Source organism: Anser cygnoides, chromosome 2, assembly GCF_040182565.1.
Source record: "Anser cygnoides isolate HZ-2024a breed goose chromosome 2, Taihu_goose_T2T_genome, whole genome shotgun sequence".
Taxonomy (NCBI): Eukaryota; Metazoa; Chordata; class Aves; order Anseriformes; family Anatidae; genus Anser; species Anser cygnoides.
Window position 1 is genome coordinate 5,628,986 of NC_089874.1, and position 282,440 is coordinate 5,911,425.

Genomic DNA, 282,440 nt, shown 5'->3' on the forward strand with positions numbered 1-282,440 from the left:
AGGAGCAGGCCCCTCTCAGCAGAAGGGACACGGCTCTGGGATTTATTACCACTAGGGATCCATGCAGACCTCTTTGGTAAAGAATAACATAATTCTGCTAAATCTCTTAGTTATTTAGGTAGATGAGTTCAGGACTGCATTGAGAAAACAACCGATGTGGAACACAAAAGCGAGATCTTCTGTCAAAAGGAAACAAATCGAGTAGCTTCTTAGGGAGTGAACACCCTATAAGGGGTGTTTGGACCTCATATGATAATCCTGCCATTTGTTGGGTAACAGGAACTGATGAGTAGCTCCTGATGATGGAAAAGGGTCAGCTTCAGGGGTTGCTGCTTAAAAGAAATAATTGTATCCCAAATAAAAGTCTGGGACAAAACAGTAGCCCAGATCTTGGAGTACCTGAACAGGCCTTATATTCTGGGCATCGCTTGTTCAAACCTAATTAATTGGAAACCCAACTGCAAAGCCACTGAGATCCTGACAGATGTCCTGTTCTTGATCCAAGCAGAAGTGCGTAAGAGGGGATTGCTCTCAGCTCATCCCCTTATGATGGTAAGTTGCTGCTCTCACCTGCTCCCTCGCAGAGCAGCATCTGAGGGATCCTAACCAGGATGGGTGAAATCTCCTGGGTTAGCTGGAGCTGTTGTTGGCATGAGCTAACTTGGAGAATCGGGACATGGCTGCTGCTGGCAGAATTGGCAGCTCCAAAGCTGAATGTGCAAAAGTGCCTCAGCTTTTGAGTGGAAAGGGAGCAGAAGCACAACGATAGACACGGAGATTGTGTGTACCTCAGCAGTCAGCCTTCCCTTGTGAATATGGTGATCTGGGTGTCAGGTAGGAGAATCACAGAATCATTAACGTTGGAAAAGCCCTCCAAGCTCACTCATCTGTTCCAACCATCCCACTCCCACCAATGTCACCACTAAACCATGTCCCCAAGCACCGCGTCCAACCTCTCCTTGAACACCCCCAGGGACGGTGACGCCACCACCTCCCTGGGCAACCCGTCCCAATGCCTGACTGCTCTTTCTGAGAAGAAATGTCTCCTCATTTCCAACCTGAACCTCCCCTGGCACAGCTTGAGGCCATTCCCTCTTGTCCTGTCACCAGTTACCTGTGAGAAGAGGCCGACCCCCAGCTCCCCACACCTTCCTTTCAGGTAGTTGTAGAGAGCAATGAGGTCTCCCCTGAGCCTCCTCTTCCCCAGACCAAACACCCCCAGTTCCCTCAGCCGCTCCTCGCAGGACTTGTGTTCCAGGCCCTTCACCAGCTTCAAAGCCCTTCTCTGGACACTTTCCAGGGCCTCGATCTCCTTGTACTGAGGGGCCCAAAGCTGCATACAGCACTTTAGGTGCGGCCTCACCACAGCAGAGTACAGGGGGACGATCACCTCCCTGCTCCTGCTGGCTGCACTGCTCCTGATACCGGCCAGGATGCCGTCAGCCTTCTTGGCCACCTGGGCACGCTGCTGGCTCGTGTCTAGGTGAGCATCGATCAGCACCCCCAGATCCTTTAGAGAAGCCTGGAGCTTGGCAATAACAGAAAATGTGGATTCCTGCAGTGCTATTTGGGCCAACCGCTTGGATTTTAAATAATAAATAAATAAATAAATGAGTGAATAAATAAAAGGCTCCTCCATCCCGCAGCCTTCCTCCTTTCGCCTCCCTCCGGGGGCGGCAGCGGGCAGAGGCAGAGGCAGAGGCGGGCCCTGCCCCGTGAGGCGAGGCGGGGCGGGAAGCCCGAGGGCAGCCGGGGGAGGGAGGGAAGAAGCCGAAAGCGGCCCCGGCCATGGCCACGGCCCCGGCCCCGGCCCCGGCGGGCTCGGCCTCAGCCTCGGGCTGCCCCCCGGAGCTGGCCGCCGTGCCCATGGTGGCGCTCAACTACGGCGTGCGGCGCCGCCTCGGCCTCTACCTCAACCCCCGCACCGCCGCGGCCGCCGACTGGACGGCGCTGGCCGAGGAGCTGGGCTGCGAGTACCTGGAGATCCGGCGGCTGGAGGCGCTGCCCGACCCCACCGGGGCGCTGCTGGACGAGTGGCAGAGCCGCTGCCCCGGGGGGGCCACCGTGGGCCGCCTGCTCGAGCTCCTGCACCGCCTGGAGCGCCACGACGTCTTGGTTGACCTGGCCGCCAGCGTGGGTGAGGCGCGGCCGCACCTCGGGGCTCGGGGCGGGGGGAGGCCGGGGGTGAGATGGAAACGGGCACAAGGACCCCGGGTTTCTCCTGGGGATGTCCCCAGAGGGAGTGTGAGGCTAAACTGAGCTCCACGTCTCCTTGCTGGGGATTTTTCGGGGGGCAGGGGGTGCTGCTCGGTCACACACCGACGCAGCAGCCCCTTCCCGGCACCTCCTCACAGGGCTTCCAGGAGAGAAGGGAGGAGCGCGCCCCGGTTCTGCTAACCGTGAGCCCTGCGAAGCAATCGCGAGCCTCATCTTATCCAGAGGCCCCACTCAGTTCCTTTTAACACGTCCAAGGATGCTTTCGGCAGGCTGGGCCAGGAGGAGGCTCAGGGGTTGGACAGTGTGAGAGTGGTGGGGTGGTAGGAGGATATTTGGGGTGAGGGATGTGCAGAACGACCTGTCGGGTCTGGGTACCGGAGGGGAAATTCATTTCCATGCAAACTGAAAAGTTACGAGGCAGAATCAGCACAAGCAGTGAATGTGGAGACCCCACAGCTGCTTTTATAACCCGTGCTTTGTAGACTCTGCTCGTGATTGCAGGAATTCACAGGGAAGCCGGCTGTAAGAACTGAAGGGGAACTTCACTGCCGAAGCACTTCCAAAGCCAGAGGCGGCTCTGAAGCCGGGTGTTATAGCGTGTAGTTTACTGGGTTACCGATGAAGAAATAATAAATCTCATTTCCTGTTACTGCAAGAACTGAAGATGTAGGAATGTGGCTACGTAGAGAGCCTGACTAAGAACCGACGGAGGGCTTTCCTGTATTCCCGCTGCTCTACCCAATGAAGAACGCTCTGAAGACTCTGCTTGAGGAAAGAAAAAACAAAAATCAGTATGTTTTGTGATCCCCTGACCATAACCGGCAGCAGAAGCTTGCAGCTGCGTGAGGGAGCCGGGGTATCAGAAGAACGGCGTGCATCGCTCACCGAGGCTGCTCGTGGCCCCGAATTTGGCCGAGCCCCCAGGAGGGAGCGCAGTGGGCTGACTTCTTCAGACCCCGGACAGACAATAGCGGGGTGAGCGGGAGGAGCCAGAGCTCCAGGAAAGTCACAAGTTTAGCCCAGTTGTGGGCCACGCTGATAAGAGGAGACGGATAAATTCTTGGAAGAAAAACCCGCTGAGGGTTATTCGGTACAAAAATATTGCCACTGGCTCAGGAAATGTCTGAACTGCGAGTTGTCCAGAATGTATATTTTACAAACAGATTATAGCTAAAAGATTAATTTTGGAAAATATCACTCCATGTTTACTTTATTCTTCTGTTCTCCCTTAGACATCTGGTTTTGACCATTGTTTGGACAGTTAGATGGACCCACAGCCTGACCCAGTGTGGCCATTCGTGTCTTTTATGATTTTTGGCTGAGGATTGCAGCTGTGGCCTGCAGTCTGTTGCTAGTTCTCCAAACTCTTGCAGAAGTCGGAGCTATTTATTTTATAAGAGGAAAGACAATGGACGGTTGCATAAACTGTCATGTGCGGTATGTCCTGATGCCAAAGGCATCTTCGTGTACTAGGACTTCACGTATTAGGACTTCAGCTGTGGGATTCAGCTCAGAGATTAAAACATCAGTATCGAGGTTCCTGTGGTCTGTGCTTCCGTTACAGGAGGTGCAGATCTGGGGCACGATGCAGCTGCCCCCACAAAGGCATCTCGGGTTGTATGACAGGCCTCAGGACGTCCCGCATGGCCTCTACCTCCTGATGGATGCAGGTCATTATAAGTCCAGTGTTGTACCTGCAGGTACAGGGGTCTCGGGCACTCCAGGATCTCTCAAATGACGCTGGATGCCCTCGTGGGGGCAAATCAGCCGAGCTCCTTTGGGACACAGCGTCCCCGTTAAACACGACTTGATGCTGTGCAGCTCCAAAGGATGCTTTTGGTTTGTGGTTTCTTCTTCAGAACCAGTCCCCTCTCCTCATCACGCGCTCCATTCCTTGCTGGATGGCCGCGCGAAATGTTTAGGATGCCAAAAATTGGGGTCTCCTGCAGTCCTGAACAGTGTCCCTTGGGGCCACCCTGTGCCATAGGGCAGCAGGCAGCAGCTCCCCTGGTTACGCTGTCTGGAGTACGGACGTTGCGGGGTGCAGCTTTTCCATCTTAGCAGATGTGCCCTATGTTTAATTTTTCTCAGCAGCTTATTTCATTGTACGATCATCTTTAGGGATGTAAAGCTCAGTGATTTTTAAGTCTTCCTGACCAGTTACAAGTGCTGCTTTCCTGCTTGACAGGGCGTGGGTCTGTTCTCTCTCTTACAAGGACCACATGCTTATCTTTTGCACTTTGGGTTTCATGGATTTATCCTCTCCAATACCTTTTATTCTTTCTTTCCAATATCTCAGGCTTTGTTTGACCGTTCAAAGAATGTAAAGCCGACACCGTGTTGTTACTAGATGCTGGGCAGAATGGTGTACCTTAGCTTGGAGTACCTTCTTGCTGCTCCATGGGCTGGTTTGCATCCCGTTTCTTCTTGGACCTTCGGAGTTGTCTTTGACTCTTGTTCGTTCTCATTAACCTGTGCCTGACCAGGCAGTGATTCCTGCTGGGGACTGATCCACGCCAAATTACTGCAGGTCTTTCATCCTTTCAGGTTCACTGGCAGTTCAGGTTTATCCTGCAGGAATAGGTGGGATTGCAGCACGATGCCATCAAAAATCTGTGCACGTGTCTGGTCCGGGTGAACCAGCAAACACCTGAACGAGCTGGGAGTGGAGAGGTGACCAAGCTGGGGACCAAGCTGCAGAAACTCAGCTCAGGCCGGCACAGATGCCACTTCGGCAACGAGGAGAAAGAAGAAGAGAAGACAGAGAACAAATACATTTAAAAAGAACACCTCCGTAGCAAGAGCTGATCCTGTGATCAACTCTTTATATAAATAATTGCCAATTGTTGCCCACACAGCACTGGATATTTTGGACTGCCAGCCTGGCTACCCACCGGAGCAGGCACAGCGAAGGTGCTGCCACCAACCCTTCCCGTGCAACTTCTCGGCCCGTCAGCCAGTTCAAAGCAGCTTCGGTGATGATGCCAAAGGCACGGGCTTACCTGACTCAAAACGTGCTTCAGCGGGGAAAGACCTGAGGTCTGAATCATCTGGGTGGTAAAGAACGCGGCTGACTCCTCTCTGTGCTGACGAACTGGGGAGAAAGGGGGAAGCGAGGCGGACTGGGGATGCCTCAGCCTGAGGAAAAGCTTTCATCAGATCTGACTCCTTGTTATAATGCACTCAGGGGATGCAAAGCAGCGAGACGGAAGCAGAGGATGGGGCTTCAGGAGCTGGGCTTCCCGGGGACCTGCTCGTAACTGCAGACAGGATGCTTGCAGGCAGTCCTTCCCTCTGCCAGGGCTGCTGTGCCAGCCACCTCTGTCGCTTTTTCAGCCTAACCCTCAGAGCGACTGGTGCTTTCTGACGGCTACTTGTTTGGTTTCTTTTTGTTTCTGAATATTAAGCGCAGCAGAAGGCAGATGGGAGGTTCGTCTTTTTGGTAATTGCCAGTTTCAAATCTCCTTTTACTTTCAAGTTCTTCTGTAATTGTGCGTTGCAGGGTAGCAGAGGCTGCAGGATTTCTTGTCACTTCTCCAAAGACTTTAGTATATTAGATTTACCATTCATTTTTGAATAAAATCTGTTTGTAATAGATCACGGCTGTTCTGGTTGGGAAATTCATAGCAGCAGACCTTCTTGCCCTTGAGTTATCCCAGCGCCTGAGCTAAAAGAAGATTTCTGATAGCTGTTGGAGAATATAAAGCCTGTTTCAGGGGCTTGCTGGAATTTTGCCTGTCCCTCCTGTTTGTGATGAGCACACGTACTCATCGTGACCTACAGCTCTGGCTTACGAAGGCTGGTGGTGTGAAATCAGCCATTGTGTGACATTTATTACTAAAAGGAAAAACAGGAGGAGTTCTAACTGAGATTCCCCCTGCCCCAAGTTATCTGACATTGTTAAATACTTCAACATCACAGCAATGGCAGCCTGCAGTAGGTTAAGACTTGTTACATCCATGAGGCGTGCTGCTTAGAGTGTATGGGGATATACTAGAGCTGAAGTTTAAAACAAACAGAGGAGAGTTCTTTACACAGCAAGAGTGACCTTCGGGAGCTAAATGCTAGAGGAGATGGTGGAGGCAGCAACGAGAGGTTTGAGAAGGGGTTAGATAAACTCCAGGCCTACACGTCCACAAACAGACACCAAAGAAAACCAGGCAGGGTTTTACTCCTTAATATCCCTAATCCATGACATAGATATTCCCGTTTCGAAGAGCTTCTGCAGTGTGAAAGCACCATCCCAGGAGCCTCACGTGTTGCTGCTGTGTTTTTGCAGAGGAGGACTGCAAGAAGTACTTGAAGAGGAAGCAGCAGCAAGCTGACCAGCCGCTGCAGGTGCCGGCGGTAGACAGCAGCGTGCCGAAGACGTCGGAGCTGATGGGCATCACCACCAGGGACGATCCGTACGGTGAGTGCCCGCGGTCACACCGCTGCACGATGCCTCACGTGGAAATCGTGTTCAGCTGCCCAGCGCACCCCCGTGAGAAGCGCAGAAAAGCAGTTTGGTTTCAGTACCAGTGCCTTTATATAACCCAGGCCGGAATGCTTTGGTAGTCTGCAGGCATTTTCATTTTTCCCTGGGCAGAGAGAGAAGCGGCCCTGGGGAGCGCTGTACCCAGAAACAGCCTGGCACGGAGCCCGCTGGCGGTGCCTGGGAGGAGACTTCCCAGAAGCGGGTCCCTTTGCGCAGCCTGGCCCGGAGCAGCAGGCAGCGCGGCGGGTTGGAGTAAAGGGGAAGGATCTCCGAGCCGGCTGCCACGGCCGCACAGCACCTCAGCAGATCGAACCGGCTCAAATAAAAAGGAAGCGGGGTTTTGCGGGGTGTGAGGTGGAGGGAGAGAGGAAGCACAGCTCCGTGCGTGCGTGCAGCTGTGGGCTGAGGGAGCGGGCATCCTACGCTGATATCCGTGTGGGCAGAAAGGAGTCAGCTCGCTTCTTCAGAAGCTCCTCTGGCTAGACCGAGTTTGCGTGGCCGCCTTTGCTGTGTGTGGGGACATCGTTGTCCTCACCAAACGTCCACAGACCAGCGAACACATCGGTGCTCGTACACAGCAGCTTTGCCTGCCTTGACCCCCGGTAGCTCTGTTCCCCTCCCGCACACGGTGAGGGGCCTGGCAGCCAAGTTCCCCTTCTGCTTGACTGGGCGCTGCTCGGGCTGCATCTGCCTGCCGGCTTGCTGCTTTTCTCATCAGCTTTCGGAGCCTGACCTATTTTTCACCGTCGTAGGCTTCGACTGGCATAAAAAACTTCACAATACATGCAGTGACGCTGACACGGAAATAAAATAACACAGCGGAAAACTATCCGGCCATATTAAGGTGCTTAATTACGAGACCCATGGCCCTTAAAATACGGAGCTTTAATGTTGGCTAAATAAACGAGAACTGCCAGCCTTAAACATCTTTGGCAAACAGGGCCATGTAGTTAGGATGTGACTCCGGGTACCAAGTTTAAAACGTTAGCCATAAAAACCACGGGTTCTAAACTTCAGGGGCTAACTCCTGCCTCAGCAGACGTTGTGGGGTGACGGCCTGCAGGAAGGTTTGGGTTGGGAAGCTTCTGTCCCTGTGACCTGAACGAGAGAGGCAGGACCCAGAGCCACACGGGTGTTTTAGTTGTGTAACTTCCAGTGAGAGGCCAGAGCAGAAGGGCTCCAGGCTGCGCCCTCTGGGGTACTCTGCTCCCTCCAGATCTTCCACGCTCCATCTCCCCTCCGTTAAATTGCCCTAGCAAGCTTGGTGCAGAGTTTGTCTGTCAAAGGCTGTGGAGCTAGCGAATGTTCACTACAGGAGTTCGTTTGTAGGAGAAGATGGCAGCTAAATTTTTCATGGTTTCAGGGAACGGAACAGAGCTGTTTGATGCCTTTATCTGCTACTGTCAGAAAGACCTTCAGTTTGTCCAGGAGATGATCAGAGAGCTGGAACAAACAGAGTTCAAACTGAAGCTCTGCGTCTTTGATCGGGATGTCTTGCCAGGAACGTGTGTGTGGTCCATCAGTGGAGAACTTATAGAAAGGAGGTAAGCAGACCGTGGCTGCTTGGGACAGCTCAGTGTAATGGAACATCGCGTCCGTTTTACCATGGTGTCCGCAGTGTGGGGCCGGTGAAGCAGGAAAAATCCACAAGGATGTCTTCATGGGGTTTGTTTTATGCTCTCAGCTCAAGAGCGAAGACTCGAGCATTCCCAAACACGTAGCTTCACAGTTCACAGGGAAGACGCCATCATAGCGGTGCTGCTTACACTCGATTCCTTTTCTTTGGCTGGAGTATCCAGCAGTTGCATCCTTGAAGGGGATCTTTCAATGAATACATTTCCAAACTGAGTTGGCTCCACCCCACAGCGTAGAATTTGCAGGGACAGCGCTGGTATGGGTTCTGGCACTGACTTCAAGGGTCCTTCAAACCTCTGTGGGACTCAAGGGTGGCTGGGAGTTGTGTGACATAAAAACAACTCCCTAGATGGAGACTTACCTACAGCAAGTACTTTATAGCACAAAGAGGGGAAATACTGACCTTTGGAGCTCTTTTGCTCCCACAGTCCTGCCAAATTAAGCTCTGTGCAAAACCCCAAGGCAGGAGTTTGCACACAGCAAAGCCTTCCCTAAAGAGCCTAACATGTAGTTTGCAGCCAGGCACCTCAAACGAACGTAAGCAAGAAATCGGCGAATAAAGCTCAAATTTATTGTGCGAGGTGAATTCACAGTAATGTGAGTATAATAAAGCTCTGTCCGCTTAATTCTCATATTAGCGATGCTCAGTCATTGAAGGGAGCATGCGAGCAGATAATTAAGATGGCATTTTTATAATAGATAAACAGAGAACCAAATAAAGATTGCACAATCTGGACTTTGCTATTTCTTCATCTTGTAGTAGTCCAGTGTATGTGTAATCAAGTTTTTGCGTGTGGTGCAGCTGTCTGTCTGTCAGTAGTCTGTACCCTGTAGTTAATTCCTGCTGGAACACAGTTCTTGGGTTCATTTTTCATTGGGAGTTTTCATTTTTCATTGGGAGGAATACGTAGTTTTCCCGGTGAGGATGAGAATTGTCTCCATTGACATTTTATTTTTTTCTCCCTCGACTGCTTCGATTTCAGGTGTCGGAGGATGGTGGTCGTCATTTCAGACGATTACCTGGAAAGCGACGAATGTGACTTTCAGACCAAATTTGCTCTTAGTCTTTCCCCAGGTAAGATCTCACAAACATCCCATTTAAAATCGCCTGTCAACATCATAACTTGTACTACCGTAACATCTGAAGCTCCGGCTGAGATCAGCGCCATGCTACTGGGCACTGCGCAAATGCAGAATGAGGTGTAGTCCTAGATGTGATTAAATAGATGAGATAAATACAGGTGACAGAGGAGAAAATGGATAATTTGTAGCTACAGAAGCAGTAACCCTGTCTCAGACCTGGGCTCTTTCCACTGACCGACGTTTCACACGTGTAAAAGTCCACCCAGGCACGGGGGTTGCCCCGCGGCTAATGCCCTTCGCTGAGCAAACAAATTTATCACCGGTAGAAGCAGCCACTAAAACTGACAGTGGTTTTATAAATTCGGTCGTGCAGGCAGGGGCCTGGACTTGGTCCCTTGCCCCGCCGTTGACCTTCTGTGTGACTGCAGGGGAGAAGCTTGGCTGGGGTGCCCTGGCTGCCAAGTGGGTGCACGACCCGCTCGGGGGATGTCGTGGCTGCCTGCAGGTTGGGCAGCTTGGGAAAGTGCTGGGAGATCCGTACAGAAAATGTGCTGCCAGAGATAAAAGTATTGTAACAAACGCAGGGTGTGAGTAAACGCTGGGGATTTCAGTGAACGAACGAGCACCTTTCTGCAGGGATCCTTGAGTGTCGTGGGTAGGAAGATAAAACAGGGAATGAATTTTCAACGTCGATGGGAAAAATCTGTTCCGGATTTTGTTCTGAACTGAGAAACCATCCGTTTGTTTCCGTCAGATCTGTTCAGGTTGCTTCTCTCTAAGCAGCAGTCAGCCGACACTTGTCTGTGCTCCTGGGGAGTAGGTGCAGCACGGCTTGTGTAATATCTGTGGGAGTGTCCACATACCGAGTCTTTTCTAGGTGCGGGGTTTGACGTGGTGTTACGAATGACATGCCAGAAGTTAGACTGGAAGCCGGTGGCAGAGCTGGGAATTAGCTGCACCTTCCTTGACACAATAGTTCCTGTCATGGCCATTAATCCTTTGAGCATCCCTAGCGCACAGCATCAGCCCCTAACCAGAAGAATTTGTAGCAAAAACCTTTCGGTTCTGGCGTTACGTCTGTAGTTAGACCAGCAGGAAAAGGAAAAAAAGGCACATGTGAACGTAAAGCCTGAGCCCTGCCTGTAAAAACACGCGTGTGAGTGCAGGCTCGCAGAAGTAACGCGACTCGTTTGCGTGAGGCAATTTAACCCCAGCGGGGTTCGGTGACAGGCTGTGTGACTTCACAGATCACCGAAGCACCTGCTGCGGTTACCAGATCGTGTCCTTGCCTCGCCCAGGTCTCGGCGTCAGCGCTCGCGCTGGGCAGCAGGCTTCAGCTGGTGGCGGGTGTCCCTGTGGAAAGTTGTGCGGGGAGAGGTTCCTCTCCGGAGCAGCTGCTCCTTCGAGCAGCAGTCGTCACAGGGACGGTTGTCTGATGGTGTGCGTGCCTCCAAAAAGCAGTTCCTGTTATCAGTGATTCCTCGCAGCCCCTCTCTGCAGCCTATCTGAGCGATTCGGGGCAGGAAGAGAAAGACCTGGAGGTAACCCAGCAGAGCTGACCATCTAGAAGAAGCTTAGTGTCTCAATTTTATCTCCAAGCACATCTGCAAGTACTCAGGACTGTACTCCTGGTTGCTTTTGACAAGAAACTGCTTTGTCCCTTTATATCTGCACTTTGTTAGGCCCCCACCACTCCCAGATGGGCTCAGCGCAAGCTGCCGTACGCAGGCTAGATGAAGCGTGGGACCTGATCCGTATTTGGCTGAAACGTCCTTAGCAGAGGGTTTGTGATTCAGAAACTTGCTCTGCAGGGTGAGAGCTAGGTGCATTGTGCTGAGATGACACAAAATCGGGACCAAACCTGGATCTTGTGATGTGTGTGCTGCTGTGAGGAGAAAATGCATACAGGATCTCTCGTGAGACCTCACCTGGAGCCCTGTGCTCAGCTCTGGGGCCCAGCACCAGAAGGACAGGGACCTGTTGGGGTGAGTCCAGAGGAGGCCACGAGGATGCTCAGAGGCTGGAGCACCTCTGCTGTGGAGCCAGGCTGAGGGAGTTGGGGTTGTTCAGCCTGGAGAGGAGAAGGCTCCGGGGAGACCTCACAGCGGCCTGCCAGGGCCTAAAGGGGGCTGCAGGAGAGCTGGGGAGGGACTCTTGGTCAGGGGTGTAGGGTTAGGACAAGGAGTAATGGCTTTAAACTAGAAGAGGGTGGGTTTTGATTAGATATGAGGAAGAAATCCTTCACTCAGAGGGCGGTGAGGCCCTGGCCCAGGCTGCCCAGAGGAGCTGTGGCTGCCCCATCCCTGGCAGTGCCCAAGGCCAGGCTGGATGGGGCTGGGGGCAGCCTGGGCTGGTGGGAGGGGTCCCTGCCCATGGCAGGGGGTGGCACTGGGTGGGCTTTGAGATCCCTTCTGATCCAAACCGTTCTGTGATTCTGTGATCTGACTGGGGCTCTGTGTGATCCTCTGCCTGTGCTCATCTTTCAGGCGCCCGTCTCAAACGGCTGATTCCAGTGAAGTGCAAAGCCATGAAGAACGAGTTTCCAAGTATCCTACGGTTCATCACAATCTGCGATTACACCAATCCTTGCACCAAAAAATGGTTCTGGACAAGACTGGCAAAATCCCTCATGCTGCCGTGACACAAAGTTACGAGTGCTGGCTGCTCTTTTTTAATTTATCCTGCCTGTGCCTTCGGACCACGGTGTCGCTCACACGGTGCCTTTCACCACCGCAGAACTTGGATCCTCACAATCGGTGTTTGGAGCCTGCGACTGGGAGCAAAGAATTTTCTCTTTTTCTTAACCTGTAAGGGGAGATAAAGGAACTGCCCGGCTGTTCCTGTTCGAGTCAGTGAGCAACAGCGTCCAGCATTTCGTGTAGTAAGAACTTTTACTGGAGATACGGGAAATACACATTTAAAAACTGAGTCACTAACATGGGAAGGCCAATTGTAAGCATTTAATGAGACCTGGGAACATAAAATGCTGGTATAAGATAGGAAATGATAAAAGCCTCAAACTGTAGGCTTTTTTAACCAAAATTGTCATGCCATTTTAAAAGCTCTCTAAGGGCTATAGCGACGTTTAGGGTTGGTGTCTTTTTAACATGTCAGTGAAATCCCACGGCTGCTCGGTGATCTGCAGGAGGGGAGGCTTCGGACTCTGGTTCCCCCTTGGGGAATGGCCAGCACCAGAATGACCAATTTTGGCACCAAAATTGACCACATCTTCTGGGCTGTGCTGCAGCCCTGCTGTTGGGCAGCACAGGGGAATGTGTGTGCTCAGTCCCCGGCCTCTCTTTGTTTCCCTTGGTCGTTGTTTGCAAAAGAACAGAATATTTTAATTGTCAAAGCAATGCAAAGAAATGAATGGTTCTACCTCTGTTCTTAGCAATATCAGCAAAATCAGCGCCGTTATCCTTGTCATTAGAACTAATGCAGAATCACTGAACTCAGTTTATTTTCTGTGGATGTTTCCATCCTTAAGCTCTATCACAGGATTCCCGTTCCGTGTTCACTTACAGCGTAAATCCCTTGACACTTGCACTTTCCGAGGTAGTCCCCCAGATTTGACAGAAGTGATTTTTTTTGCTCATTGAAGCGAGAACTGCGAGGAAGGACACGCTCCTGCAGCGTGTCTGCCTGTGTTCAGGTGACATGTGATTAAGTAGCATGTCTTACACCAGGATTTTATATTCCCAGACCTTGTTAAATGTTTACAACAGACGCACTCGTTAGTAGAGAATCAGTCTTTAAATCTGTATTTTCAGGGGAAGGCCTCGCTACACAAAGTGCAGGATGCTTTTGCTCATTGACTTGAAGAGGAACAGAGCTGGGCACCTACGTGGGTCCGGCTCTTAAACTGTGCGACCTTTAAGAGCCTGCCAGAAGTACATCAGCTTTTGGGATGCCTCAAAGGCACAGGGATAAATATCAAATAAAAAGTGTACTGAATTGTAGATTGGGCTGTTTAAATTATAAAAGATAATGTTCCCTTAATAGGAAAGAGCATATTTGAATTAACCAGCGGAGTCACTAGCGTGTGGGCAAGAATTCTGCCCCAAGTAGTGTTTTCAAGTGACCTATTGGTATATTAAACAGATTTTCACTAAATATTTACCCACTAATTGGGAAGAGGGGAATCTTGCTTATGTATCTGCAGTTGCTTGAACTCTGCCTCTTTGTTCCTTACTTCAGCCCCTGACTCATGTTGATTTTACAGCTTAATGGTTTACTAGTTTACATTTTTAAGGTGGATTTGATTTTTTTTTTTTAAAGATGTGCTTTAAAGCATTACCAGGGCTGAGTTCCTCAGACAGGAATGTGCGCACAAGTCTTTTCCTCACCCACACCAGAAATGAATGTTCGCTTACCAGGGGTTGCTGCAAAGTCCTGGGAATGTGCTGCTGCTGCTTCCTCCCGGCTGGGAGCAGTCAGTCCGTGATTTGAACGCAGCAACACGTGTGGACACGTTTTATGGGGCAGTTTGGGACTGCAAACTGGGTATTTTTCAGTCCCTTCTGCAAACACAACTGCTGCCATCGTGCCAAGGTGACATTTGCATCTTCCTGCCTTGTTAGCTCCAATAAGGAGCCCCGCGGGCATGGGAGGAGAAAAGTTAAGCTGATGATGGGTTTCTAAATAGTTCATCTTCGTGTCCTATTGCCCTCAGGCCTCTCCTGCAGAAACAGCCAGCTGCTTGCCTTGGGGCTTCTGCATAATCGTTAAATGTTAATTACAGAAGAGTTTCTGGAGGCTGCTTGATCCCCAGTCACTCCTGGGGCTTGGTGAATTCCCATACTCCGGAGTGTCTATCAACATTAATTACGGGTCATCACTCACAGGACTGAACCAGATTCCTCTCCAATCGAGAGCTGAAAGAACTCGTCCGGTAGCTTACCAGGGGCAGGAACAAAAGCAGGAGGCTCTGGAGCAGACACTAGAGGGAGGCAATGGTCCGTGCTGCCAGCTCTGGAGCTGCGGGGCTTGCGCTGTGAGCGGGAGGGAGAAGCCTGCCCGCTCCACGGTGGAGAAACGGGCACCGAGCGCTCCCTGCCATGGCCTGAGGGAGTCCTGGATGAGGATGGGGAGCGTCCGAGGCTTTTTCTCCTTTGCCTCTCGCAGCCTCTTCTAAGGAAAATGCACCGAAAATAGCTTGAGGGTTTTGGAGGCAGATTCAGCCGTAAGCACCGCCTTCGGCGTGGGTCCTGCTGGTGTTGTTTGGGATTTGGGACGTTGCAAGTGAGGGAAAAACAACAGCAGCAAAAAGAGTAAGTGTCAGCTTTGTAATAAATGACCTGGTGACTGCTGAACGGAGAAAGCGCTGCTTCTGGAAGGGAAGTCAAAAACCAGAGCTGGATTTCTAAACTCTCAGACTTCCAGTAAAGAAATTCCAAATGATTCTGAAAGATGTCAGTGCTTAGGCTAGGTCTGGTTATCACCTAGCTCCCTGTGTCGTGGTCCTTCTGGCCGCCTGGCTCGGATGCAACGCAGGTATTGCTGTTACCTGAATGCTGCTTTCTTACGAGCGGTTAAAATTTGTATGGTTAAAATAGTTACTGTGGAGTAAAGTGGAGTAGTATCCCTAAAATGTAAAATACGTGGTTTAAGTGTGTATCCTTTTCAGAGTAAAATCCAATTTATGCACTTCTGACATTTTTATATCTGTCTTGGCACGCTGACTTTATGAAGTGTGACATCTGTGAATGACAAAATGCACTTACTGTAAACGTGGCTCAGTGGCAGCACGGTTCCCTTTTCCCCTCCTTGGTGCTCAGTGGAAGGTCAAAGTTTCGAACACATTGAAAAAAGAGATTTAAAAAATGATGATTTTTTAAAAATTTTGTTTCTTTCCCTCCCTGAAATTGTCCTCGTTGAATCTGTTAATACCAAATCATTTATTTTTATATGTATACAGATATGTTTATATTACTTTCTATCCTGATATGCATCTTTAGAAAAGCATCTGTGTTGTACAGGCATTCAGAAAATACTCCACAGTTCTGTGGTTTTTCCTCCTTACGAGCAAACTTTTGCTACCTGTGACAAAACATTGTAAAATAAAGCAGAAAAACCCCATGGGCTGAGTATCCTCCTTCTTGGGCGTCGGAAAAATATGTCCTGGGCCTCCAAAGGAAGTGTTAGAGGGAAATAATATGGGCTGGTTCTTTTTTGTTTTCTTGTTTTGCCTAAAAAGCTTCCTCAGTGGGGGCTTTTGGCTGTGTCTGGAACGGGGAGAGGTATGGTTGTGTCCCGGCAGCAAGAGGGAGCAGGGATGCTGGAGTTTCACCTCCTATTCCGCATCCTTTCTGGAGATGCTGGCGAGGACTGCGTTGCTCTGCAGCAACCCGGAGGATTTTGCCAGCTCCCTTTTCTTAGGCGGGCGGCTTGGAGCGGCTCCAAAGCAGGGAAATAACTTACGAACGCAGCAGCTGTTGGGCCAAGGCCCTGCCACGGGAAAAGACGAAGGATCGTCGAATCGGAGAAGTGTTGCTTGGAAGGCATTTCTGGAGGCCAAGGACGAGCTGCGTTTCACATCGCGAGAGGCCACGTGCTGAGCCGCTTGAGGGACTGCTCCCTGCAAAGGCTGTGAAGCAACGCCCGTGCTATGGCCACTGCAAGCTAGCGTGTGCACAGCCATATGGAAATCATCCCAGAATTTATTATTCCAGGTAGAAATCACTGTCAAGAAGTGCCAAATAGGAGAGTCTCCCTCTCGGAAAGACTGGAATCCCTTCGCTTTCAATGTGATGTTGTGTCCCTCGGCTATCTGGGTGATTTTCGCCTGTATTTAAGTGTAAGCGTAGCTCAGAGCCCGGTGGGGTCAGGGCTGTGGTAGCTCCTTTCTCTCTGCCATTCTTCTTGTGCCGGAAGGAACTTCTATTTCATTCCCTTTTGCAGCTGTGATGCAGGAATGTCGGCGCCATCCCCTTGTTTTCTGGAGGACAGCATTTACCTGGTGATGTTCGATAACGTGCAAAATGCTCTGAGCTTTGGGGCCGGAGGGTGGTGGATAAAGCATTGCCCCGATGGAGCAACTCCTCTTCTTCACGACATGGTAGTTGTATCACGACAGAGACACTGCTTGGTCCGGAGGGCACATTTACTGGCAGCAAATTAGCACAGGGAAGAAAACACGCATGAAAATGGCTGGGAAAATGTTTGATCATCCTGGCAACGGATTTGAACAGGCACTGAAAAGAAACAAACCCCACGAGGCTCGCGCTGCTGGAAAGCACGCTCATCGAGTTGAAGCACCTCAGTCAGACCTATCGGGTTTTCCTAGACATCTAGGCGTTTGCTGCGTACAAATACTCCTGGGCAACTGCTCGTGGTTCGGCTGATGCTCAGCAGGACTTGGAGATGACTTTGAACCTGGCTGAATGTCCTGATAAGCGCTATCACGCCCTGCCCAGCCATTTGTTTATTTTGAAGCAAAATCTGCAGGCAGGAGGAGGAGGAATATTGTTGTAGCCGTTCCGGAGCTGCTCGGTAATTCTTTAAACGATTGAACCCGGAGTGAAGCGTTGAATGGTTGTGAAGTCTCATCTACAAACACCGCGTTTGCTGTTCCTCTTGCAGAGCCCACCTCAGCAAGGCGCCGTTCCCAAATCCTGCTCCTGCCCATGGAGCTCGGGCTGTCCCTGCCCTCCGGACACATTTTATTGCAGCTGAGCTGGACGAGATGGTTTGCACACATGCCCCTCGTGGTGCACAAGTTGTGGACATGATTACGCCCTGTGTTGCACGGGATAAACCCCCGGGTTCAGAGCACGAGCGTTGCACCAGCCGCGGTTGATATTCCTCCTGCCTGGCAGCCAGCAGAGGGGCTTCAAATCCCGTTCCTCCCAGTTCCTAGGTTAACTGGGTTTTGGTGGTGGAGCGGGGACAGCCGCGTGCCACGTCCAGGGCTGCTTTTGAGGACAGCAGGACCGCCCCGTGCTGCCGTTTCAAACCTCCCCTTCCCGGCAGACCCGGGGGGGCGAGGACGCGGGTGGCAGGTGGCTGGGAGCACGGAAGCGCCGGGAGAAACGTGCCAGGGTTTCCTCGACTGCCAAGCGCTCAGATTGGCCCAGACTGGACAGATTTCGTTCTGCTTCCAGCCCGACCGTGCGGTCACGTGAAGGAAGAAAAAAAGGAATGTGCCAGGCCGGGTGCCAGCCTGCGGGGGAAAAGGTCAGCGGGTTTTGCTGACCCGTACGGCGGCCAGCTGCTTGTTTCACCTGCGCCGAGAGCAGAGGGGCCGGCAGGCCAGGAGGTGCAGGATCCAGGGGAGAAGAACCCCCAGTAAGAACGTGAGGGCTCCATGGTATGAACCCAGTGGGGTTTGCTGATGAAATCAACCCCCCGAGGTGACAAAACGGGTCTTTATCCACCCCTTAGGGTGAAAAGTATGGACTCGGAGGAAACGTGTTCAGGCCCACGTGGGCGTTACGACAAAGTGACCTTTCACAAACTTTTTTTTGCAGCGTTTTTCTGGCTCCAATCTGCGGCTATGCTCGCCTTCTGTTGGTGTCAGCAGAACGGATCTCGGAGCCGCAAGTCCTGAGGTGCTTAACTGCTTGTGTGCCAGCCCGTGATCTGTCGCCTCGGAAACAAAAAGTGACATGAAGATGGGAAAAGTGGGTAAATGAACCTGAAAATCCACGTGCTGGTCCCCGTCCTGCCCGAGCCATGGCGAGCCACGAGGGCTGCTTCAGAGCAACATTTGCAGAAATGTTTGGAAATCTGCTAGAAATTTGAGGACTAAAATGGACATTGGCCTTGAAGCGTCAGTGTCTCAGCATCTCGAAAACCTCATACGGGTATGAAAAGAACCCAGTTTTTCAGTATCATTAACGAGCTTTTGAGATCTTTCAAAAGAAAGGCAAAGAAGAGAAATATCATGGCTTTCACTCCAAAGCTATTTCCTCTAAAAATGAATATCCCCTGTTTTTCCTAACAGTTATTCTTTAGCCTCCTTGGTGACTTAACCTCTCCTAGCACTGCGTCTGGCATCTGGTTAGCTGCATTGTTTTATCGAGCGCTGGGAATGGAAGCTTTTAGGATCTCCTCTCTGAGCTCTCAGAAATCTCGCCTCATCAGCATGCTGCTCTTGGCAGGCGGCTTTTTCTTCAGCTCCAAGACATGCATATTGATCAGTCATTTTCTTTTGTTACCTAGCATCTTGTCATCGATTTTAATTGTTGGGTATTGAAGAGGAAGCATTCAGCACACGTAGAATTGCCGGCTAGGAAATCTTGCTTTCTGCACCTCTCGCCAGACGGTGCGCGCAGTTAAACCCTCAGGAGCCGTGGATCTCTCTCTCTCTCTCCTAGCAATCTGCACAAATTATGCAGCAGTCGATTTTTTTCTATTAAATCAATTTCTGATCCTCTATGACAGCTTTCCCTGCCGCCTGATTTCACACTTCAGCAGTTTGTTTCTGAGGTGCCATGCGGGATTTTTTTTTCCTAAGGGGTGGTGACGGTAGTGCATTTAACTCACAGATATGTTGCTCGTGCCTCCCCAGTTCCCTTCTCCTACTTAAACGATTTGTACGGCTTCAGGTGACTGCAAATGAAAGGACTCCTACTGAGCCTCCTTCTTCATTTCTCTGTTCTCCGGGGAGGTTTGAGTGCTTTCCTCATTACCGAGACATCAAGATGCTCAAGGCATCAACTCCCAGATTCTCGGGGATCCAAACAGACCTCAGCAAGAGCACGCAACTGCAAAACGGCCTCGGATTTTAGATGACATGACGCTTCTGGCTCTTCTCTGGCTCCTTGTCAGTCCACAGGGCTTCTCCTGAGTTGTTCCCTGAAACTTCCTCTCCTGCTGCTGAAGTGGAGCAGCTTCTCTAAGACAAAAGCACAGGTTGAGCCTATGTCTGATGGGGACATGAATCTTCACATGCCCATGATGCAAAATATCAAAGCAGAGAGCTGGTGGCATTCATTAACTCTTCTTCTTCCTGCAAAATACCTTCTTTTACTTAGATAGTTCCTATCTCCTGCGCTCTCAGAGAGCTTTCACTATAAATATTTCCTGAAGGCTCTGTTTGTAAGGACAGTGGGATCCTCCTACTGTCTCCCTGATTCTAGGTTTTCCTTGACTTTAGCTACACGAAAAGCCATCCTATTTTTGGCAGCCCGCAGTCAGTGACATAGGAATTCATGAGCAGGGAGGAAAGGATGTGAACTATCCAAACAGATTTTTTTTTTTTTTCAAATGAGATCTCTTTACATTCCTATCGACATAGTAATAAGCAATGAGTCACTGTTACACTGAACTATTAAACTATTATTGTAAACTCATGTCATTAGAATCTGTTAATGTGAACCACTAACCTTGCTTGGCCTCGGCGTAGCTGGATTCAAGAAGATATCATCCATTTATAAGGGTAAGAACAATATTCCCTTACACTTCTCATTCCCAGATGGCAAAAAATAAATGAAATCTTATTCAACCCTATCTTTTCTATTTCTAGGGTTTCTCTTCTCACTGCCTTTTAAAGTGAATTCATCTTGCTTCCTTGTGACGTCACAAAAGATGTTTTATTTTATTTCTTCAAAGTTTGCCAGCTGTAAATGGGGCAGATTTGGCCTGGGCACTCCCAGCTGCCAGAATATCCATACAGTATCACCTGAAAGCAGCAGTTTCTCTTCCCAAAGACTGCTTTCTTTGTTCAGTCCTGCCACGACCAGCCCTCAGGATACGATGTGAGTACCCAGGGACACTCAGGACTTCTTTGCTGCAACAGCAAGCGGCAAGGAGGCGATCTGGCATTATTAAGCTGATTTCTGTTAGGAGTTTTATCTGTATTTTTATAGAAGAGTTTTGCTGAATAATAAAATGTCTGAAATGGTCTTAAATAGAGGCACACCCACAATGCTTGACGTAACAGAGCCAACAATCTTTGGCCTCTCTTCATATCCTACAAACGAGGAGTCCGTCCAGGTGTACCCGCTTGTGCAGCAGGGTTTGGATGCTTGCATCAGACTTATGCTGCACTTTTAATGAAGAAGAGAAAAGCTCTAAAACGCATTCTTATTCCCCCTGTCCTGCTCAGCTGTTTAGCAAATGCTTTCTGATTTAGCCTCCACAGAAAAGGCCAGTGGGAAAACCATTCTGTCCTGATAAGCTGTTCCAAAGAGACAGCAAGATTCCTGGGGTTTAAGGAAGTACGAGCAAGAGAATTGTCTTTCATCAGCTTCTTTAAAGACACAGCATTGCTGTAAGCCAGAACAGGGCAAGAACCGATTATTAAATTGTGGTTCAGGTATGTGGTAATCAAGATCTTGTCATAATTATTTCTTAAACCTAGTATCAATTTTATATTAGATTTAAAGGAGACAGCAAAGCTGTAATTTCTTAGAAGGTTAACTGGCTTGCAATTTGTACACTTAAAAAAAGCATAAACGTTGAAAAAAGAGTAAGGAGAAAAAAACTGTGTTGTTCATAAGCTCTTTCCTTGTTTCCTAATGCTTAAAATCTGGGGATCTTTCAGTGGAGGAAGTGAGAGAACGGTGCAGCGTTTCTGCTGAGAGGCCGTGGGATGGGATAAGGAGCGTGTTTGCAGAGCGAAATTTGGTTTCAGTGCACACGCTGTAAGAACCAGAATCCACCTGTTGGAACCGGGCCTTCAGCTACTTGACTTCAAAGTGACCTCAGAGGTGAGTTTAAATGCCTTAGCTCACCGGCAGTGAATGGCGGGGCGGAGGTGCCTGGTGCTACACGGGCCCATTTACGAAAACCTGTCGGTGTGGTTTAGACTGGCACTGGGTTCGTGTTTTGAAAACAACTACTATTAAAGACTTTCTCCAGTCGGAGGCTTTTAAACCACTCCTCCTTACTCCACTGCACGGTCCTGGGCAAAAATGCCATGAAAAATACCCGGAGACAATGTGCTCGCCTGCCTTTGCTACCTCGTTCTTTATTAAATAAAGCTGCTATTGGATAGAGGAAGATTCCTTCAATAAACCTGAAAGTATTTCCACGAAGAAAGAATAGCAGGCAAATTTTGCAGGGAAACAAGGTCAGGCATTCTGCTTGCCGATGCACACTTGTGCTATTGTGAATGCAATAATACAGGCATTGTTGGGCTTCCTCTTGCTTTAGTAACCCGTGCCCGTACCAAGCAGTTCAATAAGCACATTAACTGCTATTGTTTGTAGGAATCGTGGTAGCTAATGCACAGTCACTTACAAACAGCGGTTTATGGTGCCCTAAAAAGCTTTTAACTAGAAATGTGGCAGTAAATGCCGTGGCCCAAAACACTACTGAACTGTGACACTAAATGCCTCTGCATGACTGTTCTGAAAGAGCGGCTTCAAGTTCAGCCATACCACGAAGCAAAGAAGCTATTTGAGAGGCTGCATGAATAGTAAGATGAAATCTGCAATGCCTTGATAAGCGAACGAGTTCAGACTCGTTTTCTATAATCCAAGTGTAAATGAAATTTATTTATGGTTGCACTTATGACGATGATAAAATGTATTACCAATCATCACGGATTTTACAGGTACTAAAGGCAGTAACTTCTGTGCACTAAATGTGAGAACCACCACTCTATCCATTAAACATCACTTTTATGATAGCCAATATTACCTGAATGGAAAAAAAAGGCAAAGGGCTGGGTAGTGCCAGTAAGTTTCATTGAAACAATAAGTCATTGGCTCACAAAGGCAGGAAACCATGTGCCTTACGAGAATGAGAGCATTTGGTGCATGCGTGTGTGTGCCTGCCTGTTCTCGCTACCTCCAGAGGCTCAGGGCATGTCGATGAGGAACATGTGCCCCGGGTGTCAGAAGAAAGTCTTTCTGAGCTGCAGAATCAATGGGAGGTGGGGACTGCCCGCTCTAATCGTTGCGACGTTTTATTTTAGTTTCACTCAAAAAGTACGGGAAACCCAGGTGTGAGAGCTTCCCTTGGCCTGCAGCCTTCCTACCTGAAAGAAGTCCGGAGTTTTTCCGCTTCTTGGTCTCTCCTAAAGCCTGGAGGTGGATACACAGGAAACTGTTTTTCCACTTCAGATTTCTACTAAAATGTCTTGTTATTACAACAAACCACTTGATTCAGCAGCACCACTTCACAGGCTGTTTTATAAATAGAGACGTTTCCTCTGCCCTGAAGAGCTTACAACCTACACGAGACAGACAAAATACAGCAAATCAGGAAAAGTAGGATGAGCAGAATATTAATGGTGAAACAGGAGAAGGTGCTGCTTGAAGGTGTGAAGTGGGCTAAGGATTAAGATCTTCGTGGAAGACAGCTCCCTTTTTTCATCCTTCATCAGACTGCCATTGAAACAACTCGCTGAATGAACGAATGAGTGAATGAATGCAACAGCAACGTCTGTTCCAAAATGTTCATTTAAAATTTCATTAAATGGTCATTTAAAAAATATTACAAAATCTGTGGGATCCAGATTTTACACGAATGAGAGATTTTGCTGTAAACATATAGAAGTGCGTATTTCACTGCAGACCTGAAAAGTGAAAATACCCCATTCACTTGTATATGTTCAAGTGGCCACTGGTGGTCTCGTCAGTTCACATTTCAGATCTTAATTTTGATCAAAGCCCGTGCTAATTCATAAAGAACGGGGTTCATTGTGGGCCTAATCCTGTCCCATTGATCTAATTCAATAGGAGCTCTAGCGCTGCCTTCAGGCGGTGATTCTTCTACCTAAACCAAGAGAATTCAAAATATGATTCCGACTCTAAATAAACACTGTGGTAAAATTAGGCATATGTATCACTGTGGTTAGAAAGGCTTAAAGCACGCGCTTAAATACTTTCAGGATCAGGGCCTCTGTCTTTTTTTGTTGCTGATGCCTGGCTCAGATCCTTTTTTAACATGCTGTTACTATCAGAAACATGACACTGGGCACCTGAGCGCATGCTCTGGGGTAAAACCTACTTTTAATTGCTACAAAAACTGCTTTTATAACATAGTTAAAAGATCAGAGAGACAGTTCCAAGCAGTAATTAAAGCATATTTAGCAAATACGCAATATTGCTTGGCAGAGGCATGTTTAACGCAGGCAAGTAGGAAAAACGAACAGCTTTTAAGTTGAAAGCTCTGCCTTATGGACAGAGACCATCTTTGTTCAGTGTCTGTAAACTGCGCCAAGATGGGCCTGTTGGCCTCTTGCATCTGTAGGACAGAAAAAGACTAGGAAGAAGGAGATGTTGTCCTGTGTTAGGTTGCACAAGTGAAAATACTGGAGTCACACCATGCATTTGGCAGGGTGCTATGGCCCTCTACAAAGCCTGGTTCATCAGAGGCATCTCAGGAATTTGTCCTAATAAGCTAAAAATATGTGTAACTGATGTTCTTTGCCTCACAGTAGCATCTCCTGTCAAGCTATAAGAACAGTGACTGGCGAAGAACAATGAAACCTGACACAGAAATCCCAAATCTTGCCAGATTCTCCTGATGAATATTACTATGCCTGGCAATAGCAAGAGATGCAGTTTTTTATCTGTTTTATGTCAGTAAAGAATAAATCACCAAACTGTAAACACTTTAAACCTAAATATGTAGACAGCGGCCTACGTGGGTACCAGTTAGTCCCGTATTCCTCATTCTTTTAATTTTTATTTTTTTAACACTTCATGTATCCAGATCTCCAGTGCTTCAGCTACAGACATTTGAGCCATCAACTACAAGGCAAGGGTGTTGGATTTATCACCGAATATTGAAATTCAGTGGAGCTTGCAGAAACACCTGGCAGTGGGAAACCTTAGAATTGCATGACTTTGGAGGCGGGGAGGGGAAAACCAGACCTCCTGACCCCTTCATACCCCCGGGCCTATTTTTAATTGAGGAATGTGGATCCCAAAGCCAGGGTGGGGATGAAATGGAGGTGGGCGATGCCGTGGGGCCTGCTGCATGCAGCCAGCTGGGCCTCAGGGCTGACATGTCCCTCTGCTCCCAGACCAAGCCCAGGCAGGGCAGTGCCATCGCTTTTCACACACAACACACACAGGTCACCAAAAATTGGCATTTATTTGGTATCCTGTGTTTGGTTTTGGGCCCCTCAAGACCAGAAGGACATCGAGGCCCTGGAGTGTGTCCAGAGAAGGGCTTTGAAGCTGGTGAAGGGCCTGGAACACAAGTCCTGTGAGGAGCGGCTGAGGGAGCTGGGGGTGTTTGGTCTGGAGGAGGCTCAGGGGAGACCTCATTGCTTTCTGCAACTGCTTGAAAGGAAGGTGTGGGGAGCTGGGGGTTGGCCTCTTCTCACAGGTAACTAGTGACAGGACTAGAGGGAATGGCCTCAAGTTGCGCCAGGGGAGGTTCAGGTTGGAAATGAGGAGACATTTCTTCTCAGAAAGAGCAGTCAGGCATTGGGACGGGTTGCCCAGGGAGGTGGTGGCGTCACCGTCCCTGGGGGTGTTCAAGGAGAGGTTGGACGCGGTGCTTGGGGACATGGTTTAGTGGTGACACTGGTGGTAGGGGGATGGTTGGAGCAGACGAGCTTGGAGGGCTTTTCCTGCCTTAATGATTCTAGGATTGTGTGAAGGTGGATAAGCAATGTGTGCCCCCCCTACCAGGAGGGTTTCTGACACCCAAACACAGGGGATATCCACGGCACCCACCGCAGAGCCCACCCTGAGGCCTGCCCAGGGCTGCCTCCCCTCAGGGCAGCCCTCAGGCACCCGAAGGCCCTACGGGCGTAAGGACCCTGCAGAAGGACGAGACACGATTGACAACCCTCTCCGCCAATAGAAACCGCGGGTTCGGCGGCCAGCAGCCAATCGCTGCTTGAAGTCCGGTTTAAGCACGGCGATCCTCCCGCTTATTCTCCGAGGGAGGGGGGAGGATGCGAGCGGCCGCCATCTTGTGTGTGGCATCCCCACCCTTCCTTTCCATGCCTTTACCACCCCTTACTACCCCTTTCTCCCCCAGGCCTTTCCGCGCGACGTCCACCTCCGAAAATAACACCGGCGAAGCGAACCGCGGCGGCTCCCTTTTTTTTAGTCCGGATTAACCGAAAGGAGGGGGAAGGGGGGGGGGAAGCGCCACGCTCAAGATGGCGCCGGCGCCGCCCCGCTCCGGCGGGCGAACGTGGCGGCGGGTGACGTCAGCGCGCTCTGGGCATGGGCAGGTGGAGGGAGCAGGCAAAGTTTGGCCGGCGGTAACGGGAGGCGGCGGCGGGGCCGGGCTCGGGGCCGCGCCCGCTCCTCAGGGGGTCCCCCGGTACCTCAGGGGTCCCCTCAGCCCTCGGGGGCCGCAGCCATGGCGGAGGAGCCCAGCGCGCTGCCCTGGTCCATCAACAAGGATGACTACGAGCTGCAGGAGGTCATCGGTGAGGATTGGGGGGGGGGGACGGGAGGGGGGGGGGACGCGAGGGATTTGGGGGGGGCACCCACGAAATTTGGGGGGTGGGAGCCCCCCCCGTGGCTGGGGGGGGGGGGGCTGTGGGGTCCCCGCGTGTCGCTGTGGGGCGTGGGGGGCGTCGTGCTTTTCTCTCAGGGCCACGCAGAGGGGTGGGAAGGTGCCCCCCCATGTTTTGGGGGGGGGGGTTGTGAGGGGGAGATGCCTCCCTGTTTTGGGGTGAGGGGAGCTGCCCCCAGTTTTTGGGGGGGGTGTGTGAGAGAGGGGGGAGCTGCCCCCCCCCTATTTCTGAGGGGGTTATAAGGGGGAGCCGCCCCCTTCCCTTAATTTTTGGGGGAGGTGAGGGGGGAGCCGCCCCCTTCCCCTATTTTTTGGGGTGGTGTGAGGGGGGGAGCTGCGCCCTTTCTCTAATTTTGGGGGTGTGCGTGAGGAGGAGTTACCCCCTTCCCCCAATTTTTGGGGAGGGTGAGGGGGATCTGCCCCCCCCCCCCCGTTTTGGGGAGGACGAGGGGGGATTGCCTCCCCTATTTCTGCGGGATGTGTGTTAGAGGGGTGTCTGGGAACCCCTTTTTCTTTTTGAGGGTATCCCCCTGCTGGGAGGGAGGTGTCTTGTAGGGGGGTCTTCCCCTCGTTGCAAAGGGAGGAGGGGTTTGGGGGGGGGTCTGCACCCCCCCCTCCTCGTGCATCACAGCGGGGCTGCAGAGATATGGGGTGGGTTGGGGGTCAGGGGTGCCCCTGGGGGCTCACCGCCCCCCTTTGGGGGCACCGAGACCATCCCGTGCCCCCCTTCTTTAGGGGGTGGTGCAGAGGGGGTGCTCCCTCACCCCTCCGTCTCCTGCCCGCATCGGGCCTGAGGGTGCCTTGGAAGGAAACCCCACGTCTCTCCCCGAGCAGCCCCGTTCGTTTTGGGGGGGCGCCTCCTCCCCACGCAGCCCCTGGCCTCTTCGGAGCTTCGGTCCCATCGGGGGAACGCAGGATTTTTGCGGTGCCGCCGTCCGGCCTCTTATCCCGGCCTTTTTTGCTGCCGCCGTGGATTTTCATTCATTGTCCTCTCGACTCGAGGCCCCAGCCCTTGCTCTCCATTAAATGATTTTTTCTTTTTTTTTTTCCCCTCTCCTTTCACATCAAACTGCGTGCTCACCCGAGGCCCCCCCCAGCTGTACCGATTTATTGCCTGCCCCGACCATTTCTTTTCAGGGGGTTTGTTTGAGGGATAAGCCGCTTTAGGGCCGGGATGTGACCCGGCCGAGGCGGTGCCACAGGTGAGCGTGAGGTCGGTGCCTCTCCTGTCACTCTCCCGGGGCAGGAAATAAAGCAGGAGGTGGCAGGGCAGGCTCCCGGCCGAGGGCTTGTAGGAAAGAGGTTAATTTTTAGCGCAGGATTTTGTCGAGTTGCTTTTATTTGAAGTTTATGAATGACGTGGTGGTGTCGTGCCCAGGCCTTGCATCCCTGCCTAACGGGCAGCCTCGCTTTCTGTCAGCGAGGGTGGGAGAGTTTGGGGAAAATGCTGCCTTACGAGATTAAATTCTTGGCATTGTTTAAAAGTAGGAAGGAACTAAAGCTATTGGGGGGGGGGGGGGGGGAAATCCTTCTGGAAATCCCTGTTGCTCCCTGGGGTCGGGCTTTGTCCTCTCCCTTTGCTCGGCGGAGGAGCAGCGAGGTTTGGGAAGGGTTCGGCCCCCTGTAGAGGGAGATCAGCCCTTTGGGAAACCAAACGCGCCCTGGGGATGACGATGCTCAGCCTCTTGGAGCAGCAGGAGGGGGGCAATACCCCACCAGGCTCCGAGATCGCCGGGAAAGGGACGGTTCCCTGAGTGTAGGGTGCATCCAAATCGCACGAAGGGCGCTCTGGGAGCACAAAGAGGGGATTTGGGGTTCAGCGTGCAAGGCTGGGTGAGCCGGGCTGCCTCTCCGTAGCCAGGGAGCGGAGCGGGATGGGAACAAAGGGGGTGCGAATGTCCTTCTGCTCTTAGGAGAACTTGCTGCAGGAGAAGCACATCCTACAGCCCGAAAATGCGTATCCGGCCCCAAAACGCGCATCCTACAGCCCCAAACCGCACATCCCCCAGCCCCAAATCCTCAGGAGGAGGACGTAGCCGTCGCAGCCCCGCGGTCGCTCCCCGAACTTGGGCGGCGGCCGGGCAAGCAGCCTTTCGCTCCTTCCCCTGTCCCGCGAGGCGACTTTCTGGATGTTGTCTGCTCATTGAAGGCTCGCGTTGGCACGCCGGAGCACACACCGTGCCGCGTGGATTGCAAACATATGGTTTCTCTTTTTAACTTCGCCATCCCCGCCCTCTTCCCCCCCCCCCCCCCCCTTTTACTCTCTTCAAACATCGGCGTGCCTGCCAGCGGCCTGGATGGAGATGTGACGCAAGTTTCCTAGCACGTATATGATTTGTGGGACAAAATGTCACCGCGTTAACCGAGCTGGGCCGCTCCGCGTCTCCTGGAAGCCTCGGGGTTGGTTTCTGAGCTCTCTTGACTCGTGCAGAGCCGTAAAAGCTCTTTTTGGCAGGGAACAAAGAGAGGACCCGGTGTGGGAAGGGATGAGCCTTGCACTGGTGCTTTTAAAGGATTTGTCTTGTTTCCCAATGAAAAATGTCTCTCTTTAAGCTGAGAGCCCGCCGTTCAGTGGGTTACCGGCTCAGGCATTTTCCCACCTCAGAAAAAAGGCGATCCACGTGCAGCCGAATTCCTTAATTTGGGCTGGCTTTGCCTGCAGGTAGCACCGCGTGGCTTTCCCTTAGCGTGGAGGGCTCCGCGCTGTTCCAGTGCGGGCACAAAAGAGCATGTTTTGTAGCTGCGGAGAGAACTTCTCCTGTAAAACTGCCCTCCTCGTTCGGGCTAATACCAAGAGGGGGGAAAAAAAACCTTATTACTCAGCAGTGGAGGTGACTCACGCCGTTATAAAGGTATGGATTAACGCCTGCGTTTATTATGCCTGGTTAGTGGTGGGGAGTTACTGCTGAGTCGCCTCCCGAGGCTTAGATCCCTTACGTTGCGCTGAACGAAGGATCAGAGCCGGACTTCGGCTTCCAAAAAGGCTGAAAGGGAGGTGGGTGGAGAGGAGAAGTTGTGGAGCGTTTCCGTGGGACGTACGCGTGGCTGGCAGATGAGTGCCGCCCCTGGAGATGGCTGAGTTTTCCTCTTGAAAGGAAAAAAAAAAAAACACGCAGCCCGTCTGGGTGGTTGTGAAGGTGGTCTTCCGAGTGTGACCTGCATACAAATGACGGCAATCCTCTTTTCAAAGGCTGAAAAAAGAAAAAAAGATAAATAAGCAGATGTGTGCTGCTCCGGGACGCGCGCACGTGGTTCCCTCGCGTCCCAGCTCCTGCTGGAAGCGCTGGTAGCGGTACCGGAGCGGGTTGGAACTGGGTCGTTCTCGTTTTGCTGCTTTTTTTCGGGAAGGTGAGAGCCGTGCTGGCTGGGGCCGCTTGATTTAGGAGCATCCTCTCTGCCGCGAACAGGCTGCGCCAGAAGCAGGAGATAAACGGGCGCTGGGAATTCTCCCTTGCTCCGTTGCTGTGCCCTTTCTCCCCCGACAGATTCCTTCGCAGTCGTGAGGACGACACAGGCTGGGCGAGCAGATGTGGTGGGAGTTGCTTCTCCCCTCAGAAATCAAGCCGACATTGAAAATGGAAGCGAAGACTCACTAAACGATTAGCTTTTTTTAATGACTGTGGTTGAGAGTTGGGTTTTGTCCGTGAACGCGGTGCTCTTCTGCAATCTAACGCTTAGTTTTCCAGCCGTGATTTCCCCAAGCCGTACACGTGAGCGCACGTATGCCCGCGTGGGAGCAGTTCTCTTTTGCAGGTATGTAGGAACTTGAGAGCTAAAATTTGGGGAAGCGGCAAGCTTATCAGCGTATCCGTGGTCACCCTGTGCTCGGGAGCTAGCTCCTGTACTGAATGCGCAGCCTCCGAAGGCAGAGCAGCCTGTAAGCACTCCCCAGGTACAGCTGAAGCCCCTGTATGGCCAGACGGGGGTGAAACGGGAGATATTAGCCCAGTGATAACTTTTTAGGTTCCTGTTTTGAAGCCTGGTGCTGATTTACCCACGGGTCCTCCGTGCTAGCAGCAGCCAGTTCCCCACGCCTAAGCGTTTTACGCCCGTTCGAGAAACTGCGGTGCACTCCGTGAAATACAACTACCTGAAAACTAAATCAAGCGTTCGGGCTTCGGTCTTGGTGCCATATGTTTTGGCTTAGCGTTTCCTCGTGGATTCCCACTCCTCCCCCTGAGCCCGGCCAGACAAATGGGTTCCTGCGGCACGTTCCCAGCGCTCAGGTGGGTGAAGTCACCGAAATGCTGGCTCCGTGTGCTAGCCGTCAGCTTGTTCAGCGTAAAGCTGGTGGAGAAGCCTTTTTCTCGTTCTGTATTATGGTAAAGCTGGCATAAAATTAATCCTGGGCAGACGCGGCTCTGTTTGGGAATAAATAACTGGCTTGCTAGCAGCCCCTCGTGGTGCTTGGTCTGCTTGGGCACCGACGCAGATGATTTGGGGTTCCTCAGCTCCTTGGGCATGGGTAAATGCATCTCCCCGCTCGCTCCTGGGTGACGCAGCAGGCGGGTTTCTCCTGCATCCCCGCTGCCTTCCCTTCCGCTCCTTGGCACCTCTCTTTCCTTCAAGACCTTTGATACCGGCGGGGCCGAGCTGCGTCATTCCCCTGGGAAGCAAAAGCAGGCGGCGCCTCGCTGCGCGCGTACCCCCCGCGTGGTGCCTCTGCTGCGTGCCCCCGGATCCGCCGGAGGATAAAACGCCGGGGGGAAGCGGATTGAGGCCACAAAAAAGACGAGCGTCGGTGCAGGAGGCTGCCTGGAAGGAGTACGTGGTTATTAGAGGAGCAGCGTGGCAGCCGTCCCTGCTGAGCGGAGGGGAGGGCAGAGACAGATCCCGCTGCTCTCAGCTATTCTGGGGCATTGAGGGGGGAAAAAAAAAAAACCCATACGAGGTGTTACACGTGGAAGCAGTTCGCACTTCCCCGGGGCTGCTTTCTGTACGGCAGCTGCTTCCAGCGCCGACTGACGTTCGACACCCGAGCTCCTCGAGAAAACCATTCAAAAACCATTCAAACAGCTTCGCTTTAACCCGAATATCTCGGTTAGAGACGGCAAACCTGGCTGTGCTGGGGTGCTGAGCACACCTGGGGGGTGCCCAGGCCGACAAAACCCTGCCCTGGGGGCTTCTTCCTTCTGCCGCTTGCGCCCTCGGAGAGGAGCAGCTCTCCCCTGGTTAACCTCGGCCCCAGCTATTGTGTTTGGCGGCGTTAGCAGCTTGCCCACCAAGCCGGTGGCTGGAGATGGGATCTTTTTACCCGAAGCTTGGAGCCGTTTTAAAATGACGGGCAGCGGCGCTGGTTGCTAACTGTGTTAGCAAATTACTTAAAAAAAACAAACAAACAGAAAAAACAAAACAAAAAAAACAACTGCGTTTTGGTCAAATGATCTTGGAAGGTTTCCCTTCAAACGGACGCTATCCGTCGTAAGTCTCCACGGCAGTAAATTCAGCTGCGGACATGCGGACGGGGCGCTCGTAAGCTGGGCGTTATTGAACTCTCTTAATAGGAAGAGACAGACTTGGGAGCTCTGTGGGTGTAGAAGAATAGCTGCGGAGCCCTGGAATCCGGTGTTGCAAAATCCCCGAAATATCAGGCTCCTGGCGCTTTCCAGACGAGTTTCGCCTGTCGTCCTGCGCTCCCTGCCCAGCGGCGATGCGGCGACGGAGCCTGGCTTCCCGGGACTTCGCCTCGAGGAGTGCAGATGGGACGTTTCTGGCAAACGGAGCTCCGAGCATCTTGCCTGGAGTCACGGGAAGTCCCGGAGGCAGGGCTGGGTCCCAGCCGGGCGCTGCGGGGTCTTTATGGGGTCACCCTTTAGTGGGAGAGCTGTGGCACCCCTACTAGGCAAAAGTTAAGTGTATGCTGGTGAAGGGAGCCTTCCAAACAGCAAAATCAAACCTGTCTGATGTGAGTAACGTAAAATCAGCGTGCCAAATAATATAAATATGGCTGGAGTTCATAGGGTTGCAGGTACCAGACGCGGTCAGTGGTGTGGTTTCAGCATTTCTCACGCACAGACGAAGAGACCGACGCGGGTGTGGGGTTCGCTCAGCTGCAGGTTTGCTCTGTTGGGATGTCTCTGTCCGTCCTCTGCCTTCAAGCACTGCTGATGGGGTTCTTGGGTCAGCCATCCCAGGCTGAGTATCCCTTGTTTCTAACCAGATAATTCAAGCAGGTGGGGATCTGTGGTGATCCGAAGCGTAAACTGGAAGGATCCTGTATTTTTTTTCCCCCCCCGTACACAATAGCTACAACATCCAGCAACATTTTTTTCGAGCTGTTTCTTTCACCACTCCCCAAGGTTCTCGAAGATCATTGTTTCCTGATGTGAGTCACCGCACGCAGACTTTTTTGCTTAGCATTTTTTTTTATGTGCAAGCAAGAGAAATTCCACACTGAAAATAAACTTGGTTGTGCATCGACCTCTACCAAACCAGGCTCTAACTCGCCTTGCAAGGGTTTTGTAGACCTCTTCAGTTCTGCACGCTCAGAAGTCTGCAGGGGACGGCTGTCTTCGGCAAGCCGTAAAAGCCTCGCAAATCCCATCTGTGGGTGAAATGCAGAGGAAAGCCAGAGCGCTGATTCACTTTTTTCACCAAATCATCAAATTAGCTGGAACTTCCCTCCGTGTATCCATTAAAGTTTTGTGCTGCGTGCTTGTGAAACAGCACGTTGAGCACCTTCTGACTTGGTCAAATCAAACTGCCTTTCTGCTGGAGTACAGAAAAGCTCCCGTGAAGGAGGTTTTAGTTCCTTGCCAACCTTCAATTTTCATCCGTTATGTCTCAAGAGCTACTGTTTGTTTTTTTTCTTTTTAAGAGGAGGGGGAAATTATTTCACTTCTGAAACTTCTGCGTTTTGTGCTGCACCGACTTTATAGCAGTCTCCCAAACGAGTATTTCCTTCGGGCAGGAAATGAGCCTGTGTAAATTCGTCCTGGAGAGAAAAGGTCCAAGCAGCTGTAAAAAAAAAACAAAAAACACAGAAGTGGGAACTGAAACACTTCAGTGATCCTCTTGCATCGTAGTACATTCTCCTCGGGTTTTGCCAGAATTGGCGCTGCTTTGTGGCCCTGATTGGCGATCTCAGCATCAGCTCTGCTCTTTTTTTTGCTGCTAGCACCTCGCTATTAATAAAGCTGCGTGGGAGGATGCTCTGCTCCTTCCCTTTTCATCCCGGGACTGGGAATGAACGCTGCGGGGTGGCACTTGGCCCTTGGGACCCCCACCGAGGAGTCTGCTGGGGAGATGTGAGCGTGGGGAGCTGTGGTGGCCTCTGCCCGCGTGTGCGTGGGAGGCTTTCGGTTGCCTTTTGTCCTAGGTCAGGTTTAAGGCTCATTTTTATTTTTTTAAGGCTCATTTTTTTAAGGCTCATTTTTGGTCTTCGGTGGGTTATAAATCCATTTTCTTGGGATCCGGGGTTAATTCCAGCTCTCCGAGGAGGGAATTGTGAAAACGGTGCGGAGAGTAGTAGAAAAGGGTGGTGTTTGAGGAGGGGGAGCAAGCCGATGGCTGATGAGAGCACCTGCAGAATATTCTTCCTAAGAAAATCAGCTGGGAGCCGTTGAGGTGAGTGGGGCAGACAACAGCACCCCTCATTTTGGGTGTCTCCAGCTTGAGGCAGGCAGCACGACATTGGGCTGTCCCGATGGCTGAAACCTCGTAAATTAAAGAGGGCGCTTCTCGTCCCGGGGTGAACACCTTTCCCGCGAAACCCCCCGGGATGGATTTCATCACGTCAATTTTCAGACCAAAACCAGAAAGCGCCTGTCGCTTGCGTCGCCGAGACAGGGCTCGAAAGGCCTCCCTGGGTCACGGCGCCCGGTTCCCTGCTATTGCAGACGCCGAATCCTGCAATCCCTGTAGCAAACTAATGAATGCTTGGGTTTGAACTGGGGCGTGGGGGAATGAGGGGCGCACGTTCGATTAACCGCTCGAATCTCCGTGCGACCCTGTCGCTGCTGCGTGAAGCAGCCGCTTAATGGATTCCCCGCGACAGCGGGAAGGAACAAAGCCGCCTCTTCGTAGCCCGCTCTACGGCTCCGTGTCTGTCTCCTGCTGCTTGCTTTGCGGCCAGGCTCCTTCAGGCGGCTGCAAACGTCTTCTGGTTTGCGAGTCCTTAAGACGTGCCAGTGGAAAGCGAGGCCTTTGGGAACTTGGCATCTTCTTTGCCCTCACCTGCAAGAACTTCGCAAAGAAGTGACCTAGGAGGTGGACTTCTTTGTGTCTCTGACCTCGTGAGTTAGTGCACCACACGCGTTGAAAGCTGAGGCCTTCACGTCCGTACCTTCACGGCAGTAAAAAACCCTCGCAGAGGATGCCAAGTGCTGCCTAACACCTACCTTGGTGTTAGCGGCTCAGAAATACGTGGTGTGGACTCCCGGCAAACTGTGCTTCTCTGGAAAAGGCGGCTGGAGCACGGACTGTTTTCCTCTGGAACAACTCATCGGTGGGAGTCTTTATTTGGGCAGCTGAGAGCCTGATGGGCTGGCAGCCTGAGGTATTTGCCCAGAGCCCAAGATTCCTGCTCCTGGTGGTCAAAGAATGCCATTTCTGACCAGCGGGCCCATCTTGGCTGCTGACTGCACTGACAGAGGCAGAACAGACTCATTAGATCGAGCTATTCACTGAAAAGAAAGGATAATAGCCTTCGAGAGAGGACATAGCAGATACTTAAAAGCTTATTTACCTAAAATAGCCGCTGTGCTATCAAACGTCTGCACCCTGTGCAGGCAGATTGTTCTGTTCAGCGGAACCCAGGCCAAATAAAATATCCTCTGCAGTCGACAATAACGGCGGAGACAGAGTTCAGAGATGGAGGTTGGGAGGGAAGAAGGGGGAGAACGCCAGCTTGGCTCCCGCGGCAGGGCTGCGTTTCGAGCCTCGGTAATACCCGCTGACAGCCAGCACCGTATTTACATTGCTGGGCGCACCGTGAAGGCAACTGACAGTGATTAAAAGGGAAGGCTCGACCCGCTCCAGGAATATGGCTGTGTTTGGAAGTGGGGTGGTTGAGCCCTGCTTTCCGTCGCGTGGCGTTAACGCCGCGTGGCTGCGGTGCCCTTTAAATTAGCCAGAGATGCTGGCGCCCGATCAAATAAATATAATTGGTTCGAAACCGAAAAATCTAATTTAGGCATGCGAATAGCGTCTGAAGTAAACGCCGCGGGTCGCGCAGGGCTTGGGTGACTGACCCCGGGGGGCTTCCTGGGGTTCCTGGCCTGGGGAAAGGGGGCCCAGGGGGGGTTCCCCAAATGGCCCGGGCTCCTCGTGGCGTCCGGCGGGTGTTTGTGTGGTCAGCGAGGAGCAGAGGGGCTGGGTGAGGGTTTTGTTGGATGCCTGGCTGACAGGCTTCACGTGGCCGCTCCTGTTCCTCGCCCTCCATCCAGTCGTGCCCTGCGTTATATAGCCAGGCCAGCTGTTCGCCCCAAAATGATGTTACACCCGTTGGAGGAAGCACCCTTAGTCCGTGAGGATTGCCCGAAGGTGGAACGCAGGCGATGGATTTCTGTCCTCAGGGCCTTAGAAATCAAAAGAGTTCCCAGAGAACAAGGTGGGGCAGAAACGTCCCCAAGACTCCCTCCGTTTCTGCAGGAACCTCGGCAAGGAGTTGCGCAGTTACCACAGGCAGTTCTTGCCGCGGTTCAGAAATAAATCAGACCCGTTTCTTTACAGCCTGGGGTCGCAGGGAGATGCACCAAGCCGTGGCTGTTGCCAGGCGGTTGCTGCTGGCTCTAAAAATGCTGCTGGATTTGGCGCAAGGGACCGGGTACAGGCTTCTCTTCGTCCCCCTGAGCTCGAGAGCGGGGCAGTAAGCCTGACAAGCAGCGCCGGGTGTTTCTGGACGGAGGGACCGTCGGGGGAAGCACGTTAAAACAACGCTGGCACCGCAGCCCCATCTTTACGGGGTTACACCGCTGGAGGCCTCCAGGCTCCGACCCCTCGGAGCACAATGCCTGTGTCCCAGCGGCACTGTCAGCAGCCAGAGCTCTCGAGACGGGGAGTGACTCCCTGTCAGCAAGTTTACACCCCGTTCAAATATTTGGGCTGGTTCGTGTGTCACAGGCGAGTTTGGGAAACGCGGTTCTCGTTTTGTGAATTTCTTTGAACGTGCAGGATTAGCGCCGGAGGATGAGCTGGCTGCTGCAGGTACTGGTGGGAAACGACGAAGGGGAGATTCTCGAGCTTTGGGGAAACGTGGAATTGTGTTTTGGAGGGAAATCCTTCGTACGTGAACGCAGTTGGAAATAAATGGCCTTGTAGCTTGCAGAGAACTGCAGGCTGCGTGGGCTCTGGCTAAAATGCCCGGAGGTCGGTGCCGAGACGCACCTGCAGTCTAACTGAAACAAGCATTTCCCAAGCAGTGACCCGGCTTTGTCCCGTTCCTCCTGCCAGTTCCTTCATTAGAAGGTCTAGACTGTAGCTGTCAGGCACGTTGGTGGGAAATAGAGGGATCATTTGTGCCTAATCCCGTGCCTGAGCACATCGCCTGCCCTTTCAGTCTGTGTCGTGTCTCGGTGTGGGAACCCAGCGAAATGGTCACAGCCATCAGCTGCTCCAGGGGGGAGCGAAGGAGCAGCGGCTGTACTGCCTTGGAGGCGCGAGCTGTGCCATCCCGTAGGGGGTAACGGGGGGGTTTTGACATTGAGGACGTGGAAATGCAAAGGGTAACATCTTTAAGGTGGGGTCGAGTTGTTCTTTTTGAGCTTTTTTCTGAGAAACTCTCGTGTAAGTGTGAGAGTTGGGCTGCTACGCCTGCCTGCAGGGCTGCTGCACACACTTAGTGCAAGTGTCCTACTGTATAGTGTGAGATAAAGATGTAAAGGTGTATCTGTACCTCACTCTATATAATGTGCTGGGATATATACGTATAAATGTATATATATAGTCACTGGGGCTTGCTGTTTTTCCTCCACCCCCCAACATAAACCTTAAAATTGGCTCCCTCACAACCGTTGTGTTAAATCCGCTTTTGTCTTTGCATTTTCCTCGTGGCTCTTTGTTATGACAGATGATTTGTTTCCTCCTTTCTCTGTATTAACTCTTTCTTTCCCTCTGCTCGACCTCTTCCCCCCGGGGTAGTCGGAAGGCAGCGTGACCGAGGTGGAGGAGGGCGCACCGAGTCCACGCGGGGCCGTGCTGCTGCGGCGCGGGGAGCTTCCCGGCGGCGGGCGCGAGCGCTGTGGGGCTGTGGGAGAGGAGCTCCCCTTGCCGTGGGGGTTTTGTAGGGTTTTTTTGGTCATCTCTTAGCCGTGGATTGCTGCCTTAGGGCCCCACGGGCTTTCCAACCGGGCACAGAACAAAACCAGCTGAATTTCCCCTTCCTGGTTTCCATCGGTGTGTAACAGCGGCGCCCAGGGTCGCTCTGAGCAGCTCTGCAGGCACCCAGTGACCTTCCTGGGGGCACTTCCCCGCCTGAGCTTTCTCCTCGGTGCGGGCGGGCGCAGCTCTTTGTCCCCTCCGTGACGGTGCTGGGAATGTGTCTGTGTCCCATCATGAATTCCCCTTGGTTGTATTAATGCTGCTTGCAGTGTCCGTGCGGATTAGATCATCCGTTCTGCGGCAGGAGTCGGGCAGTGGGGAGGTGGCTTGAAGAGCTGTGGCCGTACTTGGGACCCATCGACGCCGCTTCACTTCTCCTTTCCCGAGCCCTGGGGCTTGTGCCAGGGCATCCGATGTCTCTTCGAAAAGTCCTGCCTGGGGAGTAAGGACCATTCCCACCCCATGCCAAGCTGGCAGCAAGTTTGAACGTAGGCTTTCTTGCTAGCTCGTTTTCAGAAGCTCATTCCTCGAGAGAAGACTCTTCTTGCACCATAAACCTTGGAGAAGGTGGGGAAAACAGAACTTCGCCTTCCCAAGAAGCAGACCCACTAACGCTCCATCAGTCTGAGTTTGTGATCTGGTGGTTGATTTCTGGTTTAATCAGATCCCTGTCTGCCCTGTGTTCCTGCAGAATGCTTAAGAAACCCAGTTCTCAGTCCTGCAGCCTTTGTTTCGTTCCCGTATTGTCCTTGGAGCGAGCAACCACAGAGCAGAGCTCCTCCGGCTACTCGGCGTGAGGGAACATCCAGAGATGCGGTTGCAGCTCCTGGGCCGGCGTTGGCAGCTGTGAATGCTCTCATAAATCATCTGAGGCTTTGGGCGTCCTGTCTGTGTCGTCTGGAGCGAGGACCCCTGATGTCAGACCTGGAGACCTCGGTGTGAGGGGTTCCCCAGGTGTTCCTGTTACAGATCTCCGATCCCACACGAAGACGTGGAGCGAAGCAAACCGCCGTCTTCTCGCTGCTTCCGAGGCTGATCAGGAGGCATGAAGTGCGTAGTTCGCTTCCCCGGGTCTACGTTTTGGTGGCTGAGAGCTTAAAAGCCAAACGTTGACCTCTTAAACTACTTAGGGCAGGACCCTGGGGAAGAAAAGGACCCCAGGACCACGACGTCTCCAAGGCCAGCGTGTACAACTGCGCTTTGATTCTCGTCCCCCTCCAGACGTTGGCAAAAGCTGAGCATTTCCTTCACGATTCTGGGGAGAAAGGAAAATCTGTGAGAAGGAGAGCCGTGCTGAGAAACGGCAAGGAGAAACGGCTCGTCCAAGACCCCGGGGTATTTGGGGGACCCGATGGCCAGGAGAGATGCTCTCAGCTCGTGTCGTGTCACCCTGTTGATTCGGCGGGGTCGTGCTGCCCGCCCAGCGCAGCCGCTTGCCCAGGATCCGCGTTCTGTTAGCTCTAAAGAATAACCAAAAGCCGAAATCCTCACACTGTTTCCTCTCGATCTTCCAGCACCTCCCGTGCAAGCTTCCTTTCTAGAAGCCGTCACGGACGTGGCTGGTCCTGTTCCTCATCTGCTTTTATGAACGGAAAGAAAAGGGGATAGATGCACGCCGGCCGTGCTGGAGGCGTTTCAGGAGCAAGGAGACACAAGCAGCGGTGATTTCCATGCCGTAGGATTCAATGCTCCGAGCCCAATGCGCGCGGAAGCACTCCGGCGATCTTCTCCTTGCTCTTTCTTCTTAAAAGTGGGCTCCCAGCCGCTGCCGCGCGGGGAACTGGCGTCTCGAGCAGCACGTCCCGTCGAGGTGAGGCACGCTCTCGGCCTGGTGAAGGAAGCGTGGAGGGAAGGAGCGTAAGGAGGGTGCGTTTGGGGCTCCCTCTCTGCGTCTAGCTTCTGGTTTTCTGCCGCAGGTTAAGGATTGCCTCTCCCGGAAGCCTCCATCCGAGCTGTGGTGCCTGGCGGTTGCTGCTGGGCTCTTGGCGATGCATCTCGTGCAAAAACCCTTTATTTTTTTAAAAAATCACAAGCGTATTTCTTCGGAGTAACCAGCAGGGTGTAAGGGAAACCCTTTGAGAGCTTGTGCCAGAGCCCACGGGGCTTGAATCTGAATTTTTATTATTTTTTTCCCCTGAAACTGGATACCTGGAGCCCGGCAGCTGTTGCCTGGCCCCGAGCACCGGCGTGGCGAAGAGCTTTCTGTGCACGTCGTTCGCGAGAGGAAAACCCAGGGCCACAATCAAGCCGTGCCCGCGTCACGGGCAGCTTTTGTTGCCGATAGCAGAGGATGGATTCCAGCCCCTCGCTTAAAAATAGAGCTGGGGCTCGTGCCGGGGGGGGAGGTGGGAGAAGAGGGCAGGGTTGCGCAGAGGCGTTCTCAGCCCGAGCCTGCTCTCGTGCTGCGGGAGGCTCGGGAACGTGATGGAGGGGCTGGCTGGGGGAGCTGGCTTCCTTCAGCCCCAGGGGGAAGGCGAAGGAGGGATGTCCTTGTCCTCTGCTGTCCGCCGGGGAGTTGAGAAGGTGCAAACCCCTTTAGAGGTGCGCAGGGAAAGCGCAGGAGGCCACAGGTGCACGTCGCGACCCTGCAAAGTCTTTTAGAGAGCAGGGGAAAAAAAAAAAAACCAAAAAAACAAGCTTTACAGTGTGGGTGGTCAAACACAGGGACAGCCAGAGAGGTTGTGGGGTGTCTGATTAAAAATCAGACCGAATTTCATGCTGGGGGACCTGATTTAACTTCGTACGGCCCTGCTGCCAGCAGGGGAGTGGGCTGGGGGCCTGCGGGGTGCCTTCCGACCGAAATCACCCCGTAATCCTCCCGTAGGCTGAGCGCTGCGTGCGAGTTGGGGTACGGGGAGGGTGGCTGCAGATGAGAAAAGGGATTTTGGTCGCTATAACCTCGAAGGCCAGAGGTGGATTTGAGCAGTCCTAAAGGAGAATTCGGGCTGGAGCTCTGCTGGTCGCTCGAGAACAGGCCCAGAGATGCGTATGGCCCAGGGAAACGGGGCTTCAGTGACCGTCCTTGGGAGGTTTGGGTTGTTTTCATTACGTCAGGAGTTGGATTTAGTTCAGAAAGCGCCATTTAATCCCAGAAACGCGAAAAGGGTTGGAAAAGGGCACGCCTTCCTCCCTAGCAGCGCTTCCTAAAGCAGGTCGTGACCCTCTTAGGGAAGAATTTGGCAGCTGCTATCCCAGGGCTTGGGACCGGAGCTGAGAGTCTACGGGGGCCAAAGCGGGGGGCATTAAACAAACCCCAACACCCCTCGGGGTCTCTTCCCTTCCTCTCCTTCCCCCCGGCCACCACCGAAGCGACCTCGCGCCTTTCAGGCAGCATCTGCGGGGAGGGCTGCTTCGCCCGGGCTGTGCCACCCTATAGCAACGCCTTTGTAGGGTTTCGTGTCCGGGACAGCTCCCAGCAGGCGGGGAATCACTTCTCCTCCCTCCTTCCCCCACGTGTCTGTTACCTGCTCCGAAACTCGCAGAGACTTCCTCGCCGTGCATCTTCTTCCTCCTCTCCGTTGGCATCCTCCGCATCCCTGCTTCTCTTCACTGCTTGGCATCCTCGCTGCAGCTTCGCTTCCTTCTCCCTCTGATTCATTTCCTACACAAATTACGCGGCTGCAAATCATTTGGCGGCTGCAAATCCTTCGGTGGCCCCGTTGCCGCTTTCTGTGCCCTTCGGGGTTTCCACGCTTCCCCTCTTTGTGCGGTCCCCCCCCCCCCTCCCGGCACGCCGCGGTGGCGGCTCCCGAAGAGCAGCTTGCTCGTGGCGCACCGTGCTGCAGCCTGCCTTAATCCGTGCTCGATAGGCTTTGGAGATCTCGTTGTTTCTCTCTAATTAAGTGCTGGAGAGGAGCTGAAAGAAATGACGAATGAGCTGGAGAAGGGGGGGGGGAGCGGGGAGAGCAGGTGGCGATCGACCCGGAGGGAGCTGCCGGAGGAGCGGGAGCTGCGGGGAATTAAACGGGAGGAGCCTCGAGCTGGGAACCTTCCCCGCCATGTGCCCGGAAGGATTTCCTTTGGGATTTCATTACCGTTCAAGTAATGTCCCCACCCCACCCGCGACCAGAGCGAGTCCCTGGGGGCTGGGGCATTGCCCGAGGAGCAAGGTGGGTTTTGCCCTCAAGTCCTGTCCTCGGGGAGCAGGACGGAGCTGTAGCATGCACGGCCCTGCTCCTAATTATTCTGCGTCTGTTGTTTCTGGGAGCAGCATCTTAGATAATGACAATACTAAAAAGCAAAGCCTCTCTTTGTGCAGTCATTTCTGTGAAGCCCTGGACTTGAGCTCCTCTCGTCGGAGATTTTGGTGGCACTGGTGGCACCACACCGGCCGCGTCTGCTGCAGCGCGTCTCCTGGGCTCCGGCTCTTCCCAGAGGAACGACGCTCACGTGCTCGGTTTTGTTCGCCCTTCCAAAAGGCTCTTGCTGCAGGGAGGCTTCCCCTGCCTTTTGTCACCGCTTCTCCGTGCTCTGCTGCCCTCGTCTTGAGTCGCTTTGCCGTGCGTTTTCACTTCTTTCCCCCCAAAGCAGCAGCGAATTGGCAGAAGCGGGCGCCGGCTGGAGAGGTCGGTGCCGCCCAGGACTCCCAGGGAGCGGGAATTTCTCGGAGCTTTGTCGTTTATTCCGCCGTGATTTTGGACGGAGCAGTTTTTCTTGATGTTTTAGGGCTGGATTTCGGGTTCTTTCCCCAGCCTGGCACTCGGATTTGGTGGGTTTTGGTGCAAATTCTGCCCGAAGGCGACCGGGAGTTGCTGCAGGCAGCTTCAGGGGCTTTCGTTTGGGGGTTGCCAGCTTTTAGCCCCGGTTTATCTGCACGTAGGAAAAAGATTCTTTGCAAAAACGTTGTGCTTGGCCCGTACTGCAGAATCAGGAGGTAGGTTTTGTAGTGCTAAGAGTGGGAGAAGCTACTAAATGGGGCGGTTTATGCCAAGATGCAGAATAAGTCTACTCATCTCCCTCATCAACCCAAACGGGTCTGAGAGTTATACCTGGGGTAATGAACATCTTGTTTTCTTTTAATGCCACGTCCTTAAAATCCTGGCAATAGGCGGGTGGAGGGGAGAAAGCTCAACAGCTTCCTCTCTCTCTCGTTCTTTGGAATTAGTTCTTTTCCAGTGAAGCGTGCGAATGTGAGGAACCGCCGGCAGGGGAAAGCAACCAGGCGTCCCATGGAAAAGATGCAAATGCTGCAGCTATTTCTGGAGGCCAGGAGAGGCAGGTCCAAAAGCAGCTCGGCGTCGCAAGGCTCGCTGTTGGGTGCTGTCTGATCCCGAAGGATGGGATCTTGCCGAGCGGTTCAACCGCAGAGCTGCTTTGCCTGCTTCTCCCGGTTTGAAAACCGCATCCAGAGAAGCGAGGCGTTGCGCTGCCACGTGAGAGCTGGAGCCCGACGGGCTCGAACGAAGCTTACCTCGTGCCTTTGCATACAAGGAGGGGAGACGAAAGGAGCAATTAGGACACAAAACCATTCGAAAAATCTCATTAGCGCTGGCAGCAAAGGCTGCGGCTGGTTTCGACACTTTGGGCAAATGCATCAGGTTAAAAGTCTGTGTGACCTCGGTGGCCTTTCTTTTAAAAGCACGCTGGAAGAATCAGTCCTTTGTTACGAGCAAGCTGCAGGCTTGTTTTATCGTCTGCAGAGCTGTATGACCCCTCGGGAAGGTCCACTTGTTTTGGTTGTAGCTTTTTGCTACGGCTTGTTGAGCTGCATGGACCTGAAGGGGTCGGTTTTTAGGGGTGGGCTTCACCTGGTTTTCACCTGGCTGCTGTCTTTAGCGACTGGCACTTGTAAATTTGGTTGTCTGACTTCCCTTCCTTTGTTCAGAAGCCCCGCAAGGTGATGTTAACCCTCTCTCTTTTTGGTTTTGTGCCTACAGGGAGCGGAGCGACTGCGGTGGTGCAGGCAGCCTTCTGTGCTCCGAAGAAGGAGAAGGTCGCGATTAAACGGATCAATCTTGAGAAGTGTCAGACGAGCATGGACGAGCTCCTGGTATGCAACCACGATGGCCCGACGAGTTTTATTTCAGTTAGCTCTGTTCGCTGAGCGCTGTTAAACACCCTTCCTTGCGGTGCGGTGAGAGGACCCGGCTGGTTTCACCAGAGGCAGTTCAGTTGCTGGCTGTGGGACACGGCGTTGAAGAAAATGCTAAAAAGATCAGTTGTTGGAGAACTTCAGGCTATTGTTTAGAGCCAAGCACTCTGTATAATCCCTTTGTTTCGAGTGGAGTTGATGTGCAAGGGTTAAGCTCAGCTGCCTGTACGAGAGCTCTGCGGTTTGAGGGGGATCAAAAGCTATGTGCCTCCAGAAACATCAGGATTTAGGGGAGTGGTTTTGCTTTCTCCCCCATTCCTTCAGTTCTCTGTGTTTTATCCTTCACCTGTAGAGAGAGAAGCTGAGTAAAGCAGCTCTTGCTCTTAATCTGTGTATGGAACTGATGCCAGCTAAGGGATCGCTCTGATGTGCTGCAGGCTGCTGTGTGGGAACCCTCACTCATTCCGAGTTCGGGACAGGAGGTGGGCTCCTCTGGAGCTGTAGCTCTGTGATTTTCCTCTGATGCGCGCTTCTTAAGATTTTCTCAATGGAAAACAGCTTCGGGCAGGTAGCCATGGTAACTAAAATTGGCTTTTTGTTATCTGGCTCGCACGTTGATGGGATTTGTTTTCTGCTTTGCTGTGTGTGGGAGCAGCAGCTGCCATGTTCACCCTGCATGTGGAAGGCCCCTGGGTTGAAGCCAGGCACAGAGGCATTCCTGTGAACATGAGGTGTCCCCCCGAAGCTGAGAGAGGCGTCTGGAACAAAACTTTCCACTGTAAATATTGATGGGCAGGGTCTAAGGAGAGGCAGGGAGAGGTCTTGTATCACCTCTCCTTTTAAAGCAACTCTCTAGGATATTTTTTAAACCTTTCTTTCTTTCCGCTTGCATCCTGGCAGTTCCTGTTGCGTTAACCCAGGTGCTGGTTGTGGTGATGGCAATGAGAAAGCAGAACGGAGAGAGCCAGCTCTACTCATCTCTAATTCTCAGCAAGTCACTTAAAGCACGGCTCCGGTTTCCATGTGGTGACTAATGCTGTTTTTATCATTATAGGTATCAGCAAATACTCTTGTAGAGAGGAAAGGCTCCATTCAATCTGTCACACGTTAGTGTGCCTGTGAAGAGCCGTGTGTAGGACTCTTCAGATGAGCTGCATTCACATCCTCTTATTGCTCTTGCTAGCGCAGGAGTTACGGCTCCCTTCCCTTTTCCCAGTCGGTCTTTCTGTCCCGACACCATCCCTTGGTGCTCTTTTCGGGTCTTTTCTGTGGCTCGTCCGTGCTGGGTTGGTTACTTACCTCAGTGGTAAACCCAACTGTGTCGTCGGGAGGTGGAGATTTAATTGATATCGTCGGCGTTTGACTAATTGCCGATTCCAGCTACAAGGGTTAGGTTCGGAAAGCGATGCTACAAAGACTTGTCATGTCATTTTAGATAACTGCGTCTAATTGAATATTTTCAATCTCTAGCTGACCCCTTCCTCACCGTGATTTTTCTTGTTAGGGGCAGGACTGCGGTGAATGGCTCTTACCAGGTCCCAGTTTCCAATTTGGGGACCAGATAGCGTGGCTCCTTCTGCAGGCTTGTTTGTAGGTCTCTTGTGAAGGTGGACGCTTGCATTTTGCCATCATGTTTGTCAATGCCTGGGGTGAAGGCAGGATTTTGAGGTCTTCCTCTACCTGCTGTCAGTAAAGAGACTTGATGACTTGCCTAGTGGCTTCTTATAGCCAGCGACACACGGTTACATGGCTCCAACTGACTACCTTGGGCAACAAAACTATAAAAATAACAAGCCATTAAGCAGGAGGCTGTGTAAAAGCGAAGAGAGCCTGGTGGCAAACAGCCCTTCGACCAAAACCAGCTGATCCCTCCTCCGATGTCGTGTTTCAGGTCGAAGAACACCGGAGATTTTATGCTGTCATACAGCCGCCTTTAGGAGGGTGGGGCTTTTGTTTTCACTCAGATACGAGTGGCTCTCTTTTTCCGCGTACCCCAACAAAGTCACACCTGATTTAAGAGACATGGTAAGTGCTTACTGCCTGATATTTCAGAGGAAGGTGCAGGAATCAAGCTCTGGGCAATTTGGGGAAAATCTCTCCCCAAACAAGTTCTCGTTCGGAGATGCAACGGTTGAGCTCTTATTTATCCAGTTTTAAGCTGATCTCATAATTATTTTTGAAAATGTCTTAAAAAGGCGGTTATGGAGACTTAAATCGTGGAGGGCTGGGGGAAGGGTGTTGTGGAGCTGCAGTAGCTTCCTGGGGTCACCAAGGTAGGTGTGTTTCGTGGAAAAAATGCTTTCCCTTGGTTTACTCTGAACTTGTCAGTTTGTTGGATGGCGTTTCTCAGTGTGAGAGCCAAAAGGATGGGAACTCCTCATCTCCCTCCTCTGTGTTACCTTCTCGATTTTCTTTAATCTTGCCTCCGCATCCGCTGCTTCTTCAGAGTAAATATTCTCAAGGCTTTCCGTCTCGTCGTCTCCCTTCGTGGCAGTTTCCCAGATCTGTTTAATTACCTTTTTTTTGAGCAACCACTCGTCATTGCAAGATTATTTTTAATCCCAAACCCATAAATGTAAGTCCTTGCAGAGAACAGTGTTTTTGAGAGGTGAGTGCAAAGAGAGATAGCTGAGTCCGTACTAGAGCATGTTTATGCTCTCCACTTGCTTTCTCTTCTCCCCTACCACTGTTAAAAGCACGAATTTGGGCTTTCATTAGATCCATTATCCTTCTGGTGCGCTCGGGGTATCCGAGCACAGCAGTCAGCTTACGGGAAACTTTTCTCTGTCCCCCAGGCACTAAATCAATGCTCTGGTGTTACAGCACCGCCCAGCCATCAGCCCGTGGCACAGAAAAGGGAAAATTGCACTTAAAACGCTTATTTTTTTTTTCCCCTGCAGTGCTTCAGACCCGTAGACTTTCCTGTTGAAACAAATTTACGTATTCCCAGAGTTTACCTAGCGAAGAAGGGGAAGCAGTGCTGCGATGCTTGTGGGGGAGCAGGTAGGGCTGCAGGCACTTCTGGCATCGGTAGGGATGATTTCTTCCTTCTACCACTCCTCGTGCCCATGCCCCTTAGCAGCTGGTGCTCCCATTTCTTGGGGTGGACGAGGAGCAGTTATAGGGAATTCGCTGTAAGCTGCTCTGTCACTGCCCAAATGGGTCAGTGGCCTTCGGCTTCCCGTACGCTTGCGTAGCAGCAGGTGTCTGGCGGCACGGGAGTGTGGCTGGAGCACCTCCCGGCTTGTGGGGCTGCCTTGCTGAAGGTGATTAAGTAAAATTAAGCCTGATAGGATGGCTTGGCTCATTAAAGGCATTGATCTCGGTCCTCATATCTCGGCGTGCACGCAAGCAGCGTGGGTGGTCAGGGGGGACCTTTGAAACCACTGCGCGATGTCTCCCTTACTGCCATGCATTCATCTCTCGCTGCTACGGGCATGGAAGCGTAGGAGGGAGCAATTTCCTTGTGCTGTGAGCAAAGCAAGCCGAGGGCGTTCAGGTCTTCCAAGAGAAGTGCTAACTGCTGTCAAGGACACAGACTGGCAGGAGTAAAAGGCACTTCAGAGAATGTTTCTAGCCCAGCTACCAGTTACGTGATACTTGTCAGAGTTTTATTTTAATGCTTGGCTTTATTTTTGTCCTCCTGTACGTTTTTAAATGTTCGCAGATCTTTCCTAGAACACCTAGGAGGTTCAGCTGGAAGGAAGGTGCAATAAAGCTGCTTGTGGTTCTCGCTCGCCGGTGAGACTGGAAGCAGAGAATAAGGAGAGGTGGTCAAATGGTGTCCGCTGCTGGTCCTGGGCTGCTGTATTTGGTATTTAAGTTCCACTCCTTACCTGTCTCGCAGCCCGCAGGAGATAAATGCATGTGAAATGCTGCTTAAGTTTGTTGGAAGCAGCCCATGGTGTGTGTCACAGCTGTGGGCGGCCCTTTCCTCTAAAAGGCCTTAAATCTGCTCTTGGTCCATCAGCCCCCGCTTCATTTTCATGCAGTTGGAGCGGAGTTGTCTTTCTTTCATCCACTTGGGTTTTTCCATGCTTGTAGAGGAGCAGATGGCAGGGTTCTCTGCCCAGCGGCTAGCAGGGGTGTGGATAGCAGAGGGGAATGTGAGCTGTGGGGCATTTCAGGCAGGGCTTTCCCAGCCAAGGGGGGGCTGCTGCCTCTGCCGTTCCCGGAGCGATTCAGCAGAAGGCAGCTTCAGGAAGGAGCAGGGGAGATGTGGCAGGAGTCCAGGGATGGGTAGCACTGGGCCTGATAGGTGTCGCACAGAAGAGGAGTGAAGTGAGGGTGCTGGCCGGAGGAGGGGAAGAAGGAAGGCAGCTAAGGAAGCCACGGGTGCCAAGGTAACTCCAGCAGGAGGAAACGTCCTTTCGAATTTTGTGGAATTGACCTGGGGAGCTCGCTGCCAGCAATACGGAGATCAAACATTGCGTGAGATTAAATAAATCAACCTATAGTTGAGAAGGTTAAATTAGATGGGATTTAAAACAGGATTATGAACTCCCCTGGTTTAACGCTTAAGCCAACTGTTAACTGCCCGGGCTTAGTCAGAAGTCTCCCCTCTGGGCAGATGATTCTGTAAGTGCTTGTTGCAGGGTTTTACACCTTCTTTTGAAGACTTGGACAGGATATTGAAGTGGCTTTGATCTGACAGCAGCTCCTGCAAGTGGATTAAGCAGACCATAAGGTTGGTGGGAACAAAGGAACGGGCTGCTAGAGCAGTCCAGATGTTTCACCCATGTCCGTCATCTTACGGCAATTGCCATTGTAATGGCATTTCCAGTCCTGGGGACTTGCTCCAAGGGAAAACAAGTCTCCAAGTGTCAGGGCCAGGTAGTGTAACACAGCCTCTGCACGGTGATTCGATACGCCGTGTTTCGCATTTCTTGCCTGATGGGATTGCAGCTGTACAGGAGACTTGAACTGGAGCTGGTGTACTGCTTGGGTAGAGTCCTCAAAGCAGCAACAGCAGAAATTGCGATTACTCTGCTGGCTGATGCCGTTTCCTTGTGAAGTTCATTGTGAAACATCAGTGTGAACATCAGGGTTAATGGTGTGTGAAATCCTGCAAGTAGACCGTCTTCGTTTGGACTGGATGAGCGTGAGATGGGGCATTTAAATACCTTCACAGATTCTGCAAAGGACTGCTTTGCTGAAACCAAGAAAAAATGGGAGAGTGTGAGTTCCTACACCATAACCATTCAACCATCTGCTCCTTTCGGCGTGTGGTCACTGACACTGCAGGTCTTGAAGGAGGGAACAACCTCGGAATGGCACTGGATGACCTGCCACAGGGGGAGTTTGTTCCCATCGCCTAAGGTTAATTTCTCTATGAAGACTTCTTGAAGACATTTTCCACTGTTGTTCTGGATGGGGGAATTGAATCCCTTTTTAATCGGACCACTATCCATCTCCTGAGGTGTGGAGTTGAGCTGGGTAGTCTGGACATGGAAGCTGGGTTGGAATCTCTCATTTTGAGCTCTGCTTTTTCCTCGTCTCCTTCAAATAATTGCTCTTAAGGTGACTGTAGTAGAAGAGCACGGCTTTTTTACCCTGGTATTTAAAAATAGAAATGAATGAATATGCTTGAATTTCTAGTCCTTGAACTAAACCCGTAGAATTTTACTTAAAGCAAGTACTTTGCCACCCATAGCTCTCGCACCGCTTGGTGTATTCAAGGAGATTGCATCTGCCCTGCTTTGATTTTTCCCTCCTCAACCCCACTCTCTTTTGGCTGTGGTTGCCTTCAGCCAGGATAACCAAGCCAACAGCTTTCTGGCTTCCTGGGAAGTTGCAGGTACCCACGTACGAGCAGGCAGCTTCCGTGCTGCATCTGTCGAGCTCACGTCAACGTGTAGGAAGCGCAACTAAATAAAGCAAGATTTTCGCCCCTGTCTTCGAAATGTGCCTCAGGGGCAGATAAGCACGGAGTAGAAGGTGATAATGGGGACAGAAAATACCGGTGAAAATGGCTCAGCTCGTAGCTTAAATACGGCTTTAACCTGCTTTGGTTCTCTGCTCCTCTTAACTCAGACTTCAGGTGTACATCAGCGGGCACATAAACCTCCTGCCAACATCGCAGGTCTCCCGAAGCACGTCTGACTTCGAGGAGATGAATAGCTTTCTTGTGATTCTAAATTATCCTTCACAGCAGTTTTATTAGTGTTTCAGAAGCCTTGAAATGCTGCTTTTATTGCCCGCAGAAGCACTGAAAACATTCATCAGGACCCTTAATGGAAGACACGCGGGCCTTTATGACTGATCCCGCTCTGTTTGCGTTCGGTGTTTGTCAGCGTGGATATTTTTAATATCCAGCCCAGGGTGAGCCTGTAACCATCTCCAAACCATCGCTGTGTCTAGACGTGTTCGTGTCGGTAATTCCTTCTCCGCAGCTGAGCGGCAGGCAGCATGATTTATGGGTCCTGCAGTCGGGGACTGGCAGTAAGGAGGCGTCTCGTTGCTAAGGGGATTCAGGGGGCGTGTGTGTCAGCAGCGGGACGGAGGGGCCGTCTGCCGCCAGCGGGGTCTGCAGCCAGCCTGAGGGGCCTCCAACGGGTCACCCCTGAGCAGGAATAAAACAACACTTCCAGTTGAAAAGCTGGATGTTGCAGCCCGGATAAATTGTAACGTTTAGCACTCCATCGTGGCAGACGGGTGAAAATCCACAAGACTTCTACGAGTTTTCCAATGCGGTTCTGATGCTAGTGAAAGCGACGGCAGCGCGGCTCTAATTATTTCGTCTTTACGTGCGTCGGGGACAGCAGGCTTTTCTGGGAGAAGTTTCCCTGATGCTGCCTTGTCGTAGTGTCCGACGAGCAGTTCTACAGCGAGCTCTCCGAAAAACTCTGGCAGCGGCATTCCCCAGAAGGACCGCTGCTGCGTTTCATCCCCCTTCCTCTTCCTGGAAGTGACCCCCCGGTGATTCTTGACTGCGATGCCTGGCTTCATTTCCAGCCTTCCCACGCAGCACGGACCGGCGTGTGTACGACAGAGCTGCTTCGGTTTCAGTCGTGCAAGGAAACTCTTTAACCGCCCAGCCTGCTGTGATTTGCCACCATCAGCTGAAAGCAGCGAGCCGCCGGGATGCTGGTACCCTCCACGAGAGCAAAGAGGAAGGAAACTTTGATGCAGCTGCTGTGAGACGAGCCTAGGAAACTGTAAATGGGGTAGGAGGCTGGGGGTGACAGGGAAAGGCTGCCTGACCTTGCTTTTTGCTCCTGGTAATAACGTGGGACCAGTGGAAGCTGTCGGCTGGGATGGAGTTACTTACCAGAGCCGTGCCGCACCGTGTAAGGAATGGTTTAATCCGCCACTGCTACACAGCCCCTAGCCGATGGAGGTGTTTTGTCACAGAGCTGAGAAAAGGGAAAATAAATAATAGCGACCCTCCTTTGTGCGCTGCAGCACATGCCAAACGTAACCTTTTTGCTTTAAACTGTTATTTCCAGCCTGGGGAGCAGCGTATGGTAATGTGCAGGAGAGGAAATTCTTGGAGAACAATAAAATAGTAATAAAGCGACACAGGATCCCTGCGAAATGCTGTAGGACAGAGCTGCTCTCATGGCAAAGACCTGATCCAGATCTAGGCTGTTAAATAAATTTGGGCCAGGCTTTGCCTCACTGTCTCCTGAATTCCGGCGGGATATGCTAATGTATATAAAATATGGAATGTTGGTGTATGTTTTTTGTACTATTCTCTTGATCTCCCAGGGAGTCAGCTCAAAATATTTTGAGGTCTAACTGAGAAAAGATTAAAAACAGCTCCTTTGGATCCTTTCTGAGAATGGTGGCTTTGGGGAACGGCTGCCTGATGGGAAGACTTAGCAAATCTGCGTCCCTCTTGTTTCATTCCACCTCTTTTTTTTATTCTGGTGCCATTTGTGCACTTCTTTTTTTTTTTAATTGTCAGAGAGAGGTTAGGCACCTGGCTCTGCCTGCATGTTTTTTAAAAAAAGCTTTAAAATTAATTTAAAGCCTTACTTCAAGAGCTAATTCCAGGCTGAGGCACCAAAGCTGGGGCAGGTTCACGGATCCCTTAACTGGGGGCTCAGAGCAAACCCCAAAAGATCCCAGTTTAAGCAAGTGAATTTAAAACTGAGCCCAAGGAGCTGCCTTTTGGAGAGGCTGTGCGGATGGGATGTTGCGCAGTGGATGTTTACAGACAGCTTCCTAAGCAGGTTTTGTGCGAGATGTGTGACCCGGGGCACGGAGCAGTCGCTGAATCCGACCTGTGCTCGTCCACCTCCTCAGTTCTCATCTGTCCCCTGGCAGAAAGTGGGAGCTAGGTTTTATTTCAGGCTGTATTTAGTTTCACAGAGTCGTTTTTACTCAACGGCGTGAGATCAGTGACCTACAACTCCCCAGCTCTTCAAATATCCCTTCCTATGTAGAAGGATCCTTGTTGAATCAGCTTATTGGGGTTTCCTGGAAAGCTGGGGGTGCTCCTGGGGGAGCTGGAAGAGGAACCAATTCCTCATTTGCTCCCTGAAAAACAGCGGTAAACTGGGGAAATCCCCATTATTGTATTTGTGGGGCTGCCTTAACCCCATAGACCCATGGCTTGGGTTGGAGGGGACCTTAAAGATCACCCGGTTCCAGCGAGAGCAGGTCGAGAGGAACACGAGGCGTGGGCACGTCCTCAGAGCTTCCCCTGGAGTTTTGGTGGCAGGGAGGTTTGTGCTTAGGGAGGAAAGGATCAGGGCAGGGCTGTGGGGGGACCTTTTCCTCTTTCTTCTCCTTGTGGGTGTGCAGGGTGCCAGCCTTGGCCCAATGGATGGCTTTTGATGGAGGAAACCAAGAAACTGGGAGGCTTTCTGTCCACGGTGGTTATTTGTACTTGCGTAACGAAAACTCGGTCTGTTTTCTGGGATATTGTTCCCCCGTACCCTGGAAAACCTCAACCCTTAAACCGTAACAAAAATCTATGAACAAGCACGGTCAAAACTCAAGCAATTTCATATCCGAGAGCACTTTATGTTGTACTCCATCAGTAGTAGCCAACCACTTTCTAATCTCAAACTGTTTTCCCTATTGTTCCCGTGCAACAAAAGCCGGAGCTGTCCTTTGTGCCCTCAACCTGATGGAGCCGAGCCATCTGCTTTCATGCTGGGAAGAGACATTAGGGATGAGAGACTCTTTTTTTTCCTTTTTTATTTTTTTTTTCTAGAGGCAAATATTTCCCTTTCTCACCCAAACGATAGCCTGCAGCTGATTACACCTGTTGTATAATGGCTCACTGAAAGGAGGTGGTGGCGTGAACTTCGTAGGTAAAATTTTCAGGAGTAGTCTGCTGTAGCTGGAAGCAGGTGCTTGGTGTGAGAGCATTTTATTGCCTTTGCCAAGGGGGTTTCCATCACTTCTTATGTTCTGCTAGCCAGGCAGGTAAACAGGTAGAGCATCCTAAAATAGCTTTGAGCCCTAGTATGGTGCAGGCTGAGTGTTAGGAGCATTTCTGGCTTTTTCTGTGGTTAGCTCCCAGGTAGCCTTTTTCCTCTCACCCTCTTTAAACCTTGTGTCTTGAGGGAGATATTTTCTGTACCCAAGGAACAAAAACCGTCGAGTTCGACTGCTAATGTTTTATTTTTCTCTGCAGAAAGAAATTCAAGCGATGAGTCAGTGCCATCACCCCAACATTGTATCTTACTACACCTCCTTCGTGGTGAAAGACGAGCTTTGGCTGGTGATGAAGTTGCTTAGTGGAGGTGAGTGATCCAATTTACGCACCCTGTAAAGCAACGTCACAAGTTGACTGTCGTACTCTTGTTTTCCTCCCAGGCTTCCCTCCTCCTTGGGAGTTAACACGCTTGAATGATAATGCTCAACCTCAACCCATTTGGCTCAGAAATAGCTTTTCATTTTACGTACACCGGTAGTAATACCTAACTGCGTGACTGGTAGCTTGTTTTAACTCCTGCTTTGTATATTTGACGGTATTTTGTATGTGTTTGCTGAACGGCTGAGTTGAGTATTTGGGAGGATGGGACATTAGACGCTGACAAGGGAAACTCAGGTACAGATGCAGTAGTTGAAACCATCCCAGACTTAAAAAAGAAATACAAAGAAGTAAAAATCTAATTTGCATCTTCTCAGCTGGCGGATCTGAAATGATGTTTCTCGGATCACATTTACAAAAGCTTCTTCATCTTATTCCATAAGCCTAGGATAAAGTTTTGAACTAGAGAAGGATGTGACTGAGCCCACTGAGCCCACCCGTCCCCAGTAGCTTTCTGGTGGGGACTGTGATGTTCACAACTCCTCCTGCAGGGCTGATGGCCTGACCTTTTCTCACCTGGAGCTTGGAGGCAGCCATCGAGTCTATTGATTTAGCTTATTTACATGTTGGCTGCCCTTGTGAGGAACTTAAATCACCTGTATTTCAAGCAGAACTGCTCCTGTAATGCCAGTGTATTACTAAGGCAGGAAAACCTCAGTGTAGGAGCAGCTTGATTTGTATAGTCTCGTTCCTCAGAGCTGGGTTACCTTCCCACTTCTTCTGGGTGACAAAATAACTGGGAATATTTGGGGCAATTTCAAACTACCGGAGGCAGGGAAACATTCCCCTTTCTGGATTTATTCTCTCAGGTGCTGTAGAAACAGCTTTTTTTGAGAGAAAGAAAGGAAGTTTTTACATTTTCTCTATCAGCAATGCCTAATCTGATGTCGTAGTATTTTCCAGACTTCATGTTTAAGTTGCCGTTGAGAAACGAAAGGGATTCAAGTTCTGGATGACAACTGAGGACTGTTGTAAATCTTAGGCCTGTCTTCAGAAGACTTGATTTTCCTGGCACCATAGCGAAAAGGCATTGAAAGCTGAAAAAATTGTTTTCTTGCCTTTTTCTAAAAACTTCTTGGCTTCTCTGCTCTTGGCTTCATGTTGTAGACTGTAAAATGCCAGATGCTGATGTGGAAAAATCTGGCTCAACCTGTTGGCTTCTTCCTCAAGAGCTCGATAATGACCATAAAACATGCATCTTTGAAGATCTTCTTTAGAAAACTTCAGCAGTTCTCCTGGGGGCGATCAGATTTCATGCTAGCTTGAGCCTTTTTTAAAGGGTTTCTAATGACCCATGTGCTCATGTGTCATTAAGCAATACCTCTCCTTTCCTTGGAGGGACACTTAACAGGCAGGTCATTAAAGATAGGATTGCTGTTTGTTTGCAGAAAAGAATCCCCTGCCAATTTACTGCAAATAATTTTGGTATAAAAAGTGTCTATGGGGGAAAGCTTTCCCAACATGAAGAAATGGCGTTTCAGGGGTGCAGGACAGACAGCAGCAACGTTCTTGACCTGTTTCAGGAGGGTACACAGCCTCCTTGAAGAAGACGTACAACGTTTTCGTAGTGGTTTTCTGTTGGAACCAAGTCAGGGTTAGGCTAATCCTTGAACCTCCAAATGTTGCTTCTGCTTGCCCTCGCTTTTGTGTCGTCTTTTTTTTTTTTTTTGGGTGTAGCTGGAAAAAAAAAAATCAGGCTTTGTGGTGCCTCGATGATGAAAAGATGGCCCGTAAATGTAAAGATCAGACTGGAAAATCGCTGGGAAATAATCAGAGCTTCAGCACCAACGTCTTGGTGGTGCGAAATGGCCTGGCTGTCAGTACGAGTCACCTTGAATAGGCTTCTGCATTGTACAGGCGGGTGTTTGACCCCTGTGCACATTTGGCCCGAAACGGAGTACTGCTTTAAAGCGGTCCTACCAAATCGCACTGTTTGTTGCCCGTGTTGAAGACCAGGGTCATACAATAAAAGACAGGCTGATTTCTCACTTAAAGTAAAACATTTGGAGGCTGGGGGAATGGCTGAAGTAGGCTTTTGAGGGTGTCCTGTTAGGTTTTATGCAGGAAGATACCTTGAGAGAGGTTTCCCAGCCTTTTTCAGCTTCTGCTCTTTTCATGGCTGTACTGAAATTGCATTTTAGATGCCCTAGACAAGTTACACGGGATAGTCCTGAGGATGGGGCAAGAAACATTTTTTTTTTTTTTTGGAGCTTTCTGACTGAAGAGCTTTTCCCATTCACTTTTAATGAGACTCTTTCCTGTTGTTTTTGGGTCGGGTGATTTATGTAACGAGAGATGCTTTAAAAACTGCTTCTCATTCCTTTCAGCTTACTGCTTATCAGTAATAAGTTGGCTGGTTTTGTGGTCATCTGTCATCCAGTGGGAAAAATAATGGTCTGAATTTCTCAACAGGAAAAAACTTTGGCCCTTTTTTATGAACCCAAAAGGGGGGGGAGGGGGGGAAAGGTGGAGCCTAACTCCTTTATTCCGTCTAACTATTCATAGAGCCTGGGCTGAGATTTGTACATCCAAGTAAGCACATATCAAGTCTGTTTTGATGATCGTACTGCGTCTTGATCGTGGTTTCATAGTTGGGATTTTTGCTGGGTAAAAGTTCAGAATCTTACTGCTTCTCCTCCATCAGTGTCAATCTATGCTGGCGTGTGTTTTCAGGCTGCAAATAGTTTTGCTTACATGGATGTTACGCTTTGATAAACAGTCTTGAATGCAAGCCTCTTTTTGTTGTTCTGAGTGTAGTTTAATTTATTTTCTGGGTACAGTCAGTCTGTTGAAATCTTAACCTAGCCATACATGCAAATATTTCAGAAATATCTCTAAGGGGAGGTATCCCACGAAGCCAGAGAGCAGTTGTCCCTGAAACTCAGCTATTTGCCTCCGTTGGCAAGCTCAGTGCTGGTGGAAGGTGCAGTTTCCCATCTCTGAAAGCCGTCAGCAGCAGAGGTGCAGTACGGGTGAGCTGTTAGGGAGCACCACGCGAGAGCTGCTGATCTGCCTCAGGTCCGAGTCAGGCTGCTCGAGGTTACTGCCGAAAGCAGCCTGAAGCAGCTGATGTGACGCTGACGCAGGAGAGTGGTGGCAGAAACGTGGCTGTGATACACAGCTGGCACTGATAAGGGGTGCTGGCGTGCCCCGTTACTCTGACACCCTCTTTCAGATCTGGCAACGTGAGCCCGAGACAGATCTGTGAAGTTATCTGCTGCTTGTTCCCTTCAGCAGAAATCGCAGCCCCTTTCCTCCGGTGACGAAACTGTTTTCCAGGGATCTAAGCTTAGCAATGTCAACTTGGCACCCTGGCCTTTTGGTCCGATGTTACTCCAAACTAAACCTCAATGGATATTTCTGGACAACTGCTGACCTGCTCTTTGCCTCGCTGACATTCCCGTGTCACGGATTTCATTCGTGCCTTTTAAAGCTATCTGATGCCCAGTCCTGCTCCCGGGGCTTTTTATTAGGAAGAGGAGCAGCTGTCCTTTTGTTCTTGTGCTTTTTCTGACCGTGACCTGTTTGGTCCTCTACATTCTCCCTGGTTTGAAGAGCTCTCAGCTAACAGGTGACCCACGGCTGTGGCTAACTCCACAGAACAGTTGCTCGAAAGAAACAGCCGTCGGTGATGGCTGCTCCATCGCACAGCAACTTTTACTGTCCTAGTCTAAATCAGAGGAGACCTCCAAAAATATTTTCAAACTGTAAATTTTTTAAATGCTGAAACATTTCCAGACAGGGCTCTTGGATCTTCTGCCTTCCTGAAGGCTCCTTGTTAAATCTGCTAAGGAGATTGTTGTGTTGGAATAGTTAAACCTTGCCTTTTTGCGAAAGTTGAAGATTATCTAATCTACCTCTTATTCCAGCCTTTCATCTTGACAGCGTGATGAAGTGCCTGGCCAGCAGGTCAGCCAGCCAGACCAACAGGGAGCGTATGACAAGTCCTGTCTCCCTGGTGGAGACCTAAGACATCTCGTCCTCCTTCTGCCGCGTTAATCTCTGATCCTAACGCGCTGCTGGACTTAGGAGGGGCCAGATCAAAGTCACAGGTTCTTAGAAATCCTCGTGTTTTTGTTGACTTGTTTTGTTAGGAGAGAGCTACACTATTCTGAGTCCCTCTGGAGGGCTTTTAATTAGTGTCTCTACAAATAAATTTCAAACCGTTAAGGATGGGATAAGGCAGGAGGCTGGAGGGGCTGTATACGATTACAGGATATGGAACTTGTATAGATATGTTGCCATTCCTAGCTATAATAAGAAGAGTATGAAAAAAATAAATTTTTCACTTTATTTTCTTCAGATTTTCGCCTGTAAATGTTTCAGGCCTAACTGCAGTAGGCTGTTTTACCCCCTTATTTTAATATCTTGCTTCCTGCCTTAATGTTGTCGTCCCTCTCATACATCCACACAAGTGCTCTAGAGGGAAAGGGGCAAGAAGTGGAAGTTCCCGTAACTTTCTCCCTCTGATATGCTTTAACCAGGGTTAAGAAGAAACTTCAAAAATGAGAAAATCTCAGAAATCTGCATAGGTGTCTACCTTTGGTTTGTGTAACTTGTTCTTCCCTTTCCTTTAGAGCTCCTTTGCTGCATCTGTCCTCTTCGGCCCCCGAGCTGCTGGATGCAGGCGGCTGTTCTTCCTTCTTGAGCGTTTTCTTCCTCAGTTTGTCAGAGGCTGACAAGGTGCAGATTTAATTCTTGGCTCCGGTGGCAGGCAGGCTCACCGAAACCGCTGCCTTCTGCTGAGAGGTCTTAAAGAAGTAGCAGTGAATCCTGCTAACGCCCAGCGCTCAGGGGATACGGGTGCTGAACGTGCTGCACCTTCGGTTCTGGGGCAGATCTCAATTCTCCCGAAATGAGGTGGTGAAACACCGTTGATCCCCAGGGATGCTTTCAGCCTATTTGTGCCAGGCCTTTAAATGGCAAATAATGTCTGAATTATCATCAGTTGCAGGCCTTTGGGTTGGAAATGGTAGTATTACGTTTTGTGGTTCTGCCTGCCAGCCAAATGTAAAGGAGGAGGTTTCTTCTGCGTGTGACTTGTCCTGCATCTGGCCTGCTGCTGGGGTTATAGTGTCCCGTGTCAGATGTGCTTCCCACAGCCACTGGCTCTGCTAGGCATTTCTTTTGCCTCTGGGGGCATGTAAATTCCAGCAATGTAATCCTCCCGCTTTTATCTGCGATCTTGTTCCGAGCGAGATTTCCTTTCTGCTCAGGTTTTCATCTCTTTCTCCACTGCTTTGCCCCAGCCCCGCGTGCCGAAGCATTAAATGGGAAGGCTGATGAGCATCAAAGGAGAAACGTTACAGAATCACAGAATCCTCTAGGTTGGAAGAGACCTCCAAGATCACCGAGTCCAACCTCTGACCTAACACTAACGAGTCCTCCACTAAACCATATCACTAAGCTCTACCTCTAAACGTCTCTTAAAGACCTCCAGGGATGGTGACTCAACCACTCCCCTGGGCGGCCCATTCCAACGCCTAACAACCCTTTCTGTAAAGAAGGAATTAGAGTTAGGAGCTGGCTTCCTGAATTCCTCCCCGTGCTTGCTGATGTAGGTAAGGTTGAAGAAAGGCGTCCTGGATTTGGAGCAGGAAGCAGCGCCGATGTTTGCGGTGGCTTGCTGTCGAAAGCGAATCAGTGGAACAATTAGAACTTCTTACCCCAGGGGCACGATTACACACGAGTTTTCTCCAGCAGCAGAGCTGGATTTAGAAGTTCCTGGCTGCTCGTTCTCCACCCTGCCTGGAAAACTGGATTACCAGTCATGGCAGTGATCTCATTTACAGTGTGGCTTCGTGAGCAGATGCGCTGGCACAGCAAGGGAGGTGGTGAACTGTTGTTCTGGAACTTGTTAAATCTCTTTTTGCTGCTGAAATGAACGCTGGAGTAGCACATAGTACAGGGCGTGTGTTGAAGGAGACAAATTTCCTGGATATGTGTGTGGGGTGCAAGACAGGAGTGTATTTACTAGGGTTCAGGCAGTCCGTTGGGAATGTTCTGCCCGATCTTACTCTACAAGGGCATTGCCCTCTTAGAAATTCAGGACGCTGGTTTGCTCGCAGGTTGCTTGTGTCTTCGTTGCTCAGATACTGCTGCCGTGGGTGGAAATTAACTGTTTGCTTCCGGAAATAAGAAACTGCCTTCTGAGGATGGAGTCAGACCTGATCGGCTGTTTCCTAGCCGTGCCAAGAAGGGCAAGGCACGCTGCGGGGCTTCCCGCTCTTCGGTCCTGGGGGAGAGACCAGTGATGGGGGATTTGTTCCCTTCCTGCAGCTGGACAGGCGTCGCCTGACCCCTCTGCTCCAGCTCTGACGGAGCAGGAAGGGCTCCACAACAAGTCCCTCCCTGCAGGCTTGTCTTTGACCCGTAGACGTTCCCGTAAGGCGACAAAACCCAACCTGTAAGTCGACGTACGGCGAGCTCCCTCGTGATTTCCCCTGTCATTAGCAGCCTTCAGAGCCGGGGCTTGTTAATTTGAGCGGAAAACCACTTCTCTTCCAATTGCCGTACAGTTTGCGCTTGGAGAATGTACTTTCTAAGCAGACATAACAGGGTTGGTGATCGGCAGCACTTTTAACGATGAACGGGCGATAACGCGAAACATTTTATCGCGTTGCACAACATCTTGTAGGCTTCCTGTCCGTGTGCTGCTCGGCGTGCACTCGAGAGGCAGGAGCTTGTTTATAGCTGCATTTTTTTCCACATCAATCTCTAAACGTCTGCTCCTTTCCTTTGTGTGCTCTCAGACTTTGGGATCAGTTGCTCATCGCCAGGCTTCTTTAAACATCCTTATTAATGGCGGCCTTGTTTGTGTTTACATTTAGGCTCCACTTCTGGCTCTGCCCTCAGTCTTGTTTTGTCTTTTCCTGACGTGCTTCCCCTTCGGGGCTCGGAATAGCTTTTCGGTCAGCCCCAGCCAAACTTCACTTCTTTTTCTCTCCCAGCTTAAGCTTAGCCCCTCTTCTGTGAGTGCGGAGCTTCTCTCGTGCGTTTTCTGATGGGAAAAAAACGAGGAGGGAACTGCTGTAACCATACCTAGTGCTGTGTGTAGTGCTAGTACGTAACACACACCAGTACTTCACAACGCTGTCATCCAAAATAGGAGACATGTTCAAGGGAAAACTCAGATTTTTTTGGTTTAAAGACATCCTAGTGGATTTTTATTCCTAAAAATGTTGTTGTAACTGTTCTGTAATATCTGTAGCGTGTGCCTTATTTCCGCTGTTAACCTTCTCTTCTGGCCACTCGATTACGGGAGCTGTTTGTCTTGCAGATTGTTCAGCCCCGCTGTGCACACGGAGCACAAATCCATACTGAAACTGCATTTGAGCAGAGGTGCAGCAAAGTTCAGGTGTGCTCTTTCCTTCCTCAGGTCCTCTTTGAAGCAGGTTCGGAAGCTGGCTCAGAAACCGGCACTATCTGGAATCGTGCTGCTGTTTTGAAACAGCATGATGGATTTGTAAAGCACGTGCCTTTGTGTAGATCTGAGCTCGGCTCCAGCTCAGCCGAATGTTCCCAGTTAATTTCGAGCAGCTAACATACGGCCGGCTTGGGAACAGGCCAGTTTGTGCAAAACACTCCTTTTTTTTTTTTTTCTCTTAGGCTGAGGGTAGGGCTCCAAGCTACTGTCTCGTGTTGGAGTGTAACGCAGCTGGTGAAAGGGAGAAAATTTGCCTAAGCAAACAAGGAGACCTCACCAAGGGTATCACACGCTTAACCGAGATGCTTGGGAATGGCTTTGCATTGAATTTTTCAGGCTGATGCTGAAATACAATGCCAACCTTACAGTAGCGACTGTTTTCCTCAGTAGTGAGATTCCCGTGACTTTGTCTTTGAGTGGCTCCGTGTTTAGTTGTGGTTTTCTCTTTGGGGGTATTCGCTCACACCACAGCAGCTCCCTGAACCAGAATGTCACAAGATTTCTAACGCTGCACACAGCAGTGTGTGGAGATGAAGCTTGGCTTCGTTCTTCGTATCCCACTGCGCTGCCTTTTACAAGGTTGCCTTGGATTCTGGAGGTAGCTCCGACCTCCCCATCTACCGATCTGCGTCTTGGGAGAAATACCACACCGTGTTGTGATGCCAGTAGCAAAACGGTTTTTTTTTTTTTTTAACACATGTAAACAGAATAGGGATGATCCCTGTAACGCTTTGTTCACCAGGAAGGTGGCTCTTGGCTGCTCTGCTGTTCCCTGAGCTCAGCATTTCGCTGACAGCCTCGTTGCTGTTTCCCTTTCCGTCAGAGACTGGCGAATTCCTGCGCTTTTTTGAACATCACAATGGGAAGAAGTGCAATTTGGAAAACATGCTGAAAATGGCAGATTGGACTAGAAGCAGCTGCACAGTACGGGTGTGAATCAGCTGTTGCCCTTTGCAAAGGAGTCTCATTGTGTGCGTGCCTTGTTGGCTTTTTTTTCCCCCCTTTTCTCCCCCCACTCCTTTTTCTGGGCTAAGTGCAACCTCTAACTTGGCTAACGCAGGATTTTTGACCACACGATTTTCAGCACCAGATGATCTGCCTCCTCATGTTCCCCGAGCCCTTCGCAGGAGAAGGGAAATGTTTTTGAACAAAGTCTGCTAACAGCCTTGTGGGTGGGAAGAGGACAAAACGAGTACGTGAAGAACCGCATATTTTCACTGGACTTCTACACAAGCGGCAGTTTGTTCCCCAGATAAAGGCACATTTCAGAGGGGAAACCTGAACAGTGGAAGAGGAGGGGTTTGGGTGGTTTTTTCGTAGGTGTCACAAAAAGTCGTGTCCAAAATAAGAGCATCAGGGCTTGCAAGCATGTACTTCTAAAATAGGGATACGTGGGAGGCTGAATCCCAGGTGAGTCCCCACACTGTCCAGGAGAGTCCTTTTCTTAGCCAGCAGAACCTAAAATGTGAGATTTCAGTGAAGGAGCATGTGCCCTGACTTGGGGGGTGTTACAGGCTCCTCCAGGAGAGGAAATCTGGCTCCCACCTGAGCCTTCGGCTGATTAAGACCCGAGTCAAAACTATCTGAAGAGGAGTGGTTCTGTGCATAGACAGGGTAAAGGAAGGCGAAGAAGGGTATTCTTGCATGAAATGTTGGGGGGATGTTGTGCAACTAGACTTCTCTATTTTATTTATTTATTTTCTGTTTTGTTAGTGTGTGCTCAGGTCATGTCTTTTGCAAATGTCGTCAGCCAAGGGAAGTTTTTTGGGGGATGAGGAAGCCGGAGGTGCCATTCAGGGGAGCAGCCGGCGATCAGAGCGGCTTCACTGCTGACACGCGAGAGCTACCAGCATCCTCCCCTGCTCCCAGATGTGTTCTCCCTTCTTCTTACCCTCCTTTTCCGTTCTGTTGGCTCTGACGCTCATCTCTTCAAGGATTATGCTCACTACCAACCAAACAGAGCATTTAATTTTTCTTTTCCCCCTTCTCAGTGCAGTTTTCAGTTGGTTTGGATGTCGTAGTATGTGAGCACCAGCTCCGGTGGGCTGGAGAAGACGGAAAGTGTGCAGCTGGGCAGAGCAGGAACGTGGTGGCTCCCCTGGCTGCGGAGAGCTGGTGGATAACCCCAAACACATCATTTCCCACAAACTTGGGGACCCCGTGCACCCGTGTCATTGTTTCCTCTGCAGTGCTATCTGCAGAGTAAGCCTTTCCATGCGGTGCAGATTCCAGCCCTGTAGTCTTTTTGCTCTTATATGAGAATCCAAAAGTAAAATATTTTGCTAACTGAAAACCTATCTGCATGATTATTCTGGCCTAGCGATTCATAGGATAGTTAATAAAATAAATTTTAGGAGCAATAGGGTTTAATGCCTAGCTGAACCTTAAAGGATGAAAAGGACAAAAAAAAAATCCCATTGTATTTTTCAGTTTGCTTCAAGAATTTACAAGGTGGAACTTGTAATCTCCGCATTAACCAAATTCATGTGACCAAGTTTCTCAGCTTTTGCTGTGCTTCAGATACAGAAGTGTTGTGTTTCCTTTCAAAGACAATCAAGACTGCGTTTGTGCTTTGCAGTCATGCCTGCCTTTCTCATTCTTTAAGAACTTGCTGGTACTGCTAACATTACTTTGTGCCCCTATCTTTAAAAATCCCAGTACTTGGCTACCCAGTGATGAACCCATATAAACTCAAGTCTGAAGGTGCTAACTAGCACGCGCTTGGCAAACAAACTGAGACATCCTGTGCTGGAGCGGTAGGAGCAATAAAATCAAGCTCTGCGTGTGCATCTAGACTGAAGATGATCTTCTCAAAGAACCCAGTACCCAATATATCATGAAAATGGGACCTGGCACAAGAGACCTGTTCCTGGTCATTGATTCCATTTGTTCCTGGCTGCAGCTCCGGGAGGTGGTTTACTCTATCAAGTGTGGGTTGTCATGCAAGGTGATGTAATTCACACCACGGCTGGGAGAAAAACTAAAGGCTGATGTTTCTAGGGAAGGGTCCAAGCTATCCCAGTTTTGTCTGCAGCGAAGAAGTGACTCACTGTCAGAATTCAGTCCCGTTTGTTCTCTGTATAATTATTTCCACTTTTTTTTCTTAGGGCAGTGCCGTCCCTTAACATACTAATTTTTTCTTGCTGTTCCTCTGCATTGAGTTTATGAGAGCTCAGAAAGAGTCTAATTTTATCAAGCTTGTTGCCTTCTGCTTGTGAGTCCTGGCAGCCCCCTGCTTTTTCCATTTCCCCCTCCTGCTTCTCCAGTACTAAAACAGCTGTAGCATCAGTATCTACTTAAAGCCCTTCCAAGAGGTCTGTGTGTGTACACTTTACGTTTTGGCTTGTTCAAAGAACCTCTCAGGCACTTGTGGTCGCAGGGTGTTTACAGCCCACCGTGAGGATCTGCTCTTCTTTAAGGCTCATGAGCATAAGGCTTGCGTTGCTGCCTCTGCTTTCCTGCAGGAAATGCTGCAGCTACAGACTGGTCCTCACCGTTGTTGCTTCCCCTCCCAATAAATTCCAAGAACTTGGGTACTAAGTGCTTATAAAGTACACCGAGCTGCAAATCAGTTCTTCTAGATCACGCTAACGTGTTTAACTATTTTCTATAGGCTCCGTTTTGGATATTATAAAGCACATTGTGGCCAAAGGAGAACACAAGACCGGTGTCCTGGATGAACCCTGTATAGCCACAATCCTCAAGGAGGTGCTGGAGGGGCTGGACTACCTGCATAAAAACGGGCAAATCCACAGGTATTTTACATTTCTCATCTTTGTTCTGAAACGAGTGTCACTGAAACAGAGCAGCTGAGCACGTGCACTCTCACCACCCAACCTGCTGTTAGGGTATGGAAAGTGGAAAATAAAGATGGGAGCTTTGCTGAAACTCAGGACTTGAATTTCTGCACAGTAGCTGCTTCTTTAGGAAAGCCATGACCAGGGTAAGTTTGGGTGAACTTCAAGATATCTAAAGTTCTTGTATAGAAGAACTCTTTTCACGGGTCAAGATCCAGCTACAATGAGTAGTTGTTGGAGCTGGTAAAACTTCAGCTGCTTTTGCTTCTTGCAGTGCTACAAATCACTAAGAGTACTGCGTAAGAAATGTTGGGCAATTCAATAAGGAGCCCTTCAAGCCTGGTTCTTTTTTAAGGCTAGCTGCAGGCTAGCCTGTTTTGTCAACATGACAAAATTTAAATCTGGGTAATTTCATTTCGAGGAGGTGGAAACAGAAGTGAAAAACTTATTCTGTAGGTAAAAGCCCGTTAACTAATGGCCTGGGATTTGATGGATTGCTGCAACGTGGGTTTCTGTACTGCTCTGTCATTTGGGAGGTATTTTTAAAGCATGTTTTCCTGTCCCCTGGTGTTTCAAGGTGTGGCGTGCTTTAGAAAGAGAGGATACTAAGTCAGTACGTTCTGCCGTTAAAAAATAATAAAAAAAAAAAGCAATCCTAAGTATGCACTGAAAATAGAACATACAGCTTGTGGGTAACATACATCATCCCAGCCCCAGGCTGCTGCTGGGAACAACAGCCTCTTCTTCCCTGGGAATTCTCTGAGCTTGGTCATCTTCTGGTACAATGCCATGATAAGCACTGCTGCTGCTGTGCTGGAATAAGTTTCAGTCCTCTTGCGAGAGCTGCACAAGAAGAGGTGACTTTTTTTTTCGCCAAAATTTTAATTAGAAAAGCCAAGCAGCATTTATTTCATAGTTTTGGTCAAACCGACTGGTCTTTGTAGATTGTTTGGGCTTAAAAAGAACCAGAAGGTTGGAAACAATTTTGGGATCATTCTTCTCCCTGAAAGAAATCTCAGATTTCAGCTTCCAGTCTCCATTAAAGCTCTGATTTAAGAAGGCTGGTTGTCTCCACTGAAGGCAGGTTTGACTTCGCAGCTGTTTTAGCTGTGTTTTCAGGAAAATGACTTCGGGCAGCCTAGGAAGCAAACATAATAGACCAACTTGCTTGCTGAGCACGTGGTCATTTCTTACCCTTGCACGAGTGATTGGCAAAACCCTGTTCATGTGTGATTTCCACTTGATTTGCTTGGCTCATCTTGTCTCACGAAACTGAAATATATGTATGTTAAAGCAGCAGGAACGTGTTAAACCTTAATTTTTTGTGAAGATGTCACATGGTGATCTCTGTGTTGGAGGAGAGGTGTTTCTCCGCGTGCCTTGCTGTAGTGGAACAGCGGAACTAGTGATTGTGGTGAGGATTGTATAAAGCATATTCGTGGTTTTTTTCCTTCCTGCACTCACCAAAACCGAGATGCTCACGAAGTTCAAACTGCTTGCTCCGAAGAAAATGTGATTCATACTGAATCATTCTGCAGCGGACTGAATCCAGCTTGCTGTGACTGCTCTTGTCCCGCTTTTCAAAGCATTTTGCTCTTATTTAGGACAGAAATCACCGCAGCTGTGGGAGCCATGTCCCTGGTGCAGCTTAAGGCTGCTGTTGTGCATCACCTACTTTGACATATTTATTGAGGGCGGCCCGTACAGGTACTTGTAGGGTGTTTTATCAGAAAAAGCGTTCAGATTACCGCTTCGTGAGGGAGCGCAGTGATCTGGGGAACTTCTTTATGCAGAGAAACCCGGAGAAGTGCTAATGCTCAAGGCATGGAAGGGAAGTTGTGTGGGGGCTTCCTGCCTGTGATGCGAAGGATGGGTTGCTGGTCGTTGGCACAAGGCAAGCTCACGTGCCTTTGAGGGAGGAAACACGTTTCCTTAATGGAGTTAATCGTGCTGGCTTGCATTTTATCCAGATGTGTATGCAGCACCGGGATAAACACAATTTAAAGCTGCACGAGGAGAGGTCCCATCTGCACCGCACATGGATCTCTGTATGTTTTTCCCATTTCGCTTAACTCGAGGGGTCATAATACTGGTCCTGCCTGATGGGGAACGCAGGTGGACACCTCGCGGTCTTGCCAGAGATGCTCTTGGGGGGAAGTGTTTAAAATAACTGAACTTTGGTCCCCTGGGGCAGCTCAGAGTTTCTGTCTCTCAAGGAAACTGCACCAGGGGATGGCTGAGCTGCAGGACCGGGTGTTTGCAGCACACCTCGGGCCGAAACGAGGTCAGCTGGGAAGGGGCAGAACCGAAAGGCTTCCTTTAAGCAGGGCTCAACAAACCCAAAGCGAGCAGCAGTCCAGCGAAGCACAGAGTTCGGCTGGGATATTTAGTGTCGGGATATTTAATGTCTGGACCCAAGTGTTGACCTGAAGCGGGGACAGCTTGTTGCTGCTCTAAATCGTCTGTCAGGCCAGAAAACATGTATCTGATGGTGGAGATCTCAATACTTCTGAATTCTGTATCATGTTAAATGGGTAAATTAAGTGAACACGTGGAAAACCGGCTTAATGAAACTGCTGCTGCTGAATCTTACCCGGCCTAAGCTCGTCTTGAACTTAATGCCACTTCCAATTAGGGTCTGGGGAGCTGGCTTCGCGTGGAAGTGTAAATCTCCTGCCTTGGACGGGAGGGCAGTTGGACGGTATTTTCTAGAGGAGATCAGAAAGCCAAATATGTAGTGAAAGCTTAAATTATAATTTTTTGTTTACTTTCCTAATTAACAGCCGGAATGAGGCTGAGCCCCGAATAGCTGCCGTTCAGCGCGCGTCTCCAAAGCGATTTTTTTTTGCTTTCATCGTGCAAGGGATGAAAGGAACAGCAGGAGGCCTTACGGAAAAGGCAGAGGAGAAAGCGGAATAGGTTTTATTTTCGTGAACCAGGTAACAAGTACAAATGATCCCCATAACCCCCTCAGATCAGCACTGCCTCCCCTATCTCTGGGCTGGCAGCTCCGTCCCTGTGCCAGCTGCTACAGCCCCATTGTGATTTTGTGTCGCCCGGCGATCCCAAGGACAGTTTGAAACCCCAGTGACCCTGTTAACGGGTTAACCACTCTGAAAGCTTCGTGTGAAGCCGTCCTGCAGGACAGACCCTGCTTGGGCACGTTTTGTGAAGTCCCCCGGGACCTGTGACACTGTGCCAGGCAGATCTCGCCGGGGTGCCTGCAGCAGGTGACACGCAGGGCACGTCGAGCCTCTCCCCGCTCGGGCTCGGGTTCCTCCGCGTATTTGGGGTCAGCAGGTACCCAGCGGTTTAATGAATGACTTGAAAATAAAAAAAGCAAAAGCAACCCCGGGGGGTTTTATTGGTTCAAGGGGCTTGTCGGATGGAAGTTCAAAGCTTTTCCAAGTGCTGCTCTTTATGGCCAGCTGACAGACATATCACGCCGATTAACTGCTGCAAGGCCTCCGTGTCTTTCTCCCTATTTTTATCTCTGAGCTTATCTTCTGCCCGTGATTAGCCATTGTGTAACTGAATAGTTCAGTCCACGTGCAATGATATATTGCTGGAATGGTTGTATATTGTCAGGTTCTCCTCTTGCAGCATAATGGACGTTATGCTTGTTTTTCTGTAAAAACAAAAAAGCTGAGGAAGTCCTTTAGGGTTGCATGCACTCAAAATACTGGCAAGGCGGTGATCCAGCTATTAATTTTTTCTCTGCTATACTTCTGGGGGGGGGGAGAGAGGTGCAACAGCCTGTTTGATATGCTAAGTTAGACCAGTTTGTGCTGCGGTGTGGAACTGCTTTTTATTTTTATTTATTTATTCTTTTAAATCAGTTTTGTGAGCACGGGGACAGCAGGGTGCTGTGGCAGCTGTTGGGATGTAGCTTTGAAGAGACCCTGGAAATAATATTCTTGATGCGTCGTTATGGCAGATGTATTGGCTTAGGACTGCTTTGGCACGGGATCAAGACCTCGTTGTTTTTTTCTCCTACCTGTATTGGGAGAGTTCCTGAAAAAAAAAAAGCGTTGGTGTGTCAGCATCCACCCATCTGCACTGCCAGGCTGCGCGTGTATGGGGTTTTGCAGGAACGCTCCTCCAGGAGAGAGAGTTTAATGTAAGACGAAGGAGCTGATGGATATTTTTTGGCAGACCTCAACCGTCCTGCAGGATTCAAGCTCCATTTTCACGTAGCTGATTAATGCGCCGGTCGTTGTGCTGGCAGATCCTGCGGTAGAACTGGATTTCAGTGTGCCTCGGATTATTTTGACGACTCAAGTACTGCAGCTCTTTGTTTCTGTAGCGAAGCCGTAAGAAAACTTCACAGTCCCCCTCCAACCCGGGCTGTAATCTTATGTTAGGGAGTGCGTTTCGGCAGTGAAATTTGGAAAGGAAAGGCTGGGGGATAACGGGATGTGGAGCATTTCGCCTCTAATTGCCAAGCTGATTTTTTTTTTAAGGCAGGACACCAGTAATTTGGAAACCAGCTCTTGTTCAGCCGTGGGAAGGGGATTGCCCTGATACAATTCACAGAGGCTGTCTTCTCCTACAGAAACTTGGCACCTCGGAGGTATGGGAATAATATTGTGTCCCCCGAGGCAGAGAAGTGCTGGGGAAAGGGAGGGGAATGAAGGTTCGGACTCCAGACCGGTATTTTGCAATAATTTTATATTCAGGGGAGTGTGCTTTGGTCTCTTCTCCCTGAAAATAAAGGATGGACAGAAGTAACTTTTAGAGGTGGTTGTTAATAAAAGTTTTGCAGCTTTAATTTATAAACTGTTGAGTAGCCAGAGCAATGGAAATGTTATTCTTGTGCCTTTGGGCACCTCGGTGGGAAAGCAGAAGAAATGCTGCTCTGGATTGTACTCAGTGTTTTTCTCCCCCAAATAAACACCTTGCTGGGCAGTGCTGAGAGCACAAAGACCACTGAATCTCCCTGCTGTGTGCACCGCAGTCGTACTGGGGCGTATTGTGGTGGTTTGGCAAACCAGTGTGCTCTCCTGGTGGCTGTTTCTTCCACTGCATCATCCAGAAATTCATTGTCTAAAAAAAAAAAAAAAGAAAAAAATCCCTGTGGTTGCAACGAGAAAATGAGAACCAGATGTAAATCCCAAATCTGCAGACGGCCAGAAACAATAGCTCCCGTGGAGACTGCCTCTATCTGCTTCAAGGAAAACTATCTCAGCCCTGAAGCCTAAAAACCGGCGATCAGAGTTCCTGGGGTAAACGTGGATTTCCTGATGAAAGCAGGGGAGGCTGCAGGGCCCTGCTGTGGCTCCAGGCTGGCGGCAGCGCCCCAGCCCTGCATGGTTTGATGGTGCCCGTGCCTGCTTCCACGGGGACACCAAAAGATGGGCACTTGCTGCATGACCCCGTTCTGCTGCGATGTCCCTGTGTCACCCACCCCAGACCCAGGTACTGCCTCTGGGCTTTGTCTCTGCATGCCCTGTCAAAATCATTTTGATTTAGTCTAAAAAAAAACACCAACACACAAACTTTTCAGTACAACTGTTAGGAGCTGTGTTAAACAGAGTTTAGGTTTTCTGTCCCCTTTGTTCCATGAAGATAAGTTATGTGCAGAGAGTTCAGGAGCTGGACTTGATGCTCCTTGTGAGTCTCTTCCAGCTTGAGTTGTTCTCTGGTTTCGGGAAGGTAAGGAGCAGGAGACAGAGCGGGGCGAGCTCTGAAAGGTCCAGCAGCACTTGTAGGTTTGGGTCAGTGATCCCTGCCCGAGCTGCACACTAAACTAGTGTGGTTTCCAGCGGTTCCTGAGCTGTCGGGAGTGTTTGGGTTGGACGTGGTTCAGGGGTGGTAATCTTCATTCCTGTCTGCAGCGTTAGTTATATCAGGTGAAAATATCACACTTGCTTACCTTTTGCCTTTGCAGAACCCCAACGCCATTCCCGTTTACTCACAGCCACCCTGTTTGCAACGTCTCCTGTCTCTGCTTTTATCAGGTGTGGGTTATTGGGAGTAGGTGACCCGGTACGGGCTCCTGCAGCGTCTCTCGAGCAGTAGAGAAGTTGTTTAAATCACTGATGTTCATCCATGTGTCAAGTGAGTAGCATGCTTCAAAAAGTTGGCTTTGAACATTGTCCCCTGTGTAATGCAGCAGCTTCCCTGGCCTTCAGAGATCCCAAAAGCTGCATACGGGGAGAAGCCTTAAGCATTTATTCAGGCTACTACAGTGTTCTCATTCATGTCTTATGCTAAAGCATAAGAAATACTTAATTTACCGAGTTTGTGTGGTAACATTAAGCACGCTCCAATTTCTGGTGCAGCCTCATAAAATTTTAACTTTAAACATTTACTGAATCAAATCACGTCCCATCTTGCAGAGTCCTTATAAGACTTCAAAAAATAAAGCTTAATGCTTTCAAACGCATTCAAGACAAACCCCCACACATTTAGGACAACAAACAGGGAACTGCTGGAGAGAAATCCATCGTTTTGTGGAAGCGAGGAAAGCATCGCAGAGGTAGACTGGGAGTGCCAAGAGGACTGATCCTATTAAAAGGTGACTTTACAATGGAAACTCACCCGATTTTTAACTGCCTTCTCCACTTTATGCAATAAGCGGGATGAAATAAGGAGATCTTTCCCCTTAGAATGCCGGCATGACCTAAAATCGTCTTATTCTGGGTTTTGGAGCAGAAAGTCAAAGTGGCAAGTCTCCTGTCAGCCCTGGGCGTCTCGAATTTCTCGAATTTCTCCCTTCTCCATCACGTACCGATGCTGCCAAGCAGGAGCTCGGGGTGGTGGCCTTGTAGAGCCGGATGGCGCTGGGCTTCGTGTGTGTGTAGATACACACCCTGCTTCTCCACGGCGGGGCTGCTTGTTGCCCTGTGCAAACCGAGACCTTTTTTAAGCTGCCTTATGTTAAAATCTTCAGCCTGATTCGATCTGAGGTGATGGTGTTTCTTGGAGGGAACTTTGATCTTCCCGCTCTGCTCTGCGCTGGTGCGGCCTCACCTCGAGCACTGTGTGCAGTTCTGGGCACCTCAGTATGAAAAGGACCTGAAACTGTTGGAGAGTGTCCTGAGAAGGGCTGCAAAGATGGGGAAGGGCCTAGAGGGGAAGATGTGTGAGGAGCGGGCTGAGGTCACTGGACCTGTTCAGCCTGGAGAAGAGGAGGCTGAGGGGGAGGCCTCATGGCAGCCTGCAGCTTCCTCACGAGGGGGAGTGGAGGGGCAGGCACCGATATACTCTCTTTAGTGACCAGCAATACGACCCGAGGGAATGGGGTCAAGCTGTGACAGGGGAGGTTTGGGATGGAGATCAGGAAGAGGTTCTTCACTGAGAGGGTTGTCACACACTGGGACAGGCTCCCCAGGGAAGTAGTCACAGCACCAAGCCTGTCGGAGGTTAAGAAACACTGGGACTGTGCTCTTAGTCACGTGGTCTGAATTTTTGGGTAGACCCGTGTGGTGCCAGGAGTTGGACTCGATGATCCTTGTGGGTCCCTTCCAACTCGGGATATTCTGTGATCCTATGATCTCTGTCATGACAGGGAGAAAGCAGGGAGACACATCGATCACTGGCTTTCTTCTTTCTTCGCCTCCCTGCTCCGTCACAAACTGGGGCAATCTGCCTGGTAGTTTGGGGGAAATCCCGAACATTTCTGTGCACTTTAGGACCACTTGTTAGAGCATTACCACAGCACGGTGTTGTGCACCCCTGGCATTGCCACACAAAGCGTCCCCACCTACTCACACGTTCAGTGACGTGCCATGAAACGCTCAAACAAGACCAGGCTATCACTTGAGTGTTTTCCTCCGCTACCAGTGCCTAAAGCAGGGCCTCCCAGAAATATCCGGGCCTCCAGGGGAGGGAGGCAGATCTTGTGACTCCCCAGCTTGATTTTCATGCAGCAGCTGTTAAAGGAGCTTTGTGCCTCATCCCCGCTGCCGTCCTTCCAGAGGAAGTCGGCTCAGGAAATGGAAGGGCTGAGTAGATGAATTTGTGGAAGAAATCCCCTGTACAATTTCAGCAGCCGTTCGGTGACAGGAGGACTTGGTTTTAAAGCCTGCTGGGTGGGGGGGTCCTTTCCTTTGGGGGGGGACACGGGGAAAAAAACTGAAGTTTTGACTGAATAAAGGAAACCTTAAGAAGTGAAGTACGAAGTTATAGCTGGAACTTCTCTTGTAGTGACTGCTGAGGGGCTGAGCCCTGTCGGCAGCCCTTGCTGCTGGGCCATCCTTGCCAGAAGCCGACGGGTGCGTGCACGCGCTTGTGTGATGCCGCTAAACAGCGATGTGCACCGGGGCAAGCTTGTGAAACATCCTCCTCTTGCATGGGAGGAAGAAGCAGGGCTGTGAAGGTTTGTGTGATTAGATCATCTCAGTACTTGGTGGCAGGGCAAGGTGTAGTGCTTGCACCATTCCTTTATCTGTCTGAAGGAGCCGATCTGTCCAGAAACACTTTTTAAGGTTAGTTTTCTGCCCCTGCACTGAGGAGTGGTTGAGTTTGAATGCTGATGCTGGGCTTCAGGCACGGCAGTGGGAGGCAAAGACCGAGGCAGACAGGATCTGTCACTGCACCACACCTCTCTTTAGGCTTGTAAACACGTGGGAAGAGAAGGAAAACCATCAAAGTTGGCACAGGAGCAAGAGGCGTAAGCTGGACATAATTCTTTGAGATAAAGGAGAGTTGCAGACGCTGTGATAACGGCGAGTGTTTGACACGGCGAGGCAGTAAGTGATGTGGCACTCTTCACCCCACGCTGTCTGCCTTTGTCAGCCTCGTGCTGACTTAGCTCAACGTTTTCTTTACTGCCTCAGCATCTCGCAAGTCCTTGGAGCTATTCAGTTCTCCGAGATGACAGCACAAATTTCAGTAACATCTCCAGCAGCTTGCTTTGCTGTGCTCTCCCTTGTCTGAGCCGAAGTAGTGACTTAACCTCGAGTGAATCAGGCTTCTGAGTCACGGTTCCTTGGACCCCAAACCTTGGATTTCAAGCAGCGGTCCACTTCTGCAGCATTGGAGGGGAAAACTCTTCTTACCAATGCAAATTTGAGGCTTTAAAAATATTTCTAATGTGTATGAGACTCAAATTGTGGGTTTCCCTATGTGGCCAGCATTTAACTCCTGCCTTGAAGCCCTGATCTTTCCCCTGGCCCAGCAGCAGTTCAGAGAAGCGAGCGGGAGCAGCGTCGGTGCTTTCCCGATCCCGAGCAACGCCGGGCTGGTCCCTGCTGTAGTTCCTAGCAGCCTGGCTGCCGTTGCATGTCCCAGAGCCCAGATGAGCAGGAACGACTCGAGCTCTCGGCCTCCCCGCTGGTGCAGGTGGGTGCAGGGAGGAGCAGGACGCTTCTCTGCCCGCTCTGTGCTGCTGGAAGACCTCTGGCTTTGGGATATCTTCCCGAATCCACCCCTGCGGAGCTCGGTACCGCACTGTGCGGGTCAGTAATTGCATCTCACCTGGAATTTTAGTACTGCAGGCTCACCTCTGGGGCAAGGAAATATTAGTGTGCGTGGCTTTTCTGACTGAGAATGGGAGTGCTCTGACTTCCACCGCTTCTAATACTCTTGTCTCAAATGTCTCCTGCGCGGTGCTGAACGCGCTGGCTTTTGGGAGCATAAAAATACCGCTGTGCCCTCGGCAGTGCCAAGCCTTGTTGCCATTTTGCAGCGCTGTCTCGAGTGATAACGCGCCTTCTGTAACTGTTTATATCCTGGCTTGTAAGGCAAGGGGAAGAGGTAACATAGGTAACAGCATTGAAACGAGTAAGGTGTTTGATCGTGGAGAGAGAACGGTGCTCGTCTGGTGTATAACGCCACAAATTGCTTTGTATTTAACAAAGTAGAGAGCCTGTCCTGGAAGCGTTTTGCAAATTACTCGGAATAACGTTGACTGCAGCCGTCGGTTGCATTCATAATAAATACCGAGTTGCTCATTACCGTTAACACAAAATAGTAATTCTTCTGTCTTGCGCCTTTTTTTTTTTTTTTTAAATGAAACTTGGCAGGACCAGCCGCTCCTCCTTCGTGCCAAATTATGCGCTACAGAGTTCAGCCCATGAAAATTTATTGGTGCAGTTGGTGTAAATTGCATCTGATGGGCAGGTGACTCACGGCCGTGCTGACAGCCAGCACCGCATCCTAAAGGCACATACAAGCAGGTTAGAAGAGAAGGCACAATAAGGCGCGATAAACAGGGTTTTTCTACATTTTCCTCCTCCCTTTGCAGTTTTCTTCTTGGTGCTGGGCTGCAGGAGTCCTGGGATGCCACGCTTTGCTCAGGTCACTTACACACATTGCATTTTCAGCGGCCTTAAATTGTCACAGTTGGTGCTCTTGAAGTAGACTTCTGAGCACAAGCCAAGTGAACCCTTTTTGATCTCCAAACAATATTAAGAGGGCTATTCAAAAAGCAATAACTTGACATGCTTCATTGCTTTGCTGGCAAACGCCACTTCTTCGAAGTCTGTAGTACTGGGTTGTGTTGTGTACGCTGGGGCTGCAGGCTCGCAGCTGGCTGCTGGAAATGTCATGCTCCATTTTGGAGCAGCAAGTCTGGCTTTAACCCTAGTGTTGTCCCTGCAGTGACAACACCGTGACAGTGCCAAGGGCTGACGGCAGAGCTGATCACTAAGGATTTGAAATACTCGAGTGGGCTTTTCGTAGTGGGAACGAGCCCATTAGGATATGGTTTCCAACCTAATTTTTTCTCCTGCCTATTGAAAAATGAAATGAGGGTTGCGTGGAAGCGCTACACTTGCAACTGGAGAGCATCACCGCATTGCCTTCCAGGTCTCTTGTAGCTGGATGCCGATTTTGCTGGATCAGGGATCAATTTTGTTTATATAGCATCTAATGCCTGTGGCCCAGCCCCAGCCCGGAGGTATTAATGTGATGCAACTGAAACCGTAGCGCTGGGAAGCCAAACCAGTTCAGAATGCAAACGAGGAGGTGTTTCTGCCCCGCTGAGAAACCTTGCAAGGCTGATGTGGAGAATCCAGATTTGCGCTGGAGGGAATCCAAACCCCTCTTCCCTGTGTGGTGTGAAGTGCAAGGTAAATAAAAACATCATCAGGATTTTGGGGAAAGGCTCCTGGAGGCGTTAGGAAGAGAGGAAGGCGACAGCAATGGAGCGGGAACGTCCCGAATGATGGCGGCACTTGTTAAGCTGCTGACAAGGAAGCATTTACTCCAGCCTTCTGTAACTTCATCTAAAATGTGATATAATTAGTGTTTATACTGCAGCCTGAAGCTGCTTCCAGTACGGTAATTATGCCAGAGGCACGCGGTTTACTCCGAGCCTATCAGCCCAGGACAGGGTCACTACCACGCTAGTAGGAAGTGCCTTCAAACTCCTGGACTTGGCAGTAACCGTGTCCTGGCGTGACAAACTTCTCGCCATTCATCAGGCGAGTTTCTGAGCATCTCCCGGAGAGAAGAAACAGGAAACCACTATTCCCTCTCCCCGCCCCGTTGCTTTAAATCTAATTAATTTGTCTTAAGGATGGTTTTAAGGTGCCTAATTTGTAGCTGCTGCAGGTAATGCCAGTGTAAGCTAAATAAAGGGATTTGTGCTCAGCCAGCCGTCTTGCTGCTGGTACACCGGGATGAGGAACGGCGAGGCTGGGAGCTGCTCCTGTGGTACAGTAACTCCAAAACCCAAGCAGTGTCCCCAGGGTGCTTGCCACCAATCCGTTTTGTTGCTCAGGGGAGGAATGTGCCACTCTAGGGTGAGTAAGAGTGTGTTTAGGGGGTTGCTCACCCGGAAGAAATGCCCCATCAAGCTGGTGTTTAGTTCGTCAGTGTGGATTTTGGCAGTGGCTTTTGTTGGCCTAGCAGATTTCTTATCACAGCACTTGTTTTAAGTTTTTGAATCATCTCGAAGCACCATATTTATTGATTTTTGTTTCCAACGAGAAACTATCTAAATTGTAAGTGATCCAAGCTGAAATTAAAAAGGAAACAAGCCCCTGCATCCGAGAGGGTTAAGGGACTGGAGACCTTTTTTGTTTCAGCAGGATTCAGTCTGAAGGATTGTTTCACTACTTCTCACACCCCAAACTTGCCCAGCTCGCTCTGTTAGGGTAGGACAGTCTGGTGGTGTTGAACGTGTGCCGCTTTTGTGGCTGGTGTCGCTGTGTCACTGAAACCTGCCTGAGTTTTCCTGGGGCTCCGAAGCGCGCAAGGGTGGAGGCTTCATCCTGGAGTTGTGCTTAAAGGTTTCCTTCCATACTGAGCGAGCTCTGCTTGAGCAGGCGGGGATGTTCTGACAAGCTGTGCCATCCTGCACAGCTCCGCGGTGTCCTGGGCTGCTTTGCAGTGTGGTTGGAAGACCAAATCCGTGCTACTTCGCATCCATCTTCAGGAAGAGGAGCGATAACTTCGCCCTGCAGCACCAGTGCCCGCCGTTCCTCTGCCCCACAGCTCTGAAAGGGCCTCGAGCACCTTGGCTGTTGCAGGAGACCCGACTGCCTGGGTAAACGTTTCCAGTAGGGCTGGAGAGCTTCCCGAACGCCCTCTTCTCCCTCTGATTTAGTGCCGCTGGGAGGGGAGGGCTGCCGGCTTTGGTGCCAAGCGCGTTGTGCGCTGCCTCAGCCAGATCCTCGCCTAGGAAGCGGCGAATTTGGGCGTCCCTCTTCCGTGGAGGATCCGCACGCTCGGGGGGCTGCATCCCCAAAGCATCTTCTGCCTAAATACTGGCAGGGAGCCCTTCCATTCCCTCACTGTTACAGACCGTGAAGGCGTTGGGGGAGCGCAGAGGACAGTCAGGTTTGTAACTCGCAATTAAAATGGAAATTAACTCTCTACAGCTCCGACTGTATCGGGGTTGGCCACCAGATGCTACAGGGGACAGCATAGCTGCATGTTTAATGCTGTATTTAGTCCCTTCAGGTCCTTTCCGAGTACCTGAGGGTCTCGATGTGCTGCTGTGCTGCCGCCTGCTTGTCTGCCATGGCCAAAACTCTTAGCTGTGGGAGGAGAACACAATAATGCTGCTTGGCAGGAAACCCGGCTCACCCCTTAATGCACGTCGTTCGTGCATTAATGCAACGTTCGTGCGTTCAGCCAGTGGAAAATGGGCGGGTCTCGAGCTGACCTGCAGGGATTTCTTTTAGGTTTGGTTATTCCCATGTCGTTCTCATAGCTCCTTACTGCTCTGAATCCCGTTCTGCTTTTAAATCAGCTCCGTGAGGCTGGCTCCCCATATAACCTCCGTGTTTCCATGCGTCTCTATCTACATTTTCTTGATCATTAAAGCAAGTATTTTTCCTCTACTTTTACACTAGCGCCTCAGCCACGGATTAGGCCCCTAGGATGGTCACTGCTAGCAGGAGGTGTGCGTTTGGCAGGACTTGAAACGCTGCTTTGAAGACTGGAGTCTGCTCGCAGCGCTGCTTTGCTGTTAAAACCATCTTCACTAGCCCTTATGGAGAGAATTTTTATTCCCTTTTGTTCCGCTCCATGCTGGGGGGGACTCTGGCCATGCCAATATCTTCCACTGGATGTTGGGAGGAACCTAGCAGGCGCAAATGTTGGAGAGGATGTGTTGAAAATTACCCTGGCAGCAGCCCAGGCATCCTCAGAAGCCAGGAAGGAGGAGACCTCCGGGGCCCGGCCGGGATGCATCGGCCAGCCCATCGTGCCAGTTCTGCTCTCATGGTGCACGAGGGAGGAGAGAAAAATAACTTCTGCCTTCTTGTGTGCAAGCATTTGGAATATTTGCAGAAGGAGGTGGGGGGAGAATGTGCTTTTTTTTTTTTTTTTCCATTTTTTTTCCCTCCTTCTCTTCCATGCAGATTAATGTGAGGTGTGTGGTGAAATGTTAGTTTGCTACTGCATCTGTTCCCCAGGCAGGTGCTTTGCTCACATTCTTGTGGCAATACATGTGTCCACACTGGCTCTGCGTGCTTTGGGTGCAAGGTTAGAGGCCGGGCAAGTGATAAAGGTATAAAGCTGCTTCGCTTGGCCTGGACTGCCTTGTATAAGGCCAGTCCTAGGTGCTGCTTTCATAAAAATAGCTAAATTAAGAACCTGGGGCAAACCACTCTTCTTGGTTTGTTGGATTTTTTTTTTGTGTTAGGGAACTTTCTGGTAAGTTTTTTCCAGTTTCTTTGTATCCATAGCACTTAAAATGCTCCTAGCTATAAATATCACAGATACCACTTAATGTCTGCTGCAGTTACAGCTGGTGCTAAGTGCCTCCTGTTTCTGCGCGATTAGAAGCGAGAGGTGCTAATGCAGCACAACGTTAAACAGGAGAAATAACAAAGTTGTATTGCGTTTTTGTTGGGCGAAGGAAAGATTTAATGAGTTCCACTTACTGTTGCTTTGTCTTTCCGCAGGGACGTGAAGGCAGGAAATATTCTTCTTGGAGAAGATGGCTCAGTGCAAATTGCAGGTAACTTTTTCCTAATAGCTTTGAAAAAGCTTTGGGCATAGCCGTGTGTCTGAAGAAATGGTTTAACGGGCAAGAGAAACCTACATGAAAATGTTAGCTTCAAGAAGACTCACAGCTGTTTTTTTAAATAGAATGAAAAAAAAGTAGAGTTTTGCATGTTGATATCGTAAAATACTGTTCTTTGGAATAATGGATGCCAGCATGATTAAATCCTTTGGCTGGTGGGGCAAAATGAACGTCTTGGAAGCAGCCACGCGAGCAGCTCAGCTGCTGGATCCGCGGACAGAGGTTTTGTCGAGCTGAGAGGTGTGAAACCCCCTGGTGTGTCTGCGCCTGGACCTGCGACTTGGTACGAGGGGCGCGGATTTTCCGCTACGAGGCAGGCTGCGTTGCGCTGGAAAGTTTTTTAAGGGTAACTCTTCTTCCTCTGCGGAAGGCAGCAAGTGCTGTTGTGGAAAGACCCAACACCTAAAATACAGGGCTTCTGTCTAAAACCTGAAGCTGCTTTGTTTCCCTTTGCAAGTCTCCCAGGGTTCATAACGCTTGCTGTTACATCTCTAATGAAGTGTAAATAATTCATCCCATGTGGCAGCCGATGGAAGGTAGGGTGTGGCTTCCAAAATGCTTTATACTAATAAAACACTACAAGGTTTTTCCATAATGGGGCCAAGATGTAACATTTAGGGTTTGTAATTGTACGGAATGCTAGATCATATGCTGGGAGAGGCTGTAAATAGCTGTTGCATTAGAGCAGTGCACTGTTATTCCAGCGTTTCAGCCAGCCCAGGAGAAAGCTTCTTGTGTTTCTCTTCCACAAGGGTGCCAGGGCTCGACTTTTAATTAAAGTTTTTATTAAGGTGATAGGTGCCTGTTCATGTATTTTTGTCCGCTGAATAATTTTTAAAGGGTTTAATTCATTTGGGATTTGTAGATATTCCCCTGAACCGAGCTGTCTACTGGTGGCTTGTATGTGCAACACTTAAATGATGAAATCCTTCTCTCTGCATGTTCTGTGAAAGCAACCCAGGAAGATGTGCAAAGTTCCCTTTTACAAATTTTTGCTCTGCATAAACATGCATGAGGAGTAATTCTGTAATCTTTCCTGCGACAAAGTAGAAAAACTAAACTCCACCGAGGTCAGCAAGTTCACAGCAGCGGCAGGAAGCGCTTTAATTTCTGTGAAGGCAGCTGATGACTTGAAAGAAACAAAAATAAATGAATGACTGAACGCTAGAGAAGAGCCTGACGTGGACAAACCGTGAACATTTTTTCTGTGGGAATTTCTAACACGTAAGCTTCCTTTCCTCCTGACCCAGGATGAAATAGCAAAGATTCTCGTGGATTTTTTTGAGGAGGAAAAAAAATGCTGGAAGCAAGCCAGCCCAAATAAAATGAGTTTTGTTTCAACACGATCAAAGCATCTGCCTTTGACAATATCAATGCGTCTTATGAATAATTTGGTTGCTAATTGGCTGCCTCAATTATCATCTGGATGACATCACTGCATTCCCATGGGACAAATGTGTTTAAGTTTCGCTGGAAAGTTACACCACGAGGGGGAAAAATATTGATCAGCTGTGGAATGAAGCCTGAGGTTAAGAGTAAATGGGGCACCTCCCTTGAAGGCGCTGGTTTGTTGTACATAAAAAATGCAAATAGTTTAATAGGAAAAAATGACTTCAGCGCTTTATAATGGATCCTTTCCCTTTTGTTGTTCCCGTATCAAAGCTGCCCGAAGCTACCAGAGTAGCGGTGAGAAGTTCTCAGTTAGTGTTTGGCCTTTGCAACCTCCTGTTCCTGTGTGCCTGCTGCTGCTTGACACAATTCGGGTCTCTGAAGAAATGCGCATCCTAAATGCAAATGTAAGGAATGCAAATCCTCAACTTCAAATCCTTTGAAAACAAAAGAGCTTCTTTTAGGAAGGTTTATAAAAACCGCTTGACCCGTGATGGAGGAAACCCCCCTGCTGGACTATACCTCCACAACGTGCCGGTGATTTAATTCACATAAGGCACACTTGGGAGCCTTCCCTGTACCCAATTCATGGCTGCAATCTTGCCGCAGTATTATACAATTCTGTTTGTGCTCCCTGAAAACTAAAAGCCTCTTTTGCTAATACAGGCTGTTAAGGCTGAGCAGAAAAAGCAACGTGATGAAGGTGTGCCCGACTTCTCTCCGGTTCTGCTTGTAATTCTGAGTTGAGGGATGCACTTTGGCTGTGAAAGCCACTTCAGCAGCGCCAGGAGGTTAAGGCTGGTGCAGGTAATGTGGTGGAGGAGAAATCTCTGAGTTCAGAGGCATTTGCTGAAAGTCCGAGTTCTAAAAATTCCTCTAATGGCCTGCACAAACACCCAGCTTAAAGCTCCTCCCTGGCTCCTAGGACTTGGTATTTTTATTCATGACTATTTTTAACTACTCTCCTTTTCAAAATGTGCATCCACTGAACCAGGGCATAAAATTGCCTTTAGCAGATACCGCTGCCCACCCAGACCTGAACTGAAGCTGGTCCCTTATCCTAAATCACTTCTTTTTTCATTTTTTTCCAAGGACACTGGTTTGGGCTTGTGGCTTGGCACCAACTTTTTGGAGCCTGTTACGATTCCGAGCGTATTGCTTTCTCAGCTTGGAGTGTTTCCTTGCTCACTGAATTAATCTGTCTTCTTAAGAGCTGGACTTTCTTTCCCAGATACCATTGTTCTGGGCCGCGCTGGCGGTGGTTGCAATGTAAATTGAGATAGCTGCATTCTTTTGTGTTCCAGCCTCTCCATGGCAATTACTGTATTTTTTTTAATCAGAACGTAAAACCTCTGTGCCCTGGCATTTACTGGCTCCGTGGAGTCTAAAGGCTCGCATGGGTAAAAACATTCTTGTCGACATAAACTGCATCGGTTCCAGTACTGCAGCATAAAGCAGGAGGCTTCGTCTCACAGTAAGGAAGGTTTAATATTCTTGAGTTTATTGAGCTGTGCAGGTCCTGTAAATTATCGTAAGATGAAGTGACGGGCTCTTGGTAGCCTGAGACGGATGGGAGAGGTAAGCTCTGCCAAGGTGCAGGAGGCTTACTCGGTGAGAACCACACATCAGCCAAGGCGTGATGTTAGGGTCCTACTGAGACTGGGTGCAGAGCAAATCCTTCTTTTCTGATTTTAGTCACTGGGATGTTGAACGGTACTGTCAAATACTCCTCCGTCACTGAGTGAAGAAACGAGGGTCTGCTGAAGGCTGGCGTGCTCGCGCCAAAAGGGCGCGTGTTCCTGGAAGCCTGGGATTTTTCTGTTGAAGGTATTGTGTTGTTGGCCCTACAGGTTTTAAAACGAGACGGGATTAACACCTGCCCCAAGAGGCCCTTTGCTGGCATTTGTCGTGCCTGCAATTTCCCGTACAGGCGGCGTTGCCTGGTGGCTGAAGGAGATGGAGATCTCACAAAGTCGTTCGGGACTCGCTAATTGATACTGGGCAAGCTGCCTAAGCCCTCTCACTTTATCTATTTATAAAATGGGGATACTTAAGGCCAGGCAAAACTTGTGTAACTGAATTTGTGTAACTTTCCACAAATCCATGCCAGCTTGTCACCAGTTCACTGTGTTCCTGACTGTTCTTAATTCATTGGACGAAAATAGCGCTCTGCATAAACATCGCGCGATGATGCAGGCAGTGCCATTCCCCCCTTTCGTCTTAGGAAATGGCAACATCGGGAGATGAAATTGCTTGAGCGAGGGGCAAGGCACGGATCTAACTCGGGGAGAGGAGTGCTGCTTGCAGGGCTGGCTTGAGCGACCAGCGAGTGCTCCATCACTCACACCTCTGAGCCTCTTCAGCTGTTCAAAAAAGGGCAAAAAAGGGTTTTCCTAGTGGCTGGGGAGGGGTTTTGGTGCCTCCCCTGCAGCAGCTTGATGTGAAGTAACCTATGCTTCGTGTTGCGTGTCATATTGGGGTTTCCTGAAGAGGTGTTTCAACAACCAAGTAACGTAACCACTTGTGAACTTCTCCAAGGGCAGCGTCTTCATGTGCTGCGTCACCCCTGAGTTACTTCGTGCAGCACTGGCGTATCTTCATTAACCTGCAGCTGGGGCTCGGTTTCAGAAGCGATTTGTGCGTTTACTTAGTAGAGAGATTTCATTAATCTTTTATGTACCCTGATATTATTATTGCAAGAAGACTAAACTGATGGTGACGCATATAAAAATAAAGCTGTCGTTGATTAGAAATGCGTGTGAGTGTAGAGCTCTACCTTTCCAAAGGAGAATTTGGGAGAACAAGCCCCTTAGGGGAGCCCTTAGAGGAGGGCTCGCAGCAAGCTCCCCACCCTGGACTTGAGGAGGGCAGACTTGGGCCTCTTCAGGGCTCTGCTTGGTAGAGTACCATGGGCCAAAGCCCTGGAGGGAAGAGGGGCCCAAGAAAGCAGGTTAATATTCAAGGATCACCTCTTCCAAGCTCAGGAGCGACACATGCCAATGGGATGGCAAAAGGAAGTCAGGCAAAAACACCAGGAGGCCTGCAGGGATGAACAAGGAGCTCAAAATCAGACACGGAAAGGAGGCCCACAGAGGGTGGCAGTAAGGATGGGTGGCCTGGGAGGAATACAGAGACGTTGTCTGAGCAGCCAGGGATCAGGTTAGGAATGCTAAAGCCCTGACAGAATTAAATCTGGCCAGGGACATCATGGGCTACAAGAGAGGCTTCTTATAGGTATTTGGTGATAAAAGGAAGAGTAGGGAAGTTGTGGGCCCTCTCCAGAAGGGAACGGGAGGCCTGGTCACCAGAAGGCTGAGGTACTTAATGACTCTTTTGCCTCAGTCCTCGCTGGCAAGAGCACCAGCCACGTAGCCCAGGCCCCAGAAGGCAAAGGCTGGGACTAGGAGAATGCAGAAAGAGACGTTGTAGGATCTCTGTAGGGGGTGATCAGGTTCAAGATCAGTTAAGGAACCCAAAGGTGCACAAGTCCATGGGACCTGATGAGATGCATCCATGGGTCCTGAGAGAACTGGTGGATGCAGTTGCTAAGCCTCTGTCCATCATATTTGAGAAGTCATATTTGTCCATCATATCTGTCTCTGGAGCCAGGCTGAGGGAGTTGGGGTTGTTCAGCCTGGAGAGGAGAAGGCTCCAGGGAGACCTCACAGCGGCCTGCCAGGGCCTAGAGGGGGCTGCAGGAGAGCTGGGGAGGGACTCTTGGTCAGGGGGTGTAGGGATAGGACAAAGGGAAATGGCTTTAAACTGAAAGAGGGTAGATTTAGATTAGATGTTAGGAGGAAATTCTTCACTCAGAGGGCATTGAGGCCTTGGCGCAGGCTGCCCAGAGGAGCTGTGGCTGCCCCATCCCTGGCAGTGCCCAAGGCCAGGCTGGATGGGGCTGGGGGCAGCCTGGGCTGGTGGGAGGGGTCCCTGCCCATGGCAGGGGGTGGCACTGGGTGGGCTTTGAGGTCCCTGCCAACCCAAGGCATTCTGTGATTCTATATTTACAGATCCAATAGCACCATATGACCATGTAGTCTTCAAAGGAAAATAAGCTTTTTACTCTTCACTAATCTTGTTTCCTCTGCTGTCTTACCAACCTGCTACGTTCCCTGCAGAAAATTGCCATTTACCACTGCCTTCATCATCTTCTCGTCGGGCTTTATTCGCTGTCAGCGCTCTAACAGCCTGAGGTTTGCAGAAGAGCACACAGTACGACTGCAGCTAATTTTTGATGGCGAGCAACTGCACAAGAAGCAAGGTGCTCAGTGAAAGAAACGCTTAGTGCTGTCTTCTGAGTGCTTTCTTTTTTTCTTGCTTGAGGAAGCACAGTATCTTGGTTGTCTGAGTTTAAAAACAGCTCTGAGTCGTTTGCAGTCAGGGTGGGTTTATGCTGTTCTACACCCGTGGAAGTTGGGAATTGCTGTTTTAGGGTCTGATTCAAACCCAGCCAGCTCTCAGGAGCCTTTCTGATCTCAATACGCTTTGGTCCTGGCTCCTAGTTACTTTAGTGCACAATGTCTTTTTTGCCCTAGTGGTATAGCTAGGTACAGTAACAGGTATGTTGACTTAAGAATTAAGTTAATGTTAAAATATCAGGTGCCCAAGGCTGACTTCTTTTTAGCGGCTGACTTCTAGATTTGAATAAAACAATCTAACTTGTGATAGTGCAAAATTCTGTTTTCCTGACCCACAGCAGCCCAGGTGTGTGTTGCAATGTGGTCCTGGCACAGCATTCGTGCCTTGTGATTTGTTCAGACTGGGTCTTCTGTGACGCCGAGGAGTAAGAGGAGATTGTCCTTTTGGTTTTTGCATTTCTCAAGTGGCCAGAACTTGAGGTTTGGCAAAGTGGATACCATAATAGCAGGAATTATTGCCTAATACCATACTTCTTCAAACTTTGCTGCCAGCATAGAGTTTTGCAGGCAGTGGGGTTATGAACACGTGCAGTTTCTACTGCAAAAGGCAAAATTTGCCGTATTTCCTGCAAAGCCTGCACCAGCAGCTGCTGCAGTCCTTTTCAGGTATCGCCGTGGCGAGGCAGTGTAAAACACAAGCTGCCAAAGAGCACAGATGTGAACACTTGTGAGCTACCATACCTCTTGAATTGCATGACTTTTCTCCACTCCCTGGGGTTAAATTCATTTGCAATGCTCTAGCTCTGGTTTAACCTTTGGGGAGGGAAGTGTAACAGGGGCAGCCCCCAGTAATTTAGGAGCTTAGGCAGAGAGAGGAGGAGACGCAGATCGTATCAGCTGCTCAGAAGTGAGGGCTGAACCCTAACTTGTGGTTAGGATTTTAATTTATTGCTTTCCAGATATTTCCTGAGAGCAAACGCATTCTTATCTTAATAGCTGGGGCTCGGATAAAGTCAGTGAGATGACATTTGAGAAAGCTGTTTCAAAGTCATTCCTTACAGCCGGGTAGCCGAGGCTGGTTGTGCCAGTTTTAGCCCACTGCAAATGAGGGGAATTGATTGGGAAAACACTGAATAAATCAACCATGTAATGGAATACGATTTCATTCCATTTAAGCTTTCTGCAGACCTCAGCTGGCAAACGTAGGGGCGCGATTCCAGCCTGGAGTTCAGAAACTCGGCCTCGTGTTTGATGTGAAATGTGGTGAATGCTGCGTGTTTTTACTGCTTTTGCTTTGAGTGGCATTTCCTTTACTCTCAGAGTGAGTGCATGGAAACTCGAGGTAAGATAATGTCCACGAGCTGAAATAGAGCCCATCACAATAGCGTGCTGATGGCACTCGGACAAGTTCCTATTAGTATTATCTTTCTTTAAAATAACTTCTGATTGTTCTTGTGTTTAGAACAATAGGTCTTGCAAGGCTCTCCATAATAAAGGGTAAAGTGCAAGTAATTTTACTCCGGGCTTTTCTGGAAGCTCTTTCAGTTTCTAAGAAAAGCAGGGATGAGATGCATGCGTGGAAAAGCCAAAGCACTGTTGCAGGAAGCAGATCTAGTGGGTTTCCAGAGAAATATAGATCGCAGTGCCGCCAGCAATAGACATTCATCTAGACTACACTAAAAATTCCAGGCTAGCAGCAATATGGGATGCCCCCAGGAAGAGGGAATGGGACAGAAAGGCACATCTGGAAGAAGCTGGACCCTAATTGTAGGCGGTTGGTGCAAACGCAGGATTTTAGCCCTGCAATTTCAGTGAAACCTTCTGTTCTTTAATGCGAACCTTCAATTATTGATGTTTGGTTTTTTAGTGAGTGCTGCGTTCGTGTCCTTGGAAGCCTCTAATCTAGGGGAGCTGGAAGCTGTCGGCGTGTTATTATTCCGAGGGATAATTTCGTTTCTCAATATTGAGAGGTCGGTGAGAGGGGCCTCGCTGCACTGCTGCTGTGGGGCAGGGGGAAGCTCGGCCCTGTTCTCGCTTGGATGCTGTTGCTTGCAGATCTGAAAAAGACCTCTTCTGTAGCAGCTGATTTCTCAGGGTACGCCATCCTTAAGCCATGGTGTAACTCCACGGCTCCTCTGAGCAAGTCCTGGACAGTTGCAGTTAACTGCCAGCAGCTGAGTTGTGTTTTCAAACCAAAATAATGTTCTGTTGTTACGTAAAATAACCCCTGGAGTTCAGACTCACCCTCCAAGCCTGTCATCAGCCTCAAAAACAGCATTGAAGATCGTGATTGCTTTTAAAAATAAAAAATAGAAACGGGGGGAAGGGAGTAAAACTGAGTTGTAGAGACTGACCTGCTGTAGGTCCATAATTCTGCAAGGCATAAGCAATGTTGTTTAGAGCGAATCGGGAGGAAATACTTTTAGTTTGTGTTTAGTTCCCCTGTCACCTGACTAATTTTGTTTTTATTCAAAGGAAAGTCTCCTGAGTGGCTTGGTTGCCAAATCTTTTGTAATGCTTTATTTTGAACAAACGTATTATATCCTATTGCTGTCCCTGCGCCCTCCTGCTGCTGTTTGCAGCTCTCGTTTTCCATATCAGTCTTAATTGGGAAAGCATCGGTGTCATAGGTTTCATATAGAAGAATGATTTGTGATTTTGTTGTAAAAGAAAGAATTACTGGTGAATGCACGGTGCGTCTTTGAGCATCCTGCAGCTTGTGAAAAACGTTTCAAGTGAGGGAACCCTGTGCAGGGTGAGAGTGGGTGTCTGCAAGGCATCCCCTGTGAGGGTCAGGCATGGTAAGTAGACAGAACCTGTCCTGCTAAAGCACCGAGCATCTCCGCGACGGAAAATTACCAAGCAAAGCACGTTCTGGTAACAGGAGATCCAAACCAGGGGACTGACTGATGCCTCCACCCTGCAGGATGCTGTCGTGACGCTCAAATGTTACAAGCTCCGGGAGATTTTTATGCATTGACTTCTTTTGTTCAGAAAATCTTTCTGTAAATATTAGCGAGACGCTAACGAAGCTCAGTAATTCGTTACGTATGTACACAAATGCAAATAAAGCAAGGACTGTCAGAGGCAGGTTTGTGCACCAGCAGGTCTGCCAGGAGAGCGAGGGCAGGCTGTGATGTGTCCAGTGGGCTGTAATGGAAAGTGGAATTTTCCTCTCCGCCAGCCAGCCCCGAATGCTTTGCTCTCCCGAGTATTTGGATGGTCAGCTACAGAGTATTCACCTACCAGCACTCTTTGCTAACTGTTGATTATTCTTCATTAGGAAACTCCTCATGCATAACTGCGAGGTCTGCTACTTGATAGATGGCTGGGAATATGGGGGGAGAGGGGGGGCGGCCCTGCAGCTTGCTCAGGATGTGTTCTTAACAAAGTCTCATTTGTTCGCTTTTCAGACTTCGGCGTTAGCGCGTTTTTGGCCACCGGTGGTGACATTACCAGAAATAAAGTCAGGAAAACCTTTGTGGGCACACCTTGCTGGATGGCACCAGAAGTTATGGAACAGGTGAACCGTTTTTCCTAGCATCTTCTTAGCTGATCTGCACCTGGAATTCCCCGTTGTCCGCAACGGCCATATTTACTTAAGCCTAAAATGATAATTTTGCATCCTTTAAAGCTTCCTTAAAACCACAGAATTTTCTTTAGGTATGGCTACTGCTGCTAGGCTTGTACTGTGGATTATTCAGAGTTCAGTAGCTTCTTGCCCTGTTGCTTGTCTCGAGGGTTGTACCCCCAGGTAAGTATGAGGCAGCTCAGCAGTTGCATAAAGACGATTAACCTGCCCCTCCCTCATGCCTGAACGTGAGGTGGAATATAAATAGTTTCGCACGCGGTAAATACGCACATAGCCAGTCAGGTAACATGCTCTTCTGCGTTGGCAAATACAAAAATTCGAGGTAGCAAATGGCAACTTATCCGAGCGGGGAGTTACCACGGCAAAGTTGCACACAGTCGACTTCGAGCTTTCCAGTTTCTCTTGGCTTACGAGAGCCCAGACTGTAAATATTGAGGAATGCTCGCCTCTCCCCCTTCCTCTTCTGCTTTTTTGGCTGGCTAATAGATGTCATACTTCCTGTTGGGTGGAGGTATGTCACTTTTTGTCCTCTCCTACTTGTAGACTAAACTAGAGGGGTAAGCTTTGTCTGCGCGGCTACTGATGAAGGCCACCTGAAAACTTTGTTGAATGTAAAGTGCTGCTGCCCATTGCTGAGCAAAACCAACAAGCAAACTTCCAGCGAGGCCCTTTGTAGCAGCTGTTTATTGCACTGCTGTCCGGTGCCGTAAACATTCTGAGAAGTGTTCCTCATCGTCTTTACAAGTTTGACAGAGAGCCGGGCTCAGGGTTTCAGTTTTGGCACGTGCACCAAGCGAAAATACAACGATCTAAATGTTTTTCCAAAATATTTTTGTTACAAAGATTCCTGGAAGAAAAAAAAAAGGAAAAACATTGTTTTGTTAAAATAAACCTGGCTTGTAACTTTTTTTCTTATTACTTGCAATAAAATACTTTAGGAGAATTTGAATAAGACCCCCATGTATCTGTAATGAAACGTAGCTAAAACAGTGGGAGAGTTTTAGTACATTTTTTTCCTATACCTAAAACTTCCTGAGAAATTGAATTCATTCTGGAGGGGTTTAAATATACTGTTTATGAAGGGCTTTTTCGCTGTTTGGCCTTTTCAGTGACTCCCCATTGCAGTTTTGCAGGGCCGATGTGTTAAAGCACTCCTGCTACCTCCTCGAGTACGAGTCTAACACCACAGGGCATGAGGCACGTTCCCCGAGTCAGGAGCTGTCTTTGAGAACTTGCTTCTGAACTGCTCTGCCATCACATACATATGGATTTTCTTGTTGCATTGATTTTAAGAGGGGGAAGAAAAAAAGTAAATAAAAATAGCACATTCAGTGTTCCTAGAACTGCATCGGACTTGCCCCTTTCTTTCTTTCTTTTGTGTCAGTGCTGCCTCTTGTGCTGCAATCAACAAAGGACTGGGGGGAAAGAAGAAACAGCTTTTTTTTTTTTTTTCTGAGAAAAGGGATGTTTTTGATGGGGCAGTTGTTTTCCAAGGAGGCAGTTTTGTGACTTCTGTGAGGGTGCACATCAAACTTGTGAATACTAGACGGTAAGGAGGCATTTTGAGTGCTGCTGTGAAATCGTTGTGCCCATTTGTATCATCCTGCTGCTTTCCAGCAGGTGTCACTCTGAGCCATTGTATCCAATCAGGGGAAAAGAAAGGGGTAGCTCTAGGTTGGCCGTGGGTCTGTAGATTTTCTGGATTCCATCTGTTTTATTTCAACGTCATTAAGGAGCTTTAGCACATTAATACATGATGGCCTGGTATTGTCTTTTAATGTTTGTTTGGTGGATTTATGGCCAAAAAAAAGTTGATGAGGGAGAATAGATGATAAACTAACTGCAGGATGGTGACTAATATATATTGGATAGATGTTAAGGTGAACTACTATAGGCAGATTTGAATTTCATAGATTTCATTTGGAAGCAGGATTCTATGGTCCAATGAAAATACTAATCAGTTAAAATGGGGAGCTGTACGGTGCAGAAATCTGAGATCAGCTGAAAGATAAAGACAAAAAATGTGCCAAAGTCGTTCTCAAAGCCTAAAAATGGTGTAAGGAAATGTCACTTCGTAAAACTTATGGCATATTTCCTCATCTACTGTGTTCTTATAAATAATATGAGATCTCTATAGATCTTGTTTAGTTTAATTATTTGAAATCCATTCATAACAATGGCTTCCATAAACTCCGTTTCAGGAAGTCTTTCAAGCTCTTAAGGCTCGTGAAAACGATGCCTGCAGAGTTGAAGAAATGAGTACAAGATACAAACTGCTGTTGCTATAACAAACGTTAATTCAGTTATCAAATCACATGAAGAATAACAGAGGAGGGGATTTTTTTGTTTTCTTTTTCTCAAAGTTCCAGATCATCCTAGAGGCAGTTTGGGGAATATTCCTGGCTTCGTCACGATGGGCGTCTTTCTAAAGCTTGTTAGTGTGGCTGAATACAATAAGCCTATTAGCCTTGCTCTGATTCATTATTCATTTTTCCGTGGTCTAACAAGAAGAAATACAAACCATACTAAGCAGCCAAAACACTTTGATTTTTGTAGCTCTTCTTGGAGTTAGTACATGGTGTCTCTCCCCTGCAGTGGAGAAAGCATGTGCCAAAATATTACCTAATGATAATGAGGAAGTAACCGCTTTGGCATATGAAATATTTTTTCCTGTGCATGAGGGGAAGTAAATGCTATAAATTTTCCTGAACAAGCCTGTGTTTAATGTCAAGTGCAGAAGCTACTATTAATTAGCGGAGGGAAACACGAGGCTGCGGGCAGGAACGAGGGGCTTTTTACCGAGCTGCCGGGTACTTCCCAGTGCTGAAGTTTCGGGGTTGAGCGTGTTTGTAGTCAGATTGATTAAGCAGTTGACTACAAGTGTAGTGAGGCATATGTCCCGAGGGCATAACAGTCCGTCTATTAACTACGAGAGTTTCATTATACTGTTTAATGACTTTGTGTTTTTGTGTAGAAGTCAGAGCCTGGGTTAACCCAGTGCCCCTTTATGCTCCACACAGGGAGAAGCCTGGGTAGAGCAGCCCTAGTTGCACAGCGCAAGACCATAATTTCCATCAGACCGTGGCTTCTTAAGCCCTCAAAGAGGTGTTACGAGCATTAGGAGCTGTGGGAGAGGAGGGAGAAAGTGTTTTGTTTTGTTTTTTTTTTCCATCTGTTTAACACTGTAGTGTTGGTGTTTCCAAATTCCTGATGAGAAATGAGGGGAGAGTAAGGAAAGGGTGCAAGGATAATTAAAACCCTAAAGAAAGGGATCGTGGTGCACGACAACAGGAGACGCAGATGCTAACATTCTCTAATATCTTTCAGGTCAGAGGTTACGATTTCAAGGCAGACATCTGGAGCTTTGGGATCACTGCTATCGAACTGGCTACAGGGGCAGCTCCTTACCATAAATACCCACCAATGAAGGTGAGCAGGTCTTCGAATACTCGTGCTAGACAAAGGATCTCTGTGTTCTGGGGGCGTTCCAAAGAATCTGGCCAGACTGCTTTGTTGAAGAGTTTGTCCTCTCTCCTTGCGTTTCTGGATCGTGATGTTCTTAGATTTGCTCGAAGTCACCTTTTAAAAACACGCCACTTAATCAGCGTTGTCTGAAACTGTGCACAGCTCTTATTTAGATCCCGAGACTTGCCAGGGTCGCCATTCGTGAGGAAAGGGCTGTGTGGCTCAATCCTGGAGCCTTGAGGCAGCAGATGTTACCACTGTAAATAATAATTCAGAAAATATTATCTTGCATCCACTGACACTGGAAACATCCACTGACACACAGGAAACTATTCCGTTTGCATTGATGATCCTTCTTGAAACCTCTCAGAAATCCTGTTACTAGTTTTTCTAAAAGAATTTCTTGCATTGACAACAACACAGTCCTGTTAATCACTCAACAGGGTCAGGCATTTCTGGAAAGTGCCACATCAGGAGGAAATGGAAAGGAATTGGTGATATTAATATTTTATTGAAGTTGAGGTGGAGGAAACTTCGTTGCTTAAACGCTGGCACTTCAAAAATCTTTTTGAATGTCTTGCACTGTCGATTGTCTTAGTTTGCATAACCTTCCCCGCTTTGCTGATTCTTGAAACAGGAACTGCGTCTAACATGTTCTTCTTTCAAAGAGTTTGTATGTTAAAGTTAGCAGAGTTGACCTTGTTATCGTAGAATCACAGAATCATTAAGGATGGAAAAGCCCTCCAAGCTCATCTGGTCCAACCATCCCCCTCCCACCAATGTCACCACTAAACCATGTCCCCAGGCACCATGTCCAACCTTTCCTAACACCCCCAGGGATGGTGACGCCACCACCTCCCCGGGCAACCCGTCCCAATGCCTGACTGCTCTTTCTGAGGAGAAATGTCTCCTCATTTCCAACCTGAACCTCCCCTGGCACAACTTGAGACATTAGTCGAGGTTTAGAGCATCCTGCCCTCTGTCTGAGCTTTGAGATCTGCCTTAGCCCCTCCATGTGGTCTGATGGGGGCCCTGTCTTGATCACAAAACGTTGGGCCCCTTCTGCATTTCCTACCCTTTTGAAGGCCACTTTGCTTCTACCCCCGGGAGGCACAGTGCCTCCCATGGAACAGAAGGGGGATGGAGAGCCTTTTCAGTAACCCACAGCTTATGGATAGACTACTTACACAAGGCTTGTGGGTGCTAAGTACCTCAATTTTAGCAAAATTGAGGCAATTAGTGGCAAATTTTCCTTTTCTAAGTCCTTTAATTGCTGGAATCCTATGCAAGGCAGGTGTCATCTCTTTAGGACTTGGGTCCATCCCCTCCCACCTCTTAATTACAATACCATTTTGGGAGTCCAGTAGCTCCCAACTCATTAGAGTAGGGGCCTCCATGCATTGCTCTAAATGCCAGGACTTTGCAGCGGTTTAACTCTTGTGGAGCAGTATTCATTCCAAGATTTGGATGAGCTCTGTGCAGGAGACTGTTGAGTGGCCGAGTGGTTTAGAAATACCGCTCAAGTTCGTACCATGCCAGCGATTGTGGCAGAACAGTGAGGAGTTCAGGGAAATGTTGTGCTGGTTTAGCTGTTGCTGTTTTCACTGATATTTCCATCTGCTCACTGATTATTAGTAGCATTCTGCAGTAGCTTCTGCAAGCCGTACTTCTATTTATTGATCTCAGTGCATGGGCTGCAGCTTCGGATACAAAGATCACCTATTTAGTATCACGTTGTCATGCGGTAGGTTATTAATTTCCAGTTATTAAGTGTGGGTTCCAGTTATTCAGCCTGCAAGAGGACCTTTGTGTGTTATATATCGAGTGTGATTGTATTTCACCGCAGGTTAATTTTGACCCGTGCATTAAGTGACCCTCCAAGGAGAGGGGGAAAAAAAAACTGAATTCTTTGCAGACTGTATAATTTCAGCTAGATTGATGGGCTGCTGCTGCCCTAAGCAATATAGCTGTTGAAAGCTTTTTTAAATGTGCTTTTTGCAGCTTCCTTTTCTAAAAATAGATATTCATCTGTAGGTAGATGGCAAGTGAAAATGGAAATGAGTAATTTTCTTCCTTTCCTTTGGAATATCTGAGTGATGTGAAGGAAATAATCAGTTTGGCTTGATGGGTACTTGTGTGAGACGTGTCTTCACCTGTCGTCGCAGTGGTACATGGAAGTGAGCACGCATTGTTTTATGTTGCCCTTGTGCTTTTACAGAAATTTTACAGAATTTTTACACTAGCTTCATTTCTGAATGCAAGATATCTGCAGGGAAGTCTAAACAGTCTTTGAGTCAAACACCTTGCACAACCACTCAGCTGAAATGAAGGCTGGTAGAAGTTCTGCTGTGCTTATGCCTCTCACAACGCCAAACATCCCTGAAAGCTCATCCTGACCTTGTGTTTGGCCTGCAGACTGCTCTGTGGGCTAGGAGATGTAATAGGAGGCAGTAGCGTGGACTGTTGGGTATAAATTAGTCTGGCTTCTCGAGGAAAGGAGGTGGAGGCAACTCTCTGTGTTGGATGAGTTTTGAAACTCTCAGCTGACAGTCAGAATTTTCCGAGGTGTAAAGGTTTGAAAATAATTGTTTCCTCAGTGGCTGTAGGAAACAGAGGGAACAGGAGAGGCCCTGTAGTTTTCTTGAGGGAAAGGTAGTGAGGTGAGTTCTTGCTGTCTGGCGAATAGGAGGAGACAGCTGAAACTCTTAAGAAGAAAATTGTTTTGAGTTCAGGCTTCCTGAGAGAGCTGCTGCAATGAGACAGACCTTGCTGACTCAGATGCGTGTTGAAAATGCTGTTTTAAAATGCTGTGTTCCAAAGCTCTGTACCTAACAAAAGCCAAGAAAAATCTCATTGCCAATAGACGTGATTCTTCCAGGTTTTAATGTTGACGCTACAAAATGATCCTCCGTCTTTGGAAACTGGTGTGCAAGATAAAGAGATGCTGAAGAAGTATGGGAAATCTTTTAGGAAGATGATTTCTTCATGCCTACAAAAAGACCCTGAAAAAAGGTGAGAACTGGTAACACCAAAGTAAACTTAAGAAAAACAAAATGTCAAAACTCCTCTCCAACCTTGTGGTCACGGTGAACACAGCAATTCTGCTGTGTAGCAGCAAATTCTTCTGGCTGTCCTTATTTTTAAGGATAAATGCCTGTCGTCATGTCTGGCCAGGGCATGCATCTTTCATTTGGGTTAAAGAGGGCATCCCAGGCCCCTATTGCATGGGACCATTCTCCCCGTTTCTGCCTCCAACAGGTGACTGCAGTTCATGGTTTGTTTCTAGTCAAAGCTGCTCGGTGTTTGTAAATCAGCAATTACATGTTGGGCAGCATGTGTTCATTTGCGAAGCTTCGTAAATAAACTTCTTAAAATTTGCCAGTGTAAAGAAGGCTTTCTGTGTCAATTGACTTGATTAATTATGTCATATTTGTTTTGGGGGGAACAAATCAGGAAAAAACATTGGCAAATTTTACCAAACATGTTTTTGCCAATACAAATTGCTTAAGTGACCTGACGACACTTCCAGTCTTCCTTCTAACAGTAGCTTGACTGCTGCGTGGCGTTAGAAATATCACTGAGGGGGTGGTGTGTATGCTGTGGTTCCCAGGATAGCTTTGTTTTGTTATGTTGTGGCGGCATCTGAAGCTGTGTGAAGGTCCAGCTGGCTACGGCACTGTTTAAAACCCACAGCCCATCGCACAGGAGAGCCTCAGCGAAGCTGGTTAAAGGCGTGTTTGTCCTGCATTAGGAACAGCATTCCTTCAAATACAAAGCTAAAAAACCACACATTTCCACAGCTGGATTTTTACGTTTATACCACTTAATTTTCTTTTGTCCTCAGTAAGCAAGCTAATTCTGGAAGGGGAAAAGTCCCTTCCTAAATTACGAATAATGAAGACGTTTTGCAGTTCCCTGCTGTGACAGATCCTGAAATAAAGGCTTCTTACACGTTGCGAGATGGGGTCTCTCTCTTCTAACAAGCTTTACATCTGAAATGCTTAATGAATCCAGTGGAGTGCTTGATAAATGCTGATAGCAGTTGTTTGGTTTTTTTTTTCCCCAGCTTGATATTTTTCTTCCTCATTTTTAAAGCATGTCCTGCCCCTGCAGGTTAGAATGTGTTAACCATAATCACCTGGAATTGTGGCATCCCCCTTGTTTCTTCTCAAGCACCACTAACGGCTACTGTCATCATCTTTACTATGGGAGCAGGAGGTCTCCTGTAAAGAGCAACTTGCAGAATCAGTTACGTTTAAGCAGGTGTACACGTTGTTAAAGAGAAGCTAGTGAATCGCTTTTAAATTATCTTTGCTCCCTTATAGCAGCGTGCAGTTGGGAAATGTTGTGAGCTGGTACTTCCTCATGGAGGTCTGAGTCTTTAGAAAACTCCTTCTAAACTGACCAAGGGATGGCTTTTACTTCTCAGTATTGGTCCTAAAGCGTAACTTAAAAGGGAAAATAATTTGGACTTGATGTTAGACAAAGGTTCTTTGTCCCGCTTGCATTTAATAGAACTAATTGCACGTGTATAATCAAGGGTCTCTGAAATAGCTCAGTCACTTGCACATGGCAAGTACTGCCTCCTGCTGTAGGTGAGGATCCTTTGTCTCAATTCTCAGCAAATTCCTTCTGTGGTCCTATCAGCTAGGCTCTGAGGTTCAAGTTCAGCATCCAAATGGGACCGTTCTCTGCCCAGTTAACTCACAACAGGCTTTGATGAGAATATATTGACACTTGAAGGTCTGGTGGTGTAAAATTTACTATAAATAAGTCGACTGACTTTTAGGGCAGTTGTACAGGAGAAGCTGATGCCCTTAGGAGTTGTCCTGTTACAGCTGCAGCAACCTGGAAGATTCTTGCCTTGAAAGGGAACATTTGTAATGTTTTCTCTCTATCTGTTTTTATTGACAGACCGACAGCAGCAGAACTTTTAAGACACAAATTTTTCACGAAAGCAAAGGTAAGAAAACACTTCCTAAGCTGATCGGTGCAGAGGCAGGAGAGAGGAGAATAGGTATGGTGAAAGCTTTACTGGCGTGAACGCGCGCCGTTTCACTCGGGGCCAGCATAGCTGGCTGGGTTGAATGGGTCATTGTGAACGGACAGAATGAAACCTCTCTTCTCTACCTCCTCGTGTATGCCACCATTAGGAGAAATTATTTAGAAATTCTCGAGCATTTAAATGGCTTTCAGTGGGTTTGGGCTTTTTTCTCCTCTTGTAACGGTGCCATTCTGGCTGCGTGGCCGGCCATAAAGGTCTCTGTGGCAGTAACTGTAGCTCGTATTTTAGTGAGCTCTCTAATCAGTCTCTATGCAAAACAGTGAATAAGGCCCACTGTGTGGAGGGTTACCTGACACTATTACGCCCTGTGCTATGGAAAGTGAAAATCCTATGACATAAAATAGTAGGAAATTCTGGTTTATAGCCATAAGGCAAACAGCCAGCGAGCATTTATCTACTTAGTGCCTGCCGATCAGTGCCTATGCCATCTGTGAAGTCTTGTTGGGGGACACAAACCATAATAAGGGAGAATTTAATTTCCAGGGGAATGAGGAAACGTTTTCTGTGTGCTTATTTTTTTTTTTTTTGTGGCATATTTGTCATCAAAATAACGGGGTTTATAGCAGAACACCAGTAAAGTTTCAAAAAGATTTCCAAACCTGGGATAGCATAGCAGTGTCAGCACTTAATGAAAGTAGTACTCAGCTCCCAAATTCGTAGATAAAGGAGCAGGGTGTCCTATTAAAGTTAACACAAATCCAGTACGTGCAACCAAGGAAGTCTAGAGGTGAGCCAGCTTAGGAAATGTAAGAGGTTGCTTTAGGGCAAGTTTAGTTGATGTCTGCACTTTTGACAGCATTAACTAGGTTTTTGTTATCCCTAATGGGGTTTTAGGCAACTGAATTGTTTGCATCCGTGTACTGAATGCGCGTTTGGTGTCCAAAGTGACAAGGAGATGGCTTACACATTGCTGACCTTTCTCTGTTTGGCTGATGTTTTAGTTCATGTTACACTTCACCATGTACAAAATCTCTTTCATGCTTTCATTAAACGGCTACAGAGTACCATATTAGCACATGTGGTGATAGAAAATTGACATTATTGTAAATGAGGCAATACTTAAACCCAGAGTGAAAATATATGCCAGTTAGCGCTCAGGGTTAAATGACTTTCAGACGTCAGCCGCTGCCAAGCTGACAGCTGTAACGTGAGGATGGGGGAGTCCAGCCTCTACACGCTTATACTGAACCAAATATAAATCCAGTTTATATTATATAAAAATATGTTTTAATAATGTTGAGAGCCATGTATCAAAATGCAGTTGTTTGAGGAAATTTAATACAGCAAAGCATCACAGCAGTTTCCCAATATCTAACTTACTGTGATGACTGCATTTACTTCCTCTCTAAACTTTGCGTGTGCTGTGCATGTACTTTAACTCCTGCTACCCCAGTTCCTGCATATCATTACCCCTGCATGTGGGGCTTCCCGCGTCCTGGCCTGACATCTGAGGCTTGCCTTTGACAATAGGACAGGCATAAATTTAGGGATAGGAAACAGCAAAGTGGCTAGATCCAGATGCTGTAATATCTGCAAAGGGAAGAACCTAAAACGTCTCAGCAGGGTATCAGATGCTGTGATGTAATGAGTATAATCATGTTCCCCAGTAAGTCAGCCGCTTTTATACAACTCCTCAATCGTTAACTTCTTATCAGTGTGTGCAGGAAAAGTGCGACTGCTAATTTAAAAGGTATTTAAGATGAAACATCATATACTGTAGTCCAAAGGAAGAAAGTGATTAACTTTTTTTAGAGCTCAGTTCTTTGAGGGGAGGAGAGTGCAAAGCACATAAAACACTTTCTGCTAAAAATACTTTAAGCAGTTTCATTTTCAGAGGCACTGAAGGAATCAAAGGGTATTTTCAGCAATGTAAATATTTGGTGATTTTTTTTTTTTCAGAATAAAGAGTTTTTACAAGAAAAGATGTTACAGAGAGCACCGACAATTACTGAAAGATCCAAAAAGGTACTGTAAAGATCCTGGGCTCTTGCTATTACAGTTGCATTAGTTTTTATGCTTGTTTTTAAATTTTTTTATGAGAGTTATAGTAGTATAGCATTTTCTAGATAGAGCTAGATATTTTAATAAAATAATTAAATGCCCTGGCCGAAGATGCTCTTGTGCATTTCTACTTTAAAAAAATAATAATAAAAATTGTAGAAGCTGTCCTCTTGACATGTCTTTTCTCTGTCTTTGTGCTGAGCAGGTAAGGAGAGTTCCAGGTTCCAGTGGACGTCTTCATAAGACTGAAGATGGTGGCTGGGAGTGGAGTGATGACGAGCTAGACGAAGAAAGTGAGGAAGGCAGAGCAGCAATTTCACAGCTCAGGGTGGGTCCTCAGACTCTGATATCTCTGATTTGTTTTCTATCTATAGTATGTCTAAATATCCCTGGGAAGCATGCAGCCTTGTTTGAAGTATGGTTCACAGTAAGCTGTTGTTATCCCGCCCCTTGAGCTTGCAGCCAAACCAGAGGAAGCAGGCTGAAGGTTAAAGAAAGTCTATTGATCTCTTTTCTGTACTCGTTCTGGGGCGCAGCTGCTCTAATTCAGGGATGTTGAGTGTAATTGGGAACATGAAGTCAGACGACTTTCTCCCATCTCAGCATACTAATGCACTTGAGCTGGGATATTCTCTTTAGGGGTACTGACTGCTCGAGATGCTGTCATCTGGAAGTGTCAGGAGAGGTTTTGTCCTGCTGCCCTCTCCAGGATGGAACTGAAATCGGTATGGCCTGTGCTTATGGCTGATAGCTGAACCACAGAGGGCCTAGCTCTGTACTACCGGTTACACTGAAATTAGCCCCAAGTAGAAAATCCTGTGGCATCCCTGAAGTTGCAAGGAGTGATTGGTCTAGCACTTGAAAATCCTCCCAAAAAACGCTTCACCCAACACACCCACCCCACAGCCTAACCCCTAGGAGCACAGAAGAGTAATGCACAGTGCCCGACTACTTAAAGATTACAATTCATTTCCAGATTGCCTTCCTCCCAGTGGGTGGCGGTGCAGATTTTGACTATAATGGCTTGCTTGTATTCACGGTTCCATTGCCAATGCGGTGGGTAGCATGAAGTGGGCTGAGCATTTTAATTGTTCTGGAGATGAATTAGTGACACAGGGAAAAATATTTAAAGGAAGCTTTTCAATATCAAAGGGGAAAAAATATTTTCGGTTTGAAGCATTTATTACTTTGTAACTTTCACTTTTCTCATTCCTTCTACTGCTTATCTGTGTAGACACTTAAACATTAAAAGCAAGATTTTGTCTTTAGCATCTTTGGAAATGCTTGGGGGTCTAAAGGTATTATTATTAATAAATGTATTATTAATTTAAATGTTTAAATGTATTATTCATGCAATAATTCCACATAGTAATTTGTGGCAATAGCTATTGTGACTATAAAAGAGCTTATTATATCAAGCTTCATATATAGTCAAGGAGGATCTCTTGGTGTCAGGTGGGTACTACTGAAAGTCACAAAATTATTTAGGTTGGAAAAGACCTCTAAGATCGTCTGGTCCAACCTTTAACCTAGCACTGCCAAGTCTGCCATTAAGCCATGTCCCTAAGCTCTACATCTCCACATGTCTGAAGACCTCCAGGGATGGTGACTCAACCACTTCCCCGGGCAACCTGTTCCAATACTTCACGACCATTTCAGTGAAGAATTTTTTTCTAATATCCATCCTAAACCTCCTCTGGCGCAACTTACGGTCATTTTCTCTTGTTCTTTTTCCTTTATAAACTCAAATCTTCTAAATCACTCTTGTAGGGTACAATGGTCAATTTTTAGGATGGAATACTGTAAAAGACCCTACCTCTATTTCAGGGATTACTTAGAATTTGTTCTATCTTGTATCTAAGCTCAGAATCCTATGAATTACCACTGCTTACTGCGTTTTGAACAGTACTTAATTGTTTCATTCCTTTTACACAGAAAACAACACAGGTTTACAAGCTCCTTTTCAAGTGAGTTTATTTTCTGGGAGCTTTGGCATAGTTCCTTGTACTTGTGTCTGTTCTTATCTCTTCAATTTAGGCCATGCTTGGCCTTAAGTTTTAGGCCTCCCATTCAAGAAACCTTTGGTCTTTTAACAAAGGATGGTTGTTGGAGCAGCAGGTCTCAATTCAGCTACTCTAAATGTAGAAAAATATTGCCATTTTGGGGACACGCTGTGTAGATACAACGCACATCTTCAGGAGACCAATTACAGTATGGAGGTCAGGAAGGCGTCTTGGACCACGCCGTCTGCTTAGGCGCCTGAGTCCTACCGTGGATGTCTTTCCACTGCACACCTTTTGAGTTATTTTCTTCAGCCTGAAGGTGAAAGAACAGGAATGCCTGTGCACCTCTTGCATTTGATCCCTTTTCAGGCAGTCTTAAGACTTGGATCTAAACTGCCAATGTTTGCTCTGAATACAGGGATGTTACTGAGGACTAATGTCAATGCTGCGTTTTGACCATATTTCAAACACCGTATAAATTCCACCTGCCAGTAATTCCACTGCAATTTTAACTAAATTGTTGAGCAGAATGACTTACATTCACTAAGTGTCACCTTTTATTCCAGCTACACCTGCGTTTTACTGCTTTCACCCTTAAAGGATAGCTTGCCCATGGACTTTATTTGCTAAAGCACTTCATTCTTATCCTGTATAAAAGCTTATACATAAAGTGTTTGTATTTTTTTGCTTGTGTCCACTTTACAGAAAAAAATAGGGTGAAATTAATATGTACAAATGTGTGCTTTGCAAGTCTGTTGCTAGGAGTGCACCTGAAAGCAGACAAATACTCGTAAACGGAACCAGAAATTTCTGCCTAATTGATTGAATATGCGAACTTGCTGGCTCAACTTTACATTTTATATCTGAATCCTTGCTGAACTTCCTTGCTCTTTGCATTTAAAACCTTGAATTCAAACTAAAACAATTGCAGTATGTGGGTTTTTAAATCGTTCACCTTCCTTTACTCAATAAATCTGCGTAACAGCATGTGGTGTGGTCAGATTTCACTGGTTGCTCCCGTCTTGGGTTACACAGGCAAAAGTAAATTAATATATTTAAGCACATCCCCAAAGTCATCCTACTTGGGCCTTAAATTAATGACTTCTGATGTTTATCTTATTTCCATTCTGCCTGTTCATGTTTTTCCTTAGTTTACCTCTGTCTGCCATTTATCTGGGTTGGTTGGTAGCTGTGGGGCAGGGCCAGTGTCTCCAAACTTGTCTGTGCAGTGTCTAGCACACTGTGATCTTTCAGACAAGCTCCTTTTAGTTATTCCTCGAGGCATCCGGCTACTCTAGATGTGAACTTTCTGCCTGAAAGAACAACATTGAAGCTGTGGCCTGCAGACGTGGAGCGTAGCTGTTTATCTCGGAGAGCAATGCCACGTTTTTTGTCTTTTCCTGGTCACTGTCAAGTGAAAGTTTAACATATCGAGATGGGTTTCAGCCTTTACCCTTCCAGGTTGGATTTCAGCTTTTACCTTTCCAGCTGTGTGACTTTTTTTTCCTGACACTGTCTGCACTTAGTCACTGGGAAGGAACTGTTCCTTCTCCTCCTGGCCAGAGGACTTTTTGCAAGTGGCTGTTCTGTGAATAAAACATTTTATTTTCTCTCGTGAGATGCCTCTGGGTCATCCATTACAAATCATCCTGACCTGCACTGGTTAAGTTAGTGGCACTGGTTAGTGCATGAACTGCCTCTAGTCAGTGGCACAATGAAACTTTTGCTCTTCTTTCAGGCTTGTACTGTCCTGACCACAACCTGTCTTTTAGACCTCTAGGCAGAGAAAGAAGATTTAATTCGTTAATCCCAGCATGGACCAAGCCATCCTACCTATCTTGTCTTCAGGCAGTAATTGACCCGCTGGGAGTCAGAGCTGCAGGATATCTTAATTACAGAGATTCCCTGGAATCCTTGGCAATTCCTTTCTGTTCACGTGAAATAACTGATGCTTGTTGTCTTTGCTTGCTGATAAGCAAGGCCTGGCCACGTTGCTATGACTGCACTTTCCTCTCCATTCCTCTGGTAGTTGCACTGCTGAACTCGTGCATGGCCGTCAGTTTTCTGCTCTCTCTCATGGAGAGCACAGCATGGTGCAGAGTCCAAGGGCAAGAAGAAGCAGGCAAGAGATTTCTTTCTCTAAAGCAGCACATGTAAGGCTGAGGCAGATCTGTTGCTTATATTTCTCTGCAAGACTTGGGTACCTTAAAATGGATTTTGCCATCTCAGTGCGCGAGCAGTTTGATCCAATCTGAATGATCTTCAAGGGTGCTCGGTTTTGCTGTTGGTTAATTATTACAGCAGCTAAAGTATTGTATACGCTGTTTGTCAACTGCAATACTGCAGTATGATTGCAGGTTTTGAGGTATTATGATATGATTAGGTTGGCAACAGACTGTGGTTGCATTTTATTATGAAACTTAGTATGTCTACATAATTTGAAAACAATGTAGGTTTCATTTGTTCAGTGTGGCTCTGAAAGGTCCTTTAAGTCAGTAAATTGAATTTCTGTCAAGGCAATGATAACTTTTTCTTGTTTTTTTTTTTTTTTTTCAGTCTCCCAGAGTGAAAGAACCTGTACAGAATTCAGAGGTAAGTTTTAAATGCAAACGTCTTCCTGAATTGATGACTTCTTGTTACTTCTGTTACAAGGAGTGTGTTTTTATTAGCCTTCGAAAACAATATTGTGTAAACTAGAAGCTAGTATCTGGCTGAGCTGTGCTTGAAAACCTCCACAGAAATTAATCACTGGCTATTTAATGCTAAGAGGTCATTCTAAGATAAATTTTATGCATATTTTTTCAGCTTTACTTGCTGTGGCAAAAGTTTGTAATATGACGAATTGATTGCAAGAAGCTAAACAGAGCAACAGTGTTCTGATTTCTTTAAAAATCTTTAAAGGTCTGTTGAGCATGATCTAATTCACTGGTTTGGAACCTATGTTCAAAACTGTGAAATAAATCTCTAATAGAATTAGATCATAAACAAAACTTCAGTTGCATTTTATAATCTGCATTCAGCTCTGTCCTGTGTTTCTTACATTATGAATATTAGTATATCTTATCTTTCAGTGATAGAGACTGTTTATCTTCTAGAGAATGTGTCATGTCTTTCCTTTCCCTACCTGTCTAGGAATATATAAAGAGTTTGGTCTCCGAGAAATTAGTTTTGGGTTAGGCTGCCCTGTTCTACTTTCACCTCTTTCCAAGGATTGATTATAAGAAATACTACAGTTCTGGGAGTGTAATTTTAAGCAAAGGCTAAATTGAAAGAAAAAGCTGAAAGCTGGAATCTGTTTGGGTTGAATTTCTCCACTGTGATACATCCCTTGATATATATTGTAGTTTGAAGGTCTAATGCCCAGGCTTCTAGACATGCAAGGTGAGTTACATTTCCTTTAACTGAGTGGAGTAAGTTGGAGCGCACACTGAAGAAGAGACCAAGCTTACAGTTCTTTGCCTATCATGCCAAAATCAAATTCTCTGATCTGAATAAGTCAAGAGGTTAAAAAAAAAAAGTTACTCATTTAGCTCCTTCCACCCCAATTATATTACGCACCTTTTTTTTTTGGAAGAACTTGCACTGTAGCTGAATGCACTTTTCTGTTGAATACCCCAGTGCTCCGACTCTGACATTCGTTTTATGAACAGATAAATTATTGATAGATATTGAAATGCTTTGCTAGGCTGTGTTCTCTGAATAGAAGTACAAACCGAAGCAGAGTTGCTGTGCTCTGACTGTATGGCTACTACAAAATATAAGTAGGCCTCAGATTTTGAGAAGGGGAAAATTGCTGGATAGGGCTGTTCTCTTCCAAGGTAGGAGGTGTTCTGCTTGCATCCAGCCTTGCAAGCATCAATATTTAATTTTGGTCCAAGATCCGCAGTCATGCTGCAATCTTGTTTATTTATCCTTTTTTACTGGTGAATAAAACTGAAAATGGCAGGGCAGAAGGGTCCCTGGACGTGAGGAAACATTAAACCTCTTGAACACCAACTTGGGATCAGTGCTAGTGTCCTTGGGGCCTGGGAACGCCTTTGGCATTAAACTTCTCTAAGTGCTTTACGTGGCAAACAATTGCTTTGTGGGATGCAAGTGCTTGTGTCCAAACTTTGAGGTTTTTTTAACTCATTCAAACACCTTTTTGCTTGCAGCTATTCCCATCAGCGGAGCCGCAAGGTCCTTCACTCAGTGCTCCAGCACAGGCACCTACTCAACTACCTCAGGCTGCAGGACAAGTACCTGCACAACCTCAAGCTGCTGTACCTCCACCTAGCCAGGCTCCTCCAGCAGCCCCAGCAGCAGCCCAGGTGAGGTCTGACAGCCTTCATGCCAGCTTTCAGCTTTGCACTTCACCGTTCTGTTCAAGACATGCTAAAATGAGCTAAACCTTTAGAAATTGCTTGTCTGGGGTTGCGTTAGTGCTGCTGCTTGCACAGAAGAGACGGCTGGCCTGCTGGTTTGCAAAAAAAAGACAGCCTTTAAAAAAGAGACTGGGCTCAGCAGTGTTTTGTTCTTATTCTGTGGGTGAGCAGTGATTTATGTTTTTCTGCTCTTCAGGGAGTGTAATGTTTGGCTTGAGGCAGGGTTAAAGGTAAGAAGGGAGAGTCGTTGCAGTGACAGCTGCTTGTTCCTGGTGTTTAAAGAGGCGCAGTGTGTTTAAGGTGCAGCACAAACAGGTTCTGATGGTGTGTGTCTCAGCATCGCTGCAGTCTATGGGATAAGAATGGAGACAAGCATGAGAAGAAGAAACCAGAACATCCAGGTTCTCCTGGCTTCAAAAGAGAGACAGGAAGCCTTAAACTGTCCTTGGATCAGTCAAAAATAGCAGAGAAACTCCGTTTTTGGGAAGCTCTGAATCTTGTGGTACTTTCAAACATCCATTTCAAGCAGAATGGATCCTTGAGGGGAAGAACAGGGGATGTAAAAGCTCGACAAGCCCCTGTTTAATTTTTAGCTACATCACTTTAAAGTGTAGGGTATAGGTCAGAAAGGCAGACGTGCCAAAGTTGGGAAAGAGCACTGAATTGTGTTTAAAAAGAGAAAAATGGCCAAACCAAATCATTGCTGGGATACTTGGAACATGTCTTGTGGCTTGCTGGAGTAAAGCACCGCCGAGTTTGCCAGGCTTCTGAGTGATGGCACCTCTTTATAAAAGACACTAATGTTCATATTTGTTGGTGGGCAGAGGCTGTCCCTGCTGAAGAGGTCCAAGATAGCATCACCCGTTGGCAGACCCAGAGGGAAGAAACTTGGCAGCGCTGGTTAGAAAAATAACTGAAATGACTCCTTCCTAGAAACATTTCGTTATTTTTATTATAAAGTAAGCGAAAAGATACGTATATCACTTCACTGCAGTCAGCTCATGTTCCTGTTTACAAAGCCATTAGAGCTGATGCTTTAGTCATTAAACAAAACCAGGAGGGTTGGGGGCTGTCACATTCTTGGCTACGTTAGAAGTAGCATTAACGCTTAAATCAAATCCTTTCAAATCTCTTGAAAAGGGGCCAGTGTTTAATCCTTGAATTTTATGCAGCAGTTGAAACTCCAGCAGCAGTGAAGGCCGGGACTTGTCAGCTCAGTAAATTGATGTAGCGGCGTTGGCCGCAACGCAAGTGTTTTGATTTGCACTAGCAGAGCATCCTGCTCCCTGCCACTCGTCCCCAATAGCTTATTTGTTGGTAGCTTGGCCTGAGGTGAACTTCATACCCCTGTGTCAGTGCGTCCTTCCCTATCCTATAGCTCTGCGTGTCACTCCGTTCTTCTTTATGGCTCTTTGTGTCAACACGCACCTCTTTATAGCTTTCTTTCGGTTCCTGTAACTCCTTGGCTACCTTTCTGCAGACCGATGGGCTCTTTGTGGGCTCTTGTTTGTTTTCACTGACCTGGTAAAACTTCTTCAGGCTTCAACAGGACCAAGAGTGTGGTCAGTAGCACTGAGCTGCATTCGTGGCGCAAGAACACCAACAGATGGAGTAAAACACTACTCTCATACAAAGGCTGATCACCTTCTCTCATGAAAAAGCAAACAGTCTAGATGAAAAAAGAACTTGGTCAAGATTTCTAGGCTTAAATTATCAGCCAGGCATTGTCTGTCTTGTTACTGCAGATTTAAAACCCCTGGCCGTGCACGTGCAGCACAGATGATTTGCACAGTGGAAGAGTAATTGACTTTTTTCTGTGTTTTTTTTTTTTCTTTTTGTGGAGTTTGATTAATAATTAGTACTTTACTGGAAGTATCACTAGTGTTATAAAGATGGATCCTTCCCACTGGAAGTCTGCTGCTGAGCGCTATAAAATGCTTTGACTGCGTGCACCAATAATTAGTCAGAGGTAGTTTAGAAGTGAGAATAGGCAGCTCTGAATTCGCTGCTAGATGCTCCTGAAGTCTTCAATTTCACTAAAAAATAATTGAAGAATATGCTAATCTACCAATTATTTTTCCCTAGGTGCTCTTCACAACTGTATCAGTTTTTTAAATCAGATATTTTGGGGCAGGGATTAAAGCACGTGAGGTCTTGAAGCTGTCGTGGGTGCCCCAAAACCTTAGTTTCTGAGGCAAAGCAAGCAGTCTCTTTACAGTTAGCGCCTTTTCTGAAGTTTCCTGCTGATTTGACATTTCTGATAGCTCAGTAGCTTTTCTTCTTTTAAAGACAATTGCAGAGAACCTCCTGAATTACTGTTTAAGCATGAAGTTTTTCCATTTAATATTCATTATTTTTCAAGTAGTGTCGTGGCTCCAACGGTGGGTTAAACTTTAATTTGTATTTATAGTTGATCGAGGTTATCTCTAGGTTTAATACTAGAGAAAGGAGGTCTTTGTCTGTTTTAAAATAACGTAATCCTATTGCAGGCCCCACCTGCCCCTGCTGCAGCTCCGGTACAGGAAGATACAAAAGTCCCCATCAGCCTCGTACTAAGGTTAAGGTAAGGGCACAAAACTGACCTGTTCTGGTAAGGTGAGTCTTTGTGGAGAGGGCCATGGGAGGAATTGTGTAGTGCATCTTGTCATCTGCCCTTTCAGTTAAAAGGGTGGTGGCCATGTATTGTTTGTCAGCCTGGATTTCATCCACCCTCGTGAAACTGGGGCTGAGAAAAGCAGTTTTCATCTTAGCTGCTTCTTCAGCCTGGCAAGAACTGTAGATTGAAAGAAGTTTTGATATTGGTATAAATCTCCCAAACTCTGATAGGCTGGGAAGGAAGGAATTAGCCGGGTTCCTTAAAGGGAGTCAGGAATTCGGGGGTCCTTGTGTTGTGGATCATCTGGGCATTGAGGCACAGCTTTAGACATCAGCCAGTTCTGAGACTGAAGAGTTTTTTATTCAGTTCAAGCCATGGATTCTGGTTTATGTCCCTAGGAAAAGGAGAAAAAGGGTTGTAAGCGCACTCCACCATCATCATACAAGTTGGCCTTTCTTTTTTAAGGAACCTGGCTCACACCTCCTTAGGCATCTTGGTTTTTGATAGGTACTGGGACTTCTGAACATCATCTCCCAGCCCTTCTTGGACAATTGCATGATGTGTGTGCATCTGCAGAATGAGCAGATGCTCGCTTCCTCTGAAGGATGTGCTCTGAGGATAAAGCTGCCGGTAGCTACGAGTTGCTGCCAGTGGAACATGGCCTTATACCACGTTGTGGCCCTCATGTCTCCTGAAATTCAGCCCACTCGGGCTCTGGGAAGTTGACAGGCAGCCAGCGCTGAGGGCCTGGCTTCCAGCTGCACAGCCAAGTGAGCAGTTTTTGCTCTTCAAGGGGAAAAAGTGCAGGGGTGAACCCAGCTCTCTTCACAGACTGGTTCTTCGGTGATAGCACATTCTTCTGGGCACCGCTCGGTGCAATGAAATGTTCTCTTCTATATAAAATGTTCTTCTTCCCACAGGAATTCGAAAAAAGAACTCAATGATATCCGATTTGAATTTACCCCAGGGAGAGGTGAGCTGGCGTGAAAGTCCTGCATGTGAGGGTGGGTTTGGGGAAGGGGATCTTTTGTGTTTGGAGTTGTTCAGTTGTATCTGTAGAAGTGTCTCTCCATGGTGCTTTCCTAAGAGGGTATTCCAAGGCTTGCCTTATGTCTAGGCTGTTAGCAAGTGCTTGGAGCACTGCTGCTAGAGAGCACTCCTGTAAAACTCTCATGGACACGACCCAGGCATAGGCATTCAGTGAATTTTACAGAGTTGAATTTAGTTTCAGAGTTTCAGTGAATTTACTGAGTTTTACAGCATGGCTCAGAGCTGCCTCACTGCAGTGCTGTGGGCAGCAGGCTAGTTGACACCCACAAGTGTGTGCAGTTTATTCCCTTGCCCTTCTGTGGCTTTTGCTCCCCTCTTGAAAACAGCTAGCTAGAAGAATTGACTGAGGAACATCTCAGCACAAATATTGCAGTTTGCTGGGCTTGTGCCCTCCATGTGCAAGGTCGTGAATAACAGTTTTGCTGTTTGGTTTGTACAAGTTCCTTTTAGGTTTGCATGACACCTCCATCAGTTGGACAACTTCTTTTGCCTGGTAACTGGCTCTTGTGTTTCTCCCCAACAGATACTGCTGATGGTGTGTCTCAAGAACTAATTTCAGCAGGGCTTGTTGATGGCAGAGATCTGGTAATAGGTAAGTACGAATTGTTTCTTCTGCTCTAGCCATTCCAGTCACTTCTGCATCTTTAAAGTGACCTGATGAGTGGGTACGAGGAAAGTTCTCTGTGGCCTCCGTCCTCTTCTCCAACAGCTCCACAAAACTGCTGTTAATTTTAATTCTAGTGGCAGTTCTGTGCTAGTGCATTTAGGCAACCGTCAGGCCGCAGGCAGATGATCTAGTTGGAAAGATGATGAAGCAAATGTTCCTTGTAATGCAAAATGAAGGCTAATCAGCGCATTAGCTAAATCAATCTCATCTGACACAGGCACTGCCAAATCGCTGCACGAGCCTGTGCTGCTGAGAGGCTCTGTACAAGAGAGGTCTGGGACTGGAATCAGCCAGGCTTTTTAAATTTATTTTATTTTAAGGCAGGCTGCGGAAGGAAGTGTGAAGCGCACACGCACGTGGTGCAGTTGGCCTAAGGCAACAGCACACATTGCTGCACTTCAAGGGCATGTGAATAGCTACCTCCAGCAACAGATTCCTAAACAAAAGTGTCCCTTTATGCAGCAGGGGAAACTTTGAACCATTAACAGCACCTGTGTACTTCAACTACAGCAAGCAAGACTTCCTTAAACACAGCCTGCAGCATCTGGGAAGGCTGAAAGTGCAGAAGGAACTGGGTATTCAGGTGCAGTCAGGTAGTTCATTATTCCTAATCCCATCACTTTGAGGAAAAACCTGTCTTTGAAAAAGAAGCATTGTAACAAGTGGCAGCATTTTCACAGTTCAAAGCTTTAGATTTAAGCAGACTGAGTCTAATGGAAGCCTAAACTTTCTGTATCTTTTTAAACAATTCTACGTTGGAGTAGTATGAAGAGGCCTTGTGACTTTGGGATGTTTTTTCTCTAGCCTGTCCTAATATTTGCCCATTTTTCTTGTTGTCTGTGTGTGATTTCAGTTGCAGCTAATTTGCAGAAAATTGTGGAAGAGCCCCAAGCAAACAGATCCGTCACTTTCAAACTGGTATTTATTCCTGTTCCCTAACTGAACAAGCTGTCACTCGCAAAGATAAAGCATTGCATAGGGGCGCCTGCGGTCGTCTCCTGTAGGCATCTGATGTATGCAATCCAAATCTAATGCTAACACAGACGTTCCCCTGTCCTGGCTAGAAAAGGTATCAAAATATTACAGGAAGGTTTTTTGGGGTATTTTGGGCTTGGAGGGTACACTGGCCCAGAACTGGCAGAAATACTTCAGGGCAGGTAAGTGGGCTAAGAAGTGCCACTGACTCCTTTCTTGGAGGAGGGTGGAGGAGAAGGGTCTTTGAGGAAGAAATTTGGGGTGAGGGACAGCTAAGAGAAGATAGGCTGGAAGAGGAGAGGTAAAAGCAGATGAAATCTTCGGAGATGGTGAAAGGCACAGGTAATTATAGTGGCACAGCGAGGGTGTAACCAGATTACTGGTAGTGAAAGCAGTGAATTATGTTACTTTTGACCTTTTCCGTGAATAAGTTGTTTTTGCTTCTTTCTCCCTGGTTGGTGCACATAGCCCTAGTCAGAGCAGGCATTGGCAAAGCTTCAGTCCCAGCCCTTCCTAGCTCCAAAAAAAAGGGGAAAAAAACAATTTAACTTAGGGTAGGGCCAGCTACTGAATGCAATGCTAAGCTGTCTGTAACTGCGCCCTCCCCAGACTGTATCTGATGTACCTCGTTGTGATAGGAAGCACGGTGTGTGTCGGAGGGCAGAGCATGTCTGGTGCTATTTGCATCTCTGTTCCTTGTGTTCCAGGCGTCTGGTGTCGAAGGCTCAGATATTCCCGATGATGGCAAACTTATAGGATTTGCACAGCTCAGCATCAGCTAAACAATGGTCCCAGGAGATGTTTCCCAACAGAGAACCCACATGTGCATATTCGTAATGCTTCTGTTAGCCTAAAAAAAACCACTACTGCCAAAGAATTGAACTACAGCCCCCTTCCTAGAAGCTTTAACATTTTCCTTAATAGGATCACAAACCTTCCTGAAATTACCGATGGCGTTTACACCTTTTGTAAACAAGTCTCATGTTTTTGTATGTCATCTCAAACATGCAGATCCAACATGTCATTGCCTGCATGTTCGTTTTATTATTGCCTTACTTTAAAGAAAAATACTACTGAGTACGAAGCGGGGGTTCCACTGCTCTGATGATCTCGCCTAAATGTTTGCTTACATGTGGTTTCATTTTTATTTTCACTTGCTATTTTTGCACAAGTTTTAATACTGAATGGATTTTTTTTGTTCTTAACCTTCTCCTTCCATCCGAAACACCAATGTACATGTTGTTTGGGTCACCTGGAGTGCTGAGAAATCTGCTTCTCTTCAGCTGTATTTTTAAAACTGCTGGTTTGAATGCTTGCACCTAAGAAAGCAAGCCAAGTCTTAACCCACAGGAGGGAGAGCCATCTTCCCTTGTGTTTGTGTTTTTGACAAGTTCCTTGACTTCGAGGTGTTAGAAGTCAGCTTCCCTTTGTAAACTGCCTTAATTTTTTGTTGTTGTTGGGTGTTGTTTTTTTTTTTTTTTTTTTTTTTTTTTACCATTTGGGTTCTTTCCACATGAGTGCCAGGCGTGGCATGAGGGCTGAACCTGCTGATTTACGTTAAGCAGTCCTTCCGCAAAACATGTCCTTCATCCTGCATCCTTAGACGTAGTCGGTCCGTAAAGCAGAACAATGAGGCGCTGCTGTCTGGACACTGGTCTTGCAGCTGATCAACAAACCAACTTTACTCGTTGTCAGAGGGAGAGGAGATCTGTGTCACTCTGCGTTTGGAAAAGATGCACTTCGAACTGTTCTCGAGACCCGGTCTGTTATGCCTGGCTGTGCGAGTCCTCCCCGACGTGTTTCCCAGTCCTTTGCAAACTGGTACCCGTGGAACCATCCCTGTCGTGTTTTACAGCAATAAGGAATTGCCAGTAGAGTGGTATTACTGGGCAAGCGAGCACCGGACTGTGTCCCTCCTGCACTAATCGCTTGGGTCGTCAGCCTTCGCGGCGGCCCGAGCCTCGCCGTTTGATCAGGATGTCACTGAAACCCTGTCACACACGTATTTAGGTTGTATTTCTATGTGGTGTTGAATTTGAATTTCTACATGAATAATATAAATTATACTTTGCGTTTGATAAGAGACACTTGTAATGCAATATGTGAATAATAAATGGTGTTGATTTTTTTTTCCTACTGTTTCACAGTTGGCCTTTGTAACTGCTATTGGCTCTGGAGTGTTTTCTACACAGAAATTAGAAGCCTGTAATTTAACTCACAGATGGAAACGTGTTTGGTTTCCATCAGCCACAAACAATGCAGAAACAGAGTGTTAAAGCAGAATGACTGGGTTCAGTCAGGACTTATTTTTATTTCCAAGTCTTCTGATGAACAATCTTTATTTAAATATATTTTTCCTCTATGAGCAGCTGCGGAAGCTCCCTGCCTTGTGCATGCTCTTTTTATACTGCCCTAGTTCCTTTTAGCCTGTAGGAGGCTGTTGGCTCCGTCCCCATGGAGCTGCCGGCTCTCTGCAGCCCCGTGGCTGGTGAGTGTGAAGGGGAAGGAGAGGAGGAGGAGAGTCTGGGAGTGAGAGCACCCTGGGGTGCTGAGCAGAAGCCCCGACCAGACAAGGAGGTGGGTGCCAGGAGTTGACGGGGGCTGGGTTTGGCTGCTCGTGTGCGTGCACGCGCGTGTGCCAGCTCTGGCACTTCCTCCTGTTATTCGACACAAAGCACTCCCGACGGCTTCCCCCAGCAAGCTTCTTAGCTTGGGGAAAAGCAGGCTGGCACCTTGATTTTTCATGTCGCCCCACGGCTGATGAGGATGTAGTCTTGGTACAGTATTATTTTTCCTTCTGCCTGCACGCCCTGGGGGCCTCCTGGTTCATTTGCGTACTGGTGCTGAGAGAGGTAGGACTCGAACCGCTCACACGGAACAACGCAGCCTCTATTTATTAAGTTATTCCCCACTTTCCCAAAGCCAGGACTTCGAGTGTGAGTTCACACTAACCCAGGGCTCGTTAGTTTTTCACGGGAGAAAATAAGCAAGAAACTGATGTCATTTGCTCTGTAGCTCTCCAGGCGTTTTGGGTAGCAATCCAAATTTTTTACTTGGGCTATTACAGTGCTAGACAACTGTCTTTTCTGATGTTGTTCCAGTAAGTGCCAATGCTGTTCATAATTGTTTTCCAGTGTCATTAAGGATTTGTTTTTTTGTGCGAATTTCTGATCCGAACCTGAAAGCAGGTGGTAATTTTAAGTTCCTACTTTTAAGGACAATGCTCTGTTAATGACAACGGATCCTCTTCACAACTTTGGTGTATTGTAGATTATAATGAGAGATGTAAAATATTCAGGCTTTTTTTCCTTTTTTGGACTTTGTATTTTACTGCATGTCTCTAATTTTTAATCAATAAAGAACAAATTGTCCATTGCCGTGTGTTCGGCGTGTGCTTTACGTGTCGTCGAGTTGGCTGGCGTGTCTTGGGGAGGGGGCTGGGGGTTTGTCCGAGTGGCATCCGCACCACCTGAGACATTTATTTGGGCGATGGGAGGCTTGGTGACCCCCGGGAGGACTCGATGGTGGCGGTCTATGAGAGTCTGCGCGGGGTTGGGGTCAGGGTGGCATTTAGGGCTGGATGCTGGGGGCTTCTCAGTAGCTGGAAGGTTTGCTCCGAGCTCTGCACACCCTGTGCAGCTGGGGATGAGCTTCTGCTGGCCAGGAACAGTATTGGAGTGGGATGATTTATATCCCAAGAGGTGTCTGGAGAACAAACTGCTCTCCCTCCTCTCCACCTCCAAACACTTGTTCTTTCCAACTTCTCCAGGGCAGACCTGATCCAAAGGTGCCTCCGAGGTCTTCCCTCTACATCTGAAGTGCAACCAGGACCTCAACAAAACGCACTGAAGGTGAGAGACCCCAGATACATCCACATCTCTCATTGTCTTGACGGTTCTTAGGCTGTTCCTCTCTAGGCACCGGTATCCCCTGCTGCAACACACTCCCATGCCAGCGGTCATGCTTTGGGCTGCGAGGGAAGGACGTGTCAGAAGGGAAAGGTCTCTAAGTTTCCGGTCTTCTGTTAACTTTTCTTGCTAGGGCTCTCCGGCTTAGTTTGCCATTTTCTGCATCTATTTATCTTAAGGCGTTCCTCCTTAATGACCGATCCAGAGAACTTTACCTTGGGTGAACACAACTTCCAAGTTTAAGATGTGCGATGGGAAGGGATGATCTTGGTCACTGAATCTCAAGCCCTTCATCCGAGTCAACTTCTTAGCAGTCTTTCGAGCCTAACCTCACTCAAGAATCCCCAGAGAATGATACCCCAGTGCTCTCCCCTCCCTGCCTCTGTAAGAAATCCATTTATGGATGCTCCTAAAGCTTTTTGAAGCTGCCCTACACCAGGGCCTCACCGCCCTCCTGTGGGTCACTGGTCCACGCCAGTTGGCCGTGCTGCCCGTTCCTTTGGGCTTCCCTGCTCTCCTTACCACCTCCCCATCGCCTTCTCGCAATCTCCTCGCAGCCGATGAATTTGCACCTGGAAAGCAACCTGCCCTGGAGGGTGTGCACCTCCTGAAATTTCCGACTCACTCAATGGGAACGCAGCGTGGGTACAACTTCCAACCCGGAGCGCTGCACTTTCTTCAAGTTTACCTACTCCTTGTGGCTGCCTACAGCTGCCGGGCTTATCTTGGGTTTAAGTCTCGGTTCCAGCCCTGGGAATCTGTCTTTGCAGATGCTGCTGCCTATGCCAGGCATCGGGGAAATTTTGAAAGCAGTTGTGTTTTTTTTGAGACATTTCAGAAATGGCTGGTGCCGTTCTCCGTGCTTCCATGCCTCAGTGTCTTTCCACCAGTTTTGCCAGCTTTTTATGGTTCCAAACCTGGTCACACCACGAGTTCATTCTCTCCCGTCCCTCCTGTTGATCCTACAGATTTCTCTCTCGTTCTGTGATGAGGCGAGGTCAGGCTTTTCTCGGGGTTTCTGCCTGAGCACAGTTGCTTTCCCTTTGTCCTAAAAGTGGCATCATCTCTTCCTTCTGGTCGTGTTTTGTGCCAGTCCGGGTCCAGGCAGCCCATGACTGGTGTCTGACCGACCTTCCTGGGCTTTCCCGTTTCAGCTGTGGTGGAGAAGAGTGGATGAGGCCGCTTAGGGCCCGGAACTCCTTTTACCACAGAGGCAGAAGACAGAGAGGGGAGATGGTACGGGGAAGCCGCGGAAGATGAAGGAAACGGAGTCTCCCGTCGGCTGGGATGGCAGCCAGCTGGCCGCCCTTCCTCCTCTCTGGCTCTGCCCAGCCGTTAGCATCACTCCATTTCTTGGACTTTTCCCAGCTCCGCATCACGCTGGGCTGTCTTGGCCTCCGTGAACCTTGCTCACTCGAGTAGAGCAAGCGCCTGCAATTGATTCGGACAATTCGGTCTTCCCCCGTGTCATTGCCACATGGCCCTGGCAGAGGCACGATCCAGATCTCCTGAAGCAGGGGTTGGTTCTGCACGCTTTATCCAGTACCAGACACCGTATGTGGGTGGCCCAGAAATGATTAATGTGTTACACAGTGTACTTAGGACATGTAAAACATCAGGCGTTAAGTCTCTCCTGAAGAGACTGCATATTTGTAGTGCCTGCCTACGTCTGCAGAGCTTATCTTGGGATTAAACATTAATTCCAGCCCGCAGGAAAGTCTGTCCCAGCACTGTCCTCTTCCCGACTCAGCTGACAATGTCGGGCATCGGGGAAATTCTGAAGGCAGTTGGTGATTTTGGGACATTTCAGAAACGGCTGGTGCTCTTCTCCGTGCTCCCATGCCTCAGCCTGGCCTTCCACCAGTTTTGCCAGCTTTTTATGGTTCCAAACCTGCCTCATTACTGCAACACCAGCTGGATCCGTGCCGTCGGCCCCAACCTGACCGAGGAGGAGCAGCTGAACCTCACCGTGCCCCGCGACGCGGACGGGGCGTACGAGCAGTGCTCCATGTACTCGCCCGTGGACTGGGACCTCGGCTCCATCGTGGCGTACGGCCTGAACGCCACGGAGAAGTGCAGCAGTGGCTGGGTGTACCCCTCAGCACAGCAGCCGTCCCTGCTCACCGAGGTCTGTAAATGCCTTTTGACGCCGTGGGGACGTGGAGGGGAAGGGATGGACGGGAGCCTCCTGTCCTGCACTTTGTGGAAGGCCAAGGCAGAGGCGGTGTGGGGCTGAGTCCAGCACATGCTCTGCCCACCGGACAGCCCCTTGCCAGCACCCAAGTAACTCACTGTACCTGGCCTGGGGGGACCTTTTTGGTCTCCCTGCCACAGTTTCCCCTATTCTGCTGCCTGGTTCTCCTCACAGCACCTTCCCTCTGAAAGACATTTACTTTCCAAGAGCTTTAATTTGTCCTTGAGTTTTCTGGGACCTCCAGAGCCCTTCAGGGCTTAGACAAGATGTGGTCCTTATGGGCCATGCAGATGAGCAAAGGCCCTGCCTCCTGGCATCTCCAACATCTTCCTCTCTGCACCTTTCTTCTTCTCTCTCCCCACATTCCTCCCTCTTTCCTCTCTCAGTCTTTCCTCCCTCCCAGCTCCATCTGTCTCTTGGGCACCTTCCTGTGGGCTAAAACCAGATGAGAGAGCCCAGCCTGTGGCATTTCCAAAGGTTCCTTGGCTCCCCTGGAGCCCTGTGTCCTGCCTCCAGCCTGTCCCACCCTGCCCAGCCTTTGCAGCCAGGGCAGCCAGGTGCTGGGACCCCTCTCCGAGGCCCCACTTCACCCAACACTTCCCAGCCAGGAGGCTCCCTTGGGCTGCCTGGCCTTGACGCACTCCTGCAGGTCCCGGTGCTTGGGGCATCGCTGAGTGCCCAGGGGTCTGTCCCACCTCCAACTTGTGCAGCTCATGCACACGATAGAGACCCGCATCCTTGGGAGAGGGATCTCTGCTTCCAGGGGCTAAGGCGAGAGCCCGGGCACCCACCTCCTGTCCCCACCCAGGGCCAGCCGTGCTGCCCGTCCTGAGAAAGCAGCTGCCCAGCTGGGACCTGGCAGGAACAAAAGCAGCTGTGTTTCCCTCCTCCAGTTCGACCTCGTGTGCGACAGGAAGGACCTGAATGACATCTCCCAGTCTGTCTACATGCTGGGACTGTTCCTGGGAGCCATGATCTTTGGGCCACTAAGCGACAGGTGAGGACACACAAGGAATTGCCCATGGTCTCCTATAAACCAGCAGTGTGTAGTGTCATGCACTGCTCCAGGACTGGCTGGCCACAACACTGTGTATTTGGTCACTGCTCCTCACTCACAGTGACTGTCCCAAAATTACAGTGACCCTGACCAAAGTCCTTAGGCCTTGTGTGAACATGGAGTGGAAAAGTAGAGGGCAAAGTGTCTGCATAGAGTGTTTCACATGTAAATTGCGAGTAGTCTGATCCTCATTGCCCTCAAGAAAGTCATCTATGAATGGTTCCACATCACTGTGTATCCCTCCAGGCTCTACCCCATCTCATCCCATGGGGTCTCTCCAGATACCAGCTGTGTCCTCCCTCTTCCTCCACAGGATCGGCCGCCGGCCAGTCCTTCTGATCTCCATCTTCCTCCAGGGCTTTTTTGGTGTAGGAATTGCCTTTGTGCCCCATTTCTACGTATACATGGCCTTCAGATGTGTCGTGGGGGCTTCAGTGTCAGGGATCAACATGACCTTACTGGCTTTAGGTGAGTAGGATGCCCTTACCCTGAGGCAGATGTATGCGGTCTCTCAAGATGCAGTAGAAATGGCCTAAAAAGAAATAAAAAGTCATCCAGGACATCTTGAAAAACGTCCTCCCAAATGAATGGCTCATGTTTTAACATGAGCAGGACAGTCAGCTTGACACGTCTCAGTGGCTTCTGCAGCCGGTTTGCTGAGGAGGCAATACAGAGGGGTGAGGACAGGTCTTGATTGTCACTGCCCTTTGGCATCTTGCCAAGCCTGAGTGAGAGCCACGGAGGGCATCTGGAAGATGGCAATGCTCAGATGAGGACAAGGGGACTGCCTCCCAGATGGGGTGGTCAACATGGGGAGAGAGCCCAAGGGTCTGGGATACCATTGATGGGCCCCAAACCCTGCCCCAGCAAGGGGATATCTGGATGCTGGGAGCAGAGAGGCGAGGTACATGAGCTTTATGTCCTCCTGCAGATGTCTGGGCTGGTGTACTTTACCCTAGTTATACTCATGGCTGACAGGACACCCTGGGGTTAAGGAACGGTGATGCAGCTCATGAAACACTGGTGACTTGCACGTGTGTTAGACATCATTGTTCTGACTGCTGCTGCCTTCTCCTCAGGTCCTGGAGGAGAGGCTCCAGGGGATACAAACTGCTTGAATAAGGGGAAATCATTCACGTCAATGACCCTCAATATTCATTCTTCTTTTCAGCTACGGAATGGGTTGGGGTCTCCTATCGACCACGTGCAGTGCTTATTACTCACTGCTGTTTTGCCATTGGACAAATGATTTTGGCTGGCTTGAGTTATGGGATTCGTAACTGGAGGTTGCTGGAAATTGCAGGATCTGCTCCTATATTTGCCCTTTTCTTCTTCATCTGGTAAGTGGCAGGTGGGCAGTACGCTCCTTGCAGGCATGACAGATGCCGGAGGGCTTTCTGCAGAGCTCAGCACATCTCCCTGGGCCACTGGGCCTTGGAGAGCAGCAGCTGCTTTGGTTCAGGTCCTCAGATGTGGCCTAAACGTAGCTCTGTGAAGCCTGACCTGAGGAGGTATTTAGACCCAACTGGCACACATCGTGCCCATTACTTGCAGGGCCTGGTTGCAGGGAGATGGGCTCTGAGGAAAGTCAGCAGGTCACAGCGGCATCTGCTGCTTTCATCTCCTTGGCAGGGTGCTACCAGAGTCGGCTCGATGGCTGGTGACAAAAGGCAAAATAGAAGAAGCTAAGAAGGTCCTTCAGAAAGCGGCATCCATCAACAAGCGCACCATCCCACCGGGACTCCTTGAGCAGGTACCAAAACCATGGGGGGAGCTGCTCGTCCTCAGAGACCTGCCTCTGAGCATGGCTTTGTAGCACTCCTTGGAGCTGGGCTCACCTGGTAAACATTTTTCCATGAACGCTGGGATCATTTAGGGATGGGCTTTTCTTTAGTGAGGGCTGTACAAGTGTGGAGGATGAGCATGAGGTCCCTGCTCTGTGGTTTCCATGTCTAAATGCCCAAAGGGGTGGAGTTATTTACGACCCCACTCATCCCAAGGACCCTGCACTGACAGTGTTCATCCCGAGGAACCTCCCAGTCTCCAATCTATTGCATGGGGCAGCCACACCACAGGCAGGGGAGCCGAGCCCCACTGGGCTGCCATCCCTCCCACAGCAGCTTTGGGTCACCAGCCTGTCCCGCTGAGCTTATCCTTAGTCTTTGGCTGGAAAAAGAGCTAGCCATGGGTTTTCTTTTTCTGCTCTGACTCTCTGGCTTTCTCCATTTTGAAGCTGAAGTGTGAGACACAGGCTAAGTCTGGAAGTTTTCTGGATCTCTTTCGGAAGAAGCACCTCCGGAAGGTGACTTTAATCATGTCGTGTGCCTGGTAAGACATTGCCTGGTTCCCTCTTTCCTAGCTTCTGGGTGAAGAAAAGAAGGGCTTGAAGGTTATTCATAATTGTAAATACACCTCATGTTTTGGAGATGATATTGATGGTTATTGCTCTTTCTGGTTGTTGTAGATGAAATGCAGTTTGTGGGAAAGACTTTAGCAGTCCCAGCTTTGGCAGTCCTGTGGTACTGGTTGGGTTTTATGTCCCCTTGGAAATCCAAGGATATGCTGAAAATGTTGTCAGTGGAGGTCAATATTGTATTTGCTCATGGCTAACAGATATGATTATTTCCATTCTGCTCTGTTTTCAGGTTCGTTAACAGCCTTGTCTACTATGGTCTGAGTCTGAATGTGACTAATTTTGGTCTGGACATCTACCTGACACAGCTTGCATTTGGAGCAGTGGAAATCCCAGCCCGTCTTGGTTGTATCTTCCTGCTGCAGTGGTTTGGGAGGAGGAAATCCCAGGCTGGCACCCTGCTGCTGAGTGGCCTGGTGTGTTTGATCATCGCTGGCATCCCTGAAGGTGAACAGCCTCTTCTTGTCTCGACTGATCAGCTTCTGGGTCAGTGAGCTGACAGCCCCAGCACTTCTCTTGCTGGTGAAGGCCCCATCTTCCCAATCCGTCTGGCTGCAGTCCCACATGGCTGTCAGGGATTGAGCTGAACGTAGTGCCTTGGACACAAGGGGCTTGGTCATGTACCCAAGGACCATTCTGATCAGCAAATCTTTGCCTGCCAACTGATAGGAGAGGGTAAAGCTGAGCAATGGGCTCAGCTGACAGAGCTGCCCTCTGGTTAGTTTGCTGGGGTAGTGAGATGGATGCAGTGTCCTGAGGGTGGCATCCAGGCCAGAGCTGCTCCCCAGTCCATGTTCAAGCATTGTTCAGTGGCAATGGCTCCCTTCAGGGGATGTAGTTCTCACCACAAGTCCCCAGTCATCATCCCTGAGCGGTGATATCAGGCCACCCATCTCACAGCTGCAGTCTCTTCTCTTCCTCCCTCAGACCAGCCCGTGGCGATCACTGTCCTGGCCACCATTGGCAAGTTTGCTGCCTCAGCCTCCTTCTCCTCCTCCTACGTCTACTCCGCAGAGCTCTTCCCCACCGTCATCAGGTGAGGTTTCGCCAGGCTTTATGGCTTCCCTCCCACAGGGCTAGCCTCCTCACGGGAACACAGGTTGCGGCACCCCACCACGGGTGGCAGTGGTGGCAATGGCGGGACAAGAGCCCAGATGGGCCCACAGACACACTCGGTCCCTGGGCAGGGGCAGGAAGAGGTGGTACAACATGGCCGCCATGGCTGCCCCTTACCCCGTGGCCTGTCCCCTCAGCGGGGCAGCGCTGACATGGCTGAGGAGGGCAGCACGGGTGTGTGCAGCTCTCCTGTGTGGTCACCCTAGCCCCATGGCAAGCCCTCACGAGGGGAGGACACGGGGTCATAGCACTCCACCATGGTGGTGGTAATGCCGGTGACAGGGCAGGGCAGAGGCACCGTGACATGGCTGCCGAGTCTGCCCCTTGCACTGCCCCTGTGGTGTCGCGCTGCTCCCCTGGGGGACGGAGCCTGGCCCGCACCTCCCAGCGCCCCTCGCTCCTGCAGGCAAAGCGGCGTGGGGCTGTGCTCGATGGCGGCGCGGGTGGCGGGGATCATCGCCCCGCTGATCCGCCTCCTGGAGCAGTACCACCGGGCCGTCCCCATGGCCATCTTCGGCAGTGCCCCCGTGCTGGGGGGGCTGCTCTGCTTCCTGCTGCCCGAGACCCGCGGCGCCGAGCTGGTGGATGACACGAGGGGTGGCCGCCCCGCAGCAGAGGTGAGACCCCGCACTGCCTCCTCTTGCTCATGGTGGACAGGGGGACCACAGAAGGGCCCATGGGCATTGCATGGGCTGGGCATGGTGGCGTCTTTGGGGGCTTACATTGATGGGAGGGCAGGGAGTTGGATGCCCCACTGCAGCGGGAGGGGAGGGAAAGGAGTGGTGGTGATCTGCCCCATAACACAGCCCAGAAGGGAATCTTGGTCCCATGGTGGTCACTGCTGCCCTCCTGTCCATGAAATGTTAAGAACTGCAGGAGTGAAGGGCACTTCCCCTGGCTCCCGCGGCCCTCCCCAGGGAAGGGCTGATGCCTCGTAGCCGCGCTCTCCGGCTTTCAGCAGCGCGTAGCTCCCAGCTCCCCGTTCCCCACAGGGCAGGGTGGAATGGCAGCCCGGTACTTTTGTTAGGAGAAGGGTGTCCATGGGTGCTCAGAGAGTGGGTGATGTGTGGGAAGCCAGGCTGTTGAAGGCTGCATGTCTTTTGGCTAACTTCTGAAGGCTGCCATCGGGTCATAATGCATTTTATTTTATTTTTTTTTAATTTTAACTCTTTTCTTTTTCATTAGGCCTGTGAAAATGCCAACAGCAGCTCTGAAAATGGACAAGTGAAAGTAAAAGATGGTGGCCAAGACAATGAGTACACAAAGACCACTTATTTCTAGCTGGGCCTGCAAGCAGCTCTAATTAGAGGCTGCCTGGTGCTGTGGCGGCATTGAGGACAAGCAGGGTCTCCATTTACAGTACACCACCTATCCTACTCAAGCAGTCACTGCCAACTCCTGACCTTATTTTTCTTTTTTTTTTGCCTTCCTGTATCTCCCTCTATAGTTTCTCCTCAGACACTGCATGCTGTCTCTCATGTTCTACAGTGCAGTCACTGGAGAAAATGCTTTTAATTTAAAGAAAAAAGAAAGAAATCTGAAGCCAGGATGGATGCAATATTTTCTCTTTCTTGTCCCATCTCCAAGAATGCGAGACTGTTAATTTTCTCCTGTTGAGACACCTGCCAGAGTATTGAATAGACTAGCAAAGGAGTACTGTGTTCAGTAAAGAAAAAGCCAGAGCAGATGTAACACTGAAAACAATCTCACACTTGCAGGAGTGATTTCTCTTGACTGTCTAGCATAGTTTTCTCACCCTCTCTTAAAACACTCCTTTTTTTTTTTTTTTTTTTTTTTTAAGATTTGAGATACTGAACTGAAAAAAAAAATTACACGATAGAATAAACAGCAAGCAGTGAATGAGGATGTCTAAGAGGAAGCAGAATATTTGCCTTGGTGCTGGTGCCTTTGAATGAAAGTGTGTAGTGATGTTTTGTGTCAGGCTGTGCTGGAGGGCCACATTAGCTTATCTGTTCTGGGAAACTGAGAGATCTTGTGGCACTTGGTCTCTTAGAAGAAAGTGTAAATCTTTCTGGGAAATATCAGATCTATTCTATTCTATTCTATTCTATTCTATTCTATTCTATTCTATTCTATTCTATTCTATTCTATTCTATTCTATTCATCTTCTATTATCTTCTATTCCTTCTTGCTATAGCAACCTGCAACCTGTTTTATAAATACTTTTGTCTTACATTATGAAAAAAAAAAAGTTCTTTTTCTGTGCTTCCACTCCTCTTACCTCCTGTCCCACAAGAATACTTTCTTTTACCACTAGCTTTATACAGACGGAGCCCAGAAGTTATATGCAATGGTGGTGTTACAGCTTGGACCGTGTACAGCTCGAAGGCTATTTTCTAGTAACGCTGGGAAGCTTTCAAATGAGACATTATTTCTCCTTCTTGTCATGCCTGCATGTTTTCCTTGGATTAAAGTATCCCATGGATATGCAGTTTGGTGAAGACCGCGTTCTGGATAAAATCAGTGACATGCAACAGTCCCACCAGGAGGGGCTGGCTGTGGTGCCATCTTCTTTCTGGCACTGCTCTCCAGGGGATTTGCTCAATTTTGGCTGTGGTGCTCCTGTTCAGTGGACCTGAGCATAGAGGTGCTCAGTCTTTTGAGTGAAAACACTCTTTTTCCTTTGCAAAGGCTGGTGTCTTCCTCTTTCAGGCTTTTATGGAAAATAAGGGGTTGAGGGTAAATGTTGAGGGAAGAGCTTGGAGTAGAACAGTTACTGAGTGAAACGTGGTTTCTCCTTGTAAGAACTCTTCCTTAAGTCTCTCTGTTTCTCTTCACTTCATAAATAATGGTGTCCAGACACATTTGATGTACTTCTTCTCCAACTCATTTATGCTTCCAGTAGGTTGCAGATCCATTTTGCCTCCTCTTCTCTAGACCACTGCACCTGGTTAATCTGAAGACTACGGGATGATACATTTTTGGCTGACGAGAACCTAAAGAGTTCGACTCGTGGTGATTTGCCCAGCTCAGCAGGAATGGGAGGATATCCAATGGTATCACTGTGCTTTAATGCCATTGCTAACTGGTCTATGTGTGGTCCTGCACAAGTAGAGCTGATAGTACAAAGTCAAGTTAAAATAGCATGTGTAAATGCAACACACTTTTGCATTCATATAATGGGATGTTACAGGCTCACATCATAATGAGGGTTTGGGCAAAGGGTAAAAGGTGTCTCAGGTGACCTGAATGGATAACGACAGGAAAGAGAATAACTCCATAGCCAAGGGGAGGAAGTCAGAAGTCTGAAGGGGAGGTGGGAACAAAATGGAGTAGCAAATGCAAGGCCTTAATAGAGTGGTTTGTCAAAGCATGATGAGAGAGACAGTTTGGGATGGTGCTGAAGGTGGTAGTGGTGAGCAAATTATAGGGACACTGTGTGTAGCTGAAGAGTTTGCCAAGACAGATCAATTTATGTCCAAGTCTTCTTCAGGCTGTTCACAGCTGACATGTGAGAAAAGCCCTGCTTCTGCACTTACACCCTACCTTACACCTGCATTCAGGTTACGACCTCCTGATCTCCATCTCCCTCTTGGAGGAGACCCATGTTTATCTATCACGACCTCCTCACTGCCAAGGAAAATGGTCAGGCAGGGCCAGAGGCATTTAAGGTGTGAAGGGGCAGCAGAAACAGGCCTAGACCTGTTGCCTGAGGCAAGGTGAGATGCTGGGTGAAGCAGCTCCTGTTGCCAGAGGATCCCCCAGGGAGCACAGGAACAATCAGAACAGCCCCATGCATCAGCTCCGACATCTGTCTGTGGGGTGGAGGTGTCAGGATCCCCGAGCCTGTCCTTTGAGCAGAGGACATTGTCTTCTCCTTCCTCCCAGCTCCATACTGGAGCTTCAGACCCATGACCGGAGAAAAGATTGCAGAAAGGGATGCAGCAGGGAATGGCTGAGGAGGTGAGACGCAGTATTAGTGCTGCTGCTGTGAGTCTGTATGTGTCAGTGTTAATGAGTCCTCATCTCCAACCACAGCCAGGTCCCATCACACTCTTGCAATCTGAGATCTTGTGTGTCAAAGACAAAGCACAGAATGAGTATTGCCTCCAAGCATGCTGGGCATGGACTTGGAACATCCCAGCCTTCAAAACACCGTTTACCACGGCACAAAATAATTGGAAACAAAAGGATGCTACAAACCTGAGTGACCAGCATTCTCCTGGGAACAAGACTAATGCTGTGAGCTTTGAAGAGGCAGCTCTGTGAAAGGGCACCAAATGCACTCTCTGACTGTAACCATGCAGAGCAGAAGGGGAGGCCACCCTTCTCTTGCCTTTGCATGACATTAGGTGACACTAAAATGTTGTAGTAGAGCTGGCAGCAGCCAACTGAGGTTGCCAGTAAATGCTGACAATGACTGGGCTAAAATGTCCAGATGTCCACTCAGTTTAACTGACATCGAAACGCAGTGTGCACTACACAATTCAGGAAGCTTCTGCAGCTGCTCATAGAGTAAAAAATATATTTAAATAAAGATTGTTCATCAGAAGACTTGGAAATAAAAATAAGTCCTGACTGAACCCAGTCATTCTGCTTTAACACTCTGTTTCTGCATTGTTTGTGGCTGATGGAAACCAAACACGTTTCCATCTGTGAGTTAAATTACAGGCTTCTAATTTCTGTGTAGAAAACACTCCAGAGCCAATAGCAGTTACAAAGGCCAACTGTGAAACAGTAGGAAAAAAAAATCAACACCATTTATTATTCACATATTGCATTACAAGTGTCTCTTATCAAACGCAAAGTATAATTTATATTATTCATGTAGAAATTCAAATTCAACACCACATAGAAATACAACCTAAATACGTGTGTGACAGGGTTTCAGTGACATCCTGATCAAACGGCGAGGCTCGGGCCGCCGCGAAGGCTGACGACCCAAGCGATTAGTGCAGGAGGGACACAGTCCGGTGCTCGCTTGCCCAGTAATACCACTCTACTGGCAATTCCTTATTGCTGTAAAACACGACAGGGATGGTTCCACGGGTACCAGTTTGCAAAGGACTGGGAAACACATCGGGGAGGACTCGCACAGCCAGGCATAACAGACCGGGTCTCGAGAACAGTTCGAAGTGCATCTTTTCCAAACGCAGAGTGACACAGATCTCCTCTCCCTCTGACAACGAGTAAAGTTGGTTTGTTGATCAGCTGCAAGACCAGTGTCCAGACAGCAGTGCCTCATTTTTCTGCTATAAAAAAGGCTCCATCAGAGTAGACCTTGAGAATGTGCCTGTTCATTCATCACTTGCTCTACAAGCATCTTCAGACTACATGTTCTGAGTCTACCCCATGCTCTTCAGTGTCTGTCTTGGACAAAGTCTCCAAACTGGTAATCGAGACAGGAAGGAGAAAGGAAGGCATTATATTGTATCCATCCTGACTTATGAATAATTCCTGTATGACCTTAAATTAACATTTTTTTATATCTTTAAATTCAGACCTCCACTTACCTCTGTTGGGGGGGTATCCACACCTGTATTGTCAGAAACATGTCTCTGAGAAACAGAAAAGAATTAAAAAGTGGAGAAACATGGATTATGACTTGATGGCAGCCTTCAGAAGTTAACCAAAAGACATGCAGCCTTCAACAACCTGGCTTCCCACACAACACCCGCTCTCTGAGCACCCATGGACACCCTTCTCCTAACAAAAGTACCGGGCTGCCATTCCACCCTGCCCTGTGGGGAACGGGGAGCTGGGAGCTACGCGCTGCTGAAAGCGGAGAGCACGGCTACGAGGCATCAGCCCTTCCCTGGGGAGGGCCGCGGGAGCCACGGGAAGTGCCCTTCACTCCTGCAGTCCTTTCATTTCATGGACAGGAGGGCAGCGGTGACCACCATGGGTCTGAGATTCCCTTCTGGGCTGTGTTATGGGGCAGATCACCACCACAACCCCTTCCCTTCCCCTCCCTCTGCAATGGGCAACTAACTCCCTGCCCTGCCATCAATGTAAGCCCCCAAAGATGCCACCACGCCCAGCCTATGCAATGCCCATGGGCCCTTCTGTGGTCCCCCTGTCCACCATGAGCAAGAGGAGGCAGTGCGGGGTCTCACCTCTGCTGCGGGGCGGCCACCCCTCGTGTCATCCACCAGCTCGGCGCCGCGGGTCTCGGGCAGCAGGAAGCAGAGCAGCCCCCCCAGCACGGGGGCACTGCCGAAGATGGCCATGGGGACGGCCCGGTGGTACTGCTCCAGGAGGCGGATCAGCGGGGCGATGATCCCCGCCACCCGCGCCGCCATCGAGCTCAGCCCCACGCCGCTTTGCCTGCAGGAGCGAGGGGCGCTGGGAGGTGCGGGCCAGGCTCCGTCCCCCAGGGGAGCAGCGCGACACCACAGGGGCAGTGCAAGGGGCAGACTCGGCAGCCATGTCACGGTGCCTCTGCCCTGCCCTGTCACCGGCATTACCACCACCATGGTGGAGTGCTATGACCCCGTGTCCTCCCCTCATGAGGGCTTGCCATGGGGCTAGGGTGACCACACAGGAGAGCTGCACACACCCGTGCCTGCCCTCCTCAGCCATGTCAGCGCTGCCCCGCTGAGGGGACAGGCCACGGGGTAAGGGGCAGCCATGGCGGCCATGTTGTACCACCTCTTCCTGCCCCTGCCCAGGGACCGAGTGTGTCTGTGGGCCCATCTGGGCTCTTGTCCCGCCACTGCCACCACTGCCACCCGTGGTGGGGTGCCGCAACCTGTGTTCCCATGAGGAGGCTAGCCCTGTGGGAGGGAAGCCATAAAGCCTGGCGAAACCTCACCTGATGACGGTGGGGAAGAGCTCTGCGGAGTAGACGTAGGAGGAGGAGAAGGAGGCTGAGGCAGCAAACTTGCCGATGATGGCCAGGACAGTGGTCGCCACGGGCTGGTCTGAGGGGAAGAGAGAGTTGCTGTGGCTTCCACGGAGAAGGTTCAGACAGGGCTCTGGGGCTCTGCAGTTTGATTATGTTTTGGGACAGCCCTTTCTAATGGACTTTGCAAGGAAATCTGCCAAATAAGCTACTGGACACCACTCCCTGACATGATGTTTTGAAAAATAACCTTTGGGACAACTGGCAAAGAGAACCCAGATTTGTTCCCAGGCTTTGAACGTTTTCTAAATCTGCAACTGGAGTGAGTCGCTGAGCTGCTGTAGGTCATTGGGAAGTTCTCACTTGGAAATATCACATCTATGAGCTTGAAAGCATCTTGCCAACCTGCTCTTTCTTTCAGCCTTGCTTGTATCACCAGCATAGCAGCAGGGGCAAAGGTACAGACTATAGGCAATGTGTAGGTAGAAACAGATAGGGGGAGATAAGTTCTTAACTGGGATAGAAAGGGCTGGAGCGCGCTTTTGAGTTGGGAAGAGGTTGTTCACCTTTGGGGATGCCAGCAATGATGAGACACATCACACCAGCCAGCAGCAGCAGAACAGCCTGACATTTTTTCCTCCCAAACCACTGTAGCAGGAAAATGCAGGAAATGCGAGCTGCTAACTCCACTGCCCCAAAGGCAAGTTGTGTGAGATAGATGTCAAGACCAAAATTAGTCACATTCAGACTCAGACCATAGTAGACAAGGCTGTTAACGAACCTGAAATCCAATGGAATGAAACATGCAATCAGACGGATTTTCCATGGATCTTTTCTTCAAAACTTAGGCTAGTTAGACCACATACAACTTATTTAAATTCCCAGGAACCTCTGTTTTGCTTCTAGTCACCACCTGTGACAATTCTGTACAACATAGTTGAATGAGGTAAAGCAGTATGGACACTGATACGTTCAGCAACATTTATTCTTCACCCAGAATTTCTGTGGGGACATAAAACTACCCCAAAACCCAGGGACTTTCAGGAATCCAGAATTTCCTCAGCCTTTCTCACAAACCCCACAGCATCTGGAATAATCAGCTTCTCCCTACACACAGAAAAGGTAAATCTGGTCCAGTCTTGGGAGACAGAAAGATGGCAAATGCACACAGACATGAAAAAAAAACTTACATGAGGTGAATTTACAATTATGAATAACCTTCAAGCCCTTCTTTTCTTCACCCAGGAGCTAGGAAAGAGGGAAACAAGCAATGTCTTACCAGGCACACGACATGATTAAAGTCACCTTCCGGAGGTGCTTCTTCCGAAAGAGATCCAGAAAACTTCCAGACTTAGCCTGTGTCTCACACTTCAGCTGCAAAATGGAGAAAGCCAGAGAGTCAGAGCAGAAAAAGAAAACCCATGGCTAGCTCTTTTTCCAGCCAAAGACTAAGGATAAGCTCAGCGGGACAGGCTGGTGACCCAAAGCTGCTGTGGGAGGGATGGCAGCCCAGTGGGGCTCGGCTCCCCTGCCTGTGGTGTGGCTGCCCCATGCAATAGATTGGAGACTGGGAGGTTCCTCGGGATGAACACTGTCAGTGCAGGGTCCTTGGGATGCATGGGGTCGTAAATAACTCCACCCCTTTGGGCATTTAGACATGGAAACCACAGAGCAGGGACCTCATGCTCATCCTCCACACTTGTACAGCCCTCACTGAAGAAAAGCCTAACCCTAAATGATCCCAGCGTTCATGGAAAAATGTTTACCAGGTGAGCCCAGCTCCAAGGAGTGCTACAAAGCCACGCTCAGAGGCAGGTCTCTGAGGACGAGCAGCTCCCCCCATGGTTTTGGTACCTGCCCAAGGAGTCCCGGTGGGATGGTGCGCTTGTTGATGGATGCCGCTTTCTGAAGGACCTTCTTAGCTTCTTCTATTTTGCCTTTGGTCACCAGCCATCGAGCCGACTCTGGTAGCACCCTGCCAAGGAGATGAAAGCAGCAGATGCCGCTGTGACCTGCTGACTTTCCTCAGAGCCCATCTCCCTGCAACCAGGCCCTGCAAGTAATGGGCACGATGTGTGCCGGGGGGGTCTAAATACCTCCTCAGGTCAGGCTTCGCAGAGCTACGTTTAGGCCACATCTGAGGACCTGAACCAAAGCAGCTGCTGCTCTCCAAGGCCCAGTGGCCCAGGGAGATGTGCTGATCTCTGCAGAAAGCCCTCCGGCATCTGTCATGCCTGCAAGGAGCGTACTGCCCACCTGCCACTTACCAGATGTAGAAGAAAAGGGCAAACATAGGAGCAGATCCTGCAATTTCCAGCAACCTCCAGTTACGAATCCCATAGCTCAAGCCAGCCAAAATCATTTGTCCAATGGCAAAACAGCAGTGAGTAATAAGCACTGCACGTGGCCGATAGGAGGCCCCAACCCATTCTGTACCTGAAAAGAAGAACAGAGATTGAAGGTCATTGATGTGAGTGATTTCCCCTTATTCAAGCAGTGTGTTTCCCCTGGAAAAGAACTCTTCAGGAGCTGAGGAGAAGAGACTGGCAGTCAGACCTCCATTGTCAGAGACATGTTTGAAATGCTCTCACACAGTAGGGACACATTTCACAGTTCTTCATATCCCTTTCTGGGGCTGACAGCATCTTCTGGATTGGTTGTCCTGTCCCTGCGAGGGGAGCCTGCCATGCTCCTGCTCTCCCTACATCTATCATCCTCCCATTTTATCTGGGTTGTCTTCCCTGAGCTGTCACCCTGAGAGAGGAGGAACAGGCCTATTATTAAGCCTTCTTTTGAGAGTTTCTTTCTTTCTTTTCTTTCTTTCTTTCTTTCTTTCTCTTTCTTTCTTTCTTTCTTTCTTTCTTTCTTTCTTTCTTTCTTTCTTTTTTCTTTTTCCTTCCTTCCTTCCTTTCTCTTTCCTTTTCTTTTCTTTCTTTTCTTTTCTTTTCTTTTCTTTTCTTTTCTTTTCTTTTCTTTTCTTTTTTTCTTTTCTTTTCTTTTCTTTTCTTTTCTTTTCTTTTCTTTTCTTTTCTTTTCTTTTCTTTTCTTTTCTTTTCTTTTCTTTTCTTTTCTTTTCTTTTCTTTTCTTTTCTTTTCTTTTCTTTTCTTTTCTTTTCTTTTTTTTTCTTTTCTTTTCTTTTCTTTTCTTTTCTTTTCTTTTCTTTTCTTTTCTTTCCTTTTTTCTTTCCTTTCCTTTCCTTTCCTTTCCTTTCCTTTCCTTTCCTTTCCTTTCCTTTCCTTTCCTTTCCTTTCCTTTCCTTTCCTTTCCTTTCCTTTCCTTTCCTTTCCTTTCCTTTCCTTTCCTTTCCTTTCCTTTCCTTTCCTTTCCTTTTTCCTTTCCTTTCCTTTTTTCCTTTTTTCCTTTTTTCTTTTCTTTTCTTTTTTCTTTTCTTTTCTTTTCTTTTCTTTTCTTTTCTTTTCTTTTCTTTTCTTTTCTTTTCTTTTCTTTTCTTTTCTTTTCTTTTCTTTTCTTTTCTTTTCTTTTCTTTTCTTTTCTTTTCTTTTCCTTTTTCAAAACATGCAGGACTATCTTTTATGTCTTTTTCTATCGTATCTTGAGAGGTCACACTGGTATGCCTCAGGGCAAGGGCATCCTACTCACCTAAGGCCAAGGCAGTAATCAGAATTCCTGACACAGCAGTTGCCACGACACATCTGAAGGCCATATATACATAGAAATGGGGCACAAAGGCAACTCCTAAACCAAACAAGCTCTGGATGAAGATGGAGATCAGAAGGACTGGCCGGCGTCCGATCCTATGGAGGAAGAAGGAAGTTACTGTTGGTATCTGGAGAGACCCCATGGGAATCCAGAGGGGTACACGATGATTTGGGAACTGTTCACACCAGCGGTTTGACTCCTGTGTGAATAGAGCTCCTTGACCCAGGGAGGAAAAGACAGCAAAAGCAGCATCGCCACTTCTGACCAGATGTGATACCAGCAAAGAGTAAAGTAACATGCCCTTGAAGGACTCCCATGCTATCTCTGCTCACAGCAACGAGGACCAGACTTAGACAGACTGTAATGCCAGTTCACCTGTGAAATGCCCTATGTGCATACTGTGCCCTTCTCCATTCCATGTCCCCTTTGTGGCCCTGGGCTCATGGGAGCTGAGGACTCTGGCCAGGGTCATCAGGAGCTGAACAAAGCCACTGGAAGGAAGCACACATGGTCTGGTTAACACAGCTGAAGGTTGGGTCCAACTCTGTGCCCAGATGTAGGTTTCTAGGATCCCCGGAGACAACCTTGGGTAGCTGAAACAAGAACTGGGGCTGGACATGAGACGTCTGAAGGACCCCTAAGGTTGTATCTGCCTCCCTCTCCTATCACCTCTCTTGTTGAGGAAAGGGGATCGAGTTCTGTGAAGGGGATATTTTGTGATCAGAACACAGGCATCCTGAAGCCTCAGCTGCGTTGTTTGAGGGTGCCAGGCAATAACTCTAGGTAGGTGTCTGTGTCCTCACCTGTCGCTTAGTGGCCCAAAGATCATGGCTCCCAGGAACAGTCCCAGCATGTAGACAGACTGGGAGATGTCATTCAGGTCCTTCCTGTCGCACACGAGGTCGAACTGGAGGAGGGAAACACAGCTGCTTTTGTTCCTGCCAGGTCCCAGCTGGGCAGCTGCTTTCTCAGGACGGGCAGCACGTCTGGCCCTGGGTGGGGACAGGAGGTGGGTGCCCGGGCTCTCGCCTTAGCCCCTGGAAGCAGAGATCCCTCTCCCAAGGATGCGAGTCTTTATCGTGTGCATGAGCTGCACAAGTTGGAGGTGGGACAGACCCCTGGGCACTCAGCGATGCCCCAAGCACTGGGACCTGCAGGAGTGCATCAAGGCCAGGCAGCCCAAGGGAGCCTCCTGGCTGGGAAGTGTTGGGTGAAGTGGGGCCTCGGAGAGGGGTCCCAGCACCTGGCTGCCCTGGCTGCAAAGGCTGGGCAGGGTGGGACAGGCTGGAGGCAGAAGGAGGGCAGGGTTTAGTGGGTTTACATGGCAAGGCTTTGGGTAGTGGGGGGCCATAGGGGTGGCTTCTGTGAGAAGAATCCAGAAGCTGCCCCATGTTAGATAAGGGCCCTGCAGCTGGCCAGAGTCGAGCCAATAAGCGATGTTGTTTGTGCCTCTGTGAGAGCAGATTTAAGAAAGGGAAAAACAAACAAACAATAAAAAAACAACTACTGCACAACAGCAGCTGGGAGAGAGAGGAGTGAGACCCAGCCCTGCAGCCCCCAAGGCGAGTGCAGCAGGAGGGCAGGAGGTGCTCCAGGCACGCAGCACAATTCCCCTGCGGCCTGTGGAGAGGCCCCTGGTGGAGCAGGCTGTCCCCCTGCAGCCCATGGGTCCCACACGGAGCAGATCTCCACGCTGCAGCCCGTGGAGGAGCCCCCGGTGGAGCAGGTGGATGTGGCCTGGAGGAGGCTGCGGCCCACGGAGAGCCCCCGCAGGAGCAGGCCCCGGGCCGGAGCTGCAGCCCGTGGAGAGGAGCCCCCGCAGGAGCAGGGGGTCTGGGGGGAGCTGCCGCCCGTGGGGGACCCGTGCTGGAGCAGTTTGCTCCTGGGGGACGGACCCCGTGGTACGGAGCCGTGTGGGAGCAGGTCTTGAAGAGCTGCTGCCTGCGGCATCCCATGGGAGGGACCCCGCGTGGAGCAGGGGCAGAGAGGGACAGAGAGGGAGCGGCGGGGACAAAGTGTCAGGGACTGACCGCAGCCCCCATGCCCCATTCCCCTGTGCCACTCGGGGGGAGGAGGGAGAAGGGGGTGAATGGGGGGAAAGTGCTTTTGGTTTCTTTCCTTTGTTTTCACACTTCTCTAGCTTGTTAGTAATAGGCAATACTTTTCTCTAATATCCCTATTCAGAGTCTGTTTTGCCCATGATGGGGAGTGATGATAATCATGACGATAATTGTTGAGAGATCTCCCCGTCCTTATCTCAACCCTTGAGCCCTTTGCATCGTTTTTTCTCACCCTTTCTCTATGAGGAGGGGAATGAGAGAGAGGCTGTGGTGGAGCTCGGCTGCCCACCGGAGTGAAACCACCACACAGGGGAGCAGCGTTTTCTCTGGGAAAGGATGGCTGGAGCAGGAGAGAGAAGGGATGCAGCAGCTGCTGAGGGGCCTCCAGAGAAACTGGTTGTGAAATGGACACAGGGCTCCAGGGGAGCAAAGGAAATGCCAGAGGCTGGGCTCCCTCATCTGGTTTTAGCCCACAGGAAGGTGCCCAGGAGAGTGCTGGAGCTGGGAGGGAGGAAAGACTGAGAGAGGAAAGAGGGAGGAATGTGGGGAGAGAGAGGAAGAGAGGTGCAGAGAGGGAAATATTGGCGATGCCAGGAGGCAGGGCCTTTGCTCATCTGCACGGCCCATAGGAAGGTTTGTCTAAGCCCTGAAGGGCTCTGGAGGTCCCAGAAAACTCAAGGGCAAATTAAAGCTCTTGGAAAGTAAATGTCTTTCAGAGGGAAGGTGCTGTGAGGAGAACCAGGCAGCAGAATAGGGGAAACTGTGGCAGGGAGACCAAAAAGGTCCCCCCAGGCCAGGTACCGTGAGTTACTTGGGTGCTGGCAAGGGGCTGTATGGTGGGCAGAGCATGTGCTGGACTCAGCCCCACACCGCCTCTGCCTTGGCCTTCCACAAAGTGCAGGACAGGAGGCTCCCGTCCATCCCTTCCCCTCCACGTCCCCAGGGTATCAAAAGGCATTTACAGACCTCGGTGAGCAGGGACGGCTGCTGTGCTGAGGGGTACACCCAGCCACTGCTGCACTTCTCCGTGGCATTCAGGCCGTACGCCACGATGGAGCCGAGGTCCCAGTCCACGGGCGAGTACATGGAGCACTGCTCGTACGCCCCGTCCGCGTCGCGGGGCACGGTGAGGTTCAGCTGCTCCTCCTCGGTCAGGTTGGGGCCGACGGCACGGATCCAGCTGGTGTTGCAGTAATGAGGCACGTCCACGACTATGAACACTTGGCCAATCATTTGGAAAGGGTTAAGAAGCAGTGGGAGGGAGAGCAACAGTACTAGCCATTTCTGATATAGCCCAAACTCCCCCAGAGCACTTATAAAATCTCCAAACTCGGCCATGGTGCGTACCTCTATGTCCAGGCTGCGCTAGAGCACGTTGCTTAAATAGCAAAATATTAATGTTTAAACTCTTTGAGCACTAAACACCTAATCAGATGTGATAAAATGAGTACTTCTCATGAGCACCTGAATCAGCATGTCCCCCATTAAGATGATATATTGGAGTCCTGTGGGACGCATTTTGTCACCAGCCATTCCCTCCCTGTTCCTGGGGCCAGAACAAGGGTGCCAGAGCACTGTCACTCTTGGGGACAGAGTGGGGACAGCTCGCCTTGTCCCAGTATCTCCCCAAACCTCCTGAAAGCAGCTGTGCTGCAGAGTGATTTTTTTCCAAACTATGGGTGTGAATCCACAGAAAAGATTTCAGTGTAGGTTGTGGGGCTGGTCCCGTGCAGCTGTAAAGGAAGCAGGAGGCCAAGCAGAGGGTGGATGGGTTTGGGGGCCTGGGTCCATGTTCCTGCTCTGCCCCTGCCGTGCTCACAGCCATTGCTCCTCTGCCATGCGTTTTCTTACAGCCAAGCCCACCCTGCCCTGCTACTCCCCATGCTGAATTACCCCAAATCAAATGTCTGGATTTGCAGGGCCAACTTGCCCAAGGGGACACGATGGCTTGATCCGAGCTGAACGCCTAGGACTGATGTGGCATAGAAGAAGCACAAGATGCACTTCCCGTCTTGGAAGTACTTGCTGCACAATTTCCAGGTGGACCCACTGTGCTGTCTGACATGGCTTGTTTTTTTCTTCTCTGGGGCCACATCTGCTGGCTGTGCTCCCTCCTCTCCCCCATGCACATCCCCTTTCAGACAAGAAAGGTTGCTCTTGCTCCATATGCCGGGGCAGACAGGGGGCTTGCAGCTTCTCATTCACATGTGCTGCTCTCATTAATGGCTTAATGGCTGGGTAGCCCACCCTGGTGACTTCTGCTTTGGACATGGAAATATGGGTTGGTCATCAAGTAGACGTGATCTTGACATCTGTGTCCCAAGCTGTCGATTTTCATTTGCCGCAGGTAGTAACCCTGGTCAGTCATAAAACTGAATCTAAACTACAATGTCTTGGAGAGAATCCTAAAATAGGTTTGACTGACCCTTAAGAAAAACATATCAGACTTGTCACACATACATACAGAGCACACAGGATTTGGGGATAAGAAAAGACATTGGCCTGGTTTTGCCTGAGGTTCTGATGTCACTTGAAAAGGAGATTGACCTGATTTCTGCTGCGAGTCTGAGCTGTTTCCTGGGCAGCCTCCCTGAGTGGTTTGCATCTTTATTCCTGGGAACTGGAAACCCAGGTTGCCCTCAGCGTTTGAAATGCGGTGTGTGGTTTGTCAAAGGTCTCCTGGCTGCTTTCACCGAAGCGATAAGGACAGGTCACTGGACACTGACTTGCTTGCCTCGTGTCTCCTCTCAAACCCTTCGTCCATCACTCCCAGCTCAGGGAGTGCATCTGAGCCTCCAGCAAAGCTACAGAAGGATCAGATAAGTCCAGGTCTCTGCTGAGTAGGTACAGCACTGGTGTACTTACAGAAGTGAGAGGCAGTGGAAGGCATGACCTTAAAACATCACCCCCTAAGCTAATGGGAGCAAGGAGAGAGAGGAGTAATTAGTTTGTGCCTACACACACCACATGGCCAAACACGCCACTGAGCTTTGGACCCACATCCTTGGATGAGAGGACTTGCTGTTGTTCAGCGACTTGCTGTGAGCAAGAGGCTGGGCTAAATGACCTCCAGAGGGTTCCTTTAACTCTGAATCCATGTTATGGGGTGACTTTGCCTGGGAGATCTGCCATGCAGAGGCATTTCAACCCCATCCTGCTGAACAGGATACAGGTACCTTTCTCGCCAGTGCATAACCAGCTGAGCTTACATGATATTCTTTCCCACTCCTCAGCCATCAGCATCTCCTGTGGTAAAGTGGTCGGGTTTTGACCACAAAAATTCCTTGCGGGTGTCTCAGACATGCCTGCAGTCTCAGGAGCTAACGCAGATGTGACTCCTTGAGGCTGTCCTTCCTAGTGTCACCAGCCAGGCTCTTCTGGTGCCATGGGAAAGCTTCAGTGCCCTGTTGTAAACTCTGTCACCCTAAGATGACACTTGTCATAGAAGGAGATTGTTCTCAGGACTGTCTTCAGCTCACAAAGAGATGTGGGGCTGAGTGGGTCAATCCCAAATGGCGGAGATCTCTCTGGGGCAAAAACTGGGTTGACCTTGTAAAGCTTTCCTTCCAGGAGCCCCACAGCAACACTTTCTGTGCTTATTTCTCTGTCTCACAGTTTTGCCCGGGTGGATTACTGCTGTTTGCAGAGAAAATAGAAACCAACTGAAGTCAACAGGTCTGAAGGAAGACCTGGGATGTACAGCTGGAAAACATGTACATCCATATTCAAATGTCAAGGACAGAGGGAGTTCAGGGAGAGGAACCATTGCCTGTGGAAGAAGGCTGCTTTGGACAGCAGGGCATCAACGCACTGATCTGTGGGCTTGGCTTTTCTCTTACATAGCTCTGGATGTCAGCAGTGGCTGTGGCTGGAAGCCCATTTGGACATCTATATGTTGGGATGAATTGCAGCCAGAGCAGGTTTGCAGCAGCCAGCCATGGTGCTTCTGCATTTCCTTCTCCCTCTTAGGGCTTGTAAGGAGGGGGCTGGGTTTTTGGGCATGTACTAGTGACAGCTTGGTCTGGGATGTCGCTTTGGCCCAGGTAAACGGGCACCCCCTTCCTAATGGTTTCAATGAAAGGTTTAATCCCTTCAAGCCTTCAGGTCTCATTTCTCCATATCTAAATACAGCTTGATCAGGTTTCAGGCAGGACTGTGAGATGGCAGCACCTTTGTCCTGAGGCACTTGTCCCACCCCAAGGTGAGACCATTTTAGCACCCAATGGGTCACGTAGCTTTACAGCCACCCCTCTTTTTCTTGGATACACATTGATGTCCCTGCAGAGAGCACCGACAAGCTGCTTTGCAGCAGATGCAGTCATTAAGCAGTTTTATTCCTCCAGCAGATCTGACAGAGCCAGTGTACATTTCAGCACTAATGTGGCAGGGATGATATATGTATTTATTAATTGTTTTAACACCTTTATCTTTTTTATAACAGACAACTGATTAACACAGTTGCAGCGATGTGCTCCACGAACCTTTTTGTAAGGTGTGTTCTTGTTTTGTCTCTCTGATGTTCCAGGTGAACTTGCTTATCATCTGTGTAATTGTTAATCTCTGCAACACCTGTGCTATGGCAGCAAAAGGCAGCCAGGGAGGGTCAGTGTGAAACCATACAGGGATAGCAGGACTTCAAGAGACCTGGATTCCTTTTCCTGCTCTGCCCTTCTGACCAGGTGACCTTCGCAAGGTCATTTCACTTATCTTTGCTTATTGTTATAAAAAGAGGATAACGATGGTAACCTCCCATGTGAAGCAATTTTGCAGTCTAAATAAGGAAAAATATAATGAGGGGAGTGACATATCTATCATTAAGCATAGACAAGCCATATAATCAGTTCTAGATGTCTAAATATTGTTGTCTTTATGAGAAATAGATATCTAAGGTTGTATTGTAATTAGCTGAGATCAATCAATAAGCTCAGTGGAGTTCAGAGAGCTGTTAGCTTTCTGCATGCAGTTGTTTATCGCGAGCTGAATCACCCCCTGGACTGCGTTGCCAGTACTTACTGACTCTCCATTAACTCTGAGTGGGCTTAGACATCTGATTTATGTTGAAATATTGCTCTTGCAGACACCTAAACCAAATTTGGAGCTGAATATCTATCTTGCCCCTCTCAGCTCTGCCTTTGCTCATTGCAAAGGCAAGGATTGCTCAAGGATTCCCCCTCCAAGTGCAGGGAAGGGGGTGCTGGTCCCACTGGAGAGGTTAACCTCTCTTTGGAGCTTCCTTGTGGTGAAGCCAGTTTTTGTGGTGTTCTTTTTTGGGACCTATGTGCTGATCCACTATGACCAGGATAGAGATCTTAAATTTAGCTCCTTAAGCCGCTAATAAATCATTCTATGCACAACTGAATTCACCTAGTGCTAGAGCAGTGGGGATTTCTAAGCTGACTTCATGAATCAGATTTTGTCCCATATCAGCTAACTTCAGAAACTTGTTTTCTTTCTCTTTCCAACTATATAAAGAACTCCTGGTTTAAAAGGTCATCACTGAACACATTTGGGTCTGCAGAGGAGAGACTTTCGTGAGCTTCTTCAGCTTCTGACATTTTTCTGCTCCCGTCCATTTTTGCAGGAACATCCTGGCCAATTTGGTCTGAATCAACATGAAAGGGATCAAAGAGACTTTGATTAGGTTTTTCAGAAGCATGGCTGGTGACCATGTACAGTGGAGGAAAACTGCCTTCCTGCATAGAGAGGTGTTTGTTTGTTGAGTCTTCAGCACTAAAACCCCATCCGAATGTATCTTCTGCAGCCTTTGGAGCCTGGTACTGTGGATCAAAGTGCTGCAGCAGTGCACAGTCCTGAATCCCTTCTGAGTCTCCAGTAACTATCTCATCTTGTCCAACAAGAAGTGGGAAGCTGGAAGTGTCCCACAGTTCTAGTGGAGCATTTGCCAGGATTTCCTGGCACAACTCTGAAGGATTTGGATCAAAGCAACGTGAAGCTCCTGTCTGTGAATTTTGCAAGTCTAAATTTGGGATTTTACTCGCTATCCTGGGAAAATCTTGTCCTATGTTTTCTACAGATAGGAAAACGTTACTGTCTTCCAGAAGATGCATGTTGTCTAACTGAAGCTCAGCTTCCTTGGGTAGTTTTCTTAAATTGCTTGACGAAGAAAAAATCCCATCTTCTACCATTGTGTTCTGGATATCCAAACTCAGTAAGTGCTGACTTTCCAGTAGACGAGCATCACAATGACTTCCTTCCCTGATGACTTTTGTGCTGTTATCAGCTGCAGGCGTAAGCTCTGCAGAAGGATGGAAAGGGTTTGTTCCACCTTCAAAGTCTGCTGCATCTTCTTTCTGATTTTCCTGTGCTGGCACGAGAGAGGGCCAACAGCTGTCCTGTTGCTGCTGAACCTGCCTGTCTAAAGCTGGTTGGTCATGAATGTCAAGTTCAGTTTTCTCATGTTTATCATCACATGAAATGTTTGTACCAGGAGGAAACAACAAAATATTTGTCTCCTTGCCCTCAGTGGTATCTAAGCAGCCTCCAGAACTCTCCTGCATATCTTTGGGGATGACCTCTGTCTTCCCTGGCTGTGGCAGCTGATCATTTTTGGAGGCCTTTTGTTTTGCTTGGCTGGAGGAGCTGAAGAGGCCCTGGGGCTTTTCCTGCTTGTCTTCAGTATTTGTTTGTTCTGAGGATCTTGCAGGATTTTCTTGTTGACTCTGCTTCTTCTCTGAGGAGTAACCAAACAAAGTGACAAGGGCTGATTGGGGCTTAGTGGGTTTCCTTTGGCTTGTTTCCTTCTTGGGAGCATTGGCTTTGTCTTCAGAACCAAAAAGTGTAGTGAAGGGGTTTTTCCCAAGCCTGAAACCTTTACCTGGCACCTCTGTCCTGGCTCGACTGCTTCTGGTCTCTTTGCTTTGGTCACCAGGTCTTGATGTATGCACTGTGCTTTCACCTGGGTGTTTCAGATCCATTTTTTCCTCACCCTCTGGATGACCCCCATATTTGTCTGAGGATTCGTTCAGTTTGGAAGAGTCTAATTTCTTGACTGGTTGCTCAGAAATGTTAAAGATGTTTCCACCAAGAACTTCACTTGGATCCTTTGATTTGGAGTTGTCAGCTTCATCAGGTGAGGGCCAAGTGGTGCAAGTTCCTTTCAAAGGCACGTCTGCTGATACTGGAAAATCCTTGCCAGGTGATTTTACATCATGTACCAAAATATCCCCGTGAGGGTTAGCCATCAGTGGGCTACACGTGGCCTGAGGTTCTGTTTCTTGTAGATCGGGCATATTGTGGTCATCTGTCTTCTCTGGCAAACCAGGTGAAGGGACTCTGTTCTCTTCTGGTGTCTTTTCCTGAGATGTGTGCTCAGGGCTGAGTTCTTCCAGAGACCCTAATGTACTTACTGGTTTCATTTCTTTGGTATTCTCAAATTCCACCCCTTTGCTCTCAACCTCAGGCAAATGACTTACACTGGATAGCAGCATGCTTTCCTCTAAACTTACTGGTGTTTTTTTCCCAGGAAACTCATCGTTTTTTGTCTTGGATTTCTCATTCACCAGCTCAGCTATCTCAGGTGATGCACTCAGTCCTCCTGGCTCCAGGGAGCTGGATGCTACACTGGGGGTCCCTGGCACACCAGACAGGCAGAAAGCTTGGTCTTCAGCTTTGTATTCAGGGGGATCATACCCCTCAGCTCTGTATTTTGGCTCCATATTTGTGATGTTTCTGGTTTCAAGCTCTCCTGGCACACAGACCGGCTGTGGGTGGTTCATTCTCTCTCCAAAATGATGCTTGCCTCCTGCAGTGGCTGGGGTGGCTGTGGTCTGTTCAAGCTTGTCATCTGTCACTGCAGGCTTTGTGCCACCTTTGTTGGATGTACTCAGTGGTGAGAGAGACCTACAGGCCTCATTTTCCTTCACTGGCAGCTCTGCTGTGGGCAGGTTGCAGCCCTCTTTGGTCCCCAGGTACCTCCAGTTGGTGGGTTTAGTGCTCTGACGTGTCACAGATTTAACAGGCTCCAGGAGCACAGGGGAGGAGGCAGAGACAGACCCTCTCTGCAGCTGGACCCTGCCCTGCTGGAATGCAGCAACTCGCTGGGACACCTTGCCCCCTCTCTTCCCACCAGGTACATCCCCTTCCCCAAATGCCAGCTTCTTCTCACCATCTCGCTCTTCTCCAGGCTTAGGCCAGGAACACGCTTGCTCTCTTTTCTCAGGGTAGGTGACACCAGGTAAGAAGCTTCCCTTCTTCACAGTGGCCTCCACTGCTGTTTTTCCCTTCTGAACCCTGAGCGCCATCCTGCCCCCCTCGTTGCCCGCAGCCTGGCAGGTTTGCAAGCTTAGTGCAGGCTTTTTCCAGGAAAGATTCACATCTCTTCCATCTGCAGCCAACGAGGCTGTTTCTGAAGGTGGCCAGCTGGTTCTGAGCTTGTTCCCAAAGAGGACAGGCCTGCTGTTCAGCTCTCGCCTTTGCTCAGCCAGCTGCAAGCTGCCCTGTGCATTGAAGGATGTGGGTTTCCTTCTTGCTTCACTCTTATTTTTGGCCCTGTTGTACCAGTCCTGGGGCTGTGCCTCTCTGCCCACCACTGCTGCTCGCTGGACCTGATGGTCCCCTAGCTGTTGCTCCAGCCTTTTTGTCTCGCTTCTGTTTTTAGCTCCAGCCATCTGCTTGTAGTGGACTTGGCAGTAAAACACCCCGTGGAGGGCAGCATAGTTTTGCAAGCTGGAAAACACACATTGGCATAGCTGTTAGAGGTTGTGTGGGAGGGGAGGATTAACAGTAGCGCTGACGGACAGGTTTTCAGCAAAATTGTTTTTCAACTGGAAACTGTCAGGGAAAAGAGGGGGTTCTGAAGAATGAAACCTTTCAAAAGCAGTGTCTGCTTGCTGAGGATATATTTGATTTTTCTTTCAGAAACCAAAACACATGGAAAATGAAACATTTCCTTGCAATACCTTTGGGAGCTGTAGACCAGGTTATGTGAGATCCCTTTCTCTGTTATCGGCCAGGCTTCACACCAGGGCTTCATCTCTCCCCTTGTATAGATACCGTGGCCCATATGGGTTAAAATTCAAAGGGCTCCCATGATACAATGACTGCACGATGGGAGAATGTGTCTGCACAGACTGGGGGCCAAGAGACAGCAAGCAGCCCTGCAGAAAAGCTGCCTTGGTGAATCACAAACAGAGAACAAGCCAGCAGCGTGCCCTTGTGACAAGGCAGCCAGCATCCTGGACCTCATTAGTAAGACCTCAGCAAGCAGGTCAAGAGAAATGACTGTTCCTGTCTGTTTGGCACTTGTGGGATCACATATGTAGTGCTCTGTCCAGTTTTGGGCTCCCAGCGCAAGAAAACCATTGGTATAGTGGAAGAAGTCCAGTAAAGAGCCACCAAAGTGGTTTGGGACCTGGGGCGTGTGATTTAAGGACAGGCTGAGAGCTGGGTTAGCTGTCTTATAATGGCAAGGTTAAAGGATTGGATCTCATTGCTGTGTGTGTCTATGTCGTGGGAGGGTCAGAGGAGGTGTAGTAACCAAATGAGAGGCAATAAGAACAAGTTGTAAACATGGGAAATTGTGATTAGATATAGGAAAAGAACATTTTCACTGGTGATCAGGTCTTGAAAGAGTGGCTCTAACCAGGAGGCTGTTGTATCTCTGACCTTGGAACCATGCACACCTCCTGGTCATGGCCCTGAGCAACCTGCCCTCCTTGGACCTGCAGGAGGCTGGGTGGAGGATTCCAGAGCTTTCTTCTAACCCACCCGGCTCTATGAACGTGTGAAGCACCCAGACTACTCCTGCAATTAAAATCCCTATCAGCATTCTCAACTTGAAAATATTTCTCATGTTTGCGTCTCACCCTTGCACCACCTTGCAGATTCACAGGTGTATAGAAGCTTGAAGTGAGCAGTCTTCAGATTAATGACGGAGAGGAAATTTGTATCAAGGAAACTGTCTGCTCTTCCCTGCTACCTTGAGCCCACCCTGCTGGAATTACCACTGGGCTATTCTGATGGAAACTACTTGGACATCCCTTAAAAATAAATGGACCTGGGGTCCTACTACTCACCTCAACTTCTTCCTGCAGACCCTGCAGCAGAAGCACGAGTGGTGCAGACAGACTTTGTCAGTGACCACACGCTCCATGGAGTAGACAGGCTGCAGGCATGAGGCACACACCTCTTTTAACGTGGGCTGAAGAAGAAGGAGAAACTGCAGTTAAATAAGTCTGAATCGTGACCACTTGGAAAAAACATATGCAAGCCTATTTGCTGAAAGCGTTGGCTTTTCTTGATGTTCTTTTTGAGCTTTGTTGTGAATGTTCAGATTTATGGCTGAATTTATTCACTTTTAATCTTGGATAGGTCAGCATTGATGTTCAGTTGGGACAGAAAGACAAGACATTCTTGGATTCCTCATGAGAGAATGATTCATTTGATCAAAAGCAAATGATTCACACAACTGAATCATTTAAAAGTTTTGAGTGAGCTAAGAAACGTTCAGAGACTCAGACTGAAAAACTCTGGATGGGCAGCTCATGAAATCACTGATGGCACATGGCTGCTCACATAAAGCACATAGTCCAAACCCTATAAAGACAGCACGTCTCACTGTTAAAGCTCCAGATACTCCACAAACGTGGTGGTTTACTCCAGTATGTTTACTCTGTGGGCTAAATTTTACACCATGACCTGATTCCTCAAACACCACTTTATATGAAGAGTCCAAGGAATCCCTCTGGAAAGCATTACCAACACCAGCTATATTATCCAAGGAGGGAGAAAGGGAATTAAAAAGTTTGGACATCAGCCTATCTGCAAAAATATCTCCAGTTTGTCTGCATGGTCAGAGGCTGTGGGTAGCAGTGTAAATATCTCTGTGGGCTCCGTGTTGCTGTGGTGCAAAGCAGAAGCTCAGCTTACCTGGTGAGATCTTCTGCAAGTCAAGTCTGGCCAAAGCCCCAGAAGAAATGCATCTGATTCAATGCTAACTGTAACTAGGTCAGTGCTCCAGGTACTGATACCACCTCATACGAGGGGTCTCTGCTTTTTTTGGGGGGTCTGTTTTGCCACAGTTTGATCTGATAGAGTTTGACTGGTGCTCTCTCCCTTTAGCTTTTAGTTCAACATGTGCTGACCCTGGATTTCTGCACTGTCAGCTCAGAGAACAGGCAAATTTAATTTCCTGCTCTTATGCAGTATGGGCTGATGGCCAGATTTTAGACTTGAACAGAGGAAGCATGAAAGATATTTTTGCATCAGAAACATGCAGCATATCTCAAGAGATGAGCTAGCAAGGAAACCAGAGCACTTTCTTTTACTTGCAGCAGACACTCGGGATGTGTGCGTGTCTGGATGCAAATATTTTAATTACTTTTTTTTTTTTCTTCTGAACATACCAGTGCAGTCAAGTCATCTTTGGTTTCCAACACTTTCAAGAAGAAGAATTTAATGTCTTTAGTTTTTCCCTCTGTCTAGTTGGAAGAATCCAAACAAAAGCCCCATCTTCCCTTCAGCCTTCAGTGATCTCAAAATACCTCTGCTTTTCCAGATCCTCTACGATGAGGAGACCATCGTCCTGTCAGCATATACGTATGCCCTGGGTGCCTAAACCAGTATACTCAGTGAAGACCCAGTTAAGGGAATCTATAAGTTGATACATCCACCCCAAAAAAGGCCCATATAGCTGGAGAGAATTAGACAGTTAGGCAAGATGAATTTCACCAACGTGACTGCAGAACTGTGCTGATGCCAAAGGGAGGGCAGGGTGGGCGAAGGTGTAGTTGAAATGTGCTTTTGTGCACATAAGAGCTAGGTCTTCCAAGTGGAAAGTGGTAGCAGGAAACAGATGGGAAGTGATACTGTGTTAGTGGGTCTCTCAAAGAGAAATTAAAGCTCTGCATCTTTGGCATAGATGTTGGCTCACTGGAGGAAACGAGCAGGCTATTTGGCAAAAACCAGGGAGAGGTGATGGGCAGCTGCATGAACGCAGCAACATTCATGGTGATGGAGTGCTGATCCTTGCCACAATAAATTTCAGTCACTGGATTGACTTTACATCCAGCCGTTTTGATGTATTTTGTGGCACAGATCACGGTTACATCTAGGTACTATTGCAGGCATTCCCTTTGACAGTGATGAGCTCTCATGGAGCACAAAGGTGTGTCCTGGCAGAGCAGAGTGTAACTATTGACGTGTTTCTGCCATATAAAAAAAAAAAATGTTTTCCTTTAATCATGACCAAGGAAGGAAGCAGAGCTGTTTAGCAAATAAACAAGATCACTCTGCTCTTAGCTGGGAATAAATACATACACTTCTGGAGTGTGTTCCCAAAGTGGGCTAATCTTTTATAGGGGATGCAGGATGCAATCTTTTATAGGGAGGACACCAGGGAAATTTATTTTAAGTGCTCACTGATGCGTGGCAAATACTCTTGGTCTTCAGAGGTATTTTAACCAGCCCCAGGCATAAGCCTTAGTAATGGTTTGGTAGATGGGGAGGTGATTAGCAGCCATCAAATGGGACTGTGGGCAAGGAAATTATCTTAAGGCTTCTTTGAAAAATGGTGACGGAGTATTGCTGGAAGGCTTTCAGTACACTGCTGATTACTGCCATGCTGAAGGTGGCAGCTGGCTTATATCTTATCATTTGTAGTCTGTTTGCTTGTTTGTTTGTTTGTTTGTTTTCTAGGTGCATTTAAAGCTTTATGGTAGGAAGTATCAGCCTGAAAATGCTTTTGTTATCAGTGGGTGGAGAAGATGGTAAGCACAAAGCTTTCTGACCTAAGATTAAGCATCTTAATGGCGACTAGTGGCTGAAATGGAGTTGGGACAGATCATACTCAACCTGGACACTTCACGTCAAATGTGGCAGATTTCATGGCTACTATTTCACGAGAGCTGGATCTGCAGCTGAATTTCTCCTGTGACCAGCCACGGAGGTATGGCCAAGACAAGGTCATTTGTCCCCTGTCCACTGTTACAAGTAGTTCTTCCAACCAATTTGCTCTTGAAAATATCTGCCTAAAACAAACTGTGTGAGAATGCAGTGACCCACTAGGACAAAGAGTCGTGAACAATATCATGTTGTATCCAAAGATCCCAGAAAACTATGGCAACTCATTTGGTATTTTTAAGTTTGTATGTACTCTGCTGTTTTGGTAGAGACCTCGCAAACTTCAGTTTATCCTTGAGTTTCAAATCTTTGTATTTTATTTTTCTCCATTTCTTTCAGTGCTTTGAGGAGCCATGCATGGTGCTGAAATAATGCAGCATCTGTCTCCTCTTGATATTTTGGATCCTGGCTGATGGAAATACCATGAAAAAAATGCATTTCAAATAATCTTAGCCTCATAAATGGCTCATTGAGATATTTAGAAACACTGTAGAACCAGAAGCACAAACAATAAGATCAGTATTTTTAAGCACTGGCAGTGCAGGATATTTGGGTTTATTTGAGTTCCTGTGGAATCATTTTCATTGCCCAAACAACCTGTTTGCAGCTTACTAAAACTGCTCTGCGACTGTCCTTAAAAAGAGATGAAACAAGCATGTTACTGGTGTCCTGAAACAAACTAAGATTATAAGAAGGTGGTGTTGGAAAAAAAAAACAAAACACAAGGAGGAACTTGGAATTGCCAATTCTCCCATTTCTACAATTGGTCCTACTAAAAGAATTGGGGAGGTTTGAGCAGTTATTTGTTCTGATTCCTTGAAACCTGAGAAATTCAGTTTATGGTGATCTGCTCTTTCACCTCAACCTTTGTTATATTCTTTGGCAGAACAGAAAACAACGTTCTTAATCTTCTTTCAGCATGTGCCACGTTCCAGCATCTGTGGTCCTAGAAGCACACCAAGGAGCTCTGGGTACATGCCTGCTTTTCTATGGGGAAGCAGAACTTCTGCAGCTCAAACCATTTTTTTCTTTGTCCTTCTCAAGAACATTTCCGTGGGCCAAGAAAGCTCAGACAAAACTGCCAGGAACCTGTTATGGTAGGAATGTGTTATCAACCACTGCTATTCAGAGTTTATCACTCTTAGACTCAAACTCTCCGTGAATGATGACAGATCTTGCCCATTTCTTTCAGTCAGCAATGTCAAGGCATCACCAGAGAGGTATTATTTGTTCTTAGCACATTTTCCATGGTTTTAATCTTAGCAGAAATCCTTCAGGGAGGTTGAAGAGGTTATGTATTATGATCTTGCATTTCCTCCAGGGCTAATAACAATTTTAGATTTAATCTACCTATCTAGTCTACAACACCTTGAACAAGGTATTGCATGGTGTGAGATGATATCTGCTATTTAAAAACCTAGCTATGAACTGAGTGATATGAAGTGGTATGCTCTGAAACCGTCCCTTTTTCCCCAGTGTCCTGCTCTTCAGTCATTAGTGTGAGCTCTTTTTCCTCAGAGGAAGAGAAAATCAAGTATTAACCATAATGTCTCACTGAAAGATGGTGTTTTTTTGTTGTTGTTTGTTTGTTTGTTTTGCTTGTTTGTTTTGAATGAGCTTACTGCCCCTTTTTGCAGAAAGGTAAAGTGGTGAACTGAGAGATGGAGTAGATCAACCAGAAAGTCTACACTCAGACCCAGCAGCCAGTAGCTTGAGGCTGGTGGTAGCTAGGAGTCGGCCTCTTCTCACCGGTAACCAGTGATAGGACTAGATGGAATGGCCTCAAGTTGTGCCAGGGGAGGTTCAGGTTGGAAATGAGGAGACATTTCTCCTCAGAAAGAGCAGTCAGGCATTGGGACGGGTTGCCCAGGGAGGTGGTGGCGTCACCGTCCCTGGGGGTGTTCAAGGAAAGGCTGGACATGGGGACATGGTTTAGTGGTGACATTGGTGGTAGGGGGATGGTTGGACCAGATGAGCTTGGAGGGCTTTTCCAACCTTAATGATACTATGATTCCATGATCCCAGCTCCCTGAGAAGCCATCCAGTGGCTCTGTAGGCTCCTCACATTCTCCCATACGTGGAGCAAACTCCTGGCTAGCTTATCTCCTTCCCAAACTGAGGCCAGCCTGTGATGTGAGGCACCAGCACCAAGCAGCGGCTGGTTCATTAATGCTTGCCACAGGGCTAATAGCCCACCCACATCATAAAGATGACATAGACTAAACCACTCGAGTGATTTAGAATGCCCTCAATGTGTGATTCAACCAGTTCATTGAGAGGTGATTTCTAGGTACTTTGAAAGGAAACAAGCACTGAACAAAAGAAATTCAACCAGACCGAAGTATTTTTGGAGGTAATGTTTACCTTCGGAACGCAGCAGTAAAAGTTAAAAAAAAAAAAAAAAAGCCACAAAAAATCTAAAATCATGAGTTGAGAATGTACAAAACAAAGTCATAATAAAAAGAAAATTGCTTTACAAAGTTTCAAAATGAATTTAAACAGTAAACATGTATGAAAGCATGGAAAATCTAAAATAAGTTTTTGTATATATTGAATAATAAATTACAATTCTAAAAATAAAGGAAAGCAATAACAATTCTGTCGCATCTAGAGCATCTTTCTTTGAATCTTTCTTTGGAGGAACAGCACTGATAATAGCTGTAGAGCTTGATGTGACAATTTTCAGTAGCATCAAGTATTTATAGGAAATGAACTCTGTTAAATGCCTCCCCCCCACCCGCGGTAGTGTCAGCAATTTGATTTTTTTTTCCTTTTTTTTTTTTGATTTTATTTGTTAATGCGTAAGAGAAAACCCATCCAACCCACCCATCAATGTCAGTATGTGTACATATACATATATGTGTTTAGGATGCCCTTCTTGGCAATTCTGTACTGAAATTAGATAAAAAAGATAGATATCAAAAAGGTGTTTGTTTGCCAATGACCAGACTGGTTAGTTCTTCATCTGATTCTACCTATCCTTTCTTGTGAACTAGTTCAGAGAAGCCTGATATATCCACCCCCCCCAGCACCCCAAAATAGTATATAGGGGAAAAAGCTGCCCTGAGATGCCCATGGATGGATATTTCCCTTGTGCTTCTAACAGTGTCAGGGCTCTGGGGTGTGGTGCAGCACCGGGTCTGTTGGCTTGTCCAGGCGGGGGCTGTTGTTCCCCTCCAGTGTCAAGACAGTGTCACTTTGTCCTGTCTGTATGCAAACACCAAGACAATGACCCTGAGAAGTCCTTAGGGTGTAGATGAATCCCTGTATATAATGTGGATAAACCAGGAGATATTTTTTTTTTTATTGTGGGCTTTCTTTTTTCTTCTTTACACAGTTCTCTCTTGCTCTTCAGGATCTCCTATTTCTTTGGCTTGGAGTTGCCAAAGGTGACAAAGACCACTCCTGGCTCCTGGAAGCTGCCGTTGGTGTGGAAATCTTCACCTGGGCTCTTCAAGTACCTCCGAAACAGGGGTGAGGCAGATACCTCGTATCGGGGGTGCGAGACCACGTCACACGTGGAGGATGTTTGTGTCTCAGACTGCTTGGTGACTGTGGTGGACGAAGTGATGATTTTGTTGCCAAACTGATCCATTTCCTCGTACTGCTCTGTGACAGTCCGGGTGGCCCCATAGAGTTTGGACCCATCAGGGCCTGTCTGCAGCTCCAAGATGCTTTTCTGCCTCCGTGGGTTCTGTGGGCTGGGGGTGTTCAGGGAGCAATATTCTGGAAAGCCTCCTTTCATCCCACAGTGGCAGCTGCTTTTGGAGGTGTCCGGAGGGCATTTCTCTTTCTCACTGACCTGGTGGTTGGTGTTTCCAAGGGTGTGCTGTTTCACTGAGTTCAGCCCGGCGTTTGTTTGGGTGGGCTCTGGTCTCTTCTCGAAGGGAGACTTGTCATGCCCAGCAGACCCTGGGGATGGATGGTTAAAGGAGCTAAAACCGTCCTGAGCAAAAGCATCCCTCTTTCCTGGAGCGTCAGGACAGTCTGGTGAGGCCATGTCCCGTGGGGAATGTGCTGTCCTGGGTGATTCTGCAGGTTTCCTGGCAGCAGACTCGATGGAGATGTAGGAAGGTGAGGAGGGAGAGCTGACACGAGGATGAACAAGGCGGGGGACCTCTAGCTCTGACTTGGTTACCTCGGTCTTTTCTGCCACCTTTACACCTCCCCCCGAGGCTGCCTCGCCTGTCTCCACCGTGGCTCCATCCTGCCTGGCTTTGCTTGAGACAATACTGATTTTACGGATATTGCTGCTGCTCACAGAGCTCTGGGTGTTCCCCAGAGACTCCTTGAACAGCCCAGAGAGCCCAGCGATGTCCGACTCAGACTTGAGACTAGACACAGAATAAAGAGCTTTCTTGATAGCCTCCTCGATGTCCAGGAGTCGGGCGAGCGTCTGCTCCTTCAGGTGGATAATCTCAGCACTTGCCCTCTCCAGGTCCCCAAAAACCAGCTCTACTGAGGAGACGCTGTCAGCATCGTCCTTTGCCTGTGTCTCAGCCCTATCCTGTTGTTTGACCTGGTTGGTCTTCTGACGAACCACCCAGTCAGGCACCTTCTCAAAGAAGCTCCTCAGAGCTTTCACGTCCACTTTGCTCGTCTCCTCTTCAAACTCCTTCACCCTAGTCAAGATCTCTTGCAGTTCCTCCTGTCTGCGGAGATTTTCAAAGATCTCCATAGCCTCCTTGACATTGCCTTTCATGATCTCCTCTTTGTGTACCGACAGCCTCTTCCGACGTTCATCTTCGGTTTCTTTCTTGGGTTTTTCTCGCATAATGACTGCTGGCTTCTCCTGAGCAGGCGCCTCTGCCTCCCCATCAGGACATTTCTGTTGCCCACTATTTCCCTGTTGTTCCTCCTTGGAGGGGTTCACTGGCTGCTGATGGAAGGACATTGAATGACTCGTTTGTCTCCTCTCACTCACCTGCTGCATGACTCTCTGACTATCCCATGACATGTAAGCATTATACACACTTTCCCTTTCCACCTTGGGCAAGGCATTTTTTGAGATGTCATCTCCTCTCTTTGGAGGAGTGCTGTGGCCCACAGAGGAGGTGCTTGGCTCAGCCTGTCCTGGCATGTTAAGGGTCTGTGCTCTGCCAGGACAGGCTGGATGTGATACTGAACAGAACCTGTCCTCTTGTTGATGCAGCTCTGAATGCCTCTGAACTACCTTGCCCGGGCAGCTCCCTGGAGCTGCTGCTTTCCCATTCAACGTTCCTTGCTCGACTTGAAAGCCAACCACTCCATTTTTCATTGGCTTTGAAGTCTTAGCACTGTCCACTTCTGACTTGCTTTGTCCTCCTTTGCTTGTCTTGTACCTTTCCTCTGCCAGTTGAAGAGGGGTTTTGGCAGTGCGTTTAGGCAGCTTTCTCTCAGGGCTCGTACCCTGAACCATGATGGATTTGTCCATGGATGACTCCAAAGTGCAGCATTTTGCCTGCCCCTCCCCGTGGCCTGATTGTTCACATACTTTCACACAATTTAATTCCAGCTCTGTAGCAGGAGGCTTTGGCTTGCTGACCTCCCTCAGGCCTTGAGGTTTGGGAGGCAGGGGTGGAGGGATGGGTTTGGTTGATCTGCTTGTGCTGTTATTTGTGGAGGCACAATATGCCTCGTTTAAGAGGTGCTCAGGTTTTGGAGGGGGAACAGGTTTTTTCCTAGGTGGGGCAGTAATCTCTGATTTTGGAGAAATCTTGGGCTTCTCTGCAGCATCCTGATCACTGGGCTTGCAGGACAGAGAAGGGAGGGTTGGAAGAGGGGTCTGGATTGGTGCAGAACATCCTAGGACTTCATCTTTGCAGGCTGGTGGTGGAAGGGCACCTTCTCTTGTTGCTTTAGCTGAGGGTGGGCAATGATCTGCTTTCATCACAGCAACTGGAGGAGGAGGAGGAAAGTCATTATCAGCCTGCGACCCTGAAGCCACTACAGCTGTCTGGTTACTAATGACTTGAGTCTCATTTTTCTTTTTACACACAGAATAGGACTGCCCTGCATTTCTGTATATCATAGCGGCTTTAAAATCCCCTTTGGAGACATTAACATTAGACTTTTCCAGCGACTGAAGTGTGGCTTTTAAATTACCTCGGACAACATCCTCCTTTTCTACCAGGCGCTGTTCTGTGGCGGCACTTTGCAGTGCTCTGATAGCTGTCTGTACATCCCCTCTGATAATAACATCTCTTTCTTCTTGCACTGATTGCTCTTTGTAATCAGACTCAACAAAAGGATTTATATAGGTTTTCACGGGCGTGGCAGTATAAAGGCCATCCTTAATGCTAACATCTCTACTAGGCACAACTTGGTTTTCCTGGCTCAATAGTTGTCCTCCCTGTACTTCCTCTGAAGCACTGACCTTTTTGTGTGACGCTATGCTCTTCTGAGACATGCTTGTGTGAGTCTGGGGTGCCTCCTGGACTCTAGTGGTGGTGGTTCTGATGGCAGTGCTGGTGCTCTCCCTCGTGGTAGATGCAGAGTCCTGTTGGCGTACGGTTGACTGAAGGGTCTTTGTCCCCTGCATGCTGGCTGCCTGTTGCCTGCAGGCTGTGTGGACCTCCTCCCTGTTTTTTTGTAGCTTGCTTTGGACGTGGTGTTGAATGTTTTTTGCTTCTGCTGTTGCTAGCCTCAGGCTTTGCATTGCAGCCTGAAGATCGCTCCCAAGGACCTTCTCTTCTGGCTGCATCTGGCTGGCTTGCCCAGTCACCAAACTCTGGTGTTCTCTGGCCACCTCACCCCTCTCAGCTGTCACTTTGGTCTGAGTTGTGCCTTGCATCATAGCTTTGGGTTCCTTCAAATAAGCAGAGGTGGACTCTTCTTTCTCTGCCTTCTTGCTGACATCCGCAACCCTTTGAATTGACTTTGTAGTTACTTTAAGCCCCCCTGACATAATTTCTTCCTTTCCCATCACTGTGGGCAGGCTCTGGGGCTTCCCAAGACATTGCACAGTGGCGCCTGTCACACCTGCTGCATGCACAGCCTCTTTCTGTAACGCACCCTCTTTGCCCACGCTTTCACATACGAACACCTTTTTTGCTCCCTCCATGGCCCCTGACTCTCCCTCTGCAATTACTTTCTCTACTTGTTCTTTGTTTGCTAAGACATGAATCTTAGCCCCCTGCACAAGTGGGACACTTTCAGCTGCCCCCTGCTCTGCCTGGGAAGAGATGAGGGACTGTATCTCTGACTCCTGCTGGAGGTTCTTCAGATAGTCCAGGTCTCCCTTCTCAATGCAGCTTGCAAAAAGCTGGACGTTCCCCTTCTCATTGTCCTCACGCTTAACAGTTGCAGTTGCCTTCTGTTCCTGAGAAGAAGCAAGCAGGTTCCCTATTGTTGACTTCACATCCCCCTTGACAACTTTTTGCTGGACAGAATGGAACAGGAGGGAGTAGAGGGTCATCTTCATTGATCCTGACTTTGTCTCTTGTAAGACCATCCCCTTTTTGATGGAAGCATCTTGACTGAGAAGGCCCTGGAGAGCCTTAGCTACGTTTCCACTCAAGTCCTCTTTGCTTTTAACGGCTTCACTCTGGTCCAGGAGCTGCAGTGAGCTTACTTTGATCTTGCCCTCTCTGTCCTCCTCCACCAGCACGCTCTGGGCTTCCACGTTGGTCCTGTGCAGGAGCTGCAGCATGATCCTTTGCAAATGGCCTCCCACGATCTCTTCTTTCAGGATCTCTGGAGCACCTGGGGTGCTGAGCTGGTACTTCACCATCTTCACACTCTCCATATCATTGGCTTCGATGAGGATCCCGTCATGCTGAATAGCCTGGCAAGTGCAGAGTGTCTCTAAAGTCTCCTTCATAGTCCTTTCTTTCAGTTCTGTTTCCCCACTAGCTTCAGAAGCACTGAATTTATCCAAGGGTGTGCTCTCAAAGAGCCACGTTGTGCTTTTCACATCTGCGCGAGGGATTGCTTCTTGGGCACCAGCACTGGCTGTCACCTCTGTGTCCTTAAGGGTGTCCATGGGCTGGGTTTCAAACAACCAGGTGCAGCGTTTTACGTCCCCTTTCTGGCTGTCCTCTCTCTGCACTGTACTGATAGATGAGCTTCTGTCCGCATCCCCGTGAAGGGAGTCCACAGGCTGGTTTTCAAAAAGCCAGGTAGACGTCCTCACATCACCCCGCTGAACATCACTGACACTGACCATCCTCACATACTTCTTCTGGCCCACTTGCTGGGACTCAAAGAGCTGCTTGTTGGACTGAACATCTCCCTTCTGCACGTCATCTACTGTTCTGGGCACGGAAATCTTTCCTCCAGAGAAGGAGTCAAGAGGCTCTGTTTCAAACCTCCACCGGGCAGCCTGGACATCTCCTTTCTTGATGTCCTCTTGGGTGACAGCCCTAATCACAAACACCTCTTCTTCCTTTTTGATCTGATCCAGAGGCTTAGTTTCAAACAACCATCGCGCACCTTTCACGTCACCTTTCATGATTTCTTCTTTCTGCACTGAGGTGACCTCATGGTATCCCCCCTCCTTGTCTTGGATAGCATATAAGGGCTGGCTTTCAAAGAGCATTGTGCAAGACTTGACATTAGCTTTGCTCATTGTGTCTTTCTGGATCTTCTGGAGCTCTGTCTCATCTACTTTGTCATGGATTTGGTCAAGGGAGTAGGTCTCAAATATGAACCTTTTGCCTCCAACATCTCCCCCCTTGATATCTTTCTCTGGAGGAATTTCCTGGATGCCTTCAGAGCTGTCCTTCAGGGAATCCATGGGGTAATTCTCAAAGAGCCAAGTGAATTTGTGCACAGATCCAGCTTCAATTGTACCATCATCCTTGACAACTGCTGTTGGTTTAATTGTCGTATCCAAGGGCTTAGCCTCAAAGAATTCCTTCACTCTGGACACTTCTCCAGACTGTATCTCCACACGGCTGGAGTACCGCATGGTTTTCTTTTGGTCAGCTTCACCGATGGTACTGCTGCCCAAGGGTTCAGTCTCAAATAGGTGCCGGACAGTCTTGACATCAACTCCCTGGAATTCCTCCTGACTGTATGCTTTACTGACTTTCAAATACTGCTCCTCCTGGCCTTTCAGGGAGTCCAGGGGCTGAGTCTCAAACATCCATGTGTATGACTTCACATCAGCTTGGGACACACAGACATCCTCTTCTTGTTTCTTTTCAGACTTTTCATACAGCGTGTGGATGGGCTGGGTCTCAAAAAGCCACCTACAGGTCTTCACATCCCCTCGCTGGGAGATCTCCCGCTTCACTGAGGGGTGTTCCTCACCTTGCATGGCTTGGTGATGAATGACATCTATGGGCTGAGTTTCAAAGAGCCACTTGGCTGTTCTCACATCACCAGCCACCACCTCCTGTTTTGTGATTCCCCGTATTATATCCACTTTCTTGATGCTTTCATCAAACTGGTCCAGAGGCCTGGTTTCAAACATCCATTTGTAGTTCTTGACATCACCACTGATGACTTGCTCTCTGCTTACAGAGGTGACTTCATGGAAATTGCCAAAGCTGTCCTTGATGGCATACAGAGGTGTAGTCTCAAACAGGATTTGGTTAGCTTTCACATTGCCAGCTGGAATCTTCTCCTCTTCCTTGGTGATGGGCTCAGCATCAGCCTCCTTAATGCTGTCTAAAGGGAGAGTCTCAAACAGTGTCTTGAAGGACTTCACGTCCCCTTTTACCACCTCTTCCGTGCTGGTCTCTGAAATTTCTTCCTCAAATGCCTTAGAGATGCTGCCAAGGGGACAGGTCTCAAAGACATGTTTTCTTTGCTTCACATCTCCCTTCTCCTCTGCTGAAAGCTCTACTTTCTTCAAACGTCCCACCTCAAAATTGTCTTTCAGGGTTTCCATTGGCTGGGTTTCAAATAGCCAGAGCGTAGATTTCACATCACCTCCAATGACTTGTTCTTTAGCTGCAACAGTCTCTGAATCTTCTCCCTTCAGAGAATCAAGAGTCTGGGTCTCAAAGAGTAATCGCTGTTTACTAACATCTGCCCCTGTGACAAAGTCCGTGGAAGCTTTGAAATCCTGTTCTTCAACAGTAATTTCTCTGATGGCATCCAGAGGCTGAGTTTCAAATATCCACCTTGCTCCACTGACATCTGGCCTTCCTATTTCTTCCAATGAAATCCCACGGATTATTTGCACTTTGGAAGTGTCCTTGTTGATGGTATCCAGTGGCTGAGTCTCAAACAGCCAGCGAGCCGTTCTGACTGCATTGCTCTGAATTTCTTCTCGGCAGACAGACTTGATTTCATGGATGTTCCCAGTTTTGTCCCTGATGGCGCAGAGGGGCTCTGTTTGGAAGAGCCTGATAGTCTTCTTGACATCGCCTTTTAGCTCCTGGATTTCTGACTTGAGCTGCAGGATGCTCTTCTCCTCCACTGAGCAGCAGCGTCCTATAGCATCCAAGGACTGGGCTTCAAAGAGTTCTCTGGCACCTTTCACGTCACCTCCCTGGACAGGCTCCTTGAGGACTGCCTCTTGCACTTCAGTTTCATCTGAGTACAGTTTGTTTAACGAGTCTAGAGGCTGGGTTTCAAAGAGCCACCGGGCGGTATGCACATCCCCTCTGGCAAGGTCTGTCTCTGAATCTTTGGCTGGTGTTGACAGACTGTCCCCGTTGATTGACTGGCTTTCAAACCTCAGGGAAGTACTCTTCACATCCCCACCAGGAATGATCTCTTCTTCTGTCAGCTTCTTTGTGGCTTGATGGTCCCCAATAGAGTCAAGTGCCCAGTTCTCAAAGATCCAGCGCATGGACTGAACCTCTCCTGGAAGAACTTTGTCCAGGTTCACAGATCCCTGTGCATTGGGATCTTCGGTATTAAGCATTTCTGCCAGGTCCTCAGTCACAGCTTCTTCCAAGTTCTTCCTGAGTTCAGGATGCATGTGTCTGTAGAGCCTCTTTAGCTCATTCACTTGCCGCTGCTGGTAGAACTTGGAGAAGGCTTGCTTTGGAGGAGGCACAGGGAGTGGGTTGGGATCCTGGCTCCCTGGAGCGATGACCTGGACTGAGCCAAGGGCGGGAGGGGGAGGTAAATCCTCTTCCATTTTCTTGATGGCAACTTGAGATGATTTCTGAGCCTCTGCCATCTTTAGGGAAACAGTTTTAAACATCAGCATGATCTCTTATCCCCCCAGCCCAGAGGCCATTAGTAGTGAAAACAGCAAAAGTAAAAGCCAGCCCAGCAAGGGAAATCCATGCACCTGCTGAGCTCCATACCTTGGGTTCAGTAGCACACAGCACTCCAAAGCATCACACCACTGCACACACTCCAGTCTTGGTGTTAGCTCTGGTTCCACAGCAATGTGCTCTAAAGCAAGGTCTCTAATCCAGGCATGCACGGTAGTTAGTCTACACTCTTCAGATTTCCATCCAGCTACAGTGCAACAGAGAGGCCCAATTTGTACTGTCAGCAAGAGAGATCGACCACAAAGATAATGTAAAGAAGGCTTATCTCTGAGCAGCAAAATAAGAGTGAACTTTTGCCTCCTGCTACCAAGTGTTCAGGGCAGTGTGGGAACCTAAAACGAGTCTGCATTCAATATGGCTCCAGGAAAAAGCCAAGGAGCTATTTGTGAAGAGGTCTCAGGAATAAAATGGTGAGAGGGAACCAAATAAAAGTGTGAAAGTGAGCTGATGAGGACATCCTATTTTGGGGTCGGCAGCTAGCATGATGGGTTTTTGGTAACGCCCCCAGAGCTGCCCATGGCACAGGACTGAGGGCTTGGGAAAGGATGTTTGAGTGATGACTTCTTCTGCTGGACTCACGCGTGTACCCCACAGCATCATTTGTATAAAAATAGATGGATGGTTGCAGAGTTAGAGAGTGAAATAAAACTTTTTTGACTTGGACACTTGGACAGGCATGAGGCTAACTAATGTCCCCTTGCGACTGCTCACATTTAGCCTGTCCTGTAAGAACGAGTAATTCACCTGCTACGGAGCCTGAAGGCAATATATCATTGTTAGATCATGTCACAGCACAGTTGCTTTTAATTCCCATTCTTTTAAGCCTGTCTTTCAAGTGTTATTCTTTGTGAATTCTGGCCCCTTAGCCTGTGAACTAATTCAATTTATGTTTAGACTCACTCAGACTGAATTCAGCTGGATTTCACAGCAACACTGGTACAGCACCGAACAAAAGTTGCAGTCATGATGGGCTGGACTGGTTGTTTAGCCTACCTTTGAGTCTTACTTTCTGCATTTTTCTCCTTAACTTGGGAATTTTCACCACATATCAGCCAAATACTGAACAGAATACCTGTGACCTGCACTGGATTGACATTTATCCAAAGGGAAGGTATTTGAAGCCTATAATCATTATCTAAAAAGGACTATAATCCTGGTGGCTTTCCTTTCAGTAAACAGATCTGCTAATCCTTGGCATGCCTTTAGAGTTACGTCTGTAGAGTTATGCCTGGAATATTATTAGTTGTTGCTCAAAGCACTGGCGCGCGATGTTATTTCACTCTGTTAACACACAGATTGTTCTGGCTAAAAATAAGTATTGAACATTAGTAAAAAGAAAAAACTAAAAACAAACGAACAAGACAAAACAAAACACCAGAATACCAAAATCAGCATATTTTGCAGCAAGCGTCAAATGCAAATTGTTCATATGAACCAACATACTTTGAATGCAATTTTAAAAATAATTTTTATTTTTATTTTTATTTTTTTTTTAATCTGTTCAGAACTTCTAAATGTGGGGAAAGGCAACTGAGCAGCTGATAGCTATATTCAGTATGAAAGCACTCCTTGCTGCCTGGCATGGGTGTATAAATCACACTCCACCGCAGTCCACAAATATGTGGTTAGATAAGGGTGCTTATCTGTAACATTTCTTACCTTGCTTGTTTTCTGTCTGTCAGAAGAGTGAGTGGAGCTGTCCTTCACAGTCCTCTGGAAAAGACACAGGGAGAAATGACATCAAACTGCATAGGCAGACACATATGATATCTGTATATTTGTGTGTCTACTATCGGGAGCTGGAAACCATTACAGGTGAGGGGTTTTTTTTTTTGGTTCGCTGACAGCTCTTATCTCAGGTTGAGCAGAAATATTTTTTTCTGCAAGTTTCAGTGGACAAATGAAACCCAGACACATTTGTTCAGACTCAGGGGAAAAACAAAAAAAACCCACCCAATAACCTGGTTTCTCCAAAGCTCGATTTGGCCAATATTTTTGTTTATAGGTCAATATTTTTAAGACAAAACATATCTACATTTGTCATGGCATTATGAATTGTGAAATTAAAGCTCATTGAAAGATTGTTTTGAAATTATTATAATTATTTTTTTCTCAGACTTTTATTTTTCTTTCCCGACCAGAACACCTTACTGCAATGCAGGTTAATTAGAAAGTTTCAGTTTGTACAGATTCTGATGATGGGACGTTTCTGATAAAGAAACATTTCTCAGCAAGCTGTATGGACTATCACACATTGCTGAGCAGGACACATGGTCCCTGCACAGCCTCAGTCCAACGTGGGAATGGATCATGGGGCAGCCTTTAAGAGTTGTAACTTGCTACACTGCAGTTATAATTCTCCAGTTACAGTCTCCGCTTATTTATTTGCAGCTGGGAGTGCTTTAGTCTGGACTTTTCCAGTCCAGAGCCATGATCCATGCTCAAGAGACTGCATCTCCAGTCAAGGACCCTGCAGATGGTTGAGAGTGGAAGGGACCAAGGATGAGCCTGCAGAAGTCCAGATGTAAAATCACATCCTGTGGTACTCCTGGATGATCAGCAGAGCCAGGCAAGAGGGACATATGTAGCTTAGTGCTTCATAACATGTACAACATGAGCTATCCTATGACACAATGATCGCTTTGGTCTGGATGACTCACTGGATCCTCTGCTGATGCTCCCATTTCCATCTCCCTACACGGGGCAAATTTGGGACCCACCAGATTTGTGTGCTGGAATGGGTATAGCACGGAGGTGTACGCGTTGTTGTGTGGATGTGAGTGTGCAAACATATACATGCAAATATTGGATATCTTATAATGAACAAACTGTATGCATGGGCTAGTGGATGTAGATGTGTGTGTGTGTTTGGGCATGTGCATGTGTGTTTGGGCATGTGCTTGTGTGTTTGTATGTGCTGTATGTGTACATATATGAATGTGTCTGTATGTAAATGCAGCATGTGTATCATATATAGACACAATGCATATCAGCACCTCTTACAGCACGGCATTTTTACATGATATATTTATATGCTATTTATATGCTGTATTTATATGATATAGGCAAACAACAAGGAGGTCTGGTCATTCTTGGAAAAGAAATGCCGTGTTTCTCCAGCATTGTGAAACCAGACGTGTTCTCCCTCACCCTCCCACGGCCCCTGGCTGGGATGGGACATAGCTGGGATGCCACGGTGCTTACCGGCTGTGCGGGGCCGCCGTGAGCAGCAGCAGCAGCTGCCTGGGAGAGGTAGCGAGCCGACAGCTCTTTCACGGAGAGCGAAGAGGACCTCCCTCGTCCTTGTTGGAGTATGCGCCTACTGCTGTCTGATACGTCTAAAAATGACCGTGTCCTCTCATCTGAAACAGAGACCGGAGGGTGTGGTGAGTTATGTTTCCACAGGGATGATGACATGGTGTGAGCAGGACATGTCTCCTACACGAGCACCCATTCCTCCTGGACCCTCAGGTGATTGCTCCTCTCCCCAAATTTAACATTGTGCCCTTTTGTTTTAGGGAGAAAACGTGGGCATTTGCACTGTCCCCATGGCTGGAATGGATGGTGAGACCTGAGAGCAACCCACCAGGCAGTGGCCTGATGCCACCGTCCTGCTGGTGGGGCTGCCTTCCCATGGTATATATCCTACACCCACCTCCGCATCCCTAGACGAGGCTATCACCAAAACAAAACAAGTGTGTGGATGTGAAGGAGCTATGCGTGTTGAACTTAAGTCAGTTCCTACTGTTTTTGCTCTGTGACCACTTCCCCCTGCTGTCAGCATGCCTCACAAGCAGTTATACCCATTTATCTTCATCTCTCCCTTTCAGGAAACCAAGAGATGATGAGACTACAAGACTGGCCCACAGACACAGCTTGGGGTCTGCAGCAGAGCCAGAGGAATGAGCCCTTCTCTTAGCTTAGAGATGTGATGATCTGAGCTGCACCAGCCCCCGTGAGGCCTACTGGGGCCCAGCATGGCATTCCTGAGATATTTGGCATTCCTCCTGCCTTTGTTCAGATGCCTCCCATGGAGGTGGCTCCAGCTGGGGATGTTCCTGTCTAGTTCATGAAGAAACAGCTATTTTGGGAGGAGATGAGCTATCAGCCAGACCAGAGAGGTGTGCAGAGGGATCACTGGCTAGAGCAGGCATGAGTGGCCGGCCCGTACCCAGACCATGCTCCCTCACTCCCACCCATTGCACTCCCTCCCATGATCTCCATCCCCTAAATAGCCTGGGCTTCCACTCCCCCGATGATGGGAGCTGCATCGTGTCATAATGAATGGCTCAAATACAGATGGGTTCACTTTTCCAACAACAGGACAACACCAAATCCCCACTGAAAAACTTCTTTTTGCATCACTCTGCTAAGTGTGAGCAGGATGGCCAGCTCTGCCTCCTATATCCCACCACAGATGTGCAGAGAGCCCTGCACTTGTGTGCTGCTTCTTAGCCCTCTGGGTTAGCCAGGGCTGTCGTTTCTCTGTTACCACTGCAAAAACACGAGAAGGTTCTCTCTTTTTGCAGGCTTGCACTGCTGCATTCGGATTTAGTGCGGTATTTGCAATGCTTTCTGTTTGAACAATGGGCTCGCTCTCCACAAATCCAGCTTTTGCACAGCCAGGAAAGGGCTGATATACTTTTTAATATGTGCACATTGAAAACACTGCCGCAGTTCCAGTGTTCTTTGCCCTCAAATCTCAGTCCCCAAATCATGAGATTTTGTAAATAAAGTTAATGAGTCTTTTCTTTGTTTTCTGGGTTTTGAGGTCAGATTTTCCAGCTTTTCTCTGAAATACCAAAGGAGATTTGCTTTGCTTTTATTTTGAAGTGACAACAGTTAACATTACGTGCTAACAGGATTCCAGGAGCCGGTGCTTCAAATGAAATACCAGTTCCCATGAGACAGACATGTTAGTCCACAGCACCAAGCAGGCATTGAGATAAGAGCAGAGGGACCCCCCTGGGATGGTCAGACATTGGCGGGTGTTTCTTTCATCCTTGGTTCCAGCTGCTTCTGCAGGTGCCCAGGCATTCTGATGCAAAACCAAGGCTGGATCCATGCAGAAGCAGCTGGAAGCAATGCAGACGTAGCTGCCTGGTTCTGCCAGAGATAAGCAGGACATGAGGGGAGGAAACAGAAGAGATTTCCTTAATGCCTCCTTTTTTTCTTCTTTTTTTTTTCTCCTTTTATTTTTTTTTTCTTTTTCCTACGTCACCATATAAATATGGGGCTTCTTCCCCTGATTTTTGCTGTCTGCAGGTTAAACACCAAAACAAAATTAATTATCCGTCCATAGCCAGTGGAGATAGAGGCACAGATCTGGTACATCTTCAGATAGGCTGAGAAGCTGCAAGATATCAGTTTTTTCCCCCTCTGCTCAAGACTTTGACTAGATGACTGGCTTTTCAAGATGATTAATGCCCTGGGAATGGGGAGGAGAGGGTTGAGGCATTGCTGGGACACCCAATTTTAAAGGAGCTGGTGCTGATACATGCTAACACAAACCCCTCTATCTGCTGCAGAGGGCTTCTCCCTTCGCTGGGAGGTTTGAGGCACACCTTTTCCTCTGTGAAAAGGGAAAGTGAAGTAATAGCCAGAGCAGGTACCTGGGATTTCATGGTCGTTCCTTAACGTGGCCATGCCCTGTGAGAATAGCACTGAAGCGTGTGCTGAATTAGCTGCAGCAACCTTTGAAGAGGTCTTTGATAAATCTTGCCAGGGAATCTCTTTTTTTCTCCTACTACTGCTGAATTGCCTACTGGAAAGGCAAGTGGGGTCCAATCCATCTGGAAACCAGAAGCTTTCTTCCTTGCAAGGTAATGAGGTTTGGCAAAACCTCCCAGTAAGAGCAAAAGTGAGAGCTGGGGAAGAGACAACCTTACTAGCTTTAGAGCAGAAAGAAAACCAAGCACAGTTGCTTTCTGGCTGGGAAAATGAACACAAGCCCTCGGTAAGGGCATGGCCACAGTGAAAAAGCTCCTTAAAACTCCCTGTAGGAGGTGGGAGCTCTTCACAGCGAGGCAGAGAGCCTGCTTTGGCTGACACCAGCACTGCAACGCTTAACCACTTGAGTGCTGAGAGCTTAGCAAAAGCATCTCCACGTCCTAGAGCTGGGCTGGTAATGTTTAATGGTCCCCTGCATCCCAGGCTATGGGTGTTTCTGCTGTCCTGAAATTATCTGTACTGGCCCGTGGTGGGGAGATGCTGCACAAAGAACAGCCACCAGCAGGTGAGGCAGCTGGATGAAGCTTTCCAGCAGTGGAAAACAGCCCAGCCTCAGAGCTGCCTCTTCCCTCATCCTTTAGCTCGGATGGCTGAAAGGCCACAGGGTTTCTGCTTTAATGACGGATATAATTAGCTGCTGCCTGCCTTAGACAGGGGCTGCTCGCAGCAGCTGGGCAGGCGGCGGGTGCTGCACTGCTCCATGAGGCTCTGCCCGACGAAACAGGCTGTTGCCACCGTTTGAATTGCTAATTATAGATAAGAGTGGAAGAACGGCACTTCATTCTGCTAACGAGAGAGCCTGGCTGTCACGTGCATGTGGCTAATGGCACCCAAGCGACACCCGGAGCATCTCAAGGGCTTCCCAGCTGAGGATGCTAAAGCAAAGCCAAAGGGTGCTGTGCAGACAGGGTGTGTTATTTATTGTCTGACTTGTGTGGGAGACTGAGAGCATGGAGACCCAGTCTGAGATCTGTGCTGGGCTCTTTTTTTCTGCCTTGCTGGACAAAGGGGCTCTGCTGGCACCCGTGGGCATCCATCACAGAGCTGAAGGACATGTCCCATCTGATGCTGGTTGACTACTCCTGTCTGTGGCCCCAGAGATTTAAACCCCAGTATTTTGACCATTAAAGCATCCCCAGGAGCTAAAAGGGGAGAAAAGAGCACCTGAGAACTCCCACCCACAGTGCTGCTTTCTAAGCGAAGGACATGGGAAATGCTCCTCCCTGCCATGCTTCTTTGCCAAACCCTTCTTTGTGCCAGTGCCTGGCACCAGACAAATTGCACACTGCATGTACCATGGGAAGGATGTCCCTCAGGAGCAACTCCTGGGGTCCCTTCAGCTCTTCCTTTGCCCCGTGCTCAGGTCCAGAGGCAGCCCCTCTGCCCCATTAGCTGTGCCCTGAGAGAACAGGGAGAGATGGAGTTGTTTTTGGCGGACCCCTTTTAGGAAAAGAGCTCCTCTCAACTAAATGTGAGGAGGAAGAGTACGCCCCTCCTGGCACCAGGCTTGGGCCCAGATGTGGTGTTCAGAGATAATCAACCCTAAGCTGTAGGGTTCAGAGATAGTAAGCCCTGCAATGGGGGAAAATCAGTCCTCATCTCCACCTCTACTCACCGACCTTTCTAGACATGGGGGGAAGAAGGGGAAGGGAAAGAGAATGGGGGAAAAGGCTCTTAACTACTCATCTAAAAATTCAGTCACTTCATCTTCAGCAATTGCCCACAAATCTCTGCTCTGTCTCCTGCAGAAGGTAATATTGCAGGGCTCTTTCTTTCAAAGCGTCTGTGTGCTGCAATTAAGAGCCAATTCCCAGCAAACGGAAAACAAATCCCTAGCAAAGCGCTTTCTTCCTCCTTCCCCTGAGAAAACCCCATCACTCCAGTAACACGGCAGCTCTGTTATCTCTGCTTTCTATTTAAACCACTTTATCCTATAGAGAAACCACGCTACCCACCTGTTGGTGTCCACCACGGCCGCAGCCGGCACTCCTTCGTAGCCTGGCTCCAACCTCCAACCCCAGTGAGCTACTGAGTGCCTGAGTCACCTATTAAAAAAGGAAGCTGCAAGCTCAGCACCGATCTCCCAGGCTGCCCGGCCAACCACATGTCATCGGCTTTGCTCCCAAAGTCAGCCGTCCTGAGCAAACACAGCTGCTAAGCAAAGCCCTTTGTGCAGCCGGGTGCACCCCTTGCGGGCCCGCTCCTGACTCCCATGGGGTTGTGTAACGGGAGGCAAACTCAGCTCCAGTTGCACGGGGTTTGCACGAGCCAGGGGGAGAAGGAAAGCCTAGTGCAAGTTGTGCCAGGGTCCTGGCCCTCCCTTTGCTCGCCCAAGGGAGTGGTGCTCCAGAAAGCATCCCCTCCCAGCCAGCAAAAGCAGCACCCTCTGACAGCCACTCGGGGAAAGACACACGTTGCAACTCTTCAGACAAACTTTTGAGTTAATTTTCAGTCCCCATTGCTCCTCTGCAGACTAATTCTGTGTTAATCATGTCCTGTAGACCTGGCATGTCCTATGCCACGGTGTGCAGACATGTTATGGTCTCGTGCCACTGCTTGGGCACCACGAGATATTGTGCAGTCCGTGGCACAGGACCCAAAACCCTACACCCGAAGGCTGGTGGCAGCAAAAGGACCCATGTCCCAGAGTTGCTTAGCACTGGGAAATCAGGGCAGGAATACAGCAGTTTCTTTACACTGAAGGGGGACTCTGTTTTCCAGGAGGATGGAGGTGAATCAGCATGGAAATGCTCCTGGTTTCCTGGCTGTGTGGTATTCTAGGCTGGCTGCTTTCTTAGAATTTGGGACAATTTTAGCAATTCCTTGCTGCCTGATATATGTGTTACGCCCAGTTGGATGGTCATTACCAGCAGGGTCCCCTGACTGAGGTGGCATGCTGGACATGTGTCCCATTCCCACCTGCTTGTCCCAAACACACGTGTTAGTGAAACCTCGAAACTCCATGTCCCCTGCTAGAGCTGGACCCCATTTCTGAGCACCTCTATCCCCAGATATTAGAGCTGCACGTGCTGAATCACACCCACCCCATCCTCTTCCCACCCTTGCTTCCCAGAGGATCATTCCCAGGACAAAAAGAGCTCTTAAATCCCGGCGCCGCTCCGCGGCTGGGCTGGGGGAATTTGCGCGGCTGGGTGAGCACCCATAAAAGCTGTCTGGGAAGCCGGTGCTGCCGCTTAATCCAGGAGCCTGGCAGCCCATTGGCGGTGCTCGGTCAGTGGGGAAAGGCTTAAATCTCTGCCTCCAGCCCAAGCTCTGGTGGCCCTTGTCCTGGGGATGCTGTGCTGGAGGAGATGCACACCGAGGGGAGCAGGGCAGGCGGCCTCCCTGCCCTGATTTCAGGCTGCCAAGGGTGAGTGGTCCTGGGTGCTGTGGCAAAGGGTGCATGGGGAAGGGCAGTGCTGGGAGGAGGAGGGGTTTTCTTGCTCTTTCTCACCGTCCTCATGACCTGCTGTTAAGGCTTTAGCACATATTAAAATGCCATGCGTGGCTTTTTCCAAAGGAAAGGGGAAAAATCACGGTACAAGGCTGTGTTGGGAAGCATCTATGGGATTTTTGGCAGCCTCTATTAAAAAGCGAGGGCCAGCAATGCTCGGAAGCATCCTGCTTATCCTCATGGGTGCTCCCTGGCTCCTGGCTCACACTTTGCTCTGTTTGCAAACCGCAGAGTTTTCTCTCATTTTCAGTTCTACAAAGGACAGTGAGGATTTCAAATTCAAGCTTTTTTGTTTGTTTTGTTTTGTTTTGTTTTGTTTTGCCATGAATTGGCCAATTGTGTGAGACAGCAGTAAACATGTTTTTGTTTTTTGTTTTTAAAGTCACCTGGTTTTTGATTGTTCTGGTCCAGGTCACTTTTTTTTTTTTTTTTTTTTTCCAAACCGCATGGGCTTGCAATTTACCTTTAGAAGTGAGATTTTAATTTCAGAAGAACACCACTGATTATAGTTAGATAACTAACAAAAATCATATGAATTCATAACACTTTTTTTCCCCCTTGATTCCAAACTTTCATGAGCAGACCGTGTCCTTTCAAATAAGTTCGTACAGTGTCTAGTACAATAGATCCCTGATTTGGAAGTGGGGGGCATCTCTGATGTAGATAATAAATGTAATGACTAACACACATCAGAAAGTATAAGCCATTCTCTTTGGAAAGGGATTAAGAGAGAATTTGCATTGTCTGCAAGCCATATGTTGCAATCCTGTGAGCAGCTCTGGCACACAGAGCTAATATATGAAATTTGGGATGGGAAGTAGGCTGGAAAAAAAGTGCCAAAATCAGAAGAAGGTGCTAAGCATAAGTGAAACAAAATAACGTAACTAAACAGCAAATGTGTTGAAGAGGAAAATAACATTTAAAATACTATTTCATATTTATGGAATTGTTTACTAAATGATAGCTGAACAATTCATATTTTGTATGTGTATATAGATGAGTTTGAAAATCTAGGGGGTGGGAAGGGGTGAAGGAAAATAAAGCTACTGAAGAGTGTCTTGTTTCTAGCACCTCCAAACTGATGGTCCCTGAACTTCAGTCGCTTCTGCAAATGTTTGTGGCTCCTTGGTGCCAGCTGGACTTCCCTTTGCAGGAGGAACATCACAACCCCCAGGTAATTTAAACAGCTCCCAGGAAAATTTAGCTTCAGGCGGAGCTGGGTGTCTGCCTGAGGCAGCTCGGGGCTATTTCTGACCATTGCAAAAATCCAGGAATGCGCAGGACTCTATTCCTGGCACCAAAAAAACGCCAAGAAGCTTCACCCAGAGACAGCTGCGGGTGGCATTGCTGCTTGGGGACGTGGCCTTCCCCATTGTGCCAGCTGCTGGGGGCTTGTCATTCCTTACAGAGGGCTTTAACCTTCCCCAGGTCAGCTCCCCTGCTTTTTTGGGGTATGAAGTGCCTGGAGATGGCAGAGGAGCCCCGATGATCAGCTGCCTCCTTCTGCATGTTGCCCTGCTGTTTGTAAGGGGTTGGTAAAAGCTGAGTGAGGGTTTAATAAATTGCTGTGTGTTACTGGGTATCCAGCATGTAATGCACATCCTGCTCACCCTGGTACTGTGCTCATATCCTCCAGTGGCTCTTCATCTGTTATTTATACAGGGGGTTCACTGAAATGTTGGTAACCACCATTTTGCCATATAGCATAGCTGCTTCTCTTCCCCTCTTTCTCCATTTCACCCACTGTGCTGGCACCGGGACAATTTTCAGCCCTAACCCCTCTGCCAAGCTGCGTGTCCCCCCTGCCTGCTCACGCTGCTCCCATGGACCAGCATCTCCTCCCCTGCAGACTGCCGTGCAGGAAGGCGATGTGAGATAGCAACTTCCTCCCCTCAAACCCCCCCTAGGGAAAGCAACACAGAGCTACCCACCGAAATAACCCATGCCTGGGGAGAGGGCTTCTTGGCATGCCGCAAATACCAGGCCTTTTAAGGGAAGCCCTCTCCAACCACCACGAAGAAGTGATACCTTGGGAATGTCTGCTGAAAGCATCACCGGCCCCTCTGCAGCCGGGATCGGGGCTGCAGCATGCATCTTTAAGCATTTTTTTGGCCATGCCACGGAGTTTATATGGGGGCATTACAGGGATGCCATGCAGCACGAGGAGCTGCTGAGCCCCTGCCTCTGCTTTCTATTCTTATCGTGGAGTTTCCAGGCTGCTGTCAGCTCCTCATCACTGACAGCCAAGAAATCTGAATACTGTTTTGGAAGAAACAGCCAGAGCCAAAAAAAAAAATTGAGCAGTATCCTTTAAAGAGAAACCCCCAACCCACTTGTAGCTATTGAGTTTCCTCAGCATTTCCATTTGTTTCTGAATGAGGCAAGCTGCCAGTGAGAAGAGGGGGGAGGAGAGAAATGGTTGGCTTTAAAAGAGTAAAATACCACGCTTTACAGTACTAAATGCAAAGTTTCCTGCCACTATGTTCCGATCAAAACCTGGGGTTTTTGCTGATGTTAAAGAAGGATTTCCATACTCCTTGGCAATAGAGTTGGGAAATCCCAGCCTGATCTACCCTAGAAAAGAGGCTTCTGTATCCTACAAAATACTGCATCCAATCAAGGAAATTCCTACAAATTTCCACCCAAGCTGGATCCCTTAATTGCCAGAATTGGGATTATCTACCCCTTTGCCTGGACAAGAACATGAGTTTTCGTATTTTGGCTGTTCTCATTAAGTGACATATACTTGAAGGACCAACTTTACCTCTCTTTCCCCAAATCCCTTTTTTCCTAGTAAAAAAAAAATGGATCTACTTCAGATATTTTCCAGCAAAAACTTGGGTGAAAACTGAAGAGCTGGAGGGAAGTGGAGGAAGTTAAAGAATTTCTGTACTCGCAGCAATCAACAGGACATGTGTCCCACAAGGAAGCACAACCATCATTGAATGCATGAGAACAGCACTACATTTAGCTCAGGTTGTTGGGATCAGGCCCTTCACACTGTGACTGAGCACCAAGATGTGGACCTGGAGTCCTCTCTCTCTCTCCTTTTGGCCATGAAACAGAACTTTGATAGCTAAATAGCTTCAGCAAGTGTGAGACACGGGTAGACACACAAGCTCTGTACTATGGAGCTGTGCAGGGTTTTGGAGTTACCCTCCATGCGTGAGCACAACTACGAGCGGTATGTCCATCTTAATGCTCTTAACCCAGCAGATTCCCTCCTGAAGCCCTTTATTTGGCTCAGGGTCACAAACACATTCCTCAGCTCTCCCTGGATAGAAGACTAAGGGGAAGAAATTCCCTCCTTAACTAATCCTACTCATCCCAGGGATGTAAGCTGAAGTGAATCTCATTGCCCTCTGAAGTCCACATTTTGCTGCCTACTGTGTTGCAACCAGTCTTGAACATGGTTCAACATGGTTGTAACATCAACAGTTTATCCCACCTTGCCCCATAGTGCCTACTCTGCTTGTCTAAATCCTGTATGTATTTTCTCTCCTGTTGCTGGTCATGGGGGCCACAATCCCAGTACCTCACAGCATTTTTTGGGGAAGAGAGTAGACCCTGAGAGTAAAGAGAAGTGAGCCAGTAGACACAAAAATTTAAGCTTCAAACCTAGGAACTTCAATGTTTTGGGAGGAGGGAAAAGCACGCATGTATAATGCTCTGCTTCCACTTTGAACATGCCCAAGCAGCCAAGACAATGCAGAACCAGACCAAAGCCACCATCCGTGGTGCCGATGGGAATTTAGCAGGTTCTAGGCCAACAAAATCCACAGCTTTCTATGAGCTGCCACTACCCCTTCCATAGCAAAAGGTCCTAAGTGTCCTCGTTTCCCCTGCATTTTCACATTAACCAGAGCTTTGTATTCATGCAACACCTCACCCCTCTCAAATCTACCCCAAAATTACTTACAGAGAGGCCTCGATAGTCCCAATAGCTGTGTCACAATGTCCCAGTGGAAAATCTCTGTGAAACTCAAGGCTGGGCAGCACTTAGAGTATCCTAGCGGAGCCCAGCTCCACTCCCCACACCTCGGTCCTGTTCACTGCCTCCCAGTGGCCTCTGGCAGCTGACTTTATCACCGAGCACTGGGCTATGTTGAGAGGATGAACCACTTGGTCTATTTTTAGGGAAGGGTGAAGCTGCTCGTCCACCCGGCTGAGTCAATCATGAGTTTTAGCAATCCTACATGGAGGTGGGGAAAGTCTGGGGGCCTGGCTTATTTTCAGAACATGTTCATTCAAAATATACCCAGTGTAATCCAGTACAGGACAGGGGGGATGCTTCCAAGCAGTGGTGCTACAGGGAAGAGGCATTTCCCTGACTCACTGTCATGTCCTCAGGCTGTGATCTGCACCGCCTGGCTCACTCCGCTTCAGGTCGCAGCCAGAGCTTTAAGGGAAAAGCTGGGAAGGTGAAAGGTATGAGTTACATTTTCTGGTTCTTCATTTCTTCTTCTGCTCAAATATTTTAGGACTGAGAAGGAAAAAAATATATTTTAGGAAAGGGAAAGTGTGGGGAAGTGTGTATACAAAGAAGGATGATCTATCCTCCCTCCTCTAGTCCATTCCTCCATGGATGGTGCAGCACTGCCGGGAGGTGCTCTGGGCACCTTTTGGGGAAGAAATGATGTTAACGAAGCCCTAAGTCCATGGAGGGCTCTCAACACCCTCAAGGCTTAGTTTGGCAATGGGTGGTGTTTTTAGCACACTAATGGTGTGCACAGTGGTGTGCCAGAGCTTGAGACCCTGGCCTGGACATGGTGATTTACAAGTGCAGACACAGCTGATGGCACAGGGTTTTGATGATCTGCCTTTACTGGGCTGAGTTAGTGATACAGCTGAGGAACCTGGTAATGTTCAAACTGGGCCCAGCTGCTCTCTCTTCGATTTGCTTTTCTGACACCTTTAGGGAGCATATGCTTGAATAAATTTTGAGCACCACAATATAAGAAGGACATAAAACTAATAACGAGTGTCCAAAGAAGGGCTATGAAGATGGTGAAGGGTCTGGAGGCCAAGATGTGTGAGGAGTGGCTGAGGTCCCTGCTTTGCTCAGCCCAGAGCAGAGCAGGCCGAGGGGAGGCCTCATGGCGGCCTGCAGCTCCCTCACGAGGGGAGCGGAGGGGCAGGCGCTGAGCTCTGCTCTCTGGGGACAGCGACAGGACCCGAGGGAACGGCATGGAGCTGGGACAGGGGAGGGTCAGGCTGCGTGTTAGGAAAGGTTCTGCACCCAGAGGTGGTCGGGCACTGGGACAGGCTCCCTAGGGCAGTGGTCACGGCACTGAGCTGCAGGAGTTCAAGGAGCGTTTGGGCAACACTCTCAGACACAGGGTCTGGTTTTGTGGTGGTCCTGGGTGGAGCCAGGAGTTGGACACGATGATCCTTGTGGGTCCTTCCCAACTCGATATATTCAATGTTTCTAAGAATCTGTGATTCTAAATCACGGCATGGGGGTGAAAGGAGATGTAGGCTTGCTATGCCAGTACCAGAAGGGTAAGTATGGAAGCCAGCATCACCTGAGCTATCAGAGGTGCTTGGGCTCACAAAACACTGGGTGAAGGCCGCAGAGACCCACACTCAGTCCCACCCTGCTCTCCCCCTCCCAGGCCATGCCCATGCCCCCCCATACCCAATGCCAGACTCCATGGGACTGCAGTGACGGGGGAGAGAGTTGCATGGATGTGAGCTGTACTGGGCCAGGCGCTGTAGGGGCAAAAATCATGTTTTATTTGCCTGCACAGAAGCAGGCTTAGCTTTTCTGACCCCCCAGTGCAAAAACAGAAACAAGGAGTGGGGATGCTTCTCTAAGTTCTTTCTGCCTCTCTGCGGTGTGCATGTACAGCACATAGCACAGTGATGCCCCCATTTCTCTGGTCACATAAAGATCTCAACAGCATTATGCTGAGTTGGTGGAGCATATCCCTGGTCCCAAAGGGTCTCCATGCTCTTTTCTTCAAAATGTCAAGCAACTTTCCAGTAGCAATTTTCCTATGTGAGATTTTTTTGGGGATTCCCTACCTCTGAACACCTTCACAGGTGTTTTACAGATATGTTTGGAGGGGCCCTTGCCCCTCGCATTCCGCTATGGGTCTGCAAATATCAGTCCACAGAGAGGATGTTATACACCATCCAGGCTGTGGGTCAACATGCCATGAGGAGGTTTCCCTACCAACAGCACATCACATCATCATGTCTTGTCACAGCACGGCACATCACATCCAGCTCCAGATGACCAGCTTTCACTGAGGATCCTGAATGGACCCTGCTCCTCCCTGCCATAGCCCAGGTCCTTAAACATCCTGCAAGACTACAAGTTACCAGCTCCCAGCTGTCTCTGTTAATGTTGGTGTCTAGGAAGACCACCATGCCTCTCTCTAAAATAGTGTCCATTTTCTACGTCGCTTCCTTTAATAAATGAGGATCATAGCAAAGAGAAAAATTAGTATGAAATTTAACCATCTAGGGGAGGAGAGAGCAGGAGGGGGGCAAAAAAAAATACAGCCACCCTTGTTACTGCTGCATGCTGAGGGGGGGATCATACAGCGTATGAGCAAGGTGGTGCTGAGCAGATGAGGAGGTGCAGACTGATGTGACCAATACCGAGTGTACTCTGTGATGCAGGGCAGAAAATCAGGAGACATCATCTGGGGATGGCTGGGGCTGTCACACACAGCAGGTAGCATGAACTGGTGGCAGGGGTGTCAGCTAGCACAGCATCAGGCAGGGGGCAGAATGCACGGTGGAGCAGGGTTTAGTTATTTTGTGCGGGTGGAGGGGTGTAAAGGCAGGAGGAAAGGGCAGATTGGGGCAGAGCAAGACCAGGTATAAACAGTGACAGCTCATGTCTGATGAGATGGTGCCGGCGCTCCTGTCCTCTGTAACCACCCAGGAACATCTGCACCTTCCCATCACAGCCCCAAAACATGCCTGTGATCTCAGCACCCCCAGCCAGCTGCCACAGGGGCTGGGAGAGGGGAGCGGGGAAGGAAAGGACCCACTTCTACCCCTTCCTCCTGGGAACTGGGGGTCCAGATGCATCCCACACTTGAACACCCCAAGTTTCCTCCCTGGCTGAATTGGAGAGGCACAAAGCTCTTAAAGCTGGACAGATTGGCCACTTGCGGGAGCCCTGTCATTCAATTCCCTTTTGTCATGCTCATGCAAAGCAGCTGGTGAAAGGGAAATGAGATTTTAAGGATTATTTTGGCTGCAGGAGGCTGTACCACTGCACATGCCAGAGTTGCCTTGAACTCAGAGCCACCTGTAACACAAGCAGAGCCTTTTATCTTAAATCAGCATTTTTCCCCCATATTTTCAGGTCTTTCTAGTTCTAGCAGTGACCTCCCAAGCCTGTCTGCTGCCTGGTTTGCTGTGAACAGAGGGCGCTGGCTGCAGACCCCAGATTATGGAGGGACCAAAGGTAAGAGCCCACCAAGGACACAGTGTCTGGCAGCCACTGTGCAGCAGTGTCCCTGCGGAGACCAGATTTGGGACCAAAGGGGGATGGATGTTTGTCACTAGATGGCAGCGCACTCTCTTGCAGGATAAGGTGTGGGTGCTGTGGTGGGCAGGGGACGCTGCTGTCCCTTGCAAGCAAGCCTTGCAGCCAAAACCAGATCGTAGGATCGGGCAGCCCACTGCCTCTGTGCTCCCCTTTGCCTCCCCTCCTTGCTGGGCTTTGAAAATTCCCTGTGAGTACAGACTGAAATGACTGCAGAATAGAAAGGGGAAGGGAATTAAAGGCATTTTTGGAGGCAATCTCGATGCTCTGTAATTTGCAGTCACGTCAGACTCCTGTTTCATCTTTGTATGACACCGAGATAACATCCTCGCGTGCCCTTCAGCTGAAAGCCCTGAATAACGGAGCTATATCAATACATACATGCACAAGCATAAGTATGCATGTGAGCTGGGGGAGCGGCATGCCTACACACGAGCCCCTCTCTTCTCTTTCTTGGCTGTGATTTTCCTCTCTCTGGTTGCCAATATTCATCTGCAAGTTGTAAATTTTTAAAGCTAGACCACTCGAGAGACTATACCTGCAGCAAATTAGCTGGTGCCTTCTACTTTTTAATATTAAAGAACTCAAGCTTTCAACCATTTCCCTTTGGGAGAATGGCTCCTTGATTTACAGTCTTCCATCTTAGGAAGTATTTTGTTAGATCGTGTAAGTCTTTCACAGCTCAGTTTAATCTCATTACTGCTAACTATAGCCTTTTGGACCCCATTAATCAGTGACTTGGTGATGTCCTCAGTGACAGCTTCCTCCAGATCATTTTATGCCATTAGTGTGGCTGGGGATGAAGCCCAGCTGGTTTATGTGCCTGGGAATGGGCTCTCCTAAAGGGTGCAGCCAGCTTTGCCCTTTGAGCAATGCTCAGGACCCCCTTAGCATCTCAGAGGTGACAAAGCATAGTCTCGAAGGAGTTACAGGTGCTTTGATTTTATGTGTAATTATTCAGCTCTGAACTGTTTCATGGCCATGAGCTTGCTGATAAGCCAATGCCAGTCAGCAGAGCTTTCCTGAACATTACCAAGCTGCTGTCCACCATTTCATGGTGGCCCAAACCTGCGCTCTGTATATCCTTAGAGCACTGTGTGGCTTCAAGCCATTGAACACGTTGCCTTCCCCATACCAGGTCACTGCATTGGCCAGGTGTCCGCTTCTCAGCCCTAAAAAAAAGAGCTGTGGGGCAGTCCCTGGGTGATGGTGAGCAGGCTCCTGCAGAAAACCTGCTGGGGCATGTGGAGCACTGATGTGACCTTCTGTGGAAACAACCAAGCACAGCACATGTATAGTCATGGACAAGTCTTGTCCCAGAAGAGGTATGGGACAGCTGGTTCCTGGACTTCTTTAGGAATCGTTACACCTCCTGTCTCTGAGCTAGAGTCCCATCTATGAGCCAATCCAGTGCCTGCATCAGCGGTAGCTATCATATTCCCAGCTCTCTTCCTGGCTGCAATTACCTCTCCAGAAGGATCCCACCCCAAGCAAACCCTAGCCCTACCACAGAAGCAGTGCCCAAGACGACACGAAGTCTTTGCTATTGCAAGGCTGTGAGCCAAGGGCTGGAGAGTGGTGTAAGTCTCTAAGATAGACCGTGAGTCACCATCCACCAACCAGAAGAAAAGATGTTCCTCATGCTGTAAAAGGCACACTGCAACTAATAAATACTGTGATCGCATTTAGCAAGATAGCATGGTGACTTCACATGCTTTGATATTAAAAAAAAATCCCAGCAACGCTGTGGAAACTTCAGCTCCTTCTTTTGTCTGTGCGCTCATGTAAGAGACTTGTTTTCCCATGCAGTTGAGTAATTAAATACAGTGTCTCAAATCCTGGAAGCGTGTCATCTTTTTTTTTTTTTTTTTTTTTTTTTTTTTTTTCTCTCTCATGTGGAAGAGAAGAAAGAAAAGGAAAGGAAAGAGAACAAACCCTAGGCAGCTGGGATATGGGGTCCGCGGGCTCCTGCTTCGGGCCCAAAGCAGACAGGATGGTCCCCTGGTCTCAAATCCAGTCGTTATGGGATTGCAAGAGAGATGCTCTTTTTAGTCCCAAACCTCCAAAATCTTCCTGACAAGTTTTGATAAAATCCAACCCTTTCCCACACAAAGCTTCAGCTTGGATCTCTCCCTGTTCACAGATGCCTCCTGCCTTGAAACATCCCTGACCTGCTGTAGTCCCGATGATATCATAGCATTAGGGATCACTTACATAGCCTGTCCTCAGCCAAAGATGACTCTGTCTGATACACCACTGCTGCCAAGTCCAAAAAGGAGCCCAGCCAAGACTCCTTAGGTACAAAGAAACCTCTCCCTCTTCCTTTCCTCAAGGCTGAGGTGCAGGCAGATATGACTCACCCCAATCTAAACACGGACGTAATTCTGCCGTGGTGTCTAGTCCCAGCTATTTTTAAATGCTGGGATAACAGCACAGGGAGTCAGGATGGCTCCGTGGACTCATCGCTGGCCCAGATCCCAGCTGCATTGGGGTGTGCCAGCTCTGTGCAATGGGCCCGTTCGGGGCTGGAAGGGGTACAGCTGCTTTTGTGGGGCTGTCTGCTCTCCGCATCGTGCTCCCTGTCCTTGTCTGCACCCCTGCATGGCCAATTCCTGCCTGGCAGCACCTCCATGAACCAGAGCCAGAACTGCCTTGTGTCTGCTGCAGCGTTAGGTGGGAAATACAACTTTGCTCATGGATCAAGTTGCCCCTTCCAGGTTGTGACTATGGAGTTGGCAGTAGAGTAGCAATGATGACAGGTAAGCAAAAATAAATCCAACTCACAGCTTCTGCCCGTGGCTGAGTCACTGGCTGCATCCGGCACTGAGGAGATGATCACCTGTCTGTCACGGGAGATCTTCCCTTCCTGTGTGGGGGTGACAGGGGTAAACAGGTAAATTCCCTTAAATAGAGGAGAGAAGCTGCATAAGGCCCCAGTGAAGGGAAAGCAACTCCATCCTTTCCAGAGGGAAGGGTGGCCATAATATTGCATCCTTGTATTGTGTGGGGTAGGACTTCTTTCCTGTAGACCTCATCCAGCCTTGGCCTTGGTTTGTTGTCTCCAGGAACAGTCCTCCTCATTTTTTTGGGAAAGGCCTCCCTCTGTTTCCAGAGCCGAGTAGTGTTTTCTCTACCCATGCTCATTTTTGAAGCCACTGTTGCTGCTCTTTGGGTCAGGTTTATCCATCTATTTCCTTTACCTGCCCTTACAATGACTGCAGTATCTCAAACTCAGTAAGGGCTGGTGTTGCCCTTGGCTATATACCCAGTGAAAGGACCAATCCTTTCTGTGGAGCTGTAATCATTGGGGTGATATCATATGGTGGTGAGATAGACCTGACTGTTTCAAACAGGATCTGAACCAGAATTAACAGTCCAGATTATAACGATTTCATGGGCCTCTCTTGCTTGCTTAATGCAGGTCTCTCTCCCATCTAGGTTGTCCATTTTTAACTCTTCCCCTCCAGGGAAGGGATCATGGCAAGAAATAATTTGTTGAATGTGTGACTGGTGTCCCTGATAGCATTAAATCACCCAAAGCTATTGCAGAACCTGTCTCAAGGGAGACCCAGCATGTGTTTGGGGATCTTGTGGTGAGTCTTCCAGACCTTAATAATACAGAAAGTGACCTCCGTACCATAGAGAGGTGATGTGCTGAAGGATTTTCTGTGGTGGATCTGCTGCTCACCCCCACCACATCTAAGAGCAAGCTCTATCCTGATGGTAGCTCTGATATCATCACAACATGGCTCCCCTGTAAACCCAATCCTCCGTCCCTAGGCATGGTTGCCCTTCCACAGTGCAACCCCCATGCCCAGGGGAATGCTGTCAGTGGATGAGGAACCACCACCATGAAGCCCAACCACTCTTAAGGATGACTCTGGACAACCAACGAAAATAAATTGCAGAGGAGCTTTCAAAGAAGAGCAGAGCACCTACTAACCTTTGCAGCAGACTTCTTCCATGTGATGGTGGCAGGGCTCCATTGCATCCTCTGCATGCCCTGAAGAGAGGAAGGGAAGGATGGCTTTCTATGGGGTTTGGTCTCCCTGCTCAGGGGTTGGATTGTCGTCAGGATCCTGGTATCAGCTTCTCTCTTCTTCAAAATCCCATTGTGAGATGGTGTCTTGAGTGGAGCAAAAGGTAAAATGTTACTCTGCGGATTGGCTTTATGAGTGTCAAAGGTGGTCGGGAGTCCTTGGAGATTCCGTGTTGTGCCACTGATCTTATGGATGGGAAGATCCTCCTTGTGGACACATCACCGCAGTGGCTTCGAGATAAACCATGCTTTTTCCCCATTGGATTACCATTAGTCTGGGATAGATATCTTCTCTCCATGAGCTAAAAAACCCAAACATACAACAAAATAGGCTCATATCTAACTTCAGCAACAAAACAACTGAAATTTTAATTTCCTACTCTTTCAATCCTAATTAATTTCCTAATCTTTCATCATATTTATTGACATTTTAACTTTCTGGGATGAAAGAATCCGTCACTTTCTTCTGTATATTCCACTGGTTCCTCAGCCAGGAAGTCTCCCTCTCTATCTCTATCTCATAGGAAACCTCGAGTTTCATTTTAAGAAAGACCCTGTCCTGGAAATAAAATATTTGGATGTTGCCTTTTTTTTTTTTTTTTTTTAATGAGGTTCAGTTCAGCTTTCTCTGGTCAGTGGGAACCAACCATGTCTTCAGCAGGGAAATTGGATGAAGCTGAGTATGTAATTTTATCATTGTTATTCCAAGTTGCCTTATCACAAAGCAGGACCCCAGCAAATACAGGGTCAAGAGCTGAACCTTATGCAAATGAGTTTGCAATCAAAATATGATATGAGGGACACCGCCTTGTGAGGGGTGCACCTTTGCCATAGCATGAGACAGTAGTCACAGCTAAAAGCTAGGGGGGAATTCAGTTAATATGACAAATGGTGACATCTAAATGAAGCTGTGAGCTAAATCTACTTGTGAACTTGCTGTCTGAGTCTTATTACAGTCAAAAGAGCCAAGAAAATGATTTCTTCACACAGATATGATGATATCTGTGTGTCTTAACTGCTTTGTGTGCCTTTGTCTCAGAATACTTCTCTCACTTTCTAACCAGTATTAAATTTTCTGCCAGGTCCTACACCTCTTGATGGTTTTCCAGTAGGCTATACCAATACTATTTATTCACTCCAGAGCAACCTGAATATTATATGGGAAGCTTTCATCCCATCCTGGAGCATCTTATATGTTTCAGTCTATCTGTACATACTAAAAGGGAATCAGATCTGACCTGCTGTCCTCAGAACAGCACCAGATATTGGGAAAATCTTTGTCTCTAATTGCTAAGAACCAGACCATTTTGTTGTGAGGGCATTCTCTGTCCCACCTGGTCTGAGTCTTTGGCTCTCACCTTGGGATGTTCTTTCTTCAGCATTCTGCTTTCACAGTCCAGGATGCTCTGGTACCTGTAGGGAAGGCAGGAGAAGGCACCTGAATCCCTTTTAGCCTGGTTGTGTTTTTCCATTGTATTGACAGGCTTCCCCTGCCCTCAGGAAAATATCAAACCAGACTTCAAAGGTAAGTTTAAAGGGTGAGAGATGTGAAAAATCCTGTAAAGAGGTCAGGCTTTAGGACCAACTGGTTAGTTCAGTGCAGTGCCAGTAGATCTGGTGTAAGCCCTCTCCTCCCATGATCCATGCAGATGTGTCCTGAGCACCCGGTCTCCCCACTGGAGGTGGATCTGCTGGGGGATGATACAGATTAAAAGTGGCGTGTTATTGCACTTTGCTAATAATAAGTGGCTTGCTGAAGTCGAGCTTTCCAGAAAATCAAATTCTTTTTTATTTATTTAGCTTTAACCTAACTTAAAAGGGTTTATCAAGCCACTAGCTGCCCTAACATAACACCAGTGGTGAATGAGACCTCTGCAGAAGAAACCACCTTCCTTCTCGTCCCCACTGTGGTGAGTGCACTATCAGCTTTCTCCAAGACCCTGCCAGATAGCTGACTTTTTACACTGAAGATTGACCAGCTTTGGTATATTTGGAACTAAACTGTCTCAAGGGGAAGTTCAAGAGACTATCTTGACAGCTGCTCTGTCACTCATGTTGAGGGAGATGCGCTGAGGGGTACCATTGCTAATCTTATTTGTCTCACTCTTGGCAGAGTTGTGATCTGATCTCAGTTATGGGTTGTAACCAAAAGAGAAATTATCCCTTAAAGGGCTGGGGTTGAAACATGACTCTCCTTGGAGCATTTTCATTAGAAACACTCGAGAGAAAATAGGAGGGGATGAGATGCCCATACCCCTCTTGTCTCCTAACCAGCTCATCCTTCCAGCCTTTGCTGGTTTCCCTCATGGCACCTATAGAGACTATGCAGATTAAATGGCTTAATTGTCCACCTAGGAATGTTACAGTCATTGGGGTATAGGGCAAATTCTTCCATGTTATTGTCTTTGGGCAAGTTTGTTGTGTGGATCTGGGGTTAGATCAGAACTTGGCTTCCTAGACTAAATAATGCATCAATAATGTAAAATAGATAAGAGCACTTGTGGCAGAAAACTACTTGCCTCTAGCTTGAGATGTAAAATACTGGGATGCTGTACCTGGGAAAGACTTTATCTGAGTGACAACTATTTGTTATGGATATGGAGGAAGGAGACTCCACCCTGGAGAGCTCCAGAGGTCTACGGTCATCTGCAACTGTAGAATAGCCACCCACCTGGCAACCAGTTCGGAGACAGACACAGATTTTCTCAGAGGAACTGCTCCGTGCTCTGGGATGCTTCTTGGAGAATGGCACAGAAAAGGAAGGGACTGAGCTGGCCGCAGCTTCTCAGCTTTTTCCATGTCCTCTGTCTGCAGGTGTTGGAAGAAGAGGGTAAAGGTTATGGTGCTGGATGTGAAGATCCACGGAAAGACAACCCCTGGTGCATCCTTCTCCACTCATGGGATCAGGAAAGCAGTAGAAGGCCATGGAACAAACTCCATCTTCACTGACACATCAGCAAACCTCAGCACATAAATTCACTTTCAAAAAAATAAAATAGGGTTAAGAAGACGCATTTTAAGTCAAATTACTCCTAATGCAGGGAATGGGTCTTTTCCACCTCTGCCCATCAATTTTCTTATTCTCCTTGGTCACCCAGTCCAGCTTTGTGACAGAGAAGGGGAAAGAACCAGAAAAAGGTTCAGCTTTAAATCATTTAAAGTAATTTGATGGAAATTATGTGTATGCATCATAAATGGATATATATATATATATTTAATGTCTCCAGTGTTGTGTAGACATGAATCAGCTCTGAATTAAGCAGTAACTGGAGGATTAAGCACCTCTTGCCCTCTTCTGCCAAAAATGTTCTTGTATTCCAGGCTTCAGAAAGGCACAGCAGAAGTCTCAGGCAGTGGATTTGTGATGACTGATCTGACACGTGGAAGTACATTAGGTCATCTGGGGCTCATTTTCTGAATTTAGATAGAGCTCAAGGGACCTACAAGTTATACGTAATTGCTCTTTAATTACTGACACAGACATCCAAACTATGGGATTATGAGATACTTGTACTGAGATTTTGAAAATACTTGTTTTAAAAGCTGTGTTGCTTGTATAGTATGTTTCATAAATGATTTCTATTGCACTTGCAGATATGGTCACTTTTTTTCTGGGGGGTTGGGGTGACATTCAGCAGCTTATGAATCACTGCCTCCCCTCTTTAACATATCTGAAATCAAGACCAGAGAGAGGGAGGCATATTTCTCTGTATTTGCTTTAGAAAATCCATTTTTTTCCCTCCTTTTATTTATTTATTTTTTCCCCAGGTCATTTCACACAATGTTAGAGAAGAGACAGCTTTATTAGATCACAGACACCCACCTCCCACAGTCCAGGAATCATTCCCCATTCTTGCGGTTCTGTCTAATGTTAAACAACTCCACGTGAAGAGCCCCTGGGGGATTTACTTCATGGCAGAATAAACCCATTAGAAGGGAAGTGTTCCCTGATTTTTCATTTATGCCCCCCTTTTCTTTAATACAGTAGGCACAGTAAATGGAAGTACTCTTCTCAGCCCACCCTGAACTGTTCCCACAACCAGCACAGCACCCCCCAGTCACCAAGGGTTTACTGATATTAATTCATTCCATCTCCTCTGATCTGGGAGGGTTTTTTTGTGTAAAATCACTTACATGCTAGAGTGCTTTCCTCCACCTGAGATCTGCCATTTGATAGTCTCCTTGGGGCTCTTCAGTACCACGCTTCTGACTCCTTCTTCATCCCCTCCTTTACAAGACAGGAGGCAAAGTCCCTCAGCAAAGCTGCAATTAAATATTAAAAGCTGATGTGTGATTGGAGCTGGTGTGAATTGGAGAGCTGGCACTGAAGAGCGGAGGAGATGAAGCCTCCTCCTTGCTCCTGTCTGCCTGTTGCCAATTATTAAGGTCTCATCCTTCCCTATAAAACCACCAAGTAAATTCAGAGCCCAGCTGGGGCATGAATAGCCATCTAGACCCACAGCTAGGTTCTGATTTGGGTGTAAATCTGCTGGAATCCTTGTCTAAGGTGGAGCATAAATGAGCTCCTCAGCATGGGGATTTTTAAATGGATGTTTCTGGCAAAGGCCATACATTCATCCTCCAAACTAGGGAGGTTTTTCAGTGCATCTTGTGGTCCCAAATGCCTGTGACTTTGCTGGGGAAGTTTTCCCTGAGCCGTAAGAGAGGGCATCTCTCCAGACTGTTAACAGCTCTAGGGCATGCACTGCTCCTCCTGGCAAAAATGAGGTGGTCAGGACTTCAGGGAGAGAGGGTCCGGATGCAATGAATTGAAATATTTCACTATTAGGGGCAGGGAAGGGCAGTACTGTTTGTGGGGATCCAATTTACGCACCGTCTAAGTCTGATCAAAGTCAGAGTTTAGCAAAGGTAACCCCTCAAAAAGCATCGTGCCCACTAACAGGACTGCTCTGGCACCTGACAATACATGGTTTTCCATGAAGTTCTTTCTGGGCGTTTATCCTGCGCATGCTGGAAGGTTGACCAAGCAACAAAGGCAGTGCGTGAATAAGAGCAGATAATAGTGTGTTGGTTTATAATGAACGAGAGGGGCTGCATTTAACATCAAAAGCTGGAAAATCATTTACCCAGAAAAGCCTAAGCTAAGCAAGAAACCTTTGATACCAGGGGTGAGTTAGGGCAACACAGACAGCTAGATATACGGACCGACCACCTCTGTCATTAATTTATGAATAATAACTTGTACTTTTCTGTGTGCTCTGATTCAAATCTTACTGGAACAAGTAGAAAACTCTTTATTGAGCTCTTATTCCAGCACTTAAAATCAACTGAGAAACATTAACACTTTTATTCTCTACCTTGCACGTATGGTGAGTCTGATTTCATGCGGTAGGTGCTTATGATCTCAGATGCATTTGTTGCAGCAGCACCTAAGGACCAGCCTAGAGCACACCCCCAGCTCTGTACAAATTCAGATGTGTACCAGGCTCGAAACCTTCACCCTCCTCCTGCACTCCCTGGGTCTTCCTGACCTGCTTATTTTCCACTGAACAAGATTCAGTTCTTGGAGGACTGTGCAGGATGCCCTGAACCCTGATGGGAAAATACCAGTGACTTTATAAGCTGCTGGGCTTTCAAGGGACAAATCTGATGGATGTTGGATGGGTTTTTAGTTGCATGGGCAAAGCAAGGCTTTGAAGCTGTGATGCTTCCTTGTTAGGTATTTAATTAGGGAAGAAGGAGTGGACTGACAGCATGAAACAATGAACATTGCTGTCCATCCAATAGTGAGTAATGGAGGCTGCTAAAAGACCCGTGAATTATTTCAGGGACTACCACTATCCAGTTCCTCTCTCCATAAAAAGGCTGCACAAAATAATTCTCTGCATAGCTCCCAGGCACACTCGCTAGATAAAGTGTATTTTGAAACTGTTTTTGCCAGGATTACGGTGCCTTAGGCTGGTTCTTCAGCTACTGTCTCTGCTGGGGGCCTGGCTCAGCGCGGTGATTTTAGTCTTTGGTGTTAGCTGTGCGCTGGGTTTGCTCTCTTGGCAGGCATCTGTGGGAAGATGGGAACGAATTGTTCACACCGAGTAGTTTCTGCGAGAGGTGGGTCCCATGTCCTCTGAAAGCAGGATGGGTGGGCTTGGAAGAAAACAAGTCGTGACTCTTGTATCCCTTTTGGAAATGCAGTAGCTGGTGCTGAAAGAAGAGGGAGAGAAACGTCTGCCCGGTTAGAACTACTCTGCTGAAAAAGCTCTGGAATTGGGTTGACTTGCTTTCAGGTCCCAAATCACAACAGTGGGGTGACTGGTTAGAGGATGAAGGGCACCAGTTCCATTGGGTACCAGTTCCCCAAACACCTTTTCCTTCCACAACCAAGGAAGGAAAATAAAAAGGAGGCTCATTACTGTTGAAAACTCTTGGGGTTTGCAATCTTCCTTCATGCAAGCACCTGGAAGATGTCTTTGTAGAGACTGGGAGCTTTGGCAGGACGTCATTTTTGAGCTTCAGCAGTTTATAGACAACCTCCAGAGGTTAATAGACAACCTCCCTTCCAACCCAAACTGTTCTGTGATTCTGTGGTCACCCAGGTGGGGGAGATGGTAAGGGAGGTGCTGCAAGACCCGTTCTTGGCGTGTTCCCCCGTGCTTTTGGCTTTGCTTGCCATGGTCAACCACTCTGTGGGAACTCTGAGGGTGCTTGATGTGGCCGGATGGGGCAGAGCAGGACGTGCAGGATGGAAGTGTGGTCGGTGTAGCATCCCTGCCAAGGCACCGAGCTCTCCAGCACGGGCACAGCAGGGTAGGCAGCAGGCGGGCAGCCACGAGAGGCAGGCAGAGGGAGCACAGGCAGGGGACAGAGACAGATAGTAGGGAACTTTGATCAGGGACCTATTAATGGTTAACGCAGACAATTATTTCTAGCTGTGTCAAATGGACTGACCTAAGCCCACATGAGATTTGTGCTGACCAGACAGGGAACACAGTTTATATAACCACCTTTTTTTTTTTCTTTTTTTTTAAAAAAAACTTTTTTTTTTTTTTCTTTGCAGTTGTATAATGTTGTTTTGATAGCTGTATTCCCACAATAAAATGTCTGTGCTCTTCTTTCTTTCCCCCCATGTGCCCAGCCCTTTCTGGCTGCTCTGGGTGGCATTGCTGCATGCGCATTTGTGCCCTGTGTGTCAGACACCCATGTGTGGGGATGGTGCAGGGTGCGAGCGAGCATGAGAAGGAATAAATCAATGTGGGTTAGGGATAGCAATCTGCTATTAGTTATAAACAGACTGATGCATAAAAGGTTTTCTGGAAAATGCTGGTTGCAATGTGCGTCTTCTCCAGATTTGATCCCCTGTCAGGGAACTCACAACCGGCTACAAGCAGCGGAGGAAAGAGCCACATTTTGCACTCTCCCCAGCTTGTTCATCCCATTTTGGGGGGCCAAGGACAGCTGTGTGCCCCATGTGGCGGCAGGGCTGTGTGTGTGGCAGCGCAGCGAGGGGTGTAATCCTGTAGCTGAAGGCACCATGCAGGGAGCCGGTGCTGGCAGAGCTGATTTCTTTCTTTTCGTCTGCTGGGCAGGGCTCTGCACCAGCAGTTTGTTGAGGATGGGTGCACTGGAGGAGGAAAAATCCCTTGCGAAGTCTCTCACATTGCCTTCCCTCTACTCTCCGTCTGTTTCTTATGGAGAAGTATCTGGATCATCGCAGTCATTTCCATAATTATTGGTTTCATGTTAAGTAACCAAAAAATTATCTATCAAACGCACATGTGGAACTAATGGGGCTTATTTGAAAAGACCTGTCTTTGCGTTTGCAGCTGGCACATCGCTCGGTCCATTTTAATGAGCTTCCACAGCACTGACATGTGCTGGGCTGGGAGCTCACATGTGCGATCCTGTGCCTCCTGGGAGCATAGTGCACAGGAAAACGGGTGCAAAACTGGCTGGGTGAGGCTGCACAGTCCCTTTGAATGCTCCCTGCTAAATACTGCCATGTCGTTTTTCCTATTTACTCATTTTGGGTATCAAGGTGGAAAGCCTGGGAGACTGGCTTTTCTCGGGAGACCTCTGTTAACGGCTGGATTTTGTGTGGGTTGGAAATACCGTGGAAAGAAATTTAGTAATTTCCACTTCAAAAGGTTGGCTGGCCTCCAGCTTTCTTAAGGAAAGAAAAATAATCCCAAAGTAGAAGTTCTTCAGACTCCACAGTCTCAGGTTCAGGTGGAGGTTGGGTTGCAGAGAAGTGACATGGGCAAAGTTGTAGGGCCCAGGGGAGGAGAAACATCTGAGGGCATCTCCAGCTTTTGCTTGGTCTTGGACCTTGCCAGGAACACAGTGGCCCTCATTCTGATATTTTAGGGTCTGATTCTGAGAATAGCACCAGCACAGCCTATAGGACCTGAGGTCTGTGGGTGGAAAACTCCCTGACCTTCTACCACCAAGGTTTATTGGATTGTGCAATGCCATTTAGACACCGGGTCGGGGAACGAGGACTCAGGTCCCACGACACTTTTAAGATGCCAAAGAAATGTTTTCATCATGTGGGACATCTAAAACAAGCTTTCAAGCCAAGACTGTCCTTGCAGCCAGCCCTTCCCAGAAATGGCCTTTGCTTTAACAAACTGGTGTTTTCTGCTCATGTTTCCTTACCTGCCCCCAGGCTCTGTCCCGTACCAGACACCCTCTGGTATTTCTGCAGCAGGGACCTTACAAACGAGCTGAACACTCGTGGAGCAAGCCAAGGGATCACAGTGGCTCCATGTTTCCTGCATTGGCATTGCACTCAGGCTTGGCCCAGCTCCCCAGGGAGCAGAGAGGTCCTCTGGCAATGCTCCGATGACAGCTTCCCCAGGAAGCTCTTATTCCAAACCGGCACGAAACGTCCCGCAGACATCTCCACCATGGCCAGACAGACCCTGCACCTCCACGGGCTCATTGCAGTGCCCACAGCTTTATGTGGTGCATCTTTAGGATGTGACTCATCCCCCACCAAATCCCCAAATGCTGCTGCTTGAAACCTGCTTTGCCCCATCACCCAGCTGGATTTGGTGCCCACAAATGTGCCTCTCCTGGCACCAGTGAGGCACCTGGCCATGCCATAGGGCCCCCGTGCCCATGCTGGGGAAGGGGACATGGGCTTTCCCCCCCCTGAAGTGGGAGGAAAGACAGAAAGGGGAGGACTAGAAATTAATAAAATAAAGCTGCCTTTATTTTCTGCATGCAAACTAAACCCAAGCAACTAAATGCTAAGTGGCTGTCCTCACCCTGGGTGCTCTGCTTGTCCCACGAACTGCTTTTTCTCCAGCAAAGACTTAAGCTTTTCAAACTTTCGTTTACAAGACTTCTTATTCTCACCATAGGGGACTGCAGCATCCCTTCGGACTGGTCATGTTCATTCACAGGCTCTCCCCTACAAAAGGGAATGATTGCCTGGGATGGTTTCATGGGAGTATTTGTAGGTAGATGTTTCTTCCACCCTCCCCAGCAAAATGCAAAACCGCAGATTGCTCAGGCTTCAGTTCCTCTCTGAGAAGTGTATCATCCCCCTCCCCGGGAAGCTCTGAAAATTAAAACCAGCAAAAGTACATTTCTTGTGAGGAGGAAATATTTCTTGGCTGCCTCTGAGATGCCGTGGGGCTCTGTGAGTGTGTGTCTACAAACTGCGATGTGCGTATCCTGTGCTGCTGCGCTCTGTGGGCGTACATCAGAGCTGGGTGCAGCCGTAATAGGGACCAAAGCTGATGTTTTTTCCCCCTTTTCTTATGTGCTGGAGCATACCCACAGCCCTGATGGATGCTAGAGGGAGGAGAAAGGCAGTGGCAGCCCCATAGCATCTCTGCCCTCTCCTCCCTGTCAAATGCACCCTTACGCACAGTTTGCAGCACGTTTGGGGTTGTTTGGAAGATATACAAAGGTTTGGTGGTCCTTAGGGTGTCTTTTTTCTCTGTGCCTGTACCGCAGGCTCTTGCCATTGCAAAGCCTTGTACCTGATGGCTGTGCCAGGGCCAGTGGTGCTGGGGTGAAGGACATCTCCCTGGGGTCAGGACCCTGTCCTGCTCCATCTTTAGCCTCTTCCCAGCTGGCTCAGGTGCTTGGCAGATGTCATCGCCATCCCTCTGTCCCCAAGCTGAGTTCCTTCCTGGTGCGTGGTCAGGAGCCAGCAGAGGGTTTTGGGATGGGGAACTGGGACTGTGGCAGAGCTGCGTTGGTCTTGCATGCATCAGGACTCATCCTCACTAGCCCTAAAATCAGCTGATTTCCACCAGAAATTCAGGGGCAGACACCAAAACGAACCGTAAGCTGAAAGGTGCAGCTATGTGCTGTTTTGCAGCAGGCTGCAATGCCTTACAGGCTGTAGGAGAACTGCCTGGGTACCTGTTTTATGACACCCCAGTGCCTGCAAACCCTCGCTGGGGAGATGTGTTCCTGAGCCCTGTGTATGTCTGCACATTGCCAGCTTGGCACAGTTGCAAATAAATAGTGCTGGCTTCCTATCTGTGTGATCCTCTGGAAAGATGCAAATAAGGAGGAAACGTGCATAGCAAAGTGGGAGCTGAGTGAGATTTATTCAGCATTATTATTATTGTTGTTATTAACAGCGGTGCGCTTCAGCTAGACAGGAGAGACAGTCCCTGGAGAATAAGAGATCTCATCCAGTGGGGTCTGTTTGTTCCCCTCATCACGCTAAGAGCTGGAGAGCTTTTACACGCCTCATAGGAGGATCTTCTCCTGTCTGAGCTGCTTTAGGCTGGGAGGAAAGGGGAACTGATACAAAATGAGGAGTGGACCATTCTGTGTGTGCTAGCAAGGCGGCTTGAAATGCATGTCCTTGCACTGATGTATTTTATTCCTCTGGAAATTATGGCAGCACCTGGTTGTCCCTCGGGCCCAGCCCCTGCCCCAGCAGGGCCACCCCGAGCAGGGTGCCCAGGCCCGTGGCCAGGCGGCTTTTGGAGCTCTCCAAGGAGGAGACCCCACAGCCTCTGGGCAGCCTGGGGGTCAGGGGAACCTCCTGGGCTCCAGGCTGTGCCCACAGCCTCCAGTCCACTGTGCCACCACCTTCTCAAGGAACAGAACGGGATCTCCAGCCATGGCAAACAGAAAATTAAAGGATCCAGAAGCTGCCTGCGGCATCTCAAAGCACGGCATCGCTGTGGCTCCCAGTGCGCTCCCAAGTAGCTGCTGACCGCGCAGAGCCCCGGGGACATCCCCACCAGGATCGAGGACGCCTGTCTACAGCAGCGTGGGGACGTAGGGAAGTGTGTGTCAGCAGGCGAGGTGCAACCCGTGCCTTCAGGAGCTTGACATGCCTCCGACAAGGCAAACCCCCTGGGAACTGCAGGCAGGAGCTGCTGGCGGCGAGGAGCCAGCGAGCACCGCTCACACGAGGTGGTCGGGGGTGGGTTTGGTGCCCCTCTCTGCTCAGCCAGTTCCTCCTGCTGTCTGTACGGCAAGCTCGGGATTGCTGGAGGAATAAACCCCCAGCTGCAGAGGCACAAACCCCTGCTGTGCTTCCCCCCTCTCCTTGTTTGTGACCTCTTTGTGTTTCTGAGCTTCGTTTCTTTGTTTACAGCCCTGTTCTCTGTCGCGTCTTCATGTCTGCAACCGTAAGGACTCTAACTGCAGTGTTTGTCAGGCAGTCTGCATGTGTTTTCCATAATATATATATTTTTTTCTTTATGTGTTATTGTGGCCCCTTTCCCCTGAAGGACTGGGCGCTCGCCACTCCCCTGACTTCACTGCATTGTGAAATGGCCAAGGGCACCCCCAAAACACCTTGGGGACTTTGTCTGCCCAAAGGAGGCGGTCCACTGGGGATGGTGGGTTTGGGAGGCTCTCACATTATTCTTTCCAAATAGATTTTTTTTTTTTTCCAAATAGGTCTATTCTGATTTGTTGTTGTTGTTGTTGTTTTTCCCCATAGGGGTTGTCCTGGTCCACCTCCCCAGAGCTTCCCATGCATGGAGACCAGCATCCACCACGAACATCTCACCCTCAGCTGGGCAAACGAAGGGGACAGAGCCTGAGACACTTCTCCTCCATGGAGGCTCAAGGGTCCTGCTTGCAAAGTGTGTGTCCAGAGCCCTTTTCCGTGGATGGAGGCTGGTGATGCCATACTTTTCCCTGCTGGCCTAGTTCAGGGGGTAAAAGCTCTTTTGGAAGATGCCCTAAGCCAGTCTCTTAACCACAACCCATTCTGGAAAGGATCTAGCATGTAGCAATATACCTTATTATTTTATTTTATTTTATTTTATTTTATTTTATTTTATTTTATTTTATTTTATTTTATTTTATTTTATTTTATTTTATTTTATTTTATTTTATTTTATTTTATTTTATTTTATTTTATTTATTTTGTTTTATTATTTTATTTTATTTTATTTTATTTAAAAAATCCAGTTAATTTTAACTTTCTGTGCAGCTTCTTTTCCTCAGTCCCCTCACTGCTGTCCCCCACCTGGCACTTTCCTCCCTGAACCTCTCTGCCTGCTGATGCATGGTGGGCTCTGTGCTGGCTCTCCTGACCACGCGGTGCAGATTGCACCAGCTTTTGTGATGCCTCTGCACAGCCCTTCCCACCACAGTCACACCAAGAGATGGGGGCTTCTCCCAGGACCAAGCTGTCCCACCGGGGGAGCTCCCTGGTGTCCCATCTCCTGCCCTTCAGGTAGTGGTGGTGTTACAGATTTGTGCAAAATGGTCTGAAGAAGAGCGTGCGCCCACCTACTTTCAGATAACAAAGCCACTTGGCCTGCTCCGAGGACACAAGAGGGCGCTTCCACCTTACTTTTGGGGAGCATTTCCTTCTCTGAAGGCATTTCTCTCCTCTTCACCCCATCAGCTGGAGAAGGTTGGGTGAAGGTCTTTAAAAAAGGGAACTTGTCTCCAAGGCTTGTTTGCAAGGGGCTTAGCTGAAGGCAGCTTCGTCCTTACAGGATTTCCAGAGTCTTCCACAGAGTAATGAAATCATATTTATTTATACCAAAACTGAGGGTGTCTCCACTTCAGAAAGTGATGGATTTTCAGAGGGATATCTCAGGGGAGCTTGGCTCTGAGAGATGTCATTTGTCTGGGCATTCACGGTGAGAAACACAAACACATCAAAAGGCGTTGCTGGTACCCTATCTGAATAAAACAGAGTTGCTGGTTCCAGGGGAAGTATTGTTTAAAAGCAGGAGGTGGGAGCCTGCTAATGGAGGGGGGACAGATTCTGTGCTCACTGCCTCAGTGGGTGCAGCAGCAGAGGGTAATTTTTATGCACTGCTGTGTCCAAGTGCTCCATACGTGGTGTCTGAACAATGTCTTGGATGTCCAAGTTGCACAGCAGCAGTAGTAGCCCCTCGGTATTCTCTTCTTGTTTTGGCTCACTCTTGGGATCTAGATTCACCCTCTGGTGTTGGAGACTGCCTTCCTTCCTCCCGTGAGGCTGCTTCCAGACAGGCTGTCCCCAGAGGAGCAGAGTTAAGGGACATCCATGCACTGGGAACATGCCTTGTATCTCACTGTGTCTATGAGATCTAGGAGTCCCGCAGCCACACCTAATTACCTGCTCCTAAATAGAGCCCAATTAGCCAGTGCCCAACTTTCCTGCGCATCGTAGTCCCATCACCCGTGTTTCCCCATGGGGAAGGCAGCTTGTGTTTGGAGGCCAGAGATGCTGCAAGCAGTGTCTCATACAACCTTCAGGAGAAAATCAAAACATTGGGGTATTTTACATCATGACAGTAGGGCTTTAGGTTTTCCTAGGGCTGCACGGTCTCTAGGATATAGATTTAGCTGTTCTTTGTGGGTGCTGGATAGCATTTAGTGGGTTACTGCCTGTTAGTTTTTGAAAAAGACTCTTGGTTTGAGATGTTTTAGGATGTCGGTCTTGGAGACACTGCTGTATGGGGGGAAAGGTCTTTCCGGAAGATCAGATCATTTTCTGGTGTGTGAAGCTGTGCTCTGGAACAGGATGCCCCCCAAACACTGGTTACATGTTAAAGTAGTTTTAAAATTGCTCCAGTTTTAAAGGAAAAAAATCATCCATTGAGGGAAGAAGAAAGAAAAGGTATTTGGGACCTTTGTGGTGCCTCTGTTTATATCCTAGAATACAAAGATTGACGCAGCGAGGCTCTAATTTCCAGCACATCCATAGCTTCTTGGGGCTGGAGTTGGTGAGGGGGCCTCATGAGCAGTGCTGCCAGGCTTTGAAATGGTGCTTTTCCTTCTCAGCCAGCAACAGGCAACTCAGATCCTTCTTCACCACTGCCTCATGCCAGCTCAAATCCAAATGTTCATTAGAAGAAGGAAATGTGGGAAAATCAGGATGAGGTTGTGTTTGTCTCCTCCTACCCATGCCTCAGCCTCCTGCTCCAGCCCCAGCCAAATTTTGGCAACCTCCAGTCACAGCCTGGTCCTTGGGTCTGGAGATTCTTCTGGTCTTCTTCTTCATCATCTGGCTGGTGGTGGAACTTAAGAGGGAAAACCAGTGTGCCCTGGGGAGCAGCTCTTGACCCAGTGCCTTTTCCTCCTCCCTGCACCATCGCCTTGGGGGATTTCGGCTGCAGAGACAGGACCAAGATAGTAAGAGGGCAAGGAGGACATGAACATCTGAACCTTTCTGAAAGAAGGCAGGATGTCTAGGTGCAGGAAATGAACACAATTAAGAACTTTATCATTAGACAAACACTCCCTGGGCAACTTTTAAATGGAGCATGTTCTCTTCCTGTGAAGTCGTACAGGTGTTAGTATTTAAAGCTCCAAATTTTCATCTATTTCTCTATAAGCAGAGAAATGTGTCAATATCTCCTTCTTTATAGATGCAGAATAACTCTGCCCTCATGCTCTGTGTTGGAAGGATCTTCCCAATGCTTTCATCACTTTTTCTCCAAAAAACCTGCCTGAATCTTCTTTCTCATGAGCCTCCACCATTTAAAACCTTGACTCTACTGTCAGGCAGCAAGATGTCAGAGCATTTCACCAGTGGAACCTGCACCTATTCACCTGAGTAAGCAGGACTGGTTATCTTTTGGGTCTTTTGGGGGTCTGCATGCCCCACTTTAGCTACTTCTCAAGTACTTGGCCTTGCAGCATTTTCTTGCTGTTGTTTTCACATGTGCAAGTTGCCTTTTCCCACTGGGCTCCAAGCTTGCACAGGAAAATATCCCAGATCAGATACCATAAACCCATGGGTAGAGTTGCTTAATGCAATCCATTTTGCAATGTTTCCACCCGTATCTGTTTATCCCCCTTGCCTGCCTTTTCACAGCAGGGCGGAGGCATTTGCTCCGCAGCTCTTGGCAGTTACGACCTCTGCATTCACAGGGACATGCTGGCCAGGCTTGGCTGAGCCCAGATGTGAGAATGTATTGCAGATATTCTCCACTTTTTCTTGACCAAATAAGGGAACGTTGCCCTTCCTAATGCTGGGGAACAGGGGTAGTATGAATAACTTGGAGGATTAAGAATGAAATCTGGATCCTTTTCCCTCTCTGCTTGCAGGCTCGTGGGCTGGGAGGGATTGTTACCATCTGAAGGCTGGTGAAATGGGTTGGCTCCTCATCGCTCAGTTCCCCTAGTTTGTTCCGGCAGTTTGTTGGCAGGCCTGGATGGGTCTGGGGATCCAGCCTGGATGGAGTCCTCTGAACCATGGCTGAAGAATAACGAGGCATCATGCACACAAAGGCTGCAGTTGCTCGCTGCATCCCTGCTCCATGGCTAAATAGGGCACTCGAGTCTTCAGGGCTGATGTCCATCTGGCTCTTTGCAGTCACTTAAGCAGTGTTTTCAAACAGCAGCTGCCAGGGCACCCTCCTCTGCTGCTTTGTGTGCCAAGAAAGAGAAGCCCACCCCCTGTCTGCGAGGGACACGAGTTCAGCATCTACTAAGTGTTCCCAGCTGCTGCTCTCGGCCAGGGAAGCCTCATGCATGTGGGGAAAAATTGGGGAAGGGGGCCCTTTAGTCCCACCTCTGCCCTGGGAATTTGTGCAAGAAGGAGCAGTGATCTGGCAAAGTGGGAGAAGCTGGGAGATGATTTTACCCGCATCTTGGTAGAGATGCAGACAGGTCCTGCTCCTGCTGAATGTGCAGAGATGTTGCACTGATGGGAGAGGAGCAGAGCTCTTAGGGAATGTGTTGGGATGACCCTTTGTCTGAAGAGGCCACCAAGGTGGCCCAAGGCAAGCAAGAAGCTCAGCTATGAATCATGTATGCTCCTGGTGCAAGGCTGTGAGCGAGCAAGGAGCAGCCCAAGGCAGCTAACCTCTCAGATTTACCTCTGAGACTTCCACAGGGCTGCCGTGTCCATGCTGCCTGCTGCTGGCAGCCTTGCCATGTCCTGGTTGAAGCTTGGCCACCCTCCTCTGGTTGTGTTTTCTATCCCGCTTACTCCCCAGCCCTCTCTCCTTTGTCCTGTCAGCTCCCCCCTGCTGGGAGCTGAACCTCTTTCCAGATGCCTGGCTGGTCTCCCAGAAGCAGCACAGCACCATTGTAATGTGTAATTAGGCTGGAATTCTCCTCCAGTCGCCTTCTTTATTTAAATTACAGAAATTGTTGAGTATTCAAGAGGTTATAAACCCAAACAGAATGGGGCCCTCGCACTTTGCCCCTTCTTGCCCCAAAATGTAGTCTTTTAGCACATTACCTGGCAACACAGGAAAAATATCAACAATAATAGAGCCTAGTGGTGAACGAGGACATGCCTTGGAAAGATGGAGGAATGCAATCATATCTAGTGAAGGAGATGGGGCAGAAGAAGTGTTGGGTAAGTTTGCCAAGGCTACTTGGCACAATAACATCAAAAAAAGATAAAAACCAGGGACTTCCAAGAGCGGTCCTAATCCTCCTCTACTGGGCAACTCTGTGATAATGCCAGCATATGATCTGGGCCACATCTTTCATGGAGAATTATTAAAACCAGACTATAGCCAGGCATCTAAATAGTACTAAATGCAGCATAGTAGTGCTGACCTTGGTCTTTAGTGGATAAAATCCAAAGAAAGCATGGAAGCGCTTTTGGAAGCTTGGACAAACCCTGGTGAATGGACGCGTTAGAGATGGCCATCTGTGTGTCTTCAAGGCTTTTTACTGCAGTGAGAAAGCAGCAACTGTTCATCTGCGTAAGAAGGTTTGACTTAATGTAACATAGATCCCAGCAAAGAGGCTGGGACACAATGCTGAAAAGACCACCCTCTCTCTTTGATATGCAGCTTGTGTGACTTTTCTGTGACAGGACAATCCTTCTCCCAGCTCAGGGCTGGGTCTGCAGTGGGGTCTTTGAGTGTAGCTCCAAGTACTCCAGCTGCCAATGTGATCCTGCACAGGCAAAAATGCATTTGTAAGGGTCTCAAGGGTAATAGATGTTTCTAAGAATTTCCCAGTCTAAGTGCAGACTTTAAATGCATAGAAACGCATGGGGGAAAAAATACCGATATGGGTAAAGATGTGTGGGAATGGCCGGGTCTCCCTTACTCCCATTTGCTTTGGGTTGGCCCCATCTTCTGAATTAAAGCAAATACAAACAATATGTCCCCCAAAACATTGGACTGGGTTGCATAAACATTACCAGATCAGCTCTCTGACTGTCTGACGCTGTTATATTCCATTATGCACTTTATCAGTGTTGATCTAGCCTGTATTAGCAGGAAGGCAAGTTACTGTGAAGATAAAGCCGAAGTGCTGAAGGGTAACAGCCACACGACTTTTCCCATGTCCCCTTCTGCAGCAGTGACAGCTTTCGGATTACAGGTCCAACTCTAAATGTGTCAAAAGGATGTAACTCTTTATCTCCTGCTATGAAGGGCATCTGAGAGCCCCCTGAATGCCCAAACTGATGTCTTTTCTAAATGCTCCAGCATCGCAGCTCCCTGGGCAGGTCCTCGTGTTCACCGAGAGGGGCTGTTGCACTAATCGGGACTGTTTGAGGACTCGAGGACTGAATATGTGCTGCTGAGACTTTCTTGAACACAGCCCCACCTGATGGCTGTAGGTTCAGAAGGACACGTGCCGTGTCAGGTCGTCCATCCACAGGTGAGTCTAAACGCCACTGGGGGTTTCTGCAAGCAGAATATAAAATATTCAGATCCAAAAGTTGTCTTAGTCTGCATATTTCTTCCCTAATCTCTGGATTTGTTTTGCTTTCCTTGAGAAGAGTCTCACTGAAATGAATGGGATTGCCTTGCAGTAGTGTTTATTACAGCCTTCTGCTATGTGTAGGTTGTCTCCAGAGTATTAAACTTCGAGCATGTAAACTCTGAGTGCTGTGTGGCTGCACTGCATATCACAGCACTTTTCTGTTCTGTAGCTGGGCCCTGCAGAAAGGGAGGTACGGCTGGAAAGCCCTCAATTGTAATGCACATTTTTCTCCTTTGGTACAGACCAGACTGGTTTTCTAGCATGCTTGAGTTATGCATCATCCACACAGCAAGTCACAAAATGACACTAAGCTTCTTCTGAGCAGAAATGAGGTTACAGACTTTTTAATACCATTTTTTTGTGGGGGGGTCGGAAGCAAATCTTTTATGCACATGCTCCCATTTTTCTTCAAACACATCTGCTGAGCACTGAAGTCTTGAAAAGAAAAATGGGACTCATTTACCTCTCGGGATTCTTTCTTCCCTGTGCAGGAAACCATTCTGTGTTTAAGAGTATCATGGGCACGTTGGTGACATGACTAGGTTGGGGTCATAGTATTGGACCTAGATGAGAGCAGGCTACTGGTGGGACCTCTGTTCAAGCAGCGCCAGGTAATTGTGTCCCCCAGATGGAGAATTAAGGATCAGGCCATCGAGTTCTGTGCAGCACATGAAGCTGAAGAGGAGGAAATGGACCACAATGCAGCACTGCAAATGCAAGTCTCACATTCGGTGCATGAAACTAGAAATATCTGGAGCTCATGACAGCATTTTGAAGGGCTGCAATTTGCTCTTTCTCCCCCTCTGTGGGCTGAGATACCCAAGCAGACTATGTGCTGTGAGCACTGGACTCCGTGATGCATTGTTTCCTTTTGCCAGTGGGAACCACCAGTGAGAACCACCAGCAAATCCTGCTCAGTAGAGAACCGACAAAATCTCAAAACCAAGAACCTTTGCCAAAATCTCATCAAATCCCCTAGAAATCTCTGTCTAAAACCACAATTTATATTTTATTTGAAAAAAAAAATCAAGGCAGAGAACATAAAATAAAAACAACCATACAACTGCTCCAGCCAGGGTATTTAGGCATACTTTACTTTTGAGACAGTCTAAGTGTTTTAGGACATGAGATACAATTCTTCAGTTCTGGGAAACTGCCCATGAGAACCTCAGTTCTTACAGGACAAATAACTCACAGGGCTGATGCTCAGCATGTAAAGTACCAGGATATGCTCGAGATGTACCTAATCTCTTGAAGAAATTCCTAGTACCTCTAGGAAAAAAAAAAAAAAAGGGAATCATAAAGCCCTGCCTGATTTTTTCCCAAGCCATATCTGGTACTTTTTTCTCTGTTACAGCTCCTGCTGCAACATTTATGATCATCTTAAAAATGAGGACAAATTTTATTACAGGGTTATTGTAGATCTTGATTTGGCTGGGGATTTTCCCAGGAGCTGGAGGACATTCCCACCATCCTGAAAATAACCTTCGGAGTGTTTGGTTTTCGTCAGGACATGGGGTTTCTCCTGTATCTGCTGAGCTCACCCCTGGGAACCAGCCCATGCTGAGGGACGGGGAAGTGCCAGAGCTCAGCATTGGTGTTGGCTCCAGTTCCAGGGCACATCATCTGATAAGGTGAGAGCCTTGTGTCTTGGCATCTGGCGTAGATGTCATGGTCCCTGTACGTCCACTTTTAAAATGCTTATTGTGATTTGCTATATCCAGAGAGATTAAACCATTTTGAGATCCCATTTCTTTCGATGCTTATTGTAGGCTCTTGCCCTGGAGAAGTCAGCCTAGATAGGCGAAGCGATTACCTGGCTTTTTTCTACTTACGTGGGCTGGGAGGTGAAGAAGACCAAAGTGTTAGAGGTGGGACAGAAACTGATGCCTCTATGCTTGGTGGCTTAATCATAGATTCACAGAACGGTCTGGGTTGGAAGGGACCTCAAATCCCACCCAGTGCCACCCCCTGCCATGGGCAGGGACCCCTCCCACCAGCCCAGGCTGCCCCCAGCCCCATCCAGCCTGGCCTTGGGCACTGCCAGGGATGGGGCAGCCACAGCTCCTCTGGGCAGCCTGGGACAGGGCCTCACCGCCCTCACAGGAAAGATTTTCTTCCTAACACCTAATCTAAATCTCCCCCTTTTAGTTTAAAGCCATTTCCCCTTGTCCTGTCACTACACCCCTGACCAAGAGTCCCTCCCCAGCTCTCCTGCAGCCCCCTTTAGGCCCTGGCAGGCCGCTGTGAGGTCTCCCCGGAGCCTTCTCCTCTCCAGGCTGAACAACCCCAACTCCCTCAGCCTGGCTCCATAGGAGAGGTGTTCCAGCCCTTCAATCATACTCGTGGCCTCCTCTGGACTCGCTCTAACAGGTCCCTGTACTTCCTGTGGGGCCCTGGAGCTGACAAAGCTGGCTCTCCTAAGCTGGAGGCCACTGGAAGAAGCAGCTGCCTGTGCTGCTTCTGCTGAGTGGTGTAGGGTTCGCGCTGGGTACATCCTCACAAGTACCCGATGAAGCAGCAGAGGTCCTAAAGCCATCACAACCATGTAAGAGTTCAGCCTGCTCACAGCCATGGAGAAACCATCGACTTACAATGGAGATTTTGCTGCCATCCATCAAGTGGTATCTCAGCCGTGACTACTTGTCAGAGAAATTTTACTGTGGATGCTTTATCCCCTTATGTCTTCCACTGAACACCTTGATTTATGGCTTCCAGCTCCCAGCCCAGATGGAGCACTGCGGTGATGGCATCGGTTGATGCAGCCTGTGCAACCTGGGGAGACGCTGCCGTGTCACCCACTAATGGGAAGGCAACAAGAACCGTCTGCTCTCTTTTTTACCTGTGACTGTGGTGCCACAGAAGTGCCAGTCTGTGGCTGGAAGGAAGAGGACTAGCCCTGGGGACCAGCTCTGCCTGGGCTTCACCTGATGCGCAGCTACAGCCCACTGACGTCCTGTGCATGGCTATAGCAAATTGCCCTCATGGGCTATGGAAACGAGCTCTGGTAAAAGCCTGTGGTTCTTTTTTTCTGACCCACATTCCCCATTTCATTGCTTTTTTCATGCTCTGCCCTACGAGCAGGAGACAAGATGTCCTGGTTCTGAAGCAGCATCCCCCTGGGGATGACAGAGGCCGTGCTGATGTGGGCTCTGGCATGCCCGTACCTCTGCTGGAGCAGTGGTTTGGGGAGCAGGCACCAGAAACCTCTCCCCATGGCTCTGCGCATCCACAAGCCTGATCCCGCTCCCTCCCCTCGGGCTCTGGCACGGCCGGTCCCACACGTGTTCCCCCATCCACCCCCTGTCACGTTCCCTCCCCGTGCCTTCCAGGGCGATGCTGGCTCACATGTGGGCTGGAGCAGGCTGCAAGGTTGTGGCTGGGCAGGGCCAGGAGGCAGGAGGAGAGCTCCCGAATTCACAGTCCTCTGGGGCAGGTGAGGGAAAGCGATGCTCAGTGCAAGGGTGGTGGTACCCTCTCCTCTAAGACGAGGCATTAGCTGTTCAACACGCCTCTCTCAAACCACAAAGCAGACTGCCTGATTCTGCTGGAGGCATGGGTCAAGACTTTTTTAATTCCTCTGGGCACAGCCTGGTCCTTTTTTAATGCTTCTGGGAACAACCCTGTCCTGTAAGTGCGTCTGCATGGCTTGCTGCAAGCCAAAGGGAGTCAAAAGCCATATTAACCCCGTGGAGAGGCAGAAGGGGCTAATTTAGCCATGGGAATGCTTGTTTGGGCATGGCAGCATGCTGACCTTTTTTGCACTGCTCTGCTTACCCCAGAGCACGGGCTGCCTTGCTGTTGGGCTGCTTACGCAGCCAACCTCTGCCTGCAGGAGCTGTGTCCATATCATTCCTGAAGGAGCTCCTGAAAACTTTTTAGGACAAGGGCTAAATCAGACAGCAGCTGTGTAGGAACTGACATGAAAGATCAGATTTTATTGGTAATCAGTAAACACTACATCAGATATTCAGGATATGGAGAGCAGGGGTTCGATTGTCATTAAAAATTCTCATCTCTTTATTTTCTTACCTAAGACAGCGGTCACACATCCTGGCGCAGGGCACAAGGAGGTTTTTATTGGCATGTGTTTGGGCAATCTCATTATTCATGAATGACAGAGCGAGGCGAAGGGATTGAGTTATATCGGCCTTTGTAGACAAGTGGCAATAAAATAAGTTTATGGTACCGCCTCCTGCACCATCACATATTTATGTCCCATATTTATCTCGTTTTGTTAGCCGTTTGTGCTTGCTTGTCTTGCTTGCTTGTCTAGCAAGGCCATCCTGCCTCCTTCCCCCTGGAGTAGGAAGGGCCAGATTCTGATACTGCAGCAGTGACTTCATGCCAGCTCCCTGGAGACTTCAAGACTGAAGTCCTTTTTGGAGGGCCAACCCTACCTCTACATCAGTTTCCTCCAGGTTCAAGCAAACTGGCCCAGGAGGCTCTTGGCAGGGTTGAGCCCTACCTCTCTCGACATTTTGGGTCACATCCTGCTCAGCCAGCAGGCTTCAGAGATCGTGAGCCATAAGTGGTGGTGCCTCCTACACACTGAGTAACTTCACACAGTGAGTAACCGCGTTCACATGGGGTGGCTGTGTAAGCCTGCCCTAATGCCACTGAGCAGATGTCAGCTGAGTCAGCCTAAACATGTGACTACGTACGACAAGAAGTTAAGTATTGACCTCAGGTTTTCATGTCGATTAGTGTATCCTGATTGGTTTTTGCTTTTTTTTTTTTTTTTTTGTCTTCTCTCCAATTGCCTGTATTAAGAACTTCCACTTCCCTTGAATAAACCTGACATCTCTTCTCACACTCCTCGGGCTTGCCGGTGACGATGTTTGACTGCATGAATCAGCTCCTTTGGGTTCCAAAGTTATTATGGCCAAATTGATTCCAAGAAATTAATTTCTCCTCTGCTTTTGTTCATTTAATGTAACTGTCTGGGAGATATCCTCCCTTGTGTCTGGCTAACAGGTTCAAGAGTTTCTCTGTACCGGAACATATGTAGGCACATTTGCATGTGTGCTAATCACTCGTTGGGATTGGAACAGAAGGATTTATTATTATTATTATTATTATTATTATTATTGATTTTTTTTTTTTTTTTTTAGAATAAGAAGGTACTGTCTTTCCCTTCATCTAGGATACATCTTTGCAATCTGTGCTGCCTTTTCTCTTTGGAAACAAGGCTACAACTAGGTTCCTGTAAAGCCAATTATGTTGCAACTTGCAGACTGGACAATGGCATGTGTGAGTATCATCCCGTGTCCCTGGCCAAAGATAGTTTGGTTCCCTGGTATCTGACAACTGCAGAGTTTCAGCAGCCCATGTAGAGCCCAAACCACACATATTAAAGCTGGTAAAGGGAAGAAGATTAAGCCCGGAGCAGAGAGGCCCAGATTCAGATGTCTTTAAAGGCAACAATGAGGTTTAGGCTTCGTCCCCAGCCGGAGAGGTCAAATACATGGTTTTCATTATAGATCCCAACTCTGCTTTTTCCCCGTTTCTCTGTTCCCTCGCCGGCCCACGATGTGCAGCCACAATACAAAGACATGAAAGCCCTTTGTAACATCTGACAGCAGCACCCAGCCCCCGGTCTGTCCCAGGGGGCTGCTCCGCAGCGTGCTCCTTCCATTGTGCTCCAACCCCGTCTGGATGGCAGTGATTTGGCTTTGCACGCCCTGCACATGAATTACCTGAAGAAGGACAGACATTTGCAAGCTACAAAGTAGAGGGCACTAAATTGTGATAAGCAGAGCGCTCTATTTCACTTCATGAGGGTGCAGTGATAGCTCCTCTGCACGTTGTCCCTGCTTCCCTTTGCTGAGTTATTGACACATATTCCCTTTTGCTGCCAGCTTCAACGGCTGCTGCTAACTCAGCCAAAGCCCATCTTTCAGCCCTGAATAATCAAGTGACTGGGACAGCTAGCAGAAGGACAACCTCCCTCCAGGACACGATGGTCCCGACATACAAACACGTTCAAACACAGACAATGAGGTCGAAGGGAGCGGACCAGGTGGGCAAAATGCCTGTGCTGGTACACTGTGACTTTAAACACATGATAGTAAAGGGCAACAACATTTCTACAACAGTGCTAATCCCATGTGACTGCCTACCCCAGCCTTGTGTGCTCAGCCTGATTCAGCTCTGCTCAGCCTGTTGGCCTCCCCTTCCCAAGCCAGACAGGAGTGGGAGAGGATGCCAGAAAGCCAGACTTCAGCTTTTCATACCCTAAACAGTGGTGTTAAGGCTGTAAGCTCATGAAAACAGTGGAGCCCCAGTCCCACAGCCTCTTATCAAGAGGTAAGTCCTGGCCCATCAGCAAGGCCAAGCCCTTGGAGAGCAGGGGTTTAGGAAGATTCGAGGTACAGACTGCCTCTCTCCATCACAACAACCCGTCCCAGGCCCCAAGCCCCCCTAAAGTCTTCCCACAGGTTGAACGATATCCTGATATTTGGAAATATCATGGTATTTCTGTGGCGTTAGAGCTGTGAAAGATTTAAAGTGTGTCACTGGATGCTGCGATACAATCTCGGCCGTCCCTCGATGCCACCTCTCACGCGCTGCACGCACGTCAGCCGGCTTCAGCTGATTCTCCACCGAAAGCTGTCACGGATGTGCTCAGCAGGACTTACCTACACACAGCAAGTGTTTATGTGTTTGCAGGCTCCTGGCTCACACCTTTCTTATGAGTGCGCAGAGTGCGGAAAGCCCCGGTAGCATCTAGGCAGCCTACCTGGAGCTCTGGAAATTTTTAGCATAAAAACGAAGCACGCCGATTTGGGGAGGGAGGGAGAAACACAAAAGGTCTTAAGATTTCGCTGATTTCTCCTGAGACCCTTTTCTGTACACAAAGTGTTTCCTGCTCTGTTCTTGGAAGCATTACCCTTGGCTGGGCCTGGCCTTTAAAACATAACCAGCTGTATGCAAAATAGAGTGCAAAGTGCCAAAAAGCCCTGCAGGCTATTTACATTTGGCTGGAGCTTGCTGTGTTGGCCAAGCTACAGAGATACTTTGTTCATCAGTCTTGCAAGGAAAGCAGCTACTTCAAGCTGTTTGGTCCTGTTTATACACAGAGTTACCATGGAAGTCCCCGTGCCTCACAGCTTTACACACTCGCGGGTCCAGGGCATATTTCTGGGGACCGGGTTTGTGTCCTTTCTCCCCTCTCTGTTGGCTGGGAGTTGGTACAAAATTCTGGGATACGGTGCTTGGATAGAGGTTGAGTGCAAACTGATTTATGTCTAAAATAAAGGGCTGCTTGGAGTTACATGGATCCTCTCTGGATGCAAGCACAAGCAGGTGGAGCAGTGGGTTACCTGCTGGGTTGGCAAGAGCATTTTTCCCAAGGCAAATTTGGAGAAAAGTAGTATGAAGCAAGTGGCAAATTCCGCAATGACAGGCATAATGGTAACTTGTCTTTTTAAGAGACCTTAGGGAAAAAGGTAGCGACCTTTGCAATATTTCTTTTTAAGAGGAGTTGTTTGAGTCCTTGGGTTACCAGCCTGGCTAACAGGCATGCAGATTTCTTGCCATTTCTTTCTTCTTTTGTTTGTTTACCTCTTGTGTTAAAAAGACTTCTCTTAGCTGAAGACTTGCCATTAATCACCTCTTGCAAACACACCTCCTAGGCAGACTGATTCACGGGCATGAGGGCTGGAGGCCCTCTTCACTTGGCTCGGTCTAGGTCTCCAGCTCAGGGCATTTACATCTCTGTCCTGGGAAAGGCCAACACATTGCTTCCTTGGCCTCGCACCAAGGCCCAGGATCATCTCAGGTGCTGGGTGGGACCATCTGAATATGGCACCCTGTTGCAAGAAATCCTCGGTGAGCATTAGGAGGAACCACTCTGCCGATGGTGAAACACATCTCCCTGTGTCTGTCCTGAGCAAGGTCAGGGGGCACTTCTGCTGTTTGTTTTAGCACGGCAAGGATTTGCCACTGCAGCCAGAAGGGATGGAGAGGACGCACGGCTGAGCCCTGCGGGCTGCCCAAAGGTCCCCAGGCACAGCTGGCTGGGCTGGAGCTTGGACACCACAGCTCCACCTGTGAACGAAAGGCTCTCCTGCTGCTTTGGCTATCGAACGGCCTCGCTCAGAAGTAGAAATGGTTGGGAAGCAAAACAGCAATGTGTCTGCTGTCTGTGCACTTGCTCTCCTCCAAAGACAGAGTCAGCCAAGCCTGGAGTTCATTCTCTCTTGGCCAATAGTTAATAATAACCCTGCAACAGTTTCTTTTTTCATTGCAAATTAAGGGTGGATGAATGGCCTGGATAAAATTAGAAATGTTTTCCTGAAAGGCTGAGCTGAGCCTTTTAAAGTTTACAAAGTTGTAGTTTCAGGGACCTCTTGTCGCAGCTGGGGAATCCCAGCTGCACTCAGAAGGGTGAACAGATAAAAAATAAATGCCTGTGTGTTGCATGCTGTGGGTTAGAGGGTCCTCCCTGTCTGGCTGGCTTCCCAGCACCCTGGCTTTGAGGAGGTTGATGGGGGCAGCTCCTGATTTCCCCTTCCTTTACTGCTGTGGCCAAAAGCAAATTGTTCCCCTAACAGGCAAGCTCCCTGCATGGTGTTCAGGGGCACACAGGAGGCACTTTGGGGTTGTGTGATGATGTACACCCCTTGGGTACATTGCAGGAGAGGAAAGGAGTGCGCGTCACCTTCATAGGATCCATCACTGAGTGTTCCTACACTGGTGAGGCTGAATGCCTGAGCTCAAACCAGCAAGACACGAGATGGACAGCTGTCAGCAGCAGCTGCTTGAAGTTCAATAATTCAGATTTTTTGTGTCTCCGCACTCTTAGCTAACATAAACCCTGAGCCATTGACTTCAGCGTGTTGTTTGGATTTTGCTGGCATTTAAAATGGTCCACCGAGGTTTGCAGAGACGATGTACACCAGCTCAGTATTAGGCCCAGCACTTTCTGCATAGTATTAACATTTATATCCCCTCTAGAAAGGCTGAGGAAAGCACAGGTTGCCTTCATAATGAGGTATTAAAAAAAAATCTCCAAACAAAACAATATGTGTTTGATAGCCTGGGAGATCTGCCTGTTGGTTTTAAAAGTCATTCTGGGCCCTTATATAACAGTGTAATTAGTTGATACTATAAACTTATTATGTACCTGATGGAACACAACAGTTCCTTTGAAGCAATTCCGATCTATTGTGTAATTATATAATTAGGCCACATGCCATACTTTGGAGACTGTGCAAAGGGGGGAAGCTTTCCATTTCAAAGTAACCAAGGGCCTTGGTGGCTAAGGACATTTTTTCTTCCTGCTGCCTTACAATTTAGAAAATGCAGAGCTCTTAAATATATCACTTTTCTTTGGCTGAGTTAAGTGCCCCAGGAGTCTCCAAGGGGGTCTGCAATTTATTGCCTATGGAGAGATTTCCTTGGACAGTGCAGACCTGCTCTGCACACCGTCAAATGTGGTGGGATCCGGGACCTCTGGCTGCAAAGGAAGGGAAGCAGAAGTCAAATAACTCGCTAAGAGTTTTTAAAATAATCTGGATGCATCAGGTTCAGGCACTCGAGGTTTATTACAGCTGGATTTTCCCTTCCCTCTTATAAAAGCCTTTATGTGTCTTCCTCTCTGGGTAGCTGGGACAGTTTTGTGTGTGACATGTGAGAAGGGATGGATGTAGCATCTCAGTACTTTGAGCCTAGAGTGTCTTGGGGCTGCTCAGTGCTGTTTTTTCATGTGCTGGTTGCTGGCTGGCACCGTGCATTATACAGGCTCACAAATAGGGATTGCTGGGATGAAATCAAGTTTGCTGCGCCTAGCTAGAGACACAAGAAGAGTCAACAAGTTTTGGCCTCGGTGGTCTTAAGAGGTCTCCAAAATAGGACAAGAACCTCCAGATCTCAGAGCCTGAGCCTGGACAACTTGGGTGTGGGGTGGGACGTCCGGATGCAGCCATCTGTTGTGGATAAATTAGACTTAGTGTGAGGCAAATATGGACTTTGATCAGGAAGTCCTGACCCATGAAACCCACTTTCAAGGACAGTGTTGGTTCAGGTGCTATGGGATGCTATTCGTGGTTCTCAGGTTCTGCAGCTGATGATGCTGGATCTGTGGGATTTGCGACTGACTGGAAAATGCTTGCTCCCCGAGCAGTGAAAAGAGACCCAAAGGATTTAAGCCACGATGTGCCTTTGTGGAAGGATTTTGAGGATGTGCTGAGACAGAACCTGGGACTCCCTGAAATCAAGCACTTAAAACATGTCCCTGGGTTTGAGAGCTCGTCTGAACTCATAAAAGGGATTGTTTCCCTTAACATCAGTGCTTTGGTGGGATGAATCCTCAGTCTTGATGAGAGCTGTCAGCTCAATGATCATTCCTCACACAGCACATAAATGTCATTTTTTACTGATTGGGTTTCCCTTTGGAAGCTGTGCTGGAGCAAATCCTTGACTGAATGTCTCTGAAGATGTTCTCCAAGGGGGGGTCTCTGGTGGTAAAGACCTCATTTCTTCATTGCCTGGGCATTAGGGGAAGAAGGTCACTTTCCACGTGGTATTTTTAAGAATATATTTGCACAGAGGTGCTGTGGGCTGGGTTCTGATACAGATAGTGCATTAAAGCATGCTATTTCTAAAGCCTGCTCTTTCCAAACACAAGGCACAAAAGGACCATTGCTCGGCTCTTGCAAAACAACAAACAAATGCAAAAAATCCATCTGGGAGCATTAAGGAATTTTTCAGCAAAGTCTCTATGTCCAAGATTAATTTTTCCCCATGAAAAACTACATTTTTTTTCATTGTACTTTAGAACAATGTTTTCTTTTGAGAAGAGCTGTGCAAATTAATCATGTAAATAAATCCGACCTGCGTAGCAGACTGGAAGATACCATGATGTATGTGTACACATACATGCCTGTATATGTACACATAGAAAACCCACTAAAAGATGCTGGTCAGGAGGTGATGCAGATAAAACTTTACTTTTGCCAGCAAGACTTATTGAAGTATTTTCCTCATTATCTCCTGCTGAGCTGGCTTGAGGACTGTGAAGATGAAACCAGGAATGAGTTTTAACTGCACCATTTTGGCAGCCTTCAGGGGCCTTCTTGGTGTCTTTTCTGAAGTTCTTACAAGGTTTTCTTCCACCTCAGCAAGGAGAGTTCTGCCATGGAGTAAGGGGGTTTGCAAACTGGTGTAGGCAGAGGAAAGGGAAAGCCCAGAATTCCCAATGCACCTGGCTCTCTGCCTGATGCAGAAAACCTGACCCAGCCCTAAATAGTCTCTACGTGCAGAGCATCTCCAAGCCACCTGAGGTCCCTGCTGTGGGACATCCCTAGAAAGAGACAGAAACTGAATAGAACAGGGGTCTGAAAGTGCTGAAACCTGATTCTGAGGCCACACAGGAGGGGAAAGTAAGGGTTAAAAAAACGGTTGAAAAAAGTGAACACTGACAGTAACAAAAAAATGAAAAGTGTTCCTCCTTCCTCCCCCTTTTAAACCCCTAAATGACATTACGGCCATGTGTTTCGGTCGCTGTGCTTGAGACCTCTTTCAGCTTGCATGGGTGAAGGGGACCTGAAGGTGCTGAGGAAGGGTGCACTCAAACGGGTACCACTGCAGGGGTCCTGTTTCCATGGGTAGCCTGCCTAGAAGGCCAAAATTGGTCTTTATTAACAAAAAAATCTTCCTGCTGTTACCCCAGACCCTGTAAACCAAGGTCCAGAGCTCGTCCCAGTGTGTGTGATGCCTTTGTGGTCTCTGCTGACACCCAGGTGTTCAGGTGCAGTGCTTTGGGAGGAGATTTCACCCTCGGTGCTGGGAATCCTCTGTTCGATGCTGCGATTTCACCACACTTTTCCTCCCGTTCCCTTGCCTTGATCAGCCAATACAAAGCTTGGCTGGGGTGTCCTGCCTGGCCATGCTCACCCCACGATGGGAGAGCCGCCGGCTCTGCGGGGTTGGCTCAGACCCAAGCAGAGGATCAGAGAGCGGCCGCGGGCTCCCTCAGGACCAGCCTCACCGCTGTGCCAAGCAAATCTCAGCTCAGCGGAGAGCCTGGCCTGCAACACGGGCTCCACGGCGCTCCTGCCAGCTGAAATGCTGCCACTAAGCTGCTTGCTCCTTGTTTGCCCAACAGCCCCCGCGAAGCCGGAGGATGCCATCAGAAAAGCTGAAAAATTGCAATGCTTCATCCTCTACTCGCTGCTGCTGTCAGCCTCTGACTTAAGGCTTTGGCATCTGAGGACAGCTACAAAAAGCTTGGTTTCTGTGGGGCTGGGCAGCAGACACAGGCTCCTTTGTGCTTATTTAGCAGGGAGATCACGGGGTGGAGGTTTTGTCTCTGTCTGATGAGGATGGAGGATCCTGGTGGTGGAGACCCAGCCATCTCACTGCTGTGCAGGGCCGATGGACACAGGGCAGGAGGACAGGGATGACACAGTGCTGCTGCTCACCCTGGGCAGACACCCAGCCTGGGGCCCCAGCACCATGTTCCCAGCACGCACATGCTTGTATGTGGCTTAATAATAAGAAATTATGTGACTTAATAATAAGAAATTATTATTATTATTGAATTACGATCATGATATTCTTATTCTTCTTATCATTACTGTTAGTATTGTTATTGGGATTGAGAGATCATCTGTGAACCCCCTACCAGCTCAGACAGAAGGCAGTCCTTTAAGAAAAAATTGCCTTGTACTGAGATTTTAAGCCAAAAGGGGGGAAAACACAGGGTTATGGTAGCTATAGAGATAGGTATGGGACAGGTTCCCATCCAGAGCTGGGAGAGTCTATGGGATAATGCCCTCAGAGGGACTTTCCCAGTAGAGCTGGGATTTAAATATGTTTTGGGACAACACGTCATTTCATCTATTCCATTTTTTTTTCCCAAATCCCAGCCCCCAAGGACTGGTTTTCTCCAGCATCCTTTCTCCACTGCTCTCCCCTTGGGGAACAGTGGTGTTTTATGGGGATGGGCTCAGTGGTCCCTGGGCTGTGACACCAGCTGTGGTCTCCCCATCCGTTCAAACCTGTGGTCTCCTGGTGAGAATTTAGTTTTCCTCACCTTAAAAGGAGACAACCTTCACCGCTGATATATCTGCTTCCTGTGCCCCTTGCAGCAGTTTTCATCAGCTCGTGGTACATCTGTATTCCTGGGAAACTAAGCTGTCCTTAACACCTAATTTCTCTCTGCCTCCCGCTCTGCAGGCAGTGATAGATCTTTGCCAATTTATCGAGGAATTAGCTGGGGATAAGGATCTGTGTACACTTTATGCTTTACTTCCCAACACCCACCATTAATAATGAGCATGTACTTTATGACCTAAGTCTTGTTTTAAGTGAATGCAAAGTATTGGCTCTTTTCTTGATGATCCATAGCCCTCGCGGCCCCACATTGTTACCTGGAGTGTTTCCAAGTGTTTTGGAGCAATGCACCAGAATACATCACAAACGAACCAGTTTTGCTTGTCTAAATTTTGTCTCCGGGGATTTGGGAAGGACGGCAGGGGAGGAGAGGGATGAATATTTATTAGCTTTTAATCAAAGGAAGTGCTCTCCGTAACCAGACAGGGTACTGTCTGCATCTGATCGAGGAGACACATCAAGGTCCTTGATTCTTTGCTACGCTGTGGCTCATGTTGCTGCTCGCTGTGCAGACGGGTTGCAAAACACACCATGAGAGGTCCGTGTTGGAATTTCCCTCCATCTGGCCTTTCCTGGCCACATCTGCCCAGGGTTTGCCTAGCCTTTGTGAATTCCTGCATGAAAAAGGTCACTGAATGAGCAGAGATCAACAGCAAAGTGCACGTGCAGTGACCCCAAGAAACAAAGTGATTTTTGGATAAGTTTGCAGACTTTCAGGAGCTCTGTGTATGAGCGTGGATAACCCATCCAAACCTGGTGGTGGATATCTTGGTTGGGACTCCAGGGAGTAAAAGGAACCCTGCTTAAGCAGAAAGGAGAGCACGGAAGAAACAAAGGCTTGCATCCTGCTGCATGATGGCATGGGGGTCCTATGCAGACCTGCAAAGTCCTGGGTGACAAAGCGGGTCTCCAATACCTGGTTCTGGCTCTAATGTGCCTACCTCGAGTCTTCTTTGTCATGAGATGGCAACTGTCAATGGGAAGTCTGAAATCACAAAAGCAACGTTCATAGCATCTCCCTAACCCAGGCAACAGCCAGGAACCATTCACAATGGTCCATACAGTTAAAATCTCACCGCGCTTCTTGCCATGGCTTTATCCTTTCTCAGATGGAGCCTGGGGGCTTTTCAAGGGCTGTAATGGGCAGGGACCAGCCCCAGCTGTCAGCGTGGCTGAGGCAACCCTGCCCAGGGCTTGGAGGGGAGGAGAAGAGAGCTTGGTTTATGGACCTGTCACAGAACCATAGAATAGAGCACCCCGAGTTGGGAAGGACCCACAGGGACCATCAATTCCTACTCCTGGCTCCACACAGGACCACCCAAAGATCAGTCCACATGTCTCAGAGCATTGTCCAAACACTCCTTGAACTTCAGCAGGCTCTTGTGCCTAGACTACTGCCCTGGGGAGCCTGTCCCAGTGTCCAACCACACTCGTGGTGATGAAGAACTTTTTCCTAACACCCAGCCTGAATGTCTCCTGGTGCAGTTTCATGCCATTCTCTTGGGTCCTAGTGTCGTGACATCTGGCTGCATGGCTGCTTTTGGCCTCTTTTATTTACTGGTATGAGCATAACCTCCTTGTTCAGCAAAATCCAGCCTATATTCCTCTCTTGGCAGTGAAAGCAAGGGAGCCATGTATCCCACCCCCTTAGAAATACAGCTCCCTGGCTACAAGAGCATCTGCTAGGAGTCCTGCACTTGGGCTGTGAGAGGCCAAGCAGAAAATACAAAGAAACTATGCTGCAGGGTTAAAAACGTCTCAAGCCAAGGGTGCTGGCCTGGCTGCCATGGCACTGCTGCCTGAGCTGCCCGCAGAGCTCCCCGTGAGGACAGGGAGCAGCACACCGTCCTCCCCGTGCAACCAGGAGATGTGTGCAGGAACACGGCTTTGGCTTTTCAGGCTGCAGCAGAGCTGGGCAGAAGCTTCCCTCTGCAGCAGGAGGTCCTGAGGGTGGGAAGGAGTCCCATGCACACTGAATGCAAAGGGACAACTTCTTTTCTTGTTTCCCAAAGGATGCTCCCGTTAGTACTGTCCCCTAGGATGCGTCGTCCATGCTGGATTTAGGTCTTCTGGCCAGAACAGATTGAGGATGCTGGTACAGCAAAGAATTGCTCAGACCGTAACCAAATTGTGAACATGGATGGAACAGATGTCTTGAGAATGACCACAAAGCAGCAGTAAAGCAACCTCCAGATCCGTGCTTTGCATCAGAGCACAGGGCAGGCTTGTACCCAAACCCATTCTCTGTAACAAGGCAGGGGGAAAAGCTCCTTGGCATTATGAGGGAGGGGAAAGTCAAAGCAAATTCATGATTCATGTTGCACAGCACAACTCAAAGCCAACCTTTCAGCATCCTCGTCTGGCAGGGACGGAGCGTGGTGATGCTGGTGTTGGGGTAAGGGTTTGGCAGCAGGCGGTGTGGTGGGGCTGTGCTAGGAGATGCTGGAGGAGGCCTCTGGCTTCTCTTCAGACCTGTGGGCAGCCCAAATGTGTGACATGGACTGCAGTCAAGGTCCACCAACACCTCACAGGAGACAGGACCAAAATCCTAAAGCACCAAGTCCCATGACCCTCACAACCCTTCTCAGTCAGCCCAGCCCCAGAGCCCTGCTGTTTCCCTTGTACGTATCTCCTATGCAAAGCTGTTCCAGACAATCTGCTACCCCACAGTCCTGGCATTTCAGCCCAACCCCAGCCTTCTCCTGCTGCCTTTTCTGACCGCTGCTGCTCCTTAAATCAGCCTGCCTCCACCGTGCCTTCTGCAGAGCCGCGCCGCAGCTCATCCATCTCCTGCCAGCACCACCGCCTGACAGCACTGGCTAAACAGCAGCTTCCAGCCTCCTAACAAGGTCAAAAGGAAAAACAGAGTTTTGTGGATCATGGAAAAATATTAGACCCTTCCGACCCATCCTTTCTTCTGTCCCTTTTGCTTTTCCAGGAGGATTCAGGCTCGCTCTGCTACGCTGCCAAGACACTGATGCAGCCACTGAAAAAATTCCGGGTGTTCACATGAACCTATGCCACATTTTGCAGTTTCACAATTAAAACGGGACCTGAAGTTTCCCAGGGAAGAGTTTTAACCTTTATGATTTGGTACCTCTCTCCTAGGAAGCTGCAAGGGAGATGGCATCAGCAGGGGGTATTTACCCTTGCATCCAGGCACCTTCAGACAGGTGTTGCAAAGATATTGCAACTTCCCCTGGCATGTGTGGGGTTTGCTCCAAATTAGGGGATTCCTGCCTTTACGTTGGGATTTCTGGAGCCTGGGGACAGATGGAAATAAAACCATGAGGGATATTGTGGGGACTGAACAAAAGACCATGTGTCTTGACCCCAAGTGCATGCTCTGCTTGCTGAGGCTATCAAGAAGGAGACCATGTCTCTGAGATGAACATCTATGTGTGGGTGTCAGTGGGTACAAAAAGGGCTGAGATGGCTTTTCCTTACCTGTGGCACTATGTGCTGGCATCCCCAGTTTGGCAGCAAGCAGCACGTGCCCAGCAGTATCGGTGACACAATCGTGTCACCTGCAGGGTGCCATGGGTGGAGAGATGGCTCTTCTGGGAGCCCGTCCCTTGCAGGCTGGGTCTGCACAGGGGCCTTGATCAAAGCAGGGCAATGAGCTCTTTGTTTCCTGCTCGAGCAAATTGTTCCTTTAGAGGGCACTGAAATGCTCTTACCCCCAATTTTACTGGGGGGGGGCTGATGAAGATGAGGCAGTAAGTATTTTAAGAAGGTATTGTAAAACAGGCTGCTTTTTTTGCTGTTACATTTTCATTATGTGGTCTCTGATGTGATGTTGGGGCTCAGGGCTTGTGCCCTATTTCCTAAATGCTTAACTACATTCCCCAGGCCGTCTTGATAAGATTATTTTGACTACCAGATTTCTCAGCCAAAACGTTTTCTTTAATAACTATAAGCTTTTCTTGGCAGTTCTTTGAGAAAAATATATGTTTTGATACAGTGTTTTGACTTAGTGGGTTTAGTAAGAGAATAATTTGGACTAGGATGAATGGGCGATGCAAATGCTGCAAAAAGCTCCGTGCCTCAGAGAAGGAAAATCCCTCCAGGTGACCCATGGACAGCAGCACATCCTCTGCGTTAGAAATGCAAGGCATGTCTGGACAGCAGGGCCTTAATCTCACACAGGGGATTTGCAAACACCTCCCCATGGTGCGAGGGGGCTGTTTTCCATCCGTCACACCTGGGTGCACTGGGTGAAGCCTCTGCAAGAAGCCTTGTTTTCTCTGCAGGCCCTTGTCCTTTTCCTTGTCCTCCTGGATGGAGGTAAGGGGGCTTCCCAGTGGAAGGGTTTGGTGGTGGTTTGGTTTAGGCATGGACATCTCTGCTGCTTCCCTGAGGTTCTGGAGGAAGGCCTCCTAAGCAAGAGAGTGGCTCATGCATAAAAGATTTGGCTTCCAGTTCTCTACGTTCTTTGTTCCCCCATGCCATTAATTTGTCACTTTGGTGGAAATGTAAATGTAGCCCGGAGGTGTGCTGAGATATCCTACATGGGAGACAGTGTTAGAAAGAGGCATTGGTCTTCAGCTGGAAAGGGAAGGGTGGAGAGCTCAGAGAAAGAACTGGGTACTGCAGCTTTTGGCTTTCTTTGGATACTGAATGTGGTGGGACGGCTGTGTCCAGTGGAGCTGAATAAACCAGAGTCCAAAGGGACCAACTTCTGCAACATCAAACCTGCCTTGAAGGGGTATCAAGACCTCAGCGCATTGTATGTTACCGCTCAAACACCCCTTATTCGGGAAAATCGGGGTGCTATTTCGTCCCTGTGCATCCATAACTGCCTTCCTTCTACAGGCTCTGCACCCTGGTGTTGCTTGGGGTCATTTTGCAGGAGGGAGACCCCGCAGCCTCTGCAGCTTTTGGGTGCTTCTGGATGGACCCTGTTGGCTCTGCAGCTTCCCAGACGGATGGGCACGAGACCAGGGGGACCCTGGACCTGTCTGAAATCCCCAAATGTTTTATTCAGCATAGTTCTTGTGGTTGAAACCGAAACACTGCTCCTCGCCAGCCCAGACACAGAAGTCCTACCATGATGCTATTGTCTGAACAGATCTTATGCCCAGGGAAAGTCCTCCTCGCCTCCCAGGCTGAGCACTATGCATCTGGGGCTGCACGGCTCCTCACCCAGAAGTGGCTGTGCTTTCTTTGCCATTTAACTAGCTTTGTGAATGGAAAAGTAACTGAGAGGTTTTTTTCTTTTTTTCTTTTTTTTTTTTTTTCTTTCTTTTTGTTCTGACAAGCAGTTGTACTTTCTGAACTCAAAGGGGCTTTACAGGTGAAGTGAGAATTTCCTTAGAAAATGTCAGCTTTGGCAGAAATGTTTTAGTACTTTTGAAAACAACAATCTTAAAAACATAGGGTTTTTCCCTTCTCTTTCTTCCCTGCTTTCTTCCAAAAGCAGGTGGGCAGGAGGGGGAGAAGATGGAACGTTTTCTGTTCTCATTTTGTCAAAAAAAAAAAAAAAAAAAGAAAATTAACACATTGCCAAGAAAAATGCTATTTTTTTTCTTATTTTGTTCAGATTCTTTTTTCCATGGAAAAAGACCATCTTTTATAAACCAGCTTCAGTTGCTGGTATTCTATAATTATACCCCAAAGTCTGGGAACTAGGGCAGAGGAGGCAGCGAGCAGAGGGAGCACTGCAGTGTAGGCAACGCATGCGGTGAGTGCGTTGCGGGATTTTGTGGTTGTCCTGTCTCAGCAATGTGGCTTATTCCAGCTTAGCTCTGGTCCTTTTCTTCATGCATCCCTTGCGCTTTGTGCTATTCTGCTGAAAGACGCAAAGAAGAAGGGAAAAAAAAATAAAAAATCATATAGCTGCCATTAGCATGAACTATCTAATTAGGCTGTGCAAAAACACTTGCCTCCTGAAGGGAGAATGAATTAAATGACCTGCGGCGGAGGGTGATTCATTTCTTTGCTCTCGCTTTTCCCCTCTCGTGACATGAATTATTTCGCCACCAGCACGTGCAGGGAGGAGGGCAGAGCTCCTCCTAATATCTTTGAGGGCTTGCAGTGAAATGGCCAAAATTGTCCTGTGCACTTTGAAGCTCTTGGAAAAGTCAGGACTGACATCCACGCAGGTAGACACTATGGTCACAAAAACCTAATTCCCCCAGGGAACCAGGCTAAAACACCTCCTAAAGCTGTAATGAAACCTCCATAGCAGTCTTGGAGGTAGATTGAAAGCAGGCTTACCCCGATGTGATTTCCCCAGGCAGAAACGACAGGTCACATTGTTGCAGTGCCTCCAGCCCATGGTGATAACATTGGGAGCTGAGGGGTGACTCCTTGCAGCATCCAGCTCTTTCCTCCAAGCTGTGGGTCTGTGACCAGGAATAAGAGGTGCTGTGATATCCGGATCATCTCCCAAAAGGCAGACAGCTTCCAGACTGTAGCTTTTGGCTCAGAGCAAATCCAACCTGCCTCATCCCTGAAGCCAAGGTGAGCAGCAACCACTGTCCTCCAGAACCTGCAGCAGGCAGAATACGTCTGCGTGGAGCTGGGTGCCCTACCCCAGGTCCCTCCATGAAGCACCAGGTGTCACGGGGATATTTTCCCTCTCCTCTAGTGGCATCTCCTCATGGCTGAGAGGAATGACTTGTTCAACCTAGGAAGCTACAGTTCAAATGGAGAGGTCAAGGTCCTTCTCTGCCTGCTGGAGCTGGGTCTTTCCTGTACCACGATGGTGGTAAGGATGGGTGGGTGGGGAGTGGTGGAACGGGTGGAAAAACCTACCAACGTCTTTTAGGAAACAACAAAGATCAGTGCCTTAAAAATCTTCATCATTCCCCTCTCCGTCCTGCTATAAGTGCAAAATCATGGTCATAACCATGTCATCTTTGAAGTCCTGCCCAGCCTTGCCTCAGCTCCTCTCCTTCTGATGAAACATCTCTGCATGTGCTGCTGTTTTGGAGGACCTGTGCTGCTGGCTTGCAGTGCCTGCAGCCCGAGCTATCTCATTAACACCGAGCTGGTTTCCTACCAAGACTCTCCTCCCAGCTTCGGCCAGCTGCTTTTATTTCACAAGAAAAAAAAAAAAGAAAAATAAAAAGCGCTACACTTAGGAAAGACAGGGGGATGCAATTGCTAGCAGAAACACACTGTGGCAGGAGAGAAATTTGAAATATGTCACTGTCAGGGCTGGACAAAAAAATGCTGTTTTATCTTTTGTTGACTTCCCTTTGTAGCTTTTGAAAAATGTCTACGGCAGACATGAAAATGACAGATTTCATAAATATCCAGCTGGCTGTTTCTACATTTCCCGGTCCAAACTTCTGAATGGACTGACTTCTCATGCACTGTGGAAGCAAAGGCATAGTTCCCCTTTGTTTAAAGGAATTTTTCTTCTCTCTCATCTCCCAAAACTGCTCCCAGACAGCTGGGAAAAAGAGAGTTGTGTCTCCTCTTTCCTTCTGAAGCTTCTCCATGCTGCATGAGAGATGCAAATGTCTGTTGCAGCAGGGATGCTGGTGTGGACACCCACGCAGAGGGTGCACAGCGGCTGGGCTGGGAGGTGTTCCCTTGTTCCCTTGGGGACCATAGAAGGGTAAATGCTTCCTTCACCATGGCAATGAGCCTGGATGAAAGGATGAAGCTCTGGGGTCACTAACGGCATTTCTCAGACACATCTTCTGAAAGGCTTTTGTGTCTCCATGACCAAATCCTGACATTTCCATTTCTGCTGCAAAACGAGTGTGAGCTCAGCCCCAGGGTGCAAGGACCGAGTGAGGACTTCAGGCTTTGACCCACAGGCAATGGTGTGGGCACCAGGTGAGTGATGGGGATGGTGGTTTGGGGGCATTTGGCACAAAACCTGCCCCCCTGTAGCTGCCCACCTCCCACCTGCGTGGCGGTGACCAGACAGCAGTGAAGAGCTACAGATGGGGCCCCGCTATCAGAACAGGGTTAGCTCATCCAGCTCCATCCTGTCCCTTTCTTCTAACTCACCCGACCTTACCAAATACCCATCGCTTCCTTTGAACATCAAAGGTCTTCATTAAAACCCGTCACCAGCTGCAGGGCAGCGTTTCCCTGATGGACATCGATGCGATCCAACAAGCGCCGGGGGATCCCCAGCCTGCCGCGGGGGGCCAGCCTGGTTTTAGGGGGGCACTGTTCATGTCGTGTTGCTTTCAACTGTGGACATGCTCTTGGAGTCAGTGAGGTGGAAGGGGAGCTCATACCAAGCCTGCGAGGTGGGTGCTGCAGATATAGGCCCCCTGCGCTGGTGAAAAGGAGCTGTCGGATGAGACGGCCCTCGATGTGTGGAAAGGCAGCCTTCCCCCCCCCCCAAGCCTGGTGGCATGTCCCCCCAGCTGGGGACGTGGTCTCCAGCTTTTGTCAGCTCGGCTCAGATCAGTCATGTCTCATTAGGCCCTCTGACGGATGGAAACGGGCACGACCCATCGCAACGGCTCCCCGTCAGCCCGCGGGTGCTTCTGCAGAGATTTCCTTCCAGGAGGGCACGTGCTGGGCTCCCTCCTGTGCTGAGACGCAGGAGGTTTGTCTTCATCTCAGGAAGGCTCCCCGGATAACGTAGGACAACGCCTCCCAGGTGGCTGATTGCTGCAGCAGCCTGCACAGAGCACGACAGAGCAGATGCAGGGGCCGTCCTTCCATAGGTGCTGTGATGAGGATGAGCCCTCTGCATGTGTGCAGGGCAGGAGGTGGCTGGAAACCTCTCCTGGAGCTGCTGGAGATGCTGAAGATACAGCACAGCACAGGTGGGCAGTGAAAGCCACATCTCCCCAAAGCTCCACAGCACTTTTCCCTCTTTCATCTGAAGTCTGCAGACAGCCTGTGGCACTGTGGACCTCTCCAGGTCCTGTTCAGAAGGCTGATTCCTGTTGAAGCTGCAATTTTCCAGCACCTCCACAGGGGTGGTCAGCTCTGGCTGTGAGCAGGGAGAAGCTCTTGAGCTGTGTGGTCCCTTCACAGGGTGGTAACACTGCTGGGCACCAGGCTGTGATGGCATGGCCACATGCATGTTGCATGGGATCTGCCCCAAAACCAAAGCAAAGGCAGGTTTCCCCTCTTGTATGTTAAACCAAGAAGGATGCACTTGTCATGTAACGTGTCCCCTCCGAGCAAACACATTCCTTGCAACAGGTCTACTGTGCCAGACACTGATTTAGGGACGTCCAGGAGGATCCTGACCTTAGTGCAGGGCTCTTCTCTCCTTCTCTGGGGAAACACTTCCAGCTGCGAGGCAAGTAATGTACCGTGTTACAGCCACAATAATGTTTAACGGTTGTGTCCCAGGGCTGAGGTTAATGACTAGTTAGGGAAGCTTTTACACGGAGGAATATAAAATATAAAATAAAGCTGACAAGGAGCAGGAAAGAGGGTAATGGCTATTGCCGGCAGTTGTGGACCCTGACCCTCAGCCCCACGGAGGTGGATGCTGTAAAATCCAACCCAGCAGGACTTTTGCAGGGCACGGACTTTGTTGAGTCTTGGGGAGGGTGAACAGACCTTGGAGCAGTGTGCAAGAAGCCGGCCGCAGATGGGTGAGCATCTGCTCCTGCCGATAGCCCTGGGTCTGTCTGTTCGGTAGCCTGAGCCTTCTGTAAGCCACAGCTGCCTGCCCCTACTCACCTTCTGAGAGGCTCAGGTCTCCTCCGAAAGGCCCCCAAGTTTCATTGAAATGGTCTGGGCAGGATGCTCACCTGTGTCCACGGTCTCTGGTGCTGGCCCCATTAGAAGACCATCCTTGCTTGGAGCTGGCTCCTGCCCAGCCCTGCATGAAGACGTTTTTGGAAAGCCTCACCCTTCTGCAGTCCCCTTTCCCAGCTGAATTCTCAGTGTTTTGTAACCAGACTCCGTTGGTCTTTCCAGTGGTTGCATGCCTCCCTCCCTCCCCTCCCCTGTTTATAATTTTTTTTTTCTTTTTTGCAGATGTTACTAAAGGCCTTTTTATTTTTTCCCCTGCAGGTCCAAGCTGTGCTGGGCATCCCCAGCCGTGCTGGGCACTGTGCTGTGGCATCACGGTGCTGGGTGTGGAGCTACTCCAGGTGTCCCAGCACGTGCCTGCTATGCTTGGGAGAAGTTTTACGACCCACAGCAGTCCCTTTAGTTTTTGTTTCTGGGAGATATTAGGATATTCCCCCCAGAATTTCCACTGTTTTTGGCTGTCACTGCTGGTCAGAGGCAGCTTGCTTTCACTGGGGTAGATGTTTCCCATCATTAGCTCAGCCAGGAGCTGAGGTTTCTTCTCAGTCCTTGCAGCCAAAGGAGTTTTCTGGCTGATGCTACCAGGGCATGCTTGGACTCACCCTGCTTCTGTCCCTGCCCACACACAGGACTTGAGTTTCCAGCCCACAGACTTGAAAAAATGGGCTTCAAATAACTCATGTGAAGGGAAAAGGGGCTAAGAGGAGATGAGTGTAAAGTCACAGGCCTCTCCAGGGGATAAGCTGGCCCTACCACAGGTGGAGGTGATGCTTCCAGCACCTTCATTAGTGCCTGGACATTGTGCTAAGGGTGTTGGGAAGCCCTGGTGCTGTTTTTGTCCATTTTGTCTCCCAAAGTAGCACCATGGCAATTAGTTTCGCTGGTGATGCCCAGGCACAGGCACTTGATATAACAGTGTCTTCTGGAGGACTGTTTGCATTACCAGAGGATGGGCCATGTGTTCAAGAGCTGCATGCTCCTGAAACCAAATATTTCCTCCAAGAAAGAGCTAAAGATCAGATATGGCTGTAGGTCTTCAGGACACATGCAGCCAGACCTTCTTCCCCCTGCAGCTGTGCTCCATTCTCCGACCTGCAGATGTGTTGCTCAAACAGTGCTCAGCAGGAGACATCCTGAGTCTTCAGATCAGCTTCTCTGGGGGTCCCTTAAGACAAGAAAAGCCCAAAGTGAGCTCTGAGGCTGGGGAGGTACTGGTGTTTTATATAGGGCAGGGCTGGGGAGCTATGGGAGGCTGACCAGTGTCTGGAGGAGAAGACCTCCTTGCTGCCTGGCCTCTGACTCCAAATCCCCTGTGAGATGGAGAAAGGCGAGGTGGTGGGGCTGGTTGAGACCCACCTCTCATGGCACTTTCTGGCCCAATCTCTTTGCAGTGCTCCATAAAGCCCTGCTGAAGGCCAGGACTGAATCCAACTCTCTCATAAGACCTTGCAGGGCCCTAGGGCAGGCTCTGGGTGCTAAGGTGGTGCTCAGCATCCTCCACAGAGGGTCAGTGTCCACCACTGCAGCAGGTGACTAGGTGAACACGCACAGCTCAGCCCCTCACCTGGCAGGTCCGTGCTGTGCCCAGCACCCTGCTCAGCAGTGTCATTGATGCTGTCCCACAAGGGCAACCACCCCAGGGCCGGCAGAAGACATCGCACCAGCCCTAAATGTGTGCTGGAAGCACCAGCTTCAGCCTCAGAGTCTCTGCTGAAAGTCACCTGAAAGTGAAACCCCTTGCTTTGTGGGAAGAGCTGAATGCATCCAGGCTGTGTTCAGGGTGCTGTGATATTTCCAGTGCACCACTTAGTTCAAGCTAAAATACAAAACCTGGAGAAAAAAAAAAAAAAGAGGAAGTGCAAAGCCTGACATACAGCCTCATCTGTTTTCTATAAGGCTTTTGTGTGATGAGCCTCAAAGGGAGGAATTAGGGACTAGATAAGGCTGCCTCGCTGGCACTCAGAGAGCAGAGCGGTTTCATTGCTGCTCACTGCTTACAGTGGCTTCTTGACCCTCTTTGGGATATATTTATTGCTGCCGGTTGTAGCTTGGATGTGCATTGTGTAGTCTGCAGGGTAAAAATAGCTGCAGTGCCTATTTCTGTCGGAGCGGAGCACACCAAACCTTTGTTTACCAGTTGTCTCCGGTTTAAATATAGCAGGAGGCTGAGCACTGGAAAGCAGAGGGGAGCTGTGTGATGTTAATTCCAAACAGCTCATTTTAGCTCGCTCTGTGCGCGATGCTGCCAAGGAGGAGGTCGCTTCAGATGCGAAGGTTCACGAAGGTGTCGCTTTGAAGGAGGAAGGGGCTGGTCCATTACCAAACCTGTCACCTTTGGCAGCCTTTGCCCGGGCAAAGTAGGTGACCTGAAGGTCCCGTTTGGCTTTAGGGGCAGCATTCAGACCCCGTTATCATACCTGTCCCTTAGATGGGATGGTAGGGGTAGGCTCTGCACAGCACAGGGGTCCTCATTTCTTCAGATGGGGTGGCTGTGGCCTGAGCTTTTGGGAGTGTTTCTCTTTCTTTCTTAATCCCCAGCTCCTGGAGCCTTGAGATTTTGGAGGATTATCAACTTGCTTGCTCTGCGTAATGTATATTTAAGGAAAATGCGTGGCCTTGCTGCCTGTGGGAAAAGCTCGGAAATACGACTCTGAAGGTTCAGAAATCAGATGCAGATGAAGGAACTGAATACAGATCTCGGTATTTTTTAACTTGCGTTCCCATGAAATGAAACCCCGTGTGATCACCACCCCCTGGCCTCTCCCTCAAGGTCCGGTTCACAGCAGAGGCAGCAGCAGGAGAAATAACAGTGCCCAGCAGTGGCAGAGAAGAAATGGTTTCCAATGGGCAAACCTGCAAGACGTAACACAGCCGTGCCTCAGTTTCCCCACCTGAAGAGCAGATGGACCCTGTCCTTCCCTAGAGAGATGCACTGAGGTTTTTAATGTGCTGGATGTGCCTGGATGTGAGGGAAGGGGGTCCTGCTTTGTACCTTGTTCCCTGACCTCTGTCCTTTCTTACCCCACCATCTTTGGTGGTGTTAAGGTTTTGGAGAACCTTCTCCTCCTCCTCTCAATGACAACCACTTGTTAAAGGCAGGCAGCTTCTTTCAGCGTTTGCCGTGCAGACACAGAAAATATCTTGGGACTGAAATTAAAGCCAGGTGATCAACACAGGGCTGCTTGCTGTTGTGGGGAGAGGCTCGTTCACACCACTGGAGGATCTGGCCCATTTCCTGCGAAGGTTTCTATTTTAGGGGAGCTTTGATGCGATGGCTGTATATATTTATTTATTCCCAGCGTGACCATATTTACTCGAGTCCAGGATAATCTCATGGCAGAAATAACTCTGCGTATTCTCAGAGTGGTTTCAGGGAAACAAATAAACTTCTAAAGATGTTTCAATGAATCTGTGCAAGTTGACGTGATGTCAGCATCACGTTCGGTTCCTGTGCAACACTCATTGAGCTTCAGGAATCTCTGCTTGGAAAAACCTCATCAGGCTGTTGCTCACCCACAATACAGCAGTCGCGGGTGAGACCGAGCGGGCCATTAACGTGGATTTTATTTTCCGTTTTCACTCCTGTATCTTCCAGTTTATTTTATTTTATTTTTATTTATTTTTTAATCTATCTATCTACCTACCCACCTACCTACCTACCTACCTATCCATCCATCCATCCATCCATCCATCTATTTCCTCTGGTCTCCCTCCAGCCAGCTGAAGCAAAGCAAACAGAGGTGCAAATGTCTTGAAACTGCAATATCTGAATTTGGTTTTAATCCTTTTTATTTTCCCTGTTAAGGAACGTTTGCACAAAGCAACTCAGTAACAGCAATGCATGCACTTGGGAGAATCTGCTCCCTGTTACGTTCTACGTACCACCCACAAACCACGCACCCCCAGCACCCACTGGGTCGCTCTTTGCGGCCCGGAGCCCATTAACACTTTGCAGGAGACAGGATGCAATCCAAGCAACTTCCCCTTTCCGAGCAAACAGACATCCCTTGGGCTTGCAAACCTGGCGGGGTGGGGGAAAAGTCTGCCCGTCTTTTGGCTACATGTATCTTTCGCAGGGCAGCTGGCCGTAATTCATCCCCAAGTGCTATCCATCACCTCGGCTGGCTGCTATTAGTGAGGATGTGTACGTGAGGTGGGGGCAGAGGAGAGCTGGAAGGGGCTCCCCTCTCCCCGCGTGGGGCCGTGGAGATGCTGTCTGCATGGCAGCTGCCACCCCCCTATGCCGCTGCCCCCCACCGCAGTGGTCCCCTCCTGCTCCCCGCGGCACATCTGCTCCACTTCTGACATCTCCCTGTCGTGGATTTCAGTGAGTGCTCAGGCATTGAGCTGCTTGTTCAAGGAGCTGGGGGGGGGGGTTGAGGGATGGGAGTGCTGGTGGGATGCAGGCAGCAAGCCATACAGGCAGGATGCATAAGAATTAGACGGGGGGGCTCTGGACAGGTTGGAGGCACCCTGCGTAGTGACGCTAAAGGACTTTGAGAACATACTCGGAGCAGAATAAATCCTGCAGCAGCATATGTCGTTGCACTCGCTCTTGCAAACCACTGAGCACGAGGCAAAGCTGAGGGAAATGTCTCTTCAAGGGCAGATCTGTGCCTTACGGAGCAGCCTGCCCCTGGGAAGCTGCATCTCCTCTGCTCCTGCTGTAGGATCAGCACAGGGGATTTAGTTGTGGATGGCACCTGGAAGTGAAATGTGATGCTTTTTGCTCTGCTGGGGTCAGTGGGGAGAGAGTTTCTGTACGTTTCAAGCGTGGAGGGGAAACTTCTGCCTCTCTTCTTTGGTGCCAGGAGCAGGCACCCAAAGGGCACTTCGGGGAGCTGACGGTGGGCTGGGGGGTGGTCTCACCCCCCTGGCTTCCATGCAGAAAAGAAGATGGGTTCAAAGGAGCATCGCTGAGCAGCAGGCTGAGTGAGAAGTGGTGCCACATTGCCACTGTCCATGCTGCACCAGCTGAGATCATATCCCAAACAAAGCCAGATGGTGAGACTGATGAGGAGAAGGGCAGGGAACGTCTGTCTCCAGTGTCTTCTGTCCTCCTCACGGGGAGGAAGCCCAGGGACTACGGGCTGAGTGAGGAACAAAAGCAGCTTTCCCCCCCCATGTTAAATTTACCACATTAAAAATAAAAACCAAAGAGAAATATTGCAGGCAGAACCCAAAGTAGATGACTTCAGAAAGGGTCTAACGAGCCTGGCACTCTCTTCCTTTCTGCTTCAGTAAGATGAGAGGATTTTAGCTTGTGATGCACCAAGGGTCAACCCAGGAGTTAATGCAGGTTCGGAAACAGAAGCCAGCAGCCTTGCAAATTCAGTCCCACACACGGTATTCCTGCATCACGGCAGGGCAATTTACTGGCAGCTGCATCTTCAGCAAAACCTCTATGTTAATGAATCTGCCTGGTTCGTGGAGAAAACCACCAATGAAGGAAGGGAAATGGAAATGTTTTGTGTCCTCTTTTCCTCCCAGTAAATTCAAACGTCTTCCACTGTGTGCCTGAACGAAAGCCAGCAGTAATTGAATTGGTGAGCTGGATGGGTCATCCCTGTCCCTCCCAACCCTATTTGCTGTCATTCTGAAGAATGCACCAAGCAAAACCTCTTGCTGTGGTCCAGGCGTGGTGGCCCTGATGGTGCCAAGCTGGCATAGCTTTGTGCTCATGGCATGCAGAGCAGGTTTGGGCACATCTACATGGTGCTGTGCTGAGCCACGCAGGCATCTTGCTGTGGCTGGAGCGATGACGAGCCCTGGAGGGACAACCTAAGGGCTCTGTGGTGCTCACGGGGCATGTCGAGCCTGCAGGTGGGTGGGATTTATCCCACCTTTTTATGAGCACTGATGACAATGCTTCCTCATTCACAAGTCAGCAGATTTGCGTGCCGTGAGGTCTTTTGGCTTTGGAAACACAGCCATGTACCTTCAGGCAACTGGAGTTTTCCTGAGGCTTTCCAGGCTATTGTCTTGAGTAGTGCAAAGAAATGAAAGAGTCCCTAATGAAAAGAACACTTAAATACATATATATATATATGTATATATATATATAAGTTAGAGCTCCTGCCAGATAACGCTATGACATATGAACTCACAGACAAATGTATTTGTGAAACAAGACATGCATGAGTTGCACAAGACATGGACATGGGTGATGCTGAGATCTAGCATCTATCTGACCTCTGCAGCCCAGGTACAGGCAAGCCAGAGGGGAAAGATGGTCACAATCTGTAGGAGCTTTTGAGCCGAATTTGGGGAGCCGATGGACAAGTGCCAGTTTTCATTCTCAGGAAATAATAGAAGTTAAATCTGAGCTAGTGAGCACGCTTGTTCTTTGGCAGAACAACCATATCTGTAAATGCCCAGCATCTGTAAATCTACTGCTTTTGATGTCAAAGGGTTTTCATGTGTTTCGCAAAGTAAAATATTGACTAAATTATGACCTATTGGAACCTTCTCTGATGACTGCTGGAGCGTTGGCAGGCGATAAAAAGGGTTGCTGAGCTTTCTTGCTCAAGTTGGATTCCAGCAGATATAAAAGAAGTGATTGAATTAATTGGCTATGAAAGGAGGTTCAGGGGTTGTTTAGAGTGAGTCGTGAGATGAGTTGCTGTGCTAGGGCTTTTTTTTATGCAGCCAGCACAGATAAACCGGCAACTCTCCACAAATGTCTGAGTGTTTCCCACACGGGTTGACCATACACTTTGTAGAGGTTCTGGCCTTTAACCTCACCGGTGTGAGCCACGGATTTCATACAGCTTAACTCATTCAGCCAGTGCCTTCTTGGTTTCCCAGCTCTGTCTCCGTCCTTACTCAGTGTCATGGCTGAAAGGCTCTGTGAAGAGGCCTTCCCTAACCTCGCTAAATGCAGCTTCTTCTGGGGTGAAGCACGCGAGAGAAAACTCTGCACGATCCGTTGACTCGTACCTGCTGAGAGTATGGGTGCTCCTGATCCAACCTGCAGCACTTGGGCTGCAAATGCTTTTGTGACGGAAAAGCCCCCGGGCATTCCTCAGTTATCCAAACTGTCTCAGGAAGAAGAGCACTGAAGGTCTAATTCCTCACCCAGTGGTGAGGAAGTTTTATCTGGAGGGCAGACTCAACCCTTGGCCAGTCCTGGCTCAGATGTGTCTACTAGTGCTGGGGGAAGTTTTTTGAAGAGTCTTTTATTATTATTATCATTATTTTTTCAATAGGAAATGACAGCTTTTGAGGCTGAACCATTGGCTCACAAGTCTTGGGGAGCAGGGTAGGATTAACAGCTGGAGGAACAGGTTCATCCCTTTCCCTTCTTGGGGTTCAATAAATGGGTCAGTGCTGGGCAGCCTCCTCTCCAGCTATAGCTGCTGGGGTCAAAGCTCTTGCTTTGTCTTCTCAGAGCAGTGACTTGACCATCAGCCTTCACTCACCCCAGGAGAGTTTCCTTTGCTCTGCCTGTAAACATCTGGGTGATTCTTGGTTTTGAAAAATAAAAATAAAAATAAAAAAATATAAATAACAAATAATATTATAAAATAAAAATAAAAAATAAAAAAATAAAAAATAAAAAAAATATAAAATAAATATAAATAATAAATAAATAAGCAATAAATAAATAAATAAAAAAGGTTCCTTCTAATGCTGAAAATGGAAAAATCACATCTATAAACCTTTCTCAGAAAAGGAAAAAAAAAAAACCTTCTCAAACATCTGGGACAGAATTTTTATATTATTCTTATTTCAGGCCAAAATAATGTATGGCATTACATTTAATGCTGATTGACCAGAGAAGAAAATCAGTTGCTTAGAGTATAATGTGAAAAAATCCTAACAATGCATGAGAAATCCTGTAATAACAGACCTACTTGAGAATTTGAGTGGCATGAAATGTGAAGTGTACTGTTACTTTAATTGTATTTTTATGCAGACGTACTCAATTCTTATTAGTGGCAGAGTTGTGTTTGCATTTGCCCAGAGGCAAAGAATTACTAGTGGACAGTTTAATCAGGATGAAAGAAGGAAAATAAAATTAATGTAGCATGCACTAGGCTCAGACATTTGTGTTGGAAGAATTTTCACATCTTTATTGTGTGAAGCTCGGTCCTGTTTATTTTTAAAACCTGAAAATGAGGGTTGAATGATTTCAGACCGGAGTTACAGTTGCCAGTCATCCAGTTCAAGGGTTGAGGTTAGTAAATGAATAATTCTAGTTTGCCTAAAAGTCTTTGTTGGTAGTCCGTGGTTAAAAATCAAGAGCTGAAGATGTCGCTGCTTTACTCCTGTGTAAGTCCACCCATCCGTTGTTTATATAATTACTGCTTTGAAGCCAAATGCGGATGGGGATCCTGCTGGACTGGATAGACCATAAATACCTTTGGGTATTTAGTAAATGACCTGAAACATTTCATACCTGTGTAGGACAGCAGAAAGTGGGAACAACTTGTCCCTGTCCTGCCAGTGGGTGGCCAGATCCCAACCCAGGAGGGGAGCCCCGAAATGGGGCTGGACGGGCCAGGTGATTGCAGCTGGGTGGCTGTAGCCAGGGTCATGGAAGGGAACCATGTCCCCTGTAGAAGGTGGTTCCTCCTGTCCTCTGGCAGACACCTGAGATGGAGGTGACACATGAATAGTGGTGCCTACACCTCGGTGAAGAGAGAGACTAGGAAGATGGTGAAGAGAGGTGGGCTTGTAGAGGCTGAAAAATACTTCTAGGTGTTTGAAGCCGGTAGAGGTGCATCCCACCGTGTCTCCTGACACCCTGGGCATGGTTGGTTTGTTAAACCGGCTTCGTCTATGCTACTGAGCCACCCAGGCCTCCAGTCGATACCGACTGCAGTGGCATTGACTGCACTGTCAGTGCAACATTTTCTGCAAGCGCTAAACTGACTGATATAAAGGGAAAACTGGAGAAAGTTATTCTGGCAAATAGCAGAATTTGTATTTATATTTCTATCAGATCTGGCTTCTGTACAAGAATCCTGCCCTGACGTGATCAATCTGACAGGAGGAATTTTCGTTGCTTGCCTCCATTTATTTCACCATTTAATGCTGAGTCTGTTTAGTCAGGAAGGACTTGCTTCCAGACTGCACCGTCAATGAACGATTCATCTTGTCCAAGAACAAATTAAGCAGAGTGAATAATTAAATAGAAGCACTTGACCAATATTTCTCAGAGCTGTCTTAATTCCCCGCAGTCTCCCAGTGCTCTCTCCCATCCTCACCCCTAGATGGCTTCAACCCAATTAATTCAGCGGTTTTATGTCCAGCGTCAAGCCCACACCACGCCAAAGCTGGCCAAAGGTTGTTGCCATCTGGGTGGTCAACGTGAAAGGGTTGGTGGTCTAGGCCCTGTTCCTGTGGGAAAATCTTCAGACCACAAACCTCCCACTGCATCCAGCTAATATTAATAAGGCCTCCTCACTGGGAATGGGATCAGGATGGATTGGACAGCGTGAATAAGCCACGGGCTTGCCAGCGGAGATGGTCCTCTGGGGAGAGAGGCAAGCACGCAGGTGAGAAAGCTTTCACGCTGCTTCCTTGTGGAGTTGATGTCCTTCAATTAGCATTTTTTTTAATTAAGAAGTCCTTACTGAAGGGACCCCCAACTCCAGTTATCTCAGAGCAAAAGCCAGAGACCCAGCTGGGGTCAGAGGTGGGCAGTGTTGAGGACACCCGAGACCACCTGGATCCTGTGACCACCACCATGGAGGCCCAGGGAAGAACATGGGGATATGGGTGAGGAGACTTCTTGAAGGTGTCTTGAGAGGCGAAAGAGACCCTGGTAGTGGTTGTTAAGAGGTTAATTTAGTTAAAGGAAGATTTTGGGAAGTGATGACAACAGGTAGAAGGTGAAACAAAGGGGGACATTTTTACTAGTAATCCATACATGCAGCCCTTCCGCACTAAATTCTTGTTAGGGTTGTTTGTGATTTTTGCAGATATATTTTCAGCAGAAAATGCTGATGTGTCACAAAATAACACTTCATGGGATTGAGCCAGTCTTGAAAATTATTTTAGGGAAAAGCAGGAGGATCCTCAGGTCCACATACCCTTGGTTAGTTACCATTTTCAAAAGGTTGGTGTTTCAGTGGGTGCCCAGGGATGTGGAAAAGCCATGGTAAACTCACTGTTCGAAATGGACATTTGAATGTAAAATGAGGCAATTCTGGTGGAGAGTTTAAGAGGCAGAACCACATCAGGACAGCCAAACTCGCCTGGTCCATTCATCTTCTGGCTTTTGGATGCACCAGCAGTAGAGACATGAGCCTTAGCACAGCAGAAGCACCGTGCCACCATGTCTCACTGAGGAATGGGAAAAGTTTACAAATCACAAAAAGTTTTAATGGGACTCAGAAACCTTTTCCCGCCAAGCTCTGATTTCTACCACATTATAATAAGCACATCTGAGAGGAGAAGGAGGGGAAAATCTTGATTTTCCCATAACGCTGTTGCTGTCAGGCAATTTTTCACCACCGTGGATGCCACTATGACACAATCCCTAAGCTGAAAGAGGCCCAACAGAGTGAACAATAACCCAGTTGGGAAGATAAGGAACTGCAGGATATAACCCAGAGAGATATAAATCGTAGTAATCTGTTTGTTCTCTTGCCCATGGGGTCCTTGTAGTAAACGGGGAGTGCTGGGAAGCGGGTAAATTCTGACACATCATTCCTCATTGCTCCCAAGGGATGGTGAGCAATCCTGGTGCTGGCAAGTCAGACAGGCAGTAAATGTTTCCTAGAATACAAACACTGGGAGCCAGTACATAAAGGCTGCAAAATCGCTGTCAAAATGTAATCAGATGAAAAAAATAAAAAAAAAAGCAAAAGCAAAAACCAAGCCATGGCCTTGCAGCCATGGGCATAATGCTCTAAAGAAGGATGAGGGAGGAATATAATGAGCACCTGTGGGAAAACAAAAATTTCCCCTTAAAGGACATGAGTAACTTGTATAATACGAGCATATGATGTGGCATGCAGGGGCAGACAGGAGAGCCTTGCAGAGGTTGGTCATCCGGTTTTGTGTCCGGTGCAAATCATAGGTTTAATTCTGCTAATGACTCAGTTTACACCCTGGTGATGCTCTGTGCCCTGTCTTTGTGCCTAGAGCTCCTCCTTGCAGGTGAGGGTTAATCTTCCTGAAGTGCAATTAAGATGTGGAGAGGTTAGAGGCACACCAAGGTCCCAGGCCTGAGATAACCACAGCTGTGCAGGCATCACACCTTGGTGCCAAACAGCAACCCAAAACAGCTTCCCAATGGGCACGGAGAGCTATGCACCCCCTGGGCAGCATGTCGAGTCAAATGCATCCAAAGGGCTCGAATCGAGATGGCTTAATTCCCTCTGGATTTCTCACCACTTGAAGTAGACACTGGCTTTGGACAATGTGTCCCAAGATAGCAGGATGCTGGCAAGGACACGGATGGTCCTGGACAGCATCCTCAAATGGGCTAAAGAGCCAGCAGAGCCCTACCAACTGGGTAGAGGCCCACCAGCCTGTGAGGTTCAAGCTGGCAGATCAATGCAGAGATGAAAGTAAGAAGAAAGCTACCACCTGGAGATGTGAGTTTATACCCGCCTGACCCATGCCCACGCTGCTCAGCTGCTTTGTTGCCTTGCTTCCTCTCTCCCTGTCCCGTCACCCTGCTGTTCTTCTCTGCCCAAAGCACGGCTCTGGAAGGACGTCTGTCAAGTGTAGCTTGCGCCTTGCTTGGCTTGGCTGAGCTTGAGATAGGGAAACTTTCCCTCCAGCCTTCTGCTTGACTCTCTGCTTCCCCGTGGCAGTCAGTGGCATCGTGATGTTCTGTGACCTTCTGGGGAATGAGCAAGGAAATATCTTCCTGGCTAAATAACGAATCTAAAAATCAATTTGTGGAGAGGGTGGAAAGCAATGAGCATACAAATTAACCAGTGGATGAGTAATACATTTACATCTTGTGGATCCAGTTAACTTCAGCGCAGGCAAAATTTATGACCTACTGAACTCCAAGTATGAGGCTTAAAGAAATTACTGGGAGGAGAATTATTGGGTTGGATACTAGACATCATTCTAGCCTTCATTAGCGTTTTCATGCACTCTTTAAAGTTTCTTCCTAGCAGCACCCATTTCCAAGGCTGGGAAAAATCAGCCACTGAGATCACTTGAAAAACACTTTGCCTCCTCCCTCTCATTTCCTCAAGTTGCATTTTTTATTTTCCACATAAACCTGATGGTCAGGCGAGTTACTTTAAAAATGAGACTCTGATAATAGGAATTGTGTTGTAAGCCAAGTGCTGATGATATGCAGATACGACATTAAGGGAAAAATACTTTTGTGGGTGTGTGTGCACGCATTTAGGTAGATGGCTCCCCATATTGGGTGAATTTATGACATTTTATGACATTTTCTGTACAGCTGTGCAGACGTATAGCCCAGGCAGACCTCTAGATTGGTTCAGCCTGGTTATTGAGCTCTTGATAGTGATTCTGTGAATGGTAGGAAATGGTATGAAGCCATCAGGAGATTTCACAGACTGCTGACCAAGACTCATTTTTAACGTCCTGTCACCTGAGAAGAGACATCTGTGGAAACCAGCTCCATGGGTCAGGCAGTTTTTTTGGCCTCCAGGCTACAGGGAAATGGCCAAGCCCAGCCAAGAGCAAAACTCCTGGACTCTCCATCTCTCTTTCTCCTGGGGTTGCTCCCTTCCAGACCCCGAGTGTAAGATTTTTATTCCCTGCAAGGCACTGAGGGACCAGCTCCCTTTCTTAGCACCCCTATGGACAACCCTATTCTTTGAGCTTCCCCAGGAAGAGGAGGAGATGGGAGAGGACACTTTTTTGTTTGTGTTCATCTGTGCCAAATGAGCCGCTCTCCTGCCAGAGGATGTACTTTGGCACACGGGGACCACTCCCGGCCCAACCTTGTGAGGGACCCTGGCACACCATCAGCACACTTCCACGCACAGCTCCAGAGCTCTTCCTCCCCAGGACGCTCTGGAGATGAAGCTGTTGTCATTGTAGCCTGGGCCTGAGGGGTTGCAATGTGGCTGGCATGCCTCTGGAATAAGCTCAGACCTGTGCTTGCTTGCCAGGGTAAAGGATGCTTTTCTCCTCCAAGTGCCATAAATTCCCTTCTACTTTTCCTGTGTGGGGTGCTGTCCTCCGCAACAGCATTTTCCTCTGAAGAGGTGGTCAACACATCATCCAGGCTGGAGAAGACATTGCACCTCTCCAGCGTGGGCTGGGGAAGGGGACACAAAACCTCCTGCCTCCCCCCAGCACGTGTCCGGGCTGTGGACAAGGTGCAAAGCAGGAGCAGGGCGCCGGGGAGCAATCCTGGGCTCCTTGGTGTTGCCTCTGATTGCTTCTCGTTCGTCTGTAACAGCAGCATCAAAGGGAGAAGAAAAAGGGGTTTGAAAACAAAGCCAAATAAAAATAGGTCCCAAGTTGCAAAATTTGTATCTGAACTTCCTGGAAGCTTTGAGGCTTTGGGTGGGGTTTTGTTGTGCAGCTCCAGTGAAAATGCCATATGTAAATCTCCTGCAACATGAAAGATCACGTTCCCTTGTGATCCAAATAGACAGGGACATATTACTGGTGACGGTCCAAGCAGCTGCACCAGGGGAAGGATGCTTATTAAAGCATATTGGATCGCTGGATACACATATCCATGCCTGACTAGCCACTTCAATGCCCTTCAGTGATGGGATGTTGCTGCTGTGGGAAAATGCAGAACTGGAAGAAACGCAAGAAAAAGAACCCCCAGCTCCAACACAGGGCAAAAAGAGGTAGTGCTGCAAAGGTACTGGATGCACGGTTCTTTGGAAATCCCCTTTCCATAGAGTTTTAAAGGAACTGAAAGCCAGAGGGTGAAAGCCCAAGCACTTTTTCCTGCTGTGGAAGCTGTCAGTGCTGTGGTCTTACAGCAGAGGCTGACAGGCAGGTCCCAGACCCTGCAAGTGTGGGGTTGTGAGCACATTAGTGCCTGGGCACCTGAGAAGGCTTCCTGTGCTTGCTTTGGGAAAGTGGAGACTGCTTCCCACGATGGCAGAATTTTGCAAAATCCTTTGCTCCCCTCTGCCAGCTCAATGCCTTTGTGGGCTTGGGACACTCAAGTCAATGCTCACTGAGCAAGTATATGTGAACTTACAGATGTGAAACACCCTTCTGTAAAAAAAACCAATAATCTCCCACCCTGTAAAATCCCACAATACGTGGCAGAGGTCCTCGGGGGCAAGCTGTGAAGTCTTTTTGTTAATGCACTTCTGCCATAACATCGCTCCTTCGCACCCAGCTGACAGTGAGAGATGGTGGGAACCCATCTGCTCAGGTACAGCCGGCGCTGGGGCAGCAGGCACAGATTTCCCCACAAGCCAACCACCTGATCTTTGTTTCTCATGTGTTGCAAAGAAGAGGATGCGACATCCATCATTTTCATAAGCAGGATTGCCTCATGGTGTGTATTTGTGTGGCCAAATCCTATGCACAGGGTTACAGCTCAGCCAAGGAATTTCTTCCCTGTTGTGTCTCCAGGCATTTAGACTGGGAGGTCTTTGCAGAAAAAAAAAAAAAGATCTTCCCATTTGTTTTCCATCCATGCTGTGCCCAGCACAGTGGCATCAAGGCTGTAGGCAAGAGCTCCACATGGTTCCCGGTGCAGATTTCCAGCTTTCTTGCTGTGAACAGCCAGAAGAGCCACTGCAGCTGTGCCTGGCTTCCCAAAGGCAGCCCAGCCTGCTTGGGCAAGGTGATGCTGTCAGCCCCATTGCAATGCTTTGTATTTTAACACCGGATTCTTTTAAAGGTGTCTGAATAAGGTATTTTTTTCCCATTCTTCCCTTTTTCACCCCTTGCATTTATACTTTGCAGCAATCTCCTGCTTCAGTCAGCAAGCAGCAATGTTGCAGCAGCACAGGAGAGACTCTCAAGGGCACATCGAGCTCTCGATTCCCAGTCAATAAAAGCCAGAGCTGCACGTGCCAGTGATAAGTGTCCCAGGAAGAGGCAGGGGACAACTGTCTTCTAAATTGTGTTATAGCACATGAAAGATGTCACTGCTCTTCACGTTTGTTTATCCATCCCACCTTCAGCCGCATGAGCTCTCTCGCACATGGCAGAGCTGAAAGCTTTACCCAAAATGCCCACTGAGAAACTTCTTAGAAGATGCTCAGCTCCCTGGTGCTGGCAGAGCAGTGAGGGAGAGGGACCGAAATCCAAGGGATTACAAGTTTCACTGAGCCTGGCTGTGTGCAAATGAGCGTCCATCTGCTTGGAGCTGTGGCAGCTGCAGAGAAGCTACTGCTGATGGCTTCTCGGGAAAGCCTTCTTCCCCCCACCTATTTTGGGTAACAATTTTCTGTCGGTTTTCTGTGGATGTTTTCCACTCCCAGAATGCTGACTTGTCAGCATTTAGATGGTTAGAAAAAGTCTTTTTCCACAAATTAAGCTGAGGAGGCATTTTTTGCTCTAAAATAATGGGAAATTTAAAGAACAAATACACATTTTCCCACATGAAGCAGGGAAAATGATTCTTGTGAGCTAACTCTACTGAGCAGCCTACATTAACTCTTCCAACGTGTGACCTGAAGCACTCCTCGGCAGTCCTTTAAGGACTTTAGCTCTAGCTAAAGCTAGAATAAAGCTCATAGCACATAACGACCTCATTTATGGTGCACCTGCTGGAGGAAAGTAAAACCCCTAGCTGCGTCGTGGTTGCATTTATCATGTGCTGGTGAAGATACCAGGCTCTGGGTGGCTCGGCATTTTCTACCTGCTCAGCCTTGACCACCGCTGTTCACGGCATCATTCCCAACCTTGGCAAAAGTTCGTGCTTTGTGTGACCCTGAGCTTTTAACGAGGGCTGCTGAGCACTTGCTCCTCTCCTGCTGGGCTGCTGGGAGCTGCACAGGTTTGCAACGTCCTTAGGGACTGCCAAGGACCATCTCGTGGTGGATTTAGCTCTCAGAGTACAACACAAGGATGCTGGGATGCAGATAAGTGAAGCCCAGCACTTGTTTGTGCTGCTTCTAATAAAGTATGCAATGTTGGAAGGCAGACATGATACATACGTTTTCCTCTCACCATTTGATACTGCTGGGAGAAATGGGCATATCTGGGGGCACATGAGACTTTTGGTGATGCCGCCTTCTTCTACCAAGCAACTAAATGAGATTAAATAACCTTAACACAGCTCTTGTTTTGTTTGCAGCTCTGGTGAATAATGCACTTGAAGAATCCATTCTTTCCCCAAGGATTTATCATTTAGAGGTTTTGGGAGCACGTGAGATGTATTAAATTTACAAGCCTGCTCTTGAGACGGTTGTACGGACCCCCGGATAACAAGGGCAGAGGACCAGCTTTCGCTACAGCTCCATTTTCAATTAGACCCCGCCACAGCCCTTGCATGCTGGTGATGAGGAATGGGAACACTCGCTCCATCACTCTCCTGCTAGATGGTACTTCTGGCACCCAATCTGCTGGCATTTGTTGCTTATGAATGATAGTGTCTCTGGCGTCTTAAATCTTTAAAAATTTTGAAGTTTTCTGCAGCAGTATTTCTTTTCTCCTAATAAAATACTGTATCAGAACTCTTGTCAGTGTTCTGAGAGGGAGGGAGGGAGGCCATGAGGCCCTCCATGAGGTGGGAGCAGTGCTGGTGGGACCAACCATGTGTGATGTATCCTCAGTCCCAGCCTGCACAAAACGTGGGAGATTCTCTCAGGAGGTCCCAGGGAGGGTTTTTTAAATGTGTTATTGCAGCAGTGCTTTCTTGCACAGCCCTAATTCAGTGTGCTGCTTTGTTTGTTAGAGAAGTGTCGCCTGGGCTGGCAGAAAGCCTCCCAAAAGCCCTGCCTTGACCTGGAGGAGATGGGATCAAGTGCTCTGAGCTCCAACAGCAGCCAGTCACGGACGCCTGTAGAAGCGTGCAAACAGTTTAAAACCTGTTTGCGCTCTGCTCCTAAGCTTCTGTGTCTGCTGTAAACATGATAACAAGGCAGCGGCTTGGAAAGAATTAGTCACACATCTTTCATTTTTTATTTATTTTTTATTTTTTATTTTTAGAACGACCTGAAACTTACGCTGGTGAGCTGTATGCAGGTACAGCAGCCATCAGCTCCTGCACAGCTCCTGGCTGCAGCAGACAATATGGGTGCAAGGCAGGTAAATAGGCAGGACAAGCAGGGAGATGGAGTCCTGGGGTGAGGATGGGAGCTGAAGGCTAATTATGAAGGGCCTAATTAGTAAGAACTGTAGGAACGGTCGGGATAAGTGACAAATTGATATGTGTGGGGAAGGTGTTGCAGGACTTGGTGCTCAGGGGGTGGCTCCTGTCCAGAGGGAGGGGTGCCCCCTGCCCCGTGCTGTGAGCAGGAAACACCAGACCAGCAGTGCCCTGTTAGAAGAGCTCATCAGTGCAGCAAGAACTGCATCCTAAAACAAATGTCCTCTCCCATTCCTAATAAACTGGTGCAGTTTGCTTCTGTGATAGGTTTTCTGTCTCCCTTTGGTTTCTGGTGCTGTTTTCCAGAAGAGCTTTCCAGAGAGGAGCTCTCCAGCAAGGCCACCTGCAGGGAGTCCAGCAGCGCATGCCAGGGGCTTTGGCAGCTGCTGCGTTTAGCTTGGCCACCAGAGCCTTGAGGCCACCTCTCTGCTCAGGAGAACTCACTTCATATGACGAAGCTTTGTAGACAGCCAGGCAGACATGAGGGCAGCTCACCACCGGGCCCACAGGGGAAGAGCTGAGGTCTTAAGGCATGACTGTTGGAACCACAATACGCTTTTTCATGCTTTAAAAAACCCTACTGTGTTCCCTGTTGGGAATTTCTCTGGTAGATGCCAAAACACAAGAAATTGGGCACAGGGGAGTTCCTCTGAGTGCTATATTTTATTCTGGCAGCTCCAGGCATGTTGGACAGCCAATTTCATAGGGTCACCGCTCTGGGCACCCCAGACCCAGCCAGCATTAGGATAAGTTCTTCATTCACCACCAGCTGGTCCCTGAAGCCCGTGGCACTCCCTTCCCAGCCCTTTAGTACAATATCTGGGAAGAAGGGACCTGTGGGACTCGGTTCTGGGTGCAGGGACTAGGGCAGGTAGGACAGTCCTGCCCTGCAGAGCTCTTTGGGCAGCTCCTCCTCCACAGCCTGTTGCAGTAATCTTAAAGCAAACAGGGCCACCCTTACGGTCATCCCTGAATAAATATTTGCCCTCTGCTTTATTTCACTCCCACTAAGAAGCTGTTTTACTCTGAAGGTAGCTATTTTTATCTATCGTCCTGTAAGTGCCTGTTCTGACGTGAAAGAGGCGTCCTGTGGATGAGTAGCCTCCGGTGCAATTTAGAAATACGCCATGTGATGGAGTTGGTCACACAACAGCAAGCCTCAGTTTCCTGTCCCCATCATTTCTAGAGACCCTGGATGTGATCTCCTTCCCTCTTCCCTTTGGTCCTGCCGTGGGGAACTCCAGCAAGGCCCTTTCCATGGCATGCTGCAAGTTTGCTCCTCACTGGGTCGGTGCCTTGAGCACCGGGGATGAACTCTGGCTGAAACAGGTTTCTCCTGTCCCAAAAATGCTGCCACTAGTCCCAACACCATCTATGATTGAAGCAGATGGTGTGTGGTGTTTTTTGTTTCTTTTTTTCTCTTTGGGGACCTTCAGCTATTTTTCTTCTTCCTTGTCTGTGCAAGCCTTGTACTCCAAGAGATTTGTACACGAGGATGGAGCAAAGTCTAAGAATGGCAAAAAATAAGATATTTTTCCCCCTCTTTTCTCCCCTTCTGTCCTCCACTTCCTGAACTAGCTCAGACCATATAGGTGCAAAACTTGCCCCAGAACCAAGTTATACAGGCAGCATAGGAAAAGTTTTTGCAGCACTGAAGAGCATTTTCCTTGTGCTGCCTGGCCAGAGGCACCACAAGGCTGGAGCTGTGCCCTGGTGTTTGTCCCTGCAGCATTGCTCAGGGGTGCAGCTCACACACAAGTCGTGCAAGCCGTGCAGCACACAGCTCCTGTTTAACTTTTTTTGAGGTGGAATGGAGGCAAAAACTCCCTTTGCTGTGCTCTCCTCCTCCTCACTGATAGCTGCACTGGTGCTTTCCAGGTGTCTGGCGAGATGACAACAAGTGGTGCTTGGTTAGGGAGCACCCCGACGCTCGCTGCTGCACAGATGGACCTGCAAAGCCTCTTCTGCTGTCAGCTTCATCTGGAGGAGCTGAACCACCTCCAGTCCTGCCCATCTTCTTGGGAAGTTCCCAAAAAAGCTCCAGGCCTGAGCATCTCCATGAAGATGACACATCTTTGACAGCCCTGGGGGAGAAGAGCCTCCTGCCCCCTGCATAGTCCTGGCTGGGAATCCTGCTGGTGACTCTGCTGCAGCATGGATGGAGAGTGTTGCTTCAGTCTCCAGAGTCTCCCTCCAGCAAAAACCCAGTGACAATGAGCTCCAGAGAGAGCTGCTGCAACAGGGACGTGTATGTGGTGAATGGAAAGCTCTGACAGCAGCCCCTCCTCTTCATTACCATCACCTCTCATTTGCCTCTACCACAGCCACCACCACCTGAAGGCTTCCTGAAGCCAGCACAAGCAGCAGGTTTGATAACTTGGTACCGTGATGGCCACAAAACAGGAGGGCAGATCTTTGACGTGCTACAGGTCGGGGTGCTCTGCAGCATCCGGTTGTGCATTTTGGGAGCTGAGGAGAAGGAAAGGGCCATCAGGGAGGCAATGGCCAATGGAGAGCAATCATAGTTACCAAAAAAAAAAAAAAAAAAAGATAAAAAATAAGCTGTTTTTAACATTTCTGACCAATTACATCCACAGCCATTGCAGATCCAGGTGTCACACTGGCTTTGAACATAGATCTCATCTTGGAAGGGTTTTTTGGCACATCTAAGGGTGCTAGATTGTGTGGCAGGATTTGACCACGTGTATTCATAAGGTCTGAAGATGTAGGTAGAAAACATCTTCCAGTCTCTCATGTGTGTTCCTTAGGTACTCAACTCAACATCACACAGCCAGAAAGCACTGCCACGTGGCTTTGCTTGGCCGGTTTTAAAATACACCAGGAGAGTTTTTGTTGGTGGTTGGTTCTTTGGTTGGTTTTGTTTGTCTGCTTGTTTTTCTGGAAAACGTGCGTGTATTTTATGCAGCTGGTGTGGTGATAGGATAGCTGGGCTAGATGCTGCTGCTCTGGGACCTGGGGAGAGGTCTGAAGGCAAATGTTCTGTGATGAGCATTGTCCTGCCGCTAGGTCCTGGAGGAGCTACCTCACTGGGACACCTGTACGGGCACCCACCTCCATTAGCACAAACTGGGGTCCCTGTTAGCACAAACTGAGGTCCCCAGTGCACCTTCAGGGCATGTCTTCTGTCCCTGGCTATCTGCTCTCATAACTGAGACACCAAAACTGTCTGGGTGCTGTGAGTTAAGCAAAGTCCAGTTTTGGGTACCGCACTGGTGGTTTAAATGCCCAGGGGGCACTCAAACACCCAGGGCTCCCCTCCTTTTAAAACCATCCGTCCACCATCTCTCACTCCAGAGACATTCCAGCTGGGATTTCTGCTTCCAGGTAAAAGTTTTGATTTCGCTGGTCAATCGGGCACCAACTGGAGGGACCCAGAGGCAGTTCGGAGCACCCCACATCCCTCTCCTCTTGCCTTGGGAGCCTGCAGAGCCCACATGGTGGCACTGCGACCAAGCATCCTGGATTGCTCTCTGTGGGGACAGGAGGTGACCGGCAGCTGCTGGGTGCTGGGAGGTATGAATGTGGCAGCAGGCCTGGTGTGGGACAGCTTAGCTCAGTCTTCACAAGCCTTGAGACAAACTTAAGAGCTTGGCTCCACATTTCATCATGGCTCCAGCATCTTCAAGACGTGGCTTTGTCTCCACCAACACTGCCAGGAAAGGAATCACCTCACGTGAAATGAGGCACATGTTGGATTCAGCAGCTGATCAGGACGTGCCCACTGCTCCTTTTGGTGCTGCTACGAGGCGGGGGTTGGTTTAAGGGGTATGGGGGTCCTGTCCCCTCACTTAGCCAAGTGGCCGAGCAATGGGTGTAAAGAGGGTCCATGGGTGACCCTGGCTCTGTCGCCCGGAGCAGTTGCCACCAAGCAGCCCTGTCCTGCATCCTAACAAGTGTGGCTAACTCGGAGTCTGTGGCCAAACCCTTTGACCATGTGCAGGAGCAACAAGACCAAACCCAATGACCCTGTGAACCACCGTGACAAAGCTGGCCCCAGCCTTCAGCCTCAGCCAGATGTCCTCACACATGATGTATGTGCCACCGGCTGATTTTTCACATAAAGACAGTAAAGTTTCCAAAAAAAAAACCCAAGTTTTGGAAGGAGTCAGCTGCTTCCTGCCCTGGGGTTGACCATACCCAGCCTGCACCCCCTTCCCTGGGGGGATGCCTGCTGGGGCTCCCCTTCCTGCCCTGCTGCCTGCTGAGGAGCAGATCCCTCGTCCTCCCCTTGTTCTCAGTCTCTCCGACACAGATCCCTGTGCCAAAAAAGCAGCTCTCAGAGCCCGGGCTGCCTTCGGGAGGGAGTGACTAATACATCACCTGCAGCCCCAGCCGGGAACCTTTTGTAACTTCTGCGGCAGATAGGACTACAGATCATTCCAGATGAATGGAGCCCTAAGTAGTTACCATTCACATGAATTAATCAAGCTGTTCTCTTGCCGTGTACATCATTTAAATCACTAAAGCGCTCCTACTGGCATCTCTTGGTGGCAGCCCATTTTCGTGGCGGGGAGTCTGTATATAGAGAGCCCCCCTCCACTCTCCCACCCTAGTTCAGGGTTTGGAGGGATGCTCTTTGAAGATGCTGTGCTCAAGCCTGCTGTATTCCTTCTGCTGCCCCACTGTGCTCTACCCTACAGAGCTGGGAATAAGCTCTCTTGGAGAACACTCTGCCAGTGCTTTGTTCTGTAAAGCCCGGGGGACACAGCTATATGGAGACTGAGCTGCCTCTAAGAAAAAAAAGCCTAAAAAAAAACAACCCCCCCTCCCACCCAGTTGTCACAGGATATGTTATTAGGTGGGAGGGAGAATGCAGAGAGAGTGGGCATGTGTGTGTGTGGGGGTTACTTCTGACTGTAACTTGGTGGGAGGAAGCAAACTGGAGGGGAGATTTTCCCCTTTCCAGCAGCTACCCGTGAAATGAAGAGAGCCACAGGGATGGTTGTGCACAGCGAGCTGGGGCAGCACCACAAGGCAATCATAAGCAGGACTTATTCTTGTCCAGATCAATTTCCCATCCTCTTCCCCATGTTAAGTCAGCGCTGCTCCTACAGGGGATGCCGTCTCTGCCAAGAGTAGATCTGGATCCCTCCCCAGACCAGTCCGGACCATCTCCTCAAGCCCAGGTGAGCCAGCAGACTCCCTGAGGCCAAGTCTACAGGTCAGCTGTCCCACAAGGCTTAAGCTCTAATTCTACTCCCAGCACAACAAAGAAGAGGAGCTCAGGCATCTGTCCTCCCTTCCCGGGCAGGGAGAATCCAGCTGCATTTCTTATTTGCCTAGGGCGGACCCAGGCAAAAGTCACCTGGTAACCCAGGAGATGCTGCTAAAGATGCACACGGGAGGCAGTCCAGGTCTCAGGTGTGGGCAGCAGTGCCCTTCAGCAGGGGGTGTAGCAAGCTGCTGAAGAAGTGACGCCACCTTAATGCCCGCCAGCTACACGCGCACAAAAATATCCAACTCTGCCTGATCTACATCCCTTCTGAGATCTAAGTCCTTGAGAAGAGCACTGAATTAATATGGGTGAATTGTTCCTTGTCCCCGAGATATTTCTGGTGTCTTTGCTCAGCTCTGCGCTGTGCAGAATAAAATGTCTTTAAGATGCCAATGTGGGAGGCACTTCATAATCCCCCTGAGAAAGATCTTATCCTGCAACCTAATGGTAGGATCAGAAGTGTTCTCAAGCATTAGCCCCTTGATCCTGCAATGGAAGTTGCACAAGATGCATCTATATGCAAGACCCAAGGTGTCCTTCAGGGTGACATGTGCTGTGCCACAAAAAGGCTTTAAATCTTTAATGGGCAAGTGCACTTTGTTCCTCTCTACGTACACAGTAAAAGGCTTTAAATAATAGTTGTTCATGTGGCCCTGAAAAAGGTTGCCATGTGGCTGAACTCTATAAATCTGGACATTTGCTGAATTGATTTTGCCAAGAAACATACTACAGCTGAAAAATGAGCTGGAGGGATAAGACAGTGGTTACTCGCAGATGCAGCTGCTGCTGCTCTGCAGAGAGCTTTGTTCCTCATTTAAAAACCATATCAAAGCCCACCGTAGTAGTGGGAAGCTTTTGGGTGGCTTGGAGAATTGCTGCATCAAGCCAATTCCAGTTTGACTGTGCAGGAACAGGATGAGCTTTAACCCAGTCGCTTCGAGAGGAGAGGGGCTGAATTAGCATCACACAGAACTGCTGTGATTCATTCCCTCTTGCTGGTTGGTCTGGGAGCAGAGAGCGGCTGCTGTCTGTTGCTTCCAAAGCTGATGAAAATGGCATTTATTTATTTTTTCCCTAGTATGCTGGTGTAATTAAAATGCCTTATGCAATACTGGTTATACCAGTATAGGTTTATTCAGGAATAAACAAAACACCAGATGACATTTATTTATTTATTTATTTATTTATTTATGAGGATATTTATGCACAGAAAGAATCAAGTTATCAACTGGAAGATTTTAAATTCATGGTCTCCCTTTTACAGATATAATTTCTGAAGCAAATTAGTGCTAAAAGCCTTCCAGCGCATTGGCTTTGCTTGCAGTTCAACACTGAGCTTCCCCATGAACCTCTGGAGCCAGCAAGGTGTCTGTGCCCCTGGATGTGTACATGTGGACAATCATATTGAGCACATACATGTCCATGTCTGGTGAGTTGCACAGCTTCCAGGTTTCACTCACATTTTTAACTAGATCTGCATTTATTACATTGCCAGTCTCTCTTGCAGCTGGACACCTGTGGGTGGGCATCCAAATGTAACTGTTTCAACTGGGAAGCTGAACCCCTCCCCAGTGCCCCCCGTTAATGCTTTGGGGTAGGTGCTCTGTCCTGCTCAATTCCTTCCTTACCCTTAGATGATGCTGGGGATGTAACCGAGGCACATATTCTGGAGCTGATTCCCTTTGTGCTAAAGACTCCAGAATCACCTGGACCTTGAGTTTCCCTCACTGTCACTCCTGCCATGAAAGGATGGATTTGAGAAAGAAACCAAAAGGTCTTGGCAATTATGTCTATCTTATCAAAGCAAATGTGCATAGTGAAGCCAACTGGTATGAAAGAGCTCATGCTTGTTTTTTAAAAATCTGTCAGCATTCAAAGCAAGGGAGTTGCAAACTGCACATAGGGAATGGGGCTTTCCCAGGAATGGTTTGGGATGGTGCTTGTTGGCATAAGCCTAAACCATCCAGGGACTGTGCTAATGATCTAAAAGTACGGCTCATCAAGCTTCACTAGCAGGGAACACTTCCTGACACTGCTTAATTTACTAAGCACAGATGTAGCCAGAAATAGCAAAAGCCCTATATTTTTCTCCTCTCCTGCTCGGTTGGTAAGAGAGGCATGTCCTCCATTTCATATCTGTGAAGGAGCTACTCATGTTCTGGTTCACTTGTTTAATGTCTCTCACCTAATGTGAAAGAATATTCATTTTTTCATTTTCTTATATCTTTGTTTCTGTGCATAGCTTCTGAATGTAAGCTGTCGATCTGTACATAGATACAGAGAAACTTTCCTGATAGAAGGCTTTAGGAAACCACCTTAGAAGAACCTGCCAACCAAAACACGTAATCAGCGCGGGGAAAAGAAAAAAAAAAAAAAGCAAGGTCACAGCTAGGTATTTTAATGGCTTGCCCTGCCTTGTTCAGTGCTACTTGAACCCGTTGGCATGAGGGAAAAGGAAAGTGACATGTTCAAGTTTTTATCTAGCTTTCAGGCCATGATACACTAGCCTTCTCTGACGTCTCCATCTGTGGCCCATGGAAGGGTGTAATCTGGAAACAAGCAGTGATGGAACAGGAAACTGAGCAAAGGTGGGAGAAGACCAGCTGTTTCTCGAGTGTGCTGTAAGAAAGAGACCCCCTAAAGTGGAAAAAAGCCTTCCATCTTCTAGTGTTTCAGGCCATTGAAGACTTGTTTCCAAGTTGTCTTGTCTAATGATAGATTCACAGCATGTGATCATTTTTTTTTAATGCTTTGTGGATGATTTTAGCAGCCAAAATGTGTCTGGGGTTCCAGTAAAATAACCTTCTTCATTTCCAGCCAGAGCCTTTTATTTCTCTATAAATATTGACAGGAAGGGTGACTCAAAAGATAACTGTATCCAGGACTATACACCGCAGTATTACTGCTTTGGATTCCACTGTGGTCACTCCCTACCATCATGTTGTTGTTACGTTTGCAACTAAAAAATGTGGTGAGCCAAGCGCGTTTCTTATATGTTATCATATTATCTGTAAACCAGGAGTTGACGCTACAGGAAAGGGTCCTCTGGTTCCACTTTATCTGAATATGTTGGTTTTTTGACCTCAGAAAAATACAAATGAACTTGAAAGAAAAGGACAAGTTTTGTTATTAAAACTGGACTGTGTATAAGCAACTCTCTTCTCCTTCCCACACAGCATGTGGCAAATCCCAGTCCATCTCCAGTGGGCATTGACCCACCTGCAAAGTGGAGCAGTTGCAACAGGAGATCCTGAAGGGCTGCCTGTAGGACAAGCTGGGAGAAGGGACATGTTTGTTCATAATCTTCCTTGAAAGTCTGAGCTCCAATTAATTTCCAAATAAAGAGTTACCATCCAGGTGCAGTGTGGATGTGATAGCTGCAGCAGGGCCACTTCTGAGATGATAAAAAAACTCTGTGCATGGACCATGTCTGCACAATGCCACTTAGTGGGATGGAGACATTTTCAGTTGACATGGCCACCACCTTCCCCTGTGGTTTCGAAGGAGAGTTTAAATAGATTATTTTTCAAGAGAATGCTGCTTGCTACAGCACTATACACCCCTTTGTCCTCCCCCCTTCCCACTGACATATTTAGCTCTAATTCTTCAGGTTTTGATAGGTGACAGTTGTGTTTTGTGGCCAAACAGCTTCCCTCTTTCATATGAGACAACTTTGAAAACAAAGCACAACAGGAAGAAGTTGGCTAAAACAAATGCTCTTTTCATGGTGATTTTTCCAAGACCACTGTTTCTCTCTTTGCTGTACCTCTGACAACAGGACACAAAAAAACTGCACCTATTGCAAAGACCCAAGCCATAGTTAACAGAGTAATATCTCTTGCTTGGCTTGAATATCATTTTTTTTTTCTGGCTTAGAAAAGGAAAATGAGTGTGTGAGCGGCTGAAAATACTAATTTTGAGTGGTCCTGTGCAAGAGGTATTTGAATACCAAACATGATGTCCTGCAGATCTTAAACTGACAAAATATTTAATAACCTTTTGGGATTTTAATTCAAAATCTTTTAAAGGCTGGAAAAGATAGTTATTATCAGACCCCAACAAAATACCGTGCAGAGGCCTCTGGTCCAGAAACCTTTGCGTCAGTTGTTTAACATCTGGTTGAACTACAACATTTTGTGTCAGAACATGCTCAGTCTTCATTTAGAACACTTGGGTGATGGTGAATCCACTGTATATATAGATATGTTGTTGCAATGGTTCATTACCATTGCCATCAGAAGATGTGTACACCACTTCTAGCCTGAACTGGCTGGATTAATCTTACCTAAATTTAGGAGCTAACAGTGTAGCTCAGCTAATTGCCCGGGAGTTCATTCAGATTCAAAGGAGAGAAAAAGGCACGTGGTGGTGGAATCTACCTGCCCTGTTTTAGCCATAGGACGAGAGAAATCTCACTCTGCAGTCCATTGACTGTGTTGGCTGGCTACCTATTGGCAATGTAAGGACCTGGAGTAACTCAACTGAGTTGCAGTCCAGACTCAAGTCTTGTTTTACCATCTTGGGTAAATTGAAGGGATTGAGCTTGCTAAGTCTTTTCCAGACCTGTCATCACTGGAGATTTTCCCTGAGCTCTTAACAATTTAGAAAAAAACCCTCTGAAGAAGAGATTCCTGCACCTGTCCTGCTAGTGTGCAGGTAGGGCAATGCTCACTATCGTACACCCTACTGCATCTTTTCACCTTTCTACATATCCAGAGTTAAATCTTGCCGTCTAAGCATTGCACCACACTGGAAATTCATACTGCCTCCACATCATTTGGGGAAGTTGTCCCAACTAGAAATCCCTTTCAGAAAAAAATCCCTGATCTGTCAGTGTGGTGTATACTGATGCTGCACTGAGCTGGGCTGTTCTTGTAAGACACAGTTTGCTGTTCAGTCTTCATTGCTTTGTATAATTATTTGTTACCCTAGCCTTTTCCACATATTTCTTTAATGTTGTCAACACATGATACTGGGATTGATTTGTTTTAAGTATTTTTCTTACATTCTCGCTAAAGTCACAAAGAGCATAGACCCAAGGACAAGTCTCGTCTTCTAGTAGTACTCCCAAGGGATAGTGATTCTCCAATTCAAATAAATTGTTGTGACTTATCATTCTAGCTGGTTTCCTAGTTTAGTATGCTGACTGCATGAACTTGGGTGCTATCAAGTGCAACTAAGCCGTTCAGCTCCTGGAATCTGTACGTTTTATGGCAACAACTACTTACACCTTCCAGCTCTGTGATTTCACTCCTGAGCTGGCAGATGACACTTTAGGATTCTTTTAAACCCACACCTTGATGTCATTTGTGCCCCCATCTTTTGCCTCGTTCCTGGGTGCTCTGAACACTTCTGCTTCCCTGATGCTGCTTGGGACCAGTGTCGGGTTGACCATGTATAGGTGCTGCAGAAGGCTAAGATTTGCTAGACTCCCTCATATCATTTGTTTTGCACAAATGCACAACCCTTGGAGTCAAAGAAAAATTACCATTTATGCTCTATTCAGCAAAGTGCATAAGCCCAGGGAACCCTTAAATCACTGGACTCTTCAGGGGAGTTCATTGAGTGCAGGACTGAGTGTGGCCAGAAAAGGCAAAGATTCATCTCACATCTTTAGATGTCTCCAGCGTAGATGTCTATGGCTCATCTGCACTCTTCAATGGACAGAAAATAAATACTCCTATATGTATATTCAAGTGTATTTTCACAGCCTGAAAGTAAATGTGAATGACAGTCAGCTAACAAACACTAACATGTTGTTGTTGTTGAGAAAAGGACACAGCAGCAATTTCAGGTCCATGTAGTCCTGTATCTCTGTCAGTGGCCAGAGGTATAATTCTAAGAAAGTAGGTAAAATTAGAGGGATCATGAATGACGATTCTCTGCAGTGTTTTCCCAGTAACCTTCACACACAACCCAGAGGCTTCCTGAGCTGAATCGACTTCTAGGTTCATAGTGACAACATGTAAGAATTCAAAATTTATAAATTTCTCTCCCATGAACTTGTCCAGTCTCTTTCACTCCTGTAAATGTGTAGCATCCACAGTGTCCTGTGACAAGGAGATCTGCAACCCCACTGCACAGGGTGAAGGACTTCCTCCTGCACATTTTGAGCCTCCTTCCTTCTTTCATTTGATGCCCCCTAATTCTTGTGTTGGAAAAACAAACAAACAAACAAACAAACAAACATTTCCTACTCTCCTCCCTTTCATTACAATGTACTGCCTCTGAACAAGGTGTGAAAGCCAGACTGAAGAGAAAGGGCTTGATGGTTAAATAGATTTGATATGTACACACCTTCTGCTAGCCTTAGAGGCCTCAGAGAGGTGACTACCAAAGGAAGGATTATTTAAACACTCCCTTGCTCCCCACAACTTGTTCCCTTGTGAAGGCATTTACCACATACTGGGCCTAATATCTAATCACACTTCCAGCAGGCCAGGTTGTTTTGACAGAAATAATCATATGAAGCAAGCAGCAAAACCCATGCAGTGAGAAGACAAAAAAAAAGCTTTTCATGGTCCCCATACTGAGAATCTGCTGTGCAACACACACACACTCAACCACAGATCTTATCAGGCTGGGCTGTTTCCACTGAGAGGTGTCTTGCTGTTCTCCTCTATCAGCGATGCACAGGCAACAGTTGTGGAGATTATAGACTGCTTTATTTTGGTAAGTAATCTCCAGATCTCTGCACAGCAAAAGGTCACGTAGTCTTGACTTCTTAATGAGAAACAAGGCTTCAAAAGTGGAGCTGAAAATGCTGGTGGCTTTGGCACACGGCTCCAAACAGGGGAGCTGCAGTGAGACCAACTCTGAACTATGGATGTCCTGGTGACATTCGAGGTTGTTTCTTCTCCAAGGACAGGTCATGCAGACCAGTTGGGAGAAATCCATCTGCTCAAACATCGATGTCTACAAGGGCTTGTGACTTTCTGCACAGCAGAGTCATTGCAAGTGCCTGGTTTGGTGACTGCAGAGGAATAGGTACTGTAGTTGGATTTAAGTGTGAGGAGTCTCCTCCATCTGTAGGCATTCCTGTGCAGTCAAAAAAATTCTGAAATCAGAGATGTGGGCCTAGCAACTGGAAAGTTTTGTGCCTCAACTTTGTTCTCAAAAATGGCCTAAATGTTAAAGTCTGCCTCCTCTCTGCATGGCTGATTTGTTACAGTAAGGCCTAGCTGAGGGGAGAGTAGGGCCTATGTCTAAAACATCCTCCCTTCTGCTTTCTGAGGTCCCCAGTTCATGTCATCTCTACCTGCCAGATCCAGATGAAAGGCAACGAGAGGACGAAGCAGCAGCTGGGTTCTTCAAGGGGTGGATAGGCAGGAGGTTTCCTGTTGACAACTGAGCAGTTTGGGACAGGCCCAGAGATCCCCTGAGAGCACTTAGGGTAATTCTGTTGGTGAGGAGTTGTAGGACACCTATGGATCATCTGTCATTCAACTCCCCTTTCTTTCCAGCACCCCTGAAGAGAAAGAAAGCAAGGGGTGTGCTAAATGGCACGTGGAGTTTGGTAGAGCAGTGCCTGTCCCATCCCATAGCTGTTTTGGCAAAGCTGCCTGGGTGCTGAGGACACAGCCTCCAGGCACAAAGTGCTATTCCTGCCCTGGAAGAGTTGCAGTTAGCAACGAGATCAGGATTGGACCCTCAGATCTGTTGTAAAGCATGCCATTTAATGGCTGGTATTTTTCAAGAGCATTTGCTGTTGGAGGCTCTTTGACTTTCTTTGGTAATGATAAAGGATTTACAGGCTTCGCCTCCATGTGTTCAAGTGGCAGTTGAAGATCAGTGCAAGTCAAGACACAGATTCAGCTTCTGTAGTATTTTGATGTTATGGAACATGTTTTCTTCCTAAATTGGAATGAAAACAGGTATTTTGTCATTCTGTGATTAAACAGGAGTAAAGTTATCACAGGATATTTTTCCTTTGGAATTTAGACAGTTTTAGTTCAGTTCTGGAAATTTGTTTTGCAATATATTCCACTATCTATTTATATTTATTATTTCTTTTTATATCAATTTATAACATTATTTTATTGTGTCTCAAGCTTAATGACGTTGGGCTCTTTAATTGAAGAATGATCAGATTTCTTTCTTTTTTTTTTTTTTAATTAAAAAGACCTATGTTTCATTTGTTATAAAGTAACCCATTCTTTGCTGGGGCTTTGTAACCCATTCTTTTGCAAGGGGCTTAGCATTGTTCAGACTGTTCCTCCTTGGACAGACATTCATCCACACCTGTGTACATGTGTGCTGGGTGTCTGTCACATATAGGCTCAGGTGGGCTGCAGATCTGCCACAGATTTTAGATTTCATATGAGTTTTTGTTAGAACTTAACACTAGCCCTGGTGAAGTTCTCATGTGTTCACTTTACACCACCATGCATTTTTCCACCAGATAGCCGTGGTGCCAGTGGAGAAGTGTTAGTGTGGCAAATACTGAGGACATGCAGCAGCTTTTAACAGACTGTAGTCATCTCATTCTTGTAAAACACACCAGGCTGCAGACAAATCATAAAGGGGGATTTGAGGTGCCAGATGCCCTGTTTCATCCATGAACACTGACTGTATGGCTTTGGGTGGATTACCCAGTCTCTTGTGCTTTGGTTGATGACATTGCTTCAACACTGCTCCCTATGCCCATGGAGGAAGAGGGATCGGGATGTAAGCATGCCTGAGCACAGCTCCAGTGTCAGGCAGGCAGTCCCATGTGTCCTAGATGGAAAGACCAAACCAGTGTGTGCTCTTGCAGGCTGTAGGTCTTTTGTGAGTCTTGAACTCATTAGGAAATGAAATGAAACAAAAAAAGAACCATCTAAATAGTCTTATTTTTAAAGCAAGGCAAAATGACGATCCCTCATCCTGATTGATGCTGACTTCCCAGCGACTGCTCCCTGCCCCCTCCACTATACATCCCCCTGTGGGCTGTCAGATCGGACTAGATGATGCTCAGAAGCAGGAGGGGAAGGAAAGAAAAACAAAGAAGGAATTTCAATGGGCAGCTTATGATGTCCTTGTGCAAGTGGTGGGGGTTGGTGTCAGACACAGTGCCATTCCACCAGGAACCAAAACATGGGCCCAGATAGGCACAATCCTTCAGCAGCGGCACAAGCTCATCGCCTGTGAGTTTTTATTTTAATTAGAACATGAGTGGGGAGCTGGCAGAGAGCGTGGGGTAGCAGGGAGTGGTAGATAATTTATGGGTAAGATCTTCAAAAGAGCTCTGTTCCCATTCAGGACAATGGGAGCTACTGGGGGCTTCGCATACTCTTGCCAATCTGGTCACGTAAGCACAAACTCCCTGATTTGGTTTATGAAGAATACCCTTCAGTCTGACACTGACCTCTAAAACAAATAGAGTATTACGGCGCGCTGATGCCCCATTCATCACCGGGTGACAATGGGAGCCAGGGCCTGCCAGCGAACAGCATTTCATTCAGGGGAGGACTGAATTGCTCCAAAATACTCATTTCAGCCCTGCTGGTACCAGTTCCCTGTGGGCACACTCCTACACCCATCTGTGCAGCGGGGTCTGAAAGCTCCTGGGAGGCCTCGGGATGCTGTGGCACACGGGCGAATCCTGTATCACAATCCTATATCAAAACATGTGGTCAGGCTGTGGGACACCCAGAGCCACCTGGAGAGAAACAGTGTGGGAGTGAATAGGGGGTCCCAGCCACCTGCTCTCCCAGAAGAAATGTCCCACTTTCCAAGTGGTGTCTCCTCACCATGGGCTGAGCCATGGGGCAGCACTCTCCTGGAGGGAAAATGATCTAGGACAGCAGTTTTTGGATATCCAGGGGCTCTGAGTCATTCCCCCTGCGTGCACTTATAGAGGAGACTAAGAACTAGGAGCAGGGAAAGAACCACTCAATGTGAGCACAGCGCAGCTGTGGTGAAGGGTGATGGAGATGCAGGGAGACAAGGGTGAGCAGTGGTGGGGAGCTGAACATGAAGCCTAGAAGCCACCCTGTGCCCTTGCCAGAGGAGGGGTAAGCATCTGCAAACAGACCACAACAGGGGTCCAGTACCAATGTAACCAAGTTTGGTGGCTTCTCTGACACACACATCTGCTCCAAGATGAGTTTCCTCCAGACATTTCTGCTGCCCACAGCTCTCTCTGTTGCTGTTCCTGCACACGAAGATGGTGGAGAGGGCTGGTGGTAGAAGAAAAACACGGCTTCAGAGGCTTCAGAGGAAGGTGCAGGGGTCAACTGATGGCCCTCTATAGAGAACCAAGCCAGAGGAAATCCTTCTTCTACTTCCCTAAGCCAGGCTGGGCTGAGCACTAAGGCATGAAGATGCACGTACTCACAGAGTTTTTCATTCACATTCTCCATCAGTGGTTAATTCCTCCTGAATGGGCCTCGGACTATCTGGTGATTGCATTTGCTGGTCACGTACCTAGATCACAAAAGCAATCACTGTTCTACATATGTTCCTCATAAGGACCTCCGCAAATGACCACAGTGAATATGCAACGAGTCATTCCCATGTGCAGATATTAGCATGAAGTGTGCAATTACAAAGATTCCTTGAGCAAATCGACTGTATATGCACAGATGTGTGCGTTCACACTTTTAACAAGCCTGGTCTTTTCTAGGCACGATGCGGGCCTGGGAGAAATGCTCCTACACATTTTCGGAGGGTGTTGTTTCGGGGGCTAATTCTGCCAGGGACTTGCCTCTCTGAGAAAACGGTCTTGCGCTGGTGCCTGAGAGATTGTAATGTGCAACATTATCTTTCAACAGACATCTGTGTTAACAACAGAAATGAAATGATGGCACATTAAAAACTTTACAGCGCTGTTGCAAAACACTTGCCAAAAAAACACCCTGAGCTGCTGCTGTAGGATACTCTGAATTATGCCTGAAAATAGCATATCCAACATTACTTGGAAGCAGACACATGGTCGCTAGCAGATCTAATTATCTCCTGGAAAATAAAACACCAGGGCCTGTGTGAGAGGCTCAGGGGTGAGCATAGGCATTGTCCCAGCATTCAGGGGAATAATACGTGGATTTGTGATTTCTGTAGGTCGTGAAATCACAGTGCCCTTGCCAAGTGTTCAGTTGTCTGATCATGTGAAGATCACCTACCTAATGCTGGCACGGCCTGCAAGGGATCTCAAATAAAGCAAGCAAGGGCAACATTGTGAGAATTCATGTCTTGATTTCTCAGCTCACTGCTCAGAGAGGAACAGTGTTACAAGAGAGAAATGACTCAAAGCTAGGCTTGTCCTCACCTAACACCAGTCACCTGCTCGATCCTGGTTGTTTCAGCACCTTTGCTGTTCTTGGCAGGTGAAACCTGCATCTTTCTTCTCCTCTGAGTTGTCCCCAGGAGGTGTCTGTCTGTCCTGGAGATGGCAGAGGGAGGCTGTCTGTCTGTCTCAGCTGGCTGCAGGGTGGGAAATGGGGCTGTAGGACCCCCAGGGACGTCCTGCTGGGTCAGCTGCATGGATGAAACAGCATCACTGTGGCTGCTCAGATGGCACAGCAAAGTCAAGGTGGTGAGCAGTGAGTTGAAGACCAAAGGCTTGGGCTCTGTTCTTGAAACCTTTCTGATTTCATGCAGAGGGGAAGGAGCAGGTGAGTGCTGCAGTCTGCTTGTCAACACGACCTAGAGAAAGGGGGCTTGAGTCTCTACAAAGTCTTCTTACTCTCCATGCAAGCAAAGAGAACAGTTTCTGCTTTAAAATATGCTGTAAGAACAAGAAGCAGTCAGGGAGAGCCCAGCGGCTTACTAGCAGGGATGAAAAGATATTACATCGTACATCTGGACCGCCTTACTGGTATCGCTGTTTTGAGAGCCTTCGCCCAGGGCTCAGCAGCAGGGGATTCTCACAGGCACGCAAAAATAACGTGATGAAAATACGGCTCTTTGATAGTGAGAGCATAAGAACGGCCATGCTGAGTCAGACAATGCCCCACATCCTCTCCCCAACTGTGGCCATGAGTAGTTTGCCTAGTGAAGGGTATAAAACAAGATAAACACATGTATTTCTCTGAGAGCTCTCCAAAGCCCCAGCCACTTCTCCGAGAGGACTGTTGTTTCTCTATATTTATTAACCTTCATGGGATTTCTCTTCTATGAATTTGTCTAGCGTCTCTTGGATCTAACTGGATTCTCAAGCACATTTGTAGCATCTACGCCTTCCTGTGGCAAGTAGTACCACAGGAGGAATACCCATTGCAGGAAGACCCACCTCTGATTTGTCTTGAACCAAATTCTCCCACATTGACCTCCTTAAAGCTTCATATTCCCCTAAAGCTGCATGGCTGCCCCAAGGATCTGTCTGGAGATGGAAGTGTGCCTGGTGAGCCTGGGCAAATGTGACCCTACTTGAAAGGATCAGTGGTTAATCACACACCAGGTAGACCTACAGGATTTCCAGCAGAGCTTCCAGAAGGCAATTCAGTCCAGCTAAGATTTGCATTGCCTTGTGGGGCTGGTTGTTGGCTCAAGCAGGAACATCGGGTGATCGTTATCTCCACAGGCCAGGAGCACAAATTTATGTGGGAGGACCCAGGCCTTCATGTTGAGATGCACCTGTTGGTTTAGAGAACCTCATCTGTGAATGAATCCTCAGACCTATGGATATTTATACTGTGATGTGTCATCATATAATAAATGTATGCAAAAAATGCCAAGATTTGCATGAATTCCCGTTTCAACAGAGTTTATGTGTAGGTCAGCTCTAAGGAAGCTGGAAGGAGACTGTCTGGATGTAGGCCACTGCCAAAATGAATGTGAGGTGGATGTGAGGTATCCAGCACTTTGTGGGCTCTTTGAACTGATCAACCTGCAGGGCAGAAGGTAATCTTGGAAAGTGTACAGTAAATGGTGGAAAAAAAAATTGTCTAAAAATAAATACCTTGTGCCACTTGGAAAGCTTTAGAGTATGGAAACATCACAGGGAAAACCACAAGGGATGGGAGAAGGATACTGAGAATTTACAGGAGACCTGTGACATTTTGGAGCAGCAGCTGGAGGCCAGAGAAGACATGCAGAGCACCCGAAAGGAAACTGCTTGCCTGCACATGGGCAACTGGATCTGCCCACAGCTGTTACTGATAGCACGAGTGGAAATCAGCTCAGAAATTATAAAGTCTGCATTAAGATGCCTGCATGAAGACAGCTGCATATATATGGAGAACTAGGATAGAAATTTCTGGTGTCATTTGAAATACCTGACGGCATCACACCTGGGCTGAAGCTGTCCCTCCAGGAGAGATGGTGTCCTCTGGCCCAGTGTCCTATCTGCCAGGCCTCTCCGATGCATTTAGTGTCATGTCTGAAATGCCATGGGACTCCTGTGGGGGGTCCTGAATCTCACTGCGTGTCACAGGAGTCCAGAGATGGCTCAGCTGACTATATGCAGGTGTCTACCTTGGGGAACCTCAACAGCTTTCTGGCATCTCAGCTATATTAATTGGCTCTTCTTCTATTACAAGGAGAATTTAGGTGCCAGATCAGGTGTAGATATTTAGATATAGGTGCCTAAACTTCATCTATGACTGTCTTAATGTCAGAGAATTGCTGTTGGTCAGCAGTGTGAAGGATGAGATAGACCTGCGGAGGTGGAAACAACATGCAGAGCTCGCAGCTGGGGCGATGCTGCACCAGGGAGGACACGCTACCTGTGGGAAGGGATTTTCACACTGGAGCTAGTGGACAGTATGTGCTGAACAGCTCACCCCCTTTGCAGACACGTCCCCCAAAGAGTTACAAACACAAACCACAGAGAAAGTCCATTACTTGCTTCGTCCTTTCAAAATCTCCTGCGAAAACCACATGTTGTCCAGCACTAGCCAAAATTTTATTTCACAGGGTTATTTGTTCTCAGGACGTTTTTTTTTTTTTTTTTTTTTTTTTTTCAAGATTATTTCTTGAGGACTTTGTGATAAAGTGTGCTAAGAAGAACCCTTGTGGGGAAGACGTGGTTTGGCTGAGAGAAAAGGCAGCCCTTCGAAGCTTCGCTATCAACATTTGGAGCAGCAAGATTTTTTCCTCCGAGAGCTTAATGTGTGACAAACCCCCAGCTGGTAAGCATGTCTTGGTAATGTGGCGGAGGGCAATATCTTCTCTGTGGGGAATATTCAGTATTTTGTGCTTCTGTTGCAAAATTCAGATTATTTTCAGAGGCTCTTGAGCATAGAAGTTGCTGCAATGAGCTATCGGCTGCAAGACTGTGAGTGCCGTGCCTGTTTGCTCTGTGCCATGGGTACATTCTCTGCTCATTCTTAAGTGGACAACGTGTCCAGACCATCTCCTGGCCCCTGGCCTGTTCTACATCAGCAGAACCATGGCTTCAGACTTAACCCTTGACCACATTTCTTGAGTCCTACTATTTTTTTGGCTTGTGCACCAAAGGCTCGGTTTAACCTTTTGCAATAATGAAACACTCCCTGGGATAATGCCTGAAGTCTCTGCCTGGTTAGCAATTATTTAAATACTCTGTTATGAATAGGATCAAAGCCCTCTCTTATTGAAACACTTCATTCCTGATGCCAGAAGTTGTCACCGCATGACAAATGGGTTGCCTGTTCTCTTCTCACAAGTGTGTTCTAACCAGCCAGGGCTGGGCAGCCTGTGGGACGGGGAGTTTAATTAATAACAATATTTAATTTCTACAATGAAGCACTCGGAGGAGAACGAATATTGCAGCAGCCCCCGTGGCACAGGCGATGCATCCACCTCCAGCTGCAAGCCGAAAGCAGCTCGGTGAAGAAGGGCTCCATCAGCAAAAAGCACGGCCGCGCGCACCACGTTGCGCCCAAGCACGCACCTCCGAGAGTTGCCTGAGATATTTCAGCCGGGTCAGTTTTACTCAGCTACTTAGCAGCGTTAAGTGTCATAGTTCCTCCAGCTGATAGTAGCCATGGAAACCGTGACATCACCGCCGACATAGCGATACATAAAAATTCAAATGGCTGGGGACCGGTTGCTAGGAGAGCTCCGCTCGGGAAAGTCATTGGGCAGGCAGCCAAGGGACTGGAGTCTGCTGAACATGTTGTACTTCACCCTGGTGATTTTACCCTCCTCCCCCTATTTTCTCTTTCACATGCAAAGCTGCTTCTTCTTCTTCTTCTTCTTTTTTTCTTTTTCTTTTTTTTTTTTTCACCCTTAAATTATTGCAGAAATTTTGACAATGGGCTAATGAGCTGGTGTAGTAGCTGCACGTTACCACAATTTGTGTAAGGTCATGGAAGAAACCACACGCTGTACTCAACGATCAAATAAAAGTCACCGTCAGACACCTTCTTAGCACTTGGGTTATTATAAATGTGCATTTTGGATCACTTTTGAGCAAGGGCTTTCCACTGAGCTTTATGTATACACAAATTTGTGGAAAATCTCTGACCAAATGTCATCAGAAATGACGATACTCTGAGCCAAGGGTAAGGGGTAATCTCTGTAGTGGGTGAAACCTCATATTGCAACCAGTCTGAATTTGGGAAGTGGAGTGTTTTCCAACACTCTGAGTCACACCTGCTTTCTGCAGAGCTGGCACTTCTCAGCTGGTGGTTTTGGACCACTGGTGGTCAAGAGAAACAAGTGAGGCAAGTTCTGTAGGGCAAGGTGTTGGTTTTGATGAGACCGAAATTGTTTTATTAGATCAGAATACTTTAAAAAATCAGCCAACTGGGCTTTCAGTCATGTGAATCCTTCCTTGGGCTCTGAGAGGATTTGGTGAAGCAGATGGTTTGTTCCTTCCAGTGTTGTTGGCTGGGCTAATAAGGGATCTTAAACGTAGATTTGGTCACTTGCTGCTACATGCATTTCCACCACAGTGCACCTGCAATAAAACCACAGCTCATATGTCCATGCCTCTATACAACAGATTCAGGGTTCCAGGTTTAAATATGTTTCTACGTACATATAAATAGACACACACACGTCTATATATGTGTATATATATTTATTTATTTTTCTCCCAGACAGAAATGTAACTTGCCAAGGAATTTGTCCAAGCAGATTTCCACATGACCAGGCTAAGTACTAACAAATTACAAGATTCTAATAAAGGCAATATTCATGTTGAATGGTTCTTGTAAATGACCAAACACTGAAATGGTGTCAGGGAGCTTTGCCTAGAAATTACGCATTAACATTATTTGGTAGAGTTTGTTGTTGTGTTAGGTCTGTTGTTCTTTTTTTTCTGCCTTTTTTTTTTCTTTCCCAGAAACTCAATGTGTAAAATCCTTAAAGTGAAACAGAAACTGAGAAGGAAACAGAAAAAAAAAAAAAAGTCGTTGAGTAACTTATTTATTGTGAAAGTATCTGATTCTTGAGAAATGTGTATACACTAAACACACCCCAACCACCTGATGACAACCCACACACAACCCAAAGGTGCACTTGAACATTAAATAAAAGCAAAGTTATTTTCATTTATGTGAAGTGGGTTGTGGCCTGTTAAGTAGCCAGTTTGTTCCACCCCAGAGGCAGCTGTGATTTAATCTATTCATGTTTTTTGCACGTACAGGATGTGTAACAGGGGCTGAGGTCTTCTTGACAAGAAGTTTGAGTTAAGAGATACTCTGGCATACAAGGATATTCACCGCAAGTGCTTAATGTGCATTTTACCTTCTTCCTTGGGTTGATACCCTTTCCTTCTCCAAGGATTCTTCCTTGTCCCACCTGCAGCAGACCTTGCTTGTTTTGCCTTGGAGATCCACAGTTCACTGAACTGAGCTTTAGATCTCCACTGACTTAGATACCTCACTCACAACACTCACCTCACCTAAACTCAGCTGTCTTCATTTGAGAAATGCTCCAGGAGCTGCACAGCACCATTATGATACTTATTTAGTAACACATTTCTGTCTCAATATATCAACTCTGATGAAGAAAGAATAAGCATACACAGGACCAGACCCCTTAGGTTTGGAGAAAGTCTCATCAAAAGCTCTCCACGTGCTCAGTTGCATGAGTTAGCCCGTGGTGTGCAAGCTGGCAGTGCTACCTGGAGAGATTCCCAGCCAGCAGTCAAGGCCCCTGAGGGTGATCCTGGGTCCTGAGCTCAGCTCAGACACTGCAATATATGGATTAATCAGGTGGATCAGGTCCCAGAGCCTCCCTGCCCTGTATACTTAAGACATCTCTACTAGGTTCCCTTGCATAAAGCACAGGAGGCATGTGAAGATGGTGTCTCTGTCTCTTGCTGAGTGGTGCAGAGGAGCAAGTCAAGGGCTTTATGTGCATGTTGTTGCTGATTCTTGGGTCAGCTGGTGCCACTAGCAAAAGTATTTGAGTTGCAGACTGATTCTCTTTCATCTGCATACTATGTCACTTGGACTCATTTAATAAAAGCAGACTAGCACAAACGCTCCATGAAATTTTCCATTCATTAAAAAGGCATATTTTCATTGGTATTCCAGCTATTCAACTGATTTCCTGTTTACTTTGCATCGTGCTCCCAAAAAATGAATAGGATAATTAGTGGTGGATCCAGAAAGAAACAGAAAACCCATGGTTGCCCCTGGGCTTAAATGAACTTATTACATGTAAAAGGAGTTGCAGCAGAGGCACTTGGTTATTTTCCTCCCAAGGGTCCCCTGCAGGACTAAATTTCTCAAAACAAGACAGAAGGTTGTACAGGTGTAAAGGTAAGCTTTGGGCTACTTGTTCAGGGAAAGGACAGAAGTCACAGAACATCCAAGGCAAATGTGAGCAGGCTTACATGTGATGGCTATGAAGTAAGAGACTTGGGGTTCTTGTGGACCTTGCAGGCTATTCCATCACTGCAATAAGGTGGAAAGATGGTTTAAATTGAGTTCATTAGGGGGAAAACAGTGACAATGAAAAACAGAAGTAGATAGACATCAGTGTACAGCCAGCAATAGACTTACCAGCATCTTCCAGTGGAATAAAGAATAAAAGATCAAAGCCCTGAGCTAGAGTGAAGATTTTCCATTGGACTTTACAAACTTCCCTTTTCTCAGTGTGGTACTTGAGCCTGGTCAGTCTTCTGGCCTTTTTTTTTTTTTTTTTTTTTCCCCCTTACTTAATCGGATGATTGCAATGGTAACTCCTCCAGTCTGCCTGAAGATGTGTGGATATTTATGTGATCAAACTACTGTTTTCCTAGCTTATCTTCTGGGGATGTGAAATACTTTGAACAAGTTGACACCTATTTGACTGTTATTTTAGCATAACGAGCAAAGATAATTCTTTAATACTCTTGTTAGAAAACAAAATAAAGTTAACAACAGCTTCTTTTAATAAATATAGCCATAGCAGGATTTGGACTTGCCTCCCCTAAAGTAAGGTAGGCATTTTACTATCCATAAGGATACAGAATCCTTGGCTACCTTCCATGGGAATTTAAAGGTGTTAAATTAGCTGCAGGAGGGTTTCACTATTGTTCCTGAAGTGTAATGGGAGCAGATTTAAATTTACAAGGGGAAAAAGCTAATAATTAAAAATTGAACATAAGGGCTATAAAGTACAAAATAAGTTCCCTTGGATTGGCATACAAAACTTCATGAACAGTGGAGCTCCTGCTGTGTTACACTTTTCTAGAATGAGTAAAAAAAGGTTATCTAAAGGTGATTTTTGTTGCAAATCAATTCCTTGTGGTTTCTATGGATCTTACAGCCTATAAAGATGGTCCCACTGTGGTTTCCAGTGGTTATTTCATGGAGGGTTCACCCCCTACCTCACCCCACTCCACCCCCCTTCTTGTTACCAAAATTATGTATAAACAAACAGAAGTGTTGGTGAGGATGTTGTGAGTTGTTAATGTCCTAGAACTGTCAGAGCTTAAGGACTTTGGGCAAAATGCACAGCTGGCTCCAGTTCCTGCCCAAATTTCACGTGTTTGCCAGTTCTCCCTGCAGTGTTCCATGGGAGGCAGGCAGCCACTTGGCCCAGTTTGTGCCGTGTTCCCCACTGCACAAGGTCTGTGGGACATCAGAATGTGGTGCTGTGATCTACCTATATAAGCTCTGCCAGGAAAAACAAAAAAAAAATCTCCTCTCAAGGCTCCTTTCAGACTGGAAAACACATTGTCCTGTCCTGTTTTCAGCCCTCAACCACTAAATGAGAAAGATCAACTGACATTTGCAGCATCAGAGTGTTTTACTCTGGGAGATGATAGGGAAAAGGATCAGTGTTACCATACCTGTGCCAAGCACAGGTTTGCTAGGTCCACACAGTGGGGTTGTACCTGTCCCCATGTCAGGTCATACATCCAGGCAGGGCTGGGACATGACACTCAGGAGAGCAGGCACCAGGAACGACAAGCTGGAGAGAGGTCTGCTGGCAGTGACTGGGCAGAGGATGGAGAGGAGGCTCATCCTCTCTTGCCTGCTCCGCCAGGAAGTCCATGGGTGGAAGCAATATGAAATCCCAGCAATCCCACCTTCCAGTGTAGAAATGCCACAATGCACCAGTATCCCCTTACTGGGAACATAGGTTGAGAGAAAGCAACATTCCTTATGTGTTTCTCCTGCATCAACACTTTCTGAATTTTAGTACGCTCACTCCAGCTCCCTTCCCAAAATCACCTGCAGCTCATGTATTTTCAGTCTGTACAGTCTCATTCACCTCCTCATCCCCTTTTCCTGCAAGCCACCAGTTTGTTGTTGCTCTTATTATTTTTAACTTCAGATCACTGCAAAATCCCTTCTACATTTGCTCTGACTCTTGCCATTTTTGTCAAATTAGTAGTAGAATTAGTAGCCTTTTAGTAGTAGTAGTATTAGTAGTAGTAGTACTATTAGTAGTAGTAGTAGTAGTAGCCTTTAGGACTGACTTGTTTCTTTTCCTATTTGTCTTTATTCAGAGCTTCTCATTGAATCTGTTCATTTTTTTAAACTTTCCTGTCCTCAGACTGAATTGCTTCTTACTTTTTTCACTTCTAGTCTGTTTTCAGCCAGGCAATATAAACTCTAGGTCTCCTGGGACAGCTAAATCAATATGAGGAACATCAACTAGTCTATTGGTGAGAGGGTTGTGAAGTGCCTATGATAATAAGAGAGTTATCCAGGCAGCCACTGGAAAATTTTTGAAGGGGATAGTAATTTTAAGCCTGTAGGAAAGCGCAAAATGGGATACAAAGCAAGGCCGGGTTACCAAAGGTAAACCCCAGAGCTCCCTTGAATAAGATAAGGATGTTTATAGAAAGGTGGTACATGGGAGCTAATCCCTTTGGGTGCATTAGCTGATCTGAAGAACGTGATACCAGCACTTGTTGGGTCACTCGAGGCCAGTATTGGGCTAGGCCTCCTGCCGAAACCACCACAAAGGGAGGCTGAGGAGGGAATGGGGAGCTTTTTTTCTCGGTATATATGAACTTTTTATTTCACTGCTCTGGCAAGGACTGTGTTTTCACTTTGTTTAGAACTCCTCTGCAAATGAGCTCTTTGGGCTTTCCTTCTCTGTTTGGAGAAGGACAACAGGAAGTTGAAAGATCTTCAGTTTCAGCTAAAGTTCCAAGGGGAGGAAAGAAGGGAACGAAATCTGCTATTTACTGTTACATTTTTTGTTATATACCAACATTAATGACTAAATGGCACAATCTGGGCTCAGACTATCAAGAATAGATCACTTCCGAACACAAGAAAACAAACTGATTTGGGGAAGTTTCAAGCAGACCTCTTGGTCTCTGCCACAAAGTCTTGGTGCTTGCAGAGAATAAAGACTGTGAAGTCGGTGCAATTCTCAGACAAAACTGCTGGCAGCCTGCAGGGCTCTAGATGTGTTTTGCAACAGCTTCTTTGCTCATTAAAGATCAGCTTCTCCCATTTGCTTTCCCAGCACATTAATCATTAGATGAAGATGGGTGGAGGGGAAGCAATATGTGTCCGGGTTTTAGCAGAACTTTTATGTGTTGAAATTGTTGGTCAGATAACAGATGACAGGGGATCAGATTAAAGGCTGCATTTGAAATGTTTTCAATGTCATTGCAGTTCAAAAGAGCAATTCAGACTGCCAGCTGGTACATGCACCCCTATGTCAGGCAGCGGAGAGAGGTATGGGACTTTCTGGGATCCTCTAATTCACTATTGACATCTGCTTTTCTCCATTGACTGGGTGGGAAACAAGGATCTGGCAGCCCAGGATTATAGGAAGTCTCAATTCCTCATTCACACCTTGAATTCTGGTCGCATACTCTGAGCATTAGTGTCTCAGGCTGATCTTCACCCAGGCTTTGGTAGGATAACCACTTTGATGCAGAGCAAGATGACTTCAGCCTGGAAAATCTGTAGACCCACATATCATTCTGGTGTCTCCCATGGGCTACCATTTCACCTCTGTCTCCAGTTCCCCACATGCAGTGAGAAGGCAATGCTCCCCAACCACTTCCCCGCATTATGGGGCAAAGGGAAGGAAGTCACCCAAGAGCCCTTTTGACATCACCAAGGTGCAATACATGTTACCAGCAGCTGACAAGTGGATGCGGTGACTCCATCAGCTTGCATTCGAGCCATCCATCTCCCAACACGTTGGCCTTTTCCACATGACTGGTGTAAGAATCCACGAAGGCAGCCGTTCTTGGACAGAAAACCTAGGATGATTTCATTTTGCAAAGTGTTTCAGTCAGCAGCCAACCAGACTCATGCTGAGCATTCAGCATTTTATTTTTTTATACAGAAATAAATGGCAAAATTCCCATGATCTTCAAAGGGAGAGTAGAGCCCTGAGTCCGTATGTAATGCATTACTATTAGATGGAAATACTTGCTGGGCTCTGTTATTGGTGAGATTCAGAGCTTTATTTTTAACTGCTGCATTTTATTTTATTTTATTTTGGCTCTGAAGAAAACCTTTTCGGTTTATTCAGGGAAAGAAGTAAAATCTGGTCCAGGACAGTTTAAACTATGGCTCTGCCCACGGTACGAAAATCCAGAGATTTGGATCAAGCTGTATTCCTGAACAAAGACTTGGGAAAGGCAGGGTGGTGGTGATCTCAGCTCTGGTTTGCTGCGCTGACCCTGATTTCAGAAATAATCACCTCCAAATGTTGCAGCTTGAGTCTCTGCTAAAACAAAGAGGTGGATTTGCTGGGAAAGAAGCAGGCCAGAGAAAACAGTTGATGTGGTCAGGTGAAGCCATCCTGGGAGGAAGGGGAGCACAGACAATTGCAGTTCTCTCCGATATGGCTGCAGGTGATGTGGGAAGGGGTTGGTGGAGCAGCATCTGGAGGCTGCCCCATGAAACCATCACTCTGTGACTACCAGGCTGCCTTAAACCCTGAGTGTGGGACCCATGGGTGCTCCTGGAGCCAGCACCTGCACCCATAGCTGGCTGCCTTCCCCCAGGACCCTCCTTACTTGTGCACATGCTTTATCCCAAAGACAAGCTACAGACCACAACCCTTAAAGGGGATGCCAGCAGCTGCGGGCTGATTTACGAGTTGCTGTCAGATACGATGGGATGGAAGGAGGTTTGCAAGCTTTCCAGGGAGACCAGGTGGCTCTGGAGAAACCTCTCTGGGTCAGGGCTGTCAGTGATTAGTGCCCTTGGCTAGTTACAGCTTGGGGAATTTCTGCAGCTGAGCATCTGGAGGAACCCAAGACTGGGAGGAGATGGATGGGCGGTGATTCTTCATGACCCCGTACTGTGGACAGGCCCTATATTGCTGGGAGCAAGTTATTCCCTAATCGAGCATTACCAGCATTAGTGTTGTAGCTGACTCAGAAGCCCCAGTTAGAAACCATGGCCATGTTCAACCACATGAACCAAAACCAAGAAAAATCACATGCATTTTGAGAGATGGCGATAAATACCGTGAGCAGATGTGAAGAAGATCCTACCTGTCACCCATGAGCACTTCTGAAGGGGTCAATGCCAGAATTAAGGTTTCTCAGCATCTCTGCTGAGAAGCTCTGGACCAGCTCTGTAAGTGGGGTGAGCATATCGCATCCAGCTGAACGACTCCGTGGCACTATTTGCCATGGTGAAGAGCCACCAAGCTAGAAGCAAACTTCTTGGCTCACTGCAGCCAAGATATTGCAGGTGGCAAGGCCATATGCTAAAGCTACGATGAGACAGCTGTGAGAGCTCTATTTATATGACATGGCTTATAAGCTTCTCCATTTGTCACTCCACATATGTGTGTCTCATGCCAAATTTCAAGTCTTCAGTACATCTCTCTGGTTGCCCAAGAAGATCAAGATCCATCGGCCCAGATTCTCTCTCTTGGGTTTGATCATATTTTCTATTTGGGTTTTGGTAGGAATCCAGCTTTCACTCAACATTTTACAACATTGTTTTTTTTGTTGTTCTCCCTCTCTGCCCCTTTCTTCACCTTGTAATTCAAACCTGGACCTTCTGCACACCGATCCTGGCGTTGATCTGGATCCAGATGTTCTCACCGGGATCTGAGTTACAGTTGGCACACACCTAGCCCAGGGCACACAGAAATGTTCCCAGAACAGAAACCCTGGGACAAGGCACTCTGCACTCTTTGCCCAGAAGTGGGAAGACAGGGGGACTCTGGCTGCTACAAAAGAAGACATTTTTTGCTGGAAGTGCATCTGTGTATCCTTGTGTCTGTGTCTGTGCAGAAGTGCCAGCTGCCCACAAAATAAAATATCCTCTGAAAATACAATATTCTGCAAAAATCCACCCCAGCCATCTTTGCCAATTTGTACTGGCCAGAGTAAAGAGCACAGGGAGGGGAATAGGGCACGGCTGCATCCTGATGCATTCACACAGAAGGACCCCAGCCCTAGCACCATAAGATGCTGCTCCACCACACTGCCTGAGTGAGATGGGCTGGTTTTCGGTGATGGGTGCTGACACCTTCCCCTGCTGCAACCCTCGGTGGGGGCAGAGGGAATTCACCAGGCTGAGCCCTTCCTGGGCTCACACAGAGCAAGGGGTGGCTGTGGTGCATCCCCGTTGCTGGCTGCCACCGTCTCACCACAAATAGGATTGGGGTTTGGGGAGGGAGCTGGGGTGTCCGCTTATGCCTTGGCCCTGTGTTTCTGCACCTCATTGCAGGGCACGTGAGAAAGAGAAAAAGCCGAGCTGCCGTGGTGTGGAGCTGGATGCAGTGCAGGCGCGGAGGGCAAGCAGCCAGGCCTCCTCCTGCCATGTCCTCGCCACCAGAGGCCGGCCTCCGGAGCTGCTGTGACATGGAGGAACCTCCTCCTTGGCCTCCTGCCCACTGCTGCGTTAGGGCCGTGAGTCAGGGAGCTGTGAGAGGAAGCCAGGGGATGTGGTCATGCTACGGGGGAGGTTTACGTGTCAAAGCCTTCCTGGTGCGTGGAGGTGGTTGCTCTAGGTAGAAATGCCCCACTGAACGTCACTGGTGGGCCCTGCCATACTAGAGTGGCACCCAGGGCGAAGGTCCCCCCAAACCTCACACATCTCCCCGGCTGCAAACCTCCCTCATTGCTCCTCCTGCCTCTGTCTCGAAGGACACAGAGGGGCTGCTGCAGAAAACCTTCCTCTTCTTTGTCCCAGCGAGGACCCTGTGTCGCCAACTCATCTGGTCCTACCAAGGGGATGAATGGGCCTGCTGGAGCTGCCAAGGCCTTGGCTGACCTCAAAGGCCATGCTCCAGCTTTGTAAAGGAGTAGGGGCATTTCACATGAAAGGAGTAGGGGCATTTCAAGACACTTACACATTTCCCTGGACATGGTTCTGAAAACCAGCTCTTGGCTGCTCAACGTGGGACCAGCTGGAGACCCTGAATGAAGCTGGGAATCGGGGCCTTGTAGCAGGTACCTAACTGTGCCCTTACCCCTGGGGCAGCTAGGTAATGGGAAAAGGACTAGTTAGCCATGTCTGGGACACCCTTTCCAGAGATAATTAAGCACATCTGGGCCTGCTTTGTCCAACCATGGCAGAGTGGGGGCCAAAAGGTGAGGCCCACCAACAGCAAATGCAGAACTGGTCCCAGGGAGCCTGTTCTGCAGCAGCTTTAGGAAGAATCACATCCCAGCAGGGCTTGTCAGCAAGCAAAACATCAAACCCATCCATGTGGGGCATGGAGCTGCTCTGAAATGCACCTGCTTCACCTTGCTTAAGAAAATCCAAACTGGGGCACCCTGCAGTCCCTATTGCCTCCATGATGCCTCCCTTTTGTTTAGAGAGAATACTGTATCCCTCTCCTGAAATCACATGCAACCCAGGAACCAGGTATGCTGGCATCAGCTTGGATAATCTGGCTGACTGAGCATGACTTTGATTCATTTATTTTTTGAGAGGGAAATATTTGGCTCAACTGGAGACTAATTCCCTCCCTCTTCCGATATTGTCTTTAATAGCCAAACCTCAGCTTGTTCGCTTGCTCTCATACCTCTGGAAACAATTGAATCAATTCCTTGTTTATAGAATGTCTGCGTTTGTGTACAGTCGACAAAAAAAACCTGCCTTCCATTGTCCTGATAAATCTCAACAGCATTAGTCTTTAAGGAAAAGCTTCACTAGATTTTATGTGTTTCTTGCTCTCTGGCTGCAGGAAAGGTGGATCTTTAGAGAAATAGGAAATAAAGTCCAGGGCAATGCACACTGCTCACGTTAAGGAATTCAGGTCCTGACCTAAATCCATTTTTTCATCCAGTTTTTAATCCAAACACACCTTATTTTCAGAAGCTGGACTTGAAATACACAACACAGACACGTCTATCATCGATCTCTATCACAGATAAAGTGCCTAAAGCTCTGTCTTAATAGCTTTTTTTCAGGTATCTGCTGACCTCTCACATCCCTCTAGCCATCTGATGGGTGGGGAACCTGCACTTTTTCAGGATGATAGGCAGGGTGACATGAAGCAATCCATCCTTGTAGGAAGGATTCCTCTGACCACTTTTGGATGTCTACTTTGGGTGAGACAAATCACCCCAGGACCTCACCTTTAAGAGGAGCTGGGGGTTACTTGCTCTCATAAAGATACCCTCTTTTGGTCCAAAAATCCCATGCTTTGGTGCTGGGAAAGGACTGCAGAGATACATCTGATAGCAGCACGCAAGAGCAGGGCAGCCAGGGCTCCCCATGGACAGGGTGTATGAGGGAGACCTGAGATGCTCCCTGTGATGGACCTGGAAGTTGTGCCTCCGTGCAGCATCTCACATCGGCCTCTTTGCTCCAGAGAGCTTCAGGCTTAAACAGAGGCCAAGGAATGAGAAGAGTACTTATATTTTCCCAGCATAAAAATAACACCAGTGCAAATACACCATGTGGCTTAATCAGTTAATTTCCATGTTCTAACTTTCGCGTCAGGCTGGCAAAACCTCCCAGCTCCTCCTGGAGCCAGGACAGTCACCCTGGGCAAACACAGCTCAGCGCGAGCATGGGGTTTGGCTCTCCCCATCAGCCTTTGGCCCTCAACCTTCTCATGCCTTGCTGCTGCCAGCAATGTTCCCAGGGTTCAGGGTAAGCCACTGCCTGTGCTTCACATGCAGGTCCCCGAGGCTTTGCTGACACCAGCGACCCATCTGGCACAGCCATCCTGTCCCAGTCACTCCTGGAAAGACGCAGGGATTTTGAAAAGAAAAATGAGTGCTCACTCAGAGCTACTCTGGCACAACCACAATGCCTTTAATTCCCATCCTCCGTTTGTTTGAAACAACATCTTCGTGTAGACAAGCTGTAAATTCAGTTCTGCCAAAAAATCAAGTTAGTCTTTGCATTTCTTAATGCTCATTAGACAGGCCGTGCTCCTGGCTTTTTGGCTTTGAGAAGGAGCCTCTACTGGGTTTTCCATACCTTGAGTTAGCTGCTGGCCAGTCACGTCAGGGTACTTGCTCTGTGAAAGTAAATTTGGACACTTCCCATGCCAGGATAGGCTGCAGAGTGCAGTCTAGGGCAGTTTTTGCTAACCTGTGGGTTTTAACTACCCAGAGAGATAGTGAAACACATCCAGCTGGTGATCACGGAGAAGAAACAGCATTAGCCAGCAGCAACACCTTTCCTCCTGCATGGGAAAAGAAGGACCTCAGTTGCTGGTTGCAAGAGGTCACCTTAGCCGGGGAGCTGCTGACTGCCTTTAATTGCTGGCCACGGGTGTGTGTTTTATCCCTGCAGCTGGTAACCACCAGCACATCTCACTCCCTGCCCGGAGCTGCTGCTGTAGGGACTGGCTGCAAACTGGTCCTAGCATGAGGAAGTTTAAAAAGTGCCAATACGTTTGGAAAAAAAAAATGCAGCAAAGAAAAGCCTTATCTTCAGGCTGATATTATGTGTAGCTATTTTTACTTTGGCATATCTGATTTTCATGTGTAATCTAAGATAAACACACCATGGAGGCAAGGTAGTGCAGTTCTAAGTCAGCAGTAAACTTCTCAAAGCCAGCTCCAAGGAGGAGATAATCTTTCCCTTGTCTAGTTTGTTTGGAAAGAAAATTAAGCTGACTGGTTCTCATTGTATGTTTACCCATTGTATGCACATTGGTTCTCAGTGGTACAAAGTACAGCTTTTTCTGCAGCACAAATCAGCCGACAAATGCGTTCACTCGGTTTTGCTGGTTTCTCGACTCTAAATGATTTAAAAAAATATATAATACAAAGCTTTGCCAAAAGAGCATTTTCTGCTGAGTTTTGCTGTAAATAAAATTAGAAGTTGAGGTCTGTGTTACAGTGAAAAATAGAAGAGTCTTTATTTCTACTTCTTGTGAACAACCTATTCATGCTGCAACCTATTTTGTGCAGAAGCAGGAATATTTTCTGCTATATCTCAAGCCAGGAACTATGTGGTTTGTGTTGCAATGAGCACAACTGCACAAGCCCCCCTTCCTCCTAGTTTGAAAGGAGAGATGTTGTTCCTACCAGGCAGGTGGACAAATTAATAATGTTCAGGAATCAGCCAGCCTTGTAACTGTAAAACCCATTGCTTAAAGGTGCTTCTGGTCTGGAGACAAGCAGTAAAAGAGAAAAACCAAGCACATTTATAAATAATTCATTGTTTTGATACAGGGTAAAGTGATGTTGTAGACACAAGTATAATCTGTAACAGATGGTTAAAACCATATCAGTGGGAACACTTAGAGGTGGCACTATCTATTGACTGATTAACCATTTATGAAAACACATACTAATAACTTCATAGTCCTTTAGCAGCTCTTAAAACACCTGTGGTGTGAACTGTTCCTGGAAAACACTTTTCATTAAAGAATAAGATGATTGATTTTTTATTTTTTATTTTTTTTCACTTTTTCCTTTCAAAGGCAGTCTGGATGGTGCAGAGCACCATGATGGAGGGGAGAAGACACACATGATTTCTCTACAGGTGTGGGCTGGTAGGACCCAAGTGACACAACCTTCCTTTTACCTGCCTCTTTGTCTCTCACCCTCACGAAACATAATAGAAAGGAAGGCAGTGAGATTTTTGGGGTCCACCCTCAGCAGCCACTTAGTCATGGTTTCTGAGCCAAACCCTTGAGACGTGATCTCAGAAGGGTGTGGGGTGAGGTGAAAAGTCTGGTGAGGAGAACCCTCCTGACACCTAAGGAGCATCTCCTTGGAGCTATTGTAGGTAGGAAAAACTCAGCAGAGCTGACTCCACTGTGTGAACATGCTTCCTTGTGGGATTTGCAGGGGCTCTAGACCCAGATGACACCACCACAAGGCTATTTCTTCTTATAGTGTTTCTTCTTTTCCTGACTGTAAGACATCACAGAAAAGAGGAGAAAGAAAAAAAAAAAAGCCATAGGCAAATATTTCCTTCTTAAACACTAAGTCCACATATGTATGGGACTGTGGGGGTGGAATATGTTTTCCCCCCTTGGTTTTTCCTCAGCCCCAATCTCTTGGTCCTCTCCAACGTTTCCTTTCTCTCCATGGTTACTCCACACAAACAATTTCCCTGCTGACTTGGTCAATGCAAAACTGCCATAAATATGCACTGCAGATGCACCGTATTACTCACCCGTGGGGTGACTCATCCCGGAGCAAGTTGGTAGAGAGCCATACTGGGGTTTGTGAGTCAGCACGGCTGATTTGCTTTTGAACTCACACCTACAGGGAGTGGAAGCATATCTCAGTGCCTTCTGTGTAAACCCAGGGAGCCCTGCACGGGTGGCCCTGATGGCTCATTCAGGAGATTACTGGAAATTAAGAGAGGAAAAGGCTTCAGTCGATTTTATTGCTGTCACTGGCAGAAAGAGAGGGTTTGTGTAATGGGAAGGTAGCCACTGTGATCAGATGTTGGACTCAAGCCTGAGTCTTCCCATGATGAGAGCTCAAACCACAGTCACTGGAAGCCAAGTAGGTGTTAGCACATGGTGGAGGGCAGGCACATCAGGCTGCATGAAACAGAAGGAAAGCCATGCAGGTGATGCTTCTTTTTTAGAGCAGAAAACAAGCTTCATGTCATGATCCACATACAATGAATTTTCTTGTGGCACCGACCCTAACTCAGCCACAGCCCCACTGCATCCTGAGTCTGTTTGGTCTCAGCATCCTCAGGATGCTCAGAATTGTCCTCTGTTTACTGTGGATGGTTGAGTCACACCCATGAGATCATTGTTCACAGGTACATAGGGAACCTGTCCCGAAGTGATTAGGTTTTCAGAGTGACAGATTAAAACAAATTTTTCTTAACAATAAAATCAGTCAATACAAAGGGCAAACAAAGAATAAAGCAAGGAGGATATGGCATGGGAAAGTTAAGTGTAAAACTGATAGGAACTGTATGAAAATATGAATGGAGAATAGAAATAAAACTAAATGTTAAATGAGGAAACAGATACTTGTAATCAAAAGAGGTGTTTTTCTATCAATTTTGTTTTTCTGTTTTCTGTTTTTTGTTTGCTTGTTTTCTGTTTTAAAGGCTAATAGGGAAATAGCCTATTAAGCCAGAAATTTTGCATATGAGTGGTGACTAAATTTCATGCCAGGTTGGGGCATCTGTAAGTGGAGGACGTTGTAAGAATGCCAGTTTGGGGACAGGAATGTATTTGGGGCATTGGATACCTCTTCATTTTGTTAAGAAATAATATAAAATATACACATCTAGCTGAAGTAGATGGCCACAATCACACCATTTTATCTTAGTCCAAATAAAGTGAAAATTATGTATACTGGTTACATGATACTCAAGCTGTTCCTTGTAGCCTTTTGCCCCAGAAAAGGCCCAAATGCTTCAGACTCCTGACATTCTCAGGTTCTTTAGCTACTGCCTAGCCTGAATCATAGAATCCTAGAATGCCTTGGGTTGGAAGGGACTTTAAAGATCATCTAACTCCAACACCCCTGCAATAGGCAGGGGTGCCACCTGCTAGATCAGGTTGGCTAAGGCTCCATCCAGCCTGGCCTTGAACACCTCCAGGGACGGGGCATCCACAACTTCTCTGGTCAACTTGTTCCAGTGCCTCACCACCATTACAGTGAAGAATCTCCTTCTAATGCTTAATGTAAATCTATCCTCTTTTAGTTTCAGACCATTCCCTCTCACCCTGAACTTCCTAAGGCTGTCCATAATAGTTCAGATCTGCACATCTGCAACTCACATCCTGCATTATCTCCAACAGTTATCATACACTGTTTCATAGATGATAGTGTGCTATGTGCTATATTGAGGCCTGCTGAAAGATTTAGGCTTAAATGGGGTGTCTAAAGGGTGTAAATCCCTTCTGGGTAATCATTTGTAGAATGGCCTGGTCATGCCAGGTCCAACTTGTGATCAGCCTACTCTGTTTGCTGAGCCAGTTCTATGATGCCCAGTGAAATTGGATTTGCTCATGTTCAGACTGCCCTGGAGTTCACATTTACCTTCACCCAGATTTCTCCTGCCAAAGTGGTCAGTTTGTAATCTGACCTAGAGACCCAAGATTAACTGGAGGCATAGCCCCATCCCCAGAGGCTGCCTCATCCAAGGGAGAATTCACCCCAGCACCCTGTGGTTAAGAGGACAAGAGGTACCTCTGGGTTGGGGTGCCTCAGTGCCTCGTACTCTTGGCCAAAGCACTGTTGCTGCCTTCCCAGAAGAACCATTTCCAAATCTACATTGTCAGGCTCCAAAAAGGGCAGGATCACAGCCTGATGTACAGCGGAGATAGAGTTAGATGAGCCCTTATGCTCCATGAAATGCTCCATGAAACTTTGTAGGGGATAGAATATGAACATCCTTTAAATAGACTCCCTGTGACTGCCTGGGGGCTGCATTTCTCATTATTTTTTTTTTCTTTTTTAATGAGCTAGAGATTCTTGTAGAGTGCCTCTCCTCTTTTGTCTTCCATTTAAATTCCCCCTTTCATTTCTCCACCGCATAGTTTCTTGGCTGTTGTGGTGAGACCTTTGTGGGGCTCTTGCTAACCACCATGTTCAGAGCAGCTCGTTTGGTTGTCAGACCGACTGCACCTTGCTGGGTTTCCCCTTCCAGTGCCTGGGCTCCTCTCCAAGTGGTGGTGACTTCACACAAGCCCTCTCCAAGCAGAAGGAACATCTCGCTGGATTTGGAGGCAGAGACATGAAGCTGCTCATCAGGCTTCTTGCAGTGGAGAGGAAAATAACCATCAGCTGCTGCCAAAGACAATATAGTGCAGCAGAGCATGGATTTGTGTTTTTTGGTGCTTTTCTGGGGGCAGTTAGGGTCTGAAGAAACGTTAAACGGACTTGGTTGGGAAGGGAAGGTCTGATATATAGAGAAAAAATGCTCCAGGTGGACGTGGGAAGGGTGCAGGCATCCTTCAGATCATTTACCAGCCTGGGGGCCACGGACTGCTTCCAAGAGGTCCACGAGTGGTAGCTAAGAAATGCACATTCATAGGCTTTATTTTGCTTTGTGGGAGTCTGTTGCACAGCTGGAAAATGTAATTAGGTCCTTGTGCTGTAAAATGGGCTGCACACATGCTGCTTCAGGCTGAGATTACAAGGGAAATCTGGGAATAGATTAGGCACAGGCTATCCTGGAGTGGAAATGTGCTTGACATAAATCTGGGAGGACAAGATTTGTCCCAGAAACCACCTTCTTTTGACCTCAGCCATTTATCTGGGGTATCCAAGGCAGTCAGAAATGTTTGTTATAAACCTGGAAAACTCATCTGTACCACTCCCTTTGGGTACAGTGTTCAACCATTTCCACAGCCTGAACACTGATTTTACAGGATAAATTAGGGGACCTAATGAGGGAGCAGACTTGGAGGAAGACAGAGAGAATCCCAAGCAATAGGACCATCTTTGCAGGAGATGTTCTCTGCCATGGGGGTGAGGAACAGAGCTGGAAGAGGACAGCGTGTGTGCAAGGTACATCTCTTCCTAGTTGGTGAACTGTTGAACAGAGACACCAGATTAGAGTTTCCTGTGCATGCTGTGTGGCTAGTTGCTTCTGCTGGTGAATGCTCCTCCTCAGAGCCAGGTGAAGGATCTGGAAACTTCCATATTTGGCATTATTCCTCTATCTAGCAAGTAAACAGAGCACACAGTGTATTGTCCTCCGGTGTTGCCTCCAAAGGGTAATAATCTCCTGCTACTATCGTCAGTCATTCCTTTAAGTTGTAAAGATACGCATCTTTATCTATAGATTCAAATTTTTCTCTAGACTGAAGCGGGACTAGTCAGTACATTTCCATGTGAAAGGGCTTTTGTTCTTACATTACTCTGTGTGTGTGTTTTTCTTTTTTGTTGTTTGTGTGTGTGGTTTTTTTTAAACCTGGAGGAAGTCCAACTAAGAACAATAGTTAAGACTCCAAAGTTTTCAAAGTTAAGCACCCTGGTGCTAGAAGCTGCCAGAAGTCAGGCTGTTCACATGAGTTGAGTTTGATCTCCTATTTTGATTTCTTTTAACAAGATTCTGCATATTTCAGCAGAGGGCCCTAAACTCATTCAGTGCGTTGGTTGGACAGTGAACAATGCAGTGCGCCATAAAGCAAATACTTTCTCTAGTCATTAAGGCACAGCATGGATATCCAGGAGAGGTAAATTATATTCTTGGCTTTGCTACCACCTTTTGTTTGATGTTGAGCTGGGTGAGATAGTATCGTAATGGAAGTGTACAAGGTGGCTGAATTATGGTGGTGGCTTGGCAGCATGAGTTATGGCCTCCTCCACTGTAGTTTTTTTGGGCTATACTTTGCAACCTTTGTGTTCTTGCAGCTGAGCTTTTTCATAGTACAGATTGTCCTGTACGACTGGGTAGATACCTGGTGTTTTTTTTATTTATTTATTTATTTATTTATTTATTTATTTATTTATTTATTTATTTATTAGCGTCCTCAAAAGAAAACAGCATGCTGGTGATCGCTGGCTTGTGTAGCTCACTGTGATAGTGCCTTTGTCCACTTGAGGGCGATGTGACCTGATTCAGTGCACGCGACTGGCTATTGAGTGTGAAATTAAGACCAAAAAATGTTGGCATTTAACGTTGGGTGTCCAAATGGGATCTAAGCATATGAGTTCCCACCGTAGCTGCTGGAAATTCAGTCAGTACAGCCCATGGAGCATGGAGAGAAATTAATCTTTCTCTAAAGTAGACCACCATCAGCTGATAGTGTGAACCCTACATTCATTCGACTGTATTCTGTGGGGTCAGGACTCTCTTCCCACCCTAGTGCCTTGTGTCTTTGAGATATCCTTGAGTGTCCTGTATGGGCTCCAGCTGCTGCCCCAGAAGAGTCTCCCTAAGGTCCTTGATTGCATCAGCCAGCTCTGTACTGGTAGTTTGGCTATCCTGAGAGCTTGTCAAGTGGTACCAGCTACCTGCTGAAAAGCCACACTGAGGCCCAGATCTCTGCTGACTATTATGGAAGTGTGGCCGCTTAGCTTACATGTAGACACAGGCACTCTGATGCCTACATCTTGCCTAGGGCCTTGTTTTCAAGCTATATTCTTCACAGAGTTAGTGATGGCATTGAAGAAGGAAAGATCTCCAAGTGGGGATGGAAATGTGGGACATCTTTTCTAAAAGTTACCGCATGCCCACCTCTCAAATGGGTTGTTAGGATTCTGTGGGTCGAGATAGACCAACAAGAAGCAAGAGAATTTGACTTAAAATACAGGTGAGCCTGCACTGCCAGGTTGCATAGTCAGTTTTTGCTACAAAATATATGACAGCAGGGATTTTTGAATGCATAAAGTTTTGCTTTGTAAAGACCCATGAGGCTCTTGAGGCAAGGCATATGCTCCAAGTTTTGCCTATCAAGCAATACACTTTCTTTTTATAATTTAGGAAAGCTACTTTGTTCTCCAGGAATATGGGAATAAGCACTGAATGCCTGATAAATGTTAGTTAATCAAAATAATCTAATTTAGTTAGGTTTGGTTTATCTGTTAGGCTGATCAGTATTTATTTTTGTTGTTTGCAGAAGGAATAGGAGAGAAATAATAAAGACAGAAACATTTCAGTCTGCTATAAATTACATGAAACCAGATTAGTCCTATAGTGGCAACTGGAACAGATATTGCTAATTAACAACAGCTTAAAATAGCCAGAAAGCAATGGTCTGTAATGACATAAATAGAATTTCATTATTCCTAGAAGTAGGGGAAGTGTTGTAGGGCACCAGCTATCCACAGCAAAAGCCCATGCTTCTTCCAGGAGCTTGCCTTCCATGACCATGTTCAGAATATTCATGTGTCCAGTTCATTTCCTAAAAGCAATTTTCACATGTGACACTTGAACTTTTTAAGTAGAAAGGTATATATTCATCTTCACTGGGTGTAAGTATTGTGTTGGTGTTCTAAGAGCTGTACAGAAAGACCTTTATTTTTGAGTCAGTAGAGACAAGAAAAGATCAAATCTCAGGGCTTGGAGCAGAGCATGGACCTACATGTGCTTATCTCCTTGAAACCTGCTAAAGTTTAGACCTCTACAAAGCAGTTGGGTCCAAAATACCTCTGCGGATACCCCAAAGCAGCTGTATCCAGTTCCTTGGGTCTGGTGACCTTCTGATAATCCAATCACACTGTGATGGTATTATTGCCCATGCAGGGTGAGGATTTCTTTTGTTTTGGAAAAAAAAAAAAAAAAAAAAAAAGGAAACAACAGTGTTTACCTCATAATTCATGTATGTCTTAGTGGGTTAATAGAATGGAAAATGGTTCTTGGGTCATATGATTTGTGTGCCTCTGATTCTTTTCTCAGATAGACAAAATTCTCCTGGCCTTTGATATAAGAAAGAAATAACAGCAGGAGGGAATTAATGAAAGAAAAACTTATCCCAACAGGAAAATTTCACACTGGCCTGTGCACCTCACACCCACGGGAACATACATCGAGCAGGAATCATGACAATTAGAAAGTGCCTGTTCATGCCTAGGTAACTGCACTTGGTCTGACAGTGGCAAATCCTTTCAAAGGCTCTCTGACCTTGGCTCTGGTCTTGCATTTTCTCCCCAGACATGTAGCAATATTTTTTCCTACCTGTTTCTCAGCAAAACCATCCAGCAAGCCCTGGCACCGTGAGGGCTGACCCTCCAACCATCTGCCGGTAACAGCAGGAGCCTGCTGGCTGCCTTGTTGTGTGAAGCACATGGTGACATTCTTGCAAGAGGGACTTCTGCTTAGCAGTCACCCTGCAGAATGAATTTACTAGCTTCGTCTTAAAAGCTTCCACTCTAGTGCTGAAAGTAATGGGGATATACATTCCTGCTGGCCTGCTTGCTGCTGATTTGACATCATGCCACGTGGGGGAGGTGGTGGAAATAGGCAAATACTAGAAAATTAAAAATAAAAAGAATTTAAGAATCACTCTGAGCTGAAAGGGAGGATAGCCAGGAAGGGGAATACCTTGGGCAGAGAATTAGGCTATTTCTGTATCAAAGCCAACAGCTCCTTAATTTAATATTTAAAACCCACGAGAGCTGAGGGAAAGGATGCTGAGAACAGGTGAGATTTTTCAAAGGTACCCAAATTGCAATGATTTTCCTTGGGTGCATTTTTCTAGTGAATACCGAGTTTGATGAGAAATGTGACTTTTGGTCACTCAGGAGAACATTTACACATTCAACTCCAAATTGCTGAAAAGCTTCAGCTGGAAAACAAAGTATGGAGAGAAACTAGAAAGGGAGGTAACACCAACCCATATAGCCAAAAGCAAGCTTTCATTATTGATGCTTTTCTTACCAGAACCCAAAGTAAAGTGTTTCACTCTGGGTCAAAGGGATTGTTCAAGGTGTCTGGAGAAGAACAGGGAGGCAGTTTATGTTATGCTTACCTGAAAGTATTATAGTGAAGAGTTGCACAAAAAAAGAAGAGGCAGTGGGCACCAGTTGCAGCAGGGAAAATTTCTTTTGGACATAAGGAACAAGTTCTTTCTCATGAGAGCACTGAAGCACTAGAAGAAGAGCCCAGAAAATGAAGTCTCAGGCCTTCGAGATAACAAATACTCAATGGAGCAGGGTCCTAACAACCAGGTCTGACCTTGAACCTAGACCTGCTTTGATCAGAGCATTGAGCTGCAGCCCTCCAGAGGTCCCTGTCAGCCCAAATTATTCTCTAGTTCTGTGAAGCTGACAGAGATTGAATAAAATGAAGGACTTCCCCCCCCCCCCCCCCCCCCTTTTTTTTTTTTCCACTCATTCTTTTCTCTTCAGCACAGCTGGAAACTGGTGTTCTTGTGCTTTGCCATGCCTTTTTGCTTTTAATATCTCTGACCCATGCAGGTACTAATAACCATTTCAGTCACTTTGCTTAATCAATTAAGCTAGTTTGAAGTTGTTTCAGTCCCCAGTTATGCTGTCTGCACCAGTGACAGTGAAATCAATTACACTGCAATGAGAAGCACTCTTACTGCACTGCCAGCACGTATAGGGATGTCTTTTAATGCTAATGGGACTGGGAAACAAGGAAGACAGAGGCCAGACAAGGCACAAGGTAGGTCTAAAAGCTCACCAGAGGAAAAACAAGAAGTTAGCTGACATTTATGGGAAGCTTTAAGCTGGTTATTGAAGTGGCATGGTATATGCACATGGATCTGTTCCCTCAACCCATCTTGTTGGTAGGAATGGCGTATCATGAGGCCCCAAGCCTGGACCAGGCTACAGGAGGCCTGGTCCCGTTACACAAACCAGCAGCATGACAGTCCACCAGTATCTGGTAAAGAGCTGTGCCCAGGTCTTCTTCTCAGAAAGCAACAATACATTTTTTGCGTGTTTGGGGTTGGTGTGTGGGAATCCAGGAGTCATGGTTTGATTTTGGGGTGGGGAGAGATTTGGCACCACAGGCAGAGAAGTGAGGAGTCCATTGCACCAGGTACTAACAAAGTGTTAATAATGCTTGTCACACATTTGGATACTGTGGGATCTGGGGCCTGATCCAACTCACTGACTGCAGTGGGAAAGTCCATGGATTGACTTTATTTGGTGCCAGGTCACCTCACAACCCAGTAAGTAACTGGAGGGTTCGGAAACGGCCAGGACGCAGTGCTAAGTGAAACACTTGCCGCTGTGTGTGTCTTTGTCTGCACTAGCAAAGGCCCTGTTTGAGTGGATCCAGAAGGCTTTTGTCTCAAATATTTACAATTTGTTGCTAAAAGGAGCTGCTGAGTGTGACTTGGGGGCCTTCTCCCCACCTTTTTGCCTGAGGGAGGTGCAAAACAATGCAAGGGAGCTGCACTTCCTGCCAGGCCGGTCTCGGCCTGGGGAGGGGATGAAAGAAAACCAACCACAGACAGCAGATGTCCGTTATTTAACTTAATACAGCCCACTGCGGGGGGCAGAAGAAGAACCTGTAGCAGACGGACCAGCTGAAAGCTCTGCTGGGGAACAGCCTTCCTACAGCTCTTGGAAAGGGCTGGGATGTGGAGCAGCCAGACCCTCAGCCACGTGCTGGGCTGCTGCAGCGAGCTCAAGTCCTCACTCGCTGTGGGTCACCGCATCTGCTTTGACTTTGCTGCAGCCAGTGAAAAGAGCGGGGAGCTGGTCCTTTGTCATTTATTAGAGGAGGGTTATGTCTCCTCTGGAGTTTTGGAACCCTCCAGTGAATCACAGAGAAAGCTCTGTTCCTGCCCAGCGCTGCTCTTCTGTGGTTTCAAAAGAAACTGTGCAAAAATGTTCATTCTTTCATTTCTAGAGTCTGTCCCTATAGGACTTTATTGGTGTCTCTCATCTTGAATTCAGTCTTTTTCCTGGCTTAAAGATAGCTGGTAATTGACTTACAGCTTCCTCTCCACAGGAAATTACAGTACCATATTCCCTTTTATGCCGGTGTGTCATGGAAACATTCCCGTGGATTTGGGGGAAAAGGAAGAATGAAAAGGTGAGAGAATGATAGAAATCTGCCTCTGGTCTTTAGTCTGCTGTGGCTTGCCCTGATGAGAGGGGCTCAGGTTTTGTCCTGATGAGGACGGTCACTAAGAAGAACTGCACGGTGTTCGTGGTCATCACAGCCCACACAGGGACTTTCACTTGGGTCTAGGTAATTAGTGTTCCTGAAGTTTTCTTGAAAGGTCACTCTTGCTTTTTCAAATGATGGCTGTTTCTCCTTGTCTGTTCCTAGAGAATGATTAGAGAGAGAAAAAGGTCCTTGTGTCCAGTCCTGGCTATATTCCTATTCCAGCTCAGAGTGTTACAAGACTGTCGTGGTTACCTTGAGTGCCCATGCAGAAAGGCATATCTGCATCTTCTTGTGGACTGTGGATTTACCAGCCACTGAACAGTGAAGGAGAAGACACTTCAAAGGCTCAAAAATCATACTTTCAGTGCAGGAAGCATGCTAACAAACCTACAGAAGAAGGAAGCCAATGCTAACCATATTAGCTAAAACTACAAAGTCTTTCAAGGTTCATTTGGCAGAACAAAACTGATTTCTGGGGATGGCCAGGAAGGCTGTTTCCCCTTTGGAAGTGGATTATACAAGCAGGTGCACGAAGCAGGTTTTATGATGGAGCGCAGTAACAGCTGGAGGTACCAGCACGGGATTGGGTTTCCTGGCTTGGCCCAAGATTATACATTACCACAGGGATTGCCAGAGATGTGCAGTCTGGTTCAGATCAGATAAGAGTATCTGCCTTCTCCCGCTGCCCTCTGTGGATGATACGACAAGACTGGCTCCCGGCGTGATTCTGTGGAGCTGAGCTCCATTCACCTCGGCAGGTAATTTGGTCTGGTGTGTTGTGGAGCATCAGAGCCATGGGAGCTTGAACTCCCATGGCCACAGCTGCTCATGGTGGAGCTGGTGAAGGAGGCACCTTCGTAATTCATCGCATGATCCAGCTTCCCCCTTTGTGGCCTCAGCAAGACGAGCAGCTACTAAACAGCTATAAAAGGCTTTTTCCTTCCGTTTGGTTGCGTGCAGATGGAGACTTGCTGTGGTACAGGCAAGTATGGACCACGTGCCCATGGCTGTGTCATGTTACTTGAGCATCTCCAGGTTGGTAGGTTGCTGTTCCCCTGTTATCCAGCTTTACTGCACCTATTTCTTCTAATATATTGATTTGGGGAAGGCTGGTCTGATAAATTTTCTTCATAGGAATCTAGATAGAAATAAAGCTGCCAAAACATCCATGCACAGGAAGGGCTTTTCTCTCATGTAATTGTAAGTAGGAGGACTGGTGATCTGCAGAAGGAGTCTTTGCATGATACCAGGTAAGCATGGCCCATAATCCACAAGCCCCTGTGGGATATCATCAGGTATCACCTTCAAAGTAAAGGGTCAACTCTGCCAAAGATTGCTATGATCCAATTATGAAACAGCACAAAGAGTCCTCCAGCACTTTACAAAATAGCACAGAGGTCCAAGACCTGACACAGGAGATGGCAGTGAGTAGTGCCGAGCTGGGATTTGAGGAACCCTGGATGTGACGTAGCCAACATTACAATGCTCTCATCTGAACATGCTGATCCAGCTTGATAAGGTGCTGTGGGAAGAATAAACAGCAAATCCACAGGGAAGTCTCACACCAGCAAACCCTAGTGAAGAGGAGAGGCAAATTCTAAGTAGCTGGAGTCCTTTGAGGTTTCTGGTCAAAGTGTCACGGCTGTTCAGAGAAGAGCCTGGAGAATAAAAGACTATAACCGTAACAAAGCAGTATAATTTAGGACTGTAACTCCTGGGGCTGTTGCTGAGCCATCAGGCAGGGGCTGCTGGAGAGCTGTGATATGAGACAGGATGACCTGGAGGGCAGCTCAGCGGGGGGAGACACGTGGTGATGGCCTGGCTGGGTGGGTAAAAGCACGGGGAGCCACTGGGGTTTGCTGTAGTTTTATCTCCTCCGAGATGCCTTGGCTGTACGCACAGGACGTGGCGTGCTGCCACACTCGGGGATGTCTCTGCCAGGGGGGATCAGAACTACAGAGGCTTTGGCACGTGTGTTGGAGCAGGGCTGGGTTGGCCTCTCAGGAGCTGCTGGAAACACGTGTGCTACCAGGCTGGGAGGAGAAATTTGGGTTTGAGAGCAGCCAGAGGGTACGTGCACCACCTCAACTCAATGGTGAAATATAAAGGTCCCCCCCAGCAGCACAAGGGTGTCTGTACTATTAGGCAGTGAGCACAGCACGGATGTGCTGGCATTTCCCAGGTGATGCCCAGGCACAGTGTGGGAGTTGTCACAGGGACATGGTCACACGTCTGTTTTGAAGGACAAGACATCTGTGGCATAGATGACATCAGTGGCATAGACGCAAGCGGTGCTCCTGCACCACACGTCCTCAGGACTGGAAAAGGGACTCGTGCCCACCCTGCTGGCATCTGCAGCCAGGATCGTGCCCTGAATCGGGGCTGGAAGTCAGGGAGGACCTTGCTGTCCATCATGTGCTCAAACCACCTCGCAAAATGGCCTCCTAGAGGGCTGTCTGTTCATTTGTAATCACCTCTGAGCTCTCCCCAGTTTCTGCCAGGTTAACACATGAACTCCTCTGCCCTGCAGTTTCTCAAAAAGAAAAAAAAATTAGGTGGGATCTGGGCTGCAAAATAGCAGCTGAGTGCTCTGCATAGCTACACTTATCTCCTGCAATGTGAACCTTTATTCTGGTACTTGAAGTTTGCCCTGATTTAAATATCCTGACAGTGGTGCATCCCCGTGGCTCTCAAGAGCTGCCATCATTTGAACAGCACTTTGCAAAAATACAAGCTGTGAAATTTCCTGGTTGCTTGGGAAAAAGCAGCGAGGAACTGCTGCTGGCTGCTGTCTTACAGCACAACGGAGCCGCACGCGGGTCGGCATTTCGGCGTTAAAAGTTGGTGAATAATAGGGCTAACAAAATAACAGAAGGTTCTTCCTTGCACTGCCCAGGGAACAGGAAATTCTGCACGGGCGAGCGCGCGGAGGTGAAC

General features: G+C 48.2%; 5 protein-coding genes and 2 long non-coding RNA genes across 16 annotated transcripts; 4 read left to right on the plus strand and 3 right to left on the minus strand.

The window, feature by feature from the left end:
* Positions 1-1,710: 1,710 nt before the first annotated feature.
* On the plus strand, positions 1,711-15,490 carry MYD88 (MYD88 innate immune signal transduction adaptor). Its single transcript, XM_048062427.2, has 5 exons — positions 1,711-2,137; positions 6,497-6,628; positions 8,058-8,238; positions 9,313-9,404; positions 11,899-15,490. Exons 1-5 carry the CDS (start codon positions 1,789-1,791, stop codon positions 12,051-12,053), a joined length of 909 nt encoding a protein of 302 aa, XP_047918384.2. The 5' UTR covers positions 1,711-1,788; the 3' UTR covers positions 12,054-15,490.
* A 9,996-nt stretch (positions 15,491-25,486) lies between these two features.
* On the plus strand, positions 25,487-113,408 carry OXSR1 (oxidative stress responsive kinase 1). Its single transcript, XM_048062313.2, has 18 exons — positions 25,487-25,706; positions 42,931-43,043; positions 52,678-52,786; positions 63,897-64,038; positions 78,387-78,442; positions 87,669-87,778; positions 91,175-91,276; positions 94,191-94,324; positions 96,227-96,275; positions 98,277-98,342; positions 98,584-98,706; positions 102,938-102,973; positions 104,536-104,691; positions 107,235-107,308; positions 108,262-108,314; positions 108,915-108,983; positions 109,912-109,976; positions 110,741-113,408. Exons 1-18 carry the CDS (start codon positions 25,637-25,639, stop codon positions 110,813-110,815), a joined length of 1,602 nt encoding a protein of 533 aa, XP_047918270.1. The 5' UTR covers positions 25,487-25,636; the 3' UTR covers positions 110,816-113,408.
* Positions 113,409-115,517: 2,109 nt separating this feature from the next.
* On the plus strand, positions 115,518-122,270 carry LOC106036790 (solute carrier family 22 member 13-like). The gene is made up of 10 exons (XM_066991413.1): positions 115,518-116,069; positions 117,029-117,132; positions 117,506-117,660; positions 118,364-118,532; positions 118,825-118,945; positions 119,426-119,520; positions 119,838-120,052; positions 120,533-120,641; positions 121,128-121,338; positions 121,907-122,270. Exons 1-10 carry the CDS (start codon positions 115,698-115,700, stop codon positions 122,000-122,002), a joined length of 1,647 nt encoding a protein of 548 aa, XP_066847514.1. The 5' UTR covers positions 115,518-115,697; the 3' UTR covers positions 122,003-122,270.
* Positions 122,271-125,423: 3,153 nt separating this feature from the next.
* LOC106036800 (solute carrier family 22 member 13-like) lies at positions 125,424-137,416 on the minus strand. Of its 7 annotated transcripts, none has more exons than XM_066991415.1 (11): positions 134,214-137,416; positions 131,991-132,094; positions 131,128-131,282; positions 129,794-129,962; positions 129,381-129,501; positions 128,806-128,900; positions 128,093-128,307; positions 127,497-127,605; positions 126,799-127,009; positions 126,196-126,240; positions 125,754-125,931 (listed from the first exon to the last, which is right to left on the minus strand). In XM_066991415.1, exons 1-11 carry the CDS (start codon positions 134,583-134,585, stop codon positions 125,890-125,892), a joined length of 1,638 nt encoding a protein of 545 aa, XP_066847516.1. In that variant the 5' UTR covers positions 134,586-137,416; the 3' UTR covers positions 125,754-125,889. The 7 variants fall into 7 exon arrangements, with proteins under 7 accessions (XP_066847518.1, XP_066847517.1, XP_066847516.1 ...); XM_066991414.1 differs by having other exon boundaries at positions 125,754-125,934; XM_066991418.1 differs by having other exon boundaries at positions 125,796-126,071.
* A 10,637-nt stretch (positions 137,417-148,053) lies between these two features.
* Positions 148,054-177,973, minus strand: XIRP1 (xin actin binding repeat containing 1). Of its 3 annotated transcripts, none has more exons than XM_048062438.2 (5): positions 177,905-177,973; positions 176,746-176,827; positions 160,472-160,629; positions 158,927-158,980; positions 148,054-157,167 (listed from the first exon to the last, which is right to left on the minus strand). In XM_048062438.2, the coding sequence occupies exons 1-5, from the start codon at positions 177,959-177,961 to the stop codon at positions 149,467-149,469; spliced, it is 8,052 nt and encodes a 2,683-aa protein (XP_047918395.2). In that variant the 5' UTR covers positions 177,962-177,973; the 3' UTR covers positions 148,054-149,466. The 3 variants fall into 3 exon arrangements, with proteins under 3 accessions (XP_047918395.2, XP_066847505.1, XP_066847504.1); XM_066991404.1 differs by lacking the exons at positions 176,746-176,827; positions 177,905-177,973 and adding exons at positions 164,953-165,042; positions 170,371-170,493; XM_066991403.1 differs by lacking the exons at positions 176,746-176,827; positions 177,905-177,973 and adding an exon at positions 170,371-170,498.
* Positions 166,106-182,486, plus strand: LOC136789998 (uncharacterized). Of its 2 annotated transcripts, none has more exons than XR_010829040.1 (4): positions 166,106-166,367; positions 167,520-170,879; positions 173,779-173,880; positions 180,815-182,486. It is a non-coding gene; the product is annotated as an uncharacterized lncRNA (long non-coding RNA). The 2 variants fall into 2 exon arrangements; XR_010829041.1 differs by having other exon boundaries at positions 167,520-167,625; positions 172,664-173,880; positions 180,815-181,987.
* Positions 182,487-251,652: 69,166 nt separating this feature from the next.
* LOC136789999 (uncharacterized) lies at positions 251,653-256,441 on the minus strand. Its single transcript, XR_010829042.1, has 3 exons — positions 256,121-256,441; positions 252,575-253,881; positions 251,653-251,733 (listed from the first exon to the last, which is right to left on the minus strand). It is a non-coding gene; the product is annotated as an uncharacterized lncRNA (long non-coding RNA).
* Between the last annotated feature and the right edge of the window lie 25,999 nt (positions 256,442-282,440).

What these genes read in the sequence shown, in the direction of transcription:
- OXSR1 (XM_048062313.2), top strand. Translation starts at nt 25,637, where the DNA reads ATGGCGGAGGAGCCCAGCGCGCTGCCCTGGTCCATCAACAAGGATGAC. An exon ending in CGAGCTGCAGGAGGTCATCG is followed by an intron (nt 25,707 to 42,930) that starts GTGAGGATTGGG and finishes TTGTGCCTACAG; the next exon opens with GGAGCGGAGCGACTGCGGTG. An exon ending in CACCAGAAGTTATGGAACAG is followed by an intron (nt 87,779 to 91,174) that starts GTGAACCGTTTT and finishes AATATCTTTCAG; the next exon opens with GTCAGAGGTTACGATTTCAA.
- XIRP1 (XM_048062438.2), bottom strand. Translation starts at nt 177,961, where the DNA reads ATGCAGAGGATGCAATGGAGCCCTGCCACCATCACATGGAAGAAGTCT. An exon ending in GGAAGAAGTCTGCTGCAAAG is followed by an intron (nt 176,828 to 177,904) that starts GTTAGTAGGTGC and finishes ACCCCCACACAG; the next exon opens with GAAGGGAAGATCTCCCGTGA. An exon ending in ACGGCGGCCCCGCACAGCCG is followed by an intron (nt 158,981 to 160,471) that starts GTAAGCACCGTG and finishes TGTCTTTTCCAG; the next exon opens with AGGACTGTGAAGGACAGCTC.
- MYD88 (XM_048062427.2), top strand. Translation starts at nt 1,789, where the DNA reads ATGGCCACGGCCCCGGCCCCGGCCCCGGCGGGCTCGGCCTCAGCCTCG. An exon ending in GGAGAACTTATAGAAAGGAG is followed by an intron (nt 8,239 to 9,312) that starts GTAAGCAGACCG and finishes CTTCGATTTCAG; the next exon opens with GTGTCGGAGGATGGTGGTCG. An exon ending in TGCTCTTAGTCTTTCCCCAG is followed by an intron (nt 9,405 to 11,898) that starts GTAAGATCTCAC and finishes CTCATCTTTCAG; the next exon opens with GCGCCCGTCTCAAACGGCTG.
- LOC106036790 (XM_066991413.1), top strand. Translation starts at nt 115,698, where the DNA reads ATGTCGGGCATCGGGGAAATTCTGAAGGCAGTTGGTGATTTTGGGACA. An exon ending in TTTGGGCCACTAAGCGACAG is followed by an intron (nt 117,133 to 117,505) that starts GTGAGGACACAC and finishes CTTCCTCCACAG; the next exon opens with GATCGGCCGCCGGCCAGTCC. An exon ending in GTGGCCGCCCCGCAGCAGAG is followed by an intron (nt 121,339 to 121,906) that starts GTGAGACCCCGC and finishes CTTTTTCATTAG; the next exon opens with GCCTGTGAAAATGCCAACAG.
- LOC106036800 (XM_066991414.1), bottom strand. Translation starts at nt 134,585, where the DNA reads ATGGCCGAGTTTGGAGATTTTATAAGTGCTCTGGGGGAGTTTGGGCTA. An exon ending in GCCCTTTTCTTCTACATCTG is followed by an intron (nt 129,502 to 129,793) that starts GTAAGTGGCAGG and finishes TCTCCTTGGCAG; the next exon opens with GGTGCTACCAGAGTCGGCTC. An exon ending in TTAATCATGTCGTGTGCCTG is followed by an intron (nt 128,308 to 128,805) that starts GTAAGACATTGC and finishes ATTGGATTTCAG; the next exon opens with GTTCGTTAACAGCCTTGTCT.